This window comes from Diorhabda carinulata, chromosome 1 (genome assembly GCF_026250575.1).
Source record: "Diorhabda carinulata isolate Delta chromosome 1, icDioCari1.1, whole genome shotgun sequence".
Taxonomy (NCBI): domain Eukaryota; kingdom Metazoa; phylum Arthropoda; class Insecta; order Coleoptera; family Chrysomelidae; genus Diorhabda; species Diorhabda carinulata.
The window spans coordinates 25,158,766-25,447,123 of NC_079460.1; the positions used below are offsets into that span (position 1 = coordinate 25,158,766).

General features: G+C 30.7%; 5 protein-coding genes and 2 long non-coding RNA genes across 11 annotated transcripts; 3 read left to right on the forward strand and 4 right to left on the reverse strand.

Moving 5' to 3' along the window:
• Positions 1-5,865: 5,865 nt before the first annotated feature.
• Positions 5,866-120,756, forward strand: LOC130899676 (aspartyl/asparaginyl beta-hydroxylase). 3 transcript variants are annotated; one of them, XM_057809804.1, is made up of 14 exons: positions 5,866-6,079; positions 95,922-96,163; positions 96,268-96,471; positions 97,824-98,569; positions 99,340-99,427; positions 99,729-99,803; positions 100,620-100,739; positions 108,754-109,074; positions 109,863-110,002; positions 110,387-110,621; positions 112,764-112,869; positions 114,536-114,770; positions 116,833-117,320; positions 120,531-120,756. In XM_057809804.1, the coding sequence occupies exons 2-14, from the start codon at positions 96,112-96,114 to the stop codon at positions 120,679-120,681; spliced, it is 2,961 nt and encodes a 986-aa protein (XP_057665787.1). In that variant the 5' UTR covers positions 5,866-6,079; positions 95,922-96,111; the 3' UTR covers positions 120,682-120,756. The 3 variants fall into 3 exon arrangements, with proteins under 3 accessions (XP_057665787.1, XP_057665795.1, XP_057665804.1); XM_057809812.1 differs by lacking the exon at positions 100,620-100,739 and having other exon boundaries at positions 5,873-6,079; XM_057809821.1 differs by lacking the exons at positions 99,729-99,803; positions 100,620-100,739; positions 108,754-109,074 and having other exon boundaries at positions 5,873-6,079.
• On the reverse strand, positions 40,767-49,288 carry LOC130899700 (uncharacterized). Its single transcript, XR_009060057.1, has 2 exons — positions 49,062-49,288; positions 40,767-41,365 (listed from the first exon to the last, which is right to left on the reverse strand). It is a non-coding gene; the product is annotated as an uncharacterized LOC130899700 (long non-coding RNA).
• Positions 70,389-77,141, reverse strand: LOC130899692 (hairy/enhancer-of-split related with YRPW motif protein). Its single transcript, XM_057809833.1, has 3 exons — positions 76,763-77,141; positions 75,405-75,622; positions 70,389-71,319 (listed from the first exon to the last, which is right to left on the reverse strand). Exons 1-3 carry the CDS (start codon positions 76,918-76,920, stop codon positions 70,706-70,708), a joined length of 990 nt encoding a protein of 329 aa, XP_057665816.1. The 5' UTR covers positions 76,921-77,141; the 3' UTR covers positions 70,389-70,705.
• A 3,212-nt stretch (positions 120,757-123,968) lies between the features above and the next one.
• Positions 123,969-127,006, reverse strand: LOC130899712 (TBC1 domain family member 22B). Its single transcript, XM_057809864.1, has 4 exons — positions 126,785-127,006; positions 126,600-126,733; positions 126,307-126,543; positions 123,969-125,010 (listed from the first exon to the last, which is right to left on the reverse strand). The coding sequence occupies exons 1-4, from the start codon at positions 126,847-126,849 to the stop codon at positions 124,052-124,054; spliced, it is 1,395 nt and encodes a 464-aa protein (XP_057665847.1). The 5' UTR covers positions 126,850-127,006; the 3' UTR covers positions 123,969-124,051.
• A 3,274-nt stretch (positions 127,007-130,280) lies between these two features.
• LOC130899707 (uncharacterized) lies at positions 130,281-143,259 on the reverse strand. Its single transcript, XM_057809851.1, has 4 exons — positions 143,125-143,259; positions 141,442-141,871; positions 139,543-140,370; positions 130,281-134,816 (listed from the first exon to the last, which is right to left on the reverse strand). The coding sequence occupies exons 2-4, from the start codon at positions 141,864-141,866 to the stop codon at positions 132,527-132,529; spliced, it is 3,543 nt and encodes a 1,180-aa protein (XP_057665834.1). The 5' UTR covers positions 141,867-141,871; positions 143,125-143,259; the 3' UTR covers positions 130,281-132,526.
• Positions 143,260-150,344: 7,085 nt separating this feature from the next.
• On the forward strand, positions 150,345-205,228 carry LOC130895265 (protein trapped in endoderm-1). Its single transcript, XM_057802490.1, has 5 exons — positions 150,345-150,619; positions 175,364-175,610; positions 198,002-198,104; positions 199,212-199,414; positions 201,780-205,228. Exons 1-5 carry the CDS (start codon positions 150,505-150,507, stop codon positions 202,144-202,146), a joined length of 1,035 nt encoding a protein of 344 aa, XP_057658473.1. The 5' UTR covers positions 150,345-150,504; the 3' UTR covers positions 202,147-205,228.
• A 15,447-nt stretch (positions 205,229-220,675) lies between these two features.
• Positions 220,676-269,219, forward strand: LOC130897565 (uncharacterized). 3 transcript variants are annotated; one of them, XR_009059725.1, is made up of 11 exons: positions 220,676-220,753; positions 241,121-241,226; positions 243,579-243,731; positions 244,300-244,385; positions 246,397-246,550; positions 247,867-247,957; positions 250,817-250,952; positions 260,816-260,930; positions 266,768-266,893; positions 267,110-267,271; positions 268,933-269,219. It is a non-coding gene; the product is annotated as an uncharacterized LOC130897565 (long non-coding RNA). The 3 variants fall into 3 exon arrangements; XR_009059727.1 differs by having other exon boundaries at positions 244,300-244,375; positions 268,933-269,218; XR_009059730.1 differs by lacking the exon at positions 266,768-266,893 and having other exon boundaries at positions 268,933-269,210.
• The last annotated feature ends 19,139 nt before the right edge of the window (positions 269,220-288,358 follow it).

The following is a 288,358-nucleotide window of genomic DNA, read 5'->3' on the forward strand; positions in this document are numbered from 1 at the left end:
AGAAGGTAACGAGAAAAAACTTGACCAGAGTTAGTTAAATAAAATGTATGGTTGACAAAAGAGCCAAAGAAGATCAAATGCTGAAATTGTGGAGAGCTAGCGCATATACGTAATTCGTGTAAGCGCCCCCGGACTCTCTTCTTTCCGGGAGTCCTGGGGTGCAAACGAAGAACCTCTCTGTTTGTCGACATCGGAGCGATTAGAACCATTATAAATCCAGAGATAATAAACTCCAACAAGAAGTTTCTACCAACCAAGCTTCTATTGTAGACCCCCACAGAGAGACCCAAATTTAATTGGGAATTTGTACAAAAAAATTCACACATAAGGTAACTGTAGCTGACGTGATTCTGGGAATGGGCGTAATCAATCTACATGGTTTCAAGTAGGACTCTAGAAACAGAACAATTGACGTAGGTTCTGAAGAAAAATGCCTTCATTTATCTAAGAGCAACATAATAGTAACGCGGCAGCAGGAATCTTGAAAGAAATTACACCGGTTATTATGGAGGCATGAAACAAAGATGGAGAGGTACTAAATACAAAAGGATTAGTTACGTTAATGAAGAAGTGTTAACGTTAACGATTACCCATCCACCATTAAGAAGGAAACAACGACAACTGAGAATAAGAGAGTTTGGAGGTATTTATTCAAATATATAAATTATTACACTATTAATTTCTATTGCTATAACAGACATAACATAATCAAAATTAAACACATAACGTACCTAATGTAATTCCTACAATGGTAATTACAAAAAAATATAAATTTAATGAGATGCTTCTACATGATAAATGACAGCAAATATCAATATTTGGCTTGAAATTTGTGAGGAATAAAGCAAATCTCTCGGTGTTCGGGATATTCAATCTGCTCCTTTTTTTGCTCAATTCCTCACAGTCCAGGATATTTCTACCTGCACCAAAATTATTGACACCCTCTTTTGAATGTCACTTTTAGCTTCTCATTAGTGACAAGCTCGAGTAGCCCTTCTTGTACCAAATTTTAAATATTAAGCACTGTACTGACGACACTTCTTAGGATCGGCCATGTTTCGTATCAATCACCTACCTGTAAATATAAAAAACTTTGTTTAGGTAATCTTACGGCGTTCTTACTTAATGGCTATTTCAATAAAATATGAAAGAAAAAATATAGAAGGAGAGATTAAATAGTTTTACACTGAATATATAATATATACAACCTTTATAGTTCAATCGGTTTCGATAATGATGTTATCATCAGGAATTATTTCATTTATTATTTTTTAATACATTTCTGTAAGTTCTATAGAACCTTATATATAAATTTTTGATATCAAAACTCAGCAATAATAATTGAATAAATTACATAGGTAATAAAAATTAAGTAGGAACAATAAGTTCAATCTTTATTAGATTTCTGTTCTTTATCGAAGTATGTAAGTAAGTTCAATACCTATACTCATTACAATATGAAATTTAAATTGAAATAAATAATTTATTTGTAATGGTTACGTATAATAGGTACGTAGTAGAAATCAAATACTGAACTTACATACTTCCATAAATATACCTATGACATATAGCAGGTTAGTTGGAAAAGATTCCTGTCTATTTAATTTCCATTTTTTAATTAAAATGAATTGTAAATTAAACATAGATAGGTAGGTTCTAGCTTCTCTGATATAGGCTATCTCTAATACCGATTCACTTTAATTTTCTTTTCGAAAGTCTGGAAACAAATTTCTTCACTGTTCTTCACAATAATAATATCGATTCAATTTTCTTTATGAAATTCCGGAAACAAATAAGTAATGTTTATACTCGACATACTTATTTATATTAGTGAAAAATCAAACTAGTTCTTGTAAGAATGCAAGCACATACACCACAAGTCGTATTAATTCGCACGTTTGAAAAAGCGTTACGGACAGGACGGCAGCCGGAGCGGTAACGCCAAGTCTTGACACATTGTACTGAATATGCAAGTAATAGTCACTGAGTTTCTTAAAATATTATCTACCTATATCTATAGACAGAAGTCAAGTTAACATTTAAGTTGTTATGTTTCTAAATCGTCGTGAACTTCTGTTATAAAATTGTTTTTTTTCAAAAATCATGTTGATGTAGAGGATATATGGTATTTTGAGTTGTTCACTCATATAACTCTATACATAAAATATCTTATCAACTCTCAATTTTAACATGATTTATTTATTCTCTTAGTATGTGTGAACGTAATCGAAAAGAAACGAATCGAACAATAAAAAGGTTTTCAATTCGAAAGAGTTCTCTTATTCGAACAATGCTTCACACGTAACATAAAAGAAATCTCGAAGGTTGGCATTTTTACAATGCTTCCTTTTGTTCTATATTTTTTATTAGAATTTAGTACCTCACAATACAAAAAATTTTCATTTCTAAGAAATTTTAAAGAAGACATCTAAAATCACTAATAGAAGCAAAGTATTTATTTTAATAAAAAACTCTATATTGAAAAATTTCATGTTATCCATTGTTGTATCTGTCAGATATTAGTACTAAGGTTGCGTATGATTCGAATAGAGCTAATTGAAAGAATATTGTTTCAGTTTTCAACCTATTAAACATGATTTCAAATTGAAATAGAATCGTTAATTGTTTAAATCTAGAAGAATTCGGTAATTTGGAAATAATATAGCAATAGGCTCTCTACACTATTACGGCTAAGTAAGAAGGTATTTGGATAAAGAATGTCATGAAAGATGGATTGAACGGCGAGAAAATCAATACATTGATTAGCTGGTTACCGGACTTCACATGCTTGATTTTCTGAGAGCGTATCTTAAATCGAAGGCTCACGCCCTAAATCTGACATTAGGCTTTGAATAACGTTGCAGAATGTAGGACGATTTACGAAGACATTTGAAAAAGTACAACAAGAATTTCACACTAACCTATTTCACTGCCATTAAGTAAATGAAGCACACTAGAAGCAATTATTAGACTAGATCAGTCTGTAATTAATATACCACAATTAAAATTTTGATATCTATTTAATAGGAATAAACACAAACAAGATCTGTATCAACATAAAAAATACGCCATCTATCATTATTAGTAGTGAGATTTACAATCCTTAATATACGGTTTCCAAATTCACTTACATTATTGACAATACTCCAGAGAAGAGATGGGACATCATGAAAATACGCTTTTAAACAGAGAGTAGTAAAAAGACTCTCAAATTTAATCCTTTACCGTTACCGACATTTTATTACAAGTGGGTCATAAAAAGCACTTTGTCTTTGGAGACTGTAATATATTCACAACTAAAAAAACTACAAACCTGTCCTGGCACATTTTGCTTTTAAAAATAGATTTATGCTCAAAAAATTCCATCTATTACAATTATGGATACTCGTTTTTTATAGTCTATGAAACGAGAAATATTTTAGAAATGTGGTTATTCACCCTGAATAGTTAACGCATAAACCATTGGAATGTAACTAAGGTGTCTTAATAAATAACTTTCATATTCATTGACATTATTGTTATTTTGCTTTTGCTGTCTTAGTTAATTTGGGTCGATAGACTTCTATTTCCTGTGCGGATCTACTATTTCCATTCACCCCTGATTTCAAATGAATCAAAAAAAAATATGTCAACTAATTGTTTAACAAGGCTAGTTTGCTTGGATAGAAGGTGGTTTATATAAATGTGATTAAATTTTCGATAAAACTCTAATTTCACAAAAGAATTGAGTGTATGTTATAAATTACATAAATTATTTTTCGTCCTACAAAAAATACGACGACCTTTTCACAGTTCAATGTTTCGAAAACATGAGAGTCGAAATTGTTGTTGGATTTTATAATAAGAAAGACGTTTTGTATTTCAAAAACATATCCAATTTTAACTATTTATCATTAAATATTACAGTAATGATAAAAGTGGCTTTAAAATGTACAGCTGTATAATTTCAAATAGTATATTGAATTATTAAGGCCTCTTGAAATAGTGCAGTAAAATGCAAACAAACCGTTCTAAGATCAGAATATTCCATATCCATATCTTAGCTGTCAGCCACCCAAAATTGAGCGTAGTGAATAAATTCCAGCAACTAAAATTACGAACCAGAAGAACATTACCACAAAAGACATAAAGTTAGCTCCACAAAAAATACTTCATTCGATCAACTGTCTTGACTAATATTTCAAAGGTGTTTAATCTAATAGTAAGTTATTTTTCGAATGCATATAAATTGTGAGAAGTGAAGAAGCAATTTTCTGAGCATCTTGCACTCCAATCATCCTGAACTCCTGGGAAGTCTTATTACCCACCTCCATACCATCTATAGGATGAGTAGCGTCATTTGTCTCTATTTTCTCAATTTTTCAAATAATTGTTTATTTTTTGTATTCACTTCACTCGTCATGTGTTCTTTTTCAGTCCTTCGAAAAAAATCGACACCTAATACCAATATTTGCGCATCAAATTGTTTGTAACAATATTAGTAAAATCTTAACAAACCAATTTTGAATTTATGTGAGGTGAAAGTTCTAATGAGTGAAATGTAAAAATGGTCATGCTGACGTGGAGGATTCTTTGGTTCACGAGCAATCAACGTATACTATTGCAGTATAGCTTAAAAATGGCCAGCATAACAGTAATTGAATAAAGGCTATTAATATTTTCAAAATTATCTTCATTCATTTTATATTAGTATGCAAATGCCAACAATTATCTACAAAAATTTATCAACCATAAAGGGAACAAAATTATGCAAACTTTAGGTAAAGTGAATTTCCGTTCAGGAGAAGCAAAACCGTAGATCACTGCTGGTGAAAGATATAATTTGATAGAGAAAAGTATTTGAGGATAATACGATAATATGTACAAACAGATGGGAACCGAATATTCTACTTAGATGAAACCTGGCCCATTGGAAGATGAATCGGTTGAAAATCCAAGACAACCATTTCACGAGATTTTATAAAAGGTATTTTGAATGTATGTTGAACTCTATAAAGATTAAGATTACCTAGAAGATATTGATGCTGATCTTCTATTTATTCTTTCCATGAAATATAAGATTTTATTCGCAAAAAGCTTTGGATAATATTCGCTATCAGTATCAGGAGAATAACCGGTCTCAACAGATAACTGAAAAAAAGGCCATAGATGACTTAGCTGGAATGGAAATTATTATAGAATCTTTAAACGTAAAAAAGACTCCAAAAGATCCGAATTCGATATTATACTAGGGTGGCTTAAAATAAACCGAAATTTTTCAATAAAGGCGCGAAAAATTTAATGTAATGTAAAAGTGGCTGTACTGGATGTTAGACTGGTCTGCTACGAAGCGTAGAGAACAGCTTGGACCGCGTAACCATGTTTTTTATTGTACTTATCGCCATGAGCGAGAATAATGTGACTACCAGTGTCTGGTTAGCCACGCATTATTATTCGTTTTTTAGTCAAAGATAATGTAAAATCCGTAGAAATTTATCGAAAATTACTCGAGCAATTTTATCCTCAATACTCATATATACGCGCAAATTTAGTAGCGTATTTCTTGCCCAAGCACAACTTCTTAAGAAGAATATATCCCTATCCCCTTTTTATATTTCTCCAACTTTCTCTAAAACTGTAAAATTAAGCCAAAGAAAATTTGATTACTATACTCATTCATTTTAATTTCACAACAATCTCATCTATTACACCACTTATACGAAATCCTAGAAAATTTACGGCAGCTTTTAAAAAAGTCGGCCCCAAAATCATCCACCACGACCTTCAGGGAATAATTGAATTTAATGATTTTGCTGTTACCTCGCCATCTATGGCACAGAAGTTCAACCAAACGCTTACGATAAAATGAAATCTACAATAATTTCTGGAAATATATTTTTGTAATGAACCTGATGAGATAAAACAAAAAGTATAGAACAGAACGTCTTAAGTTAAAATTGAGAAGTCGATAAAAAGTTGTTACCATCTAACAAAAAGTGATCATTACTTAGTAAAAACAAAAACAGGCGCTTTGTGGAATCTATGAATCTATTCATAAATTCAACAGTGTTAACCTAGAAGAAATTCGTCATAGCAACAGGTAAGTTTAGTTATGTTTACAATTCATATTGTTTTAATGCCTTCAAAACTATCACTCGAAGGTTTAAAACATGACACATAAAATATTTAATGAACCGTTGAGAATTGAGTACTAAATTAATTGGAATGTTTACTTAAAATTGAATTGGTACACGCCTACCTAACCTAACATAAACCCCTACTTGTTTATTTACATACTTTCTTTCACCTTATACATATATTTATAGGTGTCACTAGTATATTATAACAGGAATAAAAAAGCCTATATATATATATATATATATATATATATATATATATATATATATATATATATATATCCCCTTGTTACTTGTTGATAGATGGCGAAACAGATTTGTTCATAAGGAAGCAAATATGCAAATAGCAAACACAATATTGTTTCAATGTTTAACATTAGAACAATCAATTTTCACAAATTTAGGATATTGTTCCTCTGCTAAATTTTATTTATAGTAATAAAATTTAATATAATTGGTATATAGAAAAACAAAATTTTTAGAATACTGCTGCATTTTCTAGAATAATTAATAACAATTATTTCTCAAATACTTTTACATTAAATATATTGAAAATATGTAAAATCAAATTCATTATACGGTACTCAATATACTCTTATAAAGTATTTTTATTTTGTGAATTCTAGATACTTGTTGTTATGTTTTTGAAAATTTTTAATAGGTCACTAATAGATCAGTGACTTCAGTATTCTATACCACAAATTCATTAGATATGTTTGGAGGGCGGCTTAATGTTCATTCATAAACAGGTATTTTAAACATTTCAAAATCCACTCCGGCTCTGACGTTAACAGTGAAAGTATCAGTTCTTATAAAAACAATCGATAGTTATCATAGTTCTAAAAATTTATAAAACTATAAATATAAACTTTCTCAGAGACATATCTCAGAATCTCATACATTCATAGCAAAACATTGAATTTGTTACACACAGTGATATCAATTTTACACCGGAATGAAAGAAGAATTTGCAAAAAAAACAGCTGTTATCAACTTGATATGAAATGGCCTATGCCAAAACAGGTCCGTACTCTCGAATCAAAGCGGAAATATTTCTAAAATTAATAATGTCAAATACAAGTGTTGGGACTTCTGATTACAGAAGCTCTCAGAATACAAATCCTACAAAACATACTCATCTGCACTTTAGTCAAAACATCAAGCAATCGTTTTTTCAGTTGATAACCTGAAAATTCAAGATTATCTGATATCATTTGGAGAGCTAATCGATCCAAAAAAATAACCTATTCACATTAAGGCTGTCCATCAATAGAACATGCGTGTACCTCACAAATGAAGATATTGTATCATGGAAGGCTGACAATTATCAAAAACACTCCGATCCAAGCCCGAAAGCATACAACTTCCGAAAGATTAATACTCTCAATGTATGCCCCACCATACCACACTCATATCAATTGATGAACTTAACAAAATTGGTCTCAATACTCTCTCACCAATGTCGTTCCTCAAAATTAACTCCACAATTCCGGAATATAACCACATCTACAGCTTTAGAAGACAAATCTTTATTTCACCACCCACAATCTAAATACTCGATTGTCTAATGATCGAGAACACCAGCTACAAAATTCATCTATCCCTAGACTGTCTACTATGTTTTACATGCAAAAACCCAGGGCATAATGCAGCAAACTGTAAGAACTGTCAATTACAAACTTATGGCAAACCTCAAATAACTGAACTACCACAAACTCCCATAAACATAAAAAAAATTCCGCAAAACAGAACCAAACGCATCTACGAGCAAATAATTCCACCTCCTCCTCAAACAGAAGGAAACGAAACAGAGAACCCTAAGTCCCTAAGGAACCTTCTTTCCCCAAACCAAATAGGCCTAAAAATAAACCCGACATCTCTTCAAAAATTTGCATGGAACCAATTGGAAAAATTATGTCTGAACAGAATCCTCCTTTCATATTGGACCACAACCAGATATTTGATCTTTTTGAAAATGGTTCATCTAATCTAATAAGAATTATAAAGAATTACACAAATGATTTTACTGCATTAATAGATATGCTAACAAAAATTTACCCTTTCTTTGACCACAGATCTATCAAAAGCAGTTGCACTAAGCTCGAGAAGAAACTGTTTTCTCACATATTAGAAACACACCTTTTAGAAACAAAGTGAATCATCTCAAACAAACATTAACCAACAGAACTAATAATTTACTTTGATATTTTTTTTCTTTCTTCTATTTCTCTCTGCATCCTCATGGACCTAACATCTATTCTACAATGGAATACCAATGGCTTTTATAACAACTTACCAATGTTGCAAACTATTCTATCCAAGCAGAAGTGCGAAGTTATTTGTCTTCAAGAAACCAATTTCAAATTCAATAACAACGAACGGCTCAGGCAATTTAACAGCTTCTGCAAGAACCAAATAAATACTGGAATAGCTAGCGGAGGAGTAGCAATACTCGTGGAAAAATCTCTACGTTGCAGAAATCACGATCGTTACGAACATTCATGACGAAGGTATGGGAAAGAGTGAGAAAAATATCAGGACTTTACAAGTACCTTAATATACAAATGCTGGAGAACGACGGATCTACAACATAACTCCAAATTAGTTTCAATACTAGTTAGCACCTACAAAAACCGCTCAATAATTACGATGATACTATTCTTACCCATAAGAGAAAAGAAAAGGATAAGGTAATGATACAGTTCGATGAAAACGAACCTATAAAATCCACCCATTACCACCCAAGAAAATGATGAAGCTCTTTCCAGCTTGAAAAAAACGTCACCAGGACCAGATAAAATACCAGTTGTCTTCTTGAAACATCTTCCCTCAATTGCTCACGAATACATCCTTAACCTATTCAATACCATCTGGCTGCAGCATAACATTCCAATTCCAATACTAAAACTACAAACCATTAGAACCCATTCTGAATCCTATCAACTTATATCTCTCACATATACTATGTGCAAAATAATGGAAAAAATTATAAACAAGAAATTGCTCTGGACTCTAGAAAAATGAAACCTTACTATACCGGAACAACATAGATCGACAAACACCACACCAACCATACGCTAATCGAAGAACACTTTAATAACATACTCAATGAGTATAAAAACTTTGTACACATTACATAGACGCATCGAAATCTCAAGACGGTACGGGTATCGCAATCATTACACCAACCTCAAAATATATGCTGAAAGCTTCTCCAACCCCATCCACTTTCACTGCAGAATTATATGCAATATATGGAGCTACACACACCGCCGCTTAATCAAAGGAACCTAATCACCTCATACTCACAGGTTCCCTCAGCTCAATCCAAACTCTTCAAGAAATTCACACCTCTAATTTCTTAGCCATCAAAATCAAGCAACAACTGTAATATATACAAGACAAGAATAAAAAAATAGCATTTGGTTGGATCTCACACACTGCAATAAAGGGAAAGGAAGAGTCAGACCTGGCCGCTAAGGAAGCTGTAAATAGTGATAGTGCGAACTGCAGGTTTTATTTTGTTAGAAAAAGGAAAAATAAGAACAATTTCTTAGTTTTTCGAAACAGAAGGATTGTTTATTTCAGTTTGAATAACGGACATGATAAATTACAACGCAATTTTATGAAGCTAATTAGATAAATTTACTCTGATAAACGTTAACAATATACCTTCCTGTTTTCTGATATCACACCGAAATTATTTAAATAAAAGTTTTTCAACTTAGTACAATATGAAAGTATGCAATAAGACATGGCTGAGCAATGTTGGTCTCAGAATCTACAAAGCTTAACTTTAAAGGTGAACAAATTCAGAAATTGTAAGTTAAAGTGAAAAATGATATGGTTAACAGATCTTAAAAAATGAGGTTTCTGAGTTTGTGGTTCCCTTAAAGAGTGGTGAGATAATTTATGCTTCAAGATTTGGAAACGTGGTATGAATACGATTTCTATCACTATCATCGAGTTCACTTTATCAACTCTCAGTATTTACTAGATGAATTCAATCGGAAATATCATTTTCATAAAAATAATAATAGTTTGATTTATTGCTAAATCTGTAGCTTGTTACAATTTAAATAGTTTTTCACATTTGAATTAGTCATTTAAGAAAGATCGCATATCCATTGCTAGCCAAAATTTAAATAGACGTATTTAATTATTGGTGAAAACTAGACAAATTTTTTTATAGAATTTCATTACCAAACTGGTTTTGCGGTTTTGCTATAATGATTGAAGATATACATTTCATATTTGATGAACTAGACCAAAAGCAATAACTCATCGTCGGAGAAGTTGCATGATCCTTTTTGTTTTTTCTACATTTTTGATCATGTTCATTTTTCAAAGAAAAAAAGAATACAAGCGTTTTTTTTTCTTGGAAATGTTGTTGCGGAAATGTGAAAATTTTTGTTTATTACATAAACTCGATACGCAATTTTTATATCGCGCATGTTAAAGCAGTCACAGTCGGTCTGCTGGAACAAACCTTATGTTGGTTAATAAAAGTGGATTTCACACAAAAATTTTAGCATCTCACGAAATTTTTAATTGCTGCAATAATTTCTTTGATGTGGGAGAATTTTAGAGAAAATTTCCTTAATCAGAACTCGCTATTACAGTCTTGAAAATAATTATAATTGTAGTAGAATTCACAATAAGATATTTGAAATTTATCTTACTACAAACTTTATATTATTGATGATATGCCACTTTTTCATCGGATCCATTTAAAAATCATCATCTTATTTTGCTTTCAGAGAATCCATTATCTTTTCTTGAAGTTATGTATTTATGGAAGATTCGACGATTCAATACAATGTTTTATATTGCAAGGCTCTTCATTTTTTATACCTGACTTGAAATCGAATCATTTAGAAGTTGATTTAAAAAGTGAAATGCCAATCTGACCACTTCAGAATCGTTAACGATGATACAGATGTTTCCATCCTGGCAATTTATCTTTAGTCTAAGCAAGCAGGGTTAGGTTGTTTAGGTTTATGACCTAACGATTTTTATTCATATGATTGGGCTAGACAAAATGTTCATAAAGCTGCATCTTCAGATTTGTTGCAAAGAACTTTTGAGCAAATAGGAAATTCATATATTAATGCTGAACACCTATGCATTGGAAATCATGTGAGCCTCGAAAAAAATTGAATGCTGCCAAACATCAATAAAAATTGATTTTCCAGAATATTTGCTTTAATTTAAATTCACCAAAAATAATTTGCTCTATAGATGCTTAACATTTACATTTGTATCTATTAGTACAGTTATTGCTTACAACTTGTTAGGGAATGAGAATAATGATGGAAAATTATATCTGTATTGGTTTTGGTAACAAATCATTATGCAAATATATTGATAATCAGTGTTGAGAAGATGGAAAACATTCATTATTGAGATGTTCTCTTTGAGTGATTTATATTTGTTGTTTCGAAAAAAATGGTGAAGTATTCATCAACAAAACCAATTATTAAAATGGCATGACATCGTTGGCAACATCTATACTCATAATCTGTAAGTTCATCTAAGTTCAAATATATATTATATACAGAATGAGGTCCTCAAATTTTGCATACTCAACTCCATTCAGCTTCCGCTCTAAATAATATTCTAAACTAACCTGGTCCTCAAGATATTTAAATTTGAAATCGTGGGTAAACAATAAGGAAAAAATGGAAATTGCATTATAGATAAAAATTCTCACGAGAATATAAATAAAATATTGAAAGGAAAAATCATTTTAGATTTACGTGTGTCACCCTGTACCTACTTTTGAATTTAAAGGTTGACCTCCCAGCGATACATTTCCATTTCATAAATGGTATATAATTAATTAATTCATAGTTCCAGGCTCTAACTGACTAAAATCTTTTCTTGTAACAAAAATAATGTTTACTGTTATAAAATATATTTCCTAAATTATTCAAATTCTTAATAAATGCGGGTCGAACTATACAATCTGTCGAGGGCAGCATGTCACACGTTCTTCAGTTTGTTAGATAAACAAAGTAAAGTAGCAAAGTGCCCAAACGCAAATCGAGCGTGTTGTTGCATGTGATCAAAATGGACATCAGTGGACAGTGGTCAATTTTACGCAACTGCCCTAACAAACTAATCTAAACAAAATTTTAGACGACTTCGACATCTGGCCTCTTCACGGCTCGTAAAGTCGAGCTTAGTCAGTTGTTGTATATATTAAATCATTTTGTGTATTGAGAAATGACGTTTTCATATTAGTTTGAATGGCATTTTTACTCTAATGCAGTCAGTGCATGCGTTATATATTTTGTTTATTGATACGACTACATGAATTCTATTGAAGAATATTAAATTATTCGGTTAACCAAATTTGCGAGGGGAAATAATTGAAACATTTAAAAAACTTCTTTGTAGTATAACCAGATATTGAAGAAACTAAACAGCATGCTTTTATAATTATCGGACTAAAAAATTATTCTTAATGTATAAAATGTCTGAAATAACAATTAATTTCACTGCCCTAAAACTGAGGTGATTAGTACGACATGTTTTTAAATAATATTTTGGAATGTATTTTGGAATAAAACTAAAGATAATTTATGACGAATAATATTGAATACCCCACTTATTAGAACCGTGACATTCATTTTTGTCTCAGTTATTTTATTATATACATTATATATATATATATATATATATATATATATATATATACATATATATATATATATATATATATATATATATATATATATATATATATATATATATTATATACAGGAAATTAAAGAACATGCTTTTGTAATTAATCGGACTAAAACTCTTAATATGAGTATAGAATGGCATAACAATTAATAAGATCGATTCTGTTATTCATATTTCTAAGAACCTATATAGATAAGAATATAGTAATAATAAAACTACAGTCAGTGATTGTTACATAATTAAATTTTTATCCATCAATGTAATCCTCTTTTGTTTATATTATTTCGGTGCACAATTTTGGCGTTCTCTGTAACAATTTCGACAAATAATTGTCGTCTATATGATTTCATTCATTAATCGTCATATTCGAATGCGGCTATAACGGTCAAATCATTACATTCTTCATTTCCGATTCATTCAAATACTCTTTGTATAGCTTCGAGAAAGATAAATTTTTTGCCGATCAGGCGCTGTCCAGAATGTGCTACATTTTTCTTTAATATTTTCAATCATCACCGAGCCTCCGCCAGGTTTTACAGTCGAGATTACACATGGATTTAACATCCGTTCTTTCTTTGACTTGCACACAAACACTTTTCTCTTAGACCTAAAAACCTCAAATTTTGACATTTCACTCCATAGAACTCTCTCCCACTCTTCATGCGTCTAATTTTAATATTCTTTAGCCCACTGCAACCTCTTAATTTTATTTTGAAATCTCAAAAGAGGTTTTTTGTCTGCTACCCTCCATAGGGCAACTTCTCTCAATCTCCTATTCACAGTAGAAGTACTCAAAAACAGATTACTATATTCATTGATCTGGTCTGTTATCTCTGGGCTCGTGAGTTGTCGATCAAGTTTACTGATTAATACAATACGTCTAAATTCGGCAACTGTAATCTAAGCAAATAACAGTAAACGAGACAATCTCCTAAGAAGTATACAATTTTTTATTGAATATTATAATTTACAAACATTGCGTTGAAGAGAATAACTAGAGCAATTGCTGATATTTATATCTTGTCATTTAGTAGATTTTGAACTAGCCGAAATGCCAATCTCATCAGTAGTCAGTCCTTGAAATATATGTATCGCTGCAGCTCGCAGTTGGGATCATTCTTTCGTCAATTGCCGTTTTATGAAGAATAGATTCATCAATATAATTCTCAGCCACTCAGCAAAACACATTAGTTGTCTTAGCATCCACGGAGAGCATTTTCTTTAAACATATTGGTATGAATACATACTGTATTAACAATTCTTCATATATAATTTGAGTTTTAAAAAAACACTTGAATGAATAATATTGTAATAGAGTTTTTATTGAAATAGTCAATATATTTTTCACTATTAATTAAATATATTAATATTGCACAACTCTTTACGTGGACATACTCCATATATTCCAATTAAAGGGATGTTAGCCAACTGACAATCTCTTTGATTAAATAAACTGCTCGTGTCAACTTGACTTCTGTAATTATTGCTATAACCTGCCATTACTTTTGTCTCTGTTAAATATTTCATTATTAGTACTAGACAAGATCCATGTGTCAGATATCCTTAGGTATTTTAGATATTTTCTGAACTGAAACTTAGTTGAAAAATTAATGACTGTATTAAACTACTTCAAAAAAATGTTCGTATTTAAAATGTACCTTATTAAAATTCACTCGTTATTATTCAGAATAGTCAAGCGTTTAAATATATACATTCTATTTAAATATGTTATTAAGCTATTGAAGATAGTTGAAATATTCTTTTTGTAGGGTATAAAAAATTTCGAGAGGAGGAGAGGAGTGTATAGGGGTGATTTCGTTTATATATTTGATATCATTTTAAATTTTTTCAATATAATTGAGAAGCTTTTTCGTTACTTCTGAAATTTAAAATCAACTTTTTTATATTTCTTATATTAATTACATAGTCAGAAGCTGATCATAGTTCTCAATGTATGCCGTTTTCCATTAATTCTAGTCCTTAGCAAATCCTGTATGACAAATTCCTCAATTTTTCTAAAGTAACGAGTATTTTTTATTCAATACTTGAATTGCAGAACGAAATATCTCCAATATTATAGAAATTTACTAGATGAACTTGGTATTAAATATTGTTGAAAATAATCACAATTAAAAAATTATTTTCCAAAGGTCGAAAGCTCTTCTGATACTTCGTGAACGGCAAATAGGTTTTTTCACCTTTTTTATATTTTTGTAGCCTCTTCAATACCTGACTATTTACTGTTATTAACATTATTAGGTTAGTCCATCTCTGTGGACTTGATCTATTAACAGTAATAAATTGACGTACAAGCAACGCCGCCATATAATAATTTCAATGACGAAAATATTTGCACAACGTTTATACAGGTTACAAAAACATTGAAAGTATGAATTGCCTCGCTGATTTGATACAATTCATGAACACGTATGAGTTTTTTCTAAAATATCTTTCAAACAATGAATGTAGAGCATTGAATATTTGATCAAAGGTGTTATTCAGAATTAGCAGTACAGCATTGTTTTGAAATAATTACTTCACAAACACAATTTATTCAAATTCGTATTTAATTTCTATTCACTTAAATTATTAACCCTGTCTTTTATCCGTTATTGTTATTGAGTTATTCGATTTGAAATATAAAATTCTCTCGTTAAAACTTAACCAATCATTCTCATCTAATTTATCAATTCGGAGACATATCCATTGGCGCTTTGGAAATTTTCTATTAGATTATTTGAATTACATCCCCTGATTTGAGAGTATGATTGATCGATTTTCAATGTTTCAAAAATTCTAATCCAATTCGAGTGTCAATAAATTGCCACTATTGTTGTATGAAAGAGGTTAGAAACAGGAAGTTAAATTTGGTATATTGTAATACTACTACCAATGCTACAGGGTGTTTTTCAACTTAGATTACGAAATCCATATAATAAAAAATTAAAGGGATTTGGAAAAAGCGTACGATTGTGTGCAATTGGAAAAGTTGTACACATCTTTTACAACAAGCTAATCCCACATAACCTTAACAAAACCATAGAACTAATAGGAAGATTCCCTTTTTGATTTTTGTGGACAACGTAACTTGAAATATCATGATAAGCTGAGTTGATATGTATGCAGAAAACCCCTGGTAATATTTATATGGAAATTTTACGTGCTACGACGAAATTCTAGTAAAATTATTTTCTACGGCTTATCGTTATATAGGAAATGAATACTTTGTTTCTTAGATAAAGCTTTATAGTATTGTTAGAAACTACGATGACTATAATTTAACTAGAAACATATTCTCTAAAGGGTTCTAGTTTTCATTTATTTCAATTTTTCTGAAAACCATAATAAATGGGCTCTTCAGAAAAAAAACATCGAATCACAAGGGTTTGCTTGAATAATACCTGAACCTTTTTAACTTTTCGCGCTGTATTCAACTATCTCGAAAATTGATTCACTAATTTTTTTCAAATCACTTCCCTATTTTTTCTTACGTCGGTGAATTCTACGAAATAACTAGGGGGAGTTTATGCCTACAATCCTATACCTAAATCAAATGATTTTTGTATAGACGTGAAAAAATGAAATAGAATATCCATATGGTTATTGGAAATAAGTCATCGAGTCAGTTAGCGAAAAGGCGATGGAGCTCTATATGTACCTGGATCTAGGGAACTCTTGAAAAATAAAATTGCCGATAAGCTAGCCAAACTTTAAGCCACCCAACCTGCATTGGAAATCACTGTCAGAAGTGGGATACTGTAAATAAATAGTGACATAAACATGGCCAAGGGAATAAGTGACTTGAAAGTGACGGAACTGAAAGCCCAACTGGAGAATCGCGAATTAAAAACGTCTGGTAAGAAGAGTGAATTAGTAGAAAGATTCAAAGTGGCTCTGAAAAGTGATAGCTCTGATCCAGAAACAGATCTATTTAAAGACGAGTCTTCCACCTTGATCTCGTCAATTTCTAATAATAGGAACGAAAAGATTTCGACATTAAAAACTATATTTCTGACAATATGGAAGACAAGATTTTGAATATGAGAGACAATATTTCGGCCAATATGGACGAGGAGATTTCAATTCTGAAGAATGATATTTCGGCCAATATTGACAGCAACCTACCTGGCAAGAAGTGTCAAGATTTTTGCCAGCATATTGGGCTCAGTGGGAATCCATTGTACTTGAAGAGGGCCTTTTAAAAATAATCATTGATGAACAGCTCCAACGCTATGAAGAACTGGTGTAAGAAATGTACGACTTGTGCTACGAGTGATGGACCACATCGCAAGAGAAAGGCACCCATGACACAGTAAAATGTTGAAAGGACCATTTCCTACGACAAACAATAATGATAAATGCATTCTAGTCGTTATGACTATTTTACAAAATGGGTGGAAATTTACATGATCCCCAATATTTAGATACAACTTTTGTGGAAGAAAGCACGAGGATTAGCAACCTTCTTCCGGAAGAAGTTTGGTCGATTAGAAAAACTTGAAGAGCAGATCCCAGCTCCCGGCAAAACGCTAAGAATCCAACACGATTCGCGGTACATCTTTTACCTGGTAATCAAGAATGAGTTTCAAGAACAATACATCTGCAATGATATATGGGAATGTGAGATAGCAAGTAACCAGTTGGATTGGCGAGTCTCCAGGAACACGGGAGAAGTGATATTCCAGGATACATCAGTACTTGGTGAAGACGGACCCTGTTATTTCTATATGACCAGAAAGTGCAGGAATGGATCCAGTTGCCAATTTGAACATACATTTTCGGATATCCATGAGTTCCAGGAGGAACTTCCTTAAATTATTATTAATTAAATTAAAGGAGGGGGTAATGTTACGAACAAGCTCACGAAATTAGTCCCTAGGCTGGCCCCTGTCCAGCAGGAATTTTGAAATTCGGCAAATTCGCGCCGTGCCTTTAATCTGTTTTTTATAAATGGCGGACGCGCCTTTGATGAAATTTTTATTATACAAGGAAATAATGTCTACGAAAGTCTCTTTATTTATTTCTTGTGTTTCTTTTTGTTCTAGAACTTTGTAGAATTCTATTTGTGGTATATAAATAAGTTTATGCGACGCAGTAAGTTCATTATAAATAAATAATCGAATTTTTGTTGTACTTCATTCTCTAAATTAAAGAATTATACATTTTGTAGAAAAACAGCTCCTCCAGTTACATATAGAAAAAACTAGAAAATGTTGATTATTGAAACGCGAAAAGAATCTTTGCGGAATATCATTTGATGAGTTTTGTTAATTCAATCATTGAAATTAATTTGATTCATTCAAGATTTGTAAAATTGTGATGTTTTTTGTGAATAAATTTTTTTAAAAAATAGTTTTCCGCTTCGATGTATATACTTCTTTATTCTAACTGTAAAACTGTAATTTAGAACCGCTTATTCGAACATATTCGTCACTATGTTTTAATTAATTTAAATTCAATTCAAATGATCTATATTGCTGCACAATCTCTTGAACTCTTTCCAAAAGTGAATTAAATTCAAATTAAAACACGGGAATCCAATTATTCCCGAGTGTACAACAAACACTCAAGAAACTTGACCATCAGTAAACAGCACAAAAAAATAATGTGACTTCAGTAAGTTGAATAGTGGTCAAAAAGTTCTCTAGGGAGTCACAGGTTCGCCCTAACCAACGTTCGTACATACGTTTATCTAAGAGACCATTAATGTTCTTGAAGTAAATTAATATTAGGGATTAAAGCCCTCCATTTATTGTTATGTATATATTGGAAAATATCGAAGAATATATTATATAGAATATCATATAATAACAGTCATCTCTTTCTAAAATATTTTACGATGCTATAACTTTGGATAATTTCACATAACCTACAAAACATTTCTTAATGTCAATTTTGAAATGTAGTTAAAAGTGAAATGAATAGGAGAATTGAACATACAATTACATTAGCCCTGAATGGAAGTGTCTGCTCTCTTATTTTTGCATAATTCAATTTTTGATATATACATATAAGGCAATTCTACTTGTTCAATATATAACAGGGCATTAAAAGTAGGTTGTTTACACCCTTTCTTTCTTCCCATTTTTTTCTCTATTTTTTGAATTGGATCATATTGCTCCGGAGTGTTAGATCGCTATATTTGTCTAAGACTTGGTTTTAGATGAGGAGGGACAATTTCTCAGTCTTCCAGTCAGTTTGAATTCACAATTTCGCACAATGCCGTACGATTATTTTTGTTCAACGATGAAAGTGTAACTATATCAAACAGTTGAATGTGTTGTATGTGTGTAGTCTCTATATTACTTCCTTCGAGTGTATTCGAGAAATTCGATAGAGAAGGTGACACGTCAAAAGAATGTATACGATTTGCGCATAACTTCGGAATAAAATTCTGTTCAACCAGTTGAATTTACGTTGGACTATTTGTAGTCAATATAATAATATTTTTGAAACCATACACAATTCTTCTCTCATTTGCAAATAGAATCCTTTTTTTATTTGCTTATAGTGATTGTAGTTATGAGAAATGAATTATTTTAAAACCAGAAAATTGAATTAACGTAGCAGATATTGAAAGTATCCCGTCCATCTACTTGATAGGCCTGCAGGGGATAATTAAACCTAATATCAGTAGACTGTCTTTAGTTTTAAATGAGTTTTCATGAAAAATAAGCGAACCTAAACAGTCAGAACCTCAAATTCCATTGGTTTCGCATAATACTCATAACACAACGTCGAATTCAGGTTTTCAGAAAAATGAGTTCAAGCCCAAACAAGAATTGAGCAGTGTACTTTAAAAAGTTGAGTTGCACATCTGTTGAAAATTTCATTTCATTCATATCAAGCATATAGGATATATCTTATCCAAGAACTTCTGGAAGCTTTTCTTTGAATATACTTTTTACGAATAAAACTACTTTTTCTATATATGAAGTAGATAACAGGCGCAATTGCGAATTTATTATCCTCTTTTGGCAGTAAATGCGTTATATGCGCGATCTACTTTACTTTGATCCACATTCATCTGGCTTATGGTATCTGTCTATGGGAGAATTCAAGAAGAGTTCAAAGGGTTTTACTCTTCAGAAGACTTTACATATTAGTGATAATGCAAGAAGTCGAATACATTGTCGCGAACGAGATAAGGCACCTCCTTCTGATGTTCACAGTAATACCACCAAGGGTGCGGGTAAACTCATGTTACCATTTTATAGGCTACATCAAACACAATATAACTAACTTGACGTTAGACTGTATAACGAGTTTCTAGATTTGCATACTGATAAGAAGATAAAAAATATGAGCCAGAGTCCGTTCTATAAACTTTCAAAGTGATTTTCATTGTAAAACTGTTTTTATGCAGCTGGCAACTACATGTCTTTCAAAATATAATTTGATGAAAATATTGGTTTCACTTTGTTTAAATATTCTTCTTCATTGCCTTATGTTATTGATAACCGCTCAGTGATTCACAATTGGGAGTACACAAATCTCCGATTAAAGCTAACGGAATTAATTTGTAAACAAAAAATAACGTCCATATGAAAAAATCAATCAGTTGAAGGCGATTGAAATTAACAGATACTACAATCAATTTAAAAACAAAACAGGAAGGAAACATCAAAACATAAGACATTTTTCCTTACACATAATACATTATTCAAATATTTCACTAAATTAAAATCTAAAACACCAAAAAACAAAAGAAGTAATATTATTTATCAAGTACCTTGTACTAATTGTGACGCTGTCTACATAGGGCAAACATCTCAGTATTTAGAAAATAGACAGATCATCAATACGATAAAAAATAGAACTGCATTAACGAACCATGAGATATCAGAAAAACATAAATTCAATTATAAAGATTCAAAAATTCTTTAAACGGAATCGAATACACGAAAAACGGAATTCTTAGAAATGGTTCACATTCATAAGAACGAAAAAGCTATAAATGATAAAAAAGATCTAAATAATTTAAGTAAAATTTATAGCTCTCTTATGTAATTTCTAATAAATTTAATTGATTACCGCTATATATTTGAGATGTGGGACACAAAGAAAAAATTAATTTTTCTTATTGGAACAAAAACAACTAATAATTGTAACAAATTAATAAAAAAAGTTTTTAATAAAAAAAATTGAAAAAGACACCCAGAAGAAATTAACAAACTATAACGGTATTTCTGCTAATTTCTACTGTTTACCAAAAATTCATAAACCTACTCTATCAGCTAGATCTATTGTACCATGAATTAACACTCCCATCGAACCCTTACAAATTGGTTAACTGAAATTTTGACTTATGATCACAATGATTATTATATAAAAGACTTATTTAAAACCAAAGAAACTTTTAATAATATGATATTACCACCGAATTATATATTGTTAGGATTGGATGTAATATCCCTATTTAGTATTATTCACTTAAATATATGCCTTACAGCTCTACAACAAAAATGGAGCGATATAAGTGAACTAAATAAAGAAACTATTAGAATTGATAACATTCATTTGTAACAATACATATTTCTCTTATAATAATAAAAATTACCAACAAATTTTTGAAACACCAATGAGATCTTCACTATCCACTATATTAGCAGATTATGTAATGGATTATATCTTGGACTTTGGAATATCTGTTTTACCCTTCAAATTATTCTTCATTAAAAATTATGTAGATGATATAATTTTATCTCTTCCATATAATGAAATCGATAATTTATTTTATTTCAATAGTTTCGATCCCTATATACAATTTATTATAGAAAAGGAGAATACTGAAAAAGCGTTACCTTTCCTTGATACTAAATTTATAATTAAGTGGTTAAATTTTAATTGACTGGTATAGGAAACCAATAAAATCTGGAAGATATATCAATTATCATTTATATCACCCACGTAACCCTAAAATTAATTTAATCAAACAGATGAAAAATAGAGTCCTAAAAATTTCTGATCCAATTTTTCATGAAAAAACGTTAAAATACTTCACAAACTTTTTTATGAAAACTCATATCCTCCATTTGGTTTGAAACGAATTTTGTATAATCCATTTGACATTGACACGAACATTGAATCATCATTTCTAAAATTTCTTTTCTATATATTTATATACCTTTACCATAAATAAAATCAGTTACCCCTAAACTTTCTGGAATCTTTGAACAACATAATATCAAAATAGCATACAGTCAAACACTTAATATTCAATCTATTGTTACTAAAGTAAAAGATAAAACACCAAACAATAAATTGCCTAACATAGTATATGGAATATCTTGTTTAAATTGTGACTAAAAGTACATTGGTTATTCGGAAAGGTAACTGATCAGTCGAATAACCTCTCATAACTATCGGTCACGAAGGACACAATATGAATTATGAATCTGCCAAAGTTTTGACAACTGAAAAAAACTACAAGAAACGTTAATTTCTAGAAACAACATGTATTGCCCAAAATGATTATTGCATTAATAAGAAAACTGATTCAAATAACCTTAGTGTAGTTCATGATATCTTGAGGATTTTGAAAAAAAATATTCTATGAAAATTCAACGCCATCACCAACCAATTAACCTCACCTAACCTATAAATTTCAACTTCACTTTTAACGACCTAACCTATAAAATTTATTGTCATTTATATTCTAGCCAATGAATATTCAACTACATTCATAATGACCTAAATTTAATGTTATCCATAAATTTACCAATCAATATTGAACATCATTCACTGAAACTTATCCTTATCTAACCTATAAAAATTCAACGTCATTCATAATCTAACCAATTAAAAATGCTTATAGTAACCAGAATCAATATTTCTATCTACGTCAATTTATCAACGAATTTTGAATTTTATGAGTTTCCCAATAAAAAACTACTATATACTATATATAATATATACGTATACGTTAAAGTTTTTTTTAAACTTGTAATTAAAGTTCATTTGAATCTCAAGTCACGGTTTAAATTCATGTAATAATAATGACAGTTAAATGGTTTTAAACCCTTATCTACATTTAACACAATGATACAATTAAACACGATTCAGACATGAAGAGGGTCGGTCACTTTTTACTCAGTTCTCATTTCTTGTGACATGTTCATGACAGTTGTAGATTTTATTGTCCTCAGTGCACGCGACAATATGTTATAATTATAGTTTAAATGCGTGTAAATATGTAACATTTCAAAGCTTTCCGAAAAGTTTAAACAGGGGGTTAAGTTTATTGGTTATTGATAATGAATTTTATCATTTGATTATCAGTGGGAAATTGAAAGTGTAACAGTGGAAATATTTTTAAAGAATAAATCAAATACTGTGCAAATATTTTGGTGTAGTTACCGTAAGTAGAGTTTCACAAAGAAATTGAACCAACTGTTTCCTTCCATTACCGCAACACTCCCTGTTGTGTGTTAACTTCTGGAAAGACCTATCACATCAACAATCACAAATTTACACAATTGCGCTGCCTAGTCCTTCAAGCTTCCTATATATTGTGGGTATTATCCGGCCGCAATACCAACCAGTGAATTGTAAATTTTGCTATACTAATAATAATTAGGGTAATTGTGTGTGTTGGTGTAGTGATAGTGAATAATGTGTTCATTACGAATATCATCAACAATTCCAGAAGTACTTTTTCCATGTTGCACCGTAAGAATGATTGTTATGACATATTGTTCACAAAATTAGGCAAGTTTTGTTGATGTAGATTCTAGAATAAGCCAAGGTTTGACTAAAAATTGACTAATATTTTTATGTAAATTGAAAGTTTTCTTCAACTTTCTGGATCATTTCAGTCTATTTCCTAACCTATGGCTACATTGAACTTCCTCAACATATTCTTGTTTCCACAATATATTTTCGTTGTTATTGTAAATATTTCATTTCTATTGAGGATTATGCTTTTTTAACGAATTTTTTCTCATTTGTTTTGAGATGGACAAATAAAAACAAATATTTATAATTGGAAATGACATTTTTTTTTAAATATTCTTCATTAATATCAGTACACTTTTGTTTAGGAATTTTTATGAATATCATTTTAATGAGTTCTATTATTTCAATCGTTTTAAATTAATGTATTCCAATATTATAAGTTTGTAAATAAAGTTTTTTGAAAATAAAATTTCGGAAGTGAAATTTATTATTGGCGCTGCCACAGTAGGATTCGGGTGATCGTGTATTTCTTACACAAAGTGACGATAAAAAACTCGACTCGACGATCTACAAGGGACTCAGCCTTCAAATATCTGTAAGTGCAAAGTTCCTTCTTTTCTTGTATTTTTTCTTTTCTGAACTCTATACTTATCTATTATTGCACTGTCGAAGAGATAATTTATTGATTTCAAATACATTTTTATGAAGGAATTAGAAAATTTATTGAATACTTCTGAAGAGATTAATACTACTGAAGAGATTAATACTACTGAAGAGATTAAAAACAATTCAGATTCGTTTCAAATAGCCACGGAAAACCCAGAAACCCTTATTGGGAGTTGTTTTGATTAAAATTGGAAAATATTTAGCCTTACGACAGAGACAGTAATACCTTTAACAAATTTATTAACCGATGCTAGAATCTAATCGAAACATAAGCATAACGATCATGATATAAACATACATGTTTTGGAATGTATTTAGGAAAAACTAATTGAAAAAGCCAAGGGCATGGTAAGGGATAAAATGGAATTGAATAGATGGCCTAAAGTAAAAAAAGCATTAAAACAATGTTTTGCTGATAGACGTGACTTAGACTGTATTCTACAAGAGCTGACGAGAACCAGACACAATTGTTGAAAAGTCAAACAATACCAAGAATGAGCAATGATTCTAATTCAAGCAAAATAGATAAAAAATGACAAGTAAACCACTGCGAGAAAAATGCGCTAAAAAACTTTATTGCAGGATGTTGAGGCTAAATAAGAAATAATATGTATTTGAAGAAACCTCTTTAGAAGATGCAATGGCATATGTTGATGATTTCGAGAATTTCGAAAAACTTAATGACTCATTTTATGAGCCTTAAGTTTGAAATAACAATTATAATTTTGAATCAAATTTAAACTCAATAAGAAATGATCAAAATATAATTATCAATAACCAATAACCATCAATTATCCAAGTAGTAATAATTATGTTGAATATAATAATAATAACCATCATAACAATTATACAACCGATGCACAGATATTCCGAAAAGAGCCTTGGTAAAATAATTAAAAACAGTTGAAATAAATATTTCAGCTAATAATCCTTTACCATATATTTAAATTAAAACTTTTGATCGACAGTAATAAATCTTTGCTATTATCACTGAAAAATATTACAGTACAATAAATTTCATACTATATGATTTTCATGATTTTGTGTGAAGATATGATTAGAAAATGCAATAGAATATTGATGAACAGTAATGAACAATTAGTTGATAAACAAGTCTCAATCCCCATAAAATTCAGATTACTAATTGACATATTTTCCATTTCATATTGGTCCTACAAAAAAATTTATTGAGATCTGTAGTAAATTTATTAAATGGAGAAATTTTGATAAATAAACATATTTGGGAAAAGTTTATATTCCAGAAACATCAACAGTAGCTGAAAATGGCTTTGTAGTTGCTGAAATGATAAATAGAAAATTTAAAACAATTTCTATAGCTCTAAATGTCTTAATGCTTATTATTTTGAAAATTCACATTATTAAATTCATATTTTTGTTTATTTAGCTGAAGTGAGAAAGAAAAAAACTCATTTAAAAAATTATAATCAATGTGATACAAAAGAAACTTATAGATGGCACAACACAAATGGAGCAATACAAAAAAACAGATATAAGTAAGTTAATCAGGACAGATTATATGAATTCAGAAGAAAAAAGTGATAATTAAATTATGTAAAAAAATTTGTTTTCTAAAACCAGGTGATCCATGAACGTTTACTTCAAAAATAAAACATTCAATTAAAACGACAGTACATGTAAAAACCTATAGATATCCATATATTTATAAAGAAGTTCAAACACAGATAAACGAAATGATAGAAAAAGGAATAATGGAACCTTTATATTCTCCATGGACTTCACCAATGGCGAAATAATCGATTTTAGAAAATTAAATGAAAAAACAATTTCAAATAGATATCCAGTTCCGAATAGTATCAATATATAGTCGATATATCGATAGATATACTAGGAAGAGCAAAATATTTAGCAAGCGGTTTTCACCAGTTTCAAATGTTAAGATTATATATATATATATATATATATATATATATATATATATATATATTACTCCAATTTTTTATTTATTAGGCCTTTTGAAATATTAATGCATCTAAATGTTTATCAAAAAAAAATTAATTTTAAAACGTAAAATCAAGAACATTTAGATGCATATAATTACGAATTTCGTAGGATGCTATTTCATGTAAAAAATTCACTTGCCACATTTCAATGAGTAATGGAATTAAACTGGTACCGTTTAATGTTAGTAAACAATTCGAATTAACTACCTATGATCGGAAATATGCAATTGGTGCAGTATTATCTCAGAATGAACATTCAATGTATTACGCTTCGAGAACTACAAATTATTCTGAAATTAGTTATTAAAAAAGAAATATCAGCAATTGTCTTGGGATGTAAATATTTCAGACCGTATTTATGTGGAAGAGAATTTATAATATTCATCGACCATAAACCTTTACAATGGTTATTTTCATTCAAGGAACCAAATTAAAGACTCGTCCGATGGAGATTAAAATTAGAAGAGTATGATTACAAAATAAAATATTTAAAAGGAAAGTAAAATCCTGAAGCTGATCTATTATCACGAATTAATTTGAATTGTGACATTAATGCCTTAGAAACAGTGTCATTAGAAGTTAATATTAATGATCCTCATACGACATTTCAAAAAGAAATTGAAAACGAAACAATAGATATAGATTTATTACCAGATTTATCATATATTGAAGAAGTTGTAGGAAATAAAGAAAGAGGAAGTAGTGAGGATAATAAAAATGATAATGAAATAAATATTATATCTGATATTCAAATAAAACCTCCAAGCCGAAATCACATACCAATCACAAACAGAACTCCAAATACTTATAAAAATCAAACATTATTAACATGTGGTGAACAGCATAAGAACAAAAAGAGAAAAATTTTCCGATAATATACGTTTATTTGTAATATTATCAAGAAGAGATATGTAAAATAATTTATTGACCCTAAACAATTATACGCATTATATTTTAGAGAATTTTAAAAACCTGAACAATTTATAACTATTGTACAAAAGTAGTTTAAAAACGTTCCATTTAAATTTGTTCTTTGCATAAATGTTTTCAAAGATATAATGACAAAAAGAAAAAAATCAATATTATGATGTATATAAAAAAGGACATAGAGAAATTAATGAACTTTAAAATTTGTTAAGTGCAAAATATTATGGGCCCAAAATGTCAGAAGATATACAAAATTAAGTGAATCATTGTGGAGTTTGCCAGAAGAACAAATATGATAAAAATCCTACATTTAATTTGATTTGATATACATATTGATGTTTTTAAAATAGCAAATCATTCATACTAACAATTAAAGATGCATTTTCACGTTACGGTCAAGCTCATCTTATTTCAAGTATAAATAGTGTTTCTGTTGTAGATAACTAAATTATATTACTCATCATGAATTACCGTATAAAATAACAACTGATCATGGCACAGAATTTAAAAATAACGACGAAGATCTCTTTAAATTACATAAAATTGAATTGCACTATATCACTGCAAAAATAGTAAATCTAATTCACCTGTTAAAAGATTCCATTCCAGTTAATTTGAACATTTTCAATGTTTCAGAGAAACTAACAAATATTTGGCCCCTGATCAACCCATAAATTATTCAGTTAAGTCATATAATAATTCAATTCATTCTGTGCTAACCTAACCTAACCAATTCACATTTATTGAAATAATTACAGGACAAATAAATAATCCAAATCCTTTTGATTTAGACGAACATTTAGTAATATCTCATTATATTCAGAATTACAAAAAACTTAAAAATGCTGAAGTTGAAAAAAATATTAATAAAAGAAATGAAAATAGAACTGATCCACTCTCATATTCAAGTCAAGATGTAGCATATATTCGAACAAAATTTTGAGTTAAAAAGTTTAACCTCAATCTAAAATATCCGAAATTACAGAAGATTCTGGGATACTTTTAGGAATAGATAAAGAAACTTATCATAAAAATATAATCAGAAAAATTGTTATAGAAAAATGAAATTGGCAACACTGATAATACTCCTAACATTTTACCAGAAGAGCAAAACAGAATACGTATAAATTACACAAATAAATAACCTATTATTACCAATTAACTTAGGATTTTGTAAGCTTATATATTCTAAACATACTTTTATACATTATATACATTTAAAAGAAACCAATAGCATACCATAACCTGGCTTAACAAATGATAGAGAGAACAAAAATTTTAATTAATACTTTACATAGAAAAATATTTATCCGAACATTAGGTCAAAAAGAGGATTATTAAATGCTGTAGGAAAAATAGTTAAATGGCTGTAGATTTAGATTAGAACTATAGATTCAAACGATGAAGAAAGATACGATAAGGTAATAAATATTTTACAACGAAATCAAAAACAATAATCAACGAAATAAATATGCAAATATCTTTACATACAAATTCAATTGATCATTATAATAAATCGATAACGACTTTATGGCTTAACCAACAAAAACCTCAAAATAATTTAGAAAAAATTAATATATCATTGGAAAACAAAATTATAACTTAAAATAATTTCATTACATTTTAAAGTACAATTTCCAAGATCAATCTAGATTGTGAAAATTTAATTACATTGATCAATAATATTGAAAACAATTACATTTTCTAAATTAAACTCAATCCATAGTTTGGTAATTTCGAGTCAGAAATTTTAGAAATGGTAAAATATTCACGTTTTATTTATGAAGAACTAATTCCATAATTTCATAATCTTTGACATATTATCTCTTTCTACGCTCTCAAACAACTTTTTCCAAGACCAAAATAATTTTTGCTACCCATACACCTAGATTCAAATCGCAAACTACCGAATTTTTCCATTTATACTCTGTTATCCAAATTAAAAAAATATTTAATCCGTCATAACCCTACGTGGCCAACACTCCAGAAGAAGTCATTCTAATAAAAAAGAATGTCCAATTTTAGAAGAAAAATATTATTACAAAGAGAAATTGTACTATAGAACTATTAATCGGTTATTCTCCTACAAACTGTTTATTAGTGATGTGAACCTCCAGGAAACTATTATGGAATAAGTGACTAATAATTAAATTTTAGTGATTTCAGATTCAGAAACTATTATATAAATGAGTTTCAGACCGTTATTTGAAAATAAAAAACCCTTAGGGATGGAGGAGTTAAATCTAGAAAAATCCAGAGGATTTTAAAAATTAAAACGTAAAGATTATGTTTCATAAATACTTAATCATCGTTTATTTCAATATAAATAGGAATTATTGTAAATTTTAGTTTAATGAGTTTTATTAATTCAATGTTTGAAATCAATGTAATTCATTCAATATTGTACTTTTGTGAATAATGTTTTTAATTTAAAAATAAAATTTGATGAATGTTTCAAGTATAGGTAGCAACTCAAATAGCACTCGTATGACAACACGTTCTGAGTACGTTCACCATTAAAAATCTCAAAATTATGATGGCAATGTGAGATTTGGTATACTCACATCAGTGTGGCCATATCTCAAAAATTAAGTAGCAACTCTTTTCTTCTATTATCTGTTTCTATATATTAAATATTTTGTGATTTCATGGAGATTGGTTTATTCACCAGTGATTTTTAACCCCATCCAAAAATGCTTCTTTCTTGTTTCTAGTACTCTAATTCATAATTTCTTGAAGTTCAATTTATCGATTGCCACTTATCGTCTCCTGAACTTAACATTTTATTACCATGTTTGGAAATAGGGAAATTCAACAAAACCTATGAAGGCTCATAATTGGAAACCATTCAAATGTATTGGTTATATGAGTAAAATCAAAATTTATAAATTTCTTTTTTTTTTCTTTATTTTCTGTATTCAATATTTCTGTTAAAAACGGGTATAGATTTTGGTAAAAACTTGAAATATTTGAATATTTTTACATTAAGATGGTGAAAAAGATGTTTCTCATATTAACAATATGAGGACTTTCGAAAACTATGATTGAATTTACCCGATCATGATCTGATTGTTCGGAAACTAACTGAAAATGTGTTTGGAAAATAAGTTAATCGGGTCGTAGTCTTATGATAAGATCTTTCTAACTTTCTACCCTAGTAGACCAATGAGTGAATGCGTTTCGTTTGTCTATGGTTTGTTTGAACATTAAAAATTATGTAGTCACCGTATATTATCTATTATTAATTCACTTGAGCAGCGTTATTTATAGGTTGCTGAGGTTTGCGGTTTTTATACTTTTCGTCATTACAGATAGAAATTGCTTATTAGTATCAATCTTTAGTGCTAAATCCTTGTGATTGGATAATTCATTGATAACTACTCAAAAACAATTATTAAGTATCTAGAATATTCCAGAATCTATTATATAACTAAACATCATAGAGAAATTAACGCACAAAAAAGTTATAACATGTTTTTGTTGATCATCACTGAAAATAGAACGCGACGTTTGGAAACGGTGATCATATCAAATGATTGTCTGATGATGTTAATGAATACGAAAAAAATAAGGAATATAAAACTATTATTTAGGTTTTCTTCATACTGATTAAACAAATGTCTGTATTTTTTACAAAATATTTCAACACATTGGGTTTGATAGAGGTAGTTTTCGACGTATTCCACATTACTTTCTTCAACGTTATTCGTTGTATAAAATCTATCAGATTAGATACTGAATCTCTCTCATGTAGTATTTTGCCAGTGACCTCCCTATAGCTAATACCAAGAACCGCTCGTTTGTCGTAATGGCACACAATGTACATAGCACAGAATCGTTTTTAGAACTCTTTTGTCAATCTCATCTATTTTGAAACAATTATGTCAGTTTTGATCATTTTGCTATCTTTGAAGGTAGCAATTGAACGATATGTTGATTCCTGTCTTTTTATTCCTTCCACAAGACTTTCATTGCAGCTACGGACCCAGATACCCAGCAAAGCTACTCTTTGTGTGTTACTTTATAGTCCTTATGTGCTGCTTCTTCCTTCATCACACCGACCCAGGATCTAACTAAACCCACGTTTCAAGGCGGTGACTATACGATCTCATTAAAATGGCTAAAGTAGCAGAAGCCGGAACAGGTTCAAATTTATCACTCTGGCCCACCATATGAGGTTATCAGACGCACTAATTGAAATATAAGCGGGAAAGTAATCACTGCTATATCAATTCACTGTATCTTTGATCACACCTCATATGTATAATTTATGTTTCACTTATAGACAAATATGTTAGAGGTTTGGAAGGCATTATATATTATATTGTTCTTATTTGTGCGTTATTCAATCAATATAGCAAAAAAGTAAATATATATATATATATATAAATATATATATATATATATATATATATATATATATATATATATATATATATATATATATATATATATATATAAGTCGGCCATATTAGACACGTGCTGGCCTACAAATCGGAAACAATAGACAGAAGATGAGCGTGTGTATGGCACGCGTCACTGACGTCATACAACTCAATATTCTCAGCTATTGACATGCCGAAAAGGTATTAGTATTAGCATGATTCATGAAAAGTTTTCAGAAAAAATGCAGCTCCGTAACGACTGAATCATCAAAGGATTTATGACATGTGACAAGTAAAGAGGCCATACATAAGATGTTCACAATATACAAAATATGTCAGATTTCAGATTTAAAAGAATGGTTTTGAGATTGATTGACGGCCGGTTTCATAACGAAATTAAAGAGACTTCAAATCAAGTTTAAGACGTTAAAGTTCCGAGATCCCGATTTATTGGCTTTTACATCTTAAAGTCGACTTCACACAAGTGTACCAAAACATATCCCTGAAAACAATAGTGAATATTGAATGTAACCAATAATATAACCTCAATTGTTTATATAATAACTGAATATTTTGTTCGTTATAATTGTCCATAAAGCATGAATAGATTATTATACAAGTTCAAGTTCATCGTCTGATCAAGAATCTGAAATTATTATTAGATGACGAAAGATGAAAACAGAGAAGACACTTTCAATAAATATATAATGAAATTAAACTTTTTCAACGCTTTAGATTGAAAAAAGATACAGTGAATATGTTGTTGCATCGCATTCAGCACTTACTAGCACTGCGTACAAGCCGGTAGAGTTTATAATGATACTGCCCCTTTAGGGGAAGAAGTATACAACCGATTTGTCAACTTTTACTGACCCTACGTTTTTTATGCAACGGGTAGTTTATTAATTTGAGTAACAGTATCCAAAGCTTCAGCATTTCGAATTGTTAGACGAGTTTCAATACTAGTTTGTTCTCTACTGTCAAAGTATATCTAAATGACTCACAACCATCAAAGACGGGTAGCTCTGCATAGGAGTTTTACCATATTTCTAGATTTCACAGAGTGCTTCGAGGTATAGACTGCATTTTAATGAAAATATAATCCCGGTGGAAACAATGCAGACATCTTTCGATCAAGGAAAGGTTTTATTGCCTTAAATGTGCAAACTGTGTCAGATTAAAATTTAAGGATTAAGAATATAGTTGTTCGATAGTCGGGATCTTGTTATGACCAGATAATTTCTAACAATTCCCAGGTCTTTTCCTAGAAGAAACAAGAATAATTAATCATGCAACTAACAATCTTATTCCAAGAAACCTTTTTATTTTTTGATAATTTATTTATAGTTTCACATTTTACATATATTTTTCCTTTTCCAAACTAACAGTGACATTTCCTTTTGTTTGATAAAATTAACTGCTCTATCTCTATCTCTCTTTATCACACATCATGGTAAATTTAACAGTAAACGGCAAAATAAAAAAAAAACATGATACTTATTTATTTTTGCTTGAAAATTTTGTTAATAATATAGAATAGTATTGAAACGGAGTACGTAAAATTAACACACTGCTAAATTTGACAAAACTGGGTGTTTATTTTGTTATGTCATGCAATGTACTTCACTATACATGTGAGGAGAAGTGACTTAATTTCAATATTTACAATAACAAGTATAATTTATTAGTGTTCGTCAGAAAAGTACCATAGACAACTCAATACAAACACTCGTGTTTCGGTTCACTCGGATAGTTCCTTGTTCACAACATTAACACTTTTTTGAAATTTGTCATTATGTAATACTACGATTAGAGTTTATCTTAAACATGTTTTTTCACAATTTCTGCAGTTAAACAGCAATTTCAATTGTCAATCAATAACACTGATAGACAAAAAAATTTCATGAGGCTGAATAGCTTACTATTTAACCTAGAAATATATGAAACTGACCAGAAAAATGCTGTAAACGTAAAGTTTTTTTATTTAAAAAAAACTACATACAAACAGACTTCACTTTTCAAAAAACACATGATACTCCGAGTTTCCTGAGAACCGTTATTTCCATTGTTTCCCAAAATAGTATCTTGCCAATCCAAAGGCGCCGTCTGCGTCGTCGTGAGGAACAGGTCTCATGGCAGATTGTAAATTTGATTGCACTTTACATTTTTTGAAAAACCTTCAGCTTTTGTCATACAAAAAAGCAATCATCAAAATAGCTGATGGGCTCTTGACATTTCATTCAATGACACGCTACAGCTGACATAGCACACAAGAGAAGCCCACTGTTTGTCTTGATATTCGATTACATCATCAAAATATATGAAATAAGCCTTATTCACATTTTCATTATTCAGAAAATGGTCTAGCTTGTGACAAATATTATCAATTCAATATAAATTCTCCACAAATATAACAAAACTTGTTAGGAAAATTTTGCATCTGCGGTGAGTCTGCCATTTTGTCGTTAAAAAAATTTTCCTAATTACACAGCTCCATCCTCTTTAAAACTTAAGTAAGGAAATGCCACTCTATAAAATCTTGCTTATAAAGACAGACAAATTTAATAACCCTTACCAAAAAAAGAGAAGGATCTAAAGAACATAATGATAAGTGTATTGGAAATCTATGATTAGTTTTTCTATGTAGGTATTATCATTATAAAAATAATTGTTTGGTTAGGTTAGGTTAGACAGATTGGTAAGTGATGAGATACAATTTTTTATTGTTGCTTTAATTTTATGTGATGAAAAAGAATAATGACTTTAGCTAATAGTCCACTTTTGAAAAGGATAATTGTGAAACCATTTAATTTAATCTAGATAAATATGTAATGTAAAAGAATAATAAATGCAATTTAACAGAGGACAAGATAAAGTGATCGTAAAAAAATTATATTACAAATTAAATTATGATTTGTACGATAAGATAACTATTCGATCTTTCCATTAAGTAAATTTTCTTCCCTGAATATCATAGATTCCACTCATTATCTATGTGTTCGTAGTTTGCACGCGGCATAAATAATAAGTCGATAATTAAGATGTAATTCTAATCTTTAGAAAAAGATCAATAACGGACTAAGTATAAATTCCACTTAATTAATTAATTAAAACTATGCGCAGAAAAAAAAATCATAATTTTACAAATGTTGAATGAACCCAATTGATTTAAACGATGGAATAACAAAATTCATTAGATGAATGATGAATCAACAAATTTCATTACAACGGTATTCACAACAATGCCTATTTATATTGAAATAAATGCTTATTAAGTACTTATGAAATATAATCTTTTTCCGTTTTGATTTTTAAAATCGTCTCGATTTTTCTAGATGTAACTTACGAAAACATATGGTTTTATGAAAAATTTGTGAAGTGATTATTTCTGGAGACTGTTTATAGTCACTTGGGGCTCATATAAATAGATGCTTGATAGAAACTTATCGCAGCTCTACCCATTTTAAATAACAAATATTGAGAGATATTGACTATTTGCAATACAACGAGAAAACTGACAGAACATAAGAAAAATAGTGATCACTTGGGTGCGTAAGGTATATTTTCTTCCTTGTTTTTTGGCTATCGTTGATTAAATTGCTTGGCTTCTTGTAATAGGTGAACATGTGTGGATATTCCACATCTTCCATTTCTTTCTTCAAATCCTATGATAATCGTGTCATTCGTTTCTCCTGAATTTTCAATATATCATGTTGTTTAAGAGTTCTTCGATTTCTTTCCACTTTTTATGTATCCAAATCACTTTCACTACATTTTCATACTTCCTCCACTCATTACACTTTTTTCTACGTTCTTTTGCTTCAATGATTCACAACCACGAAGTTTTTGTCCTATCTGAACATTACTTGCTGGACATATAAATATTTATAGTAATTAATAACGGAAATCTTATAATTGAAAATGCTAAGCTAATTGGGGTATTGACTATAACTTTTCTCTAAAATCGATTCAAAGTTAATATTTAATTTGGTTGTATTCATTTTTATTGAAGCTATTGTTACAATCATGAAAACCACAAATATATAAATTTTCGTGTTAAATACTACTATGATAATCTTGTTAATACTCGGTAACTGTTTCTATAGTTATTTACTACGAATAATGTATCATTCATTTTTATTGATACATCGAGAGGGAAATAATTTGCAAAAATTGTGTGATTTTTTTCATTATTAGCAATTCTAAACAAAATAATCGATTAAGAACAACATTGTACGATACCGATATTGAAAAACTAAGCAGTGCTCGATAAGTAATGTACAGAAGTCCAATTTCCATATTTAGTTTTATGTCTACAATTAAAAATATGATTTTTACAAATGAACACCATATTTTTTAGAATTAGTATATACTTATGAAGCAATAAATAATATTCTGTGAGCAGTCTCGAGTCATAAATACATGTTTATGCGAAGCGGTAGACTTGGACGTGAAAATCACAAATTTCGATTAAGTATTCTTAAAACTGGTCGTATATAAACATATAAAACATATGTACCAGCAACATATAACACAGACCATCCCAAGACTACGGGTTAGTCATACACAACTTTCAGTTACAGAACTTTCTACTTTCCAAAGCACCCATATGCTCCATTTCTGAAGTAATACGAAAAATTCGAGGATAAAAACATACTACAGTATTTGAAATCAACTGATTCCAAATGAAATTTATAACACGCCGACGACGTACATATGTCATGTTTCAGGAACAAAAAGTTGTATTAAAATGATATCCCTCTCTTTGTTTTCTCGTAGATGGGTATATCTAATAATTTATTTTCTCAATATATAAATAGTAGTATAAATAATATAAGACCGCTACGATCAGTGTTTGACACATTGCATTTTACTACTGTTCAATAAGTAAATATATCTATAGCGACTGTAGCGCTATTGTGTACCGTATGTATCGTTGTATTCGGACTTTTGAGTTTACTGTTTGACTTCGAGGTCTGTCTAAAGAGCGTTAGAGCACGACCTCTACACATCATTGTCTGCGTCGTGCATATAATCCCCGAGTGGGAAGACTAGAAGAAATAATGAAAAAGATATTGCATGTGAAATTATAACGATAACATTAATGTTTCTTAGTTTCACTAAGAAGCATGATTTTGTGATACAATATATTATTTTTAATTGTTCATTCCAATTTTTTTTGTTCGAAGATTTGAATTTTAAAATTATAACATTCAATTTAAATTTTATATTCTTAAAAGTGCTCTCGAAAAGTTCAATTTCATTGCTGTACTGATTAAATCTTCTCAAATAGATTCACAAAGGATCAATCTTCAACTAGGCAGCCAAGCGAAATTCAATTATTTCCTAAGTAAATCTTCGAATTAATTTCCATATTGACTAGGTATAAATCAAGTTGTTAAACATGTGCACACATAATAAATTGCTGAAATAGCACATGCGACTAGAATTCTATATTTTCTCAATTATACATTTATTATCAGTGAAATTTTAAATCAATACAATATTCTAAATACCTATACGCTTTTAAACAATAACATTAAAAAAAATAAACTGGATAATTCGTCGTTTACTTATCATTTGTAGAAAAACTCTTTGTTGGTCTACTAAATAGATATGTTATTATTTTATATATACTCACTGAAATTACAAGTACTACACTAAAATCAAGAAGAAATAATGTCTTGACATTAACTTTTTGGCACATCAAAATACAAATATCAGCAAATTCGGTTTGCATTATCTAAATGGGTGTACACAAATACTTTGTAGCAAGACATTGCACGTCGAACTATGAGAAACTTCATAGTTCGACGTAGTAATAGTTTTGCCACTGCTGTCATCACATTTAATCGAATCAAGAATATGATGGCACCAGCTATGGCGCAGTTAATGTCGCGTAGGATGACTCAGAACGAGACGCCACAAGCAGACATCGATCACCTTCTTTTGTCAAACACATTATATTGATTATTGCACGTTAAAAAATGTCACCAAAATAACATTTCATTCTTGATTATCGAACAAAAAAATTCCGCTTCTACTCAAGTTTTCCTTTGCTCTCTCAAGATTTGTGCTTCAATGGTCTACCATGATTCATTTCAAGTATTTTATTTTTCCAAATCTTAACTAGTACTTTATTATCAACTTTGTAACGACGATATGGATGGTGGGCCATATTGTGTTTTATGAATCTTCTATTGCACTTTGTTTTTCTAGGAACAATAACGGCCTTAAGCTGCCTCCTTCTTACACTTCTAGCAGTTTCCAATATCACTTTTTCACTTTGACTTTTTATCGTGTGCTTTTCCCATGTCTGACATTTCTTTATAGACCAGTTTGGATGAATACTTCATTTTGAAGTTGTCTTGCTCCATTTTACTATATTCAAATCTACTTCTCGTTTCAATCAAAGATGCTTTTTTTTGAACTTGAAAGCTACATTCAATTTTCGTTAGAAAATTTTTGCATGAAACGTATATTTCATAAGACGAATCGATTTTTTTCTATAATTTAAAGTCTTACAAAAATATATACACCGCAGGATACGTGAAAGAATTTGAGTTGATATGTTGTTTCTTGAATAATCTGAAGGTGAGGAGTTTTTTTTATTTATTACGTATATTAATTGGTTTTTTGAATGAATTTTATGATAGGTTTTATAGTCTATATCACTAAGATTACAGAAAATCTGCATTTCCCTAATTATATCTATCAATTTTACTGTAAGAACCATTTTACCAACGAGGCATTTCACGAGTTCTTTATACTTATAACAGAATGTTTTTTTTTGTAACACTGGTAAACATTGTTTTGTCACTCGAACTTTGTAATGATTTTTATTTGCTTATTATTTTGCTTCTGTCACATCCAGTTTTTTTATTTGATTTTATTTTATTCTTTTCCTTACGTGTTTCTGTTTGAATAACTTAATTTAGGCGAATGTTACATTTTTTACATTCTAATTATGCTGTGAAAATGTTCTAATAACCCGGATAGTTTTTGTTATGTGTGTGAAGAATTTACTTTTACATCTGAGCGTCGAAAATTTACGCCATTAATTAAAATGTGCTATTCATAATATTTTCGTTTTCCTGTGCGTTACCAATATAAATCCTGGGTTCCACAAATATGTTGGGTAACGAGTGTGGAACTCCTATAAGGTTGGGTTATGCAAGAATCTAAACATTTACCTTTTGGTATACCAATGATTTGGATGGAACCAAAAGATCCTGTAAGTGACTGTTATTTCTGTTTGATTCAAACAAAAGGCGTCAACCCGATAAGTTACCCAAGTTATGAACCGTCATCTTCAAAAGAACCGCATTTATTGATACAAATTGATTTAAACAATTTAGTACGTGATTTAAATTTTTCTTAACAAGCTGAGCTTTTGAAGTCTAGATTGAACGACTGGAATCTACTTTCTCCTAGTACAAAAATTTCTTATTTCCGACATCGTAACGATGAACTTACTTTTCTAAAACAGATGATTCACTCTATTGTAGTAAAATTCCTGTAGTGATAAATTTATCGAATTTTGGATATGATCAAGTTACTGGAGATATAATGGAAACAAATGTTCTTCATTGCCGGCTGCCCAGCTTATTGAAAAAATTGAATACATTCAACATATTTGGAAAATTTGTGGAGGTAGGGTACTAGATAAAACACATCTCAATAGAATGGAGCTTATAGTCAAACATATGCAAAAACTAAATTTATATATTTTAATATATAATCGGATATATATATATATATATATATATATATATATATATATATATATATATATGTTCTGTTCTATGCGCTCTTTTTTCTGAATAAACAAAAATAATAAAATAAAAAGCACCAAAAATCAATAGAATGAGAACGAAATTTTGTTGGCACTACATATGAGAACCAAAGTTAGACATCTTTTGAAACTGTGTAACAAACATATATCTTCGGAGGTATTAAAATTACTTTTTGTCTCTGGTAGATAATTAGGAAAAAAGAATTTGAAAATTAGATTCTTCTACTTCGAAATAATCGAACTAGAGTGAGGTATCGACAAATTCATTTTTTTTAAATATTGGACGTGGCTATACAACAGAAATAATTACGACGCCAGAATAATTATTCACGAGGAGGAAAAATATTTGACGAAAAAGTCACTTCTAGTTATCTAAAAAGGATGTGGTAGATGTCTGCTTGTGACATCACATTTCAAGCAAATGCGTCAGAATCCATGGAGAATTGTGTAACGACAGTCTTCTTCCCATCATATTCCACGTAATTTCGATGAGAATTAAATCGTAAACATTTAAGTCAGCTTCTTGGGGAACTCTGTAGTTCCACGTAAAATATAGTGAACATGTATTGACTTGTGGAAATAATGTGGTAAAATGTATGTAGTATTCCAACAATTCCAACTGTCTACCTTTCAACAGAAACCAAATATCTTGTCGCTCTCCACAACGGCATCTTACCCTTCTACGTCCGTCATGCGCTCTTAAGCAAAATAGCAATTTGTCGCTTAAATTTATTTGCCACAGTGATCCGTCGGTGTAAAAAGAGGCCATGTCTCAAGTGCGGCGATGTAGTATACATACAATAACAGGTCTACTTTCCTATTAAAACCACTGATTAACAATTTAGAACGTATCAGAGAACAGTCTCACAAATATCGTCACCCGTTGCATTAATATTGTATCACAGTAGAAAAATTTTCCTTCTTGGTGTGCCACTGTTTATGCGTGCTTTCATTGTGTTGCAATTGTCAAAAGTGAAAATACACTAAGTAGTAGTTAATTCTTCACAGTTTTTGCGTGCTAATGCCTATGTGCAACTAAACAAAGAACAAAAAATTTAGAACGAGTAATATTGTTAACAAAACCACACCATTGTATGAATGTAACCTACTGATTGAGTCATAATGTCTAATAGAATAATCTTTGTGTTTTGTGTGAAAAATCATGAGGTCGTAAACTCAATTTTTATACTGATTTTGAAAATTACCCAAATTTGAAATGTAGATTGAAAGATCAACAATATAATATGAATAGAGGTTAAATGCAATCTCGTTTATTCTCCTGAAAAAGTAATATTTGTCCAATAACCAACTCAAAGTAGAGATAACTGTGGGTATCGTAGATCTGTGTTAAAAATACTATACTAATCCAGACATTCATACCCATATTGTTTATCCAGTTGTGTAATAGAAACAAAATAATTATTATCATTGATAGACCAAAAACTAGAATCGTTTTTGATAAACGTTTGAAAAGTATGGAGTTTTTTTATGGTCAACAACTAACCATTGCGATAAAGAAAAACAATTTAATCGAACAGAAAATACATTTATTACTTAAACACTAATATCACAGTCAAAACAGCATAAATTGTTATAAATAATAATAGGATATGGATCTACCCCAAAAATAATATATATGAAATTAAATACTAAAAACGACTAGTAAATAAATCTCTAAATTAATATTTATAGTGAGATTCTACAAAAGTCGATCAAATTTCTCATCTTTAAAACTTTAAACCTTACTTACACATGTTACTCGTTACGAGTAGTATATTTGATTACATCTAATCATATTTAAAAATGAGAAATTAAGCAACAATTTTCACTGTGATACATATAATAAAGAAATATAAGAAATTTCAGTTCTTGGGGCATAATATATATAAAATCAAAGAACTAATAGCTCAATTCTCTCTTCTCTATGCATTCGTTAAGTCTGTTCTCATTGACTTCGTTGTTGCTTGTCTGACATGAACAGGGATAAATATCATCCAAAATTGTTACCTCTGTGGAAATGCTTCCTCGATATCCATAATTGGATAATGATATTGCTGATCCGTAACTTGTGTATTTTTTTCGTTGCCTTCTATTTTGGATCGACGTAGACCAATTTTTGAAAACCTGGAATAAAGATTACTTGTTTACATAACGAGATTCATCAGCTTGAATTATATTTTGGATGATTTTTGGTGTTTTATACATTCATTCTCTTTTTAAATTGTATACGTATAAAAAAACGGACACGGTTATGTTAATTATAAAAAATGACAGTACAGATGAATATGCGCTTTTCTCGATATTATTAGAAAATTGAGGAATGGTATAAATGAAGTATACTTCTTACACTTTTTTCTTCGTAAACCTTTTTATATATTTTTCTTGGTCTCGATTCTTTTCGGTGTTTATCTGAATATGATTTGACATTGACAATTTACTTAATTATACGGATATCAAAAAATAAAAATCTGTTTTAACCACAAAAATAATTTTTCATTTGTTAAATTTCAAAAATATATATAGCAGTTACCAATTAAATTATTCATAGTTGCATTAAATTTGATAAAATGGATGTATAAAATTCAATGAAATTATTTAAGTCTTTGATATTGATAGGTAAATGTACAAGTTTATTGGAAATTATCAATTTTTATAGATAACACTAATAATAGTACAACTTATATATAAATTTATTAATAAAACTTTAACGATTGTTTTGTTTTCAATGTACAATACTCAAAATGTACTTCCATTGAAATATTTGATTATTTGATTCAGTTTCAATTTCATAATTGATAATATTGAATAATCTGCAACGGACTTATGAATTACTATATAAACATCATATTGCAGTACATGTCATATTTATAAATGTAAATGAAAGTATGAATCGATTTTTCATATCATCATCAACTAAATATTGTTTTCATTTTTTAAATAACCTCTAAGTTATTTTTTCCGATTAACGAACTCTTGATCAGTATTAAAACAAAATACACTGCCACTCATAGTGAAGATTTTGTAAATAATAACAAACTATATATTATAAGTGTCCTCAAAATTACTGAAATAAATGAGTAACTCAGAAGTTCAATTTGTCCTTAACAATGTATTATGATATTGACAATTCTGATAATTACATGAGTTAATTGGCCATATACTGTATCAATATAAAAATACAAACTATTTGAACCATAGAAAGAGAAGTTACTATCAATTGAAATTATTGATAGTTGCATTGAAATTTGTAAAATAATAAATTAATAAGGCCTCTTTTATCATTAGATTTTGATGCAATTTTTTTATTGTATTGATGATATCTTAACTTATTCGCAAAATATTGAGATATCTGTCTCAGATGAACAGCATCACAATTATTACATTTGTGATAGTACTCCTTTCATTTTATCAGTTTTTTAGGTTCTGAAGTAATGAGATAATTTTTCTTGTATTTTACTTTGGGTTTGGAAAAAAGTGGTTTCATATAGAGATTTCTTAAACGTATGACGATTGATTAACCTATTTACAATTCTTTTTTCATAACCGTTGAGTACAGCTACGTCCTCAATGAAGGACTTTTCTTTATTGTATCTCTCGATTGTGAGTGCAAAGTGGATTAACCGATGTACCAGAAAATGGATGCTGGCCATCTTATGTTAGATACAATGTAAAGAATCAGCAGGGATGTACCTGCAACGTAGCGGTGTTTAATTACTAAAGTATCTAAAAATGGTAACTGTCCATTATTCTCCATTTCGTAGGTGAACTTTATAGATGGATATTTTGAATTGAGTTCCAAAATGAATTCGTCTAAGTCTTCTTCGTATTGAATATGGCGAAAATATCATCCACATACCTGTACCATACCCTGGGAAAATACTGAAACTCTTGACTGATTTGCTTTTCAAAATGACTCATGAACAGTTTAGCCAAGAACGGTGATAGGCAGTTTCCCATCGCTGTTCCTTCATTTTGCTTGTAGAATTCGTTGTTGTACTGGAAATAGTTTTGTTCCATACATATTTTTGTTAACTGTAAATATTCTTCACATCAGCTCTCAAATTATCAAATCTCAAGGTACACGAAGGTCTGCGGGATCGGCACGCTGGGAAATAATGAACTTACATCAAAGGAGATTAAAATTTCCCCATCTTCAATCGTTGAAGTCTTCACTTTATTGATAAACTCCAACGAATTCTTCACTGAAAAACTCTCAGGTTTGATGGGTAGGTTTTCAAACTCCTTCGTTAACCACCTGGAAATATTATAACTAAGTGTACAAATTGTTGAAACAATAGGTCTCATTGCCTTCCCAGGTTTGTGAATTTTGGAAAGGCAATAGAGCTTTGACAATGTTGGATTATTGACGGATGACTTATGCTTGAGTGTACCGGTGACAAGGTTCTTACAATTTTTAAGTGTTTCTTTCACATTTGTGATCATTTTATTCAGCGGAGTTTTTGAGATTTTGGTGTATGGTCCTGTTTCGATTAAGTTGTCCACTCTCCCGAAATAGTTTTTCTTGTCATGAACAAATTGCAGTACTATGGTTTCAGGGGAACACCTCTCGCATGGTTTAAGCCATACCTTACCAACAGAACTGGGCTTGTAAGGGTTGATATAACGATGTTTTCTTGCAAGCCAATAGAATGTGGAGGGCCCCAAGGTTCAGTACTAGGCCTTCTTTTGTTTCTGTTTCTGTTTATAAACGACATCCGCTATCTAGACATCAGTGGTAAAATATGTCTATTTGCAGACGACACTAGTTTCTCTTGGAGCCACCCTGATCTTACGATACTTCAAAGGATCATATCTAGTGACCTAATCACCCCTAAATTATGATGCAATTCTCATCTTCTCTGTCTCAATGCAAAAAATGCACAATCACTTGCCAATTGAAATCAAATCGATATCATCTTTCCTCGCATTCCGCAATAATTTGAGGATATATTTACTGGAAAGCACCTTCTACTATGTAAACGACTTCTATTTTAATAATAATATTTAATTCCGAGCATGCTGCATACTGTTTAATTTTTGCTATGGACTTATATATATACTAATTATTACCTATTACTATTACCTATAATTTAGTTACTCATTGTGGTTTTATTCTGTATATTTAGTTATTTTTATATTTGTTTTTAGTTTTTAAAGGCCTTTGTTTAAAATTGTAACAATTTTTTTGACAATAAAGCATTTTTCTCTTTTTCTTTTCTCTAAATATAAATCGAAGGTCAAACAACCTGATATCAACAATAATTACCTTCAAACATAAAATTATATTTTTTTATATAATTTTGAGGATTCTAAACTATTATCCGTTCTAAATTCTGCAAAATATTACGTTCCTATGACTGATGCTTAAATTACAAGATATCGATAGATTATTTTTTCAGTAGATGACTATAATATTGATACTGAATAATTGTGTATAGAGAATTTTTGTAAATCTAATATGATGATAAATTTTATCCACGACTATTGTATAATGGAGACATTATATTATGTCTGATTGCTCGACCGTAATAATACCCATTAATCACGCCAGTGATTGAATCATTAATCACTGCTGTAAGATGCTTTCTTGATTGAGCTATATTATATAGTTATTCCACAAAAAAATTGGTTTTTGTAATGTTACTATCTGAAACACTACTAAATTTTCCTAGACCACAATGGAACCCGTGACATGCAGTTTTAATGCACGGAGCATTAACACTGATCTATTAGAAACGTTGAATGTGTTTATCGTATATATGTTTCTTAATGTAGAATGGTTTTTGAAACAATTTATAAACTGAAGTACCTCTTAAAACAATATAAATTTGACTCAAACATTATTTCCCAGTGTCATCTAGCGATCGGTCGCTGTGATAGAAAAAATCTAACAATTTCAATATTTTGCTCATAAAATTTAACAAGTCTGCTTAAAATACTCACCTCTCTAGAAGTGCCTGGAGACAAGAATATGTTAGCGCATGGCACACTGGCGTTTGACGTAGTTAAGAGCAGTCGACCGCAGGGGTAGTTAGTATTATTCTCACACGCGACTGATAACGTTCGATAATTTATTAGAAAAATTCTAGCTAAGCGACCTATCCCGTTTAAAAAATTTAGTTTTTGTGGTGTGAATTGTTTATGTTTTTGGTAAGTTTGAACTAATATTTTTATATAGATTTTAGTAATATTAATTTTTCATTCCATTTATAGGATTTCCAATTTAAAAATAGATAAGGAAGTTGAAGAGCAACCATGGAAATGGTGTAACGAAAATCCCACTGACACAGAGCCCATGAATTCAGACGACGACATAAGTCATACTCCGTTTGAACACAGTTTACATAATACTGACACTAAGCAATCAGACGAGGATGATGGCGTTACTACGGCTCAACCCACTGCTGCTGTGACAGAAGCGCAAACAAAAATAGACCCCATTTTTTTAGGTAAAAATCTCAAGGTGTGGCTAAAACACAAACCTATCATACCTAGAAGAAAAACAGGTCTTCAAAACCTTATTACACAACTAGCTGGTGCTAAAGTTATTGCCAAGGGAGCTAGTACTACTTTAGATTGCTGGAAACTAATTTTCCCAGACGAAACCATTGGCAAAATTGGTAGTTTCACGAACCAGAAATTAGCGATAATGTGAGAATCATATTCTGTCCATCTACTGATATCGAGGAAATTCACGTATTTCTTTGGCTTTTATACATGACGAGTGTAAAAAAATCTCAACACTTAAATACTCCCGATTTATGGATTACTGATGGTACGGCCCCAGATTACTTTGCTGCTGTTATGTCGGAGAGAAGATTTGACGTGCTAATTCGGGCATTACGTTTTGACGAAAATGATACTAGAAAAGAAAGAGCCAAATATGATAACCTAGCACCAATTCGGGATCTATTTTGTAAAAGCATGCTATTCAAATTTCTCCATTGGATAGTATGCTACGTCAGCAAAGAAAATTTTGTAAACTTATAACATCAACACATTACAGTTAATTATTGTGTATCGTAGATAATTCTTCTAAAAACCAATATGTGAAAATAATTATCTGCCTGCTTTGGTGTTTTTTCATATCACTGTTTATTCAGCTTAATTTAACTTCAGATAAGAATATTTGTAATCAGTTCAAGTTTAATACCCGTATAACAGTAGAAGTATATTCGCAACTGAAAAATATTCTTAGGTTGAATTCTCTGTTAAAACATCGGTAACACGGAAAGATAAGTACATTAATAAATTTTATAAAAAAGATGATTGATTGTATTCTGGCCATTTGCACCGGAAGGCTGACAATAGTTTAAATTTCAACCCTGGCTTAATTTGTGTTTTGAATTGCACCGTGTGCCAAACCAAGTTTAAAAGTCTTAAACTGTTATTAAATTCAACACCCAGAATCGAGGTCTTAAACTGATTTAATTTTCGTTTAAATAGTTTCTATAACCTATAATTTGGGTAATTTTGTATTGAAGAACACAGCAGAAACAATAAAGAATTTAAAAAATGGAAGCAATAAAAGCTGCAGACGACCTATATGAAGTTAATCTTTATTTTCTGGAGATTGTAGATATGGGATTTCCCAAAAGAGTGTATAATAGTAGGGACCATTTCACAAATATGGATAATTTTACAATTTTTATAAGGTTCATACCATAAAAGCCAACAGTTATTAACATTTTGGAGCAAATTAATGAAAATATATCGATTCCAGTTCTTCTTCCAACAGCCACAGAGTAACTTTCTTATTGAATTTCAATATATGTTGCTTTTGCTATAATATCCTATCCTATTATTATGTTAAATTTGAATTCATGAAGTTATTCTGGATTTATTCTATAGTCTTATAGTTGAAGTTTAAAAAAAGCTCTTTTATATCTCATGAATTTCACTATTTGTCGAGAAACTATCATTGTCTCCATAATTGGATAACTTATAATTTTCTATAGAAATTATCCTGTCATTTTATTTTATTTCTCACTTTTTTGCTAATGTAACCATATACAATGATGGAACAATAAAAAAATCTTCAAGAATTTTTAAGTTAAGAATATTTAAATAACCATTGAAAAGTGTAAGAGTATTTCTCCAATTTTGAGATAATCAAATAATAGATCGTTAAGTAGTTTCAATTATTTCGTTTTAATCTGTATAAAAATTATTAAATAGTCTAATCTTTGTTACTGTTACTTAACTGTATGATTGAAGGGTTTCCTAATGACTTGTTAGTTTGTATTGGATTGTATTTCGTCAAAAACATATATTAGGGAGGTTTATTCTTGGTACTCGTATATACAGCAAAAAATAGAATAAAACAACATATATATATATATATATATATATATATATATATATATATATAAAATAAAAAATAGCTAATCATAAATGCATTTCTAATAATTTGCAACTGCCTACATTATGTGGGTTTTAGTTTTGATCTTACACATGTTGCATTCATTGTATTACGTGAATTTCACAAGAAACTCTTAAAATGAAAAAAAAAACGAAAAAACTGCTTGTATAATCTCAAAATGTATCGTTTGAAGATAGGTGTTTGGGCCAATTCATTCAATGTTTGAGAAAATTTCCCTGAGTAGATGACATAACTTTAACTTGAACAGCATAAAATACGGTGCAAGCGATTATACTCGTAACTTAAACCGTTGATGCAATTTAACAGTCTGTTATTTTAAACAGTTAAGAAATTAAGGTGCAAGTGGGCATTAGGGGAACCGAGTTAAAATTTGGATGAAAAAGTGTTTGAATAATAAATTATTGAAGGTAGAAAGACATATATAAAAAAAGTGAATAAAAATAATGAATTATGGTTCAAATTGGATATTAGTAAAGGGTAACAAGAATAGGAAGAGGAAAGGTGCTAAATAGTGTCTGTAAATGCACCGAATTTTACCACTGCATCCGGATTTCCTGGATTAAAATACGAGTTTATATCGTGATGAGACTAGTTTTATCATGAAAAAACATTTAACTAGAGGTAATTATTAGTAAAAGACCAGTTTAAATTTTAAGCAAAAATAATTGTTATGGATACAATTTTAAATGGAGAAACGTGAATCTACATTTGTCAAAATGCAATTAAATTTTCATTTCTCACACATATTTTACACAAGATTTCAAAGAATGGACTGGACTTCTTTTCCAATCTCCAATTGAGTTCAGATGTAGTGGACAAAGTGCAAAATTAAAATTCTACAATTCTAACAAATATTTGACAACGAAGCAAATTATGATTCCTCATGTCAAAAAACGTAAAATTGCCAATTTTCAAAGAGAAATTGTGAAAACAAAAAATTATTGCGAAAATCAAAATTTAACTTTGAACACCCCATATCTCGGAAACTAGCAATATTTGCATAAGGCATGTTGAGCAGAATCATCATATTTTGAGGTTTAGAATCTACACTTCAGAGATTGGACATTGGACATTCTTAATGAATCACCCTGTGTATATATATATACAGGGTGATTCAATATATATATATATATATATATATATATATATATATATATATATATATGTATTGAATAGGTCATTTACAAGTATATGGAGATTCTTTGATTTCATAAAAAGTAAAGCTCGCAATTATAAATTACTTAACCCTCATTATTAAAATTTATTTGTCTGGAAGTACCGTAATATATCGAAAACTTTAACTAATATTTAATAAAAAGCATCTTGAAATCAATATACGTAATAGTTCAGCATATTAAAAAACGTCTGAATAAATCATTGAGGTCAGTACACCGAAAATCAATAAACACATTATTAACAATATTAATAAAAACTTACTTTGAGGCAACTGTGGCTCGTCCACTGGAAAAATTTCCTAACCGACATCGTACTTTTCTCCGACTATGTCTGATATTGACTTTCACAGTTGTGTTCCACTACGCGATTTCGAGTGATATAATATAGACTCCGCGCGCGCGTATACAAAGCTATATATGTATGATCCCCTCCATAGCTTCTCAACAATCTGCACCCTAATATAATGTCCTATTGGAATTTCCACCCTCTAATTACAAATACCAGTTTAGAGTAAAGAATTAATGTTTCCCACACTTATTCGATGCCCTCTAGTATGATGTTTTCAAATCGAGATATGTTTCACACGGTGCTTTCGAATCAGTTTCTGAAAGGGTTGCGTGAGATAATTGTTTTGATGGAGGTCTGAATTATGTTGTAAAAGTAATTGTGCTTATCAATATAAGTGGTTATCATGAAATGATGAAAGGATAGATATCGATTTGTGTATTGAAATAATATACAAGATGTGACTATAAAATAACGATACTTCCATCATTATAAACAGTTCCGGAATTCCTCTTCTATTGGCTTATTCACGACGCGTGACTCTTTTATAGCTTCAATGGATTCAAATCTTACTGTGTTAACCTTAGATAAGGGATAAAAACCCCACAGCTGAAGACCTAGCAATTAAGATAGATGGTTTAACACTGGGATACTGAAACATCTTGACCGACAATGAGTTAACTCATTTCCTTGGTAGACTCTCATGACTTGCCTTCCATAGTTCAGGTAGTTTTTTCTTTGTATTGTGCATTGTGTATTGATAGTTTGATCTTAAGGAACCTAGTGAAGGTACACAATTCTATGAATATCAATTGATTTGAATTATGATGTACGTATTGGAGCTTTTAGTACCTGGTTCTTCTAGAGCAAACATTGGTACTTTCATTTCAGGATAATCAGTGAAAAATCACGATTTGTCACATCTATCCCAATAAATTTGGGTAATTTTTATCGACATTGAAAGTATCAGACAAAAAATTTATTGACATACATAAGTAACTTAAAATTTGATCACAGTAGCAAGAGACACTACCTTCATAATGAAAGATTCCATAGTAACAGCCGTTGGTTGATGGTGTTTGGTGCATACGCACTTCTGTAGTACTGCCAGTTCCATTATTCATTCTACAGAACATTAAAAATCATCAATACATTAAACTCTTTGTATAGTTTGCTTTAGTTTGCTTTACACTATATCAATGCTTTACTGATCAAATTGTTGTACAGTTTCTAGTTTCTTTTCAACAACATTCCCAAGCTCAACTAAATATCAAAATCTATGGTTTCAGGTTTTTTCTCCTCCAATACTTCATCTACCAGCAGAGATCATAACATATTAGCCCGGCTTTTTGATATATCTGAAGCTTTTGTACTAAGATTAAATAGATGAAGCAATGTCCCAATTAGTCTCACTAAGCACCTGATGTAACAAAACTGAGTTATTGACGTCTAGATCCAGAAGAACTACCTGCTTATAAGGGAAATTATGTGCTTGTTTAGCTGTTTTTAATATTTATAGATAAAGGTTCCATTTACCATTTGGACAGAAGTTGGAATTAATTTCATCATATTACTTTGGAATTGGTTTCATTATGAACAAAAAAGGTTAAATGTCGCAAAAAATCAACATCTAGGTTGTTCCGGGATTTGATGCAAAAAATTTGGGAGTGAGCAGATGACGTGAAAATATAGCTGTAACATAAAAAAATTTATAGTTGCGAAATAAGAACTCATATTAAAGTATATTTTCTAAATTTAAATTCGAGCATCATCAATTTTTTATGGATGATTACGAATGTCGATGAAGTGTGTTTGACGAAATAAATAATTATTGTAAACTACTATCTGAAGATCAGGATATGGTTATCAATCCGTAACTTTCACAGGGACCACCTGTATAATCTCAAGATGGCAAAAATGGATTTTTTAACAAAACGGTACTCTTTGTTTAGCTCGATAAAATCTATGGTTTAGGAGATGTGTAGATTTATAGATCGGTGTGCCAAGTGAACCGTTCGCCATAAACATTAACATAAATTGTAATTATTTTTACGTATTTTTATATATTCTTATTTTTTTAAATTTTCTTAATTTCAGGTCTCTTTTCTTTTAAAATTAGTACTGCACAATATTTTTTTTTATTTGACTCTTTCATATACGTCGATGTGGAAAATTTCATTCAAATGTATTTTACATTTCACGTTTTGTAGTTTTTACTACATTTTTTACCATATAAAACCACGTTTCTTCTCTTTCTATTGTCCTTATGTATATCTTCCTGAAAATATATCGTATCAAATTTTTTACTTGCTGAAATGACGGAAACTGCATTATTATGCATGGATTATTTGGCAAAAATGAATAAAAAATTACAATATAATTAAGCCTTGTACCAACTAGAGGTGAGGTGAGACGTGACTCAAGCTGTCACATATGTGTAACAACACGCCCTGGGTGTTGTTTGAGCCATTTGAATATATCTTGGTCAGGACCGGATTAAGATATATAAGGCCCGGGGCTAAAATAATGACGGGGTCCCCTTAAGGAATTCGAAAACCCGGAAAAATTCACAAAATAATATCAATACGTTAGATTTGTGGTATCAACACATCAAAAAATACAGAATGATTTCCAAATGATGGGGCCCTCTTGGACCTGGGGCCCGGGGCTATAGCCCTCTCAAGCCCCTAGCTTAATCCGGCCCTGATCTTGGTTGAAATATGTCTTCAAAGGCGCGAAAAATGAGACATCCAAAAGCTGGAGACGATGAGTGCAATGTAGAGGTAGACAGAATAATAATGCCGTTTTGTTTCGCGTATTCTAAAGTTTCAAGCTCTTTGTGGCTTACGTGTCCGTCGACAATCAATATAACTTTATCGTCAATAGATGATTCAACAAAACTTTGAAAGTGTTTGATCCATTTCAGATATAAATCCGATATCAACCATCCAGATGGTTGAGCTACACACAATGTGCCAGGAGGTGTTTCATCGACCAATTCCTTCTTCATATTTTTCCTAGAAAATATCATCATCAGCGGAACAGAGGTATCAATAGCATTAACACAACAAACAACAGTGGTGTTAGTTCCACGTTCTGTGCTAGTTATTACGCCAACTTGCTTCCTACCAGTAGTAGCCAATATCTTTTGGGGTTTTTGTACAGTAGACGGGCTTGATTCGTCAGTATTATAAATTCTGTGTGGCCCAATTTTCTCAGATTCCAGCAAATGTCCGTAAATCTCAAAAAACTTTTTGACTTGAGGTCGATTAAAGCCTGAGCACGAGCAGCTGAAGTAGCTTATGGTATGCGTAAAGAAATATCTTTATTTCGTCTCAAAATCCCTTCTAACCATTCTTGTCCAGCTTTTCGTTTTGGTGGGTGTAAAAGTAGCTTTTCAACATCCTAGACCCTTTGCAGACGATTCCGAAATTTTGTTACTATTCGAAGCATGTCTTCTTAGTGTTGCTTGTAAGACTGGAGCGAGTTCACTTTTTGGTTAGTTTTACCGGCTTGAGTCATGTGATGTACAGATCGACCAACATAGCTTTGCTTCTGAGATGCGCAAACGATAAACAGAGAGGGCTAGTGTGCGACAAAGGACGACTTCGCCTTTTCACCGGGAAGTACAATCGAGAGAAAAAGTTTAGTCCAAACCGTTGATTGAATGCAGTACCTGAATCAACGTCAAAACAAATTTGGCATCGGTTGACCATAACGATAAAACAATAGAGGATAGGAATCCCAACATCCTTATTCATTCGCAAGTAGAATATAATTAAAGGAGAGCATTTATTGTAGATGGATTAATAGTCACAACACATAGTGATTGAATGTTCTATATTGTAATCGTAGTCAAAATTAATTTAAATAAAAGTTAAGGATTATAACATATCGGATTATGAGTAAGTATTTGGAAAAAAGGAATAACCTTTAAATTGATGATTATTTAATGATTAAATAATTATTTGACAATTTTTAAGAATTTTTTGAGTACTACTGCCTATAGATTATAATACGACTTTTCGCCCACTGATGACATATTCTCAGATTGGTTTTCATTAGGTAGTTCTTCGATTCCGGATGGATTACAATCTTTATCTTCCTGTTCTGATTCAGTGTCGCTATCCTCATCATTCAAATCAATAACCATATCATCTACGATAATGTATTTCATACCGCTTATATTTTGGCTTATAGTTCTTTATGAGGGCATATAATTCAGGTTTCAGCATCGTTTTATCAAAAGGAATATTTCTCTCTGATAACCATGATTGCTCTCGGTCAATATCGTTGGCATTTTGTTGATTTGTTTATTATGATAAGGTATCGATAACCACAACGCCTTTTATCGGCAAATTCGGAATCAACTGTTCTGACACCCATTTCTTATAATTATCAAAATTCATCTCATTATGATAATCACCTGTATTGCAATTCGATTTCCATCTTATATAAGCATTAGGCACAAATCCATTGCCGTATTATTGCTGTTGCCCTTTACTAACAGGTTTTTTAGACCATTCTCGGTATTATCACTCCAGCCTTTTTGGTGCGTGTGTATAGCATGAATATAAGTTTCGTCCATGTAAATAATAGATCGAGCCTCTTCTCTGTAGGTTCGCATTTTTTTTAAGAATTCCATTCTCAGTAGTCGAATGGGCTGGAATTCCACTAATATTTTTCTGTTCATTTTCACCTTCCTCCATCGAAATTCAAGTTTATGAATGTTTTTTCTCAAAGACTCTTTGCAACCCTGATAGTCCATATCGCGAATGATATTTCTATGAATTACCCTGAGCGAAGGAATTCTGTTTCTGTGCTATGGAAATTAACTATGCACCTACGTAAAATAGCCAGCATCATCCATTGTGAGGTTTGCATGTTTCACTCTATTTTTATTTGGAGTTGAAAACGTTTCCTGTTCACCTTCTTCTATTTTTTCATCTTTGATTTAATTTTCCTTACGGTTCTTACGCATACACCTGTAGCCTCTGATACTCGTTCTTGAACCTTCGATGATAAAAAATAATTATTTGTACATTTTGACTTATTTCTGCCATTACTTCTTACTTTCGCAAGAGGAATCCTTATTCCATCTGCCGTTGCTCCTACCTGCATAAATCTTAAAACATTGTTGACAATTACTCTGCTTTGTCCACTACCTTGTGTTTCACTTTACTGTTCAAAGGCATTTTCAATGTAACGAACACAGAATTATCACAACAGTTCATTAAATAGTCTACTACACATACAATTCTCAGAGGCAAAGCTATGTTGGTTGATCTATAGTTATCTATGGCGGGCTAAAAACGGCAGGATTTGAAATATGATGCCGTCTCATTTTTTCGGTATATGTCATTTTGTACGTACTTCCCCTACGTATAGCTAAATCTAAAAAAAGATTTAAAAAAAAAAAACTAGAAAATGCTACTGGGCATAATTTTTTATTTTGGAATGCCCGTATAATCACTTATCTGAAAGCACTATTTTTTTTAATAAATAATTAAAACTCTTTTAATAATTACGTTAAAGGATTTTTGTTTTTTTTTGAGTCTTGAGTCTAAAGATTTTATGGTACTAATGAAAATAAAAATGACCATACTCTCGAATTGCTACATTTGTGATCTCGGTAAGAACCAAGTTCGTTGAAAGCCCTTTTTATAGTTGTCAAACGCTTTTGGAATGAATGAATCAATATAAATCAGGAGTATAATGAATTTTATTTTTATATAAATTACTTTGTTACTCAAAAATTATTCACCTTTTTAGTTCCAGATAAATAATAAGTCGTGCCAATATAAACTATAAATATCTTCCAAATACATAAATATTATTTATTGTTATTACGAAAATAGAACTACTTATGCAAATCCAACATGTTTCAATTATTTTCGTCCTAATTTTTCTAATATCTTTTTATGTCATATGTATTCTGTTTGATGTAATGAAAAATAATGTTTACCGAATAAAAATTATTATCAAAACTTAATAATATGATGAAATTGTTATCAGTTGAAAAAACGTGCCAAATACAATAATGAATGTTATATAAAAATCCATTGTTCTTTTATGTAAGTAATGCTGATAATTCTCAATTATTTGATTATTCAATAATCACGTTTTTGTTTTTAGTATCTATCTGGGGACACTCCGCAAAACATGGAATTGTGAATTTTCATAACAACACATTTACTCTAATATATGTATATACAGGGTGTTTCTATATTCGACCTATAACGCTCTACCACAGATAGATCTCTAAACAAAAGTCTACAAGCACGTAAGTAATTTACAAATTAATTAATTATTCATTTAATTTCGAATAATTGATTGAGTAAGTAGTTCAAAGCAAATAAAAATCCTTTATAATTTCAATTTCAAACAAAAATGTATTACAATAATAACAAAATTGGTAATGAAAATAAAAATAATAGTAGCTCAAATTAAATTGTTGGAGAATGTATCGTTAAATATTAGACAACAAATGTGGTTTCAACACGATTCGGCACCTGATCATTTTGCTGCAGCGGTAAAAATTACTTAAACAGACGTTATGAGAAAAATGGGAGACTTGAATCCTATCGATTTTTTAAATGGGGCTATATGAAGTCCTTAGTGTACGGAACAATCATGGAATCTGATCTAATTGCTAGAATTCAAGCTGTGGCAGAAATCATTCAATTTCATCCAGATTTATTCTCAGACACGTTTTTCAATGATAAAACGGTGTAATACGTGTATTGAAGTAAGCGGCCAACAGTTTGAACAACTTCTGTAACTTTGTCAATTTTTTTATTGTTGGAATACAGTGTTGTTTAAATTTAATTTGTGCAATTATTATTTTCATTTTCATTGCCAATTTTGTTATTATTGTAATTTTGAACTACTTACGCAAATTAAATGAATAATTAATTAATTTGTAAATTACTTACGTGCTTGCAGACTTTTGATTAGAGGCAAATTTATACAACCCCGTTCATTCTAGCTCCATATAAGGTTATTAGTTTTTTAACTAAAAATAATCAGGCATTTTAAAACGAAGTTAAAAAAATAATTTGCTCCAGTGGCGTAAAAAATAGGGAAATAAAAGTGACAACTAACCCTGACAGCCTGCCACTGGTTAAATTTTTCCAAAGTTTGTTTATGTCAAGATATTACTTTATTAAGGAGCATATTGATTACCAAAGGCGTTTTTGATTTATGGCGAATTTTTGATTTTGATTTAAAATTTTGAACGCCCTATACGTCAGCAACTGGCCCCGTAAGGTTTCGTATTCCTATATCAAAATGAATCATTTATTGAGATCTCTCTGTGGTAGAGCGTTGTCGGTCGAATATAGAAACAAAACAAGGGATCTATTTTGTCCCCTTTCTTGGTGCAATTCTGAGGAACCTTTTGAAAAGTCTAGAATGTGGGATGGCTATAGTTGCCAGTGATCTTTATCTTCTATTTCATATGCTCCTAGGTGTAATGCTCTTTGGTTCCGTAGTGTTTATCACTTCGAGAGATTGTAGCTAGATGTTCCGTCTTCTGTGCAACAAAATCTGCACGGCGTATTATCTGATAAGTATGGCGTCTCCAGGTATTTTTTGAGGCGACAGTGCCCCAATCGGCCTCCTGTTAGCATTCGTAGATTGTTCTTACTAAGCTTGTTACATTCACCAGATCTTCTCTGTTATAATTTTCCAGAAGTCTTTGCTCGTCTCAGGCCCTGTAGGTTTTGCTCATCTACCTTTTTTTTCATTGCTTTTTCCATTGTTCTGTAGCTGACCCTACAGAAGGGTTCAGGTCCCCTGAAGGGCTGGTCTGCCCCCACTTTAGCGAGCTTATCAGCTATTTCATTTCCCATCTCTCCGGTATGTCCTGGAATCCATTGTAGGGTACGCTGATGTAAATCAACATGTCTCAAGCATTAACAGATTTCGACAAACTTTTTCGAATTTTTTAGAAGTTTCATTTGCCTCATAAAAAGAAAGCATATGTTGTTCGTGTATAACAGAAATTTTGCAATGATCGTATGTAACAATGGATGCTTCGTCTTTTCCTTTAACGATGCTGTTTTTATCAATAATGATAAAAACCATAATTTTGGAGTTACTAATCGATTTAATCACATGCTAAATACTTCTACAAACTTACTGTTTACATATCCTAATTCCTTACGATATGAAATTGCGAAGAAAAATATTTATTGACCCTTTTTTCATCTTCTTTAGACTAAATTAATTAAACATAGTTATTGATTATAATTAATATATCTCTATTTTAAGTTTTTTTATCACTATTCATAACAATTAATATTTCAAGCTATGATTAAACTTCGTTACACTGGATTGAAAGTGTCCTGTTGGCAAAATTCTGTCATAAGATAGAGTAGTCGAGAATGAAAAACAGTACTTTTACCATTTATACCTGCGACCTGTTTTACATTATTTCAAATAATATACTTCATACGCTCATAATGCCAACATATGAACCAATATAATAACCCAAAAATCCTTTAAACAGATTTGAATTCTATCTCAGTATGGAGCTTCAAATGGTTTAATATCTCTGAATTTGAATAGGAACAAACCACCATCGCTAATCTGACTGTACTTTGTATAAGCATACCAACTACAATTTACCTTACAAAAGTAATGATTGAATAGTTCTGAATGTTCTATATCATTTATGTGAGACCAGAATATTCTAGGTCTACATGGTATACTGACTTCATTAAAGATAAGACCCTCGAGGGAAGCCTTCGAAGAAGGTCCAATGAGACTTACTGTCTTACGAATTTCATCGGGATCGTGGGGAGAGTAAAGCCATAATTCAAGTATAATATCGAAATTTTAGATGTAAAAGTCGCCTTGAACGTCATCATTTTAAAATGAGAGAAAAAACTATTTTAGGCAGAAAGTAACACCGATGAAATTTATTCAAAAAGAAACTTTACCAGACGATATTAAACTAATTAGTTTTCATTTATTTTATTGTGTTTGATATATATTTTTTGTGTACACTTGTCGATTGGGAGTAAGCTAGTGATTTTTGATGAAATATTTTGTAACAAGGGATAAGACCCAAAATCAAATAACGTTTGATCACGATTATCAATAAATCAAGTGAAAACTGATATAGTACCATGATAGCTTAAGCAGGTTCCAATTATTCTATCCGACGAACTTCTAGAAATTCGAACCCAACTGATTGAAAATCAATTCAGTTTCAGTTTTGTTTCAAAAATCCTTTTTATATCCCCAGTGCTTGGAGCATTATATATATATATATATATATATATATATATATATATATATATATATATATATATATATATATATATATATAGTTGATTTCCTTGAACCAGCCTTTCTAAAATCTCACTAAGATCGCCGATACTGCTAAAGAAAGCCAAACAATATTTTCCACTCGCTTCTGTAGTAGCAACACATCTTTTATTGTAAATGGCGTTGAATTTTCAATAATTGTAATAAATATAGTTTTAAAAAACTGAAAAACAAGCACTTCAAACTAAAAAGATGAAAATAATTTTCAAAATAAGCTTAAAAAAATAATGAATGAAAAATACTAATTATTGTGCAAGCGTCGGGTGCTCGGTGTACAAGAAATATGAAAAGCGCCCCACTTCTCTGTCTCATGTCCCGAACATATGTGCCCATATCTTATTCTCCATATCATAATCAATCAAAAGTTTCACTGAAATATGTACAGGATTCATAAATCTAATATACTTAAATATAGAAATTTTTGTCAAATAAGTATTGTATTATAGAAGTTCTAAATTTTGATAGTTTATAGATACTAAAAAATAGAGCTGTTTGGACGATCTCCAATTTCACACGTATATGAATACATCAAAATAAATGTTAATGGAAAAATTTATATTTTTTGAAACGGATAAATTCATAAGATTTTTAATATTTGTATATCAAATTTAAATATAAAATATTTAACGTTCACACTAATATCACTTTTATAGATATTTTTCCAATGGCAAATCAAAAATACTAAATTGCAAAGCGTGCTAAAGAAATTTGTTGAAATATCTAATATAAGAATTATTGAGATTCATCTATTTTGACTTGCCACACATTCAGTAAGTAATAGTGAATATTATAGGTACAATATAGGCTGTGGGGATCTTCAAAACAACAAATTCAGTACATTGCTCAGTACAGTAACATTTGTACATGTGATAACTTCAGTGTTATTTGTAGGTTACCTTTTACATGAAGAGATAGATAAAATATACCTATTTTGCAGAAAATTTTAGTAGAAATAAACTTTTCAAAGTTAGCAGAAACATGTGAAAAACTTTACTTCTAAGAAAACATCAATAGGAATTATTACTTATTTAGAGAATATTATAAAATTGAGAACAGAAACAAACATATTTTTTATTTGCGTGAAACATGGATATATCGACAACATTTGTATTGAATACACTGTTTTTTTTTTCGAAACTCTCATCAGACAGAGTAATGGTGAGTGTTGGTGTAGTGGTGGTTTACACAGTGTATTCAGTATAAATATCACCAACGGTTCCAGAAATTCCAACTTAGTGGACGACATTTGGTTAAAAAAAATTTGCCACGATAAACTGATTCAGGCATTTAGAGCTTAAGAGCTTCTTTAGAAGTTACATCGGTAAAAAGATCCAATTATAATAATTATTGTATTCTCCGAAATATTTCCTCTCAGTTCAATTTTAAATTACTTGACTGCATAATCTTTATAATCTTCTCCATTCTTGTTTTAATATGATAGCCTCAATCCTTAAATCCGTTACTTTTTCTAGTGGTGTTACATATTTCATTATCAAATACCAAAAATAATTATATCTCACATTCTATACGAGGGATGTCAGATGTCAGTTCCGACCTAACAAACAAACAAGATATTTTTTTTTCATAATTTAGTTTACGTATGCGGTAATGTCCTTGTCCAATGAAATACCTGGCCAAGAATTAAAACTTTAATAAAGAAACAGGAGAAAGTTGCTGGGGACCAGATCTGATTATTAAACACGTCGAAGTGCAATTCTTGAAATTAGCCATACGGTCAACGAAGTGTGAGGAGGTTTCGTTTCCTTTCAAATGTTGTCACTAAGTGCTACTACGAGTACATAAGTTTATTAAATAACACAAACAGCTGAGAACCTAGATAAACGACAGCTAGGTCAACTGTATAGCTTTGCATTGTATACATTTCGATTCCCAAACTGACATTTTTTAATCTTCTAATGCTTTTTATTAAATTAGAATATTCTTATCAAGCCTAAACAGGTGCGAAAAATTTTGAATTTATCTAATGCTGTTATATACTATTCTAGTTATCGCGCCAAGGATAATGGTACGAATTTAAGTAATTAATAAGATTCCCAAATTTAATATTATTCCGACATTTTGCTATAATATGACAGATTTATCAAATTATTGTATTGTCATTAGTTGTTAATAATTGTGAAAAATTTCAGCATAACCCGACTTTTTGAAATGAGGAAAAATTACGTTCAAAGATTCCGTTACATACATACATATTAAGCTAGTAAAAGCGTGATGTATAAAAGAATAAGTAAAATACTTTATGAATAGATTAATATTTTTTATTATAACACGTATACCCTCTACCTATCCATCTAGAAGATATATTCAGTAAAGTAAAAACTAGAAATCTTCCTACAACTTTTGCTCATCATTTTTATAATAATATTTCAATAGTTTTAGACCAAACAAAATCCTTTTTAATCATCTGTATAGTTCAATAAAACATAGAAATAATAACAATTAATTGCCGAATAAGATAACTATGTTCAATTGTTAAATAATGTAAAGTAAAGTGCATAATGGAGTCGCATTCTTCAGGTTTATAGTTTTCTCCTTATCACCCCCTAAAAATTTCGCCTCGAAGAGTATTGAGGTGGCGTGTGCAACCGGACAATGTTCAACTGTTCGGCGTACGCATGAGAGTCGGCTTTCTAAGTATTTCCCACGTTTTGGCACCCCTAAACCCTAAGCAAGTCATGTCATTTCTACCCCACGTAAATGCGTTATACTTTTATTTATACACACACACACACACACATTTTATTTGCATGTAACTTACTCTATTTGATTTTCTTTAGCGATTCGCAATAATCTCTCTAAATATCCCTGAGGCACATACGGAATTTTTCACTCAAAAAATAAACTAATTATCATACTGGGTAAATAAAAGGTATATCTTTACTACTAAAAAAATTTTTTTTAAATAATAAATTCGAACATTGTGTTCAGTAAAATTTTTTTGTTTGGCCTATATCAAAAGAAATCATTTATTTAATTCAATGTTACCAGTAATTTGCTGAAGCACGATCTTTTCAAAAATAGTTTGTAACAAAAAATTCAAACTATTTCATATGTCATTCCTCAAATTGTAAAGATTTCAAAATAACCTATTATTGTTAACTGAATATTGCCCATATACCATTGTTCTCTGAATTGGATCTCAAATTTATGTAAAATAATGTGAATTATCAAATATAACTTCTCTTTTCTTCAATTAAGCAAATAAAGGCAATACAACAATTCGGGATATTGTTTTCCAGCTCGTACATACAATTATTAGATTTTAAAATTGATAAATTATCTCTTCCTTACTCTAGGAACAGATAAGGAAAAGTAAAAAGGAAAAATATAAGAACTTGGCACTTAAAGCAATGTAAAGGCGGAATTCATACATCTTTATTTTCTCGTATACCTCGAGAATCGCACTAGGTATTAAAATACCGAATCGAATTTTTTGATCACAACGACGCGTAAAAATTTACAACAGAAGAAACCCTACTGAAACTGTTTTTAAAAATTTTATTTTACATAAAGCATCATCGTCCCTCCTTCGTTACAATCTGCTGTAAAATTGCAATAAGTTTTGTCGAGAGAAGAACGAGCAGATTGTAATCCTTTGATTGCAGTTGTTTTCGGTTAAGTGATGTTGAACTCACTTTCTAAACTTTAGACCTTACCAAGTTCCCATAATTAATTGCAAACAGTTTTTTCTTAGCAGTTTGAAGCTATCACAGACTTTTGTCGCGTTAATTGTCGATTTTTGATCAGTTTTTTTACTAAACCTCTTACTACAAATTTGTTAGAGTTCATTAATTAATCCTATTAACAAATTTAAAGGAATGATGAGTGTTGTAGTGAAATGTGTTAATAAGTTTTTAGTTGAGCTTGTGGTTTCAAATGTAACGTTTTGGTTCTGCATTGTTGTGTGTTATGTGCGAATGATTCGAGATTGCTAGAACAACAATGTACCAGAAGATAACCCCGAAATATTTCTGAAATTCGACCGTTGAAATATTTCATTATGATCTCTCTGAATTCATGATCCAAAATATTTGTATGACGAGAACAGAAGAAGTTATACAGAAAAAATTAGTCTATCATCAAAATTATACTTATACCAGCATGGATATATTGCGTTCGTTTAAATAATATCCAAATAATAAGATGTGGCTTTAAACATACAGAAAAATAATGGATAGTACAATGGAGACAAGACTATTTACATAAAATGAAAAACTTCTAGATATTCTAATAGACTCATAACTTGTTTCGACAATACACAGCCATGATGTAGTAACTTATGATCTAATTTATAATAGTGAAAATTGCTGTTTAATAGGACTATGTTCTAATGAACAAAGCATTATAATATACGCTTTTAAACGTAATTCATAATTATTATCTGCCAAAAAAATTAAAGAATGTCCGGCTCATGAAGATATGACAGCACATTGAATGAAATATTGGTTTGGAGAACAATTAATAACGACCCATAGTCAGTAATCGTTATGGAGAACATGTGTCACCTCCAATATACCACCAAATACCAGCAATAGAAAAGCTGAAATAATTACATTTTAATCTGAAAAGAATATACGTCTTTCTGCGACCAATTGAGTGAAAAACGTAATAAAAAGATTTGCTTGAAATATATTAATATAGAAAAAAATATTAATCACTTATGGCATATGCGGTACACATCCATCTAAAACTATTAAAGAAGGATTGAATATGTTGGAAAAAGTTCTTAAAATATTAACTTATTTGGAATACGAATTATCATACCATTAAATATTTCCGTCAACATTCAAAACTCAAGCGGTACGTAACTTTCCAAAAACTCAACATAAGTTTAGACAATTTCTGGGATTAGTGGGATTCTTCAGAAAATTTATCAAAGATTTTGCCAGAATAACGGCTCCTCTTATAAAATTAAAGAAAAAAGGTATTCCTGGAAATAGTCCTTGCTATTGTCAAAACTTTGGAAAATATCGATAGTAAATAGTCACTATTGGTAAACCTAAAAGAGTAATAGCAGATACAGGTGCTCAGCTATGAAATAGAATGAGTAGTATTACTTACTATTATATTATTCTTCATAGTATAAAAATATTGTCTTATGGTTTCTACTTGCTTAACTAATACTGTTAAATCTGTATAATATATAAATGTATGTTTAGAGTAAATTATTTTACAGGTAACTAGGCTGATAAGTAATAAAACATTGTTCAATTTAGTTACTTGTATATCTTCTGCGTAGCATTTCAGTTTCAGAAAAATCAAGAATATCGTTGTAATAGTTTTCAGCTTGGTTTTCATTATTCTGTGACAATATTGAGGAATCACCTTTTGGTTTTCTAATAATATTTTTGTGATAGCTGCCTTTATCTAAAAGTGTGCCAGAGTCTAATAATTTTTGCCTTTTTAAATTTTGGTAGTTTTTTATGTTGAAATTTAGTTTGTACATAAGCAATTTGTTAACTCGAGAAATCAGGTGGGTCAGATCTTTGTACATTTCGTTTATTAATAATTTCTTCTCTAGTTTCTGCATTTCTGTTTTGAATTTTTTCGTAAAGGTGTTTGGTAGCTTTCTTATGGTTCTGTACATAGAAGAGATAGAACTAAGTTATCATTTAGATCAAAATGGTCTGGACTATTGATATGTCCTTCAACTATTTCGAATGGAGTGAATAAATGGAATTATTGTAGGAAAGAAAGGAATGTTTTATGAGTTGGTGGGGTGGGGAGTGCAGTTTTTGTTTCTTACTCGAGACATAGAAAATGTTCAATAAAGCTAGAATGAAAGCGTTCTACGGGTGAGCTAGAATTACTATTTTTCGCTGTAGTAAATTGGAATTCTATTTTATGTAATTTGCAAAAATCTTGTGAATCATTGTTTTTAAGTTCAGTACCACAATCAGCGGTAATTTTGACCGTGATGGAATATGTAAGTTAATGGATTATCAACTATGTACACGCCTGTTAAACTGAAAATTGTGTAAGCCTGTCTGTTACGAAATAAGATTGATTAGAAATTTTGAATAGATTATTACGTATATGTTCGAATGGTTTAGATGCTGGGAAACTAAGAATAAATCTAACTAATGGAGGATTCCTATCATATTTATTTTTTTTTAACATTTTTCGCAATTATTTACGAAACTTTTTATATCCTCTGCCATTTTAGGCCAATAGTATTTTGAACCGAGTTGTGCTTTTAATTCATTTATTCTTATTATTTGAAATAGAAAACACCTAACATCAAGAAAATTTAGAAACATAAACATATCAAAAGGTCTAATAAATAAGAAACTTGAGCAAATTTTGTTTTGAGCATTTTTCATCCATTACCGTTTAGAAGGTAGATAGGGAATTTTTTAGACCAAAAGGCATACGAAAAAATTCGTAGTGGCCATTGTCGCTGAATACTGTGTTTTCAATTGTTTCTGGTGGTATTTGTTTTGATGAAATCCGATGGCTAAATCAAGAGTTCTGAAGAATTGTTCTCTATCTAATTTGTCTAAATTTGTCGTTGATATTTGGAACGGGATATCTGTTTGAAATTGTCTTTTCCGAAAATCGATTACGAGAAGCCATTTTTGACGTTCAGATCCGTCCATTTTTTTACTTGCTATACATATTGGTGAGATCCATTTTAAATATGAAGCTCTTATGTTGCCTTTATCTAACATATTGTTGATTTTACGTTGAACTTCCTCTTTATGTACTTAGGGGTATCTATAGGATTTTGTGTGAACGGGAATTTCATCGGTAGTTTTTATGGAGTGTTTAAATTTCGAAGTAAATGTTAACGGATTACCGGGTTTTAAGAAAATATTAAAAAAAATCCTGACATATTAATAAATTTTCTAGTTCATTCATATAGCAGTGTAATGAATGAATAGAAGTAAAGTAATTATTAAAAATTGAAAATTATCTCAAAATGTTTCAATGTTGAACAGCTCGTGCGGATTTTGAGCCTATGTATCTCATTTTGCCAAAAATTATCCTTGATCTACTTATGCATAACGTCATTCGACTATCGAATAATAAATCGATCATCACATATTAATGTGAATATTAATAATTACAATTGAAATTGTGTATCACATTCCTCGGGGCCATAAATACATATACATTTTCATAATGAATGACGTGATCATTGCAAACTAGGTGGGAATTGAATAATAAAAAAATTGTTTATGTAACCCTTTTAAAGTAGTAAGTATTTAGAAAGTATTCATATAGATTCTTTTGAATAGGATATTTCATTCTCAGCTGTGTTGGTTGAATCGAAAGGAAGTTGACAGGACCTGATCCCGTCTTTTAAGCTGTAATATTAGTTTATTTATCAAGGTATTGAAGTAGAAATTTTCACAAAATGTAAATAATACATCTACAGAAGACAACTTTGATTCTGTAAGTTATGTATGTTTCTTAACATTTTAAAATACTGAATAATACAAACATGATGGAAGAAACTTTTCAATGAAAAAGTTACTTCACTAAAAAAATATTTCATTTTTCAATATTCCTAGTGAGGTTTTAATTTTTTTGAACGAAAAATAATATCTTCGTTCGTTTGAAATATTCACTTCTTCAGTGAATATTTCAAACCAATGTGTGCAGATAATTTCTTACATCGCGTTTTTAGTACAGCTAAAGAATCTGAAGTTGTCGCAGATGTTTTTGTAAGAACTGCGTACAATATTTAAATTCATATACTAGTATAGCAATAGATTCTACGCGATATGTATAACATTTTTTCAGAATATGCAAGCACAACCAGTACTATCAATTTTTGAAACATCTATATGGGTGATTCCATTATAACTGTGATATTCAATGTCCTGTATTGTTTTTTTGTACTAGTCATTAATTAATAATCAATTAATAAAAATTTTGTGTTAATTGAATAATTCTTAAGATATTTAAACATTATTTTTATACAATATAACTTGCCACTTAAAGAAAACTTATACTACATCACTTGAATGTCAGTACCGTGTCATGTCCATTCCTAGAATTTACCGATAAATTATTAATTTTTTTTGTCGTAACAAATGATTTAAACTAATTACCTTATAAATTCTAATGTTTATGATCAAACTGAGGAAAATTGATGCACTTGTTGTTTAATATCTTAAGTTACCATGTCAGTACCGTGTCATGTCCATTCCTAGAATTTACCGATAAATTATTAATTTTTTTTGTCGTAACAAATGATTTAAACTAATTACCTTATAAATTCTAATGTTTATGATCAAACTGAGGAAAATTGATGCACTTGTTGTTTAATATCTTAAGTTACCATGTCAGTACCGTGGATAAATGAGTCAGTACCGTGGAACTCAAAATCCGACATTTGTGTCTTGCTCGTGATACTTTGAAGTTGTAGTAAATTCCTCTTAGAGTTTTATTTTTACAGTAAAATAGATGAATAATATGCATAAAAAAGTTAGAAAAGTTAAATTTTAAAATCTTGAAATTTTGAATACAAAAAATCACAGTTAGAACGGAATCACCCATATCGTATTGCAATGCTGTTCTTATTTATTTATACGGTTTCTATCGGTGAGGTGAATGTATAAACATTGTCTTTTACTTACTTAATTTATTTACACACTTACACCACACTTACTAACTTATATAATAATTAACTTATCATTAATACTTATTTAATTTATCTAATTTATTGAAATTCTCCGGTTACTTCTCTCTTCACTTTGACTATTTATTATAAACTAAACTAGCTCTGCTCAATAGCAGGAACAACATTTCTAGAATTCTAGGAAGTAAACAAACAAAAACAAATAAATAACAAGACTTTTATAGAAATTAGTTGAAAAAAATGTAAAGAAACCGCCTTCTATGATAAAAACATACATAAAAACAATCCTCAAACGAATTTTGCTGTTTAACAAACGGGCTGCGACAAATTTAAGAATTACATTATAACCGAACATGACCGGCTTCACGACTTATGTCTTGGACTTATTCGTAACAGTATTAATTAATCATAATAAAAGTGATATTTAGATGTAGCACGTAGATTTAGATGTAGATGATACTCCACGACAAATTTTATCACAATAAATCTTAAATGGATAAACTAACCTTCAGTGGCCTTCAAAGTATGTTGGATTGGCACAGACAATCAAGTTCTCGCTAATCGAATAGCGAAACTAATTTGTGTTATATGACCTGACGAATTCTCACATTAAAATAAATTTGGAACGTTGATGAATAGATGTGTCTCTGATATAATTTCAATTGTTACTAATAACAAATTGGCTAGATCAGACTCTGTTTTTGCTCTACTGGTTTTACGGTGATAATAAGAAGCGAACTTGCCAATAGTGGACAAGAAAAAAATCAACCCTTATTAGCAGATTGTGGAAACCTGTTTTAGAGCTATTGCAACTCATCGTCCGTGAAAAATTGTCTATTCAAAGGATTTCAAACAATTCGAATTTGCACGGTCAAACAAACATAGGAGTTTATTTTTACATTATTATTGAAACATAGCATAACAGTTATAACCCATATGAATATTTAAAGTAAGTTGCACGTGTGTTCCGGTACAGGAAGTCGTTAGGCTCATTTTAAGCTGGTTATTAGACTGTTTTTTATACCCCAAACTGACCGAACGTTTTTCTAATATTTTTTTAAGTATTGTAAAAACCCTTGAATACTTCACCAAAAATAATTTTTGCAAAATAATTGAAGGTTTAAATTAATTCCCTACAGTCCTTTTTTTCATTTATATTCATATTTGAATGTAAATGAAAATAATATAAAATTTATAGAAGGCAAGTACTTGAATAACTTAGAGGGGTGTAAGACAATTATAGGTGAAACTACTTTTAAATTTCAATTTTTTTATTAGTAACACAAGCATTTCTCCATAAATATATTTAAAGTTACTGACATTTATCTCAAAATGGTCATTCAACGGAATGTTTTAGAATACATTTAAGTGTGTAGACATTTGAAATAAATACCTGAAAAGTTGTGTAGAATAATATGAGATACATAGTATAGATGATCTTTTCTAATATTTATAGACCTGGAACAATAAATTCTCATAGCTATCCCAAGGAAATATATGAAATAAAAAATACATTCATTTCAAGGAAGTGGAGTTTTATAAAGGAGTACCTCAAAATTTTATCGTGAACAAATAACGAAACAAAGTGAAAAAATAATTTAAAAATTGCATTATTGTTCTATATCTGGTTTAGTTTTACAAAGCAATCGTAAAAAAAATTTTATCGGAAAGATATGTGAAGATAATGATACGAAGCATTGGAAGAAAATAAATTTATTAAGTGTAACACCTTCCTTTTAACAAAGATAGCATGAGGATAAACAGATAGTTTAGATTCAAACGTATTTTGCTCTCATAAATATTTGGAGCAGCCAAAGCCTATTTAAATACCTGTCATGATTTAATTGTGTAAGGATTATTGAACTCTTGAACATATTATGATCATATTTTGATTACAAACTTTTGGAATGTGTTTCCTATACATGATATAGAAAAAGAAAATTCTCGTCAAGAACAGTATCTTTATGTATTGATTTTAAATCCTTGTCAAATATCATAAAAATACGATTCGAGATTAGTTCTTGCCAAAGAAAGGTGTCACCTTTTTTCCATTTGCCTATAATGACGAAAACTTGGAATATTGTATATTATTTTCACAAATATATTGTGAAATAGTTTATTAATTATCATAGATTTCACTGTCACAAGCTTTCTACCAAACATCAAGTTTTAATTGGTAGGAATCCATTTTTTTAAAAGTATTAAATATTGAGCTTTCTTTGTCAATTACAAAATCAACTTTCTCTTGATGATCCTGGTTGGTAGACGTACAAAATTTCAGTTTATGAAGTTGTTTTTGAATTGGTTTGAAATATCCATTAATATATAAGCTGATAAGAATAAAATGAAAAAGTAAATTTCATATATTTGATTCCACATTCATTAGAAGATGTTGATGTTAAAAATTGTGTCTCTGTCAGACTTTTGTCCAAAACAAAACCACCCTGCTTAAACTGTGCTTGTTAAAGTATATTTATTTTTCCAATGTTATAGAAATTTGTGCATTTTAGGTTTATATTAGACTTGTATATGCCTACCCTGTTCTACTTTTCTATTAGAGTAAAATGTTCGAACTATAGTTATTTTCAATTCTTTCAATCACTACTAGCACTGTTTAGAACCGATTCTGTAATTATTACAGCCGAACTGTTGTGCCCATGGCTTGGGCTCGAGTGGAAAATAGATCTACATGAAATGGTGAGGGATGGCTGTAAATTCCAGCTCGTTCCTGGTCACTCGAGCTGATCCTCTCGCCAGACTGGGGTCAGCAAAACAACCAGTGGATCTAAAACGTAACCACTAGTAACAGGATACTGTCATCTAAGACACGAATATCCTTAATGCTGCTGGTACATGGAAGAGGAAGAAACTGCAGACCACTCACACGTGCGAGGCTCAAACACATGAACAAGCCTTATAGTTCACCCAATAGCATTGGAAGGTCCAAGCCAATGTACCTGAGAACAACGGCATGTTGGCAGTTTTAAGTGGAGCTCGACAGGCCTATGAGAAACCTTGTATGCACAACGGATCTTGACCGTCCACTGTCTTAACTACTGTAACTATCCATAATTATTTCTTATACCTTTCTCGTTCTATTTGCCACTACTAGCAAGTGTTGCTCTTTTCGTTTTTAAAACTCAATAACAAAGGTCCATAAAAAATGTAATGAATAACTAACATTATTTTTACTTACTTTTTATTATAGAGTAAAACAATCTTTGTAGTAATGAGGGGAAATAAAAAAAATGCAATTACGATAATAATATTTATTGCTGAAAATTTGTCATCACAATAAAATATTCAAGCTTAGTGAGATCATAAATCTATAAAAATATTTTGTCTATATGGCAAAATCTATCAGGAAATTATAAAAATCCTAAATATAATAAACTAATAATAAATAAACATTCAAGTAAGGTACAAATGACTAAGTCTCGGATAGTTCTGCGTAAGGCAAATTTATATACAGCCACATAATACGTTCAGACCAATAATACTGTTGAAATATATATATATATATATATATATATATATATATATATATATATATATATATACATGACACATAATTATAGTCCGAAAATGAACTGGCACTAGTTTATAATCACATCATAATTTTCAACAACTAATCTGGACGTTTTTTTCAAGGTCACTTAATTAAAAGACTAGTTTAGTAAGCAACTTCCGCGCCCCATGGTCGATATGGTTTCATTCCTTGTGATGGCGGAATACTTTGGCTATAATTCTGATGATGACTTGTAGTTGGGATACTAAATGCGTTGTGTGGATATTGATGGGAACTGTAGGCTAAAGCTGAAGGTGTCGTTGTTGTTAAAGGAGTTAATATAGATGTTGAAGGTGGTATTCTATTATTACTATCCGAAGTTGGTACTGGTATTGTAGTTTGGCCACAGGATGTAGAAACGTCAAAATGTCCCAAATCATGATGTATATTTTGTGGAGGAGGAGCTGTTTGATGATGATTCAGATTAGATAAAGGACCATGGTTAGAAGCGGGAGAAGGAGGTAAAGCATTAATGGGAGGATAAGGAGGTTGAGATCCTGGGTATCCCCAAGGAGCAGAGGTAGCTTGCTTTGAAGCTAGTTCTCTCTGAGCAGCACAACATTGGAGATGCGAGGTTAATCTGATTCGTAATGGGTTTTGGACATCTAAACCTTCAATTCGTTCAAGATATCGAGCAACTTCCGCTACACATTCCCTGAAGCCCATTCCATGGTAATCCATAGCATATTTATGCGGATCGTAAGCAAAAGAATCTAAGCCTGAAAAAAATTTTTAGAATTAGTTTTAGTTTTTATTAAGAAATTAAACAATATATTAAACACAAATACAAGGTTTGATTGAGTTTTTATAGCACGTTTGACTTATTCTGCATCTATTGTGAACTAGTATGTCTATTATAGCCTCATGTGTTGAAACAAGCAGTGACAATATTGTAGTCGTTCTGGCTTGCCACTTTAATGAGATCATGTTTGCAATATGTCGTGGATCTTGAACAACGCATTAACGTTACGTTTTATTTCAAGACGAAAAAAGTGCAGAAAAATGTTACTAAATGATGGAATCTGTCCATGGTTATGATCCAAAGGCAAATATTCAGAGTTCTAAATTGAAAATGAGTTACTCATCTCGGCGTCACAATTAGAGTCGAACATCAAGATCATCGATATATTTTTTTTTCGATTATGAGAGCATCGTGCTATTAAAGTTAGAACACCTTCATACTCCAAGTTTTACAAGCAGTTCTAGAACGTTTGTGAAGAAACGGGAATGGATCAACGTTTAATATCATGACAACGTGGGTGTCACAAGCTGCTTTTGCTTCTGTTTGTCGATATCCTGCATATTCACTTGATTTATCATGATGAGACTTCTGGCTTTTCTTGAAATTAAAAAAAAATTTGCGAACATACAATTTTTTTAAATCATTTCTAACACAGACAATGCTACGAGAGTGTAGTGCAAGCCACGAGCCCTAGAGATTAATCCAAATTTTATGTTACATTCATAGATAATTCAAAATTTTTGGTATTAAGAACATACGTTACGTCCTTACAGTCATTTGAGACTTCAGATCAATTTTCACTCTGTATAATTTGATTGAAACATATCTTACATTTGACATTCAAAAAAACGTCTAATGCAAGTATTTTTACACTCTTTCACATATATGTTTATTTAACATTTATCGAAATATTTTTACGGCTATTTTGCGCTACTTGCTGGTCAAATCATGCTAATTTATATAATTCCAAACTAAATAATTTCTATTTCGACGAAGTTCTATAAAACATGTAATGGAAAAACTTGAAATGAAAATTAATAGCGTTAGAACAACCATAAATCCACATCCCAAAAATAAGTTTGTAGTGGAGGAGGGAATTATGAATAAAATTGCATAAACATTGACTATCGGCATCAAAGTAGAGGATATCGTTAAAGTAATTAGTAGAGTTTTTGATGCAGAACAAAAAATATAGATTTCACATTTCATCAGAACACATTTGAATGACTTAAAATCAAGGGGACTTAATGCTGCTAGCAAATTGTACTGCATATAAGATTAATTTTAACAACGATAAACATAACTTAATACTACTAAAATTTTTGTAATTATCTTCCTGGCAGTTACAATTTGAAATTTAATTTTTTTATGGATTTCGTTTTAATAAGTGGTTTATTAAAGTTGGAAAAAATGTCATTGTTCACAGAATAAAAGAGTAGAAAAACAAAGTTTGATAAGGATCTTATGAGAAAAATATCGAGAAATATAATACAAGACACAGCAATATTTTATAACGAAAAATGTTAATTTGACAATGCAAACATTTGTTACCGCCACATGAATGTTATGGGTGATTTAGGGCCAAGTTACTTTTCATTTAGATACATGAAAACTGTGTTTTGAGGAAAGTAATATTATTGATTTATTGGTAGAAATTTCAGATTTAAAAATATTATTTTTCCATGACATGATCCAGTGTATGTTATACGTGTAGAAATTTTAATATCAAATACACAGAAATCTGAGACATCTAATATAAATTAATATTTGCAATAAAACAGCCAAATTTTGGGAAACAACTTTACACGTTCCGTCCCTATTACACGTTATTTTTCTATCGGGACGTTCCTAAATTTCATTGTATTGTCACTGATTTCGTTGGTTTATTAATATTTATTTTTGTTTTACCGTTCTTTGTTGAAAATAAAACTAAGGGTACCTATTATGAGACGAATAAGTAAATAAAGCGCCGATAAACGATGTAAATCTACAATATGGGTGTAGAGCGGAGAGAGGGAATGAAACCTGTTGCAAGTGTAGCTGTTCGGCGAATCGGTGTTTCTTCACAAGGGTTCCCACGGGTGTACCCCACTACTATGAATACGGTCTATAGGTTTACATTTGTCACAGCTGGTTCATCGCATATTCCCACGCATGCAATATAGATTAACCCTTTTAATTCTATATTCACCTGCTACCTGAATAGGTAGTGGTCAAAAACCGTTTAAAACACTACTTTCAACTCATTATTCTCCTCATTTTGTTTATTTAAGAGAACAATGATTAACGTGAAACGAAATAGTTACTTCTTATTTTATCAATTTTTTGGTTTCCAAAAATATTTAATACTTGAAAATATTTACAAACATATTTTTAAGTAATAAACTTCACTAATACAAATCCCAATAGGTATATTGTTCCGTGTATATCTTTTAACAGATCTTTTATCGAATACAAACTATCTTCATTCAATAATAGCATTAAATGGATTTTGTATTATTATGTTTAGTAAGCCAGTTATCTTGTCATAACAACGTAAAAACCTTGTTAATTTCTATAAATTTGTTCCTAGTGGAGAATTGTAAAATTCACGAAGTAACCCAATGCTGTAACGTAGAATGTGGAAGTGTAGGTCTGAGTTTCAATATAAACATTAATAAGAATTATACACATTTATGTAATTAAGATGTTGGAGATAAATAAATGAATAATCGTTATAGAACAAAATCGTTTCATATAGTTTCAAGCAAATCGAAATAACTTAATTTATTTTGATTTGATTTACATTTATAATCAATAGAGTCCCTTTCGAAAGATAATCTGATTTAAACAAAATTGTTTTCAAATAAAATATACTTTCGAAGAATATAACCATAAGAGTTATATTCTTTATTTGTAACCTGGACATTAAAAAATGGCGATGTAACGTCACCACTAATACTTATAAAGGTCTAAAAGTTTTGGGTAAGGCATCATTGCCCTTACGGCGCATGGTTAAGCCGAATCTGAAATAGGGTTAGAATTAGACAGAGGCACTAATAGAAGGTTAAACGGTACCTGTTAAACGTAACTGTATAATCTACTGCCTAAGGAATCCCTATCCCTACACAATATTTTAAGACCTACAACTATGGCCGACACTGAAATTGATCCGAACTGGACGGAATTCCCCATTTTATTGCACTATACAATATAATATCCTCAAGTTTCAAGTGTAGTAATTTTACCAATTTTTAATATATGTATACAGAAATAAAACACTAGTGAATCATGGACATAATTCCAATTTACCTGTATACCTTTCAATAGAATTAAATACATTTAAATATTCCACTAGAATCTCGCTCCAGTTTTTTGTTCTCTACTAACTAGTAATTAATCAGTTACAGAACAAGAGCGAGTAGAGTCCACCAAATAAGAATTTTTAAATAATCGTTTATTGAATTAAGATTATTTGTAAAAAAAACATGTAATAAAGAAATGTGTTTGTCATAATGGGGAATTGAAGTACATTCTAGAAAAATAAACTCATAATATTTAATTTGAAAAAAATGAATATGAAAACATATAAAACAAAATATTATCGTAATAGAGTCAAAGATTTTTACCCTTGATCCATTTCCAAACTCAATTATTCTTGTCCTATATGCCAAATGAATCCAATAGAGTTTAAAACGAAAAATTTCGTTTCGTAAATAAATATTTTTTCTTCAATTAAGAAATATAAAAAGATTGAATTTAAATCATTTACCTCGTTTAGTCTTGGGTAATTTGCGGGAAACAAAAATGTAAATTATAAATAAGTATAATCAATTAATATAAATAAAAAATTATATGAGTAAAAAGCGAATTACATAATCAAAGGCAGTTATATGAATACCGCATATCACTCAAATTATGATTCTACTGAACATCATGGTTCTCGATTAACATGAGTATTAAGTTATTAAAAATGTTTTATTCGAAGTAATTTTGTCAATTTAATTTAACACAACGTACCTTTATTAAATTCTACGTTGTGTGCAAGAAATAATATATTTCCTCAGTATTTATAATATTTACCTTTAGCATGCAGCATTTTTAAATGGTCAACGGTCATTTGCAAAATTTCGGCTTTCTCGAGCTTTGCTGATCCTTGTTTCTCAAAGGCACTAGGCACAAGTCTTTTTAATTCACTCAGTGACATGTTTATTCGATCTCGTCTCTTTTTTTCTATTACGCCTCTACGTTTTTTCCTCGATAACATTTGACAACTATCGGCATCACCAGGGCTGGTACATCTAAAGTAATTATAATATCAAATCTACACTGAAATGTACTTTTTTTGTTAGCAATATAAACACACTGTCATGTCTCTCAATTAATAATTTTGTTATACCTTGCTATAATTTAAATCAATTGTCTTTTCTGAGTGAGTTTTGAGATTTATATATTGTGAAAATGAGTCGTTCGGAATAGTTTCTATGAAAAACTGTCTCTGTGATTTTCGCCAATTTTTTTTAAACATAATGTTGAAAAACAGTTAAGTGCTACTAGAACTAGATATTCTTGTTCCTTTAAATTTATCATTCTTATTTATAAATGGAGTGACATAATTACTGTATTGAAAATTACAAACAACATTAATAAAAAATATAATCAACATTTAAGGATTTATTTGAAATTCAGATGTTCTTCGAATTTAAATCAAATAATTCACTATTCTGGCTATTAATTAATGCTCAATAAACAGAATAGAAAAACTCTTACCAATTGTGAAATAAAATCAATGAATTCAATATTACAGATTATTTTTAAATCAAATATTATTTTGTATTAAAAAATAATTGAGGGTAATTATTCTTTTTATAAAAGAATTTTTAATCTATATATGTCATATGAAAATTACATGTATTTGTTTAATCTTTGAGCTTTTATTGGTTTTTGTGATTTTACTTGTATTTTCAGCACATAAAATAATGAATATAAAATTTTAATACTTCTAAATGGTCTTGATTTTAAGTCTCTTCTGTTTTAAAATTAGTTTTTTTAATAATTTCTGAGAGATTGATAAAAAAATGACGTTTCGACTTAACTTCAGCCTTTATCAAAATATTTGGTATTTTGATAAACCAAAATTTTTTATCAATCTCTGAAAGAATATTAAAAAAACTAATTTTAAAACAGAAGAGACCTATAATCAAGAACATTTAGAAGCATTAATATATTAAAAGGTGTAAGAAATAAGAAATTTATAAAATTTTATTCATATTCATTATTCATTATTATAGCAAACCAAAAATAGCCGACTATATACGTACATGATTCTTCCAGAAATATTTATCTAATTCTTTTCAAATTGGTTCCCATTTGTGAAACGCGACAGTGGATTTATAAATAAGTGAAATAGAAGTAGACACTTTGAAATAATTGGTACTTACTGCTCTTTAGATGATTCCTCCGAGTAAACATCATCACAGTCACTTTCGGAAAGAGGTCTTTTGATACCTCTTGAGACAGGCTGCCAAGATGAAGAAGTACTATTACTCCCAGAATATCCCCACTGCAATGGAGTGTGCTGAGACAAAGAATGATCCATATCGGAAAATAGGTCACTATCACTGACACTTGTGTCCAAAGATGAAAATCGGAAATAAGTCGCGTGTCAAAACGGCTGTCAGACAGATCACGCGCGTGTGTTAGTGTCGTTCGCAAATGCGGAATGTACAGCCCTGTTGATCAACCAACGTTCAGCCACGTTTTTACCCCCACTCTACCCCCACTAGTAGGCCTATCCACGCGACTTGTTCCTTGTAGTTTGCGCTACTCACCCCAAAAGTCTATATTGTATCATTTTTCCTTTTTTGTAGTGGTGGTGCAGGGCCGATTCTGGGTGGTGTGTGTAAGCGTGTACTTGCACGTGATACATGGGACAAAAAATTATAGCGTGCGTTCGGATTGCTACTAGAATTCAATCCTTGTCCAGAATTCGAATAAGATTTATTAAGAAATATCTAATTTTACCTACACATTTTCAACAATAATATATATTAATGTTAAAAGAATAATAATAACGATCATTATCGTACTAGCTATTAATATTATGGTATGCAATGATGAAAAAATCTACATATCAACAATTCCTTTGAAAATCAATTCGTTGTATCCTTTGAACCTTTGAATAAATGATTTTTATGTAGCTCAGTAATATGCGTAGCAGCCTAACGAAGATAAAGTTAAATCAATTCAAAAATTCATCGAGAATTGCAAAAATAATGATTTTCTGTCAAGCATTTAGTTAATTGTACAATTATTGGATTAATTTCTGGGAACGTTAATATGTAAAAACCTATTGCAATTATGAAAGTTAGTGTCACAAAAAATGTTGAGAAATTTGAAAGGTGTACAAGTTTGACTAATGAAAATATTAAGCGTTTACAATAGGGAAAAAAAGAAAATTTTGCTATTGAAATCGTCTATGTTAATAAATATAATTGGAGCAAAAAAGCAAAAATTTACAAATAAACAACCAGAAGAATGAGGCAATTTCAAAGTAGTAACAATAATTTAACAAATAAAATAATATTTTCAATCGTTAAATTTTGAATCATATTTTTGTCAATCATATTTTTTCATAATAATTCTAAGTGATATAGTGAAATCATCGTAGTAATCAGTGATAATGATAATAAAAATTGATTCCATAAGAATGCTATTACGCACAAATAACATTTCAATAAACAAGTATATCTCATATTAAATGAGTAAGATACATTTGTTCAGTAACTGAAAACTTTTAAATCCGACTATTCTCACTATTCTAACTTCACTTTAAGTCATTTTATGTCACAGACGACATTAGTGATTATTAGTTTGGTTGATAGAGCTTATCCAACTATTACAAAAGGATAAATATAAAAATATAATAAAAATAATATTAGAAAGAGCCATAAAGGACATAAAACATTATCAAAATATTTCACCAAATCTTAATCTAAAATACCCAAAAACCAAAGAAGAAATATTGTATAGCATATGCCTTGTTATGACTGTGACGCTGTTTACGTATGACAGACATCTCATTATTTGGAAAATCGATTAAAAAGTCATCAAGTTTTAGAAATGGTTCACATACATAGGAACAAGATATCTGTCAATGATCTAAAGTACCAAAACAATTTCAGTAATAGAACTACAAGCATCAATGCATAATTTCACATTTAATAGTACTTGAAGTCAGTTGGAATCATGAAATATCTTTGTGAGAAGTAGTTGTTTGTTGTGTCATTAATTATTGTTCTAAAGATGGCATGAGTTATTTCTTATAGTTATAGTAACTCGTTAGTAGCTAAGTACTCGTTTTAAACATTGCCAAAGTTCGTGGTTATTTTTATTCATATATCTGCTCAATATAGTCAGAGTTAGATCGGGTCTTTTACAAATTATTAAATACATTAGACACCCGATGAGATTTTGATACGGAGCATCGTAATTTTCATCGGATTCCCACGTCTTATAATATAAAATAGTTACTAGCAGTGTACTTACACCCTTACAATTTACCAAATCAAATTTACTTACAGCTTCAATATATGTGCTTTGATCTAGTGTTCTTTCTTTATTTTGTCTATTAACTCTAATACTTAAGAATAGTTTTACCTCTTTTAAATCAAACATTGAAAATGTTTTTATTAAGTAATGTGTAAAATTCTTCATTGTATTTTCATTTGCAGTACAAATCACTAGATCATCCATATATATTACAATGTAAATAGTTTTAGGGATATCTCCTCTATGTAATACGTACATACACCGATCCTCATGAGAATTTGAAAAACCTATTTCTTTTAGAGTCCTTTCAAATACTTCAAAGCAACATCTGGCAGCTTGTTTCATGCCATATAATGCTTTCTTCAGCTTACAGACCTGATTGTCTTTACATTCTACACCCTCAAGTAGTTGCATACATATCTCCTCTTTGAAGTCACCATTTAAAAACGCAGTTTCATCTGGTGAACTAACAGGCTATGTTGATCTTTCTAGCTTCCTGATAAATACTTTATTTCTTCTTTCATCTTTTTCGTCTATTTTTTAATTTCTATGAATTATTGTTGGTTTTCTTTATTTTTAGTTTTAGTTAGTATTCGCTTTATTTACGTCTTGTACTCATCAATACATAATCCTAATCTCCTTTTCTTACGGAGTCAAGAATGTAAAATTTCTCATTATCACTACATTCCCATAACTGACTTTCAATATTATCATTCTTCTATCATGAATTTGCTCTATCAAGCTATCCAAGTTCTTTCGCATTTATTTTTACAGATTTTAACACCTGTACATCTCCTTTCCTAAATATATCTGTACTAGAATTTAACATTTCAATTTTAAATGAACTGAGTTATTTAAAGTTGATACGTTTTGTAGTATAAACACATTATAATAATAAATATATAGTTCATATTTTATTTTATCTCTATTTTTAAAAGCTTCTTATACCTACCTGAAACGCCCTTAGGGAAGTAGAAAACCTTGTTGAAATCGAATTTTACCGTAATAAAACTGTACTTTTTCTTTCACTAGGAAGTACCGTTACGCTTACCAACATTTCCGCATTTTTATTCCAGAGAATTCCTCCTCCTAAAAAAATAATCATGAAAAAGGATTCTTATTACAGTTTGTTATTACAGAAAATGAAGGATACATCATCGTCATAAAGCATATTTCTATAGACGAATCGTTATTAATGTAAACCCAACTGCAGGTAAGAAGTCTTCGGACACCCCCTCGGTTAGTATAATAGAGTTTTGATGGATTTTTGTTAGATAATATTCGTGATATAAGGGTATAATTTTCACTGAACAACATTACTTCTACACAAAATAATATATGGACAACAACTTTTACTCAAAATTAATTTTCCTTTCTTGCGAAATGATAAATATTGAAAAAATAATATACCCTTAATAAAAAATCAAAATTAGAAGTGATTAGTATCAGTTCCATAATAAATTTAGTGTCTACTCAATGTAATTCATCCAATTTATCATTCAAAATTCCATTTACCTTCTAAATATTGGGCAGTGTGATTCAAAAATAAATTTCAATTTGTAGTATAATAAGTGCATCAAAGTGTAAAGACCAGAAGGAATAATTTCTTGACCTTACATTTTTCGCAATATCATAATCATATTTAGAGCAGGCTAAGATAACGTCAACGTTTTATGCTCCAGAATTTTTACAAAAGTTTTATTTTTTTAATTTTTTTCTGAAGAATTTATTTTTTTCTGAAGAAATCTGTTCACCAAGGCCGATAATATAGACGTTGTTAGTTATTGCGAGTTCGTCTACTTGTGTTAACGTTAAAGTTCGAAGACGTTGAAATTATCACCATGTTAGCGATTTTGACCAAAGTGGAAGTGATTGTACTGCAATGACAATCATGCGTATGTAGCTAGAAGATACAAAGGAGACTGACTAGTCAACTAAGCCTCAAGATATGCGCTGCAGGAAACTAGTTTTGCGAGACTCTTTTGCTACCATGTGTCAAATTGTTGACCAACGGTTTAGAGACGAGTGTAGCATTGTTAATATGCGTACAATAAATTGCCGGATTCGAGACTATAGTCTCAAATTGCTGAATCGCATAAGGTGTACATGACAGTTTGTGTATAGGAGGTAAGTCCGGCTGTGGATAAGGAAATGATATTGGCTTTGTTATTGAAAGCTAAAACTACTTTTAAATCACACCACTTGGAAACAGTTTTCAAAGTTACTGCATTATTACCATAGACAAATTTTAACATTTCGTGAGCTTTTTAGTCCTTTTTTCTTAAATTGAAACAAAACTTCATGTTACTGTTTCGTTCAAGATTTCACTATGATCAAAACACAATTTCACTGAAGCGATTATAATAACAGATTGATAAGCCGAAACAGGTTCAAACTTGTCACTACTCATCTCAACAGATGAAGGTATGAGGTATATTTGTTGGAATAGATGAAGCTTAATCAATTGTTTATTTAAAAATTCATTTATCGTTATTTTTCGTGACACCTTGTATATATTTGCTAGCTTGATTAATAATATTAAGTAAAAATTTCACGTACTACGTAAAAATCTGAGATGGTTTTTTGTTTCATATTCACACTTCATACTTTCATACAATGATCCAATCCTGTAATGGTAAACTTTTTTTGTAACTAAAAGTTCGTGAAAATGTAACAGATCCGACAAATACGTACCATACAGAATAATTTTACACCTTACGCTTTTAAGAACTGATATTATTCTTCAACCGCAGCACATACGTAGATTTCTAGGAATTAGGCGGCCATAAGTTGAAATTCCAATAATCGACTAATGACCAACAACAAATTTTTTTCCTGGAATAGTAGACTACCTGACGAACAATAGCCAACCCCACCCACATCCCTAGACTGCGCGAGCGCGCTGCATTACTAGTCCAAACTTGATTGTCGCACTTACTGCACGTGAAAGTTCTTGACGCCCTTTTCGTATATCATTTTCTTTGGTGAATATTTTATGCATCATGTCATATTTGCTTGTTTAAGTGATGGATACCAATAATACAGGTAAGCCTTTATTAAATTAATATGAAATTTTATTAAATATATTGTCAATAAATGACTTAATGAGCCGTCATTAATACCCTTTTTTAGAAATGTTTTTTCTCTATTTTTCAATTTCAACCGAAAAAAACTTTACTTTCGCACTTTTCCGAGTTACATTTTTGATTTCATTATATAGTATAAAATCTTTTAAAGAAAACTGCTTAAAATCAGCTGCTAGTTTTAAAAATAACGAATTTGAAGTTTTTTTGACAAAAATAGGAAAAAATCGGATTTTATGTTTTTGTGTTAATATTATTTTTTTATTGTTATAGGCTCACCTGGCTGCTCGGGGGTGAAAATGTTGACTCGATAAAATGAACGAGCAACATTCATTATCGATAAATGAAAAAATTAAATATTTAGAAAATTATTTACTCGTGTGTTACAGGGACACAGATGAACATAAAAATGTGATAAAAAAGAAGTTTTCGTATTTTAAATGTGATTTGATAAAGAGTTGGTCTCGGGCACATAGAATATTTGAAAACTTTTTGGCGGTCAATAATTCTTGGTTGGAAGGAATATTTGAGATCCCCGTAGACACGCATCAAAGGCCAGGACGACCTACCAAATGTTTTACCGAATCTAGCGAAAGAACAAAGAGAAGAAAAACTGAAGAAGTCCGCGCATCTAACGACGAAGAAGTAATTGTTCACGCGGCACGTTTTAAAAGACATTACAAATTCTTCTGCGTCTGCCAGTGATTGTAAAAACAGACATTCAAAGTCTAAAGAAATATAGCCCCTTACTCCTCTGCAAGCACTGACAATGTTTGTTGGAGCCGATTTGACCAGAAGACAGTACGAAATTTTCGAGCAACGAACAAAAGATTCTATCCACATTATGAATTATTATTGAAGGCCAAAGAAGGAAACTACGCAGAAGAAAACCTACAATCTTTGTTGGATCACACTGTAACCAGATTATCCCTCTTCTTAAAAGAAGTCTTACTCACACTTGATGCCGTTGAAAGGAACTGTTAATCTGCAAATGGGGTTGTGACGGCTCTCAACAAGCCCAGTTTAAACAAAGACTCTCAAACGAAGATGAATCTGATGCTAATATTTTTATAAGCTCATTTGTGGCTCTACGAATTGTTTGTGGTGAGGATAAAAGTAAAATCGTGTGGCAAAATCCAACTCCATCTTCACCTAGATATTGCCATCCAATAAGATTTAGATTCGTAAAAGAATCTACGGACATCACAAAAGAAGAAATCAATTATGTAAAGAAAAGTGTAAACTCATTAAACTTGACGAAAGTTGACCTCAATGTAGAGAATTTTTTTTTCAACATAGTTTTAAAATGACTATGGTTGACGGAAAGGTCTGCAATGCAGCTACAGACACCAAATCGACCAGCAGATGTTATATATGTGGAGCTACATCAAAAGATTTTAATAATTTAACAAAAAAATGATGTATGCCCTGAAGCTCTTGAATTTGATCTTTCCGTATTACATGCAAGAATCCGGATATTCGAAAGTGTGCTGCATTTAGCATATAAATTGCCCGTGAAAAAATATCGCGAAAGACGAACCGAAGAAGAAAAAAATCTAGAAAAGCAGAAGAAACTTGATATTCAACAAAGATTTAGAGAGGAGACAGGTCTCTTAGTCGATATGCCAAAAAGTAACTTCTGAAACACAAACGATGGAAATACCAGCAGAAGATTCTTCGAGAACCCTGAATTGGCTGCAGAAATCACTGGGATAAGTTATGACCTGATTATTAGATTTAAAGTGATATTAGAAGCCATATCAAGTGGCTATAAGATTGACGTAGCAAAATATGATAAATACGCCATGGAAACTGCGAAACTATTTGTTGAGTTATATGGCTGGCATCCTATGACTCGATGCATAAGGTCTTAATTCATGGAGAAATAGAAAAAACGTAACATATTAAAGATCCAACAAAGGTAAATAGAATCAAAAGTTTTGTTACGAGTGTTACAAGGTGGTAGTACTGGTTCAGTCTATTTCAATTGTTTTCTGACCACTAATGCTATCCTTTGGAAATGTTTTTAATGAAAAGATAGACTAGGTATATGTTTTATTGCTTTGTACGCGGTAGATATCCTGAACATGTACTGTCATCAGATTCATAAAACATGTTCAGGATTTAAAATCCTGTGTTCGTGTTCTGAATACGTCCAATGTATCCTCGGATTTTTAATCCGGAGCAGGTGCATTCATTCTATTGGCATTTTTATGTTATTTACTAGAAACTAACTTAAATTAAAATAAATATTCAATTTCAATATTAATAGAAAAATAAAACTATATTATATTAGTGTTATTAGTTTGAGTATCCTAGTTTAGAAAATAGAAAACTCATCAATAGAAGGTTGGGTAGAACGTCAAACGGCAATTGTCACCTGCTAATGGAAACGGCAAACGGAAAGTCAAGTTTATGAATAGGTCTCAATGAATTACAAGAAATTAACAATATTTTACAGGATAAAAACTGAGTTTTTCAAAATGTTCAAGATCATAAAATTGGAGCATTGTCAATCAATATAAAGGAATTACCATAAAAAGATTATAAGTAAAGAAATGAATATTAATTAATAGTGGATACTTAACCAGTTTTGTCTTGGTAAGAGCTAGATCCTTGTGAATCACGACTGGCCGGATGCTTGACATATTCAATTCAAATTTCTTAATCGTTGGATATTCAGGGTGTTTTTACTTCTACTTGTGCCTCTGCCTAATTCCAACCCTATTTCAGATTCGGCTTAACCATGCGCCGTAAAGGCAATGGTGCCTTACCCAAAATTTTTAGACCTTTATAAGTATATTTATTTAGTTTAACGCATCAGTATTTGCTGTTAAGCCGTAAATAGTGTTCACATTATTATAAGATTAGTAATAAAATGGCGACATTTACACCAACGAAAAGATGTTCCAATAATTCTCCAATATCAGTGAATGAAAAACTTATTATTTTAAATGTACACGATTGCAGAAAATACGATTATCCCAAATTTACTGTACAGGAAACTGTCGATCGATGTTCCCGAATGACTGAAGTTGGAAAGTCCACCGTTTTTAAATTATTGCGGGGGAAAAAGATAGCAGACCAAGTGGAACCTCCCAAGGAAAGTCCAGGCAGACCAGTAAAAGTCATTAATGAAGACACCAAAAGTGTCAATCTTTTTATTTTAAAAAAGAAATAACCACCCTAGATACGATTTTAATGGAGCTTGGCCAGGATGACAGTATTCCGTTGATAAGTAAAAAACTTTTATGGACCAATTTGAGAAATATGGATTTTGCTTGGGAAAAGCATAACCGTAAAGCACTTTTACTGCAAAGCGATGAAATTGTTTGCTGACGACGAAAATACTCAAGAAGTATAAAGCAGTACAGAACAGAGCAGAAGAAAATCTTTTATCTTGACAAGACGTGGATTAATGAAGGTTATACAGTACCAAAAATGTAACAAGACAAAAATATAACCAGTGTTCGCCAAGTTTTCATGGAAGGCCTGTCAACGAGTGAACAAGGTACCTTAAGGTAAAGGGAAAAGACTAATAATCGTCCATATTGGAAGCGAAGAAAGATTTTTAAAAGAAGGTTTGCTAACCTTTCAATCGTGCCATACGGGAGATTACCACGAGGACATGGATTCGGATGTTTTTGAAGACTATTTTGGTGAAATGATAAAATATCTTCCGGCTGATTCAGTAGTAGTTATAGATAACGCAAGTTATCATTTTCGACGCATAGAGAAGACTCCAATTTCATCTTGGAGAAAACAAGAAATTATTGACTGGTTAAACACCAAAAGTATAAAATTCAATGATAATTCGATAAAAAAAGAACTATTAGCTATAGCAAATTTACACAAACATCGTTTTATGAAATACGCCGTGGAAGATATAGCAGAAAAACATATTGTAACTGTGCTCCGCACACCACCATATCATTGCGAACTGAATCCTATAGAACTTATATGGGCGCAAATGAAAGGATTTGTAGCAAGACACAACACGACATTCAAAATGAAAGACGTTAAGCTACTGTTTGATCAAGCCATTAAGGAGGTGACACCAGAGAACTGGCAAAAAGCAGTCCACCATGTCATTAAAGAAGAGGAGAAAATGTGGGATCTTGACTACTTGATCGATCGGACATTCGTTAATTATAATGTCAAGAGGAGATGACAGTTCCTTAGATGACGACGAATATATGTGTATAATGTATTTTTTGTATAATGTTCAATAAAAAATAAGTGTACCTAATACTATGTACATAATGCCTAATTTTTAATCTGTTAGAATAAAATGCTTTCCATTTACGAGTATCCCACCGACACGCCTTTGGCATACTATTTTCAGTGTTTGTGAATCGATAACAATAGGCTAAAACCATATATTGAGCCGTACCCGGATGGTACTACCTGCACTTGATAAAAAGAAAAGAGTTTTACAATGAAATCATTGCCAAACTATGAAAGTGGCTTAAATATTCGTTGGGTCACTCTGTGGTCCCTTTGCACACCTAATGAGGTTCTATTACTCTGAATTACTGAATTACTGTCTGAAGTAAATTATAGTCGAAGTTTACTTGGCAGTTTGTAGGTTATTTTTATCTGTGTATTGTAACATGTATAAAAACGCTGAAATGCAACATGCATTTTGTATATTGTATGGCAAATGGTAATTCGCGACAAGCTAGATGTTTTTACGCTAAAAAATATGAATGACGCCTCATCATTCCGTATTTTCACGTAATCACAACCGCTTATCTGAAAGTGGAATTTTAAAAAGAAATTCAAATAACACTAGTTATTTTCGGGTAGTTATAAATGTAATGGTAGATCAGATGATGTACACCGTACAATCACTAGAAAAATTGCCAACACCTTAAATATCAGCCATTCATCTGTTTCGCGAGTTTTAAAAGAACAGCAGTTATATTCTCACCACACCCAACAGGTTCCAGCTCTTGTACCTAGAGATTTTCCTCAACGAGTTAGATTTTACGAATAGTTAACACACTAAATGCCATAAAATACATAATTTTTAAATAATATATTGTTTACGGACGTGGCACATTTTTCAAAAGTATCTACATAAATTTCCACAATAATCACGTGTGGGTAGACAAGAATCCTCATGCGATTGTAGAAGACCATTTTCAAAATGTTTTTTCATTGAACGTAAGGATTGATATTATAGGGGATAATTCAATTAGTCCGCATTTTCTGCTTCATGGAATGGAATTGCTCACAGCAGTTTTCTCATAAACGATCTCCCTGAACTACTTGAAAAAATTGCACTTAACATTTAGATGCAACAAATCCTAACCGTTGGATTGGTCAAGGCCCCAACATTGGTCTTTTTGATTCCCTGAGTTAAATCCTTGTGATTTCTGTTTATTGGGTTATTTTAAATTGTTAGTCTACACGACACCTATGGTTGATATCAACGATTTGAAAAATCACATTCCAATTAACTCAATACAACTCAAATCTTTAAGTGTATACGGCAACCCATGACACAGGCTACGTTCATGTATTTTGGCTAGAGGTGATTATTTCCAGCATCTATTATGAATCTTATTACAATTTACATATTAACTGATTTCCACTCAATTTATTAAAATTTGAGAATAAAAAATATTTTCAAATAAAACAAGAATTAGTTATAATTTTATTTTATTGAACTTCATCTCGAGAAAATGTTTTGTTATGAAATACAGTAAGGGCCGCTAATTGCACTTTCCCAATTATAATGCATTAATTTAGAAAAATTCTGTATTTGCCTTAAGTAATTTGTTTTTATGAGAATTTTTTTGGGCCTGGTGGAGTCTTTATCGCTTATATTTCTGGCGAATATTTTTCTGTATTCCAGTTCATTTTTGAGCAGAGGAACTACTTTATCTTCTTCCAAATTGGCATTTTTTTTTTTCGTTAATTGGTAGAACAGCCTCTGATGAAAGTAGAATTACTGGATTTCTTCTTCCTCTACCTGTTTTATTGTTGGGGTCTATATATTTCTTGTACATTCTCTCAAAATGTTTCCTACGATTCTCAGAATTTGCTGAATTCATTTTAAAAGTTTTCATTTCATTCGTTATTAGCTGGAACATTTTATTAAAATTCTCCTTATTTTATTATCTCCTTTCGGTATTGTTCATATATATCTGGAAAAATCAAGTTATTGTGAACCTTCAAGAATGTTACATTTTTGAATGTTAATTTTTAATTACTACAGAATGCTAATTTTTTTGTCATTTAATCATATTTTCCATTTCATCTGAGATTATGCCTAAAATCAAAACGAAATTTCGACAGAAAAATCTCTCCATATCAACGACTGCGAAAATCAATCTGTTGAGTACCCGCAAATATAAATCTATATCTTCTAAAATAAATAGAAACTAATTGAATTATTATAATGAACAATCTCATTTAAAAGCGAATTTTCATTGAAGAGAGAAGCGATAATAATCATTTTAGGGTGGTCTAGGGAGAAAGGCCTAGAATACTAAGGGAAAGGGATCGAAAGGTTGGTATCGTGGGAAACACACTTTTCTGCTCGTCACACAACCGACACGCGCCTATCGTCGTCAATAGTTTGCCGTTCTAACAGTGGTAGGTATTGAAAGGGGCAAGAGGGACATACTGGCAAGCTATATATGAAAAGACTAAATGAACATGGACATAAATTATTTTTAATACTCAACCATACCACCTTGAACTTTTTGTTCTTATTAAATTATTCGGAACTTTTACTAAAAATGCTGCAACAGAATAAAATCGGATTTTCTACAAACCAAATAACTTCTTGCTCATTTGTTTACTACTATAAGATAAAACTTATTTAGATTGAAAGTTATTGCATATATAGTCAATCAATGGATATATAAATAAGAGATTCAGTTTTATCTAAAAAACTGCAACCGATGCATATCGGATCACCTATAATTAATCTAAAGTGTATAACTATTTACAGGATATTGATGATTATTTACTGTGTTAGTCATCATTTGAGCTTTTTCAAAGGAGCTGTAAATTTACGACAAAATGATATAATCTTCAATTATTGTAATGTCCTATATCCTTTCTAAAAGATTTTGTTCCATGTTGAGATATAAATCAACGAAAATGAAATATCTCCGTATTTAAATAAAAAGTATAGGAAGATTCCGAGTGTTTAAATTTCTAACAGTATAGTTAACCAATAAAAAATAGTGAAATAAAACTTTTCATATGAGGTAAGATAAGGTAAGACAAAAACAAAACACCAATATTCTGAAGTGTTTAAAATCACACCAGTAAAGGCCAGGGGTCTGGTTTTTTCCACGGTGCTGATAGCCGGTAAAGCGATAAGAAGTATCAGGATGAGGACTTTTTCGATTGAATATAGTAAGGAAATAGGACAGGTCCTGATTAATATTGAATAGTCGAAATAATATTCAAGAAAACATCTATGGACAGCAGAAAAAGGAAAAGTGAAAGAGATAACGAAGAAAAAGGGACAGACTATTTCAGTAGAAGCAAAAAAACATTTAGATCACAATTGAAAATGCATGGAAATAAGGAGGAAAACCTTGAAAGAATGAAGGAACAAATAGGTGAAACTATAAACAACCTGGCAAAAGAGGTAATGGAAGAGCAAAAAGGGTAAAGATATAAAATGGACAATTAAAAAATGAAAATAAACAACTGGAAAAGACCATGGATGAAAGACTAGAGAGAATTGAAAATGAAAAGAGACAAATAATGTGGTGGTACAGGGCATCAAAATAGATAAGAGTGACAAAGAGTTACTGATTACTAGTATGGAAAATTTCATTAAAAGCGAATTAGGCCTAAAAGTACATGTTAAAGAAGCTATAAAACTAGATGGAAAAACTTGTTTAATAAAATTAGAAAATGAGAGCGAAAAAATGAATGTTATGAGGAATAAGAGGAAATTAAGAGAAAATAGAGACGAAAAAGTTTTTCTAAATGATAATTTGTCGAGGAGCAACGGAACCATACAGGAAGTAATAAGACGAAGAGCTAAAGAAGACAAAAGGGAAAGCAGGTGAAATTGGGTTTAGAAGAATGTATAGAAACGACGAATGGAAATGAGATAATGAAAAAGAGCAGTAAGTTCTTAACTCAAAAAACTGGAAGTCTTAGTGAGAAATAAATTGAATGGCAAAACGTATACGAAAATTGACAAAGACCAAAAGAAAATAAAGCAACAATGTATATCGAATGAAATAACGGCCGTAGCAATTAACAGTGACAATGAGCAATTAAAACAACAAGTGAATAAATCAAAACACAATAATATAATGATAAATATGGGGACATGGAAAGTAAAAGGTATCTACAAAGAATGTGCGATTAAAACACTTATCAAACAAATGAACTGTTAGATAAGTTGGATATAGTCGCTCTACAGTAAACTTTAGTAAACCAACAGCTAGAAGATAGTGTGCAAAGGCTTTGTATCAACATCGGATATATATGTGGCATTAGGATAAAAGGGAATAAAGAAAACATGTTTATAGTTATTATATATAGTTAAATACATAGTAATTGGAGATGCAAACGCAAAAGTTGGCAGAGAGGAAATGTATAAAAATTTAATGGGAGGAGAAAGCAAGCACGAAGATTCAAATAATAATCGACTTAGATTGATACAATTCGCCGTTGAGAGAGAGAGAAAAGACATCTGTAAAGGTACTTCGATTATCCCCAGGTAGAAATTATACAAATCAAATTAATCAGGTTCTAATACAATAGAAGTATTCAAAGCTAATCACAAAGATGAGAACATATCGTGGAGCAGACTTAAGTTTGGATCAATGAAAAAATTGAACAAGCAGTTACAACCGTCACGAAAAAAATCTCCGTCTGAGAAAATCACCAAAAAGGAGAAGCTGGCTAGATAATAAATGTGACAACAAAAAAGGAAAATTAGTCAAAAATATTGCAGAATAGAGACGAGAAAAGCACAAATGAATATAACAACTAATGAAAAAAGTAAAGAAACTATGTAGGAGGAAAAAAGAAGACAAAATAAAATTATAGAAGAAGAATATCAAAGAAAGGAAATTAAAAATTTTAGAAAGATATTAAACAAATCACAAATCAAAACGAGAGTACTACCACATATATAAAAGATAAAGAAAGAAACCTAATATGTGACGAAAAAGAAAAAATTAGAAGATGGAAAGAATATTTGGAAGAAATACTTAAGGTCGAAAATGACAGAAACGAAAATGTACTCAAAGAAATAGCAAAAGCAGAAATTCTTAAAAATCAGCTTACAGCCCTACCAAACAAAGAAGAAGTAATAAATAAGATGAAAAACAATAAAAGTCCCGAAAACAATGGAGTAACAAGAACAAATTTACAATTTACTTTTTCAGATTTGGAAAACCGAAACAATGCCAGAAGCATGGAGAAAAGCCATTATATTACCCTTTTAAAAGAAGGGAAACAAACAATTGGGAGTGAAAATTATAGAGGAATAGCGTCACATACAAAATTTTCGCATCGATTTTGAAAAGAAAATTGTAAATATATGCAGAAAAATTGTTAGGAGAGTACCGGGAAGGGTTTAGAAAAGATAGAAAAACATAAGACAAATTTTTATGATAAAACAGCTGATTACTGGTTGTTATGAATACAGCACAGATACTTTTTTTTCAAAAGAGCTTATGATAGTGTGAACAGAAAAAAATTAACCAAATATTACGGGAATTAATAATTCCAAACAAACTAATTCGACTAGTTAAAATAGGAACACAACTAATAAATTACAAATTAATAACAAGAAAAATAAACCTCTCAAAACACTAACGATTAAGACAAGGGGACCCGTTATCAACGTTACTTTTCAATCTAGCTTTGAAAGACATAATAAGAAGAACAAATATCAACAGAAAGGGCATGATATTAACAAAAGTCACAGTAGGAGTAGGTTTTTTAAATACTAATATGTTTGGCTGTCTCTCTTATTTTGATTTCTGATAAATCTCGCAAATGATAAGTTTTCACATCGTTCTGCAAATTTGACCAATAATAGACCTTTTTAAGGAAAGCAATGTTTTTTATTATACCTGTATGAGAAGTTTTAGTTTCATGATAAAAAAGTATTTTTTCTTGTTGGATGGCATTGTCTGTTACATCCTCCAATAATATATCGATTATACGTTTGAAATTTAGTGCGTACTATTGCTTACTTTTTTATTATTCTAGATAAATTAGCAATGTAGTAGTATTTTTCACGCTTATTAAGATGGTGAAAACAGAAAAACAATTGCTTATACCGTTTTCGAGTAAATAAGAAAAATAGAATATTTTTTAATATAACTACCTGTATATTTCTGGCTCAAACTTTTTCAAATTACTCACAGAATATAAAAGGTCTTTTGCAGCATTAGTCTAAAAATCTAAAAATAACCAACTTCTTAAAATTAACAAATTGGCTGTGGATATTTATTTTTTTAATGAGTTGGCTGAGACAAATCTCAAATATAATCTAAATATTTTATCACAGTATAAAAAACAAATACAAACTAGATTAAATGTGCAAAAATATCGCCATATTGTTCAATACATTTCTTTAGTACACGTTGCGTAACTTTTAAAACGGTTCTGCCGTCGATGGATGCTATAATGTATCTGATACTATCTTGAAGTTCGGCCAGATTCGTATATCTTCTTTTATAGACCTCGTTCTTGACGTAACCCCAAAAAGTAAAAGTCTAGGGGAGTTATATCAGGGGATATAGGGGGCCAACCTGTAGGACCATTTGTAGCAATCCACCTATCTTGGAAAAGTCTTCCAACAATATTCTGACTTCTCGTACCTGATGGGGAGGAGCTCCATCTTGTTGAAAATAAATTTAGTTACATGCTTCTAAATTGAGATCATCCAAATATTCTTCCAGTACCTCTGATACCATATCAACGTATCTCCTGCCTGTCAAAGTACCTCATAAAAAACTGGCCGAACTATTTTGCTGCCAATTAAACCACACCATACATTAATACTGAATTGTCTTGGCGAATTTCTTGGTTGAGCAATAAATAAATTTTCTTGACACCAATAGTGCATTTTTTATAATTAAACATACCCATATTTGAAAAATTTGCTTCGTCGGTCCCCAAAATGGATTTTAAAAAATTGCAGTTCTGCCTACACATATTTACAAACCATTGAGAAAAGATCAATCTTCTTTTATTATCACCGGGTAGTAATGTTTGCACTGGTTTGTACTTGTCGGGCACAAATTTAAATTTTATGAGAATTCTCCAAATTGTAGATAAACTTAAACCACTATCTCTTGCCGAATCTATGGTTGAATTATTTTTGTGCGCTTCAAAATATGCCTTTACATTTACTTCTACTTGTTCATTTATTATGAATTATTTCTTAGTTCTCGTTATTTCTGAATTTTCTTAAGAACTCAAGAAAATATCTTCTGTCTGGCTGATCACGTTCGGGATACTTTTAACCATATCGTTCCAATACTTGAAAACTATTTTTTCTACATGATATACGCTTCTAGCATATCGCATTTCCCTAAATGCGTGAACACCATTTTATAAAATTATAGTTTTAAATCTTAATCCACACAGACTAACACAAATTACATATTCGTTGACAGCAGTGTAATCCTCTGATGCATGAATGATTATTTTTATTGACGTACACAGCTAACTTTTCAAAAGGATAAATATCGACAGCCAACTTGTTAGAAAGATAAATAAACTAATATCTTGGTTATTTTTGAATTTACACTAATGTTGTATAGGAGCTTTTACATTCTGCAAATAATTTAGAAAAGTTTGAGCCAGAAATATACAGGTTGTTCTATTAAAAAATATTCTATTTTTCCGATTTACTTGAAAAAGGTATAAGCAATTGTTTTTCTAATTTCACCATCTTAATCAGCGTGAAAAATACTACTACTTTGCTAATTTAACCGACTTCGTATCTAGAATATTGAAAAAGTTAGCGATAGTGCGCACTTAATTTGAAACACCCTGTATATAAAATGAAAGAACCATTCTTGAAATATTTTTGACCAACTCTTAATAAAAAAGATTCAAATTGTTTATTTTTAAAATGCAATAAGTCGATTTTGGAATGAAATTTCGTTTAATTATTTTGCAAATGTTTTCAGAGGGATTACTGGGTAAAAATATATGTGATATTTGTTCATCGAAAATTTTTTTCTTTTCTGATTTTTGTTATATTGTCATTTGAATATCTGAACACGATATAATTTATATATACGTTTAATGGTTTTCTTATGTATGGAGCTCCTATTATGGGATTTTCTGTATAAGAGTGTATGGTTTCTAATTCGTCTCTTTGATTCTGGATGTTTTTATTTTAGTGTCTAACTTTGTCGGGTTTTGTTATTATATCTGAAAAAATATTGTCTTATGGTTATAAATCCGCATCTAAAGTATGTAAGATTCCATCTAAATCGGCAGTATCTAGATAATGTAGATCATTAGAATCGAAATTTGCATTGAATACTTGCTCAAAATTGCTAATGTTCGTGAAAGGAAGTTGAGAATATCGTCCATGTAAACAAGACAAATTTTATTTTGTATATCTTACAGTACAGTACGTTATCCATAACACGTTGGAAAATCGCAGCAGCGTTTTTTCGACCTAATGGCATTCGCACATATTCTTGATGTCCATTTTTGACATTTTGGATAGAATTTAGATATACTTCAATTTGGTGGAATCCAGAAGCCAAGTCTAGGGACTTCTTCCTAATTTGTCATCTATTGTATTTTCATTTAGTTTTCTGAAATCTGTTACTTTTCGGCATTTTTGTTTTCCAGACGCGTCCATTTTCTTTCAAACGATCCAGACAGGGGCGCACCAAGTACTAAATGAAAGTCTTATTATGCTGTCCTCAAACATTTGAACTATTTCTCGTTGAACTTCGGCTTTTTGTATATAGGGATACCTATATGATTTTGAGTATATGGGTATTTCATATTTTGTTTTTATTTTATGTTTGTCATTATCGGTGAAAGTTAATTTTTCATTAGGTCTACATAATACTTATGGAAATTGAAAAATAAGTTTTCTCAATTTTAGTTTCTCTTCATGATTAAAATGATCTGATCTGATCTGAAGGTCTAAATTGGTATTGATTCTTTTTAAGACTACGGAGTTGGCGGGAATTTCAATTTTTTGTAACTTGATGTCTTCTCAATGGTAAAGAGGTATTCTGCAAATAGAGCTAATTAAATAACCATTGTTAAGATTCCGTAAAAACAGTCGTGGAAATTATAAAGAATGAATTCTAGTTCTTCTAGTAAATTAAATTCTTTTAACAAGGGTATTTTGCTTTATATTTTGTTTTTGTATTATCGGTACATGTTTTTCAAGTATGGTTCGAGTGAAATATCTTGTTAGAAAAATTTTGTGAGTAATTTTAAAGGTGGGTTTGATATTTGAATGTAAGTAACGTAATCATTTGAAAGCTGTTTATGTTTGATACTGATTTGTTTCAGAGGCTGGTATCGAAAAATTTTCTTTATCGTTAAGGTCGGTTTATCATTCGGTATTTCGTTTGTATTATTATATATATATATATATATATATATATATATATATATATATATATAAAACGATTATTTAATATGTCGGAAAAACGATTTTAGAATACTAAGATATCAAAATATTATATCAATAGCTGGAAAGCATCCTAAACAATAATATTCCTTCTAGTGAGTTCATGCAATAAAAGATTATCTTTTCAAGATATTATAGAAGACCCTGTACAACAAAACTATACCAATGTTTCTTCAAAATGTTTTTCATTTCATGTAATCATAAATACTTTTACATATTTATCAAAAATATTGGAATATATTGATAATCATTTAAAAATAAGAACAAGAACATCATTTTAATCACATTTTTTAACTTGCATTATTTCCGCTGTTAAACTTATAATTTTCTCTACAGACTCATCAAGTATAATTTGAGTGTAAGATCGTCTAAGCTCGACAGTAATCGACTAAAAAAGTGTGCAGACTGACTTAACTCAATACTGCGTTGCGCGATCTGCTAAAATCAGTTAGAAACACATTTTCGAAAGAAAAAAAAAAGAGATCGTGTATGGTGGTGTTACCTTTACCCTAACCCCGTCTACAAAATGTCGGGAGACGTACAACCGAGGAAAAGAAAGGACAAGAAAAAAAGAAAAGGTATTGCGTTAATGATATTAGTTTATTTTTAGCTACGAACAGCACGATGATATTCTATTTTTGTTCTCATAGTAAATTATGTAAACCAATTTTTTAATTTTTAGACGATGGAGACCAAATTCCTGAAAAGCTCCACGTTCCTCTTCTTACTAATAATAATTTAAATAATGAAGATGTTAACATTCACCTTCACAAGGATGAAGGGACAGGGGGTGGAATTTGTGCGAAGTTTGTGTTTTTCATTTTATTCTCTGCATTAACTGTACTTATTGGCCTTATAATTACAGAGTATAGAGGACTGACAGATCGTGAGTAAAGATTTTATCTATTTATGAGTGCTTTAGATAATGTTTACCATTTGATAAAGTAGTCGTTGGATAATTTACTATTTTTTTATCCGAACTGCAATGTATAATAAATACTATCCATATTACTTCAAGAATATTTATCTTATCAGTTTTTTTGATAAAACGTAAAAAATTACATGTATTTGAAATAATTGATGTGACTAATATCAAAATAATCTTAATTTTGTTGCAGTTTCATGTACTTAAATTTACAGAATGTATACATATTGTGATAAAAAAGAGATCATGAACTAAACCACGTATTATAGTACAAATTTTAACACAAATGAAGCTCTTATTCAACATTATAATCTATTTTTCCAGTAAGCATTAACTTTCGTAAGGAAAAGCAAATGAAAACAACAAAAATATTGAATTCCTTTAATCTCCTTGAATTTTTTATTGGTATTTACAAATATACTTGTTTATTTATAGATCATAATATTGTTTCCTAGTACTTTTTCTAAAATCCAGTCATATTTTTGTTATTCAAAAATTCTGAGTATCAAAAAAATATATATTTGTAGATTGACCTTTTGCTAGCATACTTATCAGGTACAGTATTAACAGAGAAACCCAAAACCTTCCATAAACCCTCACAGCACCTCAAAATGATTAAGATAAGAAGTATTGTAATGGCACCTAAATACTCAACACTTATTGCCATAGATACATACTTTCAAAGTATTGTTGTCAATAATAGTGTGAATGAAATATAATAAATCTTTTATTCTTCAAGAAGAGTAATGAGATTTTGAGTGATTAAAGAAGCCGAAAGTTGTTGCGACTCACTTAATAATTTGAAGAAGATTCAAGGAGCAACAAATTCATACTTATCATTTAACAATTGATCAAAGATTGCGTGATCTTACGATTGAATGTAAAAGTACATTCGAAATGTCAATTTAATGAATTATATTTTGTTTACTGATGAAGCTATTCATACGAAATACCTTACAAATTTGAAAGAAAACTAATACAAAATGTCATTGATCACTAAGAGGAATTTGTAATGAGTCCTCAGATGAGATAAACTCCTCAATCAAAGAAAAGTATGAGGATTCGATTTGATGAAGCTCTAGTTTGCAATACACTAACGAAATAAGCGAATCTTTTTGAACATAACTTCTTGCATTAAATTGATAATAATTGTTTTACTTAGGAGAGATGTTCTGTGTAGAAATATTAGATTGATTCTCAAAAATATTTTTTACCCAGGCTTTACTTAATACCTGACCCAACTCTTATTATTTCGTGTCACCTACATAAGCGTAAAAGTTATACATCATTATTAACATAGATTTATTTTTTAGTTGAAACGACAGATCCGAATTCTAAATTTTCTCAGTTATTTGAAGGCTGGGTTGACTCTAATAGTCATGATGATCACGATGAACACGTTTTAGATGCTATCGATGGTGACCATGTCGAAAATCACGGTGAAGATCACAACGATATTTCATACGAAGAAGATCTTGGCGATTATGTAGACGAAGAAGGTAATGAGGATCATTCGGATGAAGATGATCATGAAGATGAAGAATTAGTTGATGCTAGGAATCGCAAAGAGCAAGATGAGAATAATGAGGAATTAGAACCTATAGATGACAGTTATGAAGATGAAGAACCTGAAGAGGAGGATAGAGAGGAAATAGATGACGAGGAAGAAGATGATGAGGATATTGATTCCGTAGAGGAAGCTAAAGAATTCGTTGCTTCTGAAGAAGATGATATTGAACAAGATGAGGATGAGCCTGACGATAACCAAAATGAAGATTATAAGCATAAAGAACTGGATGATAATGAACAAAAAGATTTTAATGAAAACGATGAAGATGACGATCAAGACATAGAACAAGATGATGAGGACCAAGAAGATGATAGACTTGTTTCTGAAGAAAAATTGGCTGATGATAAGGATATTGATAGCAAAGAGGGTGATCTTGATCTTCATCAGGAAGAGGAACTAAATGAAGATATAACTTCCGATAAAGATAGCAAAGAAAAAAGTCAAAACAATAACGATGTAGATGATGATAACATAGATGAAAAAAAAGAGGTTTGTTTATTTTTCATAATTTTGTGTATTTTTATTTTGTTTACTTCAAATTAACTGATTGTTACCTCTTTTAATAGTCTTTTTGTTTCGCCTCATTTTTCCAATTCCTGACCTTGTTCTAGAAATAAGAATTTATTTGTTTTCTTACTTTTAATAAAAAATAGAAATATAAAAAAAAATTTCTTTTTGATTATGGTAATTTCTGATTCATATCATAATTGTTTTTTGAATCAGTGATTATCTGATTTTTGATGATTGGATAATAATAGAAAATAGAAAGTATATTATCTTTTTTTTGAATATTCGTCATCAATTTAATTTTTAGTTACACAATTGAAAAGTTACCATTGATGGATTGAAATAGCTTCGAATGTAACAGAAATTTATGTGAACTTAAATTTGTCAGTATAAAAAATATGTTATATATATACTCTTCGTGAGAAATCCAACAAAATGTATTTCAACGCGGGAAAATGAATCACCAATTTATTTATTTTAATACACCTCGAAATAAAATTTACTTATTAATAACATGACAAGTAACTAATCGCTGACTGTTCTTGAAAATTGAGTGATAGAGTAAACTATTTTAATAAGCAAATTTTAATCAGCTTCTCGTTATGAGATCCTCTGGAAAAGATAACATAATTATAAAAATAGTTGTGGATTCACATCAGAAAGAATAATTTAAATGAATAGAAGTTTCAATCAACAATTAAATAAATTTTGTAGTGTTATAAAATATGTCAATAGACGATTTAATGTCTTAGGAAAATATACAGCTGAAATCAAAAACGAAGGAAACTGTTGAACAAGACCAAGAAAAAATAGAAAATGGCAGCGTAGAAAGTTCCGGTAGTAAGTATAAAAATTTTTATTTTTTAGTTTCCAAACACCATCTTAGCTCATTTTGAACTCGTTTTGGTAGTACCTTTTTACCACTTCTATAAGGATCTTAGTTGCTTGTGCTATAGCTTATTTGAGTACATTAAATACATAAGTTCTTGATTTTTGACTAAATTTTATATAAATAAGTAACATTAAAATACATTTTGTGAAACTACATTCTGAGAACATATAATTTTAAGTTTAAGTTTAAATTTACTCCAATACTGTAAATCAGGAAATGCAATATTTACAAAAAGCATTTATTTTATAGTGGCCGTGAAAATTGGTGTTGGGCTAGCCCTTCTAGTGGTTGCGCATCTCGTGTTGGTAAAAAAATGGAGAAACGGTTAGTAGAATGCATGTAGATGTTGAGTTAAGATTCAAACCTCAAAAGTGGTAGATTAATTCAAAAAATAACAGTTCATTTCCGTCTGTTTTAATTTGATGTAGTTATCTCCAATATTTCCCATAGGCAAAGTTATTAAACTACTTACTTGTATCAAGTAGGGGGATAACTATTTATCACTCCAAGTTAAACTTCATTGGTAAAAAACAACATGTATGAAGTGAACAAAAGTGAACAAAAATAGCGTTCTGAGTACTATTGAGGTTATGTAAGATTTTTAAAAGACATTTTCTTCGTTTAAGTGATTTAGTACTATTCAAACTCTTCAATATGAGAGTTGCGAATTCCAATTACGATTTTTTGTACACAATAAGCTCAAATAATGCCATAATTAATAACATTAAATAAATTTTTTCGTTGGATATTTCCTTTTAAAAATTTGTACATGTTAACAACAATGACCAGATCAATATATATATATATATATATATATATATATATATATATATATATATATATTTATTCGATTTTCTCGTTTCATGTGATAATCTACATCTTTTAAGGTTAGATAGTCATCCGCCTTTTTGCTTCTGATTATTCATTGCCACTAACACCATTGCATTTCCTGGTAAGTACTAGGCTTTTGAAATATAATTTGTAAATGTTTTGTGTAATTTAACACTGTTTAATTTGTCCTATAAAAGCAATGATACATTAGGGAATAGTCCTCATTGAGAATAGTTGAATAATCATATTGCTTTTAGAGGGTAAATTTTATTAGATAAAAATTTTGAATCATCCGAAAATTTTAAATAGCTGGTGATGACACGCTGCCATTCGATAAACCACCTCCAGTAATCCAAGATCGAAGAAATACAATAATTGTCCCTCGAGCATTCAAAGAAGTAGAACCAGATATGGAGCAGGTTCAAGAAGGTATTTTAATTAATAGCTTCGAAATATTTCAGTATAATAAAATGTCAAAATTCTTGTTTCTATCAAGTCTAATTAAATAACATTGAAATTGAACATAATAATTTCGATGAACAATAATTTCAATAAACAAAAAAACATACTACATTTATTCATGCAAATAATTGCTGACTGATTTTAGAATAGGGAGATTGGAAATAAATATTATGACATTTTGGTGCTCCTATTCTTATATATCGCGCCTTTGTGTATAAAATGGCGGTTCTTTCCTTATTTGGAGGTATTATTTATCCTAATGTTAGTTTAGAGTTACTTCATAGTTCATACCTCACTCACAAAGGAGGTGTAAAAATTAAGTGATGAGACCAATTTTTCAAATTCAGTGTACTTCAAAGAATTTCCTCTGGAAGTCAAGCAACCTTCCACACCACAACTCGGATACCGATATAATTTTCATTCGCTCACGTCAGATAAGTAAGGAGGATGAGAGGCCACAGGAACGAATTTATTATTAAAAATCTGGTTTATTGAAATTGCTGTGTGACAAAAGGCATTGCCATTATGCAATCAGCAACAATCAGCATGCATTTTATCTGTGACTTGCTCATGTTTACTTATTTATTCAAATGGCTTTCTGGAACCATTTTCGCTCAGATCTTTCTCTCTCTCTCTCTCTCTCTCTCTCAGTAGACCCGCTAGAGCAGTGGCTCCCAACCTTTTATGCCTGGCGACCCACCTTTTGATGTTTTTTTATTTTAGCGACGCATCCCCACCCGTTTATATATAAATTTATATATATATATATATATATATATATATATATATATATATATATATGTTTTTTGTACATCATATATATTGCAAATAATTATTGGCAAGTAAGAACTGGCAAAAATTGCACTAAATATTTGTTTACAACCCACTAATAAAAAATTACTTCGTTATGATCAATTTTGATGCTGAAGAATCAGTAAATTTTTGTATTTTTTTACAAAAGCCTTGCCGCGACCCACCTACAATCCGCCTGCGATCCACTGGTGGGTCGCGACCCACCGGTTGGGAAACGCTGCGCTAGAGTATATCAAAGTTTTTCTTGTGCTGTATTCTGAAGCAGCATCTGGCAGAACACCGTTGCTCGAGATTATGTCATTAACTTTTTGAACACACTTAAAAATATAGTTTCACAAAAATAATGTCGACGCACAAGTCACTGAATCGAACAAGTGGAAAATCGTAGTAAACATCACGTGTCCATCTGCTACTTCTCCAAGGCGCGTGCTTTCAGTGTTACCGTATCGAACGCTACGTTGCGAGTATCATCATTTCATTTCCATATCTCGTAAAAAATGACTCTCACAGTACTTTCGGCTAGATCATCTCTGTAAACGGTTAACTATTCGAGATGAGGCTATAGGTTTGGGAATGCAACATGTCAGACCTAATACTGTTCAATTGCGTATGACTGTTTGTTAGGAGATAAAAGATTAGATATAAAGTATGTTGTACCTTCAGTTTTTGGAATTAGCTCTGTCCACATTTCGATATAGTTTGCATCTTTTTACAGTCTATATGTTTTATTTGGTAAATACATCTTGGTTCTTGACTTATGTTTCACATATATTTGTCACGTGATACAGATCTTAAGTTTACTACTCCCTTGCTACCGGTAGAGGGGTAATAGATATATGATTATTCCCGGGTATTAAAACTTATGAGTTATCTCATATCCTAGAAGATTTCTGTCATGATTCATGTTTATTCAAAATAATTGAGTATCTTCATATTTGCTATTATAAATTTTGTTGAAATTCCAACCCCATTTTTTCTAAGTAGTTTTAATTGTTTCATTTTTAAGTCAAATAATTAATGGAATAAATTATTTAAAAAAAATTACAGGAAAAACTATTGGTTCAAAAAATATAAGTGTTAACTCATAATCAAATAAAAACAGGACTCAAATAAATATAAACATTCCTTGTAATAATGAAGAATGTCACGGTTCTGTTACATGATTTGAATTAAAAATCTTCACAACCTCCAATCCCCATAAATTACAAAATAATATACCCTTTATTGGATACTTAATTAATGGTACTGAAGTAGAGATATGAACATCTGTGTAGATCAATTAATTCTTTTCGTTGATTTGCAAATATTTCTCCCTATTTTAAGTTCATGTTCATCACACGATCCTATTATTCGTAGAATCCGCATTGTAATGAATTTTCGACTAAACTTCCAACACAGGATAAGATAAGTGAAATATCTCAGATATCACAAGACCTTTGAAAAAATTTTACGAACAAAAAATTACTACACTATCTGTAAAAAAGAAATTTACCCATTCTCTCTATGGGGTTAGGCAATATACAATGGATACATCTTCAATAACTGGAAAAAAATATTTTTGCTTTGTTTATAGACTTTCATACTTAATACAATTATAACATTGCTCTTGTCACAATGTACAATTTTAGCGACAAATTCCTTTATTGTATATTTTTTAGAATTTTGGTTGTATAAAAAACGTACAATAACAAACATCTCATTTTTTATTGCTAAACTGTTGATTATTCTTAATTGTTTCTTGTTGTCTTTTTCTTCTTCAGATTCATTCTTTTCGTTACAATCGTTCTCATATTCACTTTCAACCGAAATTAAATGAATTTCGTTTGATGCGCTAGCTTCTATCTCATTGTCTATGTTATTGGAAGCACACCCATGGGCTGTAGTTGAGTATTGATATTCTTGGCCGGTATGCCTTCTAAAATCGATGGGTCGTTGGAGGCCCATTGTCTCATTGTTAGACCTGGGACAGGATTTTAATCATTTGTTGTATAATGAGTTTTGCTAGTTCCTTATTTTTGGCTCCACTGATAAAATCGTCGACATAAAAATCTAACAATAATGTCGCGACTAGAGGATACATTTCACCTAAATCTTCACTTAGTTGATGTAAACAACGAATTGCTAAATAAGGCGCAAAGGTAATACCAAAGGTGATAGTATTCAATTCGGAAATCTGTGATCTATTTTTACTTTTCCATCGTCAGTTCTTATGTCATGTCTAGTTTTTTGTCTGTTCTAACAGTTTTTTAAGTTTTTTCCCAAAAAGGTGTTTGTTTAGGTGAGCCCCAGATATGATTGTGGGTATTAAAATCTCCCACTATTAACTGAGGAAATGGAACTTGCTCTAATAGCTCAGTAATCTCTTCTGTCATAGGCTCGTTTTTTGGGGGAATATATATGTTACACAAAGAAAAGTTCAATTCCTGTGGTAAGGTGGATTGGTGTGACATCTATTGTATTTTTGATATAGGTCGCTATCCTTCCATAAGCTATTCTAGCATTTTCTCGATTTGTAACAAAACAACTGTAATTTTTCAATTTATTAATTTTATTTTTAAAATTCGTTCCTTGTTGATAGATTATCACGGGTTTATATTTTGAAATTATTAGTGGTAGGTTCTCTAAATGGGTACAATAGTCATTTATATTCTATTGAATTAAGGTGTTGAATTTTAATAAAAGGTAATAGGTTTCAATTGAGGTATCGGTCTCCACTTCGATTTGGTTTTCGGGTTTTATCTGTTTGAGAATTTTGTTCCTTATTCAAGTGCATTTGCTTTTGATTTTTCTATCTTTTAAATAAGGATATATTGTGGTAAGTAGTTCTGCGACTTCTGTTATTTCGTCGGTATAGATTTTTACAATACTAACAGGGTCTGTGCAGTCTTCGGAATTTGCAAATAGATCTATAAGCTCTTCATACGTTAAAGGATAATAAGTGCCTGTTTTCTCGAAAAGTACTTTAGTGTGACTTAACATTTCTTCTAAGGTTTTTTTTTTATTTAGTATTTCCGGACTGTTTAATTTTCTTCTCGTTGTTTTTTGGTTTTGTGAAAGTAAGTGGATGTACAGATGTTGTGGGGGACGGCGAGAGTTCTGCTGCTGTTTTTTTATTCTGGTTGTTTCAATTTGGCTTTTTTCGACTGTCAGTGAGCATTCTCCACTTTTTTCGATGTAATTAGCTTCATACTCATAAGTGTTAGAGGTTTGTGGTTTGGGAAACTGTTTCGCTGTTTGGGTATTTGATTGTTGATTTGATTTGATATGTTGTTTGGTACTTCCTTAGGTTGATTATTGACCAATTTTTTTGGTGTCATTATGGTTCTTGGGTATGAGTGCCTTGAGGTACTTATTGTGTTTGGGCAAGTTTTTGTGGTATTTGTGGATTGTTTGCACTGTAAGCATTCTTGATTATCAATGGGCAATAGTGGTTTGTTCGTATGTGATTAAAAATGAATCAGGAAAACATTGGTTGTTCAATGGAGATATAAATATTGTCTTCTAAAACTTAGAATATGTTGAAATGCTGGATCTGATATGCCTACTCGCAGGAAGGATAAGGATGAGAGAGTATAAATTTCTAGTTTTTTTAGTTCCAATTCAAGAACTGAGTGGGGGATAGAGGAGCAAACATTGGATAGGATAAATTTTTGAATTGGGGTTATTAGCCAACGCGCCTATAGTTGTTGTTGGTTAATTTGGATTTTACTGTGATCGCTTATAAATGTATTCACTAAATTTTTATTTACCAAATATATAAATATTCCATTATTAGATAGCTTTAAGAAAAAAATTTTATTGCTCGGTTGTATTGTTTGACTTAGAGCCTTAAGGTAATCTTATAACCTAGTGTTTTCGATGGCATCAAATAGGATAGCTGGATTTCCATATGGAAAGTTGTTTGTTTTAGTTGGTTGGTTTGCTACTGAAGAGTATGATTTCGGTTGTTGATTTATATTTTCAGTGGGAATATACTCATTTTGAGGTATATTGTTATCCTTTTTTGAGTATCATTTCAATTTTTTAGTACGGATCTGACAAAATACTTTCTACCTGGTATCAAATCAAGATTTAATTTTAGTTGAATTCTCAATTTTCTATTTATTCCTGTTTAATAAAAACTGGAATTGTTACTGTTTGTTTTGATTCACTTTGGAATTACACTAATTGGTCTTCTGATAATACTTGTATTCAGAAGCGAAACGTCAAGATATGATAAATTCTAATAAAAAAATCAATCTGATCTGAGAGCTCAAGAAATTTTAATAAATAATATATATATAAATATTTATATATATATATATATATATATATATATATATATACGAGCAACTGTTAATTGGAATATTACAGCGAACCTGCAACGTCTCTAGACCTTTCAAAGAAATGTTTCTTCTTGCTCTGTAAACCAGACCTCCACAGCTTTTATAACCTCCTCATTGGAAGAGAATTCACGAACTTTTTTCAATTGAGGAAAAAGATGATAGTCGGACAGAGCCAAATCTGGTGAATAAGGGGGTGTTCTAGTAATACAAACCCTAAATCACGAATTTTTTGCATGGCAACATGAGATTTGTGTGCGGGGGCGTTGTCCTGCAAAACCAAAACACCTTTGGATAGCTTTCCGCGTCTTTTCTCTTTAATTTTATCCCGTAGAGTGATCAGTAATGTCGAATAGTAATATCCAGTTATTGTTCTACCCTTATCCAAAAAATCAATCATGATTACTCCATGGCAATCCCAAAAAACTGAAGCAAGAACGTTTCCAGCAGATTTTTGGACACGAAACTTCTTAGGTCTTGGAAAACCAGAGAGTCGCCATTCCATCGATTGTTGCTTTGTTTCTGGATCGTAGAAATGTACCCAAGTCACATCCATAGTAACAATTCGGTTTAAAAAGTCTACATCGTTTTCAAATCGAGCACAGATCGAACGCGATACTTCTACCCTTACACGCTTTTGGTCAACATTCATTTTGCAGCAATTTTTCTCGTGTCCAAACTGACGTGAACTATATGATGAACACGTTCGTATGAAATATTCAGTGTTTCAGATATCCATTTTAGCCCAATTTGACGGTCTGATAAAATCATGTCATGAACTGAATCGAGATTTTCGGGACTGACCCAGAAACTGGCCTTCCCGATCATTTATCATCTTCAATGGCAAATTTACGGGGACTGACACAGAAATGGAAAATTTACCTCTTTTGAAGCTTGTAGTCCAATTTTTCACGGTCGCATACGAAAGACATTGCTCACCAAGGGTATTAAGCATATCTTCGTAAATCTGCTTACCTCTTAACCCTTTTAAATACAGGTACTTGATGATAGCTCGATACTCCAATTTTTCGATTTTCACAGTTTCGGTGGACATCTTTTTTCTTTTAATTTATGTATTCATCGTTTGGGACTGAAATTATGGTCAAATACAGTATAAAATATGTATAAATGTAAAACAATAATAAAATTTTACTCACGATAATTAATAAAGATTTCCGGTTATTTTTGATAATGTTTATGCTTCTAAAAAATTTTAAACTCATAGAATTCAAAATTCAATATTCAAATTGACGTTGATAGAAATATTTCAATTAATCAATTTTTCTATCAACGTCAATTTGAATATTGAATTTTGAATTCTATAATTTTAAAAATTCATACAAGCATTAATAATATCAAAAATGACCGTGAATCTTAATTAATTATTTCCTAGACGATGAATACATAAGTATTTGAAAGCTTGGAAAATATATTTAGTACACTTTGGTGTTACTTGCTACGTTCCCGATAAAACCGCTTATATATTACGATGAAACACCGAAATAAATTTCACATTCACCATGCACTAATGTTAGAGATTAAATTTTCTTCTACATATTTCAGTTGCTATAAATTCTTCGTCTCTCTTTCTATCTAATTAATTCTTGTAAGTAAAATGTTATTATTGTTATACATATATTTATACATATTTCTTATATTGTATTTGACCATTATTTCAGTCCCATACTATGAATACATAAGTATTCGAAAGCTCGGAAAATATATTAAAGTTAGTCCACTTTGGAGTTTCGTTACCACGTTCCCAATAAAAAACCGCTTCTTTATATATATATATATATATATATATATATATATATATATATAAATTTTGACGTTTCGACTTTTCTTTAAGTCTTTATTAAAATATATATATTTTGATATATTAATGCATCTAAATGTTCTAAAAACTAATTTTAAAACAGAAGAAACCTAAAGTCAAGAACATTTAGATGCATATACATACAAGGCTTCGTTGAAAGATACCAGGATACGCAGAATATGCTACCTGCATAGTTAAACGATTACGATACAATGAAATGGTCAGAAGGTTTACATATTGTTCAATTTGCCAAGAATACTACATACCACGAAGGAATAAGCCAAAGTCCTTATGAAGCCAAGTTCGGCATTAAAGCGAAACGAGGTATAGCATTGTCTCTTTTGCGAACAAATCGCAAGGATCGTAACTAAAGAGCAACTTAAAAAATTGACAATACTTTCAAAGCAAGGAACAGCTTGAATAAACTGGTAATCCTTCTGAAAAAAAATTGAGTGGTAGTCATACCGAAAACCATATTCCAGAGAAAAATATTGAAGTTTTGTAATCTACCACGTTGTCACTTCTGACTATAAACACGACTAACCTCAAGCAGCTTTACACACGTAAACAGTTCGTTCAGATTCATTTTCAGTAAATTGCAGCTGCAGCTAATTCGAGAAGCGGTGGGCAAAGCTATTAACGTTGTTATTGCAAAAGAAAGTGCTCCACAAGTAAATGCACTTGTAATAGCAAGTGCTCTTGTGCAATTATGTGTCATAATAGCTTAAGTTGTTGCTATAAATAAGATTCGTATCACATTATTCAGTAATATAAATCTCTAACATTAGTGCATGGTGAATGTCGACATTTACCAGTGTAAATTAGAAATAAAGATATTTAGCAAATACTCCGGACATACACCAAGCGACTATGTGTATGTTAATATTCTAATATTCAGCGGTGTTTCGCAGTCTACATTTTCTAGATTGCGGTGTTTCACCGTAACATATATATATATATATATATATATATATATATATATATATATATATATATATATATATATATATATATATTTAAAAACTAGACTTTTCTGATGAGGACGAAGGGGAGGAGGAAGATGACGAGAACAATATGGAAGAAAGATCAGATGTTAATTCTACTAAAGCTAAATATGAGGAACTTGCGACTGCCTACACACGACCTGTTTTACAATCAAATCTCAACAATGAAGATATTCACGGAGACTACGAGTACGACGACGAAGAAGACGAACAATATGAAGAGGAAATCGAAGAAGAAGAGGAAGAAGAATATGACAATGAAGAAGCTGAAGATGTGGATGACGAAGATGAGGAATTGCTTCAACGACTGGAGGCTCGATATGGAAAACTTCAAAAAGATAATGGTAAATGGTGTTAGGTATAGATTTAGGGAATTTATGAAATCACTCAACTTTTATGTCTATAAGGTATCGAATCATTCAAATACACTATTGAAATTGTCAAATAAACTTTTTCTTCTTCCACCAACAACTTGTTACAGTCTTCCCAAATTGTATTTACAGTACAATGAATTCTAAATTCTACATTTGTAATTCAATACTCTTAACAATTATAAAGTTTTTGAATCACACATAGGGCTCAAATATTATGAATTGAATCAAGATTGAAGAAATATATCGATCTTTTCGTTAAACCGTCAAGTTTCCAAAAATCTAGTAATTTAAAATAGACCCGTATTGAATTATATAGAACTTAGGACAATCTACAAGATTTAGGATTCTTATTAATATTGATTGATTCACTTTCTATATAGATGCATAAATTAAGTTGAGTAAAAATTAATATGTAGCTTTAATTTGTTCTAATAAAGCTAGAGAATAGTTTTTACATTCTGTATATAGCAATATAGTTCTTTGTTCTCAGAAGATATGCACACTTTCAAAAATAGAAATTTCATTTTTTTTAATTTTTCAATATAATTTAAAAGAGTAAAAAATTATTTTGTTATAAAAATTCAAGATATTATTAATATTTAAATCTTCCATAAAAAGAATTGGGTACACCTTCAGATCTAAATTTCTATTGGGAGAATGGTGTTTTATATTTTAAAAATTTTTTAGCGCAAATAGGTGGAATAAATAAGTATTTACCAATTAAATCTACAATTATTATGTTTTTCTCATAATTTTAGACACTAAATCTACAGAAAACAGAGATTCTGACTTTGCTCAGAGGTTAGAAGTTGATGAGTATGAATATACCAATATAACAAATGAAGATGACTATAATATTAAAGACGACATTGATGAGGCACAAAATTCTGTTGAAAATGTAAGATATTTATTACTTTTTTCTCAAGAGAGAAAACTTAGAATTTTTATATGTTTGATAGGATTAAGTAAGAAGAACATCGGAATCCTTTAAACCCTATTATACTTTTAACGTAGTTTGTATTGATTTTATATTTTTATTTGTAACGTTTTGGGAATGTTTTTTTATATAAGTTTACAAATTTTCATAAATAATTTGGTACAATGACAACTTAAATTTTTCATTGTAAATCATTAGTGTTATGTTTTTCTATTACTAATTTTTATCAAAATTATCCGCACAAATTTTGATAATAATTACCTATTAGATTTTTAGGCTAACATTATTTTTGTTTGTCTTAATGAGTGTTTTTTTGTTTGTTTTTATACATACATATATAACCAGGATACTTCGCATGCAATTGTGCTTTTTGATAAGATCCTCCAAAAATTCCCATTCTCACCTCGATCTCTCTTCGGAAAAGCATTGGCATTAGACATTCTGGCAGATAAAAAAAGAAGCAATGACATACTAAAGAAATCTCTTCATATTTATGTACAGTTACTTCAAACAAAAAAAGTACCACCAGCTTTATATCAACTAGCTGCAGAGAGATGTATAAATCGAATGAGATTTATAGGTAAGTAAAATTTAACTGGAACAAAATGGCAACATAAGCTTGTCTTTTTTCAAATTTTGATATCTAATTATATATAAATGTAAGGTTTTCACTTTCACAATTGATCTGCAGATTCTGCAGATTCTTTATACCGGATTCACATTATTTAATACTACAAATTATTCGTTACTATTTCTTACCTATTCAAAAGAACATCATCTCAACGGAGATATAGTTATGCAATGAATCAAAATTTATGTATATTTATCTGCACATAATCAAAATAATTTAATTACTTAGTTTCCAAGTTTTCATCTACCATACAAATTTTTGCCAAAGGGCATTAGACATCAAATGCTGTTTTTCCCATATTCAAATTAGTTATAATACCTTATGTGTTTCATAAATTTTCATTTTTTTGTTAGTTGTAAGCAGTTAACTCAGTTATAGCCTCTATTTCCTGTTTTCATTCTTTTTGTAACTGTAATTCTAGTTTCTCTTGCTTTGTTAAACTGACTTTTTTTAATTTTTTTTGAATATATTAAGGTCTTGTAATCATGTTATGTCTTTTTTGAAGGTATCTTCATACTTACATCACTGGTTTCTCCTATTCAATCAACAGTCACATTCTTTTCCTTTCACGTCAGAGTCCTATAGCTTCTCTAACCTTCCTATGCCGAATGTTGTCAAATACTTGTTCAAAGTAAACATTAAAAATGTTACAGCGTTATAGTATTCATATAATTTTGAATATTCTTCCTTATTGTCAAAAGTTGGGTCAGTTATTTCAGATATTATACAATGTCAATATTTCAATCTATTATTAATAATTGACGGTAGAATATGGTATGTCTACCGATGTAATTTTATTATTCAGCTTTGTTCCCCTTTTATTTGAATGGAGACATAATTCCCAAATTTCAATGTATTGAAATGATTTCTGCTTTCAATAGTTCCTTGACAATGTTGTGTATATTTTCTCTATTAACACTAACACTATCAACTTCTGCATTGCTACATAGAATAAGTATGATGATTTCTGCATCATGTTTCAAATATTCCACTTTATTGTATATTTGATATGTTTCTTCTTTAATATTCTTTTAGTTTGTATCAGTGTTCTGTATTATTCATAGCTGCTCCTAGCAATTTTAACCATTATTAACTTAGCTTATTTTGTGGATGAACTTTGTCTATTCTATTCATGAATTGTTTCAGTGGTTTCCCTTTTATTTACACAAGTAATAAGGTTTTGCATGTTGATTTCTACAATATAGGTTTCTCTGTCTTATGATCGATCTATAACTTTTCATAGACCTCAAATGACTTGAGTTAAGTTCCGTGCCATTTCTATCAAAAACGTTCCGTCTTGTCTCTGAAGGGTAGTGCCTTCCCTTCTCCGCCACTCGGAGAGGTAGTAAAGAAACCTCCATTTCTGGATATAGAATTGGATTATAAAACACTGCACACCAGAAGAAAATATTGGGTGATACTATGAATAAAAATACGTGACTCCTTGTATGTAAAAATACATATAATAATAAGACATGGGAAACAAGACATCGTGGCAGAGAGTGATAGATCTATAGTGGTGACACATACTTGAAGCTGTTTTTTTTGGAAATTTTATCCGTAAATCATGTTCTACTGTATTTTCTTCGCAGTATTCAACGTATAGTCTTTGTGGCTTGCCTTCAATTTTGATTTCTTTTCTTATTTCACTTTAAATTTACTTTTATAATTATTTCTCAACTATTCATTGTTTGGAGACCACATGTTTCACTTAGATGTATTTTTTAATGAATTTAGTTACACATTTCCCTTTACAGATTATAACTGTTTCTAAGAATAACAAGTCATAATTTTATTGTATCTATATTTCATGAAACATTCGTGGATTTCCTTTTTTTAATTCTGTGTTTCAGCTGTTTTCCTAGGATAAGAATTAGTTCGAATTTCATTTTTTGTAGATAATTTGGAAAAAAATATTCTAATAAATATATTTTCAACAAACTTGTGGATTTTCACATATTAAATAAAGATATATGTGCATGTCTCAGTAATTACGCGATTGTGATTGGACAAACTCAACATAATTTATTACGTATACGTACTGACGTAAAATGTATACATATATTTAAAAATTACATAATATTATTTTAGGACAATATAAGAATACTATTGCCATACATAAACTAATTATAAGTAGATTTCCGAACGACCCGAAACATTTAAATAATTTGGTAGTCACCTATTTAACTATTAATAGGTAAGTAAGACATTTTTATTTTGAGTTAAATACCACCCATCAACTAAAGACAATGCAAAAATCTTAGTTTCAAAACTAACTTGGAAAAGGAGCACAAAAGCTGAAAAATTCATGCAGGTTTTTTTACATTACATTTCTTTAAAACTAATTTAATGCAATACTTATTAATTTTAATAAATTAGCTTCAGTTATAAGGTTCAAACAAAATCATTTGTGTGATATATTTAGAATAATATCAAATCAGAAAAATATGTTAATTGGAAAAGAAATGTATTCCCTTCTTGGAACGAAATCGCCTTCATTTACTATCCTAACTTCTTGAAAATCATTGAAAAATGTGGATTTCAAATACTGTGAATGGAAGCAATGGCAACTGATGAGTATATAATGAGAAAAGCATTCAAAAAAGTATTTGAAATATCTGTCAGTCACCGGATCTAAAACAAGTTGAACTAGTGAAGCAATATTATTATTTTTGAATTGTCTCATACAGTCTCTTCATAGAATAAGAAAACGGATCTGAAACCAGTTATTTGGATTACAATCCTCCCTGAGAACCGAACCTATTGGGTAGGCACCCATCATGTAAACATTGGCGTAAAAGGCAGGTTTCTGTTGCTTACGCCATGCTTATGAGTTTTTCTTTGTTGCTCCGATTAATGTAAGAGCTTTATATAAGAGAATATAATGGGTGATTGCATAAGTAATAGATTCGGTGCCCAAGAGGTTTATAACCTGAATATCAGCGGTATCTAGGGTAAAGAGATTGTTTTATATGGAAGAAAAGTGTCCAGCTGTATATGATAAAACAGTTCAAAAACCTTCTAGAATGACGCAGGTATAGGATATGGTGTGAATATAGTAATTGTAGATGAATGGAAGTTAAAAAATTTTATATCATATTTCATTATCGAGGATTTCAACAACTTGTACAAAAGTGTAAAAAGTTGTCCAGGGAGTAAATAATATTTGACGCTTCCTTCAAAATTTACCCTGATGCTATATGGCGCCACCCTTATTTAACATATTTCGACGGAAATATACACAGATTGTTCTCTCTACTCTCCATAATCAGTTGTTATCCATACAAAAAAATGGATCACAAAAACGACTATCACAGACCTTCAGAAAAAGACATCAAGCTTCTGAGTCATTATTACAGTATATTCTGACATATCAAAGTATCACAATTATGTATCAAAACATTGAAGTTGAAATATGTGTAACTGATCTTATCTTAAGTAACTGAATCTTTGATTGATCTTGCTACCGCTACCTTGGTAATTCAAATTTAATTTTTCCAATTTGTATCTTTACATCAAGGTAAAATAACCAGTAGAAAAATAGTCATTACGTTAATAAGATATATCTCCGTAATAATCAAGTAATTCTTAATGATATAACTAAAGTTTTTGTTCAGTTAATATGAACCCTAAAACTCTATTGTTAAGGACAAATTTCTCGGAATTCCGAGGCAGAATAGATTTCACTATTTTCATCCCAATGAAATGGCAAAAAATTCTATCAATATTTAGATTTGATCATTCAATATTTTATTTTTCAATTAAACCCAATGGTTTCTACATATATAGATGGTTTCATCATGTAGACACATTGCAAGAGATTATTTTATTAATATACAATTATTAACTGAATAACTTTATAGGATAGAAGATGCAAAATCTATATTGAAACAGATATTAAGGAAATGGCCAGAGAATGGTTTTGCTTTGGTACATTATGGCTTCATTTTAAAAACTTGGGATAACGATTTAGAAAAAGCTGTAGTTTATCTTAAAAAAGGGATAAGCACCAAAGAGGAAGGTGTAATTGATGGTAGATTTTATTTCCATCTTGGAGATGCTTTAGTTCGTTTAGGTAAACCCGAGGAAGCCGCTGAGGTATAAACGATTTTCATAAAGTTTTTCTTTATAATGAATATATATATATATATATATATATATATATATATATATATATATATATATATAGGTCTCATCTGTTTTAAAATTTTTTTTTGATAATTTTTAAAAGAAAGACAAATTTTGACGTTTCGACTTTTCTTTGAGTCTTTATCAAAATATGATATTGACACTGTGTATTTATATTAATCTATAGATAACCTTTATCTTTTAAAAATTATCAAAAAAAAACTAATTTTGAAACCTAAAATCAAGAACATATAATTTTTTAAAAGAATCACTTTTTAATTAATGCAAAGTGAAAAATATTGAGAAAATTGATAATCTAGTATTAAAACATCAACCTATTGCTAAAAATAAAAAGGAAATAAAACCAAAATGGATCATAAATTTAACTGCTACTGTTATACCAGATGATGTAAAAGAAGTTTCATCTTTAGGTCCCAATATTGCACAAAATATTTGTAGTGACAAAGAAACACCTGTAACAAATATCTTATATAATATTGGATGCAACATCAGTCATCTAAATAACGAAATAAGATCTGTCAATATCAAACCCCAAAATATTACTAAAACTCGTAATCTAAACACTTAAACAAAACCTAGGGTTTTCTTCACATTGGATATAATAAGTGATGCCTTTTTTGACTTTATTCTTATCAATATGTCTCTGTCTTTTTTTTGTAAATACCTCATAATTTCCTTCGAACCTCAGTAAACCTATGACTGCATATCCAAAGTCAGTTATAGATATCATGCTGTCCTCAATTTCCTTATAAGTAAAGTGCGCGTTTACCACTGAAGTGCCCAGCAATACTTCAATTGATAAGTCCTTGTACTACTGAATACTTTTTCCTAGCATGGTACAGTTACTTGACATTTGATCTGCTTGGTTCATTGAACTACCGCAGTTATAATCTATTATAGCTTTTGGTTTTCAAAAGAAGGCCAACGTCTCTAAACTTGTCTCTTTCATTTCAACTAGATGATGGGTTTTTAACACTAAAACGTCCCTCTTGTCGCACCATTATAGGATTCATCTTTCTCTATCATCCTCTCAAGCAGTAACTTAGCTTTTTTCAGTTCTTTCTTTTGATAGAGTTTTCTTTGCAATTGCTTCGCAATGTTCTAAAGCAGTGAGTTTCGTTGTCCAAAATTATATAAGCGAGCAGTGTACTTGTGTACCAATTATCAGTAACACAAACTCTGTTACATCCTAGATCATTTACCAAGTTTGGGACAATGCTGGTGGACACCGAAAACAATCAGTCTTTCTTCTCTTTTCCTGCATAAATGGATAGATTCCTTGTATAGCACTTAAGATACAAAAATATTAGTCATGTTCATTAGTTTCACTACCGCTTAACGGACTGAAGATTGGATCATCAAAATAATTATTCGAAAAAGGGCCATTTGAATAGTCTCCTAAAAGAACTTAGTAAACATAGGCCACGAAGAAACGTAAAAATTAACATGTTGTCAATTGGCAAAGATTTTATAACCACAATGTTTTTTTGTTATTTGGGTAGAATCCTCACCAAAATCATCTGTTATTCTATAGCAATTTACACGTGTCTATATTTTCTAGTAACTGCCTTCTTTTAAAAAAATATTATCTGCGTTATCTGCAAAACCGCATTCTCAGATTTCCAACATATCAAAATACTATGTATATTTTGTTTTACTTTTGCTGTAAAACTGCATTCTAAGGTTTCCAACATTTCCAAATACTATGTATACTTTTTCACTTTTCTATAGCACTATTTGATTTCTTAGTCCTCTTTTTTGCTGATAACAGAGTTCTTTGTTTACTTGCATATCTTTTCAATTGATTTTATCATTTTTAGAATGATTCCCCTATTAGGTAGTATTTCCCAAAACTTTTACATGTGCACTCTGTCAAACGGTTGTTTGAAATCAATAAATGCCGTGTACCTACTTTTGGTTGTTTCATTATTCACAATTTGCAAATTAACATAAGGTGTTACATTCAGTATTATATGTTCTTCATTTTTTAATTGCATATTGACCATTTTAGATTTATGAAGAAGGAAGAATAAATAAATTATTTTTATCTAAAAACCAAAGATCTTTATATAATGTTCCACACTTATCGGCCAAACCATGGTGGAACTCCAAGGATGTTCCATCTTACTCAAAATCCCTCGATTTATTAGTAGCTTCATGGGAACAAATAAGAAAAGAGGGTTTATCTATCTTAAATGAGAAAGGATATTTTAAAGATGAATCTGAAAACCTAAAACATACTGGTGAATGGAAACAATTCGAATTATATACAAGAGGGCAAAAAAACATTAAAAATTGTAAAATTTGTCCGATTACGTGTAGTATAATTTATCAAATCCCAGAAGCCAGGACTTGTAAAAGAGGACAAACTAAGTTTAGTGTTATGCATCCTGGTACACATATATGGCCTCATTGTGGTCCTACAAACTGTCGACTAAGAGTACATTTAGGTCTTAAAATTCCTTCGAATACTTTTATAAGAGTGGCAGATGATGTCAAGTAAGTTTATTTTATAAATTGATTCTTTAGTTTTATATGCAGCACTATATTTTACCACTGACAAGTTAATACGGCATACAAATGAACAAATCAATTTTCCATAGAAATAGTTGGCTATGGCTAATTCGTAAATATTGACGCTAGTTGTTTCTCACATATACTTTTGCACTAATTATCCCAATAAGAATGGCTCTCAGCCATATCTCGAAAGCCGATTATAGTACTGCTTCGGGAGATAAAAATATAACAAAAGTGAGCTCGAGACAAACCTGGAAATTATTTACAGAGTTGTAGGTCCACCGCTAGAGGGCGAAATTATATACCAAAAATTATAAAATGAATAATTTACAAATTTTGCCTAATTAAGATGCATTTAAACTATGACTATCGTCTTCTTCAAGAAATTCAGCGTATATTTGATTATACAAGTCTCAGTCCACCTCTTCAAATAAGAGATGGAGGAAAGCGGGAACTTTATTTTGAAAAAACGCCTGTAAGTCCAGTTCTACTTAACCTATCTATACAAACTTAGTCTTTTTGAATAGAGCTCCTTTCTACCAATGTAAGAGTTATAATTTCGAAACAACCTAATAAATCTAGCTATCCTTGAAAAACGTTGAATGGAAACATACAGTTTTAATTAAGTAATATAAAAGTAGACCACATTAGCAACAGAATAGCGAAAACCGCATGTCGATATATTTTTCGTATTACGTATATCCTAAGAAAGATGTAAATTTTAAGCATTTTAATTTAAATATAAATTACTCTAGTTTGACTGAACGGATTTTAACATTTTTTGACTCCTTAAAATTGTATTTCCTTGTTCTATTAATAATAGTTCCAATTATTATGTCAATATTACTTATGCTGTCACCAGGAAACTGCGGTTTGGAAGTTAAAATGGAAATATAACTTAAGATACCTCGCTAGTAACGAACTAAATGTTCAAATTGTCGCCTATCATTTTCGATACAAGCGTTTATCTTTGAAGAGTAGATTGAACAGCAGTCTCTATTTCTGCTCTCAAATTACTCTGAATGACGTTTCATATTCTCTCGATCGTGTTATCTCTAGTAGTAGGTCTAATTGCACAAACAAGGTCTTTAATCCGTCCCTAGCGATAGAAATCTAAGACAGTTAAGTATGGTGACCTGGCTGGCCAAAAAAATAGGCCTCCGCGTCCTATTCACCTATCAGGATAAGCATTATCTAAAAATTCTCTAACTTGTCTGAAGAAATGCGCCGGACACCCATCGTGCTGAAACTACATAGACCTACGAGTTCATAGTGATATATATTCCAGAAGAAGTGGTAATTTATCCCTTATAAAATTTAGGTAGCGTTCCCTGTTAATTGCGTTGTTAAAAATAAAAGGTCCAATTAACTGACCATCTACAATACCACACCATCGCCCCTGACACTGAACTTCCAGCGTGGATTATTCTGTGACCAATAGTGCATATTATGCCGGTTAACCGTACCATCACTATTAAATGTAGCTTCGTCTGACCACAAAATACGTGACAGTAATATTGAGGGTCGTCATATAACATATGTAGTAACCAGTTGCAATAATCCAACCTTCTGTCGTAATCACGATCAACCAATTGTTGATGCAGTACTATATGATATGGATGAAATCTAAAAGAAATATAATGTCCCATTAAATATCTTTCCGGAATGATAAATAAATTATTATGTTAACATATAACCATACCCGCAAATAATATGCGGGTATATTTTGTTTAAGAAACATTTCTTTTTACATCATAATTTACCTGTATCCTGTCAAAATACGTTGAACGGTGGTTCTGCTTATTCCCAAGTCTCTACTTATTGCTCTAAAACTTAAATGCGGGTTAAATTGCGCATATGCGAAAACATTTATTGTGTTTTCCTCTGGATGACCTCTGCCGCGTCTTCTAAATACAGGATTTACATTTCCAATCGTTCTAAAACGGTGTATGAGTCGACGAAATACTCTGCTACCGGGATGACGTCTTTGGGGATATTGTATGGCATATACCCTAGCCGCAACAGTTGCATTTCTCATACATTTAAAGTTAATGCCTATCATATCAAATGCTTCTTCGTTTGTAAGAATCATCTTAGATATAACTTTCAAGTAAATGTTATATCGAATTTAATGCACACAAATCGCAAAGAAACGTAAATGAACAAATTACTAGGTTTATTAATTTGACACAGACATATTTTTTGTTTTGTTTTTTTTTCATGGCCCACTACTTGTTTTTATATGTTTCCATTCTAACTTCCATAACGCAATTTTTTCTCGGTGACAGCATAAGTAATATTGACATAATAATTGGAACTATTATTAATAGAACAAGGAAATACAATTTTAAGGAGTCAAAAAATGTTAAAATCCGTTCAGTCAAACTAGAGTAATTTATATTTAAATTAAAATGCTTAAAATTTACACATTTCTTAGGATATCTCGTGATACGAAAAACATATCGACATGCGGTTTTCGCTATTCTGTTGCTAATTTGGTCTACTTTTATATTCCTCAATTAAAACTGCATGTTTCCATTCAACATTTTTCAAGGATAGCTAGATTTAAAAAATAAATAAATAGCGCCCTCTAGCGTATACGTTACTCATTAGGTTGTTTCGAGATTATAACTCTTACATTGGTAGAAAAGAGCTCTCTTCAAAAAGGCTAAGTTTGCATAGATAGGTTAAGTATAACGGGACTTACAGGACGTTTTTTCATAATAAAATTCCCGCTCCCCCCCTCTTTGAGGAGATAGACTAAAACTTGTAAAATCAAATATACGCTGAATTTCTTCAAGAATACGATAATCATAGTTTAAATGCATCTTAATTAGGCAAAAATTGTAAATTATTCATTTTATAATGTTTGGTATATAATTTCCAGGTTTTTCTCGAGCTCACTTTGGTTATAATTTTTTTTTATCCCGAAGCTGTACGATAAATGGTTCCCGAGATATGGTCAAGAGCCATTCTTATTGGGACACCCGGTACATAGTATACAATTTGCTCTTAAATAATTTAAGAAGAAATAAAATAAGGGGAGTTGAATTTACTTTTTAGGAATCAATTCTCAAACTGAGTATTATTATTATCATTGAATTTGTAATATTTTGATTGAAGTTAAGCAGTAGCAGAAATAATTAGTTTATAACTTTTCCATTTTTGTGAGAATAAAATTTTATTTTTCAGAAGTTGGAAAGAAGGTGAAGTACTTATTTTTGATGATAGTTTTGAACATGAAGTATGGCATAATGGAACAGATTTTCGTTTGATTTTAATTATGGATATATGGCATCCAGAACTAACACTGTCTGAAATAAATAGTCTTTTACCAATTTAATTATATGAATATCTAGCATCTTTCATGGAATATTTATGGGTCTGTGTTTATTAAACGTTACATATTTTTCACAAATTTTGTTTTATTATATTAGTATACTTCTAAGATATTGAAAATTAAAATAAAAAAAGGTGATAGAAAATCTATTTGTTTATCCTGCTTGAGACATACTACTAATATTTTGACTAAAAGAATTAAAGTTAAAAAAATATATGTATTAATCATCAATATTTTATTTTATTTATTATTCTAACTTATTTCTTGTCTTATTACTCTTTAAAACCAGTGTAACGGGTTAAATTTGGTGAGTTATTTGATTTAAAGAATAAGCATAGTGTTTCGAATTTTCACAAATACATATTCTGTAGTGAACGGTAGTGAAGAAGATAAAGAAAGAATTAGAAATAAGTATGAGAAACACTTGAAAGAAACTGAGCAGACAAGAGACAATATCCTTGTAAGCTGTTTTCATTTACATTCAGTACTCACTACTCCTTGCGGGGAAATAAGTAGCTTCTATTACAAAAGACGATTGGCAACAACTTCACCATTTTTAATATGAAAGAGAAATTGGACTCCTGTTTCCTATGGCATGAACGGATGGAAAAAAGAGGAGCAAATGAAATTGGGAGTGAGAAGATAATTTTTTACATTTTACAACTGTACTGGAAAAAATAAAAATAAATTTATATTTACTTTCTATTTGTTTGGTGTACAGATAATTGATAAAATCAAGACCATTACCCACAAGTATCTGGTAAATGGGTATACCCAAAATGAGGTTGACAGCATGCATGTCACGATTGAAAAAGAGAAACAATGCATACTTAAAAGTAGTCCTATATATATTATCAATATCTTATTGTTCGCAACAATTATTTTTAATGTTAACAATGTTTAAATTTAAATGAAATATTTACTTCGACAATTTCTATTGTTGCAGCAATCATATTACTCTTTATAGTTGGGATAAATTATTTCTATTTGATCAGAGAGCAGTTACTAACTTATGCTATGGTTTGCAAAGGACCGGTAAGGTATTACATAGCAAAAATTGATTTGACAAATTGTTGTCCATGGTGTAAAGTTGCTTATAACCTCATAAACGGATGTCCAATATGCCGTATTATAAACATGAGACGAAGCTACTGATGGAGTAAGTCGACTTAAAAATTTCAATATTGTATATCACAGTATTGAAACAAAACGTTGACATCATGCTTAGTATATAAACTGATGGCATCTGATTAGTGCTTTATAGTTCATTTGTGTATTTTATTTTACATAGTTTCATTGCATATATGATGTTTCATATGATAAACTACTCTGTAATAACTTTTCCGTATGGTTAAGGATAGGGAATAAAGAAACATCTTGGTCAGTTGCTATTATTTATAATTTCATAATATACTTTTTATTAGATTTGCAATGTGTAGAAAATACTTGGACTATTTTTTTATTCCAACAGTTTTTCAATAAGGCCAAGTTATTAAAAAAATATTCTTCTATTTAGATGTTATTGGCTCTATTAGTAATTTAGAATTTATTACTTCAAAAAATGCATGTCACGACCACGATCTTTCCTTTGTCACTTTTCACAAAACAGAAAAAATTAACCAAAAGCTTTAAGAAATTATGTTACAATTTGTAAGTCATTTAATTTTCTAGTTTTTAACTAATTTACATTAAAGTAAAATCTGAAATCAAACGGCTTGATGCAATTTTTCAATTCTTAATGTTGATTATTTTTTTTGGGAGTGATTCTCCCTCTATACTTTTAATTATAGTCAAAGTTATTTTATCTTATAATAAATCCCTCACTAGTTGTACCAACATTTACAACTCTGATATATGAATAAATAGATCATTCCTCATGAATATTAAGATATAATCTACTCAATCATATAAAGAATGTTCTTGAGAGTCAATATTTCTTATTATACACAAAAATTTAAATTAAAGATAAATTAGTTCATCAATGTTATATACTACCCTCACTGTAAATTGAAAGTTTTGGAAGAAGTAATTTTACATAGTTTTATGCCATTATATCAACATCATGACTACAAGGTGTGCTCTTCCCGAGGGCTCATTTTCGACTCATTCTGCGCATCTCTCAAGAGCCAATGAGAATTCGCTCCCGAATTGGCGCGTCGTTTTGGGGGCGCTATTTACACAACAGTGTATTCAACACATTCTTGTTATGAAAATACTAAGATATCAAAGCTTAGCTGCAATTGAAAGTGATTTTTATTTATATTCAAATCATTATCAAATCTATGTTAGTTCAAACTGTGCCAATGCACTTACAACATCCCACATCATTTCTTCCTTTTCAGGTGTTGGATGAGGGTTTCCGTCCATCTTGTCTTAGTTTCTCCCACTGTCTTATCAATTACTATACTACTAAAGTTTTGAGTCATTATGGTTAAGGGTTAAGACAATTTCTTTATTTGGACCATCAATTTTCTTCATGGTCTTCTTTTAGTTTTTAGTGATTATTAAGGCTGGCTTTTAGTTTACACAAGTTTCAAATTTACAAATACTCTAGATAGATAATAAATTATACAGCATGTCCAAAAACTATCCTGTCAAACACAAACTACAGATACTAAACGTGATTTTATGTCCATCTAACCTAATTCACTTTTATCCAAAAGCTTCTGCTAAATTAGTTAGCCTTTGAAGATTCAGTCAAATTTGAAGCATTTCAAAACCATTATTCACAAACTTTCATTCATTGGTTCATTGAATAATCCTATAATCATATACTGCATTGTTTATTGCCATAAAAATCCAGAATCTGAATGCATGTAATGAAATTCAGAATTATCCAAGAATTTTTTCATTAGTTAGGCAATCCTTACAAAAACAAATGAAGTTATGTTTTGCAACAAGTATTCATTCGTCATGTAGAACAAATATTAATAAGACAATAATATTCTTATTAATTAAAAAAAAATAAGTTAGTCTAAAACTGATTTTTTTGAAAATGGTGCATAATAGCATATACTTGATAATTTTAGAAACTACTACATCTTTGAAAGGCGCTAAGGTTGTTGTAAAAAACTTTTGGATAAAGGCAAATAAAAATTACATCCAGTATCTATAGATTGATAGGACAGCCTCTGTTTACTTTGTAAATAAGTGATAAAACATTTATCCAATAATTTCTGATTGTACAGATAAAGAGTAAGAGAATATATTCAATATTATTAGCAAATCATCTATACATCAGGTTTTAAATAATTGAAAAAAATCTCAACCTGAGAAAAAAATAATCGACAGTACTTTAACAATATAATTAAAGAACCCGATACAAAAAATATAACATTGGACACATTATAATATCAATAAAAATCTAAATAATTCAACTATCACCGGTGGTATTACTTAAAAGATGATTGGGAGCATCAGCAAACATAACTTTAAGTTTGTAGGCCTCGGCCACCAATAAACTTATTTGAGAACTAGTCCAGGATTGAGTCGGTAGATTCTGCAACAACAAAAGTAATCCCTGAAAGTCATGTTGTTGCATTAAACAATCTTTCCAATAAAGGAGGAAGGCAGCACAAACATATAACTGAAATGTTGCAAAGCAATCACTTTCAGCAAGGTAGGTATCCCATAATCTGATGGTGCAACGCAATGGCAGTTCTCGAGTCAATAAATTATTCAGCCATCTAAAGGAAAATTGAAGATAACTAACGTTATGCTCTTTCAAATGTTTATGTAAACTTTCATCAACTCTTTTAATCAATTCCTCAAGCTGTAACACCTTTTTTTGAATACCTATTTGTGCAAAAACATAATTATCTTGTATACTATCCATAAATTTGGATAAACACCAAAATGAATCTGCTTCAACTATCCTTCGTTGTTCTTCAGTTAATTGGTCCACAAAACACTTTTCAAATGGTTCATCTTCCTTTAAAAATTCTTGTAAAAACACTATATAAAAAGGAGTTACTAAGTCATTTATACCCTGCACATATCCAGAGGCAGGATGACGTATTGACCATATAAATAATATTCTTTCAAACATGGTTTGTACTGTTTTTTGTTGAAATAATGGTATAGAAGGATTCATTCTTGGCACATCAATATTAATTTGGTGTTGAATATCACGGTTGGTTTCATCATGTTCAGTGTAATAATACTTTTCTACTAAAGACCAATAGTCCTGTCTTTTCCTTTCTAATACCTCATTTCTTCGTTCTATATTCATTGGAAGATATCCTGAAAGCAGTCTCCATGTAATTCCTTTCACTTTTCCTGGTATTCCCGACCAACTAAGATGGCACAATTCCTGTAGTGTTGTTGAATTTTCTAAAAATACAAAACATAGAACTTTGGTGGGTGTAGTAACATTACAGAATCAACTGAAAATTTGTTTGTCTAAGGAATAAGGATGCAATTACATAAGAATTTTAATTCAATACAGCATGTCACTATGTATCCAAACACTCATCAAATACATAAACTTAGTAAATAATACTTCTTTAATACCAAATCACAGGAGTACCCATAAAAGAGAATGTACATTTAAGGAATCTATTGTATTAAAGCATTATAGTGGTGATTGATTCACAAGTTCTAGGAAAAAATATTGCTGGCTTATATAAACACAAATAAGACCAATTTGATAAAAATTGAAAAATTTACATTTACTCTACATTCTAAATTTATATACAACTTTGAGATAATGAAATAAAATAATTTTTCATGTGTGTACCAAATGAGTGATTAACTAGTAATGGTTATTTATTCGTAATAATACCCTTGTTCTGAAAATAAAAAACTCCTACTTACAAATCATAAAACAGTTACATTTGGATGATATTTAGTATTCTTACTAAAGTGATATTTTAAATGGAAATATGTATCACAAGATTAACACAAGAACATAGAAATAAAAAATTTCGACAATAAAATAAAATCAAAAGAGATTTGAAATGAAACCAATTTTAAACAAGATTAACAGAAAAAATATAGTGATAAGTTGTTATTTTCAATATTGATTTAAAACTTTTGTCACTAAATCTTTTGCATTCAATTTAAAAAAATACTGCATTGAAATGAGGGGCAGGAAAGCCATAAATTCCAGAAAACAAGAAATTAATACAGCTTAGATGAATTTTTCAGATACTCTTAACAAATAAAATGGTGGTCACTGTTTATGCCCACCAGTTGATGTTAAAGGCAAATGAGTCTTCAAGTATGGTTTTCAAAATTTGTTATTACATTTGTGATAATGGATTTCAAATATGTCATTTCTTGGTAACATAAAAGTTCAAATGAAGAACATACCAAATATGTAGCAGATGTACAATTTTGTTTTGTTTGAAAGAAGTTGAAAGACAAAATGCCCATTCACTAAAAACATTATAAATTTGAGGATTATGCATTAAGCCTCCAAATAAACAATGACATTTTTGAGATCTCACCCTATCAATTCCTCTGGTGATAAATTAAAATACAGTAACCCCTATTAAATATATATCTGTATAAGTGACTGATGTAATGATAATTTACTCTCTATTATTATTGGTATTACTTATATAAACAATAAAATTATTGGTTATGAAACAAATTATAAGCTAATTTTTATGTGAATATAGTTACCTAGAAGATTTTGGAATTTTTCTAATTTATTCTCTACTCCTTCTTGTTCATTTGGTAATCTACGAATTGGTTTTGGTCTACCAGGTATTCGACTGATTTTATTCTGTTCAGTTTCCAAGCTATCAACTTTTTCATTTTTTTTATTTTCAGTAGATGATTCAAACTCATAGTTACTTCTGTGACTATTTAGAACATTTAAAGCTGCTGAGTGTGCGACTTTTTTTGATATCTTTGTATCTAAAAAGTTGAATTGAAATTAATCTGATTTTAACGAAATAATAATTATTGTTTACTTTCTAGTCCCGATATTACACAAAATTCGTCATCGTCTAGGTCCCAAGCATCACTAACTGATGCCTGAAAATCTTGAAATGATGTCGAGCCCGGTGTTCTCTTGATATCTTTTCCTTCTCTTTTGGGGCTCGGCCTAAAAAACTAGTAATTAAATTACATATAGATTCGTATCATTAATTAATACCTTCCAGCTACTGACTTCACATTCTTCTTCCAAAAAGAAGATTTCTCAAGATGGTCACTTTCCATCCTATAATTAACATATTTTCATATTTCTTTCGGTAAAGTTAGTTCACTCCAGCACATTTTGAAAATATATATGGGGATAAAAACAAACTGTGAGAGAAAAACAGAAATAACCTTACTCTTTATTTACAGAACTGACACTTGATCGGTGCTATATGACAACTGATAGGAAGGTCTCGTTACCAACTGCTTTCTAGCAATAATTCAAATTAAAGTTCAACTTATAAGGTGTATAATCTACAAAAGACCTGTGTATAATATATTGTTGTTTAATTGAATGAAACATATCAAATTAATATGTTTTCATTCATAATTTGAGGTTTCTATATTAAGATATAGCACTTTTCCATTGGCGTAGAAATTTTTGGAATAAGTTTAAAAACATTCATTCTGATAAAACCTGCATCACGGATACTAGAATACATGGTAGGGGTCATGCGTTAGATGCGTAGTAGACTTAAGCGCCGGTGACGTCACTCTGAACCCTCTATTCTTCTGAAGTCACCTCACTCACTCAATGTCACTTCGCCACTCATTTTCATACACATACCTGTCGTTGCTACACGTGCTTTGTAGATTTGTAGTGACTTCGTCTTTAGTACTACTAAAAACCATCTCTAGTATGTCTAAGAAACCATCTGTTTTTGTAGGGTATTCGGGTGAAAATAATGGTTTGTTGTGCAATTGCAGGCTGTTCTAACCATACTAGAAATCAAAATAAACTATATCTAGCGTAGTTTTAGGAGATAAAAGTTCGCCAAGCAATGAAAAAAGAACATTTCGAGCCCAAAAAAGAAGTAGTAGGAAGGAAGTAGATGATATTTACAAGGAACCAGCAATGACTTATCTTTTAGCGAACTCGTCAGCGCTGAAAATATGTCCTATTCAGACAACGTGAAGCATTGTAAAAATGATATTGATAGTTTAATTTAAAGTTAATTTAAAATTAGAAACTATGAGTATAAAGATTAAGGAACTTAAATGAACAAAATTTACAATTACGAGACCGCCTATATCTTAGACGAACGCGGAGTTATTAAGATTACAAAAGCTAAGAAATGTGGTTAGAGAACTTTTTCCAAAAGTCAACCACAGTTTATAAGGAAAGGACGGTGTACTAATTGATCAGCTGAAAATATTGCAAAGGCAGCATCTTTGCGCTGTTTGTCGTAGAAAGCGTTAGGTTTTGAGAGGGACGTTCTCAAATACCCTTTGCCCAGTGAAGTCACTATCAAAAGAAGGCTACGACAGTTATCTGTTCCACCAGGTTTCATTGATCTAAGCATCAACGTTATGAAAACACAATCAAAAGTATTGACACAGTTTGAAAAAGATGTAATTCTTAGCTTTGGCGAAATGAAACTTAAAATGATCTATGTTTTGATCAGAAAGAGGAAATAATTCAAGGACCTCATAACAATGTACAAGTAATGGTTATTAGAAGCTTAGTAGGAAAGTGGATACTGCCGATTTACTATAATTTCGACACTGCTGTTTCTAAAGACTTGTTAATGGAAACTATTCAAGTGGTAGAAAATGCTGAATTCAAATTGAGGGCATTTGTGTGCGACATGGGGCCCTCAAACAGGAAACTTATGGGTGATTTAAAGTTTTGTTTGAAAAAAAAAAAATTTGTAGTATTATATCGTAGTAATGTACTAGCGTTCTGGGCTCATTTTTAGGTAACCGATTATTTAATGATGTATCATAATAATCTTTATAGAGGCTGTTCAAATAGAATTTAAGCAAATAATTTCCAAAAACAGACCTTTTCTTTTTTTGGACTACTCTAATAAAAACTTCTTCAAATGGCCACAAATGACTGTGCTGCTTTATAGCTAATCGAATATATTCAACAAAGTTCAAATAGAAATGAAGAAAGCATAATGCGGATAAAGGCCATTATATATAATAATATTTGAAATAAGGTCTAATTTCTTCATTTAAAAGTTTTCCTTATTAAATATAGATTCAACTACATATATAATTTTTGAAAATTCATTTGAATTAATTGAAATTATCTGGATTTATTATACTGAATTTTATTAATTTGCGGATGAAACTTACGATAGTTGCTTCTTATGGCTTTTCGATGGAAGCTCTTGATAAAATTTTACAAAAATGGACGTATTATATATCTCGTTGAATAGCAGTAACTTCCAAGTATGGATCATAGAATTGATTATTCTCCATTAATTCTTTAAAATAATGAATAAAAACCTGTTCACCTTTATTGCCATTTTCTATAATGAACTTCAAATAATGTCTAATAAATTCAGCTAAGAAATGGTACTAATAATGTGTATGTACAGGGTCCTCACGACGAGCTGAATCGATATGTATATGGGAAAGTACTGCGACTAGTGTTCTGAAAATTTGCAATATAACTTTATATGAGGCATAGTAAGCCTAAAGTTCACCATTCTTTAATTATTTCAGTTTCGAAATTTTTGAACACTAAAAAACTTATATTTCTAAGTTTAAGTGAGTCAGGTCTAATATTTTTGGGATTTGGACAAGTAACACCTACAGCTTTCAACATCTGTGAAAACCTTGACAAAAATGTATGTAGGGTGTCCAGAAAATGGTGCAGAATTCCGCTATCTATAAACTTCAAAAACTTAATTTTTTCAAATGGCAACTCCCATTTTTCTCTTTATCATTGGATTCTACCCTTTAAATTAAGGGGATTTCGTTAGTAAATTCATATATCTCAAATTTATGGTTTTTGGAGAAACTTGAAAAAACTGAAATCCTCATGGTTTTTAATTGTCATCTGCCTACGGCAAACAAAGAATAACGAAAGTTAATGTATCAAAAATTAAAATATTTTAGTCAATTAAAAAATATTTAAAAACTCTACAATAAGAGAAGAACAAAACTAAAAATTAAACTAAAGTAAATGTTCGAAATGGTTGTCCCAACTTCCATATAATTTTTTTAGTGGAGGGCCGCATGTGTCCAAAAGTTTCAAAAATGTGAAATAATTAAAAACTGGTGGACCCATGCAAGCAAATTTTCAGAACACTAGTCCCAGTACTTTCAGATATCCATATCGATACTCTTCGTGAAAGACCCTATATATTTAAAATATTCAACAGAACATATATATATTTCCAATAGATTTCTTTCAAGTCATCTAACTTAAATGTATTTTGTATTAATGAAAGTAATTGACTAGTACACAAAATTTCTGTATTATGTATTCTGTAAAGCATGTAAATTTTGCTGCAAATATAGATATTTGAATCAATTTTTGAATCTCTACCTTCTTGACAAAGAAATAAAAAAAAATTACGGAATTTTTAAAATAAGTAAAAAATATAGTAGATATTTAGTAGAATAGTTATACTACAAATACTGACACTTTTTCCCTGGAATGAAATAGGAAAAAATATAGGAGCAGGACAAATCATAGGCAAAAACAGAAAAACTTTAGATTCACACATTTTTATTCAACAGTACTAAACAATTAACTGAATACAAAAAACATAATACTGAGCAAAAACTAACAATAAGTAGTGAAAAATTGTGCATGTATTAAATTGCATATATATAATAATACAAAAATACTAATAGACTAAAAGCCAGTGCTCCACAGACTTACAGTATAGTAGCAAACTCCATTTTAATTCAAAGTACACTGGTGCATGTGCCATTGATGAAATGAGGGTTTCTTTGGGGGTGCCTAGAAGTCGAAAGATATTAAAATGGAATTTCAAAACGTGATTGCAGCATGTCGGGTGTTTTCATATATTAAAATTTACCACTTTTATCGAAAAATTTCATGGCAGACACCTATTCCGGTTCCTAGTATAATTTTATAATTTCAAATCTCAAAATTTTATAGAAAGAATCAAAATCGTGCACCTTTATTAGCACGGCTAAGAACTATTATGAGGTCTAGCTACATTTTAGCTTTGCTGAAATAACTCAAGATTACAAAATTTTTGTAGTTTTGACATTATAAAAAAATATAGTAGAAACCAGAATTAGTGTCTGCCATTAAATTTTTCGAAGATATCAAATGGTAGACATGCTGCAATCACGTTTTGAAAATCCAGTGTAATGCCTTTCGACTTTTAGGCACGCCCAAAGGAACCCTCGATGGGAATAGTGACCCTTCATTTCATCTAGAGAACGTATACCAGTATACCTGGCTTTAAAATGGTGTTTGCTACTATACTGAGCCTACGGAGCACTGGATCTTAGACTATAATAATCGTTTACTATATTGTAACAAATAATAATTTGAAAATTATGGCAATCGGTATCACAGTTATCTTACACACAAGTTTCTGCTACAAACCTTTGATACCTACTATCAGATATATTGAAGTTTACAATCTTTAATAATCGACAAACTTTCTAAACTATTTTTTAGTACTTGCCCTCTAAATATACGGATAAGTAGACACAGAAATTGAAAAAATATGTATAACTTCACTAAATGAAAAATTATAAATTCTACAATAATTTATTTGTCGATTCTCAGATACTTATTGAAGCAACTCTATTCATCATTGTCTATGTTCTCTGTCCTGTGCGCGAGAAAAACAAACTAACAATACGTGACAGCTAGGAGGGTGAACGAGATAAACGAAGCAAGCAAAAAAACAATGTCAGACGTCAGTAGTGATGGCCAGAGCACTTTTTAGACAAATGATAGTGTCTTTGAACATTTTATGATATAGAAGTTAATAAATATAAAAACTATCCACGCTATTCATTATTTTAACATTATTGGAGTTGACAATTGTGTTTCCAAAATATTCTAATATTCAGTGAAGTCAGATTGGCTCAAAATTTATGAATAGATGGTTAAACTTAGGTCACTATTGTCGAATTATTTTTCCGTCTAAAATCTTACTTGTATTAAGAAAGAGAAAAATATTTTTTAGATACCTATTTATTTTTTAAACTAATATTTAGAAAATCATGTTTAAATATAAGCTTATATTTGTTGTAATCAACTAGTGACATAATTTATACTGTCATCATAAAGACTTACAAAAAATAATTCCATCGTTTTCTCAACAAGCAAGCTTTTATGGAAAATAATTGACATGACTGAAAAACTAGAGATCGAAGCATACAGATAAAATAAGAAATTCTTGTTTGTAATGATTATGCATATGTAAACGACCATGATTTTGAATACAAAGTGTAAATAAATGCAGGTTAAATCCAACAGAATAGAAAATGTATAGTGATATGTAAGTCCTACAAAACTAATCGAAAAATTACAAATTTTTAGTGAGGAAACAGAAATATAGGTTGAAAGAACACTAAAAAAGGTTACTGCTATTCTATTTAAATGGTGAATTATGCAATACCTAATCAAATTATGTTTTCAACTAAGCTATATTCATGTTTTTCAATGCGCGAGACTAATTTGTCAAAATTAAAGTTTATACTTTGAACCGAATACTTAGACAGTAAAAACCCCATATTATTTTATATTGTATACAAAGTTTTATTCCTTACGATTTCAGTATGAATTAACAGATAAAATTCACTTTAATCTTTGCAATCGCAAATAACTTTGAAAGAAATCCGAATAAGCGTCTTCCCTTCTTTTGCCTAAATGATATTAATTTCAATGACTACAAATTAGTAATAAAGTTATATGGTTGAAATTGAAATTTTACTTTTTAAATGCAGAACAACACTCATGCTATTATTCTATGCAGGTACATCCTAAATGCATTTTACAATATGCAACAACTATTGGGATTTCTACTTGTTTAATTCGGTCCATAATGTGAACATAAATATTTCTCAACTCTTTCCGATCATCCTCATGTATATATCTAATTAGTTGCATTATTAAAACGTAAGCGGTAACGTCCGTTCTGTAATCTAAAATAGCCAACAAGAAGCGTAACTTATCCACTTCGTCTAAATCACTCAAAGCAACAGATAGTTGCTCTTTGAACACAGGAAAAACAAGAATAGTCAACCCTGAGATTAGTTCATTTAAGTAGTCGAAAACTGCATATGCATAATTTTCAATGGAACGATTTTCTAAACGTAATAATAACAGTTTTAAGGTGATGTGCGACCTCAATTGTTTGGTAATTGTAAAATGTGTGCACCAGTACTCAGAAAATAGAGACACAAAACTTGTATCAGTAACTTGATTTTTAGAAACGGCATCAACAAAAGTTTGAAAAAACTTATTGACCATAATGGGTGATGAGTTTGATAGAAACTCAAATACGATATTAAAGTTACGAATACGATTTGACAATCTATTTTTGAAAACTTGAACTATAAACGTTCCAAAGTTATTTACCTTGCCAAAATATTTTTTTATGACATAAATAACAAAGTCATCCGAAAAAGATGTGACGATATAACCAGACATGTATTCAAACAATGTTTCAAGATAACCATCTATTTCAATGTGACTGACTTCCAAATCTTCATAAAAATATAAACATTTTTCAACGTACCGGGTCCGGTATTTCGATGGTACATTTTTCTTTACTAAACTCTCTAAAGTCTCGACGTCATTTTTATCAATGTTACTTAATCTATCTAGAACTAGATGGAAAATATCATGTGAAGGATTTTTCGAGAAATATTTTAAAGTAGCACTAAAAACATGTTTCTGACTGGACACATTAGATTGGATTGTAGTGGTTAATAGATTAGTGGTGTATTTTTTATCAAGAACTGCACAACTAAGAAAAATAGCATGTTTTCTAGCAGACACAGCTTGTTTTGATAATTGTTCTACATATGAATACAGTAACCTTTCTGGTGATTTGTGAAAAGTACTGTATAAAGCTGGTAGAGTTGATCGCAAGTAATCACCTTTGGCAAATTTCATTATTGTTGGCAACATTTTGTATGGTTCATCCACTTTTCCTAAAATTTTCGCAATATTCAACTGAATGGTGAACATATTACGCATTTCTTCATCTTCCAGGTTAATTTTTTTATTTTTTGGTAAAAATCTATTCTCCACAATATTTATTATCTCCTCTGGAGTTAGTATATGGTAGCTTCTAGCTATACATTTATTTAATATACTTGTATCGTTTTTGTCAGTTTCATCTAACCGGTTCATATAATATTCTTTCATTTTTTTATCAAAACCCAAATGTGAATACTGCTTAATAAATTTATTATCCAAAAAAGTTCCATAATTTTGTTTGAGATTGTTCTCTAGTATTACATCGTAGTAAGGTACTAGCGTACTTGGTTCATTTTTAAGGAGCCAATCAATTAATGATGTATGATAATAATCTTTACAGAGGCTGTTTAAATAGAAATTAAGCAAATCATTTCCAAAAATAGTCCTCCTCTTTTTTTGAACTACTTTGATAAAAACTTCCTCAAACGCCCGAACATAACCTTGTTGTTCTATTCCTAATGCGAATATATTTAACAAAGTTGCATTAGAAATAGAGAAAGCATACTGCGGATAAAAGTCATTATATATAATAACTTTCGGTATAAGGTCCAATTCACTCCTTTCAAAAGTTTCCTTGTTGAAAACAGATTTTACAGCAAATGTTATTTCAGGGAATTGATTCAAATTGATATAATGGCTAGGAAAACTTACACAAAACTTAACCAATATACATATTAAACGATGAAAAGGAGCATTTTGATGATTCTCGACAAAAACTTTTGAAACCATTTCACAAAATCGAATATATATTTTTTTTTCAGTTGCAAGATTTTTTAATCTTAATTCATTGAAGTAATCATCTTCAATCAACTCTTTAAAATAATCAATAAAAATTTGTTCAACTTCAATGTCATTTTCCACCATAAATTTCAAATAATGTTTTCTTATGCCAGTGTAGAAATGGTAATGAGGATTTTTTTGTATTTTTAAAATAGTTAGTATATTATAAACATATTTCCAATGGATTTCATTCAAATTACCCAATTTATATGAATTACATATTGAAGATAATAAGTCCTCTGCATGGAAAGTTTCTTTATTAAGCCTAAAACAAATTGCGGATTTTAAAAAATTTTATATATTTCTTAAATTAGGCAGATAGTGTGTGCATTCAAATGATAGATATTAGGAATATAATGCAGCTCGAATAGTAATTGATTGCAGTAACCCATGAGTTTTTTCACCCAGATAACCAAGCCTCATCTCTCAAATAATAAAAGTCAGAAAAAACCAGTGTAACCTAGTTAGGTTGCATATTAACAGAAATGCTTTCACGTTAATTTCCATCACTGATTTTTTTGGTAAGAGAAGTAGAAATAGAGAAATACAACTCTTTGAAGAGATGAATTAAAAAACTTATTTTTTGAAATATTTGCAAAACGTTAGAAAGTTCATATTCTGATAGAGAGAATCTAAGACAATAAGGTATTTTTTTCGTAGAAAAAAGAAAACAATGTTCAAAATACTGTCTTTGGAATAAATATGGCATAACTCTCATCCTCCAAAGCTATATTTCATTCATATTGGAGTGGGTAGGTGGAGACATGGAATTAATTATAATAAAGTTTATAACAAAAGTGTCAATCAATTAAAGGTAAGACACATATTTTATGAACTGGACGTTGAATTTCACCACACTTTGTTTTTAAGTCTACTACACGAACTACTCCATCTTGTCCGGGATACAACTTGATGATTCTTCCCAGACGCCAATCAGCAACGAAACTATGATTGTCTCCCTGGACCAGGACTAAAGAACCAACGGTTAAAAGTTCAGACCCTTTTGTTTTCCATTTAAGGCGGTGCTGTAATTGTGACAAATATTCTTTTTGCCAACGGATCCAGTAATGCTGGACTATAGACTGCAGATGCTGGAATCTCTTCAGTCTGTTCTTTGGTACATCTTGAAGGGATAATTCTGGCACTGCCTGGATATTTCTGCCAATCAAGAAATGCCCCGGGATAAAGGATGTAAAATCTTCTGGGTCAGCAGTAAGAGGGGACAAAGGTCGGGAGTTTAAGACACCCTCTATTTGAATAAGAACGGTAAGATAATCTTCGTACGTTAAATGATTGGTGCCAATAACCTTTTTTTAATGCGATTTTACGGCCCTTATCCCACCCTCCTATATACCGCCAAAGTTGGGAGCTCTGGCAGGAATAAAATGCCAAGCTATATGAAGCGAACTGATATTATTAGCTAGAAATCCGTGAAAAGCCAGGATGGACCGTGCCACCATAAAGTACAAGATATTAGGCTATTCATTGAGCACCCACGTGATAAAATGTCCTCGGGGTTTTTATTAGACTTTATGTGATACCACTTTGATTTGTCGCTTAAAGTTTGTATTTCACTTGTCCGATTGGGCACAAATGTTTTCCATCGATGTGGTTCACCCTTTCTCCAAGCGAGTGCTATCGTTGAATCGGAGTAATAATAGGTTTTATTGATATTTGAATTTAAAGCATCAGTGATCGTGTGTGAAACTTGAGCAGCTAACAAGGCTGCACATAATTCCAATCTTGGTAAAGTTATTTTCTATAAGGGCGCAACACGATTTTTTACACAGGCAAAATTACGCGTTATCTTCCCGTTCGTACTTACACATCGAAGAAACGCACACGTAAGCCTTCTCGGATGCGTCACAAAAAACAAGTAATTCTATTACTACTACAATCTGAAAATAAAACTTGTCTAGGTACCTTTAGATTTTTAAAAAATACTAGGTCGATTTTAAATTCATTCCACTTTGTAAATTATGTGGAAATATCTTGTTCCAAGAAATATTCATTGACCACATCTGCATCAATATTTTGGCTCTAATTCACTGGTCTACAAAAAAAACATATTTTTGACACATAAGAAAAAATAACTGATTCTAATACAACTTGCTTGTTGAAACCGCTCCCCGTGTTCATCACTAACATCACCAAGATTTTAGAGTCAAATTTACTGTATTTGGGGTCTTTATGACTACCTAAGAAATTTTTCACAACATCCTTAAATGGATGTTTTCCTTCTTACTTAAGAGGCCATCAAATTTTACATCTTTAATCAACGTTCTAATTTGAGGACCTACAAAAACACCTTCTTTAATTTTTGCGTCACTTACATGTGGAAATTTTTCTTTTAAATAAAGAAAGCCAGCACCATTTTTATCCATTGCCATCACAAAGTTTTTGAAGAGACCCAACTTAATGTGGAGTGGCGGCAAAATTACTGCATCGGATGAAACTAATGGTTCGTTTGAAACATTCTTTTCTCCAGGCTTATATTTTGTCTTTCCAAGCTGCAAGCCTGATAATATTGCAATCACAACAAATTTTCCAACTATATTTACTGCACTCAATTTTTTCTAAGATGAATTTCAGATCTTCAAAAGTCTCTGTCATATTTGTTGCATAAGCTATTGGAACTGAAGGCCATTTGTTTCCATTATGTATTAATACCGCCTTTAAACTCGTTTTGGAAGAGTCAATAAACAGTCTCCAGTCTTCTGTTTTATGTTCAACTCCAAATTCATTTAATACAGAATAAATGTTGTTGCAATACACCAAGTTACTTTCTTGATTATAAAAGTCTTGAAATTCTTCTTGGCGGTTACGGAAAAAACGCACTTTAGTTTCTTTTCAAAGAAGATTCCAGCTTTTTAACCTTGAACCCAAAAGTTCAGACTGTTTCTTTGACAAATGTAAATCTCGAATAAGGTCATTTAAACTACCTTGCGTAATGAAATGTGGTTACGTGGAAGAACCAGCAGTTGCTTCAAAAGTTGTGTCATCTTCATTTTCACTTTCAAAATCTTCCTCTTTTACTGTGATTTGTGCAGGAGGTTGAGGTACTGGTAAATCTGCACTATGAGGTATTGGTCTCTGGCAGATTTTAAATTTGGGTATTTCACAGCGTGTTTAGATTTACTGGTTATTCCCTTAATCTGCGTAAGACAAAAATAGCAATCGGATGAATGATCTTGTTGCTCACGCCAAATCATGGGTATAGCAAAGTGCATATGACGACATCCTTTAACCCAATCACCGAAACGCTTTACAAACGAAATATAGTTCATAACATTTCTTAACTAGAGGTGTCAAACTTCGTCGTTGTTCTATAAATGTTAATTCTCTGCAAATATAACAAAAATTGTCCGGATGATTTACGCACTTCCTGGACATACTTGCACACGAAAGAAAAAAATTCAGAAATCGATACGAATAACACTATAATTAATATTATAAATTTAACAAATTTACTTGAATTTCTGTACTAAATAAAAACGAAATCAATTAAAAAATAGAGCAAAACGCATCTGTGATCTTACCGAACAAAATACCATCCAATACTGAGAAGTTTAGAATAGAAAGCCTTAAACAGGCGCGAAACTAACCAGACTTGCTGGCGCCGCATTTCCTGTCTCGTCACCGCGGAGGCTAGCAGCGGACATACAAGCATATTCAAATTTTTTTGTAATAATTCCATTCATTTGAATTATTGTGTAAGGATTGACATTCAACGAAAAACGTAAAATTTTCCTAAAATTTGGTATTGAAAACTCATTTTCAAAAAATGTGCGTGATGAACAAATTCTGTTTGCATATTTAAAATCAGCGCGAAAAGTTGTATTAGAAATGTTATACACAATTCTTGTGCCAAAATCTTGTTGCTTAGTGTTACAAATGGCCCTAATAATCCCAAGGGATTAAATATTTGACTTATGGCTGATAAAATACTGATGATACTTTGCTGAAGCGTTGAAAACTATGCGCAACCGAGTTGTTACACTAGACGCTTTAAGCGGCTTCCTCTTCGTTATCTTTTTCTGAAAGTACTTGTATATTTGTATGGATTTCTAACAATTCATGATAAAACAGTTCGAACTTTTCAAGCCTATCTTGTAAACTTTTACAAATAGCGTCAAACGATTCATTTTGACTAATAGTTTCGAAATAAGTTATAAATTTAGTGAAGTGAGTTTTAATTATTCTTTTTTCTATTTTTTGTTTTCAACTTACGAAGTTCATCCTTCATGCTCACAAATTAGAGAATCAAAAACAAGATAATATAAAAATAGAACTGACTTACAGGTTAGGGTGATGGTGATAAACTGCTGACCCTCCACTGAGCCTTATTGTACTTGAAACCAATGGTGGAATGGAGCAGCAACCTGGGCGACCTTCACAAAACTACTGGAAACGCCGGTATCACTTCAACTTTAACTGTATTATTTTATTCAAAGCCCTTTCATATTATATTATTTGGGCTGGTTTCGTAGGCAATTCAATTTTTTATAATAAAAATCGTGGACTGTATGTTTCTGTATTTATTAATAACTACATGCTACCATGTGCAGAGCTGATGGAAGACTGGCTTCCCTACCACTAAAACTATACAACAATGTTGCCACATATACAAACTTTTAATAATAAAGACATTCAACTTAACAATACTCAATTCATCCTTTGAAAGGATTTTATATCTCTTATTTAGTTTTAGAAAAAAGTGTAAATGAAGAAGTACTCTTCTTTTTGAACATACTAACAGTATTATAAATTATGTACTCATACATACACCTTGTAACTCCAGCAAATAACCATATTTCTATAATCCTAGATAAATTAACTTGTAAAAATATATTCGGAAATAATTTGTAAACCGGTGCAACTTTATTTCTGACACATATTTCAATCAACAAACCTAATAAATTAATGTACATCCACCTTGTAACTTCAACAAATAACCATACTTCTATATTCTTAGATAAATTAACTCTTACCTTGTAAAAATATATTCCAAAATAATTTCTAAACTGGTTGCATCTTTATTTCTGGTACAAATTTCAATCAACAAACCTAATAAAGAAGATTTACGATTCGCATCTGAGGTATGGTTAATTTTCTTCTTGATAATCTCAAATGCTTCAGAAGCTGGATAGTATTTTAAATAATCTTCATAATTAGTTTCCCGCTTTTCATAATGAAAAGCTGCCCATTTATGAAGTGTCTCTTGGGGCGGTTTAAATTCTGTTATGTGAGGACCAAGTACCCCTAGTATATCCTTTTCAGATTTATTCACAAAGTTTTCATTACATGTTTCATAAAACAGTTGCCATCTTCTATTTTTAGGATAATATTTAATAAATTCATTACTATTGCAAAAGTTCGGTAGCTCTAGAAACGATCGAGGAAATATTTTTTTGAAAAATGTTTTAAAATCTGTACCCAATTTGTGAACCATCACAGATTTATTTAAAAACCTAAGATATCGCTCGCAATTTCTGAAAATATCATCTTTTGATATTTTCATTATACTTTTAGTAGTTCTTTTCCCTACTGAATGTACATGGAGAATTTCATCTTTTTCTAGTTCCAATAACAGCTTTGGGTTATTTAAACCTATATGCCTAACTACTTTTTGTTCACTATAAGCTGATCCTGTAGTGGTTTTAAACTGAATCAAGTAGAATTTTAGAATGTTCTCATTTTTGGTGAAGAGCGCAATCACTTGATTTGATCGAAATTTTATATCATTTTCTTCTAAAACTGATTTTATTTTATCTAGAGTACATTTTGGCAATACTGGTAATGCAGTTGTAAGTCCATATCTAAAACATATATTCTCTACATTCTACTGCTCTATGAAAAGCTAGCAGCTTGATAAAAGGAAACTCACTCAATATTTGAGACATTAAGTAATTAACATAAACAGACTGTACCCTTTCTATCTCAGTAGAAATGGCTAAGGTAATTTAGAAATGTTTACTCAATCTCATATGAAGTTAATAATATCACATATAAGAATTTAAAAAGTTTTTAGATTTTAATGATTCCAATGCTTGTAACACAATAGCAAAATTGTAAAAAAAAATTACAATGAACCAATTGGTATACATTTATATTTAGGTGTGTGCAAAAAATGAAGTGACTTTTTCTCAATTTCTGTTTAAACTCCTTCACACATAATACTAAAAAAAGATAATCAGACATAACTAAACATAACCAATCTGGGTTCATTTAGTTGTTCCATTGGGATGGTTGCATTTTGATTCTGACGTCCAGTAGTACTCTGCGACAATTCATTTGATTAAACACTAGCAAATTGTTAATAAATATTTTCTTCACTAATTTAACGTATACATCAGTTGTTCATCTGCTGGATTGCCTATAGCAAATAAAGTTATTTCTCTCTGTCTTTATGGCGTGCAGAGCTTGTACATTTGTTAGCTCTATATATTAGTAAACTATCAACTGTGTATCAGAGTACAGATACTGATTTTCTGTAAGAAAAAATCACCTAAATACATTCAGCCTTTAGATTTGCCACCAAAATATTTGTTAGCTGAATGTGTAAAATAGTAACAAAAAATCGAATGTATGCAGCCCACATACTTTGAACAGTCACATTATTTTTTGATTCTACTATTACCAAAGAAAAAATAGAACCATTAAAAAATTGCAAAATGGGATAAACAAATATACAAAAGCAATAGAAATTACAGACTTAAAAGAAATGGTGAATAGAAAAACAAGAAACTGACTTAAAGTGCAAATTTTAAGATTAGGAAGCTTGATGATAATGAACACCTATTATTGATAAAATCGAGTAATGTTCATTAATACTTTAGCAGTTCATCATATGATTATGAAGTTTGTTGATAGAAATCATGAAAACTCACTTGTTCTCTAAAGAATCAAATAATTCATCTGTTTTTTCCTCATTCCAGCATTGTGATAATTTTGTAATTAATTTTGTTCTAACAACATATGAAAAATATGGCATATATCCATTAACTATTACATTTACTTCAATATCTTTAAAGGCTAACTCAAAAAACCAAGGTTGCTTCAAAATCTTAGTAGCAAAAAGCTGATTTCCTCCCTTCAGAACTTCAAGAAGTATCTCAATTCTTTTGAAATATATTAAAGTATCAATGTAAAAAAGGCTTTCTTGGTAAGTTTTAGGCTCCAATTTTTCCAAGGCTTCAATTTGATCTTGTTCACTTTGAAATAAAGATGGATTGTTTATTAACTGAAAAAGGCTCTTCTTCCTTTCTCCTATCAAATTTCCTTCCAAATTGTGAAATCTTGACATAAAATCCATAGTTCCTTAAAATATGTAATATGATAAATATAAACTATATTCATTGAGAAAGAAATTATAAAATAACCAAACGAGAACGGAAGAAATTAATAAATTGTTCCTAGTTATATGGCTACAAACAAAAATTGCAAGATAAATATCATAGCTTTATACTGTTTGAGCAAAAATTATATATGTTTCAGAAAAAATTGCTTAATTACATTATTAATGTTCTAATATGCTAATCTATCTATTGAAATTTTTCAAGTCACACATTTTTAGCTATTTACACAAAAAAATAATTGAAGTAAAAGTAAGTCTATATTTTCGCTTTCTAGCAGAGGGAGTATATTCAAGGTTTAAGACATATAACCTTTATCCATTTAACAATTCAGTTATTGAACAGTTAGTGTGTGGGCATACGAAAAAACCTCATTCGATGTTAAGAATAGGTCTCATTACTATTCACATTGAAATGTTTTCAGCTACTCACAAATAAAAAATGAAGCAAGAAAGTGTATTTTACCATTATTAAATGAAACAAAAATGTAAGAACTTAAAGATATGATGAATAATGGTTTGATGACTGATATTTAGATCATTGTATTGTATTGTGATGAATTTGGAACCAAATCAAACTTATCACTTGGATATCCAAAAAATGATACTCGCATCATGTGTTATTATAGAAAAAGCAAAAAGAAAACTGCACTGTGGCATCAGTCAAACATAACTGTCTGACAACAACTATTAGAGAAAAACATTCAAGTACCTCAATTGATTCATGTTTTAATCGGAATAACAATCATGTGAGTATCATACTTTATCAATACTTGATTTCAACTCGCTTTTTTAAAATAATAGAACACAAATTTCCTGAAGTTGATCATAGTTATTCAGATTCCAATAGACACTTCGGAAGAATTGAAAAAGTTCTAAGGAAACATCAATCCATTTAAATTCCAGATCAATATATCCATAAAAGATAGCATTTTTGTGGATATAGAGAACTTTTTTATGAATTTACTTGTAAATATTTATTTATACAGAATTAACCTAAACTGACAACTAAACATTTATTAAAATAGTTTGCCATAGAGATAAATCATTTATCAATCTTCAAAGTCAATTCCTACAATCAAGAATCTTAGACTACAAAAAAAATCTTTCAACTATTCAATCTGTGATTTAATAATTCAATTCATCTAAAAATTAATTTTAGATTTTTAATTACAATATAGAGAAGTAAAAACAGTATTAAATATATTTAGTCACTTACCTCTAGTTCCAATCAAACTAAATTCATTTAAACTAAATCCTGCTTACATATGACCTTAGCATTAACCTAAGATTATATTCATTAACCATATATCTATATTATAAAGCATATGTTAAATGGTACACATTACAGGCCAATCAGAAAGTCGCACTAATTGTAGGCAGAACCCGCCAAATTTAAACAAATAAACAGAATGTAGTGACTCTTCAATCAATCATCCGTCAAGTGTAATTTTTTAGTTTCCTATAATTTGTATAGTGAGCGACGAAAAAAATGAAAGATATTTTGGGTGTTTGCTACTTGTCAGGTGATGTACTGCGATTTATAAGTGAAAAAGTTCTAAATTGAGAACACAACTTCCACTGATTCAGCACTTTCATTTGAATGAATAATAATAAAAATTAATTTATTTTCTATGAGGTTAATTGAAGAATGAAAATATAAATCAAAATTTTAATTAATTCACACAAACAATTCACGCATATGTTACAATAAATTCCCATATTATCTTAAAATAATTAATTTTCCTTCAATCTTTTCAGGCTAAGGCCTGACAAAAAAGAAATAAATATTCTTTTCTTAACTGGCGACTTTAAAAAACTAATTAACACTTGTTAAGTGTTGTTTAGATACGTGCATTCTATGTGGATTCTAGAAAAATATTATATTTAATTATGTATTAATTGAAAACATATATTACAGTATAACTTTTATTTGGTTAATATATATATATATATATATATATATATATATATATATATATATATATATATATATATATATAGATCTTGTATTTTTGTGGGTGGTCAGCCCACATTTTACCCTATTTAATTATCACATATTTTTGCAGCTTCGACTATTGTTCTCCATTTTTCCTCTCCTGCATCTGTTTGTTCCAGTCACGTACTCCCAGATTTTCCATATATTGCACAATCTGATCTTCCTATCTATTTTTTGGTCTATCAGGCAATCTTTTCTGCTTTTCCCATTCTTTTAATGTGTCCGTACCATTGTATTCTTTTTGCTGTAATTGTATTTACTATTATTAATTTCATAGTTCATAAGTCTTTTATAGTCATTATTTCCAACTTTTACTGGTCCATGAATTTTCCTAATTATTCTCCTCTCATATATCCTTAGCTGTTCTTTGTCTATACTTGTTAACTAATGGTTTTATCGTATTCTTATAAACTCTGGTTGATTTGGTTCGGTTGCTCTGCTAATTCTTTTGCTCTGCATTATAGTTTCGTACTTATTATATGCCCTATATCTCGCATGAAATCTCTATTTTGTGTCGTTTTCTGTTTCATTTTTGTTGCTTATTATTGTTCCTAAGTACTTAAAGGTGCCGACTACTTCGAAGATGTATTCACTGTTTCTTGTTTGCGAAATTCCTTCTTTCTTTCAATTTCCATATATTTTGTCTTTTTCTGATTTATTTTCAATATTCTTTTTCCTGCCTCACTTACAATTTTTTCTAATGTGTTCTCTACACTCTTTCGGTCTCTTGCTATTAGAGTCAAATCATCAGCATATACTATTACTTGTATTGATTTATCAATTATACTTCCCTCGATATTACATTCTCTTATTATGCGTTCAACTGCAATGTTTAACAATATCGCTGAGAGTCCGTCACCCTGCCTTACCCCAGCATTTATTTCAAATTCCTCAAATGGTCCGTTTTTTGTTATTACAGTTGCCTTAGAATTTAGCATAGTCATTTTCATCAATCGTATCAATTTTTGGGGTACTTGTAATTCTTCCATGTCCTTTATAATTGTCTTTCTTTTCAGACTGTCGAATGCTTGTTTGAAGTTGATGAATAGCATTTACATATTAATGTTATGCTCATAGCTTTTTTGATCACTTGTTTTATAGTATGTATGGCATCTACTGTAGTTTTTCTTGCCTAAAACCTTTTTGATATTTTAGTATTTTGTATATGGTATTAAGCAAACTAATACTCATATTATTATATACAATATATCAATGCTCATTTCTTCAATTACTAGTTTTTTTACTTCTTCTCTTATTACCCCTTTCATTTTCTGGGTAAAGATCACTGGCCGCAAGTTTCTTGTCGTCATTTTCTCTCGATTTTTCCTCCATATGTGCCTCTGCTCCATATATTTTGTTATTTACAATTATTTTGTTATATTTGAGCCTTGCGTTGTGTCTTTCCGCTTACCCTCGACGTGTAGTGTTTACACTGGGGAACTATACAGTATCCTTCAAGCTTTCAAACATATTTCTCCTCCTCATAAACATATCGCCATATGTACTGACTCTCTTTCATCCATACAGATAATCATAACCATATTTACCGACCATCCAATAGTCCAAAAAATTCATGACATCTACTAAACTCTCATTGCTCTTGATATAACAGTCTCTCTCATCTGGCTTCCACACTCGCACACTGGAATTGCTGGAAACGAATGTGCCGATCGCCATGCCAAAGAAGCCACAAAGAATCATTCTGAAATCCCAGTTCAGCTGGCCAATGATGTGAAGATTAACTTCAAACACCTCATTAAAAAATCTTGGCGCGATACATGGAGCAAGAGTACTACAGCATTACATCACATCCACCCATCTACTTCTCACCTTTTCCTAAACTTTTTGAATAGCAGAGAAGCTGTGATAATAAGAAGACTTCGCATCAACCACACGAAACTTACTCACGGCTATTTGAAGTCGTCCTGTCTGCCGAACTTGTCAAGTTCCTGTGACTGTTAAGCACATCCTCACAGATTGCAAAGAATATTCTACCGCATATCAACAGTTTGATATGAAAACCAACCTCAAGTTGATACTTAACTGCCCAACGGAAATAAGGACAATCGTAGAGTTTCTTAAAGCCACCAAGCTGTAATATAAATATAATTTAATTTATGCCTTGTAATAGATTTTGTAACAGTCCTCTATTTAACTTGTGAAGAGTAAACCTAAAATAAGTACCACTTCAATACATCATTCAATATACAAAATTGTTCTCAGATGATGGATTCGTCTTTAATTATATTGAAGAACTTATCAGAAGGGATTGGTCCCTCATAAAATGCCACAAAGACTAAACAGAATAACAGATGACGTCTAGTTAATAAAAACCATCAAATTTCTAATTATCAGTAACTGCTACAATTTTAAATGATAATTTGCTACTATTAAATTTATTCCAGAGAACTTTTAATGCAAAAAAGAAAAAGTGTGAAATAAACAAAAGTAATATAATAATGGAAGATTAGCAAGAGAATAGAGATGAAGTCTGGGATGAAAAAGAAACCAGATTCATTTTAGATAAATATGAATCATATTCGCCTAACATGGGATCAATGAAAAAATTTAAAATAAATAAACTTATGCGGGATGTTATTCCGGCAGATTTGAAAAACATAATGAGTATTGATATAACTCCACTACAAATTGAGAATAGGTTTAAAACTGTTTTGAAAACAAAAAAATCAGCATTAAACTACAATTTTCAAAGTGGATCACTCTGAATAGAAGTTCCCTTTGAGAAATAATTGAATAAAATTGCCGCTACAAATGATAGCATAGCACCGGAAGTATTATGTAGTAGTAAAATGGTCAAAATACGCAAGACCTCTGATATTTCCACTGCCAGGAAAAATATAAATAAAGCCAATAAAACAGATAAATTGATGAATTGATTAGTTAATTATTAAATAGAAAAGAAGAAACAAAAAAAATAAGACATACAGAGAAATTGAAGTTGCCAAAGGAACTATTGCAAATATAAATGTAATATGGATGACATTTTTATGATTATCTTCAAGGTACCATTACTGAGAGTTGTTATTTTAGAGAAAAATATTTATCTTATGTTAGAGATTTTGATGTTTATTTTATATATTGAAAAAAATGAAATGTTAGTAAGAATTTGCCAATTATTGTCGTTTTATTTCACCCAAATGTCGAAAATGAAATTCTTGAAGATCTTTATGCAGTTCTTCTATATTATTCAAGTATTCTACTTCCTGGTCCACCTAACCCAGCCAAAACAATCATAGGTGTAAAATGTATATCAGGATGACCAAGAAAGAATTCGACGTGGTTCACAATTTACTAGAAAGTAAATTAAAGAAGCAAAATACAAATTTTAGAGAAGCAATATCTCCAGAGGAATACTTTTAATAACTTTAAAGTAGAAAACAACAAAATAAAATATATTTTCTTAAATACAACCGAGTATAAAATTATTATAAAACTAGACATAATATTATTTTTGGAAAAGTAGATTAATCGTGGCCCCCGGGCCAAAATACTTAAGGTTAGAAATACTTAATTAGTTATACATATAAAAATGTCCAGCTACATAGTGAGATTTGAAACTTATTACAAAAGAATCTGCAACCAACTTAAAATTAAACGAGTCGTAATTATAAAACTTGCGATAAAACAACCTCTTGTTATCTTCAAACGCTAATGTTTTTGAACAATATCAAGTCTCTTGAATCAAACGGTTTGAATCAACATAATAGTATACCTGAATTTTGAACATTACTCTTTTGTTCATCAGAAGTTGGATTACCTGATATAGATAGCCATAGTGTCTGTTCACATATTACAGTTTTTACAGCATTTTCTGAACGCTGTCAATAGGTTTGTTCCAACCTGCTAGTCGGGACCGTACTTGGAACGGTTATCGGAAGCGTTTATAGATATTTTCTGCGCAATCTTCCTGCTATGCACCGTTCTTCTAACAGTACTTGTAATCAACCAAGTATCGAAAAGACCGTCGTTTATGAACCGTTTCAGGGACAGTCTTTTCTGAACTTGGTTGATAGTAAGTACTGTTACAAGAACCGTGCATAGCCGGAGATTCCAATAAATTATCTTCTCTGAAGACGTTACATTTCAGTATTCTATTGGCGCTACCACGGCAATCCTACGCCAAACCAAGCGTCGTTTGGTTCAGATTGATGAGACAGCCTACTGATTGGCTCGGCACCATTAGAAAACTAACGTATGCTACCACCTACTCGAGATTATTACAGTAATCCGACGAACTATTTATCACATTTTTGTATATGTATGGACCTACCTATATTAAAGCATTCGACGGAACTATTATTATTTGTTACACCGACCATGTAAACGTTGTTGAAATAATAAACTATATAATATCTATTATAATTGAAAAAAATTTGACTCCACAAAAACTTAAAATAATCTTTTATTACAATCAATGTAAACGCTCCTTATATTTTGTGGTTCGCTTAATGTTAATGGTGCTATTGTTTCTGTTATTATTATTTATTAGGTTAGATTTAAAATAAACATACAAATTGACACATACTATTTGTATATATAAGTGCTAAAGCTCGTAAAGAAATAATAGGCTATTAATGTTTATCTATGTGGTAGGTAGTTATTTTCTTAATGCTGTACAGACGATACGATGTAATATCAAGTGCGTATATTAATATTGGAAATACGGGGTGCGCAAAAAGAGCCCAGGATTTGTGTAAGGAAGTATCCGTGCAACATGGGTGTTTGTTGTTGAACAGTATTTCAAATCAGATAAATAGGTCATTATTGTTCAAAAAACTTTAGTAAAGAACTTTAATATCGATGGTAATAGTTCGATACCTGTTCGCAGCACGGTACTTTATTGGGTGTAGTCGTTTCGTGGAACAGGATCAATTACAAATAATAAATAAATTGGATGTTCTTATACGGTACTAACTCCAAAAATTGTTAACAAGTTAGACCTTCTTCGAAGTTCTCAACGCTTACTAGTCGGCATGATCTTGTGTTTTTGTCTCTTTGTTCCGAAAATTCTCGATTAAAGGTAAAAACTTTGCTTCTTCAAAATGAATCAGACTTGTTAATTTTACCCTACATACATCTATGAGAGCACAATATGATGTTAATAAACTAACATAGAATTAAAAAAATTCAAACACAATATTAAAAACCGTATGCTGCAAAATCGATCAGTTATAGTAATAAACCATTCACCTTCAATAACTCGAAATCGTGTTGTCCTGTACTTAATTCATTTATTTTGCTAAACAATTTAGGAAATTTCAAATGCCCAAGTTAGGAGATATACATCCGGGCAGGAGCCAACTTTACATTCAGATTTTTAAAATCCATGAAAAATTATCAATAGCGATTCTAAAAATATCTACCCATATTACCCATATTTTTATAAAGTATTCATCTAGATTATATATCAGGAATTGAGGCGATTAACGATACATTTAATCATGTAGGTTCATCTGGTTCATCTTATAAGAAATGCTAGTCAAATATCTTCTGTAATTTGGTTTTACGAAGATTCAATATATTACAAAATTCTTTTTCATTTTTTTGTATGGATTAATATCACATTATCGATGCAGGTTCAAAATATTGCCAATGACTTAAATTACAACAAATATGAATTTTTTTCATTTGATTGGTTTGTATGTCTTCATTTAAAAAAGTACGTAGTATTTTTTATTTCTTGTTTTTACTTTAGATATTGTTCAATTTCTCGAATTACGTTCAAGAAATACAGTTTGAATTTTTTTAGTAGTTTTTTAAGAATAAGGAAAGATATTTTTATTTTAAATTTTTAAAGATATTTTCAAAAGATAGATAACGTTTTATATCCATATAATTATTAAATTAGATAAATATTTTCATTAAGAGGTTAGGTTGTCCATTCGGTTTTTTGCAAAGAATGCAACTTCCCTTATTACAATACATAGATCGTTATTCGATTGTTTTTTTGTACTTTGTACTGTCCCAGATTGATTTTCTCAATATTTGATAACAATTTTTCTTTTTCTTTATTACCATATCGATGTGGTAACAAACATCAACCCTAAACTCGGCAATGAAAAGCTTGCATTTCTAAATTGAATTGAAATTGTTTGATTTTAGTAATATTATTTAAATTTCGGAATTTATGAAAAAATTACTGCTAGGTTCATTTAACAAAAATTCAATACAAATAGATTGAGTGAATGTATCAAATTGTTTTTGGAACATTTGTAATGTACAAATAATTAATATATAAATTGCTATAATAATTATAAAACAATTTTAAATGTCGATCCGCTCCTGGCTTTTCTTGTAACAAGTGACCAAAATTATTTCCTTAGTGCGGGAGACAAAATTATGTGAGATTTATATTCCAATTCAAAATAAAAATAAATATCATGTCCCCACTCCATCCATCATCTTCAGTCACAGGAATTGTAATGGTTATAATCGTGACCCAACCCGCAGTGAGACTTTGAACATTCGGAGTAATGCATGATGTTATGTTTACCTCAAAACTTGTTACTTTCGTTTCGTGTCTCAGGTTTTGGTGATCCCTGTGTATTATTATCTAAAGTTTTCACTACATAATAAACAATGTCGAATTACTATTACAATGACAGTGATACTACCAATGTTATTAAATATTCAAGGGAAGCGACTATTTTGGCGGCATGCTGTGCAATTATTTTTTGTGTTATCGGCGTTATCGGTAAGATTTAAATTACATCTTATTTTTGGTTTTCATCCATGCAAAACAGAGGTGAAGATATAACAAAGGTTTTTTTTACTATTTAATAATTTTTTTCATTTAGATGTCCAAGCTTGATATATAGTAATGAGGATTGTGTAGAATTAGTTGAAATTTCTTTACTTCTGTGTTGAATAAAAACGCTGAAAATGATTTAAATAAAAATTCAGGTTAATATGTATATTGGTTATACAACCAAATTAAAAATGCTTTAAGAAAACAACAAATTTAATTGCAAAAATAGTGACTAGTTGGTACTGATAAAATATGAAGAAAACTACTATTTATTGCAAATTTTACAGATAAAATCATGGAAGAATGATTGTTAATTTGAAAGAGAGTGAGTTCCGCTTTTGATAAGAATATTTGCATTACCCAAGAAATGTATATTCCCTAGTAAGACTATATAAGCAACAAAAGTTTATTTTATTGTACATTTCTTACATAAATATGTATATTATTCACACAATCTATTACTGTCTATACAGTGTTTTTAATAAAATTATTGCCTTAGTGAAATTTTGTTATTACATAAACTTCTATTTGCATCAAATTTTATGACTAGCACAATCATCTGTTTTGTATAATTGATATCTTAATATTTTAAACAAATTATAGTTAGAAAAAAAAAACAGTAAAAAAAGACGCTGTTATAGATAAAAGTAAAAAAAAATTTTCTAAATAAAAATAGAATGACTAACGAGAAAATTATTCTATTTTTTTATTTTTGACCTTTTAGTTTGATCAACTATAAAAGTGAGCTTTTCAGTTTATTTCAACTATAATTTATTTTATAAGTCTATAAACAATGAAAGTGTTCTTAACTACAACCTATAGTTGCAATATCAGGTCGTTTTATGAATCATTTTGCAAACTAATAATTTCATTTATTATTTTACCGTTTAAGGACCGCGCGGCTAAAAGCTGCAACATAAGTGTATTCAGCAGCAAATAGCCAAGTAGGTGCTCAACTCAGAATGATAATTTTCAAACGGTAACTATTAATATTAGTTTAATTCACTAATTTATTGACGCAGTCGGTTTAGTAAACTCCTATTCTCAGAAAGCGTTTTTGGATGGAAATTGTTAAACCTAATGATGCAAATCAGGTGTATAGGGCAAAATTATTTAATAATTGTATTGTCATCGGCTCTTGATAAGTTAGCTGAACTTGACCTGATCGTTTGAACTAGGTAAAAAATCGTGATCGAAATTTTAGTTCAAAGATTCCGTTAGTTGATACATAGGCAAGTTAAAAATACCTAATCTCTCCACAATAAAAATTTCATTATCTGCTTGGTTAGTATAAACAGTTTTGCAGAGCTATAATTCATGCTATCATAGATTTCAACAGTCCGCACTCTTTTCTTTTCATCAGAAACAAATTTTCTCGCTAGAAACGAGTTCGTTATCTGCTCTATATGGAATGGAATGAGTGATAGATTTCTTCTAAACAAGTTCTTATCAAAAACACTTATTTTTTCACTGCAGATATTTGTTCAATCTATCTATTTTTATCAACTGATAGCAGCGGTACATATTTTATATAGCTTGTATATTTTCTTTAATTTTCAACTTTAAACTCAGTATTAACGGTTATTTCGTGTCTAAGTAAGAGATAAGAGATCGTTTTTAACCAAAGATATTTGAACATGACGGGTTTTTTCTTTGTTAAATATTGCTGCACAAGGTTCAATTAATGTGATTGCATATGGCCGTGGTAAAGAAGTCAAACATCGCTTGTTGAAAGCTTCTTCTGAATGTGTAAATAATTTAAATACTCCATCGTGGTATTTATTCTTTAGTTGTCATGTCAATCTCCCGAAGCGCATTCGTAGTGCTTTTTTTATCTTGGCGATTAAAATGCTTCTACTGTGAAGACCGTAACTTTCTGGATCATATCCAAAAATTCATGATTCATCTTCAATAATGATAGGGTTTCCACTATTGATATATCTATTTATTTTTCTCTCATTTTTATAATAACAATATGCGACGAATGAACAAAGACTAAACAAATGTATTACATTCAACAACTAACATTATCGATGCTTTTGGGATAGACTTCGCAGTTATGATTTTATTTGCTTTAACAGTATGACTACTTTTGCTTTAACACTACTCGTGTACTACTTTTATTTACATTACATCTTTTCAAATTATAATATTGAAATTTCAGTTTTTTTTATTTATGGCAACCACTAAGTTATCTGGAAATTCCGTCTGTATTGGGATTCTTTGTTTTGTCGTTACGTGCTTCTCCATGTTCTATTTCTGTTTTTATTTAAAAAATATTCATCTAATAATATATTTTTTTGAAAAACAAAATAAAGTGAATTTTATTCCAATTTTTTGTTAATTGGTTTGTTTTCATTTCGGATGAACTCAAATTCTCTTACCCCTATGATTTTCTATGCATTTTGACTTAAATTTCTTTATTCTGTAGTTGTTATTTGTATTAGCTCATGCCCAATTATTTTATCCTATTTAGTATATTTTTCATTACAAGTTATTCTTTTTCATATCTATGAACGCATTTGGCCATATTCCTCTTTTATAAAAACTAGACAAGAAAATGTAAGAGTAGCGGAATCAGGTACATACCTCTTAAATGTTGTGTAACTTCTAACCGCAACTCCTAAACGAGTGTGGTACATGCTGGAAATTAATTCCGCAGATGCTTGTCGCTAATCTATCCAATTAAAACAAACAATCACACAGGTAGTACATAAAATATTTATCGCACAACTGACAGAGCTCTAGGTGGAAGTTGAACATTCCAGGTATAGAGACTGTTGTGGCTGTCGTCCCTAAATCTGTCTCAAAGCAATCTCAAGTGAAGAATACCTCGAGACTGAGATCAGGATTTTGTCTCACACACATATTTTATACGCACTCATTATATTTACATACAGACAAAATTGTTGATTGGCACTTTTATGTAAACATTGTACAATTTTCTTTTCATAATATGTATATTACTTTTCTATATGAACTATACGAAAATAAATGTCCTGTTTTTTACATTTTTAATTTGCTATATGTCGGTTTTCATAACGAAAAATTCCTACACCTCAATTTGAAAATGACGTAACTTGCTAAGACTAGTCTTTAATTCTATGAACAGAATATAATTAAAAGAAAATGAAACAATTCATTTTCTTTTAATTATTCTTTCTTTGTTTATTGACAACGAAATACGTTTTTATAATAGATAGTGGAAACAAATCAATCCTAAAAGCAAGGAAAATATGTTAAATTGGAGGGGAAGACAAAGTTAATACGAGTAGTACAGCATTGATATAATCGCTTTCAATAGTGGAATAGGAGGAGGATTTGACGCTTTAACATCGTTCGTGCTAAGATCCTCCATCTACGTGGGATATTGAGGTTATAAGAAAGCAGTAGAAAACCGTCCTTACACTCGCCGATTATCGGACTCCCTTCTTAAGATACCATACATCACTATTTAAATCCATTAGGTACTTATGATTTACAAAAGTTGTCGAAGAGTGCGACAAGAATTAATTTAGAATTAGGGTTGAAGAGGCAATAGTGTAGAGACTGTTTTAGAAAGATGTGATCTTATTATATGACAGTTCGTCAATATAATATATTTTTTTAACAAACTATTTATATTAGTCTTTTTTGTTGGACCTTTCGTACCAAGTTAATTGTTTTCAAACATAAGTGTGATTACAGTGATATTAAGCGTTTATCGAAACGATTACTGACTAGTGGAATCTTAGATAGAAGCTGTTCTTTAAACGATTTTTCGAATAAATCTGCTATCATGTCTTCATGATAGTTATCATTATAGTCAAAATTGTCCATCCATCCGTAATTTACTACATTATATCTGTCGCGCCATATATAATCTTGTAGTGTGCTCATTTTTGTTGTAAAACTTTCTCAATGCCGCAATCCTGTTCTCCTTGGACAAATCATGTTAAATTCTACGTAGAAAACTTGGCATTTTTGTGTCAATATTTTACAATTTTTCCTTACAAGTTTTTCTATTTTGACTACTGTTTGCGGTCCTAGAAGTTTGCAACGATAAAAAAAATATTAATTTAATTTTAAATTACACCGTTTCAACATAGTTCCAAAGATTTCGCATTTAGCCGACGTTAATCAAGTATACATGGACTCTCTACTTTACTTTGCATATACGCTCTATTAGTGAAACGGACTTTGATTGCTCCATATAAAACCAACTTCTACAATTGAGGTTTGAAGAAGTATACAATGTTAATTATATTCCATCACGTTTTATTGTTGAATTGTATTGAAGTTTGTTAGAGAAAAAGTAATTATATACATCGAAGGAGTGATAACCGATATTTACCAAAATTTTCTCAGGTTTCGAACTTTTATTGCATTGCAAGCATAGTGAGCATATCCTATGTGATAGCAGAAACAAAGCACGTCTCAGGTGTGACGAGTAATTATTAAGTGCACGAAGTAGTACATCATTCAATTCTGTTTAACTTCTTTTTTGTCACTAGCCTTTGTAGTGTAGAGAACTATCTTCCAAAACAACGCTTATTTCTTATACTCGAATGTATTTATCCATGTTTTCAATTTTTTCAACAGTTTTTGTAATACCAGTTTCAAAGTTATTTCAATTTCCACTTGTTTATTTGTAATCAATATTTGTGTGGCTCATGATATTGATGATAATATAATATTTATCGTTACTCTTTAGTTCCTGAGTTCCTGGTTTTACTTAAAAATATATTCAAGTATAGAAATTTTCCTCACAATTTTGCTCAAGTTAACTGAAGACTAGTGAGTAAGCTTTATGATGAATTTTTAGATGAGTTTCTAGAAAATAATTCTCGGTATTAGTTTTAGAAGTCATTTTCGACGGTATTAGTTTTAGAAGTCATTTTCGACAAATTATGAATACTGACTTTTTATGCCCGTATTTCCGTTTCCTTAAAAAAAATAGGTGAATGCTAGTGTAAAATTGAATGCTAATTCAAATTTAACTCTAATTTAATAGTAAACAAATAAAATGAATGAAGTTTTATCGGTGCTTAATAAAATTGGAAGTTTTTATGAACAATTTCCGGCTTTGATTTCGTTATCATTTCCAATTGATCACAAAAACATAAATCGGACTCGTTTGAGAAAAAAATTGTGAATTATATATTCGCGAATTTGTATAATATTTTCAGTATGACTCAATATGTCATCGAATTATTTCATAAATTTAGTAGAAATGATCCTGATTCCAGTCCTGTCTTATTTCTTGAACTATATCCGTTATTTTAAGACTCGCATCTGACACATTTTGGTAAACATTTCCAGGTAGTTATTGATTGAACCCTCCCTTTATTCGACGGAATTGTATTTTGTCTTGCTGTTATGTAAGGGTGAATCTCAGCTGTGGTTGTTTTAATGATTTTTTTTTCACAGAAAAACCTTAATTTATTTTGTGAATTGTGTGAACTGAGAATCATAGAAATGATAAGGAAATTACAGATCTTAATATTCTTGGTGAACTGCAAAATTAATTCTTGAATGGAGTGGGAAACAGTGAACATATTTTCACATCTACAATATTATTGGTCTACAACAAAAGCATAATTTAAAAAAATTCTCTAGTGAATGTAAATTTCACCTATATTGTTTTAAAGCAAATAGAACGCAGTAATTTTATTACAAAAAAATTATAATTATTAGATATTGTGTGCAAATTTAAAATTTTGCGATCGAGGGTTGGTCATTTAGAGAGCTTTCTTCAATAGAAATCGTCAGCAGCTGTTCTATTGGCTGAAGACTCAAATCAATATTGTGAACCGCACAAACGGATTTCCTTTGTATCGATATGACATTAAATGAAACTGGTAAGAACCAAAGAAGAAGAAAATAAATAATAATAAAGGACCATTTGTGAGAATGCAGGTACTACGAAATCGATTTACTACAAGTATACTCTACAGTATGAATTTGTTCATCGATGTAATTACCGCGTAACCGTCGTAAGCAACGGCTTCACTTTCCTCGAAATCAAAATTGAGGAAAATATCAATGAGGCAATCGACTTTTTATAATTCTGTCAGTTAGTGATGTTCGTCTTAGGTATAGATATCCTGGTGAACAATATGATTGATGTAATCTTGCAGAAAAGGTCGGCTATAGTGGTGGGTTTGTTATAATGAGGTGGAATTACATAACAGACATTTTTAATCTCATGTAATTTCATATGCTCCATTCATAAGAAACAAAATGCTATTAAAGCATAAGAAATTACGCCACGGTTAGAGCTTCACAGCATCCACCTGAAGGTTTAGATGAACTGTCAACCATATTAATTGTGAGTCAGTAAATTATGCAATGAAATGATTGATTGTTTTCGTTCATCCAATACTCTTATTCCTATGGTTTTTTAAGTAATATGTCTGACAAAGTTCTAAGTTTTTATACCGCCATTTACAGGAGTCTTTTAATTTTTTCTCATGTTTATTTATAATTTTACAATATTTACACTAATTTTGTGGCCTAGTGTCATAAAACATGTGTCTGAATAATTGAATCGTTAAAACTTTAATGTGGACGGATTTTTTTGATTTTGTGTAGACAATCAAAACAGGTCGTTAAATTCAATTTTATTATTAATTTTTACTATAAATAGATGACAATCTTGTTTTTGTTTTAAAACAGATATGTTGCCATGAAGTATATTATGAAAATATTGCTTACTAAAAACATAAACATTTCATATTCTGTGCTACCACTATATGCTATACACAACAATAACACTAGAAATTCCTTGGACAATTGAAAATAGTGCATTGTCATTTGATTGTATTGCCATTTATGGGCCATTTAAATATATAAATTACGTCCTCGTATATAATAGTCTAAGATCCCACCCCTTGATCTTGCAGATTAAGAATAGGCTGTCGTAAAAAATTAGCCGCAATTACCTGTAATTAATTTTAATGTCACTAATAAACTAATATGACTTGCAGCTATATGTTTTTTCAGTCAATCTTACAGCATTTGAAAGAAAATGATTGTCACAAATCAAAATAAAATGGTTGCCAGCTCTCAGTCGGCCGCAGCATTAGGTTGCCAGGTGTACACAGGTATATTATTGTTAATTAACTGCATTTTCAGGTTTTTTTTTAATTCTTATGTAAAATTAAAGTTTTATATACATTGAACATAAAAATCCGTGGTTGCCAGTTGCAGAATGGCCGCAAACAGAAGTTGCCATGATTTTTGTGAACGACTCTCGCTCTAGGTAAGTGGAAGCGCAAGAGAGAAGATGCACGCATTGTTACGTGCTGTTAATAATAGTATAAAGTTGTGAAAATTTTGTTTTATTATTTTTTCACTTATTATCTATTAAACATAAATTTTTGGGTATAAACTGTACAAGTGTCGCAGCTGCCAAGCTTTGTCCTTATTTATCACACGTAACAACGCGTGCATCCTCTTGCGGTTCCACTTACCTGGAGCGAGAGTCGTTCACAACAATCATGGCAACCTCTGTTCGCAGCCATTGTGCAACTTGCAACCATGAATTTTCATAGTTAATGTATATAAAACTTTAATCTTGCGTAGAAATTTGAAAAAAACCGGTGAATGCAGTTAATTAACAATAACATACCTGTGGCAACATACACTTGGCAACCCTAATGCTGCGGCCGACTGAGAGTTGGCAACCATTTTTATTTTGATTTGTGACATCATTTGCTTTCAAATGCTGTAAGATTGACTGAAAAAACATAAAGCTGCAAGTCATATTAGTATATTAATGACACTAAAATTAATTACAGGTAATTGCGGCTAATTTTTACTAGGCAACCTTTCCCTAATCCATTAAAAAAAACAGATACTTGCAAGATTAAGCGGTGGGATCTTAGACTATAACGTAATTATTTCTCTATAAAAAACAATGTGCTAGAAATTAATTTTTTTAAGTTACTAATATCAGTTGAATATTATTCAATAAAGATTTAGAGCTGAACATATAATCCCTATTATCAAAAATATACGAGTAGGTTATCTAGTAAGAGAGTTTGTTTCATGTAAATATAAGTTGGTTGGGAAATTCTTCAACTAATATAAAGTGATTTTGAAAATGTTCAAAATGACAATTGCCAACATTCTATTAGGAAAATTTTTGTCTTCAAAAATAGTTTTAATCCATAATTTCCACATAATACGCATTTTTTCATAAAATTCTATAAGCATTTGTCAAAAGAGCTAAGATCTGGAGTTCAAAATGACCAACCAATAACGGTTCCTTTCATTGCAACGTCTACAGTATTGCTTATCATGTACTTAATAAATTTTCCAAATAGTTACTACCTTTGAGATCAGAATTATATATTTTGCCAGCTATTTTACGTTTGTAAACTGGTGTAAATTAGACCAACCAAACATCAATGATTCAATTCATAAACCACTTTTTTCTTATACTTGACATACAACATTATTAAACAAATTTTTTGATGATTTATACATATTTTGCCCATGCAATTTACTATTAAGCTATTGATATTGTCTATTAACGTTTTTATATTGAACTAATTCTTCTTTCGGAATATTAACTGGACAGAAAACAAATAAAGTATTATGAGGTGCGACCTTCGGTACAGTAGACATCGTTTTTCAGTTTACATTGAGCAATAGAACTCTTTCAGTTCCGTTCACCGTGCATCACATTTTTAGAACACCTATCTGTTTAATTGAATTTATCTCAGATATTCATATAGAACGTTTCCGTTCAACTATATATCAATTTAAGTTGTATGTTGCAAGCCTTTGAATAAATTGTTTATTTTTTGGAACAGATTTTAACAAATAAATTTATGAACCGTGATTAATTTTACACGTTCAATGTAGTCACACAGAAGATAGTAGGACCTGAAAACGGTTGAACTTTTACAAAATAATCAATTGTAAACTCAGCATTTATTTTATTATATATACTTGTATTTTAGCTTTAGACTATAATTTTCGTACAGATTTTATTAAGATAATTTTGTTGTATCAAAATTGCATTAAATACATTTTTAGCAGGATGTACTGGCGTCCTAAGAAACAACATGCATCTTAAAAACTAAATTCATTAGAAGACGCAATAGCTTATGTAGACGAATACAAGAATTACGGAAGGTGAAATCAGTGAACCTAGAAACCATCCTGTCCGAAATAATCAAAATAAATTTTAAAATCCTATTAAAAATAATAATTATTATCCATGAAATAATCCATATCAAAATACTAATTTTAACAATTATCGAAATAATAATAATAACTATCAGAGTTGACTGTCAACTAATCGACATTCAACCACGGCATCAGTAACCAAGAAGATACCCAACAAATGCTCAAGTTTTTGGACCACAACGAAATGTATTTAGACCAAATCAAATTCCCGCAAATAGATTGCCAAAACCTGAACCGATGTCCACGACATCCAAAAATTTCACTTTCAATACTAGAAATAATGATAATAAAAATATATATCTTAGAAATTTAAATCAAAACCAATCAAATTATAATAATCTTAATAATCAATTTTTCCAAAATACCAATCAGAAACTAAACTTTGTATCGGAAGAGCTATATGCTAACGATTTTGAAAACGAATTTGAAGAACAGATAATTTTGAAAACTCTACATACGCAGTAGAAAACAACGAACCAAATCAAAATTTTCACGAAATCCCTCAAACCAAGAAACGAAAATGGTAGAAATTAATATAGCAACAAATAACCCACTCCCGTACATCGAAATTGGCCATCAATTGCAGAAAAATTTTATCCGCCATGCATTTATCACTCCAACATTGATATAAAGACTTTATTCACAAATAGAATAATAAAATATCAAGCAGAAATACCAGCGCTCAGAGAATTTAATTATAAAGGTAGCATTCATTATATATTGTATAATTTCCACGAATATTTCGACGGCATATTAGGTATAGAAGATATGCTCAAAATGAACTTTAATATAGATCTTTATAATAAACACTTATTTGGCAGTCACACATCCGTTCCCATAAAATGTAGCGCACCAACAGATATCAAATTTGAATTCTCAGTAGGGCCAACCAAAAAATTATTAAAATTTATACCTGTCAGCATAACAGATGGAGAAATTCTGATTAAGGAAATACATTTAGGAGAATGACATATCCCTGAAACTTTAACAATAGCAAAAAATGATTACGCAATAGTAAAAATTACTAACAAAACAGATAAAAAAATTTCAGTAACTTTAAATATTTTAACTGTACCATGGGAAGATCAGATTTTGCAAGATATGGAAAATCTGGGAGTACGTGACTGACTGGAACAAACAGATGCAGGACAGAGGAAAATGGAGAACAATAGTCGAAACTGCAAAAATAAGTGATAAACTATACCAATAAACTAAATAAAAAACAAAAAATAGATATGAATTATTTACGAAGAATTCTAAAGAAAAAAACATTACTAAACTTCACTTCAAAAAACTATTGACGAAATTCCTGTCCACACAAAATCATATAGAAACCCCTACATACATAAAGAAGAAATTCAACGCCAAATCAATGATATGTTAGATAAAGGAATTATAAGAACCTCCTATTCACCTTGGAGCTCACCAATATGGATAGTAAGCAAGAAAATGGACTCATCTGGACGTCAAAAATGGAAACTTGTAATAGATTATCGTAAACTCAATGAAAAAACAATTCCAGGCAAATACCCCGTTCCGAACATTAATTACTTTTGAGACAAACTAGGTAGAGCACAATATTTGAGTACTTTAGATTTAGCCAGCGGATTTCACCAAATACATATGTCACCAGAATTAATCGAAAAAACAGCCTTCAGTGACGACAATGGTCACTACGAATTTCTTCGCTTGCCTTTTGGATTAAAAAAATTCACAGTCCATTTTCCAGAAAGCGATGGACGAAATTTCAATAGAATAAAATTTGTATTGTGTACATGGATGACATCATAATTTTCAGCACAAGTCTTCAGGAACATATCCAAAATTTCCAATAAGTATTTTTTAAATGAAGAGAAGCCCGTTTAAAGATAGAATTAGACAAATGTGGATTCCTCCGCAAATAAGTTGAATTTTTAGGACATGTAGTGTTGGGATATTATAGAAATTTTATTAAGAATTTTGCTAAAATAACAAAACCTATGACGAATTGCCTAAAAAATAAAACAAAGTTGAAAACACTCAAGAATTCGTAAATTGTTTTAATATTTGTAAGAATCTATTAACCTCAGAACCAGTATTAGTATATCTTGACTTCATTAAGTTATTTAAGTTAACAACCGACGCTTCAAAATATGCTATCGGAATAGTGCTGTCCCAAGACGGACATCCAATTGCATACGCGTCGAAAACCGTTAACAACGCTGAAATTAATTATTCAACGATAGAAAAGGAATTATTAGCAGTTGTTTGGGTTGCAAATATTTCAGACCCTATTTATTCGGTCGCGAATTTCTTATTTTAACAGATCATAAACCATTACAATAGTTGTTCTCATTTAAAGAACCTAACTCACGAATAGTTAGATGGAGACTAAGGTTAGAAGAGTTTATTTATAAAATCAATATTTAAAAGGTAAATCTAACTTGCCGCAGATTGCTTATCAAGAACAAATCCTAATTATGAACCTAATGCTCTCGACTAAATAATTGGATGTTAATATTGACGATCTCGATGATATAATCCAGAGAGAAATTGAAAATCTACCACAAGGAGAAATAACTCAGGAATCAACTGAATTTAATTATTTTACAGATTTACTATTGAACGACTTAGAAAATATCTTGTAAGATAAAAGAATCGATAATGAGAAGATTAATGTAATATCGAATGTGCAAATTAAACCCCCCGATGAAAATCTAACAAACTGATTTGGAAACAATTCACACTACCCTAGAAATTCCCTATCAGTAATAAAGCTTTAAACTCATATAAAAATCAAATATTATGAACATGCGGTAAAGTAAACGAAATCAAAACAAAAACTTTTTGAAAAAAAAAACGCGTTTATATGTTGTTTTATCGAGAAGAAATTTAGAACAGAACATATACCAATTTGTTAAGGAATTTATAAATCCCAAACACTTATATGCCTTATATTATAGTGAACCTTAAAGTCCCGAAACGTTTATTGTAACCGTAATTTTACAGGATGTTACACTTTGGGAGGACAAATACAAAAAATGCAATACAATCACATATTTAAAAAGGGACATAGAGGAATAAATGAATTAAAAGCATCACTTGGTTCAAAATATTACTGGCCAAAAATAGTAGAAGATATAGAAAAATGATAAAATATTTACATACAATCTATACACATAATCAAATTCCAAAATTGAAAAAATTCTTGACTTATTATCTCTTTTTAGGCGCACAAGTAACCGTTGATTCCAAAATCATTTTTGCAATCCACATAACTATATTAAAATCTGAAATAGCAGAATTTTACCACCTATACCCAGATATACAAAGTCATAAAATGTTAATTCCCGTACGAGCCTACTTGGCAAAAGCTGCAGAAGTAACATTGATCCAAAAAGAATGTCCAATATTAGAAGACGAGTATTACTGTCGACAAGAAATCAGATAAAGAGATAATTGCACATTAGAATTATTAAATGGTCACTGTCCTACACATTGCTATACCACTGAAGCGAATCTCTAAAAGCCAATAATAGAACAGAGAAAAAACAACGAAATTCTGTTTATTCCAAATCAAACAATAAAAGTCTTGTCTAAATGCACGTCAGATCAATATTTAGAAATAATTCAACCATCAATAATCAGAATTCCAAAATTGACTTGACGATATCAGTAAACTAGCAAAGAACCTGAAACCAATTGAAGAATTAGAAATTTCAAAAACAACGACAATATTTAGTTCACTTTCGGCTATCATAATCATCATACTCATCGTAATAATAATTCTGTATTTCCTGAAAAGAGGTAGAAGGAAGTTGAAACCAAACAAAATGGAAGAAATTGAAATGGACCCGAAAAACAATTCCATTATTTTTCGATATTAAGAAGGAGTTACGGACCTGAAAACTGTTGAACTCTTATAAAATAATCTTGTATTTTAGATTTAGGCAATGATTTCAATGTAGATTTTTGGCACAGATTTTGTTCTTTTGTTTAGTTAATATTGTATTTTTGTCTTAATAAAGTTGTTATTTGTAATTTGATATATATTTTTTTAATGTATTAATCATTGGAAAATCATATCTAGCAGTATGTTATGTATATAAGTATAAGTTTTATTTTCATAAATAAATTAAAAATTTCAATTATCCTCTCTCCTTTCAAATACATGTTTTCTAATTTTATCTTGACGTGCATTTCATCTAGTCTAAGCGTGGTCTTAAAATAACTGAACTTTATAGACCGTTTTATTGGGGTAATTTACCTTCATATGGACACACCCAATAAATACAATTTTGGCATTTCCACATAATGAGAAAATTTTTATCATTTGTGTATTTCTAGCTTATATTCGTGACACCACCATGTGTCCTATTTGCTATGTTTAAATTTTGTTTTTAATTAGCTTTCTATAAAAAGATAGAACGAATTATATATTTCGATACCGGAAAACCGTTTTTAAAAACTTTATTTATTACATTCACAATAAATTACAATTTTACAAAATTGAATGAACTCACTAATTCAACAAGTGAACAAACTAAATTCATTGTATAAAGTAACTAAAGTCACCATTTGTTATTTCGCAACATTTCTATTTGTATTTAAATAAATGCTGATAACATGTTAACAAAATATATTGGTTACTTCTCATTATGTCTCAATAATTAATATATTGGTTCTGAAATGACGTCAAAAATACTTTACAGAAATACTTAAAACATAATCAATTACACCAGAGCATATCCAAAAATCATTGATAAAAAAGTATTACATTAATTATATTTATATAATTACATCTAAATGTATATATATATATATATATATATATATATATATATATATATATATATATACAGGGTGAGTCGGGAGGAGCGCACCAAACTCTAGTAGTGTATGATACACGTGAAAATAATGTAAAAAAAACTCATATGTTCTTATCCGATTTTCATTTGTTTTCAAGTTATAGCATATTAACAAATAATTATCACATAAAAATTTTCTTAATCATAGCGTTCTTTCAATAAATGTTCAAAAATACCTCCATTGACTTCTAAACATTTTATGCTTCGTCTACGAAGAGCGTTTGTTGCTCTCCTAATTGATTAATTTTCTTTTTTAATATGTGCTACAGTATTCTCAATTCGTCTAATTAGTGCATCCCGTGTGCCCACTTCTATTTTGTAGACTTCATTTCTCATCCAGCCCCATAAACAAAAATCTAGTGGTGTGAGGTCTGGAGATCTTGCAAGCCAATTAATGGGACCACCACGGCCAATCCAACGCCCTGGAAAACGTTCGTCCAAATGTTGCTTGATCTGACGAGCGATATATGCAGGAGCTCCATCGTGCTGATAGTACATCTGCATTCTAATATTTACAGGAACATTCTCTAGTAGGTCTTGTAATTCATTTTGTAAAAAATTTAGGTAGTTGTCTCCTGTGAGACGAATGTCCAAAATGAAAGGGCCAATTAAATAACTGTCAACCATACCACACAACACGTTTACAGAATAACGATGTTGAAAATTGCTTTTGACTGTTGCGTGTGGATTTTCGTCCGACCATACATGAAAGAGTATACTTGATACAACACGATGATTATTATTTATCTACCGACAAAACTCCATACGGTTAGCGTAATCCTCTGGTTGTAGGTGCTGTACTCTCTGTACGTGATAAGGATATAAGCCTTGTTCGTGGAGTGTGTTTATCGCCCTTTTTTGTGGAATTCCCAATTGAGTGGCAATTCTACGTGAGCTAGTAGTTGCATATGCTTCTACTAGATGCAGAATATTTTTTACTTCTACCAAATTTTGTCGAGCAGCGCGTTCAGATGATATGTTAGCACTGGGAAGCTTACCAGTCTCGCACAATTTGTTAAAAACTCTAATAAATACCTATCTGGCATTTTGCAACACTAACAATCACATAAATTCGAAATTAAACGTTCAGTTACTGTTCACTGACAGTTCATCAAAACGTCAGAATTATCAAATGCCTTTGAGCCTCGAATATGACATACTTTGATAATGTTAAAATTTAGATATAAGTGGAAAGCTAGATGAACATTTTTAATTATTCCATAACTTGAAAACAATCGGAAATCGGATAAGAACATATGAGTTTTTTTACATTATTTTCACGTGTATCATACACTCCTAGAGTTTGGTGCGCTCCCCCCGACTCACCCTGTATATATATATATATATATATATATATATATATATATATATATATATATATATATATATATATATATATATATATATATATATATGTCACAGTTAGAAATTTCAGTGAAGATATATGTAAAAATATCACTTTCCCAACACAATATATAAAGCAAGGAAATTGTGAATTAAAATGGTATTATTGAAAATTTCAATAGTACAATTGATTCTACGAAGGGAAAATAATTATATAGCCGGGTGCACATGGAGGGTAGAGACTAATGGCATTTAAAAACACCACTTTCACTTCTGCATAGGGTTCATATCCCCTTATATGTTAGGAAATTTTATTTATGAGAATTATCGAAGAGTTTGGTGATGATTCACAAACAGGATGTTTTGGAATCGCAAATTTAATTATGTTATCGACTATTACTCTATTAAGTATTAATATATCAAAATCCATAGATATGTTTTAATTTTCGGCTCCTTTTAAAGTGCACACACGTAAGTTGGGAAGAATGTTTATAAACTCAATTCTAGATACAAGTTGAGGGGCTATAAATGAGTTTCAATAATCCGAGAGGCTTTCAAATTGTCGAAAGAGTCGAAATTTCTTATAAGCATGTACACTGAATTTTTATTCAAAAAACAAGGAACTGGGAGAAAATAATCAAATCTGCATCAATTCAAAGGATTAACTTAATAGCAAATTTTCCCAGTTCAAAGTGAAACAATTAAAAACCCATTTCAACAACTTCTGATTTTACTATTTATGTTGTGATATGAAATCCACGCTGCGAATAATACAAGAAAATAGTGATAGTGATACGTTGAGAAGGATAGGTTTATGTTACTTAAATGAAAATTAGTTGTTTCATTTGTTATAATTGGTTTTAGTGTAAATTAAAAGAAGCAATGGGCTCTTAAAACAGTACCTCGCTAGTATACTAGACTTCCTTCAAGAAACTAGTATGGACCTTAAACAAAAATTTACTTAATTAAATATTTGATGATTTCAATTTGTTTCTTGTTTCAAAGCTTTCTATTTGGTTTTTTTTTGCTTGGGCAGCTCAAATTATTGGTCGACGACTGTGAAAAAACTAATACAATGTGTAGAAAGATAAAATTTCTAGTACAATCCGCAAGATAGGAAATCAATAAAAATTCTATATTAGTTGGCATTTTATTTACCTACATCAAAAAAAGTTATATAAAACTGAAACCCAGTTGTGTCATGTTAAAAATCCTAGTTGTCTGCGATGAACGAAAGCTTACCTGTTTATCGACCTAACAACATCTATACATCTGCTTTTTATAAAATGTCCCTTAGGCATAATATTCCTATGTTGATTACATAAATAATAAATTCTATTTTTTTATAAGCATATATATTCTTGAGTTTAGTATTTTTTTATGTATTTATAATTCATCGATGCAACTTTCATCATCATTTTCAATGATTTACAGCTGAACTGGCAATAAAGTCGACAATTTAAAGCCAGGTACTGATATATTATGAAATAATTTAATCGACATTTTTATATATTTTTCGTGATATATTGTCTTGACTTCAGGTCTCCTTTGATAAAAAATCAGTTTGAAATTTCAGTTAAAAATTTTTCGTTTCGAGCTATTTCAGTCTTCATCAAAATATTTTGATAAATTTTCTTGTATATATCAATAGCTCTTAATTTCGTCATTAACCAGTCACATAAACAACAAATAGTCTCAATAAAATTATTTGGAATTATCAAAGTAATCAAGATCAACATTTCAAAACGAGCGATTTCTATGGGGTATAGACGTTCGTCTTATTTTGTTATAGAAACATATGGCCGAAAAATTACATATATGAATTTGCATCAAGTTTGGCTTCCATCTTGTGATTCTGAATCAAGGCCGCAAAAAAACTCGTCAAAATCGGGACGTAGGAAAGACAATATTTGATTAAGAAGTTGCGCACTATGAAAATGCTTCAAAAGGTTATACTTTGACTGAATAATACTACGTTGAATTATTGAGAAGATTCACTTCTTTTAAAGAAAGTTATTTGAAATTGGGTGCTTCTAAGTACTTCTAAGTAATGTAATGTGCTGCTCTGGCGTATCAGTTTGCTACTACACCCACTTTGAGAGATTGTATTTGGAGTTACTTTCATCAACAACGCATTATCATTAAGTTTTATTTCCAGTCGCAAAAAAGAATCTCACGCCATAGTGATTTATGGTGATAGTGTAGTCTGATGACTGGCTTTTTTCTTTATCATGATAATGCGCCCTGTCATAATTCGCTTTTGATTCGTGAGATTTTGGTAACTAAAAATCTTGATTACTTAATCCACCTTATTTACCAAAAGTACTATTCGATTCATTCTTCCCGAAAATAGAAATATGCTTTAAGGGGATTACTAATCAAGAGCAGTCATTTGAAAGCGATCGGTTTAAATTATATTTGACCTTTTTACTTTGTTTTTCATAGAATTATTTACCATATTTTTTATGACTCTTATTGAAAGATAAAGAAAAGATTTGAGAAAAATGAACGGTAATACCTCTATTCCAAAAAACTTTTACTTGCGACTGGCGTAAATAAGCCATTTAAACTGAGGTCTAGAAATATTGGAAATAGTCCACCCCAAGGGCCTCTGGTATATATGTCGTTCCAATATTATCCGTTATTTCATTGAGTAATTAGTTCGATTTATTTTTTATAAAATTTGAATTTGTAATGTTAATTATTGTAACAAAAAATGTGACCGACAGATAAGTCCGTACAACCAAGAAATTTGCATCTAATTATGATATAAGTAGTACTGTAAAATGTAATTATATTCTAATATATTCTCACTTTATTTGCACACACTTTTCTGAAGGTCTAACTTATGCTTCTATGCTACTATAAAAATATGATGCATCTTTTGGAGTCAACGTCGCTGTTAAATCTTTTACCCCTTAAATCCGCTTTTACCCTCCAAGCAAAAAATAGTCGGACAGGGCCAGATCAGGGTTATATAGTGGATATTTAATCTCTGTGAACCACATTCGTGGACAAGTAACCTTGGAATGTGAAGCAGTGTGGACTGAAGCATTGTCATGAAGCAAGAGTACACATCAACTCATTTTGCTGCTCTCTTATTAAGTCACAGCAATATGTCAGTTGTATTTGATTTCTTCTAATCAATCAAAAGGATCCCCTTGCAGTCACAAAATTTTGTATTGCATGAAGATTTGTGCGAAATAGACAAAAAGGAATTTGAGGTATTCTAAGGGCTATGTTTATCTTAGTATTGAATATAAAAAAAATTATATCGAGCCATACATGAATTAAAATTTAAACTAAGCACGGATTTTCAAATAATACTATATTACAAAAATGAACAATTTGTGTGAATGACGCAATTGTTCAATATAAAAGTAAAAAAAATCATGAAACTAGGGAAAGCAAAGAAATGATTCTATTATATTATATGTTATTTTTTCCTATCGCTTATACTAATCCTGTATTGTACTGTACGTTTTCGCCATTGTTGGTGTGGTGAATCTACACACGGTTCACCTGGTGGGTAGGAATATCATAAAATTGTATGTATGTCACAAGACCCCTCACTATCTTAGAAAGAATGCGATGCCCACAATTATTTAATACTCCTAACTTTCCAGCGCAATTCTTACTTACTGTTACTTTTGGAAATAATTAAGAGTATGTGGCAACGATTTCTTCACATGGAAATATTTATTTTAAATTGAATTCAATGTTGTGAATTTAAAAAGAGTTGCCTCAATCGCTTGATAGGGGTATCTTGGATCCTTATTCTATCATACATCTCACTCTCTCGCAAGTTTCCAATAGTAACTGAACAACAGAGCTTTTTCACCAGGTGATTGATATTCGTCCTCTTCTAAATTCACTATAACAGCGAAACACAGTTCCTCGAGGAGGACTTTCATCACCACATCATGTCTCACACATGTTTTCTTGATATTTCTATGGCATATCGTATTATTCGTACTACTTATTCTATGATAGCAGAGACTCCATTGCAATTGAAGCTTTAGGATCGTGAAATTAAAAAATGCAATGTTATCAGTTCTATCTCGTTTAGTTTCGTGGTATCTCAAAATATACAGCGTGACCATCGTTAGTAATAGTAAATTTTGTTATTTATATTTTTTGTTCTGCATCAAAAACTCTACTAATTACTTTAACTTGATAAAATTAGTTGATGTGTCGTGATTAGAGTAATTCCATTAATCATCTAGTTAACACAATCGATGATTTTAATTTCATGAATTTATTTTTAGATTTCTAAATTACAATTAATGTATTCCTACACATCTATTGCTAAATTTTCTCAAAAATGGTGATGGTGTAGAGAATTCAAGGAGTTGTCACTCGTTCCCCCAATTAAAATTTTTGGCAATGACTATATGGGGTGGATGATTGGCGTTATGTATGGTGCTAAAATGAGTCTGCTTTTAAATTAAAATCTATAAATTCCACCACTTTCTCAGAAAGTTTAGACTTCCGCAATTATTCAGGGTAGTATTTTTGGTTAAGACCCCTAAAAATAGTAGTAATTGAAAATAATTGTTCCTTTATACATTTCTCATCTTTCATATCACTAAATTGAATAAGGCTACCGTCATGTAGTGAACATTAATTTCAAGAGACAGAATATGCAGCTGTCTTTTTCAATATCCAATAAAAAAGTAAAATTACAAGTTTAAGTAGAATAGAGTAGAATCTTAATATCACACTGCCAGCTGTTTTTAGGTCAACGAACTACTAAAACTAATACATTTATAATCCCTATTCATTTTATTTATTACTCAACACTTAAATGTGTTGGCAATTACCGAATTTAAAGACTGTTTTTATTATATAAATAAGACGGGAGTATACTTTTTAGGCTTTGGTATATTTAGTTCGGTAACAATAATAATTTGATATGAAATCTATAAATCCCAAATTTCAACTCAAAATGATTAGTTGAGCATATGTTCCTATTGATATTTTTTAGGATACAATAGTTATACTCCATTGCGACTAGAATTTAAAAGTATTAGCTTTATATAACACTTAATATTCAGTTTTTCCAATATTTCACATTTGGGATTGATGAAAATCTACCTTGCACAACGGCAATATCTAAATTGATATAAAACGGGTCTGTGTACACCGTGTATACTCTTTCGTAAAATAATAAATTACAGAAAGTACAAAGGAGAAGAACAAGGTCGAAAAAACGAAAATTGGTCACGAGAAGTTGATAGGAAATTGAACGTGCTGGGAATGGGATGATAGTAAGGTTTCGCTTCAGAAAAAATCATCACATACCACATTAAAAAAACTAGGAAAATTCACCAAAGAGAAACATGAAGATAACACAGGACAAGAAACGGATATCAACATTAAGTAATATTAATATTAGAAAGTTAGTACAAGTGATAAAAATAGTATACTCGTAATAAGTAATAGCAGGTTTTTAGATAATAGTAAAGATAATCATAGTAATATAAACTTGATTAGTAGTATTAAATTTAACTATAACCTTAGAAAAAACAATATTAGGTATCTACCTAAAAGTAGATTTGATAATAATTGAAAAGAAAATAAATAGCGGGAAGGGCGGCAATATTTACTCAAACAACAGCAGAAACATATCAAAAGAAAATAATGATCAACACCAAAATAATCAAACTAAAGGAACAATAACAGAAAAACATAAGAATCAAAACAACGTATGTAAGAAGAAAAATAGAAAGAAAACAATATAATTAGGAGCATGGGACATAACTTCACTAACTGAAAAAGTACATGAATTGTAAATGGAATTGACATCAAGAGGAATATCAGAGGAATATAAAATATAGAGATTTAAAAGAAGAATCTTGAAACTGGAATTTAGAAGATATATAGAAAAACTACAAAATATTTTATATGAGACAGCAGAAAAGGAAGATTGGAGGTCAGAAACAAACCACAAGAATGGGAACAGAATTTGCTAGTTCCAATAAACAAGAAAGGAAAACAAACAAATTGCGAAAACTAGAGACCAATATGCCCAACATCAGTGTTCTATAGGATGTACACTAGGATACTATGAGGAAGACTAAGACAAGAAGTAGACAAGAAATTGGAATAAGAACAGGCAGCATACAGAAAAGGGAGACAAACAATAGATAATATTCTCGTACTAAGAAATATAATAGAAAGACGTTACGAAAAAGGAGAAAAACCGCATTTAACGTTCATAGACCTGAGAACAGCATTCGACTCAATCCAAAGAAACAACGTGTGTAAGATATTGAAAAAAATTAGAAATATCAAGAAAATACTAACTATCACAAGAAGTGTATATAAAAGAGTGCAAGGAAAAGTAGAACTGAAAGGACAAAGACCAGAAGGCTTTATGAAAAAAAAAGGGAAAAAATAAGGGGACAGTCTAAGCCCACTATAGTTAATACTAACAATGGATGACATACTAAACGAGACCCCTACAAACGAACATAGGATGCCTCAACGCCCTAATAAACTTAGAAGGCTTATTATATGCAGACAACATCGTAAATATGACAAAGATTTGGATCGAAGAGATAGAAAAACTGTATAAATTAATTTAGACAAACGAATAACAATGATAATAAACAAGAAAAATGGAAACACAATCAGACTAATAGCAAAAAAGAACAAATAAAACAAATCACAACTTTTGAATATCTTGGTATAGTAATAACAGATGACGGCAAAATAGAAGTGGAGCTTACAAACAGTATAAAAAAGCAACAAACATATATTATGCATTGAATAAAACAGTATTCAGTAAGAGAGTTATAATAAAAAAAGTAAAACTGAGCGTATACTATACAATAATTCCAACATTGACGCATGGAAGTGAAACGTGGGTAACTAACAATAAAATAGATAGTAAACGCAATTCAGATGAAATACCCATCTAAGGAAAATAGAAAGAAAACTAGTAATGATAGAATAATAATAAAAATATAAGGAACAGTGAAAAAATTAATAAACTGGTTAGGATATTTAACAAGAATGGAACAAAATAGATTAATAAAAAATAAGGCGAAAGGGACGGACCAAGAAAAACATGGGACAATACCATATTGGAAAACAAAGGCAACAGACAATAAATCAAATGATGATATTAGCACATGAGAGGAAGAAATGGGTAAATGGATAATAAATACATTTCCAATGCTCTAGAGACGGCAAAAAAATGAGAAGAAGAATATAAACTATAATAAGAAAAATAACATGGTGACAACAGTAGAAAGGCAAAATTATTCAATATCAATTCGCATAAATAGTAGAGAAAACGAGAAAGTGTTATATATAATTTATTAAAACTTAAAATCAACCCAATATCTGTTTTATTATTTGATTATACTCTATATACTCTTTAGATCGGTATTATGAATAAAAATGTTCTACTGCCCTACAGAACTCTTAGTAGTGTACTTTATTTATATACGTAAAAATTCATTTTTCATTCTGCCATAGTAATCGTTCGTAATTATTTTAAATGGGTCAATTTTCTTTTGATCTCAATAAAATTGAGTATAAGAGAAAAAGGATTTTTTAGAATAAATTACATTAGTCTGTAATTAACGGTTAATTAATGAGCCGTATTCATCAAACATTAAACAGAAAATTTGAAACGAATATTATTTTGATTAAAATCGTACATGTGATGGCTTCAGCGAAATATTTTTTTCCTGAAATTTAATTGGATTGTTTTTAATAGTCGATTGTACTATTTTGGTCGACCTCTTTTGATCTTTTCACATATAATTACATTTTTAATGATATATGATACTATAATCTAAAAAGCACAAAAATCTCTATTTCAGATATTTAGAGAAAACTTATGAAAAGGGAGGATTGAAATAACATAAAAATCTAACTAAGTACTGAATGAAAAAATATGACACCAAACAAGAATCTCAATTGATCGATTTAACTAAGTAAAGATCAGATTAATTGATGATCTAAAATCTTCAAAATCAAAAACATTAAGCTTCCTCCCTCACATTATCATCTATAAATATATAATTTTCATTAGCACGGTTAATTAAATATACACAAATGATTAAAATCCTAATTGTTTTGAATAAAATATGAATACCAATCTATACTATACTAGATTTGGCTATTAAATAACGAGACTGATCGTTCTATGGAGGAAGTGCACTGTTGTAAACAAATTAACATGATAGTTAATAAACGTCAAGTATAACCGTAGAGCAACGATTTATTGTAAAATTTTATTGCAATTGACACTTGTGATTCATCGAAACAAGTGTATAGCAGTGAATGTTTTTCGCGTGCTTCTGCTTTGAGTAGTTCCAGGATGTAGTATAGAAAAAATCGATAATTTGATTCAATAGATTAAGTATTTTTAAGTTTGCTGGAACCGATGAAGAATACGTTCGAAAGTTTTAACATGCAAAAAATATGTGGTAAATTGGGTTCATTTCATTTTGTCTAGCATCCTCGTGCTTGACTATTCGCCGAATGTTGCGCCGTGTGATTTCTATCTATTTCTTAAGGTTAAAGCTGTGAAAGGTGAAAAGGTACGAGTACTGAAGGAGCTGATAAAAAAGACTTCTAGCATAACGGAATATTCGCATATAGCATTGTAAGGATAGAAGAGGGATAATATGTGTGATTTTAAAATAAAATATTTTACAGCGTCACTAACTTTATTTAATAGCCAGAGCATCAACTCAACATTTTCATGATAGATAAATAATATGTGACAGTTTTTAGGATTTAATTGAAGTGTAGTTTTATAATGCCCTGATATTCCCAGAAATTCTTATTGCCGTCATGTTTTGTGTAGAAAAAGTAAATCAATTACAGGCATCAGAATGTAAATCAAACATACACATTTATAATATCACATCTGGTTAAGACTTGAGAAAACGCAACCGAAAAAAATAGTACAAGACGAAAAACATCCGATTACTTTTAATCTCTTCATTAAAACACTTTTGAATGCTTGTTAAATATTGCTGGCTACCTTCTGAAATTATAGATTAGAAATAAACTGAGATCTATTTGTTTTTATTTAAATCGAATATTGTCTGAGAATAATCAAACTGTTTTGCCATTCCAGCAATAATTTTTCATAATCGTCCATTAAAAAGTCCTATAAATTATTTTTACAGCTAATATGGATACGTTAGAATGTACTGTTTACAGAGAATCAAAATGTCCTAGTATCAAACCATTTATATGAATGTGCTGAAGTGGCAGTTTTGTTATGATAAATGAAAATATTTGCTAGAAAAAATTACGTATTTAGTTCGTAACGCAATAATTTTTTTAGGTAATCTGGTGACAATAATAGCTCTAATAAGATGTCCAAAATTAAGAATCCACGCTACAACTGCATTCGTCTTATCTCTTTGCATCTCCGATTTGATATTCTGTTTAGTTAATCTACCTCTTACTGCCGCAAGGTACATCTATCAAGCATGGGTTTTCGGAGACGCTCTGTGTAAACTATTTCCGGTGTTGTTTTATGGAAATGTTGCCGTTTCCGTGCTAAATATGGTAGCAATTACCTTAAATAGGTAAGTAGATTACATAATCCTATTTTTACTTAATCAACCATGCATGGAAAAATTTTCCTGTCATATAAATAATTAGTTTGGTGACTACAGCGTATTGTATATTGGTTATTGTTCTACGAAACTCTTATATTGCTGCACGTTTTCATTCGATCATGTAGCTAATAAATGATGGAATAATTATACATAGTGGCTCAAAACCTTTTTCAAAGTAGAGAATTGAACAATCTAACTAATTTTCAAATAAAATATCAATAATATAGTAGGTTATTTGATATTAATTTAATTTATTATAAACATAAACTGTATGCTTCACAAAACATAATTGATATCAACATAAAGTAGAATGTAAAGAGAAGTATCTCTAAAAAAAATTCTGGAGAGTATTCTTGGTAGAGAAAATTTTGAAATTAGAATAAAAAATAATAAAATCGTTGAACTGGATAACAGCGAGCAAATCAACGAATTACCTGAAAGATATCTCCTAGATTTCTTTGTCTCAATAAATCAATAAAAAAGAAAGATTTTCCTTTCTTTTTCATGAATACATTTTTTAAATCTAAAATGATTAGAAATGTGAAATGTATCTAAAAGAAATTGATATTGTACAGCTCGATTTTTTTCTAGATAGTAAATGTTACTCTAGTAATATAATAAATCAATTATTTTCCATTTCTTAACGACCAAACCGTTAAATAGATGATATAATTTCTCGAAATCAAGTGTAAAATATTTCTGTCAATCTTCTTCTTCTTCTCATCTCTATTGGCCTTTTGTTTAACGACATACAGTCAAGGCCACCAGCTTGCTTGAAGAGTGTACCGTACGATACGTCTGAAGACCTGCTGTAAGCCCTCAAGAGTAGGAATAGGTAACTACAAAGGGTAACAAACGCCCTCTGGTGGATTCAGGACATTACACAGAGGGTCACACACGGAGATTAGAACAAATCAATTTTATTATTATTATTATTATTGTTACGAACGCATCTCCGCCCTGGATTCGGATCTGTCTAGATGCATTGGAATTCTAAAATTCTATATATGTTGCTTATTTTTAATAATTTCTGGGAAGATTCATTTGTTTTGTTTCTTTTTTTGCTAAAAATTTTTGACAATTCTTTTGGAATATATATTTTAAGAAGAAAAGAACCCTAGACAACCAAGAAATCCCTAAATTTTGGGGACTCAACCGGGATGAATATGGATCAACAGTGATCAGTAGGGCGAATTGGGATCAAGGATCAAACGACGTTAAAAAGGTTCAAAAACGACGTTAAAAAAGTACAAAACCTATGTGAATAACTGTAGACCGACGTGGAAAACACTAGAAAGACGTAGAAGCTTGAAAATAAACCGAGGGCTGCACACCTCAAACTTGTAATAGACTTTCCGTGGTTAAATTGATTATTAGAGCTGTACACAACCGCAACATTGTAAAAAAAGTATTACGAGAAACGAGAGGGGTAACCTGCTAATTTAAAGAAGACTACACTGTTGATATTCCGGGCTGATCCATCCGAGGTTGCTGGAGCCGGAAATATGTAAGCCTGCCAGTTCAAACCTGGAGGAAGCCTGACATTCTAACAATACTTACTATATATACTAACAATATAAAAAAAGAACAGAGTACATTTGTACAAACCACAATTGTCAAAATTTAATTAGTTTACATAAATTACAAAATATTTTCTGTAGCTAAGGTGAATAATAAGTTTATATTGTATTGACTGTAATTGACATTTTTGAGGATAATTTGATTTTTCCTCTGCTGTGAAAACGAGATATTTTTTATATTTGTCTTCTGAGTAGAAAGAAACAGGATTAAGTTTTAATTGTAACGAAAAAAAAAAGAAAAATATGTGTGTATAAATACGTTTGATAGTACAAATATTAGTTCACACATTTGATTAGACACATGCCTATTTTTACAAATACACGGAACTTTTGATTGAATTTCTGCAAGTTCTAAACGAAAGACAAAGAGTTATTTTTTTCTACTTTTCCAGATTTTATATATTTTGCGTAGAATAAATCTATTATTTTAATCATGACAACGTTAGGTTCTGTGGGTACCATTGGTCACAATATTACGCATGCAAAACTAAAAGTTGTGAAAGTTTTACATTACATTTGTTTTTCTAATGACCGCGAATCGAGAAGAACTCGTAAGGCTCTGGGGTTTTCCGGGGTTCAATTTTCGTCACGAATCTGTTGAATATCTGCATAGAGTGGGGAAAGTTCTAGATAAATTTGAACTTCCTGACGTGATTGCTGTTTGTCAAATACTTGGTCTAAATTATACAGACGATAAAAATGACGTAGCTACTTCAATTTGCTCCTTTTTAATAAACTTCTCTCAACCAATTGATGAAGAAGATAAAGAGGATGATCTAGAAAGCGAAAACGACGAAGAAGACGGATTAAATAGCGGAAAAGATGAAGAAGACGGTTTAAATAGCGAATACGACGAAGAAGACTGCTTAAATAGCGAAGGTGAAAAGATGAGAAACGAAGAAAAAAATGATTATGACGAAAGATGAACATCAGGATTAAGACGAAGAAATGAAGAAAGACGAAGAGATAAAAAAGGACGATTATTTGGTGAAAGACGAAGAGATGAAGAAAGACGAAGGGATAAAAACGGACGATTATATGAAGAAAAACGAAGGAATAGAGAAAGACGAATATTTGAAGAAAAACCTGAAGATGATGGAAGACGAAGAGAGGAAGAAAAACGGAGACTAGAGGATATGCATGAGCTAGAGAGAGCGCGTGGATTTGAAGAGAGACGACGGTATGAAGAATGGCGAAGAAGCGAAGAAAGGCGTGAAAATGAAGCGAGAAGGTGAAGTGATGAGAATACAGATGTTGGCAGCAGAAAACGAGATTGCTTTGCATTAATTTCGCATTTACGCAAAGAAATGTTTACGAGATCTGGCTAAATTATTTATACAATCTGAAAAGGGCATCAGAAGTTGGTCTGAGCTTAGAAAAGATTAGTCGAAGAGTTTGGAGTGCATGTGAATAGTGCACAAATACATAAAATGCTCTAATCAAAGTGTAAGAGATATGATGAAACTGTGCAAAAATATATGATCAAGATGCGAAAAATTGCTAGTCGAGCTAATATAGAACAAGAAGTTGTTATTCAGTACATCATCGATGGTATACTCTTCGAGTAAAGTAATACTCTACGGCGAAAAAGATTTCAACGAATTCAAAGAAAAACTATGAGCGGATAAAGAAGAGTAATGCTCATGCACAAACTTTTAAAACAAGGAAAGAGACATTTACAAAAAATAAAGTATCTATCGAAAAAGAAAACATCAAGAGAGAGATACCCAAGAAATAATTCAAAATGTCAAGAAGGAGAACAGATTCACCTGTTTCAACTGTGGAGGAATAAGAACGTTGCAAAATCTACTGCTGGAAATTCTAGCGTGAATGTAATAGAAACTCTATTTGATACTGGGAGTGATGTTTGTACGATCAGAGAAGATCTGATGCCTGACAATATAATGTTAAAAGGATTAGGTGAAAATACCAGAGTGAAAACACTTGGATCATTTAGTATTTAGGCTGAGATCAATGATGAAGCGTTCGATCTGAAATTCCATGTAATTCCCGAAGTAGCTACATCCCATCGGGCTATAATTGGAAACAAAATTTTGAAGCAAGCGAGTGTTAACATCAGTGACGATGGTATAGTAATATACAAAAAGACGGAAGAAAACTCAATAACGCATATTATTAGTGCGAATTAGATGTATAACACATAAAAAATACAAAACATAGGGAGGAAGTGAAGAAATTAAAAGAAAACTACAAATCACTCAAAACAAAGACAACGAATATTGAGATGAAGATTGTACTGAAAAGCGAAGAACCGATTTATCAGCGGCTTAGAAGACTATCAGCACCCGAAAAAGAAGAAGTAGATAGACAGATAGAGGAATGGTTGAATGTTGGAATAATCAAACCGAGTTGTTCGAATTTCGCGAGTCCTATTGAACTAGTGAGAAAAAAGGATGGCCGAATCAGAATTTGTTGCGATTATCACAAATTAAACAACAATATAATACGCGATAGATTTCCACTTCCCCTTGTTGAAGATGTCCTAGACAGCTTACAGGGAGCAAGGATATTCAGCACCCTTGATTTGAAAAATGGATTTTTTCATGTACCTGTTGAAGCAAGCAGCACAAAATATACTTCTTTTGTAACGACGAATGGCCAGTACTAAATGTCCATTTGGAATGTGTAGTAGTCCAGCAGTTTTCCAACGAATCATCGCTCATACCTTCAGGGAGTTGACTGCTAGAAAGTATGTTATATACTACATGGATGACGTTATCGTGTGCGAACGAAGAAGAGGGGATGTATTAAAGACAGCTGTAGAATATGGACTAGAAATAAAAAAGAAAAAGTGCCAACTGTTGAAAATCAAGGTAAAATTTTTGGGATTCATAGTTAGTAACGGAACAATCCCACCAGAGGAAGCCAAAATCTAGCAGTCAAGAAATTTCCAGAGCCGAGGAACCAGAAACAAGTCCAATCATATTTAAGCCTAACCGGATACTTCAGAAAGTTTATTACTGGATATGCCTATATCGCAAAGCCTCTGAGTGACTTACTCTGCAAAGGCGAATAATTTAAGTTTGAATCACCATAAAGAGAAGCATTCAAAACCTTAAAGGCGAAACTTATTTGTGAACCGGTGTTGCATATTTATCATCAAGGAGCTTATACCGAACTACACACCGATGCAAGTATACATGGGTATGAAGCATGCCTTTTGCAGCGATCTAGTGACGATTCAAAGCTGCCACCCGATATACTACATGAGTAGAAAGACGACCCCTGCAGAGATGAAGTATACAAGCTGTGAGCTCTAAGTACTTGCCATTATTAAAAGTGTGAGAAAATTCAGAATCTACTTACTGGGAACGAAATTTAAAATAGACTGTAATGCATTCACAAAAACCATGGAGAAAAGGAAATTTACAACATGAGTTGCACGATGGGCCCTGATGCTAGAAGAATTCTAGTATGAAATTGAGCGTAGACGAGGTACACAGATGGCTCACGTCGATGCTCTTATCAGGAATCCAATAGTACTGACAATTGCTACAGAATGTGGAATTCAAAGAATTAGACAAGCACAAGAGAAAGACGAGTACGTTAAGGCGATAAAAAAGATTTTGATTACAGAAGAGTATGAAGATTTTTATTTAGAGCATGATATATTGTATAAATACAAGAATGGATTAAAATTACTTGTTGCTCCAAAGAACATGCAGATTGAAATAATAACAAAAGCCCACGAGATAGGACATTTTTCAAAGAAAAAGACAGAAGAAGTAGTAAACAAGGAATTTTACAAACCAAGACTAAAAGAAAAAATAGAAGCGATTAAAAATAACTATAGACCTTGTATATTAGGGAATAAAAAGGAAGGAAAGAAAGAAGGAATGCTTCATCCTATACAAAAGCTAGAAGGTCCGTTAGAGACGTATTATGTCGGCCACTTAGGAACAATGAAGTCAACAAACAAAAATTATCAGCACATTTTTGTGGTAGTTGATGACTTTTCCAAACTTGTGTGACTTTACCCAACAAAATCAACCACGACGAAATAAGTAATACCGTTGACTTGAAAAACAACGTAAAATGTTTGAAAACTCTTCAAGGATAATAAAGTGGAATCGCCATAGAAAAAATAAAATAAAAACATATTGGAGTATTATATCATTGAAAAATTTCTCATTACTAGTAACGCAGGAAGAAACCATATGTTTTAAAACTCTAAGCTGTATATTCAAGTTTTCGATTTGTATCGATATTTTGTTCTCGCCACAATGTGTTCATTGTTTTAGTAAAGTGATGTATACGGTTTCTGATTATTTATGTTGTTTATAGATTCTTTATTTGACTTAGGAACAGATTCTTTCATTTATGTTTCTCAGTTGTACAATATTTAGTGTCCACAACATTTTTAAATATATATACTGTACTCTTTCCTGTTTTTACAATTATCAAACAAAATATACAAAATGCAAAACGGAACATCTTTAATGCAATAAGTCAATATTTTCCTGCCAAAAAACATTTGTATGAATTAGTATTATTATATTAGAATGTAAAAGTGAAGAATTTTGTATATACTGCGAACAAAACGGTTACAAATCTGTGTCAAAAGAATGTCATAATTACCAGGATCAACTAAGAAATAAAAAAAACCATGTCTGAACAAATTATATTATTTAAACAAGCGGAATCTTTGGTTGATAACCAAAGCTACAGTAAAACTGTAAAACTGACTCAAACAATATATACAATGTATTAAACAACATCACCAGCTTCCCACATATAAATGACGGTAATGATAATGAAAATACCCTAGGTAATAAAAACATACCTAACCTCCCAAAAAACGCAAAGCCATTTCTCCCCTTATAGTTAACAAACCTCTTACCTTCAAATCCCAAACTACTAGCAACTCTGTCTTGCTAACCCCCATGATTTTCAATTATACAAAGAAAAGCTAGAAATCGAAATCTTACTTCTTACTTATCTTACTCCTCAAATAAATTTAATTATCTTAAACGATGGCTCGCCAACAAAAGTAGGTCAAACGAACGACCTTCGCCAATAGACCTCACACTAGTTTTATCCCGACAATATGTTCCATCACCTATATTACAATCAAGAAAATGGGTAGAGTCCTCTGCTGATTGGGTGTGTGTTCAAGAATACATAGTAAACGAATTTGAAAGTAACGATGTTGACTCGTTAGAGTCTTTAATAGAAATAATAAATAGAGCAACATCCAATACATGAAATGTCGTACTGGCGGTTTTAAAAAAGTGTCAAAACCCCTTTGGTGTGACGATGATTGTGCTCAAACTATAAATAACTTAAAAACGCTTATCAAATGTACCAAACCACTGCAAACTTAGAGAATTATCTTTTATGGCAAAATATACTAGCTAGAAGCAAACTATTATTCAAACAAAAGCAACAGAAATGTTGGAAAAAATTTGTCAGCAGTTTAAACAAAAACCGGCCGACAGCAAAAATTTGGGATTTTGTTAAAAAAATATCAAACAAAAACTCAACTATGAAAACACAGCCATTACCAGAAAGTTTCATAAGCCATATATTTGACAACATCTTCCCTAATTTTGTTCCAAATATAATGAAAGAACCAATTGAGAGCCCTAGCAATCATCCCATCGATAAACCCTTTGATATCCTAGAACTGAATATTGCAATTAAATCCACAGGATCTACAGCTCCCGGTAATGATAATATAACATATGATATTATCAAAAATATAACATAATAACGATTGGTGGGTGGAAGGTAATTACCTTAAACAGCTGAAACAAGTCTTATCGACGTCTATCTCTAATGTCCTGTATAACAAAAACTTTTGTTTGTTAAGATGATCATATTTATACTATACTATTATACATATACTATTTTACCCTGCACAAAGTACGGATTTAGGAGGGGCTATGGCACATTGGATGCAATAACTAACTTAGTAAACGATATACAAATCACATTTTCAAAAAACAAATGTGTTCTGTTAATATTAGTAATTTTTTTATTTTCTGTTAAAGTTAATGTTCCTAATTTCATCACTTGAACAGCCTTTGATGCTTCTATGAGTTTGTTTCCTTTTTTAACGTCTTTTAATGATTCCAAATAGCGAATAGTTCGACGGATTAGTTTGTTCGCATATACTATCGTTACACTTCTGTTCTGTAACGCTTCAGACAAGATGGAAAGTTCATACAAAACATCATACATTAATGCCAAGTTAATTATAGACTCTTTAGTCATGATATATTTTTTTAGACCAATGTATACACTCTGATCAGTTTTTGAACGAGTTTCATCAGTTGCGGCTTGATTAAAATGTTCAGCAAGAGATTTTAAATTTTGCCAAACTGCATTAACAGTTCTGAATGAACTAGCAAATTTTCCGCGTTTGATTCTAGTTCGCATTGATTTTTAGGAGATTGATGATAAATGGTATATAATTTATCCATAAATATGTGAAAAAGGTTAATACCATTTACTTTGGCGACAGCATGGTTAACAGAGAGCTCCAGACGATGATTTAAACAGTGCCACGTAATTATTTTTGGAAATTTATTCAATAATTTTGTAGCCACTCCTGACCTTTTTCCTAACATTACACTTGCTCCGTCACTGTTAAATGCAATTAAATTTTGTTTCAAATAATTCTCGTCGAAGCCATATTTTTCCAAATTATTCAAAAGGTATTCTGTAATGGTGGATGATGTTTGATCGGACAATTCTATTAAATCAAAAAAAAAGGAATCGTGATTGGCTGATTTTATTTATTTCGAATTTTAAAAATATAATTAGAGTAGATTTTTTACTTAATGTTGTTGATGCACCAATGAAAATCGAAATCTTTCCATTTGTTTTAATAATTTCTGAACAAATTCTTAATTTCATATTTTTGGATATGTGATTAATTATATTTGTGCAGGTATATCTGGACCGTAAACCAGGTGCCAAAATTGTTCCATTTAAATCTTTCAATTGCAATAAATTATAATAATCCGAATATGGTCGGTCGCGTTTGGCTAAATAATAAGCGGTTCTAAATACTAAAGACGCGGTCTTAATAGACGCCTTATTTAAATTGTCTATTACGTTTTCTATTGGCGGATGCTGTTCGCTGTTTTCTGAATTAATGTGCGCTGTTATTTTCGCGTGTTCAAAAATTTTTTTCTTAATGACGTTAACTGCGATTTTTTATCTGTACTGTAGTAAGAAACGGATGTGGAACTCCATTTCTTTGAAATATTTACACCACGGGTTTTAGATACCCCTAAGTGCTGTATTTTGTTACAAAAAGAGCAACCGGATTCGGAAAGTAACCAAGGAAACTGTCTTTTCTGTTCTAACCACATTTCCGCACTCCAAATATTAGGCCATGAGACTCCGTCAGAATCGTTATTATTATAAGTACTTGTTGGCGTTGACGTTGATGCTATGGCTGCAAGCTCAACAGATTCCAGTTGATAAGCGTTGAAGTTGGTGTTGGATACTTGGCTCAATGTTGCATTTTCCCGGGTCATTGACTAATCTTCGCTGCTAGTTTTTAGTTTCTTTTTAAAAAAATCGGTGATGCTACTGTTTTTTCTTTTTTCACTCATGTTGAAATTACTAATATAATAAATACTATTATTTAATAGGAAAAAAAACGGACATTTTTTTATTAATTAGAAAATGAAATATACTCACACTTTAAGTTTATTAGATTAAATATTATAGAAAAATGCAACTACTACATACTTATATGTAGCGCTCACGTTATCTTGTAGCGAGAGGTTCTTAGAAATATACGAAATTGACACTAACACTTTTTAATCGACACTTTGACTTAAGTAGCGTAGGTAGCGTGCATAGAATATTTTGCTAACAGTAGTACTTATTAATCTTATTATTACATTGTATGTAATAAAAGTTTTAATGCATACAATAGTTTTGTGTGGCACTTATTCACTAACTAAAACTTCCACTTTCTATAAATGTGCTGTCACAAAGATGGTTTGACACTGCTTAAAAAAATGGTTTCATATACTCAAATTCTTACACAAAGGGTGAGAAATGTAAAAACTACAAAGATGGGAATTTCCCAGCAATGCACATTTCAGAAATTTAAAAATCGGTACGTTTGTCGGCGTTTTTCTTAGCATCACTGTAATAAACTAATAAAGTTTAGAACATCAAGTTTAATTCCCATTGAACCGGTTCAAAAATCGATTCACGTATTTGTTTCGGTTCGGTTCGAGTTCCGGTTCAGCAGAAAAAAAAACGTTCTGTGGCTGATGGACTTGCTTCCAAGCCATTTTCTTTAACACACACACAGTATTATCATTGTTCACGCCAGAATTAATTCAAAACTCATGAAAACTGGCAACGCTGTCCGACCAACCGACTACTGAGCGAATAGAAGAAATGAGATATATAATAAGTTCTGTTGTTAAAGCTATGTAAAAAATTTTCTTACAAATAAATGTTAATGTGAACGTGTTAATAATAACTATAATACAAAACATGGTCCTTACGAGCGGATTATAAACAAAACCAGTGAAAATTCGCAATAAACAATATATTATTAACAACTATAACCCAAAAACAATTTACCACGTGCTGCAAGCAACTATCAACGAGTGCAAAGTGATCGACCAAACAAGTAGTCGATACAATATCACGGCGACCAGACATCAACTCAACTGGCCGACTAGTTCAATTGCAAGAATCAGGCAGTTCGACCGAAATCAGAGTGAGTTTGTTCCAAATTATTTATTTCCGAATTTTTCTTTCCATTTGCGATTTCAAAGCTTCTCTGTTTGTGCTTGAACAATTTGACAATATAAAATGGCAGAACTTGGCAAACTAATAAAGAAAAGAGGTGTAATTAAAGCTCAGTTAACTATTTTCACAAAAGCGGTAAATGAATTTGCAACTATATCTAATTTAAGCCAAACAGAAGTTACAAAATTAAAAGATAGGTTACGTGATGCCGAAAATTATCTTGACGAATTCAAATCATATCAATTAGAAATAGAGTTACAGGATGATATAAATTTAGATGAGCAATTAATCGAACGAGAGAGATTTGAAAATTCATATTATGATGCAATCGCTGTTGCTAAAAACATTTTACAAAGCTACAATAATCACGATAATGATACAAATCTTAGCGTGATTTCAGACAAAGCTTGTTGTAAAAACGAGGGTATAAAGCTTCCGGATATATCACTTCCTAAATTCAGTGGAAACTTTGAAGATTGGTTAGAATTCAGGGACACATATAAATGCCTTATTCATGATAGTAAAAAATTAGATAATATTCAAAAATTTTATTACTTGCGAAGTGCACTAGGAGGAACAGCAGCGGCGTCCATTTCCAAAATCAAATATACGGCCGACAATTATGAAGTGGCATGGGCCACAATTTCAAAAAGATTTGACAATACTAAAAAATTAATATATGAACATATTAGAGCTATTTTTTCATTAGAAAATATACAAAAACCGACAGCTGAAAAACTACAAAATTTAGCTGACGATATTCACAAACATTTGGGATCTATTGAACAATTGGGGCAAAATATAACTAATTGGGATCCTCTACTAATTTTTTGGATTACTAATAAATTAGATACTAGCTCAAACCTTGAATGGGAAAGGGAAAATAGAGATCAGGAAGAATTGCCAAAGTTAGATAAATTCCTACAATTTTTACAAAAACGTTCCAATTTTCTTAATATGTTAGAATCAAAGAACAGTCTCAGTTTAAATAAATCAGATTCAAAATTTAGTAATGAGGAAAATAAATTCAATAAACAAAGTAGAGTAAGGTCATTGACCTCAAGTACATATACATGCTCCTATTGCAAGAAAGAGCATTCAATATATCGTTGTGCAGAGTTTCTCGGATTAACAATAACACAAAAAAAAGATTTTGTCAAAAAATCAAATCTTTGCCATAACTGTTTGCGTTCGGGTCACTCTGTCAAACAGTGTAAATTAGGGCCTTGCAAAGTGTGTAAAGCTTGGCACAATACAATTTTGCATGAAAAACTCGAGATAGCGGACAACGCGAGCTCAAGTTCCGCAGCACTAAGCAGTGGCGTAGTGGTACCAGCGGCGGGGCAGGTGCTATTATCTACCGCCTGTTTACTCATTTCAGACAATTTCAATAATTTTCACAAAGCAAGAGCGTTATTAGATTGTGGTTCTCAAACTTCCTTTATAACGGAGGATTTGCAAAAGCGTTTGAATATTGCGACACATAAAACAGATCTTTCAATTTTCGGAATTTCAAACAATATTTCAAAGGTCAGTAAAAGGTGTAAGGTTTCATTTAAATCTATACATACCAATTTTAAAGCGCATGGCAATTGTTATATTCTAAAAGAGATTACAAGTGTGATGCCGTGTTGTCGAATCAACACGCAATCTTGGGCGATTCCAGGTGATCTAAAGCTAGCTGATCCACAATTCAATATTCCCGGACCAGTAGACATGCTCATTGGCGCGGACCTATTTTGGACAATCTTAAGCAATAACAAAATTTCGTTAGGAAAAAATATGCCGCTATTAATTGATACAGTGCTAGGTTGGGTTGTATCTGGGCAAATAAGTACTAACAACGTTGAAAAGGCTTCTTGTAATTTAAGTATAAACCAGGAATTATTAAATTCAATAGCCAAATTTTGGGAAATCGAGGAAATATCTAGCACGCGACAACTTTCTCCAGATGAACAATTTTGCGAGGACAATTTCATCAAAACTACTACCAGAGACGCGAACGGACGTTTTACAGTCACTATACCTTTGAAGCAACAACCTTCTAGTTTAGGTGAGTCGAAAGCTCAAGCCGAAAAACGTTTCTATGCATTAGAACGAAAATTCAGGAGAGATCCAATGCTGCACAGCAGATATATACAATTTATGAACGAGTATAAAGAGCTAGGCCATATGACAATTTGTAACGGCAATGATTCAAGCTTCGAATATTTCATGCCGCATCACGGAGTTTTGAGAGAAGAGAGTTTGACCACAAAACTACGGGTAGTTTTCGATGCATCAGCGCCCTCTAGCAACGGTCTATCCTTCAACAATATTCAAGTCATTGGACCCGTTTTACAAGACGATTTACTATCAATAGTCTTAAGGTTTAGGAAATATAACTATGTAGTTTCGGCAGACATAGTTAAAATGTACCGGCAAATTTCAATAACGCCCGAGCAAAGGCATTTGCAAAAAATTGTATGGCGCGAAAATCCGAGTGATAACCTGGAAGTCTACCAGCTAAATACCGTTACATACGGGCAAGCCTCTGCCAGTTATCTTGCAATACGCTGTTTAGCTAAACTCGCTGAGGATATTCAAGAAATGAACTCGGAAATAGCCGAAATCATTAAGCACGATTTTTATGTAGATGACCTGTTAACAGGTGCACCTACACTTGAGCATGCGCAATACATATGTAAAGCGATAAGTGACACTCTTAAATCGGGATGTTTCGCACTCCGAAAATGGTGCTCTAACGACACCAACGCGCTCAAAAATATAAGTTCAAATGATTTAAAATCCGATATACTAGAATTTGCGCATGATGGCAAAACAAAAACATTAGGCTTGATATGGGTTTGCAATAACGATAAGCTTCAATATAAAATTCATACCAATCCTATAGGTACAAAGGTCACAAAACGCACAATTTTATCTACTATATCAAAAATATTCGACATCCTTGGTTTACTAAGCCCATGTACTATTATCGCAAAAATGATAATGCAAAAATTATGGGAAAATAAATTAGCTTGGGATGACACTATTCCAAAGGCTATATCTGAAAATTGGGTAAGGTTGGAGAAGGAGCTTCTTATTTTGAACGATCTTGAGTTAAACAGACAAGCTATTTGCAAGAATGCTGTTGAATTACAACTGCATGGTTTCGCTGACGCTTCGGAAAAGGCTTACGGAGCCTGTGTTTATTTGAGAAGTATTGATTCCGATCAAAAGGTTCATGTATCCCTGTTATGCGCCAAAGCAAAGGTGGCACCTATAAAAACAATACCAATCCCGCGGTTGGAATTATGCGCAGCATTGCTTCTAGCCCGCCTAACAGATAAAGCTAAAACTGCTTTGAAAATTCAATTCAAATCTTTCACACTTTGGTCGGACTCAACTATAACTCTAGCTTGGGTACGCACAAGCCCGAATCTGCTAAAAACATTCACGGCCCATAGAGTGGCAGAAATTCAGTCTCTCACTAAACACCCGATTGGAGGCACATCCCCACCCACGATAATCCAGCAGATATTGCTTCAAGGGGAATATATCCTAGTCAAATTTTAAACTCTGATTTGTGGTGGCGCGGCCCTACTTGGCTAGCTAAGGACCCAAGTTTTTGGCCCAATGACAAGCTGGAGGTGGTTCATGATTTACCTGAACTTAAATCCAGTCTTCTGACCAATGTTGCGCCCCCTACTCTGAGTTTTCCCTTTGAACGTTTTTCAAATTTCTCAAGAATGCAACGAACAATGGCATACATTTTACGATTTAAGGATAATTGTCTTCAGAGAAATCGCAGAAGAGGCGGTTCTCTTACAGTACAGGAGTTAAGTGATTCTCTAAAATGTCTCATTCGAATTTGTCAATCTCAATCGTATTCTACCGAAATTGAAACATTGAAAAATAACAAGCCTTTGAGCTCCCATAGTAATCTATTAAGTCTTAGTCCCTTTCTAGAACCCGATGGTTTGCTACGCGTAGGAGGGCGACTAAAACATTCAAATTACTCCTTTGACAAAAGGCATCCAATTTTGATCAATTCAAAGCATCATTTTTCAAAGCTACTATTTTTACAAGAACATGAACGCCTATTGCATGGCGGCCCTCAGCTGCTCTTAAGCACTATAAGAGAAAATTACTGGGTTATATCCGGTAGAAATCTTGCACGAAAGACTGTTAAGAATTGTGTGAAATGCTTCAAATTCAATGCTAAAACCATACAGCCAATTATGGCCAACTTACCGCGCGATAGAACTAATCCTTCTAGTGCATTTTCAATAGTGGGAGTTGATTACGCGGGGCCATTTATGATTAACGATAAGAAAGGTAGAGGTTGTCGTTTAAGTAAATGTTATATTGGCGTATTTATTTGTTTATCAACTAAAGCAGTCCATTTGGAATTGATTTCTAGCCTTTCTTCAGAATCATTTATTCAAGCGCTATATCGTTTTGTCTCTAGACGAGGCAAACCATCAAAAATATTGTCCGACAATGGAACAAGCTTCGTCGGGGCACAGCGAGAGCTAAAGGATTTTCTAAAACATGGCAGCAACACTATAATCGAGAAATGTAGCTCTCAGAATATAGAGTGGAGGTTTATACCACCCTACTCTCCTCATTTCGGAGGTTTGTGGGAAGCAGCTGTCAAAAGCGTAAAGCACCATTTAAGGCGCGTTTTGACCCAAGTTCATTTATCATTTGAAGAATTTGCCACAGTTCTCGCACAAATCGAGGCGATTTTGAATTCGCGTCCTTTATGCCCACTGAGCTCTGATCCCAACGATTTTGGACCTCTTACCCCAGCTCACTTCTTGATTGGAAGACCAATAATTGCAGCACCTGATCAAGATGTCACCGACATAAAAATGAATCGACTTTCCAGATTTCAGCTCGTACAACAATTAGCACAGCACTTCTGGAACAGATGGAAATCTGAGTACATTGCGGAGCTCCAAAGACGCACCAAATGGAAGTCCAACCAAGGCCATCTAGTAGAAGATTCTCTCGTTTTAGTGAAAGGCGAGAACACTATGCCCACTCAGTGGTTATTAGGTAGAATCAGCAAGCTCCATAGAGGCCCTGACGGTATCGCTAGGGTCGCTTCTATAAGAACTCCCTCTGGAGAAATCATCAAAAGAAGCTTTCAAAAAATCTGCCCCCTTCCAGTTGACCTTTGAAAGCCATCCTTATGCTTTCAACGCGGGGAGTATGTTCACGCCAGAATTAATTCAAAACTCATGAAAACTGGCAACGCTGTCCGACCAACCGACTACTGAGCGAATAGAAGAAATGAGATATATAATAAGTTCTGTTGTTAAAGCTATGTAAAAAATTTTCTTACAAATAAATGTTAATGTGAACGTGTTAATAATAACTATAATACAAAACAATCATTTTCAATCAATCTATTATGTACTAGATTTTTTCCCATGAAATCTTGTACTATGAGGTTTAAGGAAATGTGAGTTAATCCTGAACGAAAACTCGTATCAACGCCTATGGAATCTTAATATATAATTAAATTTCTTATTTATAGCTATGCTTCATGGTAAAATAATCTCCATCAATTTAATGCTAAAAATACACTAATATCTATAGTAATTTCTAATCAGTAGCTTTATCAGTGGTACTACTGTGAATGATGAAACAATGAGTTAATCAGTGTTTTTATTTAATTCTTTGAATATGTCACATCACCAAATGAATCAATTTCGATATACATTTCTCAACTCGAGTTGTTTTCTTTTAGTAGATTCTTATAGAAAGCTTGAGATATGACATTAGTGAAGAAGGCCATTGTAATTAATAAGTTCAAGAGTCAAGTGTCAGGTCAACGTTGATATTATTGTCAATCTAATTGTATTAACCGTTCCTTATAGTTAGTCATCACTTATGCTTTATGCTGCGAATATTTTTGGTATGGATGAATAATGTATAATATGATGACGTTAATAATTGCAATCTTAAATGGCGGCTATTAAAAACAACTCAGAAGAGAATCTTAATTAATTGTGCTTTTGAAAATACAAGATGGTTTTAAAATTGGAACTATGTATTAAACGTAAAGATATTGAATATTACAATAACCTAGCCACCTGACGTAACCTTAGGAAGAACTATAGTAGTAGTATAAATAGATAGAGGAAGAGCCAGTGACCAATTTTGGGTGGTAATTTAAAAAGTCACGAAACTTTCTACAGTAAATCCTCTATGCCTACTTAAAATTAAAAGCCACTTCTGGCAGCCCTGTGTAGTCAGGGTAGCCTACCCTAAAATTTTAAGTAGGTTAGAAATTTACTTTCAACAGTATGTTGTCTTGGAATTTTTGCCAGAGCATTTATATCTCTCCTAATTGTTGACAGTACGCTATAAATATTTATAAAAAAAATTCATTTTGTCATTTCATTTTAATGGAAGAAATAAAATAAATAAAAAATTAATAACATAGAATGCCAGAAAAAAATTTCATCATCAATAGTATGCCAGAGCGAGTAACGAGTCCGTGAGAGTGCAAGTAAGACGTAATATGGAAACCTGTGGATTAGTAAGAAAGAGAGTAAAATATATAGAAGTTGAATATATACAATTTAAGAAAAATTTTATCATAAATAAATAAAAGATACAAAATTTACGTTTGAGGAATTATTAACTTGTTTAATCCTCGTTCATCCTCGTGTGCACATTCATATCGTTCGCTGTGATCCTCAATGAATACAGATAGAAATACATATGTATATAATATGTATGCAATTTATACAAAAAATACACTTACCATCAATATTAAACACCAAAGTGGACTAACTTTAATAATATATTTTCCGAGATTTCGAATATTTATATATTCATCATCTGGGAAATAATTAATTAAGATTTTCGGTGGATTAGGATAGCATTAATTCTTTTATAAATTTTCAAACTCATAGGATTCAAAATTAAATATCCAAATTGACGTTTATAGAAATATTGAAAAATTATATATAATATGAAATTTCGTCTATATATGAAGTGCGTCTAACATTTTCATCTAACATTCGTTCAAATATTACATCGAAAAGCATCGAACTCAAACCCTGTAGGTATAAAGGAAATAAATTTTGTTTTAAGGCCATCAATCGACCTTATTCAATGGTAAAGATTCTGTTCTTTGTAGAAATAAATAATAAAACTGATTATTTATTGGGAGGATAGATTCGATTTAAATTCACAATCACAAGTTTAATGAATTTATTTTCCCTATATTTCTTCTGTTACAGTTAACGATTATTACGTTTCCACGAGTATTCTTCAGTACTTGTGACTTAGTATGTATGTACGTATGTTTTCATTTTATCAATAGATTCCAGGATATGAGGCGTCTGTTAATTTATCTATAATCTTTGCTTTTAATAAAGGTTTTTATGTATTGTATTTTAGAAAAGGACAGACCGATAGCTTAATACCAGGGCTGTCGCTTCATTTCAGTCTTTGGAAACAAATTATTTTGTTTTTATATTATTAAAAATATTATCTTGTTAAAACTTTCGCTTTGTTGTTGTCTAGCCTTGTTTATTCGTTTAGCTAGATAAGATGTATAAATTAGTTGTGTAATTTATTGTTTCTAACAATATACACATAAAAACAATACAAACCAACAAATTACAGTGCAGTGTTGAAAAAAAAAATGTTAAAATATTTATGAGATAAAAATAAATTATTAGAAAAGAAGAAAAACATGAGATAGATATGGGATACTCAAGGATTCAGGGAGACACAATGGAGTAAGTTATAGTGGAGAATGAGATAATACAAAGATCGATTATCATTGTTATTGTTCATATTAAAACAAATTCATATTAGGCAAATATTATCAATGCTGTTTTCTACTTCTATGTTTTCAGATATGTAACTCTAATTATAAATCATAGTTAGTAAATAGATATGTGGACTTTTACTTTCTCACTGTAAATATTTTTCATAATTGTACTGAATAAGTTAATTATAATTATTCATTTAATCTCATCTTAATGATGTTAGCTTTTTGATTTTAACACGTTGTTTAATCATACTATCGACAAAAATTACCATTTGGCTCATATAAAAAATATGCGTATATGCTATGAGGATTAGTTCTTTTCAAAAAAATTTGTTCAGAAGTGCATTTAGATTTGAGGGTATTCTCTTCTTGAATTTTAGCCGATATAATAATTACATGAAGAACATTGTATTTGCAATGTCCTATTGTAAGTCTAGTGAGAATCACTTACACTTTTTATGTTGAAAGTTTTCACAATTTCACTATTGGTTTAAATTCGCTAACCTTAGCCAGCGATTTCTGCGCCAGCTTGGTTGCTAGTTTTCAAGTCACTTGTCAGGCTTTTTGGTAGATATATTTATTGTTATATTCCCACTAGGCTCACATACATCCGCTTCTTTATTGTTTTCTTTTTCTTTTTTAGAAACGTATCAAATTAACTTGATAGTATGGAGAGTAGAATAGAAATCCGATATTTGTTCAAAAGAAAAACTAAAATTATTATAGTTTTTGATGTCGTATCCTGCTGGAGTCTGTTATGATTTCATAGCTCTTTATAACTCTATCAAGACCAGTACAACATTGCAAAACAGAGACTATCCGAAGGTGTACAATGGATAGAGACCTTGTTGTAAACTGCATATTATGTACATTTTTGAAGTTCTCTAGCTTTAGTGTAACAAATTTTCTTTCAAGAAATCAACAGCTGTGAAATTTGGCAAGAAACATTCATCAAGTTGGAATTTCTGAAACCGTTGGAGGTTTACATATTGAACACACTATTTACTGCTACTGCTACATCAAAACTCACAATTACACTGTATAACGCACGTTTCGATAATTGATCGTCTTCACAGACTGAACTATTTTGTTGCCAAGAAAGTTGTGAATGAAAGCCATTGAACAGCTAAATAGATATCCTCGAATTTTGTTTGAGCTTATTTCTTTTAAAAAATATTAGGATGGTGAATGCAAATAATAGAAAAGGAAACACTATCAGATGATGTTATGAGTCTGTGAGTTATTAACTTTTCGTACATGAAATCATTGAGTACTGTTTTGTTGGCCAAATCTATACAAACATGATTGTTGGAAAGAATAATAATATAAAAGAATACGTTATTTTTGTAGTTGTTATTAGTACAAGAATTTGCTGCAATTTTATTGGAAAAACAGTTGAATTAACTGCTTATGAATAATTTGGAAGAAATGTACTCGGAGTAATAGAGTCGAAATTATTGATGGTACACTTCATTTGGACTTATGTTTATAACTTCGATATTTGTTGGCGTAATGAGACAGGTATTTCGATTGAAAGAGAGTCAAGATCAGATTAAAAACAAAAAAATACTCAAAAAGAAGAGAGAACCTCAAAAATTAAGAAAATCAGGACCTGAGAAGTAACAAATGAAACAAAAATCAAAACTTAAAAGTCTCATTATTGACGACGACTCATATATTACTTTTGACGGGAGTGAAACGGCTAATAATAAGATTTATTATTGTCATAACATGAAGTAAAATTTTTCAACACCCTGTATGATTATTGTCGCGACTTTACCCATCAACTATAAACAAATTAGTATTTGAAGCCCTAAATAATCAAAAGCTCACTATGTGTCTTTGTCAAAAAGGAAGCAATTTCATTAAATGTTTGTTTAGAGTTTCCCGAATTGATGGCGGCTTTATAAGGCATTTAAAGACAATTGATAGCTTTCATTTTGTAAACGATTTGTTGAATCAAGTTCAGCTTTATGGATATTTTTAAACTAGGAGCATTACAACTTTAACCAATAAAAATTGGTTTCGTATTGAGGTGCTACTGAAAGTACTATTTCATCATTTGAGGTCAATATATTGTCAAAGTAACCTATTAAATTGATAATCAACTTATTTAATTATTAATCATTGTCTACATAGACATAGAAATATGGTCGCCGCAAATAAACAAACAATTGATATTCAGAACCTTTATTTTTTGACAACTATTCGATCTTTTAAGAAAAGGTATTAACACAAAAATCAGAAAATTATATTTTAATGCTGTAAAATTTATTCATAAATTAGTAAAAATACATATGTTGGAGATAATTCAAACTTTCCTTTTATATAGAAATAAATATGCCTGTGTTACTTAACCGAGTTTTATTTCAGACTTATTTTTCTGAAGTTTATCATTAACGAAAGTTTCAAACAGTTTTAAAAATTTCGGGTTGAATCTATCAAATGGCAATAATGACATTTTGGTTGAGGCTATCCGATCAAAAAGTTTGAGACAACAATTGTTTTACATAAGTGTATTTCATATTTATGAATTAAATTATGTTCACTAAAATAGTTGGTATTAAATTTTTTGCATTATTAATATCATAGAAAATCATGCTAACTATTCATTTTCAAATAAAATGTTAACTGAAATATTTAATCTATAAATATTCAAATTCCGTTTAATCATTCACACATTCGAGTAAAATTTTATCCACCAATATACAATTCTCTCCTTCACCATCTCGGCGCACTTCTTTTCCTCTTAATATTTAAGGTATAAACAAATTTGCAGCCTCCACAACTATGTAGTAACATTATGCTACAAACTAACGTTGCCTCTTTTGTTAAGATTACTTGAGACAGTGTTTTGCTTGTGATATATTAGCATGTCTACAAAGAGGAAGCACAATACAACGCAATATGTGGCGTGCTCTTTACTCCAACATGTTACCCCAGTGGGATTATGCCTTCACATATATTTTGGTAACAGTAGAACAAACAACATATATTTTTACTATAAAAAGTTTGAATCGAAAAAGTGGTACACACATTTCCCATATTATAGTTTACGTTTTTTACAGATTGTTAATAAACGTCATTTTATTCTATTTGTCAATTTTTATAACACAATATTGACGTGATAATTGTGTTTTCTAAATTAAATTCGCATTTCATGGTTCAACAGCTTAGTGAGTATGATAGGAGGAGAATAGTATGCTTTCGCGAGTTTGTTCTTATTTGTCCTGATCAACAGAAGTGTAATATAGGGTAGTAGGTCAAACATAGAATAAAGAAGTCCATATAAGATGTGCTTGAGCTTGTGGAATAGGACGTATTAGAAGAACGATTCCACTCCAAGATCGTCGACTTTGGTTTTTAGCTCTATAGGATTGCTTTACGTCCACAAGGATCAATAGTTTTAAAAGCATGATAGGCCATTAAAAATGCGTATTTTTTATCGCTGAACCAGAATTTTTGGACAGTTCTGACTTTTTTCTTCCCCTCACTCCAAGACACCAAATTTATCGAATGGTTGGAACCTTGAATGAAATGACATAATTCCAGGAGATTGTGTGATGAAAGACGACATTCTCAAATTTTTGTGGTAATCCATCTGCACCACACTGTCCGAATAATGGTATGGGGGCTATTGCTTATAAAAGTAGGTCACCTTGCCCCCACAGATCTCTAATATTTCATCCGTAGAACTCCGTTGGGACATTAGGCAGTGAAGATTACTAAGTTTATCTTATCCTTCACGGATTTTAACGGCACTTTAGCGTGAGGTAGATGTAACCTGGGCGATATACCTGGAACAAATTTCTTAGTGCGTGAAACATAATGAAAGTCCAACACATTATTAATTTTTCCCTTTATTCCTACGATAACATTTTTCTCAAGTTTTGCATGCTTACTTATCTAACCTAAGGACACGTGCCTTCATTATTCATAAGACTTCACATTAAGTTGTGAGATTTTTGTGAGCATACCTAAAACGGTATAAATAACTTTAAAACTGTGATTTATTTTTATAAACTTTTCTTCATAACTACTACTTCAATATTATTTCGCTTCATTACGTAAGAATTTACAAATTATGTTCCACGAAACTTCATCCTTGACTAAAAAATCCTATAATTCACCTACTCTTTTCAGATGAGAAAAACAGAAATTATATGATCGCTTGAAAGAATATTTTCATTATGATTATTTTCATAATACAGTATGCATATCTTTGGCTTTTTTTACAGATACGTGCTTATATCTTGCCAACAATACTACAATCGACTGTATTCCAAAGTATCAATATGGATCCAACTACTGTTTATTTGGGGAATCGCGTTCCTTCTTATGGTAAGGATAGATTGGATAAATTTTATTTTTATATATATATATATATATATATATATATATATATATATATATATATATAACGTAAGTTAAGTTCCTCGAGTGTGCAACGAGTTCGGCAGTGGTACGAAGACCTGGTTCAGGATGATATAGAACTACCACGCTAGAGATGACCGCTCTTTTATTTCTAGTGTTTTGAGAAATCGAACGGTCACAGCAGTTTCTCTTCAAAATTATCTGCAATAAGGGAGAAATGTAAATATAAGTAAGTGGACAGTTAGGAGGTGACTTTATGCTGCTGGATTATCTTCTTGAACTGGAGTTACTTGACCACCACTTTTCCATGAGCACCGGATTGCCATGAATTTTGCACGAGAACACCTTGCTTGGGCAATAGTTGATTCGAGTCGCGTATTGTTTTCTGATGAATCGTAATTCTGTGTTACGGGCTTAGATAGATGTGTAAGAGTGTGGAACGAGATATGCTCAAACGTGTATTGCCGAGTGACTACCATTTGGTGGAGGATCTGCCCCACAATGTGATCCAAAATCTGATCCAAAGCATGCCTCGTCGTTTGCAAGCTGTTATCACTGCCAGAGGAGGGAATGCTCGCTAATGAACGCATTAACATTTTATTTTCTTTCAACGGAAAATATAGGAAATTAAAATTGTTACTTTCATTACTTGACATAAATTAAAAGTATTAATTTCCTTCACTTGCAATAATTTTCTTTTTATCCAGCTAACTATGTTACAACCGAAAAAATCCGAAAAATTTTTATCGACAGCTCAAAGTAAATTTCTGCCATTTATTATTTTGTTAATAAACAGGCAGCTGCGGACAATTTAGGTTAACTCATAGGTCGTGTTTAACAAATCTTCAATAGTTAGCACTGTGAAATTAGACCTAATCAGAGCAAATAAATATGCAATAATAATGAATTTCAGATTTTTCTATGCCATGTAGAATGTAGAAATATAGTCTGATGAAATGAACATGGCTCTTCATATTTATTGAGAAATTAATTATAATACTGTTTATTTTGAAATTCGTTTTCGTGGTATATTTTTTAAGTTAGTTTATAACGATAAATTTGTTTTTGTTGCAGATGCCACCGCTGATAGGAATATGGGGACAACTAGGCTTAAATCCCTCTACATTTTCCTGTACCATATTGAGTAAAAATGGAAAATCTCCGAAAAAAACCATATTTTTGATTGGATTTATTCTACCATGTGTTGTAATAATTCTAGCTTATTCATGTATATACTATAGCGTTCGGAAATCGAGAAAAAAACTTAGATCGCATCGGTGAGATTCTGTTGTATTACTTTATTGTTACAGTTAGCTGTTCACTATGTTCTGTCGTTCAATAAGAGGTGGTGCTGTAGATTCTTCGTGGTAGTATTCTCATAATGCTTTTACGTCTTTATGGAACCCATGTGTTACCTAGGTCATCTCATCTGTATACTACGTGAAAAGGAAAAAATTTAATATCCAGTAATAAAATTTCTAACTCGGTTGGAAATTCTGGAGCCTTACTCGCGTTCTGACAACCAAGTTACAATCTTCAGATATTGAATTGGTGATAAATTAAAATTTAACTTACACTTTGATACTAAATTTCCTATCAATGAACTCCCCCCGCGAAATACAATTTCAGCAGGAAAAATTACATCGGTGGGAAATTTCACATTTATTCCTTAATTTATTGAATTATAGAGTGAGCTATAAGAAATAGGCCCCTTGTCCCTATTTATTTATTAATATTAAAAAAATTGTTCTATCTGTTAAGGACTGTTAATGTCTGTTTTTAAGAGCATCAAGCTCAGACAGTTGAACAGTGTAATTGAGACTGTTGGTGTAGTGGTAGTGTAAACAATGTGTTCAAAATTAAATTCTTATTTTTGGAAAGTGTAACATCAAAACAGATTAAAAGTACATGAGGACTCTTCGCCTGCAATTCAAACAGTAGATGGGCTTGTTGCTTGTAAGAATGGTCATACATATATGAAATACGATATATGAAAGACATCAAAAAATGGTATCAAGGCCAGAAAAAGTAGCGAAAATACAAGATATAAGTATACTTGATCGTCGATTAACTGAGAGCGTTATGGCAAAAGCCGTAGGTGTCTTATTAAGCGGTGTGAAAATTATGTTGGTCATAAAACAGAAATATTGTCATATTCAGTAACACCTGAAGAAAAGCATACTCGTATGCGAATTTCTTAACAATATTTGGAGCGATTTGGAAACGTTATGTGTCTTGAAAACTGTAGATGAGATTGGGTCTACCACCATTTTTCTTACTCAAAACAAGACGATAAGTATTGGTGTGAGATTAAATTAAAATACAAATTATTGTTAAGTCCTTCCTTTTCACCAGACTTGCTTCCTTTGATTTTTAGCAGTTCTCTCATTTGAAAAAAGTAACGGATGGAATCGGATGAAGATGTATTAATAGCTGTGGAAATGTATTTTGACTGTTGCATGTATTAAAGATGGAATGCATAAATTAGCATAAAATCGTGCCTTTCTTTCGAAAGACAAAACGAATTGAACAAACATTACCAAAGAAAAAGGTTGGAGTTTCATTAATAGAATATTTGAAAATTTTGTTTTTCTTTGTGCACTTTGAATTGTGTTGTCAATTATTTGATATATAGTTTTTATCGAAACCGAGTTTTAGATTACAAAAATGAAAATAAATGAAGAGTGATAGCATATTATGATTATGATTAATGTTCATTAGCAACTCATGTCTATCACGAAGGACACAATATGAGTTATGAATCTGCCAAAGTTTTGACAACTGAAAAAACTACAAAAAACGTTTATTATTAGAAACAACATATGTTTCATCAAAATGATCAATGCATTAATAATAAAACTGATTTGAATAACCTTAGTGTAATTTATGCATATCTTTTAGATTTTGAAAAAACAGATTCTATGAAAATTCAACGCCAATTTAACAACCAACTAACCTATAAAATTTATTGTCATTTATATTCTAGTCAATGAATATTCAACTACATTCATAACGACCTAACCTATTGAAATTTAATTTTATCCATAAATTTACCAATCAATATTAAACATCATACACTAAAACTTATCCTTATCCAACTATAAAAATTCAACGTCATTCATAATCTAACCAATTAAAAATTAATGAAAATCCCTATAGTAACCAGAATCAATATTTCAATTAATCAATACTTCTATCAACGTCAATTTGAATATTGAATTTTGAATTCTATGAGTTTTAAAATTTTTACAAACTTTAATAAGATGAAAAATCACCGGTAGTCTTAATTAATTATTGTAAGGGAAATTTTATTATTGTTATACATTTAAACATACTTCTTATATTGTATTTGATCATAATTTCAGTCCCAGACGCTGAATACGTAAGTATTCGAAAGCTCGGAAAATATATTGAAGTTAGTCCACTTTGGTGTTTCCTTGCCACGTTCCCAATAAAAAACTACTATTATCATAATTGTATAAATACATACGAATACAGATGAAAAAAATGATTACGTGCACCTGAATGTACAAAATTATTCCTGTATTTAAAAGTTATTATAATCATGATGAAATACTACTTCATTATATTTCATTGTACTGGTGACGCTAGATCACTTATTATTATTATTTAATTTTTCAGCCCAATCACAGAAAAGAGGAGTTCCCGCCGAGAACGAGATGACAGTCGCTTGACAAAATTGATGGCCATTATATTCCTTTGCTTCCTAATATGCTTCTTGCCACTGATGTTAGTAAACGTTTTGGATGACGTGACTATTATGTTTCCAACAATCCACGTGTTAGCATCTATAGCCACTTGGGCTTCTAGTGTAATAAATCCTTTTATTTATGCAGCTAGCAACAGACAGTATCGTTCCGCTTATTCGAAATTATTCATAATCGTTAAATCTAGTGTAGTTTTTTCTGATTCCAAACATAATTCTAACTTGAAACTTGATAAAAATTCGGTTACCTACAAACCTAGTGGCAGCGTCACACATTCCTGAACTATAAACATTTTAGCGATTCAATACAGATACCCTATATTTATTTTTCAAAATAAGATGCTAATAGACTGGTATTATTATTTAGATATTTAAAAATGTTTGTTTTGTACAATTTATGTAAGGAAAAGTTTCTGCATGGCCAAAGAAATAATGAACATCTAGTAGCATACTTATAACAGAAAACAAGATAAACATGTTCATAAATATAATTGAAGATAACTACCTACATTAGTAGTGAAAGATATTGTTATTATAGGGAAGTACACTGGTACATTTACATCTAAATACGCTATTTTGTTGCATACCTTAGATTTTAATGTTGTTTGATTTTAAAAATTTAATAATCATCAATATTGTTCTCTAAAATATATTATTTGTACACAATGCAAACTGACAGATTGCAATTTTCATTAATGCTTTTTGTTTAATTGAATTCAAAATTTTCTTTTAATGATAAAGTAATAACAAACGGCTCGCTCATTCAGGTAGTGAAATCGTTTCCATAGGAATAAGATTGATTCTATTGAAAATGTTAACCTTATTACCTTAATACCTTATTTGTTTTCTGGCAATCAATGAAAAATAACTTGATCAATATAATTTATTTGGATGTCATTATATGCGATAAAGTACTGAAATTTATGTAAATGTAAATTTAGTAAAGTAGATTAAATAAAGAAACTTAGGAGTATTGCTTGAAGATTGATTTCATCATTGAATAAAATGATATTTTGAGTTAGTCAAATATATTTATGAATTACACATTTGAATCTCACTCTTTTCTTATTTTTTTATTATTCATTACAGTTTCTTTTTATGTATTGGACAAGAAAAAACTAAAGATATATTAATAGTATCACTTACAGCTATAAATTAATATGTATACTCATTTGACTATTCTAAATTAGGCAAGCTATTATTTATTATAACTAGAATAGTTTTAAATGTTTCGAAATAGTTGAAACCAAGTTACCCGATAAATATTTGTTTTTAAATCCCGACATTAAGTAGTTTGTTAACTAATTATTTAAGCTTGGATTAAATTTTGGAATGTATATCATATTTGATATGTTGGTTTTGGACAGAGAGAACTTGATAGAAATTGAATATTTGGATGTGTGGTAGATAATTACCGTACATTTCCAAGTTTTCGATAATAATTTATTATGGATACTGGAATCCAAATATGTAAGGATCTATCCATTGACTTGACAAAAATATGACGTAACATGTCGATAACAATTGAAACTTCACTTAATCAAAAATGGCTGCTTTAGTGCATGTGGCAACTATCGCTCAACATTTTTGTTCTACGACCACGTTTGCTGTGCAACTTGCATCTACATAAAGTTTGATGTGAGATCAATTATCTTCTATAAAAGAGAACTAGTAGTTCCTTTATCATATGCAGAAGACATAATGTAAGAATAGCATTTACCCTGTGGTCGCAAATTATTATTTATTCATTTATTTCTGATTTGAATCAAATTGATATGGAGAAGGAAGTTTGGTATGATATAAATAATCCCACTCATTCAATAGAATATAAAAACACATAGGAAAACAACATAATGTGTAAAAGCTATTAGAAACAATAATAAAAGAAAATTTAAAAATTAATATGAAGATAAATATTTACGCAAAAGTAATTAAACGATTCCTTCTTTTTCAAATCTTGGTAGAACATTAATAAATATTATTTACTTTTTCTTGAGTACTTAACTCCTCTTATTAAATTCTCTTCATTTGATGAATTTATAGGTGGAAAAGACTTTGTTATATATTTTAATTTTAACGCATCAAATGATGGATAATTTACAATACCATTGATAATATTAGCTTTATTCAGGCTACACATTTTACATCGGTGATCAGCGTCAAATTTGTAATTGATTTGATTTAAGTAAATATTTCCTCTTTTTATTAGCTTAACGTAGCTGTATTATTAATCAAGTTTATTAATATGAACATTAGGAAATAACAATCAATAGACTGAAAATTATACGTATATATGAGATTAAAACCACTATTTAAAACAAACTCTATATCTTTACTTAAGCAGTTTTTTAAAAAACTTTAAATAGCTCATAGTGACTAGTTATTCAAGAATATTTATTAGATTGCTAAGTATGATCAATATGTTTATGAGAGATAATTAAGAAATTAAAGAGATCGCGTATGCCAAGACTTCTCCCAAAGTAAACTTATTGTTATTATAAGATATTGCCTTATGTCCCTAGTATTAGTTTTATCCAAAAGTGTAGCATAATATACTTGAAAATTAATGAGATACTGTTTCAGATATTAATTAATCAATTGTGCCATGACTATCTTAAAATCATAAGGCTTCACAGTTAGCTAGTCTGTTTTACCAGAAAAAACCAAACACCTACATGGTATACGATAATATTGTATTACTGTTGTATTCACACATACGGTTTTACATTCCTTTTATATTCCTTAGCCATAATTAGGTGCTTCTCTCTTTTGCTTGGATGTGGATTGGAAATGGAAATTATAAAATGTAGACCTTCAAGAATGGGAATACATATTTTAAATTATGGAACGAATACAAAAGGTTATTTGGAAAGTAAAATCATGACATGAAATGCTGTCTTTTCAACGTACTCCAATGTAAATATTTAGTTTAGTGTATTTTTTTAAAATAGGAAATGACAAAATGATGTGTTTATCATTGTAGTTTTGAGTTAGATGTAAAAAAACCCTAGACCAAAATAGTTATTGGTGTGTTGAGCTTTGTAAGAATATTTGAATAACCAAGAAATCCCGGCTGAGATTTTTTTAACTTTGTCTAAATTTGTTTAATAATAATGTAAGTTCAACAAGCATTTGTTGATTTCCATATTTGCATTCAAAATTGTTCACTTAATTTAGTGAATATAATTTTTTTATAAACACAAATTTTTCAATTTTTGTTCAGTTTTTTTGTATATGACAGTTGAAATTTGTGATCCTATCATATTTATTATAACTAGTGTGATACATTTGTAGTTACCAACATTTTTTTTGTTGTGTCAATTTTTGTACCAGTGAAAATAAAAATAAAAGTATATGAATTTTAGTTATACCACTTTCCCTCTCCCTCGAATTTGAATAATTTTCAACTTGCAGCTCCTCTCAATTTAACTAATTGGAATTGGTGTGGCCGAATCATGGTTGACGTAATAATACAATTAGAATTAAACATTAATTATTAGAAGAACCATAGTGTAATCGCAGAAGACTACATGCAGGAATAATTCAATTTAAACATTCAGACTTAAAGGCTCTATCATAAGAATATGAAGTACTATAACTTGTTGGTCTGAAGCAACTGATTCAGTAGGTGATACCATTGACCAAATAATGAACAAAGCCAGTCCACCCTATTATATTTTTTACTTGATCGATTAACATTCGATTAATATGTCGATCTAGAAGTTAAAATCACATAAAAGATATTTGTATTAATTTTTGTTAGTTGGATTCTGACGTATTAGTCTATTTATGAATGATATTCACTTCTTGGATTTACAGTTTTTAGTGGATCAAACTTGTTAAAATATTTTGCGGGGGTTTGCTTGTAGTGGATTAAGAGTTCTAAATATGGGCTTTCTCTTTTTCATTTGGAATTGGTGAGGCTTATTTAGCAGCTTTTTGTAGTGTTAGAATTAGTTTTTTCATGCTTTTTTAAAGTTTATTCCTAGTTTTTAGGCTGTGCTCGGCTTCAGTTCGTAATCAATTATTACTTCAGTATAAAACCCAGTTAGTTCTTAATGAGTGGAGCATGGTTAATTGTTTGATATTTATTGGTACGGTACTTATTGTTCCAATCACAGGATTATGATCTAAAGAGAGTTCATAGTTGAACTCAACTTCCATATATGAACTTGATAAGTCAGACGTAATGAAGGAATCCAATAGATCATGAGTCTTTACTGGATCTGTTGGCCTTAGGTTGAAATTGACAGGATATAGTTATTCTCATTTATGACTTCTGGAAGCTCTGCGCCTCTTGTACTGGTAAGTCTTGAGCCCTATAGAGTATTTTTTGAATTAGGCAATCCAGTGACCTGTCAAATGAAATTCAATATGGCCTCCCAGGGCAAATATATGTGATTTATTTTGGAGAAAGGTGCTTTTATTTTAATTTAGTGTCTCGATATTTATAATAAACAATAGAAAGTTTAGTTTCATAAAACTTTTGAGCTGGGTAAGTATGTGGATTTAGAACAGTTGTCTATATAAAAACATTCTTTCTTTGTTAGTGGTTTTTAGACTATCAAGAATTATTAAATATTTACTAGTAAGTACACATTGACATAGATTAGATTTTTTCTTGTTTTAGATTTTAATTTAGTGAAATATTTGGATAAGGTATTATGTCCTTTATGACTTATACTAATATCATATTTATTGAAATAATTCGATTATTGTTGGGAAAGTCCTTGTACATATGGCAAGGAAAAATGTTTTATGTTTTGATGTTTCGTTTCTGTTTTGTTTTTAAATTGATTGTAGTATCTATTTATCCTTTTCTTGAAATGTTACTTATCATTTTTTCCGAATTGTGACATAGGATGTAGGGACCAAGGAAAAATTAATTTTTCTTATTAGAACAAAGTTCTAAGTTGATTTCACTCTTAATTTGATATTCATGATGAAGGTGATCTATCAATCAATATAAGTAAGCACATTGTCAGTGTCAATATCATATTTTGATAAAGACTCAAATAATAGTCGAATACAGGGTGAGTCGGGAGGAGCGCACCAAACTTTAGGAGTGTATTATACACGTGAAAATAATGTAAAAAAACTCATTGTTCTTATCCGATTTCCATTTGTTTTCAAGTTATAGCATATTAACAAATAAACTTGATCATAGCGTTCTTTCAATAAACGTTCAAAAATACCTCCATTGACTTCTAAACATTTTCTGCTTCGTCTACGAAGAGCGTTTGCTGCTCTCCCAATTGATTCATTTTTTTCTTTTTTAATATGGGCTACAGTGTTCTCAATTCATCTAATAAGTGCATCCCGCAATCTGCTGGGTACGGCCATCCAGACACAGTGTTGGCTTTTCGGTGATCATAGTAGAAGGCAAACTCATGATCCTGGGTCAGTGCTGCCCCCCTTCAGGCGACTTGTTCTTGTTTGCCCTGTGACTAGACTTTGTTGTTTGTGGTATACACAATTTGCGTGCATGCCCTGGATTATCACAATTCCGACGTTCGTCTCCCCCGGCTTCTTGTTAACCATAACTTTTAACAAGTTGACGATCTGGTCTAATTTTTTCTCGTCATCTTCTTCTTATATGGTTGTATTGTCATTATATTTTGAAGCCTTCGTGGCTGCATCGTATTCATCGTCAGGGCATCTACTAAGGTTTTCGGATGGGTTGATCTGAGCGTCCTCTGCATATCATGGTTGCGTAGGCAATAAATGAATGCCTGGATTCCCAAATATTCCATCATTTTCTCTAGTGTTGATGGAGAAGCAACTGGGACAAGTTGGTCAATGTCTACCTCGTATTATTGAAGAATTTCGTCAAGCTTCTGCTCTTCAGCTGCGATTGGTACATGTGTTCAAGATATTCGTGACAATATCGTCCAATCTCTTCTTCAACTGTTCGAAGTCATCAGTTTCTTCAAGAGGTATCGTCTGCAGTACATCTAAGGCGTCTCCTCGCAATACAATGCCCAAGTTCACTGTTTTTTCTTTATCAGACCAATTATCCACTGCCTCAAACTGCTTAACGTAATTGATCCAAGATGTCTTGGAGCCTTGACTCGTGTAGGACTGCCGATCTTTTCTGTTTTGAATGGTGCTTGTATTTTGCATGTTTTTGTACATTCTTTCTTCTTCTCTTCTGTTGGAATATGTTCTGTTCTCTAATTCGCAACCTTTTTCTCTCTCTTTGATTTTCTAATTCTATCGCTGTCATTTTGTTATTGATGTCCGATTTAAGAGATAAGATTTTATTTTCGACGTCAATGACAATGTGTTTTCAGAGTCCGGCTCTGGCAACCGTAACGTTAACAGTGAAAGTGTCAGTTCCTATAAAAATAACTCTTTTTCGATAGTTATCATAGTCCTAAAATTTATGAAACTATAGATAGAATCGTTTAGAAGTGTTCTTAACTTAGAGACATTACTGTAAGTAAAATCTCATACATTCATACTAAAACAGTGAATTTATTACACACTGCGCTATCAATTTTACACCGCACCGGTTTGGAAGAAGAATTCACAAAAAAAACAAACCAGCTCTATCAACTTGATATGAAGTGGCCTGTGCCAAAACAGGTCCGCACTCTAGAATCAAAGCGGAAATATTTCTAAAATTAATGATGCAAAATACAAATGTTGGGACTTCTGACTACCGAAGCTCTCAGAATATAAACCCTACAAAAACATACTCATCTATACTTAGTCAACCACAATTTCCTACAAAACATCAAGCAATTGTTTTTCCAGCTGTTGATAACTTGAAAATTCAAGATTACCTGATATCACTTGGAGAACTAATCGGTCCAAAAAATATACTATTCAAATCGAGGCTATCAAACAATAGAATATGCATGTACCTCGCAAATGAAGATACTGTAGACCGCTTCATGACCTTTCATAAAGGTCTGATCATTATCAACAACACTTCGATCCAAGCCCGAAAGCTTATAACACCTTCCGAAAAATTGATACTCTCAAATGTATGCCCCACCATACCACACTCAGCTCTTATCGATGAACTTAACAAAATAGGTCTCAATACACTCTCACCAATGTCCTTCCTCAAAATTAGCTTCACAATTCCTGAATATAACCACATCTACAGCTTCAGAAGACAAATCTTTATTTCACCATCCATAATCCAAATACCCGACTGTCTAATGATTACACACGAGAACACCAGCTACAGAATTTACCTATCCCAAGACCGTCTACTATGTTTTACATGTAAAAAACCAGGTCATACTGCAGCAAACTGTAAAAACTCCCAATCACAAACTTATGAACAACCCCAAATAGCTGAACTACCACAAAACCCCACCCAACCTTCCCAGCAGCCCCAAAATACCGAAGCCAATACTCCACAAGCACACACCAAGATCCCATCAGAAACCCCTATAACATCTCAATCCCAGAATGTACCCCCCATAAACATAAAAGAAATTCCGCAAAACAGCACCAAACGCAACTACGAGCAAATAATTACGCCTCCTCCTCAAACAGAAGGAATTAAACCAGAGAACCCTAAGAAACCGTCTTTCCCCAAACCAAATAGGCCAAGTAAAAAGCCTAAAAATAAACCAGACATCTCTAGAGAAATTCTCATGGAACCAATTAGAAAAGTCATTTCAGAACAGAATCCTCCTCTCATATTGGACCACAACCAGATATCTGACCTTTTTGAAAATGTCTACGGCTCATCTGATCCAATTAGTATAATAAAGAACTACACAAATGATTTTACTGGATTAATAGACATGCTAACAAAAATTTACCCTTTCTTTGAGCACAGATCTATTAAAAGCAGATGCACTAAACTCCAGAAGAAACTGTTTTCTCACCTACAATTGAACATACCAGAAACGGACCTCTCAGAAACAGAAAGTGAATCATCTCAAACAAATATTAACTAACTGAACCAATAATTTACTTCAATATTTTTCTTCCCGTATTCTCATGGACTTTACATCTATACTACAATGGAATATCAATGGCTTTTATAACAACTTACCAATGTTGCAAACCATCCTATCCAAACAGAAATGCGAAGTTATTTGTCTTCGAGAAACCAATTTCAAATACAATAACAACGAACCGCTCAGGCAATTTAACAGCTTCTACAAGAACCGAATAAATGCTGAAATAGCTAGCGGAGGAGTAGCAATATTTGTGGAAAAATCTCTCCACGCTGCAGAAATCACGATCCTTACAAACCTTGAAGCCGTAGCTATCGAACTACACACTAATCCACAAATAAATATATGCAATGTATACATCCCTCCAGCATATCAAGTAGATGCTAAAGAATTAAATGAATTATTGGAACAAATTCCTCAACCTAGAATAATAGTCGGAGACTTCAATGCCCATAACACCTTGTGGGGATCAACATCAATAAACCACAGAGGTCGCTTACTAGGAGATACTCTTGAAGACGCAAATCTCTCCATCTTAAATGATGGGAAGCCAACTAGATTTAACATACAATCAGGACAGGACTCATGTATTGACCTCACTATCTGTGACCCAACTTTGACTCCAGCTCTTTCCTGGGATCGGCTGGACTATACCTACAACAGTGACCACTATCCAATCGTCATTCATAACAATAGAAAACCAAATCACAATTACGACTTATATCCAAAATGGAACTTAAAAAAAGCAGACTGGGCTCTTTTTAAAACAATTATCTCAGAAAGTTTGACAAATTACACAATTATAACAGATATAGACGAAGCTTTAGAAAACCTTATTAGTATTGTACAGCGAGCAGCAAACATATCAATCGGAAGAATTACACATCTGAAACGACGGAATCCTGTGCCGTGGTGGAATAGTGACTGCGAATCAGCAATAAAGAGCAACAAAAAAGCTTTCAATAGATATAAAAGACACAATACATCAGCAAACAAAATCGAATTTTTGAAAACCCGAGCCGAAGCTAGACGTACAATAAAAACTGCTAAACCCAAATCCTGGACAGAATATGTCTCTACAATAAATTCTGAAACACCCATGACGGAGGTATGGGAAAGAGTAAGAAAAATATCAGGACTTTATAAGCACCATAATATACACATGCTAGAGAAAGACGGACGCACAACCACAGATAACTCCAAAATAGTCTCAATACTAGCTACCACTTACAAAAACCGCTCCATCACACGCAATTCTGATGATACTGTTATTACCCATGAGAGGGAAGAAAAGGATGAGGTAATGATACAATTCGTTGAAAACGAACCCATCAATTTACCTATTACCACCCAAGAATATGATGAAGCTCTTTCAAGCCTGAAATCCATTAGTAATCAAAATCAAGCAAAAACTGAAATACATACAAGACAACAACAAAAAAATAGTATTTTGTTGGATCCCCTCACACATTGGAATAAAAGGAAACGAAGAGGCAGACCTGACGGCTAAGGAAGCTGTAATTAGTGATAGTGCGGAGTGCGTGAACTTTTTAACTACTACCGATATTAAAACAATCTTAAAGCGTAAAGTGTTTAATGAATGGGAGATCAAATGGTCAACATCCACACACAAACTTCGTGAAGTGAAAGACTCAATAAAACCATGGTCACTACTACCGAAAAATCGCAGAGATGAAGTTCTTCTAACACGTCTGCGTCTAGGCCATACGCGACTGACGCACAGCTACTTATTTGATGCGAAACCCGAACCAAAATGTAGCAACTGCAATTGCAAATTAACCATAAAACACATAATTGCAGAATGTCCATCTCTTAACTCAGAAAGATCATCATCAAATCTACCACTCGGAACAATACGTGAAATTTTAGGACCAAAGTACAACATTACTTACCTTAAAAATTACCTTAAACAGATCTCTATCATAAAATTAATTTAACAATTATTCATAGATTAAATACTTAATCTTTACTAAATCGCTAATAACCAGTATACGGTTGATGCAAATTTTGTAATAAAAAAAAAATGTGTTTTCAATGAGAAAATTTCGGCAGAAATATCGCTCTTCATAGTGGAAATATCTTCCTTCATGGTCGAAATATTGACAGAAATATCGTTTTTCAATGTCGAAATATTCTCGTCCATTTTAGTAGAAATTGATGAGATCAAGGTGGAGGGCTTATTTTTGAATAGATAAGTTTCTGGATCAAAGCCTTCACTTACCAGTGCCATTTTAAGTCTTTCTATAAATTCATTCTTCTTACCAGACTTTTCATTTCCGTCCATTTCAGGTCATTTAATCATTTGGTCATGTTTATTTCACTATTTATTTATAATACCCCACACCTGATATCAATATAATGTTTTTCTTATTTATTTATATGATTTCTATTCGTTGGTTCTACTGTTGGAGGTGCCGCGCGCGCCTTCGCCGAATTTTAGAATTTCATTACATCTAGGCAAGACCGTCTCTAGGGCATGTTCGTAACAATATAACAATCGTTCTCTGTTATTTCATTATACATTTTTATCACTTTATTCATATCCTTTTCTTCCATTAATATATCAATATTTATTCCATTCATTTGTTTATTTCATTCCATCACATTTTCTTTTCTTTCAGTATCATTTTTATTTATTTTTAATTCATCTAATCCTGTATACTGTAATTCTAGGTCTTACTTTGCTTTTTCAAATAATTCTATTTCTAATTCTCTTTTTGTATCACTATTCATTTCCTTTTCCATTATAATTTTTGTTAAATTCAATTTATCTTCATCTCCAAATAATCTCCCGAGATCTTGTTCTAATTATTAGTTACTTCCTTTATAATGATTCCGATTCGTTCGTTTCTATGAATGTTTCAATGTGTGGTAATGAAGTATGTGAAGTAAAATCTATTTCAACTATTTTTTTATTCTATTTCTGAGGCTCTTTTCTAAAATTTACGGATTGCTTATCTTTATTTTCTTCAGATTTAACAAAATTTTGAAAAATATCTAGTATTTCTTTCATTTCCTCATTTTTGTCGTCATAATCATTATTGTATATATTCTTCTGATAGAAAATTTTTTATTCCTACTAGGTATATCATTGAAATTTCTTGATGTCGTAGACATCGGTTCTGAGCTGTGCATTTGGTTTAGTCGAAAAACATTTTTTTCTTCGAACCAAACACCTAAACATTACGACGTTGTTGTGTTGAAGGGTTTATATTAATTGGCTGACTAGGAAAATGATTTTTATTATAATTATATTGTAATTATTATATCAAGAATGATACGGGTAGTTGTTTATTTACTTATTGATTATTCTGATCGTTTCTTATTGAGTTTAAATTTGTCTTAAAATTATTATTAATGCTTCGAACTGCTAAACAACTGGCCATAAAGTTTTTAAAAATTTTCAAATTCATCCAAGTATGACATTGCATCTTCTAAAGTCTGAAGAAAAGTCTAAAGGTTTCTTCAAATACATATTGTTTCTCATTGTGCCTGAGCATCTTGCGATAAAAATGTTCAGAGCAGTTTTCGCACAGTGGTTTATTTGACTTTTTCATCTATTTCACTTAGATTACAATCATTACTTATTACGTATTTTTGACTTTTTAACAATTGTAGTCTATATTTAAATGCTGTTAAATTTTCATTTTGAACGGTCAGTTCTTGTAAAATACAATCAAGGTCTCTTCTATCGGCAAAACATTGTTTTAATGCTTCTTTTATTTTGGGCTATGTATTCAATTCCATCCTATTCCCTATCATAACCTCAGCTTCTCCGATCCATTTTTCTTGTATACATTCCAAAACATGTGTCTATATAAATATTATTATAGATTGCATGTTTCAATTACTTTCGCATCTGTTGATAAATTTGTTTAAAGTATTACTTTCACCATTAAAAGGTTTTATATTTTATAGACGCGGATTATTTGAAAGACGTTCAAGCGGATATACGAGTATATGTAAGTTTTATGGATTTTGAAGGTGAGCATACGGAAAGCAGTTTCAGATATTTTCACTTTTCATCGAGACAGCACCGCGTGCCGTTCGCTTCTCTCGGACATAGATATTAGGCTTATTGCTTGTTGTTCATTTCCAGTTTTGAGTCCCTTTTACTCACGCATTAAAATTCCTGAATATTAATAAAAGAGAACCGGAAAAACCGTGCATTCCTGAAAAACGACTCGTTTTTGGCTCTACCAATATAAGACGTTCTAATAAAACATTTTTTTGTTTCATAGAACATATTCAAAATTTTGCAGTATCCGGTGGGCCCCCTACAGCTACATTACTACCAATTTCCAATTCTCGAAAAAAAAAAAAAAAGATTAGATCCATTTATGGAAACTTGCGTTGTGCAAAAGATTAGAATTAAATATTAATTTGAATATTCTTTAATAATTTATGTGCTAATACAAATCTCGTAACAAGGTCTAGTGTCAGTAAAAAGTTTTACGAAACTAGTGGAGTAAAATCTTTATGCAAATCATGGCGCAGAAAACCTACAACTGAAGACAAATATTTAAATGTTTGTGTCATATTAGAAGTAGATCCACATTTGTGAAGTAGAAAAATTACGAATTTTAGGAAACATATATTTAAGGCGATTACAGCAGATGCAAAAATTGTTGTCCATTTAATTCAATACAAAAAGCAATGCGATTTTTAAAACTTTGCAATACATTTTGAAACATCCCTGACTGCTCAATTTTTCTTAATCGGCATAATTGTAGGTACTGGTTATGAACAATTCTCGTTGGTTGCGTGAATCCCACACCCAATATCCTGAAAAACTCAATGTATGGGCTTGAATAATAGGCGATGAAATAATTGGTCTCTTTTTCATTGAGGGTAACTTGTTGGTCCGGCGTATTCAGAATTATTGGAAAATAGTATTATACCTGAGTTGGCTCGGAAATTTCCAAATCCAAGTAAGTATTTTCAATTACAAATACATAAAACCATTATTCGAAATTTTCAGACAATAACAATATCCCAAATGACAATATTTTACCACAACAAGATGGTGCTCCACCTCACTATGCGTGTGTGGTGAGGAAATGCCTAAATAATATGTTTCCCAGAAGATCGATTGGAAGGCGTGGTTTTATCGAATGGCTACTGCGATCACCCGAAATGAATCCTGTGGGGTCCCTTACAAAACATCGTTTATAAAACAAGATCTGCCAATATTCAGGAATTAAGAGATAGAATCACCACAGAGATAAGAAGAATTGAGCAGTCAGGGATGTTCCAAAATGTATTGCAAGGTTTTAAAAATCGCATGGTTGGTTGTATTGAAGTGATTAGTCAAGATTTTGAGCATTTGCTCTAATCGCATTTACTATATTATTTCTAAAATTCGTAATTTTTCTAATCCACAAATGTGGATCTACTAAGATCCATAATAGATTTTCATAAAGCCGCTGAACTTATTATAATGCGATATAAAACTATTATTTCATTTATTACATTTTAATATATTTCGGTAAATCCTATAGAAACTTTTAAACAAGATTTTGATATAAAAACTAAGCAATAATTGAATAAATTAGATAGGTAATAAAAATAAGTTCAACCTTTTTCGGCTTCTGTTCTTTTATCGAAGTATGTAAGTTCGATACTATACGTTACTTATTAGAATATAAAACTCAAATTTCAATAAATAATCTTTTTGAAAGTCTGGATACAAATTCCGTCAATGCCCAAAACTAATATCGATTCACTTTTCTTCTGAAAACAAATAAGTAACGTTTATATTTTACAGCAAGTTTCGACGTATTGTACTGAATAATATGCAAGTTTTCACAAGTAACAGTCGCTGAGCTTTTTAAAATATTATCTGCCTATATTTATAGAAGTCAAGCCAACATGTTAGTTCTTCACTATCGAAACCAAATAAATTTTCATGGACCCCCACTTACGATTGTGTATCCCTATTATTTGTTACGCCAACGTAGAATTCTGTCTATTCTCCCGTAGAACCTTGGTTCTACGGTTCTATAAAAAAAATTTTAGAATTCAAAACCTAAAGTTCGTTTTCTAAAGCTTTCGAGGGACGCTGAATATCGTACCATACTGTATAAAGCATAGGATAAGTGGATGGTGTGAAATAAATATAGACGATGATATTTCACTATTTATTTATATTTCAAAAAACATCAATAAGTGTGTAAAATTAGTTTCTGGCCTTTTAAACGTAAAATTACAGTTTTTTAAGAATTGTACTGATAAATAATATATTGCCGATAACTTATTCTAAACATTTTACATGTGAAAGAGCATTTTCAACCAATTTATAACTCAACTTAATGAACATAAAAGGAAAACTAAAAAAATATAAAAAAAATCACTAAATAATCACCTCATTTAGACGATAAAAAGTTTTCAAATTTCAAAAGTTGATTCACACGGTTTGTCAATAACCAAATATAAATCAATGTTAATCAATATGTCTCACCACGTGTGAATCGGGACAATGGCTTCTAAATTGTCATCATCCTTTGTTGTACTCAATCTGGTCTTTATTAACTTCAACTTTGAAAAAACACGTTCGCAGGTAACCTGTGTTCGTGGAATGTTTAGTGAATATTTATAAACTTTGTAGAGTTCCGTACATTTTATAATCCAGTATTACTTCAAATGCACATTTGATACACAAGTTCCCATTAATTTCTACTGTGAAAGCTGAGAAGTTTTTATCGTCCTTACCTACGGTTTCTTCATCTTCAAATTGACATAAATCGTCATCAATACTTTCAGTTCCTTGAATGTTTTCAGAACTATCACATCTTTAAGTCTTATCGGTAAAATGATCTTGTTCAATTCACTTCCTGCTTATACTGGTCCAAACATTCATAAACGATATGATTTCTTCTCTGAGCTTGCCTTCATCAACATATGGAATCAATGCATTTACTTTGCCTTCATTTTCGATTTTTTGATTTATTTATCCTAAAAGCAACTTCAGGAGATGAAGAAACTCTTTTATCATTACATTTTTCTCCGGCCATTTTCGTTACTTTCATTGTTAGCTTTATTTTGAAATTAGATTTAATCAACAAATCTTCCAGATCCTCGAATTTAAAAGACATTTCAAAATTTTCATTAAATTTAGAAAGGACCGTCTTTGCTGCTTCTAGTGTTCCATTCAACCTGTCTCAAAGGTATTTCAGTCTTACTATTGTTGACTCTATTAGTATCCAGGCATGAGCAAAATCGAGGTTTTTTGTTTGATAGTCTGATAACGGCGTAGTAACTTTGAATATCTGCAGAAAACTCATTGCAATAACTATTGTCTAAAATTCTATTAATTACTCGAACTTAGTAAGCAGTCCTGCAGCATTGCTCCTAGCTGTAGGGTTGAACTCAGCTAATAAGGAAATCTTTTTAAAGATGCAGCTTGTTCACCGACACCATGTTTTCTTTGGGAAGGGTCAAGAGTGCTTGACGTCCAGTTGTCAATTCTGCCAAATATTTTTACGGTGTAATGATTACTTCGCCAAAGAGTTACACCAATCTCTCCCAGTTTGAGCGCCATGCAGCAAATATAAATTTTCTTCATGAAGGGCGGCAACGAAGTTTTCTTGTATCAAATGATTTCGTTGAATTTATTGCAATAGACAGCATGAGTTAATACACAAAAATTGTAATTTTCGATGACAAGAGGGCGCCGTTTTACAGAGGACACAAGGGGACACGTCCTCCTGTCCCCCGGGCATGGGCTTGTATAATACAACAATTAGGTCCAATTTATGCGTTTTTTTCGACCAAACTATAAATAAGTAATGATCCCGGTAGAGCATTTATTTATTGATTTCAAATAATGAACCCTATTTAAAAAATATCTTCGTCGAACTTTAAGACTGATAACTTGTGTTGATAATTCCTTATCTTAATAGCTCAATTATAGCAATTTAAAGCATCAGCAAAAATTATAAACTACCCATAATCATTTTCTAAACAATTCCAGCAATAATGTTTATCTTGAAAAATGGTAATAAAATAAATATCAAGCTGTTATTGTTCGAAGAATTAAAACATCATATTAGCACGTAAGCCACTTTTATATCGCTGAATATTTGGAATGCTTGGATCTAGAGATAAATTTAAATAATTTTTTAGTGCTGGATTTTCGGATATGACTCAATAAAGAACTATTTAGAATGTTTGTCTGCATATATAATTTTAAATTGTCGAAACTCTTTTTGTCTCTAATAAGAATTTTTCGCATTCCTTTTCCGTCAATCCGGCCATTTATCGAATTGCGACAATATTAAACATTTTTAAATACTTTTGTTGTTTTATTCATTGTACTCTCAAAGTGAACGAAAATAGTTTTTGAGGAATAAATAATTTGCAAATGAATAAAATAATAGTTGTCTATTAGAAACTCTTTTCTTTTTTATCTCTTTTTATTTTGTCCTTGGTTGATTAATTATCCTTCAAAAGTGAGTCACTATAAATGATATTCTTTTGAACTTCATTTCTTCAAATAATTTCTCAATATTTAGAGAAATTTGTTAATTAATTATATTTTTATTTCTATTTGATATCAAATCCAGCGAACATGCTAGGTAGGTACGTATGTTTTGTAAATTGCAGTTAAATTTGTTTTTTTTTGTGTATCATTTCATTTTATTATTTGTTATTAACTGGTATCTGTGACTTTTCTAATAACATTTTCTATATTAATCACAGTTTAAATTCACCTAAATTGAATTTTCTTGAATTTGTAAATTCATGAATTTGTAGTCAATACTCTGAGTTCTCACATCGTACGAAACTATGCTATAAGATCTTATTTTAAGTTAGTTTCTTTTCCACTAATAGTGTATAGCAATTGGTGAAAAAATAATAAATTTATTATAGATTTACTTTAAATTCTTCATGTTTCCTTTTTTACTGTATATTTTTTACTATAAAATATATTTTAATTTTAATATCGCACTAATAATCATATATGGTTATTGGTATATATCCAAAAATTTCTGATATACAGGATGTTTCAATATTCGATCGAAAACGCTCTATTACATAGAAATCTCAATAAATTCATTTTGATAGAGGAATTTTTTGAAATAAAAAATTTGTTATGAATCAATAACACCTTTAATTTTTTTTTCAAAGTTGGTGACCAATATGCGCCTTGATAAAGTAACATTTTGACATAAACCAACTTTGGAAAAATTCAACCAGTGGCGCGCTCTCAGGGTTAGTGGTCACTTTTATCCTCGTATTTTTTACACTACTGGAGCAAATTCTTTTTTAATTTTTTTTAAGTTGCCTGATTATTTTTAGTTGAAAAACTATAAACCTTTTATGGAGCTAAAAAGAACGGAGTTGTAGAAATTTGCATTAGATATTAATTTAATCTGGAATAATGATTGAGTGTAAGTAGTTCAAAACAAATAAAAATTATCCATAATCTCAATTTTAAACATAAATGTATTACAATAATAACAAAATTGACTATAAAAATAAAAATAATAATAGCACGAATTAAATTGCTGGAGAATATACCGTTAAATATTAGACAACACATGTGGTTTCAACACCATGGGGCATCTGTTCAAGATGAGGCAAGAAATTACTTAAACAGACGTTATAGAGAAAAATGGATTGATCGGGGTAGACCCAATTGTTGGCCCTTCAAGATCACCTGACTTGAATCTAATCGATTTTTTTACATGGGGCTATATGAATTCCTTAGTGTACGAAACAATCATCGAATAAGATCTAATAGCTAGAATTCAAGCTGTGGCAGAAATAATTCAATCACATCCAGATTTATTCTCAAAGACACGGTTTTCAATGACAAATCGGTGTAATAAGTGTATTGCAGTAAGCGGTCAATAGTTTGAACAACTACTTGTCAATTTTGTTATTGTTGTAATACAGTGTTGTTTAATTAAATTTGTGCTATTATTATTATGTTTATTTTCATTGCCAATTTTGTTATTATTGAAATACATTTTTGTTTGAGGTTGAGATTGTGAATAATTTTTATTTCTTTTAAAATACTTTCGCTCAATCATTATTCGAAACTAAAAGAATAATTGATTAATTTGTAAATCATTTACGTGCTTGCAAACTTTTGTTTAGAGGTAAATTTCTACAACACCGTTCAATTCAGCTCCATAAAAGGTTGTTTATTTTGTTACTAAAAATAATCAGGCAATTTGAAACAAAATTAAAAAAAGAAGTCGCTACAGTGGCGTAAAAAATAGGGGGATAAAAGTGACAACTAACCCTGACAGCGCATCACTGGCTAAATATTTCCAGAGTTTGTTTATGTCAAAATATTACTTTATTAAGGAGCATATTGGTCACCAAATTTGAAAAAAAAATTTAGAGGCGTTCTCGATTTATGGCAAATTTTTTATTTCGGCTTAAAATTTGAACACCCTATATCTCAGCAATTAGGTCCTGTAAAGCTTTGTATCCCTATATCAGAAAGAATCATTTATTGAGATATCTCTGTGGTAGAGCGTTGTCGGTCGAATATAGAAACACTGTGTATAGAAATTTTCTCAGAAATGGTAATATATTTTATAATGTTTTGATTATCCAGTAGTTTTCGAGCGAACATGCAATTTTCAACCTCAAACACATATAGTAGTGTGTAGTTTTATTTGAACCTAATAAAACGCACATTTGAAATTTCAAATTTCTCAAAAATATGTCGATATTTGAATTTCTCAAACCCCACCTATACGGTAGTACTTTGTTAATCATGTAGAAGGGATGATGAGCGTTTATTGGGCATCGGATGATCCCCACCTTATTTTCGATTGTTCCTATTGGTCGATCAATTCTCACTAAGTACTACCGACTTTATATCAAGCGGAGCTCATACAAATGAGTTAGTTATTTTGTTCGATCGATCTTTTATAATAGTGGTAATGGTTCCCGGCTTAGTTGATTTTTATAATTTCTGGGTAAGAAAATTTATTTATACACTTATCCGTTTCCCAATAATCACATTATTTTTTCCGTATTCTAAGGATTTGATGTTTATTTCTTAATGATTAAAATTTTTTAGAATTTTCTTAAATTGGTTAAAATAAGAAAAAACTCATTCATTATTATTATTTAAATTCACTATTCCTTGAATTGAATTGGTGATGCACTCAATTTTTCTCAACTCAGTAACATTATTAACTATTTCTGTTCTCCCCAAAAGTGCAATTTATTTGTCTGTATATTAAAGAATTACTTTGCTAAAATAAGTAAAAAATTAGTAAAATATTTCAAGACAATTAAATTCTATATTTGAGAGGTTCAAATATTAGTCAGCATTGAGAGATAATTGTATTTTGGTTTAAAAATTGGATTAAATCAATTCTACTAATTTATAAGTTTCTATAAGATAAAGTTTCTAGCTTACATATTTCTAAGTTGATCGCGTTTTTATAGATAGATAGATAGATATATAGATATATAGATAGATAGATAGATAGATAGATAGATAGATAGATAGATAGATAGATAGATAGATAGATAGATAGATAGATAGATAGATAGATAGATAAATAGATAAATAGATTATATTATTTCAGAACGTCAAACTTTTGCAGGACTATTTATTACTAACTAATTTTCCAATATTATATTTACCGGTGGAAAAATAATACCTAAGCTTAAATAAAGATATGATTACTTGTTTGATATCACATAGTAACACAATACATTTTGCTACTACTTCAGTAAGTTACTATTCATAGTATTTGAAAATTTTCATATTTTTTCAATCGAGTGAAAATATTTTTTTTTTTATAAAAATATAAATCTGTTGGGATACATTGAAATGAGTCCATTAAAAAACCCTATTTCGTTTAAACAAAACTGTTGAACATGTATATTCTCTTACACTAATAGACATGCCTCATTTTATACATAATAATTATATATAAAACATAATTTTTTTGTGTAATTACCGCACACAGAAATATTGATAATTTGATTTTAAATTTATCAGTGTTGGTTATCTTTTTTTCTGATCTTTCCAATGTTAAGTATGCAATCTACTGTTACGTTTTTATCATTATATTGTTCCAAATTCTATTCATTAGTCCAATCAACATCAATGTATGCATTTAACATACTTGTAAAATTCTTATTAGATATTAAATAAAAGTAGTAATAGTATATAAATATTTTACAAAAATATTTCGCATATACAGTTTTGGTTTTGGTTTTGAAATAATAAGATATATAAGGTAAGTTGCCTGAAAACTTCGAGATTTATTGGTCTATTTAGTATAGTATCATGAATTTATTTTCCTGTTCCTCAGTTCAAGATCCATTTTCGCATTATCTCAAAAAATGAGTATCATGTTTTTATTTTATATAGTTTCTCCTTTCTTGGTTTTCCATTGAACTTCCAGGGCTAAATGTGTTGATTATTTATTCAGCATTAGCTATCATGTACCTAAAGTTTTTTTTTCAGAATTTTATTTCCATTCCTTTTGCTTAGGAAATTCTTCAAATTTTTTCAACTTCCGTCTTTTGCTAGTCTTAACTCACTAAATCTATCTCTTATACATACAATGACAATCAACTTTAATTATCAACTACGTTCTTGCCTTACATCGCGATTAATACTGGATTCTACTCGTATCTTATCGATATCAACTACTTTAATAACTCGCAATTCCAAGGAGCAAGATTTAATCCGCTGACTGGCTTTGATGTGATAATGAAATTATAATTATTTTTTCTTGTTCAGTGCTTATAACATACCACAGATATACCAATTATAAACAATGTGCTACTCATACATCATTTAGTAATATTGTAGTCATTTATGAAAAATGTTTATGATTCAATCGTTCATTTGTTTATACAATAATGAACTTTGATAAATTACTCATAAAATAATAAAAATTATAGAGTAGTTTCCAAAGTATGTGCCACATTCTTTTCGTTTATGGTTAGCATTTGAAAATTCTTACAAAAAAACTATGGGAGCTGAAGAATTGAAAATATGAAAATGTGGATTCTCAAATTATATTTGTCTCCTTTACTGTCAGTGGTACGGGTCTTGTTGTATCCATATCTTCAATTCTTTCATATTTCTTTTTATATTTTTCATCGGTCTTGTTATTTTTTTGTCCTACATACTAGATGTGATGAATAAATTTTTATAACATCAATTTCTCACGTTACATTTATTCTAATATTTCATTATTTGTTGAGAGAAGCACTGACAAGTATGAATCCTTTCTGGTTTGTCAGTTTGCTATTATAGTTAAGTGCGAGGAACGTTTAGATCTAAAAAAAAAGAAGTGCAAAAAGTGGACAAATGTATTTGGTCCAATAGCTCACATCTTGACGCGCACCGTCACCGAAGGTCACGATAGAGCTGAAGAAAACTAGTCCTAAATCGTTCCACAGATGGTTCCAGTGCATTGCTAGCTGAAGGTAGTGGAACTTTTAGTTTCTTTTCTTTGTGATTATATATATTTCCTATCATAATCATATACTCTGGTTATTAGTTTCTATTATTTTTGCTTAATATTTAATTTTGTTATATCTCCATATTTTTTTGCCCATTAATTCCAATTCTGTCTGTTCTTGTCTCATTCTATCGTTATTATATGTTAATTTTCACTATACTATCGATTTACTCGTGTTTTTGTTAACTTTCATAATAGTTTGGTTGATTTATCCTCTGTTGGTCCTTTTTGTGTCCTCCTTCATTGGCCAACAGATTACTACGTGATTACTCTCTGTCTAAAATTTTTTGTGTTTATCTTAGTTGCGGTTGACTACAGTTACTTCAATTTATATGTATTACTCCCATCTTGATGTTGTTGAAGCAATTCCATGAATTTCTTGTCATAATTAGAATCTGCTACTTATAATAGTGGATAAATTATTCGTTGGCTTCAACTGTTTGTATCCAATCGTTATTTTACCAATTATTCGCATGAAGAATAGAAAATTTCAAAAATGTGTGTGTTACGCATCTTCTCATTTCTCATAAGCTCTTCTGATTTTTGTTACACATTCTACTCTTCCATTTTTACTTTTCTCTACGATCACATCAGAATACTTGGTGTTTCCATTTCGTTTAAATAACATTCTTCACCTTTCTACGATTTTATTCATATTATTCCATTGTTTTATATATGTGAAAGTTGTGTATTATTATATCCTTCCCCGGCTAGTTCCTCTTAAGTGTGCTCTCCAGTTTTCATACGGAGTTAATTTTTGTTCAGTATATTAGTCCTCTCTAATGATTTCCAATAACCTTGGTATTCTCTATTCTTTGTTATATTTAATATATTTTACAAATCAAACCTTCCCTATTTTTAACAAAAATTAATAATACTAAAGATAAATATACGTACCAGCTCAAGTTTCATTCTATTTTTTACAGCTTCTTTGTTATTCATTGCTCTTGCTACTTTTCTTTTTGTGTCCGTACTCCTTTCACTAATTTTATTTCTTTTTCGTCTTGATTATAAACAAAAAATTTGAACACACAAAAATAAACCCGGGTCCAGACAACATCAAAAAGTACCGAAGTATCAAAAATCACCGAATAATTTTTCTTAGTACAACCTCTAAATATAAACGCTACTTGAATTGAATGCCTTCCTATATATGGCAACTGGAGAGTATAATACTGGTAGATCTGAAAAAAATGTCACTTTGAGAATAAAGCAATGAAAACAAAAATAGTTGAAGATTATATTGTCAACAACTTCTTCATAACTTTTGTAAAGTATAATAAAAAAAAACAATCTCTTAAGGAATCTTTGAATTGTGTGTTTGTGTTTGAGCTCCATTTACTCAGAAACTTGGAAATCGAAGACAACAATATTTGGTCCAATGTAACTTTTTCGGATTGTGTATGCTCTGCAGAATCTTGGTTTCGTTTTATTCTTTATTTACTCGTATTTATTTTAGTTTTCCTTATATTTTTTTATGTTTCGATTATTATTATATTTGGCTGTTGGTTAATTGGGAAATTACAATCTCTTCCCACCGTTTCTATAAACATTCATTGTTTCTTGTATTTTGATGATTATTCTTTACTCACAGGTTATATCATTGATTATATTGTCTATTTTATCCTACTCGATTTCCATTATATATCTTTTTTGTTTTTAAACTCTTCGATGAAAATGATAAGCCACATTTTGTTAATATTTTCTTTAATTCCAATATTCATGCATTTTAATTTTGTCTGCTTTTGAGTACATTTTGTACCAATCCGTCCAAATTTCGGATACTGAGAAGACTTCTATTGAAATACAATTTCTTTATCGAACTTTTTTGGAATACCAGCTAATAATTATTTTATAATTTCGGCGAACGTGCAAGTATATAGTTCTGTCACCAACAGTTATATTTTATTAGCGTTGCCACCAAAATTTCAAAAAACTAGTTATTGGTTCTTATTTTTAGTTAGGTTAAGTCCTGAACTTTATATTAATTGTGTCTAAGAACTTGACAACCTTCAGTATCTGAATAGCTACTATTCTTACTAGAAATACAATTCACTAAGTTGTATTCTTATAGAGTAAATAGGCAACATAATTAGTGGATACAGATTATAATCGATTACTTTTAGATTCTATGTCCTCGACAACCGCGTCAATAATGAAAAATGATTATCATTTATATTGTTATAACTGATTTTCGGCTTTTAGTATTTACAATTTGTTAAAAATAACAAAAAATCATGAACATCTAAATTAAGGAAAAAAATACCAGAAATCTAACAAAAATTACATCTAAATGGTATATTATTTGCGATAAATCCAAATTTATGCTCTGAGTAACATTGAGGTGTCTTGCTAAGTACTCAACATTGTAAGTTCGATATGTAAAGCTTATTTGTGATGACATGTCCTATATGTCATTTCATAACATTTTATGTATGAATTATTTATTATTATTATTATAAATGAGTTGTTATTTCAGTACGTGGATACAATGGAATGACAAAAATACAAACGAAATAGAAATAAAGGCCCAGTTTTAACCAATTCTAGTCAGGCGTTTCACATATAAACATCACTGGGTATTCTACAATTTTTTGGATTCTTGATAAATATTACAATATTTTTCATTTATTATATTACGAAACAAAGTTAGGTATTAAAAAATCCAGCTAATTTTTCAAGTGTCTATTTTACTGATAGTTATGTTAAAGAAATTATGTGACATCACGACAAGATTTAAAGTTGTTTAAGCTATAAAGGGGAAAAATAATTTCTCTGTGGTCTATAAGAGTAATTACTTGAAATTTAGCAATAATTGTCAACTAACCTATTGCACAGGTACGTCATTATGGAAATAAAAAACTCTAATTAACAGTAAAATAATTATCCATTTATATTATAAAAATGAGAAGTCAGTTGAATTGACATGGTTAATCGTATTATGTTTTTGATGTTTTTGTCACGTTTGTATTTGTTAATAGTTATTGTGATCATTATGCTGTTTGTTGAATAATTTTATGAATTAGTCAAGAGTGTCGTTGAAGATCAATCAACGAGGATTTTTATGAAAGGGTTCGATTTGTTTGTTTTCATTTTTAAAAAAATGTTACTATTGTTCTGTAAGTTCGTGAGAAGATGTAATGAACCTACCTCAGGCTAGTAATGTAGTTAGTTAAGATCACGTATGAAGGAACTAGCAATACCCGTCGCGGCTTCGCCCGCGGTTTATTGAACCTCGCGTAATATAGGGATAATTCAATGAGAAATGACTTATGTATTCTATGCATTAATTCAATTTGGAAGTATTATGAAGAAAAGACACATTATCATTTAAAAATTGCACATATTTGTTATTTATACGATAAATAATATAACAAATACATGGTACATACATTTCATTAACATAAAGTTATTAAATAAATGATTTATTATTAAACTAACAATGATTACAAAAACGCAAAACAAAATATTGTATCATATATAATTTCTGTCAATACTTCTCTGTAACCACATTAGTTATTTTGCCATCTTTTTTCAAAATAACTAAACTTGACGGAGAACTTACTCGTGAACAGGCTACATAAAATTGAACATGGGAGAAACAGTTCTCTCAAATCGATTCCTGCCACTTTCAAAGATTAACCTTATAATTTATTGATTGTCAGAGCAAAACAGACTCTAATAGGGAATTGCATTCCAAATTACTAGTTAATTAGGAATTTATTTCGTATTTTAATTCGTAATAACATAATTTCTAATTAATAATTTGAATGGAAAACAAATAAAGAACCATTTCCGATATTTCATGTATGCCGCGGTGAGAGAGATTTTTCAGAAACAACATTATTATGATTTCTGAAAACGGTCTCCTTCACATTATGAAAAAGTCATATATCTATGCAGAATTGGCTGCGTAAAACGCTGGAAGCCCAATTTCATATTTAACCCTTTTTAAAGAAATAAAAAAAAATTTCCAAAAACGGAAAAATTAATTTTTAGATATTCACACGGGACCCATTTCTAAAAAAGAATCGTTTTGATATCTGACTTCGTCATGAAGAATTGCTTAATATATGGTTCCGTAATAAAAATTTTTGTTCAAATCTTTGAACCCTTTCAAAATCAAAGAAGAATAACTTTTTTTGTAGAATATAACGCTTTTTAATATTTTTTTAATATTTTAGTTGTAAGTTTAGCCCCAAAAAAGTTTACTTTGACTAAATTATTACAGTCATTTCAGTATTTAGAAAATAGATTAAAAGGTCAACAATACGATTATAAAATAAAACTGCATTAACGAACTATGAAATATCAAAAAAACATAAATTCAATTACAAAGTTTCTAAAATTCTTTGAACGTAATCTAATACACGAAAATGAGATTTCTAGAAATGGGTTCTATACATAGAAAAGAGAAAGCTATCAATGATAAAAAAGACATAAAGTTAAGTAAAATATCTTATAAATTTTATTGCCACTGCGAATAATTTAATTGATGGTTGCTATATATTTTTGAGATTTCTATTTTGATACTCTTGATGTCAATGTCAAATCATATTTTTATAAGGACCGAAAACAGAACATGATTTGGACCATGATTAGAGACAAATAAAATTGGTATGATATGGCAAGCTCGATCAATGAAACAATGTCCATTATAAAAAGGGAGGAAAGAGCGAAACAAGCAGTATTACAAGAATCCATATGAGATCGTTGAAGAAGAAATCTGCAAGGATAGTTCCAGCTACTGCTCCGAAGACGATAAGTTGATTTTCAAAGGATATTACTCTTCTAGAAAAACGGAAAATGTCAAATCCAAACTACCTGGAAATTCTAAACTGAGTGAACGTAAAAAGTGTTGTACACCCCATTTAAAAATATAGTACACATATTAAACAGTCAACGAATTAAACAATAGAACGTGTTGCCATAATTTAAATAAGAATTAAAATAAAAATAACAGACAAATATATGCCAAGGTCAGCTCTAACTCAAGAATTCTGAAAATCTGGAATAGAGTTTGTCCCAAAAATTCTCGAAAAAGAGTAATAGTAATATTTTTCACCAAATCCATATCTACAGGGTGATTCATTAAGAATGTCCAATCTCTGATTTGTAGATTCTAGACCTCAAAATATGATGATTCTGCTCAACATGATTTATGCAAATATTGCTAGTTTCCGAGATACGGGGTGTTTAAAGTTAAAATTTAAATTTTGATCTTCTTTTCGCAATAATTTTTTATGTTTTCACAATTTCTCTTTGAAAAAGAGGGTCTAGACTCACAACTAAAATAATAAAAAAATATTAAAAAGCGTTAAATTCTACAAAGAAAAGTAACTCTTCTCTGATTTTCACAAACTTTTTAAAAACTTAATTTTTCGAAAATTTGTCTATTTATGCGGCTCTTATTGTATGAATAGTGGAATAAAATTATATTATATAGAAATAAAGACGGAATTTTTCTGAAAAAGTGAATATTTGCGAATCTTGAGAATCCCAAATGACGGTCGCCTAAAATAAATCATATTTCATTCAATCCTTATTTGATACCTGGAATAAAATAATTATGAATTTAAATTGATTATTTTCCCCTTATTTGTTTTTACGATATTATTATCTTGATTTCATCAAAGTCTTCTTATTCAAAACCTATTTATAGAATAAATACATATACAAATCCATATCCAAAATCTTTTCTATTCTCTCGCAATTTGAATTAATTGGGAAAAAGTAATTTCGTTAGATACTGGGCATATTTCATCAATAATTGATTTGAAAAACATTTTCCCAAGATAATTATATTTCAATATATTTCAATATATTCCAATATATTTCAATATATTTCAATATATTTCAATATATTTCAATATATTTATCTTATTTCCTAACCTAATCAGATATTAGTTGCTCCGTCCACCTGTTACATTTAGTAGAAATCTCCACATATTTGTTAATAGAATGTGATATAACTGTTTGTTCACTTAAAAAGCACACATATTTCTTAGCAAAAAGCAAACCAAATCCAATGCTGATTAGATCAGTTGTATCGTCAATATTTTATCATTATCAATGAGATAGAATGATTTGTTTGTTTAAAAAATAACTGCAACTAGCACGTCAGTGTTATGGCTATAGGAGTAATTTCATCGTAAGCAATATTTAGAATTATTAGTACTATGCAATAATATAATTCAATGATTAACAATCCGATGCTTTTGTTTCTAATTTAAATTGTTCACATTCCCATCAGTATTTGTTATACTATTATTCTTGAATTGTTTGATAGATCAAAATTTATTGATTGATAAAACTAATGAAATTATTATCATTGAATATTGAACATTGTCAATTGAAAATTGATGAATATATAATATACTGCTATTATTTAAATTTTTCTGTCACAAAGCTTATTTAATTGATAAAATAATCAATTATTTTTCAATTTGTATTATATTTGAGATTTTCTCTCTAATACTCTTTTCTATTAATTTGTTTCATGTATTCGTATTTAAAGTTCGCTTGTGCACATTGACTATATTGTATTATTATGTTTATGTTAATGCTCCGTAGTTCAAGAGTTTGTTAGGTTACAAAAATTTTCTAATTGTTTTCGAAAAATAATAGTATTTATTTGTATGCAATTATGAAACAATTAATTACTGTGAAAGATAAACCAAGAATAATCTTAAATTAAAATTACATTACATGTGAACATGTGTATAAAGATGATATATTCCTGGAATGTGATAACTTTGTGATAACAATTACTAGAAGATAGAAATATAAAACACCTCACTCCTCAAGTATCGAAAAGTATGAATTGACTTTTCCATTGGGTCATCCCTAAGTTTTCTTCTTCTTTGCCTTCTTCAGTTTCTCTTCTTATGCATCTTAAAATTTTTGACTTAATTTCATTACAGCATACAATATTATGATAATGACTATTGATGCGTTTGATTTTGATATTCATAATTTTTTGAACGAGCTTGAGTTTCGTTTGATTTAGTTAATTTCGAAAAGCTCGACGAAGTCCTAAGTCCTAACTAAGAATCTTATGGAAGGCTACAAAAAATTAAATCATCCCCAAGCTCAATATCCCCCCATCCGCAACTCTGGAGGTTACTGGTTAAAAAGCAATAGTGAGAAAGCAGTAACTTTCGCAAAGCACAAAATGTTTTTCAACCTAACTCCACAGAAACATATGAACACAAAATCAATATCGATCAATAGAAAGAGAGAGAGAGAGAGAGAGAGAAATTGTCAAAATGTTGGAAAAGATGTTAATGATTGTGCATGTTTTTCATTGTAAAGGTCGTGTTCCGCGTTCCTAATAAGATAGCTGTGCAATAATCTTTCTAAAATTGGAGAAGCCTGCTTACGAATTAGGCAAACGGATTCAAAGATGAATCACAAAGGAAGAGTCAATATTTTGATTCTTTTAAAGAAGTGATCGATCAGTTTGGCATTTCAAAAGAACCTTTCTTAGTTGTATTGAAATTATTATGACTAATAATCGTTTCCTTAATATTAACAATTATCCGTGTGGAAAACTTAAGGGGTCGATTTTTATTTGCTTGAATTGAGAAAGCCAGCTAAACATGATGGGTTGAGATGGTGCTTCATCACGAGAAGTCGACGCAAGTTGATCGGTACACTGTGCGATTTAATTCTATTTATTGACCAAGATGAATTCATATATCTGTAAACAATTGAGATACCACTCGTATGACAACACGTTCTGAGTACGTTCACCATTAAATATCTTTATATTGTATAACTTTATGATGGCAATGGCGCAAACTTTTATAAAAAAAATAGTAGTTTGTTTGTGTACAAATAAGTATTTGAAGCGATCTATATTAATGTTGGGATTAACGAGATTATCTTTATTTGACAAAACTGATGTTGCATACTTCATACTCAGTTGAATTCTTCAAATATTTTCCGGTGAAGGGTTTTAATTGGCGTTGTTCGAAATATGCAAGTAGCGATTCTTAATAAAGTGTTTTGAAATATGTCAATTTCTTTGGGATATATTTTCTCACATGATGCGTATACAATGGAACCATAGTCGATTCTTGATGTGATGAGTCCATTTAAATCAGAATTGATCAAATTTATTTACGACTCTATCAAATTGTCACATCTGGTAATAATAAGAATTTCTCATTTCTGTTCCTGTTATCTTGCTTGTGTAATATATATCCTATAGCAAAGGGTAATCCTACGTCAAATAACAATAATACTCTATATAATCAATATTGGTACCTGGTAATTTTCTTTAACGATTTACTTCTCAACTTTTTTATATGTTTTTTGTGGTGATTTATCTTTTTAAATCTCTTTTGATGAAAAATCAAATAAATTTGACGCTTCAACTTATCGAGCTTCTAAATCGATTTTCGCCTCTTAATATCAATAAATTTTACTATGGATTATTTTGCTATCAGCTCTCAGAAATTATCCAGAGATCAATCATTTCATCTGGGTATTCCATACTTTCAGTATTTATATTTATTGTTAATATTGCAATGAATCAAACCGTCTCTTAACAAATGTTTCTTGGATTGTTTAAATCTATGAAATATTTGTAAATACAGTAAATGATTTTTGCACTTGTCACTTGGCAGAAATGTGCATTTCTTTGATCCTGTTACATTGACTGCTTTTCTAGATATTTTCTCTCGAGCCTCTCTATTTATTGGCCCTTCTTTGTCAGCTCCTCAATACTAGCTCTATGCTAGTTAGTTTTGAGACTTTCTATAACCTCTTTCCTTCGGTTAAATTGGTTAATTCGTGAATGCGTTCCCAGCTAATTCTTTCAAGATGGATTGGAAGCTACAAAACATAAGTTCAATGTAGGAGACATTCCAAAACCATCTTGGCAACATGCTAAACTGGTACACAAATGTCTTTCAACGTTACTCAAGCGTGACTGATCCAATTGCAAGCGTTATAGCAAAATATAGCTTCGCCCCCTTACCAAATCACCGTCCGGCAGTACCTAAAGCAAATTTTTCCAAATAGAATGGCCAGAACGATCTCTTGATCTAACGCCATCAGACTTCTCTCTCTATTCATAACTAAACCTCTCAGCTAAGATTACTTCTATCCATACATCAGTAGTAAAATATGTCTATTTGCAGAGGACACTAGTTTCTTTTGGAGCAATCCCTGATCTCATGGCACTTCATAGAACCATTTCTAGTGACTTAATCACCCTCAAATCATGGTGCGATTCTAATCTTTTCTGTCTCTAGTTTTAGAGACCTAACCATTCACGTCGTTGAATCTGTAAAATTCTAGGGGCTACTTGTAGACAATTCCTTGAAATACGAGTTACATATTGACGCCTTATATAAGAAATTAAGTTCCACCTGTTTTGCTTTGAGAACAGTTTCCAAAGAACTGAACTTATCCACCCCCTCAATAGTTTATTATGCCCTTATTGAGTCGCATCTCCGATATGCCCTTCCTTTCTGTGATACGTGTGGTGCGACTCAATTTGAGCGAGTCCTCAAACTACAAAACAGAGCTGTTAGATATTTACTTGTACCAAACAACATGGTTCACTGTAGAGACATCTTTAAAAGATTAAAAATATTATTCGTCTTTGAATCCCTTTGCCTAATTCGTAAACACGCTTCTCAATTTCAGAAAGATCGTTGCACAGCCATCCACTTCATGTTAGAATTAATTAAGGGCTCAATTTTTACAATGCAAAAAAATGCACAATCACTTGCCAGTTGAAATCAAATCGATATCGAAAGTGCCTTCTACTGTGTAAACGACTTTTATTCTAATAATAATATTTAAATCCGGGCCTGCTGCATAATGATTTTATTTTGCTATGGACTTATATACTATTACCTATATTACTATCACCTGCAATTTTGTTACCGTAAGTACTCTAACTTTTTCCTTGAAGAGATGAAACGACTCATTCTTATCAGAGAAGGAAATGTTCCATTTATAAACTGGATCATGACGAGGTGTAGGAACAGAAGAAGATAAAGAGGAACATGATTATTGTGTGATTCTACACAATCAGAAACTAGTGGGATCGTCTTTGTTTCCAAATCAAATTCAGATAAAATGACTTTCCTATCCACAGAAATTTTGAGCTGAACTTGTTGATCATCATCTGTGTCAACATTTAATCTATTAAGTCGGTTGGTTAAATGAAACCTTGAATTTATTCGGTTAAAATAGGTTCGCGTTTATTATCATTGAAATTATTGAAAAGTTCAGTCAAATTTTGAATTATATAATAAGTCATCTTTAAATGTGTGATTGTTTGTAGGAAAGGAATAACTAAGATTGGCTTACTCACGGGCTAATAAACCAGTAAGCAGTCCTCGCTTTTCCTCAACTGTATCAGGTATAGGTATATTTCTGATACTGATCTCATAAGACAGTTTGCGAGTTTTTCAGATGATTTGCTTGTATCATTCTGATATTATTTAAACATAAATTTAGAAGTCGACACTTGACTGATAAATTAAATTAAAATTAGTTGAGAGGTACAAATTATGAAAAACCCAGTACTATATTAAAAATATCAGATTTAAAAGTAGAAGAATCTAATAAAAGAAACGAAAAAAATATCTAGAATGAAAAGAAGAAAAAACCGAAATACTACTTTCATATTTCTTATTAGAATTAGCGTTTCTAAAAATAATTTAATTCGATTTATTTAGTAAAACTACGGCTGAAGTCAAATAAAAGAATGAAAATAATTCAATACAGAGCTATTTTATAATACAAAGATAATAAACATATTATAATTATATTGCAGATTTGCAGGTGTCTCTTAATAACAACGTAAACATAACTTCTCTCATCTTTAAGTTCCGAGAAACACTTAGTGCTTTTACAAATCTGCTTTTCTATCGGATTTTCTTCATTTTTCTTCTGTTTTCTCTTGAATATTTCCAGTAACTGTATTTGTATTTTACATGACAGAAAATAAGAATACATGCAACAATTATAGTGATTATTGTTTCCATCGGGGATTTTCACTAAGGTTGGATATGTAACTGGAATATATCGACTCCTTCGGTATTTTGGAGATATTTGTTGAGGTTTTTTTATATAACCAAAATTTTATTTTTCGTGACTTGTTCAGTAATTAATTCTTATGCAGTATAGTGCAGTTGTCTCGAGACATGGGTTTTTGTCAGCAGTAAGAGTTTTTCAGAAAAGGGCATTCTTCTCTTTCAAATCGATTATCTTCGTTCTTAAGTGCCAAATAAGGAAATGGAGGGGTATAATTATGTTAGGTGCTTTTTGATTACGGGAAATAAATGATAAAATTTAAATGCTTCGTCTCTGAGAATAGGTACATGGATTGCGAAAGATAATTTTGATTTTGTTATTTATACTTGTGTGCATAGAAATTGATAATATGTTAATATATTGAGGAATTTGCTTAGAATCATAAACATTGTGCAAATAGTTAATCATATTAACTATATCGAAACTTGAGATTTTAGAATTATGAGGAGAATTTAATTTGGAAAATATTATTACATTTTCTAAATTATCAAATAAATTAATAGTTGTCTGTTATATTATTAGTTTATTTTGCATATTTTGTTGATTTTCGTCAAATGACTCTAACATTTCTGTTAGATCTACGTTATCTAAAATCGGCAAAGACTGTCCAATGTTTTCTTGGTCTTGTAGACCTTGATTAATATCAATTAAATCGTTTTTATTGAAGTTTTCGTCAACACATGCAGTTTCATCACTTTCTTTGAACTTAAACGGTATTTTCTTGCTTTCATTAAATAATTTTTTATTACAAAAATTAATATTAAAATTCATATTAATGAGATCTCGTAGTCCTATAATTCCGTCATAATAAAATTCGTGGAATTCGTACAAATTAGAGTAATTAAATAATAATTATATTTAAATTCTGGAAATGCAGGTACTACAGCTTGGTTTCTTATATTCTCACTTTCCAAGCTAGTTGATACTGTGTGGCAAGTATTCAATATTACAGCCTTCTGGATGTCGGCGAAGGTGCAAGGTCTTAGGCACAACGCCAGTTGCTGACATAATAACTGGGATTATTTCCAGATTTTCGCTGTGACACATCTGTTTATTCTCAATTGCGAGATCCGTGTATTTGGCCAGTTTCTCCTTTTATTTGTTGAGAACATTATGAGTGTTCGGTATAGCTACATCGATAAGAAGGACTGAATTGACACTGTTTCCTGTGAAATAATTTTTGGTTGCTATGAAAAGTATTATTCTGTAGCTTCTTCTTTGTGCACTTAATGTATCTTGATAAACTTTTCGGTTCTCTTTCAGCTTCTGCTTAAGCAGATCTATATACTCACGAAAATATTGTTGATGTTATGGATGGTGTGTGTGAGTACCTATTTTCTTGAATATTTTCCTATTATTATTATTATTATTTCTTGTTTAAAAGTTATTCTAAGTCATGGACATCGTAACGGGTTTGGGTAAATCATTGCGATTTGGATTTGGTCGTGAAATATTTCCCGTTTTGCGGGTTTAGTTGAATATTAATGGGTTGGCTCGGGAATAGAGCATTACTTTGAGGAAATTGATATGTTGCTGAAAATTATATAGATAATATTTATTTAGATAGTGATTATGGAAAAACTTTTTATTTGGGTTAAAGTGATAATTTCTTGGTTGTGCAGGATATTATTAGGAAACGACATGTTTCTATAAAACTTTATGATACCGCTACAATTATTTCTTTGGTTATTGTGATGCAGTTTTTGAAAATTAAATCTATTTTGTTGAACAAATTTATCATTTAAATTTCCGTACATATTTACAAAATTTTCAAACTCTAACTTCTCTTGAATGCATGCAAAAATATAAGAATTCAATTCTGGATCATTATATGTTTCATAAGCTCTTATCTTATCTTTTCACATCGTACAATAAACTTATTTAATCACAATCACTATTGAAAGGTTTGATATTGTTAACTTTCTGTTTAAAGAGGTCCCAGTTAATTGTGGGTGTCATGTTGTTAGGGAATGTTTTAAAAATATCGTTAACATCTGAATTATTTATTCACTGTATAACAAATTATTTATACTAAATATCAATCCAAGACCTAAGAATTGTTAGGACATATGAGGAAGGAATAATTTGGCACTTACGTTATTGCTGAAGAAACCATTGATCAATAATTCTCTGATTTTTCTGCTGCTTCTGGTACTCCAAGGAATGCGTGCTGTTGTTACTTACTCTTACTCTGCTAACTTAATTTGTTTTAATCCACGCTTTAAACCGTTAAAACAGTAAAAGCTGTTAAACTTCTGAAAAGTCTCAACACAAATGGACAGTTCTCTAAGTTACAACTCGCACGGATACTACTGACTGCGCCACTTTTAACTTTCTTATCAGAACTTATTAAGTGAAACTACAACGGTTCAAGTCAAGCAAAAGAATCAAAATACATAGTTATTTTATAGTACAAAGATAATAAACATAATTTGAATATATTGGAGATTTGCAGGTGTCTCTCAATAACAGCGTGAACATAACTTACTAAATACTTCTTACTACACCTGCAAATCTACAATATGATCAAAAACTGTCTGTTTATTATCTTTGTACCATAAAATAACTGTATTATATTATTATTAACAGATATGTCAACAATTTATCGAAAAGAGGAAATAAAACAGAAAGAGCTAAAATTACCTAAAACCTGTGAAACAATATAGTTGCTGTACCTAACAACAAAGCAAATTTTGTAATTTATACTGTTTTCGAGTATAATGTGAATGAATATTGAAACTACACGGGAAAGTTTATAATAGTACAAAATATTTAATGAAGCGAAACTTTAATTATTGATCAAACACGCCACCCAAATAATCAGAAAACAATACGTTTAAATAACTGGTACTTGGATGGGGTGATCAAGAAATATTAAATTGGACTCCACCAGCTTTATACGAACGACATCAAGAATGAATAAGAAAGGGGGAAATTATTTATTAATAAATATGAATCAAATTAATAATAAAAATTAAACAAACTAAATTTTACCGTGGTCATAATTATCCTAATTAATAATTATTGTTATAAACTATAAAAAAAAGTGTCAGCAATTTGAGTGTTTTGTTAACACTCTTGAAGTTGGCTATTATGATTGTAAAGTTTGGTGAGCCTAGCATTAATTTCTTTGATAAATGGTAAATATGTGTGTGTAAATTATATGAGATTGAGACAGTTTAATCTTGTTATTTATTGTAATATTAAAATTTGTAATATTGAGCTATGTTCGGCTATGGATGGAGATGGAGTATTAAGTAATAGTTGGCGTAATAAGGATTTGGGGTATGATTTTTCTAGGAAGATATTTCACTTGTATAGAATGTTTATGGTAAGAATGGTAATCCAGGTATCTACCAGAGCTATACGTTTCCTGTACCAATCTATTACTAGAGAATTATCTAATGGTACGTAGTGGTTGGTGTCTTCTACTTCTAATGTGAATTGGATGTGTGGGTCATAGCTGTTGAAAGTATCTAAGATTTCGCTTAAACCATTGCTAGTTACGGAGACGATAATGTCATCAACATATTTTTTAATGAAAAAGAATTTAAAGAGAGTACGGGGAGCCAGGATCGGTGACATCGACGCAACCATTGGTGTACCGAAAGTTTCTTTGTGAAATTTATTATTAAAAGAAAAATTTGTGTTATAAAAAGAAATAATTTCTTATTTATATTACAATGGTTACTAATATGTGAAACGACATCTAGGCTAGCTAACACGTGGTTATCTGGTTTTATCTTATTAAATTGATTAGAAATATCAAATAAATCCTTTACATAATAATCGTTATTAAACACATATGCTTTAGTTAAAATATTATTTACAAATTATGCAACTTGTTCTGTTGGTGCTCCAATGGAGGCTACAATCGGTCTCATGCATAAAGTGGATTTGTGGACTTTTGAGAGGGTGTAAAATTTAGGTGGGATACCATTATAGCTAGTAAGTTTTTTATTACTATATATTCATCAATTTTTTTGCTAGTTAATAGTGTTTAATGAATTCGTTGCCTTTTCTTTGGATAGAAGAAGTGGGGTCAGTTGTGAGCTCAGTATAGGAGCTACTGTTTATAATTATATCATTAGAGAGAAATTAAAATAGTGGGATTTCTCCATAATGACAATTGTTACCTTTATTAGATTGTATTAAGATTAGGTCCAGGTTGTTTTATAATTTGTCTGTGTTTGTAATATGGAGGATATGTAATATAAGGAAGTCTACATCTGCTAATATCTATTTAACAGTAATATCTTTGGTTATAATGGGCTTAATACTAAATTTTGAACCTAATGCTAAGAAGTTTAACACATCCTCAGGGACGAAAATATTTGACAAATTTTTTATTTACTTAGGATTTGTTTTGAAGATAGAATTGATCTGTACATCATGTAATGTTTGAAATTTGTTGATATTGTTGGTTTTTACTTCATGAAAAAATTTGTTGCATATATTTTGTTGTTTACTGATATAATTGTTAAACTGTTAATACGTGATTCAAATGTTTTAATTGAGGAATGATTTACGACAATCTCAATATTTAAAAGATTGAATTCTAACCTGCTAACGTCCTTGTATTTCCAATGTGAATCTTGGTTGAAGATGAGATTTTTTACAGGTGTTGTTGCTGTTCTATTCTAAACTTTCAAATCACTCAGGTCGCTTGGCTCGTCTTTCTCTTAGGCTTTCCTAACGTAAATTAAAGATATTTACTATATATATATATATATATATATATATATATATATATATATATATATATATATATATATATATATATATATATATGAACAAAATAACTAGGTTAAAGGGTTGAATTGTGTTGAACATTTAAAAATTATCGACGTTTCGGCCATTATCAAGAGAAGGGTGGGGATAGCGTGGTAAGAAAAAATCCGATTCCGTGGTTTCAAACTACCTACTCCACGCAACGAATCACCCCTTTTTTCTGGTTGATTCCAAGGCCCCAATCTGCCTACTCCTTGAAACTTGGAACAAGAAGACCATTCTATTACATTATTATATTACTAATCTTATCGTAGATAATCGAAAGACTAATGAAAAGCCGTCAGCTCATTTTCCGTATTAAACATAAAATCATGAAAGCTCAACAATTTGATTTCCTATCTAGTGAATGCACTAATGACGATGAAATATATACCTTACCTAATAATAATTTTTTTTCGGCTATGATGTTTTTGATTTCGCTAAGACAATCGGTTGTGCTGATCATCAAATTCTGATCAACAAACTAGAGTATTATGGCAACCGAGGTGCTCCTTAAAATGGTTTGTATCTTAATTTGAAGGTAGAAATCAACTGGTACGAGTTAATGGTAAAGTTTCGAGTAATTCACCAGTTGGCTGTAGTGTGTCTCAGGGTTCAAATTTAAGTCCAATACTTTTCTTGGTAGCGCATTTTGTGGAAATTTTCATAGCGTGAGAAAAAACAGCTATGTAATGGGCTTCTGAGATCTCTTGTATGAATGTGGAGTTAATTGAGATGGGTAGATATTCGCAAGGGGCTTCTTCATGGTAAGCTTGAATATTTCATTTACACAGTCGAAGTTTTCTTGAAGCAATTATTCCGTAAAAAGACATTTCAGACCAATTGATTCGCAGGGTGTTTCCATGTATTGGTACAAATTTCCTTTAGAGGCTAAGTAGTGACCCGGTGGGATGATTATATTTTGATTATGGGTCGGGGTAGAAAATAGATAGAAATATGAGAAGAGATCTGGGTAAAAAGCCGAAAAATACCAATGTGGGGTTGGTGTGATAACTGTCAACTTTCAGAAGTTTTCTTCCATGTATGGCAATTGCATGAATGAGTGATGTTCATGCATTTTCTCGATTGTCCATTTCCGTTCTTCTAGGTTAATTAGACTGCAATGGATGATACTTGATCTGGCAAAGGTTATAGCTGTTTCTAAATGAGTGAAAAGCTGAAAATTCTTCTATATTGATGTAACTAATTGTTGATGGAAGTCATCTTCTACATACACGTATATCAATGTATTTATGGCTATAATAATAATCCGTCAAGGTGCAAAGAAGCTTATGATGATATGGTTAATTAAATGTCTAGTTGGATTTTACGGAGAGTCCTAATTTCACTCAATGATTCGCATTAAGTGATTATTAAAATTTAGTCTTGCCATCATCTTAACAAGTCGAAATTGACTAGACAACCTCAACTTTTCCAAAATATTCTTTTTTGTCTATGAATTTGAACCATCTATACTTTAGACCTCTTATTAAAATCCAAATTGCTTCCAAAGCAAGCCTTCTTCTTGAACCACTTGTCTCAGCGGAAATCATCAAAAATCCTGGAGGACCAGGAATAGTGTTACAGGTTTCGCTTCTGTCTCAACGTAAGGAAGATCTGTAGAAATTTACATTTTGAGAGGAAGCTGTACTTGCAACGGAAATGTTTGTGAAAGAGGGAATGTAGTTGAAGCATCCATCGGATAACACTATTAATTCACCATTTTCCAGGAATCGACTATGTCATCTGGCTTTTAATTCCCATTTAGATAATTATATTTGAAAAACATTCTATGCTATGGCTAGATTCCGATACTACTTCTAATATTTTTTTAGTATTCCTCCTAGATATGTAAGTAACCTTTATATTATTTTGGATTATTCACATTTTCACTTTGTCTGATTTCTTTTTGCATATCTATTTTTTCAATAGTTCTTCATTGATTCTCTTTTGTATCGTTGCAATTTCTTTTCGAGTTTATGTGTACGAATTTATTCCAATTTTATTTTATTATAGATCCTAATCAAATTAATCATTTGCCGTTGTATGTGTGAAAATAAGAGCTACACCATTTCTTGATGCCAATCTATCCACCAATATTTTCCAGCGCAAAAGAATATAGGTAAGTCCCGTTTAATCTGTAACTTCGTTTCACATCAATGCATGCTGTGAAACCAAAAACCATCTGAAAACAATTTTGGAATATATAACTCACATTTATTGTTTTGAAAAGATACCATATAAGCAAGTAATGTACAGTTGAACTCATTTCGTACATAATTTTTTTTACTGTTACCTTCTCGATCTAATTATACAGCATTTTCTCCAAATATCGAGAAATACTTGAAAATAATATATTCTGTATTATATATGATTAAATTGTAATTGATTCTTACAGTTTCTTTATATATATATATATATATATATATATATATATATATATATGTATATATATATATATATATATATATATATATATATATATATATATTAAATTATGCATTCCATTTTCGGCATATGGTTTTTAAAGAATTTGTGGGTGCGTACGAAGAAAATGAAATAGCAGCATATGGTATCACTATCGACCAATTACAGGTTTTTATTATGCTTCTGTTAAATTATTTCATAGTACATCTCATTTATAATGGTATAAATGATTGATACTTGCCATGTGGAGCAGAAACAGACATTCCAGTATCAGGACTAGACAAACTATTTTATAGCGCAGTATTAGGGGATTTAAATTGCAAGATATTAGATTTTGTTGTCCAAAATTGATAACAATGCTAGGTTACAATTACATTGAGACACACAAATACATTGAAGATAATAACCTAGTACATATATGTATTTATGGCTGTAACCATTCGTCCAGCTATACGCAAACACACATACCAAGTTGTTGGTGAAGATATAGTCAAATTAATCTACAAGAGTTGGATCAGTCGCACAGTACTAATTTCATCTAGTGGTTTGTATAAAATAATTATTCACATTAATTTTCGTCATCTTATGTTAAGTAGAGCTGGATAATATGTATTAGACCAGCTTAACTTAAATATCGTTTTCAATTTTCCCTAAATAACCTTTGTTATAGATCAATTTTAACTATTCCTCTTAACGACCTAGGGAGTAGATTTGGATGTTATTTGCTGAATCATATTAACTCGCTTACCTGTTTGTACTTACAGTTCCTCCTATACCAAGGGAAATCTGTAAAAATGTCGAATATATTTCAAGATCCCGAAATTGGAGAATCACTACAGGATATGCATAAATTCTGTCTCATCCAACGTGTTGGAGCAATAATGAAATGCCCAATTTAAAAGATTCATAGGGTATTCAAACATCCTGTGGCATATATGAAGAAGAGTGTATACGTTTTGCTTCAGTTTTATCACAAAAAAGATCTGCAGCAACTTATAATTTAATTAGCGACTTACAGATTTATGATAAAAAGTGAAGGGATAATCCAGAATGTTAGGACAGTAGATTAATTATTTGCAATTGCCTCACAACTGGTTCTGATTGAGTCACATTCAATAAATCACCTTTATATACGGTGACCAGAAACTCTCCTGCCAAAGAAAAACTCCAGATACTACATATGATTCATTTTAATGTTTCCTTATTTACTTTCATATAAAAGCTGCTATTAAGGGAGCAACGATGGGAGGGGCAACGAGTAAATTTGAATTCTTGTAATAAAATAAGAAGTGCGGGTTTATAATAAACAATTTATCACTGCATACATCGTACCAAGACAGTAGGTTATCGTTTTTGAATATATTGAAAAACAGCTTCAACATAGAAAAACGCGAACTCCCTTATGCGACAATTTTGTATAAAGGTAAATTAGGTTAGAAGAACATTGAAATACATCTTTAGTTTGAACTTGTATTTAACACGAGAACGATACTCCACTTAGAAAATATCAGATATACTAGCAGGGAAAGAGTTTATAAAAAGGGGGATAAAATAAAGGCATCGATTTAATACCAATACCAACTGTTTTTATGGAGGATGTTAATATAATGTCAAGAAATAGCAGAAGTTACTACCAGCTACATAAGAATACAATCGAAACCAAATATACTCATCCATCAATACTCAATTCTCCATAGTGCATTACACTGTTTAAATGGTATTTTTTCATATTGGCATATAACAACTATACATATTCTGTTTTGATTTATAATCAAGTCAAATAGTCACGAATAATTTATTGTTTTAGTGTTTCTAAAGATATTTCAATTAATCGGAAATAACTAGGGACTTTACTCGATTAAGGCTGATTTTATAATGACCCATGGCATCTTTGCTATATTGAAAGTTCAATTTCGAAGCATAAAAGTGCAATGTTGATAGTATAACTTTTTAAATTTCCAATTTTAATTATCAATTACATGTATAAATTCTCTGTTAATAATCCTTGTAAAATCAGCCTTAATCGACGGAACAATATTTGTTTTAGAAAATAAATATGAGTGGAAAAGTATTACTGCTATCCAATGTTTTTGTCTCGTGAAGTTGATGAGTCCAGCTGCAGATATTTATTGGTGCACACGTGAACTGATTACTTGATGAAAAGCTCTTGAGCAACATTTCAGAGCCCAAAAAAAGAAAGGTAAGTTCCATTTAACTTGTAGATAATTGGAAAGTGATTATTTCCTATACAGCGTACTAAATACTATTAATAAATTTTTTTGTGGATCTTGTCAATAAATTGTAGAAATTTATTGACAATGATAGCTTAGTCGAATTACGATTAGCTCCTTATAACATATTCATCTTCTACGTGAATTCTATTTGCAATAGATACGGCTTTGTTCAATCCAATGATAACATCGCAGAACAAACTCTAGATGACTAAATGAGGTAGAGGAATTGCAATCATTATTTCAAGCAATCTCTCCGATGATCGATTTCTTGAGCTTTGTTTGCTCTATGATTACTGAGCATAATTTTATATTTTATTCTGTCATCTTCTGTTACTGCTCAATCACTTATAACCATCGAGTTTTGTTTTTCTGTCATTTTGCTTACTTTACCAACTGAGCACTGTTTCCTAATCAAATATGATTTGTGATTTTGTGTGTATTTGAAGGACTGTGTGAGTATACACGTCTATTGTACTTTACGATTGTTTTATGGTAGTTGGGAAATAATTCTTATTTCATTTCATTTTATTGTAGATTCTGAGAAGATCGTTTGTCGCTGGTGAAGTGAGAATAGAAGACTCTTCCTACCAACATTTTCTAGTGCAAAAGAGTAAGTAAAAGTAAGTTCTATTTAACCAGTCCTTTTTTTACATTTCATTGCATTCTGTGAAGCCGAAACCAAAGGAAAACAAAATATGGCTATTTTTTAATGTTATAGCTCATTTCAAACTAAAAAATGAAAAAATGGAGGTGTAAAAAAATTTTCAGTTCTCAACCCTACTTAATTTGAAAGCGTACTGAGTTTTGTTGAAGAGATTCTTAATGGAAAATACCCAGTCTAGACACAATTACGCTTCTGTTTAACTATTTGCTATCACATCATATCTTCTCTTGCTTAAATTACGAATGCGAAGAAGAAACAGAGTATATTGAAGAACTTTTTTATCATGCAGTTTAATAGACCTACATTACTAGAAATTAGTTAATGATGTTCAGAATTGATAGCAAAACTTCGTTGCTATTAGATTTATGCATACTAATCGTTGATGATTTCACAAATATCTATTTATAGCTCTAGCCATACATAGAGCTATATTCAATCACCAATGCCAAGTTATTTGTGAAGATATAGATTATACAATGTATAAAATATTATTAGTCAGACAGCACTCATTTTATCTAGTGGTTTGCATCAACTCATTTTTCTGTCATTCTGTGGAGTAGAGCTGGATAATATATAATAAACCAGCTTGGCACAACATTGTTGTATAGTGAGAAGGTTTCTTATATTGGATGGTGAAAGATCCAGCGAGAAGAGAAGTTACGAGGATAGTCCCAACAAAGAAAATTTTGGAAAAAAATCCTTACACTTTTACCGGCGATGATCAATAAGTTCGATACCCTTGTTATAATTAGAACCTTCAAAATAGCCATTGCCTGCCGACATCACCTCTTCATTGTTGGAAAATCTTTAATCACCGAGCCATTTTTCCAAGTATCAAAATAGAAAATAACTCGAGGGGGCTAAATATGGTGAATAAGATGCATGAAGTAACATTTTAAACATTAATTCATTGATGTTAGCCATTGCAATAACGAATGTGTGAGTTGTTGCGTTGTCTTGATGAAATAACAATTTATTCTTAGCCAAAATACCGCCGTTTTTGCTTGATTTCTTCGCTCAAATGCAATAAGTTCGCATAATAATCGCCGTTGATAGTATTTCCTTTTCCAAGATAGTCAAAGGAAATTATCCCACGCGTATCACAAAAAAACCGACGCGATGACCGGTTCTCTGTGTTGAATCTATTGTTTTGATTGTTCTTTTGTTTCGCTTGTGAAGTGATGGACTCACGTTTTATCCATAGTTATAAAACGGTGTAAAAATTTGGTTTTATATATATGAACCATTGTCAAACACTCGATGAAAACATCTTTACGACCATCATACAGTACAGCTTTGTAGGACTCATTTCTGCAGTCTCACCAAGAGTAGAATCTCGTTCAGCTTTTATACTGATTAAACTAAATTCTTTTCAAATAAAAGTATTCTATCACGTTGACCAATTTTTCCATGTTTATAAATTCACTGAAAACGTTCACAATTGATGGCTGCCAAACAAATACTAAACAACGTGGCGTCTTATGTCAGACCAGGACCATACTTATAATTATTGTCTCATTCATTGTGTTTCCAAAATATACCTCATTCTTCATATTTATCTATTTATGGTAAAATATGAGAAGATAATGAAGAATAACTATTTATTACTGCCTTACAACTAGCTTTGACCAAAGTAGATAACATAAATATTGTTATACTCCAAATGCTATACATATATAACCAAAATATTACCAATATGAAAAAAATATTATCTATTCCTGAAGAAAAAATTTATGAAAGATTGCATAAAAAGAGTTGAAATACCATCACCAATACTGACGAAACCAAATATAGCTATCTGGAAATTAACTTTCCATGTTCCATGCAAAAAAAGTATAATTTGATAATATCACTCCTCAAATCTCTAAAAATCATGAGTATTTCCAGTTATCAATTATATGTGTAGAGTTTTCTAATAACAATCCTTATGAAATCTATTTTACTCGACGGGACCATATTTGTTTCAGAAAAAAAGGAAAAAATTTACTACTTTGGGAAGAACTATTATCCTATGTTGTTGATTTAAGGAGTTATTACGCCTGCTTCAGATATACTTTGCGGGATAGCACACTTGATTTAACTATTTATTGATGTAAACCTCTTGAGTCCAGTAAAAGATTGGTAAGTTCCGTTTAGCCTATAGATAATTGGATGTAATTATTTTCCATACCGTGTGATAAATACTAGTAATCGATTTACTTGTGAATTGATGAATAATATGCTAATAAATTCCAGAAATTGGCTGAAAATTATAGCTTTGTTTCCACTTTCTATCCAATTTATCAATAAACTTACAAGACAAACTTGAAATAATCAAATATATTATAGAAATTGCAATAATTATTTAGCAATATATCCCATGATCGATTCCTTGAGCCTTATTTGTTTTAGGATTATTAGGCACTATAAGACATACTGTAGAACCTTTTTTCTTCTTCCTTTGTTACTGCTGATTTGCTAGTTATCACCTTTTTATGTCATGTGTTTTATTTCTACTTTTACAATTGTGCGCTGCTTCCCAATCAAATATTATATAAGATCTTCTTTTTGATATTAATTCTGTTAGCCCTTCACAGGTCTTCTTCTGTACTCTAGCATTTTAAGCGTATTTATGTGTATTGCGTATATTGATTGTACTTCACAATACGAGATCTGGCTATTGAATAATGAGACTGCGCGCTCATATGGTGCCCTAGACAGGTGGAGTAGAAAACGAGTAATGCGTTGGGTATCTAGATATATTGTCTATGCACGTCAAAAAACACGTTTCTGTCACTATTATAGTATTTGTGCAGTAGCGGTTTGAAACGAACGTGTTTTCTTCTCGTGCCGAAAACCATGAGTGACGTAAAACAGGAGCAACGTATCAATCTTAAATTTCTCGTTAAATTGAAAAAAAAACGACTGAGTGCTATAAATTATTGCAAGAGGCCTATGGGGATAATTCTATATCTCGTTGAATGAGCATATGGATGATTGCCGAGGCGGTAAACACCGATAAAAAACGGTTGGAAAAATTTTACACGAGGAATTACACATGACAAAAGTCTGTGCGAAGCTGGTGCTAAAAAATCTGACTCCTGACCAAAAGACTTGCATCAACAGGTCTGCTCAGATTTCCTTGAAAGATTAGAAAGGTTAGAAAAAAGATCTGCTTTGAAAGGGACCTAATTTGAGTTGATGAAAGCGGTAAAGCAAAAAATCGGCGGAGCTCCAAAGGACCCTAACCGAAGACGACTTCCAGCACTGCTTTGATCAGTGGAAAGATCGTATGGAAAGTTGTGTGGAGAGGGGGTAGTATATTGGAGGAGAGTATTCGAATGTATAAACATTTTTATAATAAAGTTCTTTTTCGTAACCAGTCCCGTTATTTAATAGCCACACCTCGTACAATTGTTGCGAATCTATTCCAAATAAAGTATTTCCTTTTATCATAGATTCTGGGCAAAATAATCCATTACCGCTGAACTCAGGTGCTGTAAACCTACCATTTCGTGAAGCAACATTTTTCAGTACAAAAGAATATAGGTAAGTCCCGTATAATCACTAAATTTTTTAATATCAACGCATGCTGTAACACCGAAACCATCTGAAAACAAAATATGTATATTTTTAAGTGTATATCTCATTTTTAACAAAAATATACCTATAATTATTTTCATAAAATACCATATAAGCAAGTAATGTACTCACATCTAATTCAATCCCACATATCCATTTTCTTCCTCCCCTACCTTTCATATCTATTAGTGTAGCATTTTGCGTATATATATATATATATATATATATATATATATATATATATATATATAATATATATTTCTGCTTCTAACTGTTCTTGATTTCAGGACATCTGTTTTAAAATTAGTTTTTTTTTTGATAATTTAATAATTTTTGGAAGACATATGAAAATTGACGTTTCGACTTGGAAAATGAAACTAATTTTAAAATAGAAAAGACCTAAAATCAAGAACATTTAGAAGCATAAACACATCAAAAGGTAATAATTAAAGAAGTATATATATATATATATATATATATATATATATATATATTATATATATATTATATATATGTATATATATATGTATATATACATATATAAATTTTAAAGAAGCTATATTATGAGAGGTTTCTTATTGGGAACTATAATATATTTTCCAAGCTTTCGAATACTTATCATCGTGTGGGACTGAAATTATGGTCAAATACAATATAAGAAATATGTATAGCAATAATAAAATTTTACGAAAAATATATAAGTTAGTCCACTTAGGTGTTTCCTTGCCACGTTCCCAATAAGAAACCGCTCTTATATATGTATATGATATCAAAAATCCATAATAGGACGTGGAAGAGGATTTATTTTTGTTGAAGACATTCTAAAGATAATATTACTAAATATATAATAGAATCGAATTGCGCATTTGAGAGTCCCTCATGAAATGACAAATTTCATATATATATATATATATATATATATATATATATATATATATATATAAGAAGAAATCAGTTGCAATTACATTGATGCATACTAATCGTTGATGAAAGTATTTAATGCTGTAAACATTCGTCGAGTAATATGAAATCATCTATGCCAAGTTATTTATGAAAATATATTTTATTTTAGTTCGGATCAAATAATTGTTTTAATTTATGTTTGCTATCATCCTATTGAGTAGAGCTGGAAAATATATATTGGACCAGCTTCACTTATCTTTAGTTTTCAACTCTAATACTCGTAATTTGCAGATTATATCAAAAATTGTAAAATGTATATGAAGAATATAGTATAACGTTCCATGGTTCTCCTACAGGTCATCTCAATGCAAAGAAGAGCTGCAAAATATTATGAGCTATTAACATTTATGATGAAAGAGGAAAAGATGATTATATATTTCACGATGAAACTACAAAAAACTAAATACCATGTGGTATCTATCATACGTACATAACCATGAAGCTTATAAGCAAGATGTAGTTGGAATATCGAATTCATACCACCATTTATCAACTAATACTAACACTAGAAATATTTTATACAATTGGATTGTTTCTTATGATGGATGGTAACAGTCTGTCAAGATTCCTCGAGAAAAAAAGTTGCTACAGTCTATACATTTTCAATAACTCATTCATCGTATACAAAAAATACACAATGTTCCAATTGAGAGTTTAACAGAGTACTTCATAAATCCTATAGTGTGTATGAAGAAAAAGGTATAATTTTCCTGATTTTGCTTCAGTCTTAATGCGAGGAAGATGTGCAAAAATTTAAAATATGATAGCAGCTTACCTATTCCAAATTAAGAATCTTAAAAGAATGAAATTATATATTTGTTGCTGTTACTAATAAATATCAATACCACGGTATCCTGAAACTCTCCTGGTTAAAGGAAACTACAAATACTAGATCTCATTTCATGTCCATCGAACCTAAGATACCTTCATGCAAAAATAGCTTCTACTGGAGTAGTGCCCTTTGATTCGAACAATATGAGGAGAACTTTTTCGAGAAAAATCAAGTCAAGTTCATTTAATTTTTGGCAATCAATAACATAATGTTCTCATTAACCATCACACATTAACGTTTGTTTACACAATAGTTTGAAATTGCCGTTTAGTAACATATGCTGAAAAATCAAAACATAGGTATCGTCGAAGAGCACAAGTTAATTTAAAAGGACTTTTTGACTAACGGTAAATTACGCAAATCACATAGAATACCTGTAGTTTAAGTTCGGCGGGAAGGTTTCTATAGACCCTTTATATTATTACACAATACATTAATACTTCAAATGCCATGCGAACATGACCAAAGTATCACCAATATGACCAAGTTGTATCTGAAATTTATGAAAGATTGGATATATTTGGAGATTCGATTCGACAACACTACTAATCCACCAATAGTAACACTAAAACTAATATTTTTCTTATGGCGAATAATGAAGTTCAGTCAAGGAAAAGGAGAACTTACTACAAAATTCACATAATTGCTATCTAAATATTATCTACCATTAAGTCCTCAAAGTACATTACATTGTTTAGATAGTATTTTTTAGAATTGAAATTCAAATATTCATATTTTGTTTTGTATTAGAATGAACTTAAATATTTTTTAAATAATTCTCAGTTCTATTGTTTTAAAACAAATTTTAACTAGTAAGTCACAAAAATATGGGACTTACTCGATTGAGGCTGATTTTATGATGATTCATGACAGAAAATTTACTTTGAAATCACAAAGTACCATATTGGTTACATTTAATTTCTCAAATCTCTCTAAATCACGTGTGTTCAATTATTAATCACATGCATAAAATTTTATGTTAGCAATCCTTGTAAAATCAGCCTCAATCGACGGGACAATATTTGTTTCAGAAAATAAGTATGAATGGAATACTTGGAAAAGTACGGCTATCCTATATTCTTATCTCAAGCTATCCAGTTACAGAAATTTTTTGGTGCACACGTGAGAGAATTATTTATTAATACAAATTTCATAAGTCCAAGATTGGTAAGTTGCTTTCAACCTATATAAAATTAGAAACTGAATATGTTCCAGACATTGAGCTTAACACACTATTATTTAATTTCCTATTTCCTATAAGTTGATAAATGTATTGTGCTATAATACTTGAAATGGAAGTTCCCATAGCACAACCATCAATTTGTTTGTATATTTCATTTTCATATTTGAAGTATGTTGTGTGTTAGTATGAGTTCTATAGCTTTGATAAATTCATTTTGAGGTATTTCTGTATATTCCTTAATTTTATCCCATTTTTTTATTCACATTTTTTTCACAATGGTAATAGGAATATTTGTACATAAAGAAACCACATCTAACGAAATAAATACATATTCGTCAGGAATTTTTATACTTCAAATTTTTTTTTAAATCCCATGTGTTTTTGATATAGTATTTGTTTCGGTATGAAATTTATTCCAAAATATTTTTCAAATAATTAGACAATGGGGTTAGAGGAGTTTGAATATTTGAAACAATCGGTCGAAGGAGATTGTCAGGCTTGTGCAGCTTTGGTAAACCATATATTTTAGGGGGTAAATGAAAATTACTAACGACTATGTATTCATTTCGTTAGATGTGGTTTCTTTATATATAAATATTCCTATTATTATTGTGAAAAATATATAAATAAAGAAATGGGACAAAATTGAAGAATATACATAAATACCTCAAAACAAATTTATTAAACCTATAGAGCTCACACTTACAACAACATATTTCAAATATGAAAATAAAACATACCCTCAAATTGATGGTTGTACTATGGGAGTTTCCATTTTATGTGTTATAGTACAATTAGTAATGGAAGATCTTGAGGAAACTGTCCTCAACAAACTTGATATAAATATTCCATTCTTTTTTTGATATGTGGATGATTGCATTACTGCTGTACCAAAGAATCAAATTGAAAACATAAATAAAAAATTCAGTTCTTATCATAAAAAACGTCAATTCACAATTGAAATCAAACAAAATAATGAAATCAATTTTCTTGATGTCACATTATTTAAAATTAACAATAACATAACAGAATGGTATACGAAACCAACTTGGTCCTCAAGATATTTGAGCTTCGATTCATATTATCTTATGTGACAAAAAATATCAGTGATAATAACATTGGATGATAGATCTATCCAACTATCAGATCTTGAATTTAAACGCTCAACTATTCAAAAAGCAAAAACTGCATGGAAAGAAAATAATTATCCGGTAAATATGATAAACAACATATTCAAGAAAAGGATAAACAGATACTACAACCAATTAAAAAACAAAACCGAAACGAAACATCAGAACATAAAACATTTTACCTTACCATGTGTACAAGGACTTTCCCAACAATTATCAAATTAGTTCAATAAATATGATATTAATATAAGTCATAAAGGATATTATACATCATTTAAATATTTTACTAAATTAAAATCTAAAACACCAAAAAACAAAAGAAGTACTATTATATATCAAGAGCCTTATTATAATTGCGACGCTGTCTACATAGGGCAGACATCACTGTGTGAGTTACTTAATGTCATTTTGACTAGTTCCAAATTTTTTTCCTTGTGTTTTAGAGACAATAAACATTCCATTTTGTCCTAGTGTGTTATAAGCCTACTTAAAATCTATAAATATAACATGAAGGCCCAAATTTTGCGTATAGCTTTTAACCATGAGGTAAATATCTCATTCGTTATTTCTCTTCCTTTCTGGAAACCTCTTTGGTATTCTCCCACTATCCTTTCTTGGTACTCATTGAGTCTGTTTCTCACAAATTTTAAACGCCACATTCAAAAGTGATATTCCTCTATAATTATTACATTTACTTTTATCTTCCTTCATTGGACATATTAGTCTATTATTTCATCTCTCGGGGATTTGTACTTTATTCCGTATTATTATTATTCTGCATAATTTTTTATGTATATCTCCCCCACCGTGATCCAAATACAGTAGAACAAATAGAATCATCACTGATAGAGAAACGAAAGTGTCGAGGAGAGGAGAAAAGAAGCACAGAAAAGGATTGGTTTGCCGGACAATGCAGATTGATGTTAGAAAACAGAAACCAGTCAAGACTCAGACTAACAAATCAAAATACAGATAGCAACAAAATAAGATACGATGAAGCAAAAAAACAAGCAGGTGCAGAAGGCTGAAAAAAAACACATATAGCAGAAACTGGAAACAATAAAAGAATGTAGTATGTGAATAAAGAAATAAGAAATCTTTACCAGAGGGTAAGAAAAGCACAAGGTAAAAACCAAAGAGCAGTAGGATACTGGAGAGATAAAGAGAAGGCAATCATAGGAGACAAGCACATGAGATTGATTCGATAATCTACTGAACGATAACAGAGAAAACTCCAATATCACCAAAAAAAGTGGAGGAGAAAATGGAACCACTGCGGAAATATATATATATATATATATATATATATATATATATATATATATATATTATATATATATATATATATATATATACTCTAGAAACAACTGGAAGGCACAACCATGGTTAATTCTGCTAGCCCAGTTTTGGCTAATTGGGTCATGAATAATTTTGTTACTAAAAGTTGAAAGCAACTACCCTTTCCAGTTAATTTCGTCAGAATTTATGTTAATGATGTCATTTTGCCCATTCCAGAGCAACAAATTGAGACAGTAAGACGAAATCCTATTACCCTAATCTCAACTTTATCTATGAGAAAAAAATAGATGACGCTATCCCTTTTTTGAACACAGTACTAATTAGATAGCCCAATGGTAAATTATCAACTGGTTTTCCAAACCTTCAGCATCAAGCTGACTACTCGACTTTTTTTCGAACCATCCATACATAAAGTAGGGACAATAAAAGAGCTTATACACAGGGCTCAACATCTAATTAGCTCTGAATTCTATACTGGTAACAATAATAAAATTCTCAAATTTAAAAGTTAATAAAATTATAAATGAGAGCAATCATAAAGTATAATAAATAAATAAAATGTATCATAAATTTCCTTACATTAGAGAATTGAAAACTGTTTCAAAACGCACTCATCAAATAAGTGTGAGTTGGCATTCTACCAAATAAGCAAAATAGGCAACTTATTCACACATATCAAAGATAAAATACCTAAACTCCAGAATTCAAATGTGATTTATTAAATAAATTGTTTGGACTGCAATAAGAGTTATATCGGTAAGAGTAAACAGTACATAATTATTATTGTCTGGTTGATTCTAGCGATTCTTACTTTAGTCTTTTTATGAAGAGTATTAGCAATCTGTCTTGTAGTTATTTGAAAAGGTAATTGGATTTGTGGGCTTGTTAAGTTTCACTAAGCTTCAAAATTGTCTGGTTGATTCTATACGTTCTTACTTTGGTCTTCTTAAAAAGACAATCAGTTTAGAGACTGAATCCGTCTTGTAGTTCTTTGTTGGTGACTTTTCATATAGTATAGTATTGAGAACCATAAGATACAGAATATATTGCCCATTATCATTTCACCGATGGTTACAACTTTAATTTGTTATTTAATAATATACATAAATCTGAATGTTGCAGTTACTAATCGTACTGATGTGGCCAATCTTGAGGTTCAATATAATCATCTTTTGAATGTTTATAACTCAATTTTAGACCGTATAGATTTGAGTATGCAAAATGTGAGGACCGAATTCGGTGTGCAGTTTAGAAAAGCATGCAGATTATGATTCTGAATGTTGCATGGAGTCGTAATGGTCCATTTCTGTTTTACATCCAACACCCTTAGACATCTAGTGAATGAACTGAACACATACTTTAGTATCAATGTAACGATTGTATCAATGAGAATATTCCATTAATTTTTATGATTGAAGCTAGGAAAATTGAAAATAAAAACAATAATCAATAATAAAAAAATAGTTAATTCGAGAATGCAAATTTGAACATTTCATAAAAGAAAAAATTATAATTATCAATCTTTTTTATTCTGACAATCGTTATTTATGCATTTGCATAAAGAAAGTAATTTCTTACAAGAGCAAGCCATTGTCTTGCACGTTTCCACGATTGAATCAACAATTTTGGCAGTGATTGCTTGGTCATTTGTCAAATTTGTCAAAGTACAAATTACGATCCTTCCTTTCATACCCTAAGAAGGTGTACTCAATTGCTCTTAATAGATGTAAATGTAGAGCAACTTATGTGCAAATAATTTTTAATAAATTTGAGCCGAAGACGATATTTTGGGAAATTAAATAACCGAAGCTATATGCTTTGGAGTCTGTTTATCAGTAATCGTGGAATACATATTATAAAACACTGATAACCATCATAGATTATAATTCTCACTTAATTTGTTATTCTGAGCACTGTACAATGCTTGCATAAACATTTACAGAATTCGGTGATTGACCTTCTTATAAAAACTGTTCAAATAAAATTTCATCAAATAAATACCAATCTGGTATTACTTTGATATTTAGTATGTTTTTTCGAAGTTGTTAACTACTTGAACAGTATAGTTTGTTGAATTTACGGTACGAATATGTTCAATAACTTCATCCAGTCGTATATTGCTCATAAACAACAATGATGATTTTGATCTATTACTCGAATTTGAAAATAAAACATTTTCACTATATCTATCAATGAGCAGTAATTTCATAATGCAATTTTCTACAATTGCATCTTCTATTACAGGAATTCAGCTAGTCGCTTGGTCAAGAATGACATTTCAAAAGAGTGACATGTTACTTGATGTTTCAGTTCATCGATCAGCTTTTCAAATGAATCTATAAGTATATCATGTAGTATGTTACTTGAAGGTCTGCCTGCTTGATTTTCAGAAATTCTTGGTAGTCGCAGATAATCACGATAACAATGTTTCTTCGCTTCCATTGTAAATAAATCCGCTGGTTGTTAACAAGTGTTAATTTTTGTGAAAACATCACCTTGTTTTTATCGGGTGCTATTTGTTCCACTTGTTTGTTTACCACAAATTAAACATTTCTGATTTGTATAAAGTTTCAATTCCCTTCTTTATGACTGACGAACACGTTGGCTACCTTAAACATTTGATTCTGCAGAGGAGATGAAAATAGAGGCATTTGTAATGCTAATTCTGGACGCATTATTTTCTCTTCACTAATAGTTGCAATACAAGCTCGATGCCAGAAACAATTGTGTGCAGTTTGTATCACTTTCTATTTTCTTAATAAATTGAACTTTTCAGTGATCGGCTTCTTTTTGAATAGTAATAAACATTTGTGGTTTTGGTTTTTTCAATACATCACCCGTTTTATCATAAAAGAAGCACGAGTAGTTTGTTTAGTTTTCGCTTATATACATTTATCACTTGTAGTGACATTGTCCGCGCTTTTATTTAAATGAAACACTAATAAAACACTCGACTGCAAAAAAATCTCAAATATCATTACTTAGATACGTAAAAATAACCCATTATGGGCTAGAAATTCTTTTCTACTGTCTACTCCAAGCGCTACGACTCATCAACGTGCAATGCAGAGAGGAGGGTAGGGTAAAAGGGAAATGGACAACAAGTGATTTTCTATTATTTCGAATCTCAGATAAAAGAATTTGAGCATAGTTGCCGGTCTTCATATTTTGCATACTCAACTACATCCAGCGCTGGACTACATATTCGGACTGGACTAGTACATGATACTCACAATGAGAATAATTTCAACTATTTTCATAGTCATGCTTTTGTTTATATTGGAAAAGTTTAGAAATATTCATTTACTGAAATATGTATTTATATGTGACTGTCGTCTAATAATTTGAAAACTTTGTTGTTTAGGCATGTTTTTATTTATATGTATGTGTATTAGTTTCTTTAAATATTTTCGTTGTTTTTGGCTCATATACAGTGGGTCCTATTTATTTATTTATTTACAAATATATAGATTATTTTTATTGTTACACTAAAATTTTATGATTATTGCCCGAATTTTTAATTTTACAATTTTTATTATTTATTTATCTTCCTCAATATTTGAATTATGATATATTATATATTTGTAGACTTGTTATAGATCAAATAAAGGATAGAAACATTGGCATTATGAAAAACTCTTAGACAGTTTCATTTTAGGTCCTCGACCCACAACACAATTCGAAATTTACACATAAGGTAATAATCGTAGCTGATATTGAAAAAGGTATGATTCTGGGAATGGACGTGATAAATCTTCATGCCTTCCAATTGGACTTTGGAAAGAGAACCATTAAAGTATTTCTAAAGTAGTATTCCTTCATCTATCAAAGAGTAACACGATGTTGGGAGCTGTACAGGAAGATGCTGTTCTATCTGTACGAAGCGAAGCCATGATACGAGGATAAATCATGCATAAACAAAATATTGCGTTACCATAGCAACGAACAATAACTTATTAGAAGTGTCAGTGTAAAGTTTGACGTCAAAAAAGTGAACCAGAGTTACGCAATAAATGAAACGAAATTGTGAAAATCGAAAAATTGAAGTATCGAGCCATCATCAAGTACCTGTATTTAAAAGGGTTAAGAGGTAAACAGATTTACGAAGATATGCTTAATACCCTTGGTGATCAATGTCCTTCGTATGCGATCGTGAAAAATTGAACTGCAAGCTTCAAAAGAGGTAAATTTTCCATTGGAGATGATGACCGATCGCGAAGGCCAGTTTCTGTGTCAGTCTCCGAAAATATCGATGCAGTTCATGACATGATTTTATCAGACCTTCGAATTGAGCTAAAACGGATTATTTCATACGAACGCGTTGCAGATTGCTGTCATAAATATATCCAATTAAGAGGAGAATATGTTGAGTAGTAAAATATTTTGACATTGAAATTTTGTTTGGTTCTATAGTAGGTTAAGAATTTTCCAATATATCCTCGTAGTAGCGCAGCTACTAACAGTCATGTAAAAAGGTACACCTGTTATGATGGAGCCAAGGAATCACGACAGAGAAGTTGCTGAAGAAGTACTGATTGAAAAAGAATTAGTTACGTCGGCGAAGAAGATCACAGTGTTTGTGATAAATGTAAACGATCACCCGATTATCATCAAAAAGGATACCAGGGTTGGATCCTGCGTACCTGTAACATCTATAGTTCAACAACCGACAATTCCCATGACTAATTCGAACAAATATTATCAGCAGCTAGTCAATCGTTGAATCGAACTGATAAAAGGAGAATGAAAGAATTTCTCTTGCAGTATTGAGACCTATTTGAACCAAAAGAGGGAAGACCAATAGAACATCAGCCGTCTAACACAAAATTGATACTGGTGATGCCAAGCCAATCAAACATTCAGCTCGCAGAATAGCAAAAGCCATTTACTAGTCCATGGGTGTCTCCAGTATTGCTTGTCAAGAAGAAGGATGGAACTACGAGAAAGACAGCTGTATTCTAGCCCGAATTGATGATACACTGGATACTTTAGCCAGCAGCAAGCTGTTTCCTACCTTGTACCTGAAGTCTGGATATTGGCAAGTAGAGTTGGCCACAGAAGATAAGGAGAGAACTGATTTTACCACCTTATCTGGACTATGCCATTCGGGCTTTGTAATGCACCCGCGACATTTAGAAAATGTCATGAGAGGGTTATCTTGGAAAATATGCCTGGTTGGATCGATGGATGTTTGGATGACATTATGGTATTGGGAAAGATATTTGAGAATCATCTCAAGAATTTAGTAGGCGCATTCAAGTCACCTCAAGTTACCCAGCTCATGCTAAACCCAAAGAAGTGCCAGTCATTCTAAAACCCAGTCAGCTATCCAAGCCATATAATAAAAGAGTGGCAGTGGCTCCAGAAAAAATTGCTTCCATATATACATGGCCACAACCAATCGATTAACATCAAGTTAGGAGTTTCCTTGGACTTTGCACATACTATCTAAGTAAGTAAGAAAATTTGGAGATATTATTGAGCCACTAACTTGAAGAATCAAGAGCTTTCCACTGAGATGAAGACTGTCAAACGGCGTTCGAGACATTGAAGAGATATTTAACCACCGCGCCAATATTGGGATATCAATTACTATAGGGGGATTTTATCCTTGACATAGATGCAAGGACCGTGTTCTCAAAGATCCAAGAAGGAAAGGAAAGAGTACTGGGATACTTCAGTAAAGTTCACAACTTTTAGCGGTAGTAAAGTCCGTGGAACACTTTTACTAGTATCTTTATGGAAGAAAGTTCCTTATCAGAATGAAAACACGATACGACACGGAAGCCACAGACAGCTGCATATCCCGATGAGGAGAAAGGGATTTTCTCAAAAATTACAAAAATTCTGGGAAGGTCAATACTTAACCAAAAAAAGAATCAACAATGCTATCCATCGTATAAGCACGATTCCAAATGGAAAATGGAAAGTAGTCCACCAAGAAGAAAACCATAATATACAAGAAGGAGTGAATCATTTGCGAGAAGAGCCCGATACTGCCTTCGAAAAATTTATACGCATTGAGGTACCAGCAAAGCAAGGAATGGAGTCACTATAGAATAACAACAAGATTTGTTCACTCTACCAGAAATTCATTTGTTGGCCTGCATTATATCTGCTGTATCAAGAACGCACGTGGGTTGGCAACCGTCTTCCGGAAGAAGCTTGGTCAATTAGAAAAACTTGAAGAACAGATCCCAGCCACCGGCAAGACACTGAGAATCAAACACAATTATAAGTACATCTTCTACCTGGTAATCAACAATGAATTTCAAGTTCGATCCACCTACCGCGATGTGTGAGAAATTCTTCAAAGCCTCCGTGACCATGTCCTGGAAGCCAACGTGACGAAACTGGCTATGACCAAGATAGCGAGTAACCATTTTGATTGGCATGTCGTCAGGAACATGGTAGGATACCAGAGTTCACATATTAATTTGCAACTATCCATTCCCATCACCGGCTATCTATTAGTTTCAGGAGTAACTTCGAAAATTTGACGAAGTCGCTACACATTTAATATACTTTTTATAAACAGTGGCGAGTTCTTTATATTGTTGTTTTAGAACAGATTTCTACTAGGAAGGTCTTTTTATCTATTTGGTTTTTGTTTACTTATTTCCTAGGGTTTTTGATAACTTTATTTTGGATATATAAACGAGTATGCTTAGCGGAGTTAGTTAGTTTATATTAAATAGTTATAGTAATAACCAATTATTGTATGAATTAGTGTCTAGTGTTAATGTTCAAATAAATTAAATAAGTGAAAGACAGTGTTCATAGATTCACCCCACTGAAGGAAATAGTATAAATAAATTACAATATTAATATTGCCATAGATTGAATCAGATGAAACTAGAATAAATTTGTAAACTGCAATGGAGGAATCTACATATTATATGTAGTTTTACATTTTTCACTCACACGTTTTTCAATTGAAAATATCGTTATTACAATATTTTGAAATTCGATATCAGAAAAAAAAACCAAATCCTTCAAAGACGGCAGTTCGACAATTTCTACTACTCGTAAGCCTATTGTAGCTCTTATAGGAAATTTGTACCTGTTAGCAGGAATTTGAACAATACTGTTCTTCAGCCTTTATATGTCTGCGTTATACATTTATCTAGTAATAAATACTACTTAAACAGTGTCTCTGCAGTAACGACAAAATAATATCATTAAAATGTTCACTTTGAAATTATAAAACAATATAAATATTATAAATTCGCACAATTTTGTTTTGTTGTATAATTTCTACCATTTTTTATAATCAGATAACTACAAAACGCTAATCAATTACTATTTTCATATTTTCTCCAGAAGCATCACCAACAAAAAAATCTTTGGAATATTAGACTCAAATATTGATAGTGTAATAGAGTAATTTCAACAATAATATTGATTTAATTTTGAAGGAGACTATGGATAATATTGATGATGGCATAACGGAGGACGGCTCATCTGCTCTCAGCTCTTTTCCTATGGCATACAACTAACTACCTAATATGACCAATGTCTCCGCATTTGTTGGTAAGTGAAAAAACGTCAACTTACACCAAATTAAGTTCATTTTATCACACACCTGACATCGATCTTATTATTGAGTACAGAATTTTTATGCGATAATTGTTTGGTGAAGTTTTTGATAGATATACATATTTTGTAATAATCTTTTTGAAATTGGTTTGTTAGTTTTCTTTCGTAGGCTCAAAAGTATAGCATACTTTCACCTTATAAAGTTCTTGAGCTATAAAATAGGCTAATGCTGAATATTTCACTCATTCAAACAAATCCAATTCCACTAAAGATTTAGAATAAGTAGTAGCCCAATATTTTAACAATATTAAATTATATTCACATATATATGAATTACCGTTCTCTAAAAATCATATAAAATTCTTAATTGACAGCTTATTTATAAAAATAAGTTTATAATTACGGTTAGCCTCTATTTTACCCAGTAGGGTACAAAGATTAGGGTATGCTTGACTATTAACTATTCTTCACATACTTTCCATAAAAGGAATATCGTCCTTGTTAGAAACATGTGTATTTGAGAATATTAATGACTCAGGTATTCTAAATCTAGTGGAGCTTCGTGTGATTCAATGGGATAGTTCGAAAACCTCGATTTAAATTTTGTTCAACTCTCTTTCCTATGCAAGTTTCCTATGAAAAACAATATTTTCGTGTTAATTGAGAGCACTTTTAATCAAGAATAATACCAATAATCGCAACAACACATTTACCTACGCCTCCGTTGTTTTTGAAACTGACATGTGAAGTTTTGAATTGATCGAAGTATCGTTTAGTATTAGGATTATGGGATCACAAAAAAAAAGATAAAATATTTGAGAGAACTTGCTATTATGAGTTGGTAAGGAGAACCTTCCGTATTATTTTGAGCATTAGAGAGACATTGGCATTTTATAGTTCTATTTCTGAAAATATATAATATCGATAGAGTATTTTGATAATTTTTAACGGTGATGGGAACACCATCGAATGTTAGAAGTCGATTTCAGAATAATCAAAAAATATTCTGATTTGAGAAAGTAATTATCAGTCGATAGATCAAATTCCGTGATTCTTATACTGGATAGAAGTTCGAGATTATTTATTACTCGTGTGAGATTACATCATAGGTAGAATTATGTGCGATATTTTCTAGTTCTTAACTATTCTAGATCTGAGTTTCTTAAGTTAAGACGATCCATTGGTTAGATGATTTTAGACTCTTTAATACTGGTTAGGTGGCGAATATTGACACTTGATGACAGGAAGAAGTAACTTTTAGGTCCCACATTTGAATTTCACTTGGATTTTTATCATTGGCTATTTTTTTATGCGAAGTGCCATTTATTTTTCAAAACAAATTCATTTTTCTTAAATAGGTATTGAATAAAGATGAAACAAATTAAAATTTTGTATATACGTTACAGACATACGGAATATGTATGTGATTTTATCGTTTAGAACAAAACTAGATACTTCAATAAGGTTTTAAAAAATCGGAATTGAATTTAAATTTAACTTGAAGGGTTTTGATTTTCTTCAAGGTTTTCGTATAATATTTATAGCAGTCGTAATAAATCTTTCGTTTTTATTCTGTTCAAGTGCTGGGATTGCCATCAAAATCGGGAATGCAGTTAAGGTATTCCCATTTGAATTGATGATTATTATCTTTAGGAAGTAATTTAAAAATATGCCTTTTTTTTTATTTATGCTTGAAATTTGATTTATGTTTAGAGTTCGAACTAATAGAAAAAGAACCAATCGAAAATTCATTAAAAGCAGTTTGAATTTGTTCTAAAAGATTATTTGAACTCATAAATTGTACTTACAAAATAAATATGCTTCCTGTATTAAAATGGACAGCCAATCCTCGAGGAAACCAGGGGATCTTCACAAGATTGTTAAACCGTTACAAATATGGAATTTTAGCTGCTTACAGGCCGGTTTTTTATATCTAACAAGATTCGATTGTCTCGGTAAGTCGTAACGAATATCGGACGTTCAATATGCACAACCCGAACAATCCTACTGGCTGCGCCAAAAACGTTATTGATAATGGAAAAGTCCTTTCTAAAAAAATATATTTACCGAGTCAAACTATAAACAAACAAATTCTGTTCGGTACAACGGTCTTAAACAGAAAAATGTTCTTTTATATTTATTTATACATAACATAAACTAGTTCTATTTGTAATATACTTCTGTAAGAATTGAAAAACCAAATTGCTTCTTTTCTTCTGGTTGTACGAATTAATGAAGTACATTAGCCATTGTTAATTGTTAAAAAAATTACAAAATTGAAAGTAAAAGTTTACGTGACCAGAAATAATTTTAATATTATTTTAAATACCATACTTTTTTCCTTCCCACCCCTTTCAAATATTTCATGAAGTGAATAAAATTATGTAAGTGGGAGTAAAGCTAAGATCTTATTACAAACTATTTATCAGGTGAGGTTCCCGTAATTGATTGATTTAATGTGTCGAATCCTCTCTCTAGTACCACAAGCGTTCTAGTTAAAGGTGAATATAGAAGGTACGCATACACTACTAAAAAGTTGTTTAGTTGTTGTGTGTTTTAGAGCCTTCTTGTAATTTTGTTAGCTGGAAGTGACTATGTATGAGATTCTTCGGTTTTCATTTATCACTGTTTCTCGGATACAATTTTTTCATAAATAATCTTCGGCCATTTTGTGATATTTTCAATTGTAAAAAATTATTTTGAGAATTTGAAGGTTGAAAAAAAATTTCAATCATAATTTGCAATTTTATTCTCAAAACCAAATATCATTGATTTGCTTGACTTTAAAACAATGAACAGCTTCAAAGTGTATACTTTTTAAGATATATTTCAAGGTTTCGAATAACCGTGTTTTCTTTTCAGTTTCACCATTATGTGTTAATCAAATTTTCTCCATAACTTTCGTCAGCCTCATACTCGTATATGCATACCTTGTAAATGTAATATTTCAAAAACTAATTCCTCTCGCATACACCCTGTGTGATTATCACCTATATTTTATAGTTGTAATAAATGTTTGTGAATCCCCAATGTTCTCTCATGTTATTTGGAGTTTGTATTAGTTAACGTGTATTCTTTATCTAAATGTTCCTTATAACAATCGTTATAAAAATGCTTCGACAGGACAGATAAAATGTCTCAATAATAATATTTATTATCTTAAAATATTGCCATCGATTCTTAATAGTTGTTTGAATAAACGAAAAGATTTCAATTTAACAAAACATTCACGTAAGCTAACATTGTATATACATAGTTATCCAAATTTGGTACTCAACCCACAAACACCTTTCATTATTATTACTTCAATTTATTGGGTTAATTGTTCTAAGATATTTCATGTTTATATTTATAGCTTCTTTATATTAATTATCTTGAGTTGTATAATAGGTATTTACTAATTGGTATTGAGCAGCTATTAGCTATTTATCCAGCCACACGAATGTAACTCTACATTTTGATACCAATCAAGATTCAGTAATCTTTCAATTACAAACGAGACAACCAGTCAGATGATTGCATTTACACACTTGGTTAATGAATAAGTTACAGTTTTTTGAAACCGTTGATGATATTCATATTGAACACACTGTTTACACTACCACTACACCAATACTCATAATTACACTGTCTGACGCGCGTATCGATAACCAAGTTACCTGTTTTACACTAAATTTTCCCTCTTCTTCCACGAAAAATGATTCCAGCGGGAAACCCTCCTTAGCGGAAAACTTCTTTCCTTAACTACTAAATAAAGTGTGGAAATAGGCCTTTTGTCCCTATTTAAGCAGTTCTTACAGTTCCATATTTCAAATGAGATATGTGCAATGTAATTGCTAATTGTAAAAATAGCTTAAATTTAGTATAAAACAGGTAAGTTAATAGGTTTTAGTTTACCTTAGTTTTCTTCAGCTGGTGATAGATTTCCTGGAACAGATGGCTCTCGATGTTTCTTTCTTGAACGCTGTAGACTTCCAAGGGCACACCATATTGACTGATAAATTTTCTCACCAATACTTCCGCGTCAGTTATGGCCTCTTGATTCGGGATCGCGTAAATTTCCACCTAATTTATAATATAATCTATCACGACTAGGATGTATTCACCACCACTGTTTGCGATTGGATATGGTACAGCGATATCTAAAGCAATATTCTCGGAAGGATTTCCAACATTATACTGTTTCATAGGTGCCTTTTCCTCACGATGGGTACTCGTAACACAAGTTGTACATTTCTTACATCAGTTCTTTATATCGTCGGAGCTGTTCACTCAATAAAACCTTCCACGAACTCGCTCGTATTCTTCACTCCCAGATGACCTCCTGATGCACTGTCGTGTAACTTCTTCAGTACCTAGGCTACTCTCTTCTCGGAACCATCATAGCTCTCAAAGATTCTCTTTCAAAGGCCCTTTTCCAAGACAAAAGTTCCCACTGAGCCCAATATGCCTTTAGTGTCGGTGAAAATGTGCTTTTTACCAGATAGGTAGGTTTTCTTTCTTCCATTGCCGAATCATTTTTAGGTGATGATCATTCTCCTGATCTTCTTCGATCCTTGTGGGTGACCATTCTTCGTTTAACACTGTAGCTCTTGAAACTACAACTTCCTTAGATTTCTCCTTGTTGCGATGGTAAGAGTCTACCTAGTACGGCCATCCAGACAAGGTGTCGGCGTTTCGGTGACCACTATAATAGGACGCAAGGTTACAAAACTGGGTCATTGCTGCCCTCTTGTAGGCGATCCGTTCTAGTTTCCCGTAGAGGAGTCCTGGAACGCTTACACAATTTACGTGCATGCTCTGACTTACTAAAAGTCTGACATTTGCTCTTTCTCGGATTCTTGTTAACCATACCCTTTACATTGACGATCTGGTCCTCGTCACCTTCTTCATGTATGGTTCTGACTTTGTTATATGAAGCTATCTTGGCTGCTTAATATTTAAGAGCAGCAGTAAGGGAAACTACTGAGATTTTCGAATAGGTTAATCGAAACGTCCTTTGCATATCATCGTCGCGCAGACCATCAATGAATGCTTGGATGCCCAAACATTCTATTATGTTCTCTGGTGCTGAGGGATAAGCAAATCGAACAAGTCGGGCAATGTCCACTTCGTACTTTTGTAGTTTCGTTGCGCATCGGTTCTTCAGCTGCGATTGGTAGATATGTTTTAGATATCAATATAAGCTGTAATATCGATATATCGTATCGTATTTTAGTAGAAATATCATTCCTCATTTCAGAAATTCACGAAATTAAGAAGGAAGATTCGTCTTTGAACAGATAAGTTTCTGGATGAAATACCAGTTCCACTTTGAGTCTCTACTAATTCGCTCTTCTTACCGGACGTTTCCAATTCACGATTATTCAGTTCGGCTTTCAGTTTCGTCACTTTCAGGTCACAAAATCTCTTAGCCATGTTAATGTCATTGTTTATTTAAAATACCTTACACCTGTCTCCAAAGTAATATTTTTCTTTTGTATTTCTACTGTTTCTACCGGTGGAGTGTATTTATATACTCTGTCTCTCACACACTCAATTTATTTAAATACTTACATTAGAGTTAAATAACTTATATAATAAGTAACTTATCACTAATACTCAACTAACTTCTATAATTTATTTAAATTCATTTATTATAAACCAACCTCGCTCAACAAACTCCTTTATATACCCAAACCAAATTTCTTAAAAATTCTATAAAATAAACAGAGAAAACAAATAAATAAAAAGCTCGGGAATATATTAGAGATAGTAGGCAAAATTTTTTTGATTAGCCAAATTATATATTGAAATGAAATATCCATATTAATAGTTTCTTTTTATTATAGCTTCCGAATCATTCAATCAATAGCCGAACGACTGTCTTTTCTATAAATTTGTGGAAATATCCAATCCAAATGTGTTTCAATCCTTTCAGCTTCATTTTTCGTCTACTACAGTGCAGAAGAGAAACGGTAAAGCAATTAATAAGCTATATAAGTGTCCAGAATTTACAAATGTTCTAAAAATTTGTTGGAGATTTGAATGTTAATGGTAACATTGTTTTATTGTAAATTCATATTTATTTTGTCCAAGTTACGTTCATCAAAAAGATAAAAATTGTGCTTAACTATTTCTCCAGAAGGTAAATTGATATATAGCATTTATTAACATGATTTTCTCTATTTCAGGATACTACGAATGATATAATAGCATTTTTTGAAACAAGCTCAGATACCATGAAATTGGTTGATAAAAATAGTGGAAATTTAAAGCTATATTCTATAAAATACGTTACTTCTACTGGGAATAACCAAATTCAAAGTGCATCAGACTCTGAAACCCAGGAATAGGTATGTGGTATTTATTTATTGTTTCATTTATTATTTAGTGTTACTGATTTCACGTAATAATTGAGTTTATCCATAGCATTGGCCATTTCATATTTTTTCATTGAAATCCTATAATCCAAACATTAATATCATTCAGTAGTATAATTTTTTCATATCCACTTTCTATTTTATTAACTATTATTACTATATTCACAATAGATGAATTTGAGCTTATTGGAGTAGATAGTTCTAATAGAAACCAATTACAATTCACTTTATAATTTATTTCCTACAAATTAATTTGGAAACTTTTTGCACTGGAAAAGAAGAGTTACATTGGCACCTAAAACTGGATAGGTACAACCAGATAATTTGTAGTTTATATGGGATCTTTGTAGTGTAGTGGAAGTAAGTGGTGTGTGTAATATTAAACAAGGACTCTTCTTCACTTTATTCCTTCAGAAATAACATATTTTTTTTATTGACAATTCGTTATTCAACTTATTAATGTACCAATCTCACGACAAACCTCGGTATTGCGAATATCTTCATAGTCTATATTTTGAAGGTTTATCGGTGCGTTGAATAGCTCCGTTACAAACCAAACATATGATCTTCAAATGAGAGCTCCTGTGTATTACACCGAATTCAGATTACTTATATTTTTTTTGGTTAGGTTTGTTGAATCGTAGGTAAGTTAACACTCTGTAGCTTACTGTATGTTAAAGACAAAAATGATTCCATCTTTTTCAGATTTTCAAAATATACTGAAATATGTTAATTGTTTAATTCAATTGTAATTATCTCTCTTCAATATACAGGGTACATAGAAGTTCGAACCTTTTTCTTTGATTTAAGGAAACAAAAACAATAACAGCAATGGAAGTTACATAACCAAAGATTCGATTTGTGTCGTAGAATGTTCAATTTGAGAGAAGAATGTTTATGAAAGGTTCGAGTTTCCGTCTAAACTGTATAAAAAATAGAAAATAATTACAATTCATTCAGATACGAGGATTGTGAATTATGAAACTACATTAAGTAATATAAGTTTTTTCTTTTTGCTTCTTTTCATTCCCATAGAGTAATCTAGAGAGGGTTGATTTACCCGCGATTTTAACATGAACTCTCAAAGAACTCTGAATAGCATATCAAAAAAATATATGCTTAGTCTGTAACGAAGTTATGCAGCACACGATTGTAAAATAAGTACCTTGATCGATGAACATTTTTTGATACCTCTCAAAATATCCATATATCAAACTTTGTCGTATGATGCTTGGAACCTCCCAAATAATTCTACTATAGCATTTTATTTACTTATATATAACACAAAGGATACGAGATATTTTTCGTAATAAAATTTTTTGAACAAAAAATTTTCCATCTAATCAAAATCTGGTGCCATTACCTTTAATCGAAAATTAGGCGGAAAGTGTTTCGCCGCCACCAAATATTCAAATGTTCTTACACCCAAATTTTAAATGTTAGTATATTTTTATTCAGATCGCTTTACCAAGAAGATAGTAATCTGAGAATTTAATGAGTGCTCTATCACCATTCTATTAGTTTAAAATTTTGAATATTTTGAACAAAATCATCAATATTTTCCCCTTTTATGAAGTGGAATATTTCTGCATGGAACTAGTTTATTATGCGGGAATTAATACTTGTTCTTTCAGGAATGTTTGCGTTAATGACTGTTTTGGCTCCTAATGCATATTCCATATCCAAAACTTCGAAGATCATCAACAGAAACTTCTTTTGATAATCGTGTTGGTAGTGATCTTCCTCATGTATTTCAGGAACAATAACCTTCAATTAACATCAATACAAGTTCTACTACAGTTATTGATTTAATAATACAGTATGATATGATCTAATATAATAATATAAATTTCAATATACTAAGTATAATATAAAAGTAATGATGATTCAGAAATTGTGATCATGTGCTATTTCAATCTAAATAAATTTGACGGTAGTAGTAGTAGCAGTAGTAGAATGAGATTTTTGGACAGTTCCATGCATCTAATTCAAATTTCCTAACAGTGAACAGAGAAAACAGAGCTAGATTTCAGAAATAAATTAATACTAGTTAGATTGTAATTTTAAATTCTAATAATTAATTTATCAAAGTAAGTAATGTTATAACATTGGGAGCACTGCTGAAACTCATTCTATACCTAAAAAACGTTGAATCTATTTTTATGTTAACAGCTGATATTTTGTATACTGTTAAACTAATCTCACTCTCACGAACTAACTACAATATCTACCCGCGGTTATGTCCACTATCTCGAATTGTAAGGAGAGGTTTGTGACCACTAACTAGTTTCGACGTTATTGCGTCTCATCAGAGTGATTTGACAAACTCTCGTTCGGGCTGGAGACTCGAACTCAAAACTAGTCAGTGGTTACAAACCTCTCCTTTAAACTGCGAACCATTGGGAATGTTAATTACAACAAAAAGCTCAATTGACATCGGGCTCTTCAGAGGAGATATAATTCAATATTCGTCGAGGCATTAGCCAGGAAAGTAGTTGTGTTCTCATTTGAAGAACGGAAGAACGAAACATTAAATTTCAAGATTATTAAAGATGTGAATAGTAGAAATCATTTATTTTAATATATATATATATATATATATATATATATATATATATATATATAAATATATAATAGTTTCAATTTTTTTTTATCGAATTCTATTGTAAATCGAAAACCGAACAGTAGAGCTAGGAAACAACATTTGTGCAGAAATGACTGGCCTATGAGATAGTTGTCCAAACCCACCTTCTTGTAGAGGCTATGGACTATGATTCAAGTATTTTTGCCATAAGCTTTCTCACCTTGACGGGCCTAACATTAGAAAAATGATTTTGACTTTGAATACAAAATAACTTTTAATGAGAAAAAAGGATGAAAATGTCTATTACGACTAAAATTTCAGTTTTTAAATAATCAGCTTGGTTACTTCTCTGATAATTCAAAGGATGTTAGTCACGAGAATAGTGAGTGTTATTACAAAATAAAATGATGGAGTGAAGAAGAGAATAAAGTGGACAAAAAATATAAACTAATTTAAGTTGACAAGTGAAACCTATATTAAACGACTTCACTGTAAATGGAAACCATACTAATTATGACATAGCCTTACGCTAATTCTACCAATCATCATATATCATAGAATAGAAAGCAAATTGCTCCAAAATACATGATGTATAAAAATAAGGACAAATTAGGCTGACCTCATAGAAATCTATGAGAGCAGCTGATAAAGTGAAGATAATTTCCAAAATGAATATTTCTAAACCTGTGTAATAAATTCAAGATATTAGAATGGAAATTAATTAATCACAAACATAGATCCAGACCCAAACATATATAATTAACAGAACAATCATCTTTTACAAATTTTCAACTCTTCAAAATTTTATTTGAAATTATTATAAGAACGATTGATGGATACGTACAACTTCAATGTTTTATCTTGCAGTACCGGATAATTTCATGTCTGTATGATTAATTAGTATAACGTTCAATTGACTATTACTTGAACTTCGTGGATGCATCTATATCCATTTTGTCTATATTTTATTATGAATGTTCACGCCTATCTCAAATTACTTCTCTCATTTCCCTATTTTTATTTGATTTCATTTACTTTAATGCTAATGTAATGTTAATTCAAGCTGTATATTTTTTATTATAATGCTCTGGAGATCTTCAAGTTCCGAATTTGCTCACAATGAAATACATTTTATCTAATTATTTATCAAAGTCATTACCAACCTCCTTAATATGACCTTGTTTCCTGAGGATAAAGAAATACTGTAAAGCAATGATGATGGTACAGAGACATGGTGCACTGAAAATCGCCAGTTCCTACTGGACTGTTTTTGCAGCTCAGAAATAAGACAAGAAGATGCGGCAAATATCGAACGTACTAGAACAATACAGACCTGGCAACAACGATTGACAGAAGTAGGTAGAAGACAGGTGAATGGATGCGACGACTGATAAAAGACCTCAGAGAAAGAAAGTTCGTAGAAGTAAATATTTACATTACTCACCTTGTGAAGAAAGAAAAATAAAGAAAGTACAAACACCAGAGTGTATGTATTGTGTACCGACTCAGATGATGTCGAACACCCTTCTTCGTATGTAACCACTAGAGGGGTGGATAATGGTGGATAATATTGTCCAGGTGGTGGTGACGGAACAACATACATGGACAAATCTTCCAACCATAATCAATATTACTATAGTTCCTGGTTGAACAGAGATGAGAAAAGATGGCGGTTTAGTGGATAGCCAAGGAAGTCATAAACATAAAACAAGGAGAAACAAGAAAAAAGGTAGAATGATGGAAGACCTGGGGAGGAGGAATTCCGGACTTAAAAACGAAAGCAAAAAATAGGAGAGAGTGTAATGGAATAACTTCCTTAAAAGGCCTGCGTGAAGCAACTAAATATGTAATTATCCTGAGACTATTAGACATTTTTATGTTGAATTGGGGATTCATAATTCTAGCATTAAAAATCTTTCACTACGAATTATAGCGTCTCACCTACAAACTGAGGATAATATTGAAATCGTCAAATCAAGTAATAAGTACATATTCGTCAACGTATTTAACAAATAGCAAAAGTCTATTAGCTTCTGATTAGATCTAGTCTTTGGTTTGAAATTGTGTCCATTCTAGGTGAAACTTTATTATTTGAGAAGGTGACGATAGGAAGGTCTAATGATCTCTTTTGAATTGGCCCCGTCATGATATTAAATAGCATTGGAAGAAATGTAGTAAATAGTTGATTAGGTACAAAAAGTTCAAATGAATGAGTAAACTGCTATTCCAATACTTTTTATATTGAAATATATTTTGGATTCTATTTTCACTTTATGTGGATTACATTTTCTTTAATTTTCAATACAAGGAATATATTTTGATTTGTAAACTATAAATTGGGAAACTTCATCCCGCAGGAGGTCCTAAAGTGTATTTCAGACATTCCAGGACATGGGGAGTGACGCCCCCACGGGTACCAGTTACTACAACGATGTCAGTGCAATCATCCTTGTAGGTTCATTTTTTCAATGCACATCCATCATCGCTTCTTCGTTCGATACATTGGTTTTCAATTCAAATATCTTCTAACCCTATATATCCTTTAAATCACCTTCTGAATCAGCAGATCTTTTTCTTATTGCCACTTGTTCAAGGTAAAGACTATTAGTACCTCGTTGTTCTCCATAGAATCTTCTACTAATCCCTCAAAATCGCGACTTCAATTTTTGTCATAGGTACATTTCTTCAATCTAACGTTTCTACTTTTGAAAGTATTTCAGTTATATGTCTTTCGATTTCTTTTTCGTTTGAATTATCCCATCTTTTTGAAATCACCTCGATTCTTCTCGATTGTTGTATTTCGCTCTCTCCCTGTTTTATTTAATCTTTGGTAATAGTGTTAGTCGGGTTTTCACTTCTTTAGGCTTTTGATTTTAGTTTTCAAGATAATAATGGCAAACTATGTAGCAAACTATATTTAGTTTATAGGGATTTAGAATTAGGATAAATAACCCCCAATCTCTCTCAACCACATGAATTTATATCCATATTTAACAAAAACTGTATCTATTATTCTCTCACTATTGTTTAGAATTACTATTGGTGTTCACTAGAAATAAGAATAATTAAAATTATTTATGTTTAAGTAGACTAATATCAATCCCATATTATGTTTTAACTGTAATTTACATCGCTTTCCAATGGTACAAATTAGAATTCACGATGTATTTTCGAAGTGTTGAGCTCAATATTTTATTAATTCCAATGTAAGTTAATTTAAATAGATAATTGTTTCCTTCTCTCCATTATGCGATCCAATTCGTCATCTATCTATATATCTCAACATATCCTATAAATTTTGAATAAACACAATAATGGTGGAGATATTTTCTCAAATTTAGTATTAGTTTCAATTGAAATCTAATCAAATATATATGTGAATGTTTTGTAATATATTCTCAGCTACATAATGTATAATTAACTACATATATTAACTAAGATAACTACTCCTTACTATAATTATTACTACATGTTAATGTGATGTTAGTTCTTAAATATATCTCAAACACTCTTTAAGGTAATTATAACTTCTTCAGTGATTTTTCTTAGTACTTGCATCTACGATATTTTCTGACCTTTGTTTTCTCTTTGGTAATATTTTTTCCAGACATGCTGTTATTCTCTTTGGAAGTGTGTAGAGAGAGAGAGAGAGAGAAAGAGAGAGAGAGACAGTAGATAGCACCATCACCATTGAGTGATTGGACGCTTTGTTTGATAATCATACACTATTGTGTAAAAATGTGTATATCTATCATATTATAAATTATTTGTTCCTTCTCTCAAAATTTTTTAATAGTCTTAATATATTTTTGAATAGGAAAAAATTGGAAAATAATTCAGTTACCTCGAATTCATAAATATATTTTTATCTTTCAATTTTTATTTATATTTTCCCTCTTATGAATAATAGAACCGCTAACTCGAAGGTATAAATATTTTTTGTTATGATTTTATGTATTATCTCCAAAAAGCTGATTATGCATTTTATTAATCAAAGTATACTAGCAGCCCACGCCTATGTTTCGTAGTATTCATCAAGTTTCAAAAAATGCTGAAAACGACGATTTTTGTTATAATGGCAACACATTTTATGATACAGACACGTGTCCTTTGTCAACATTCTTCCTTCTACATCTCCAGCCCTTTATTTTTAAATAGAAAACATATACTAGGTGTGGTACATAACTAGAAAAACATTTAAATGTATTATTTAGACATAATGATCATCAACGATACTGAACATACTGTTTATTGCTACTACTACACCAACACTTACTAAAACCCTCTGATGTGCATTTCGATAACCAAGTTATCTTCAGAGATCGAAGGTGAACTTTGTACGGTATAATTGTGAGTGTTGATGTTTTGTTACTTTGTTAATTAAAAGTGTGTTTAGAGCGAATACCACTAACGACTCCAGAAATTCCAATTTAACAGTTTTATTCCATATTTACATCGTCTTTGCAAAAAATGTCTGTATTCATTTGTATGTAACACCTTTAAAAAATGACACGCAAACCCTATGATTTACTTATGTCATTTCACTTATCATATCAAAAGTAAATTTGGCTAACAATATGATAATTGATTGTAATGTAACGAAAAGTATCTATATTAGATATATTGCATATATAATCGGGGGATCTTGCAGACTATTCCTCTCCCTCCAATTTATTGCCAGGAAATAGCTCGCTACTACTAGTTCTACTATTATAGAATATACTATTTTGGAAGTGAAGAAAGCAATGTTAAACAAATTAACTCGATATCAAATTACTAATATTTTCTCTCTTTTGATTTGACCCTAAAAATGACATATTAGCAAACCATGGACGTTGTATTCCATTTTTAAGCGGCGCTTCACCTTAAATCAATTAAAACTATTTTTTGCAAAGATAATGTAAATATCTAGAAAAAATCGTGGGAGATTATTATATCTGAATACTTCAATTAGATATCCTATTTCAAATAAAGACAAATATCTATATCACCCATACATCACAAATCGATGTGTTTCGCATTTCCTTTTAATCTTAGAAAGACTGTCAAATATAGAAATAACCTGTTTTCTGTGGCCAACTATAAATATTTAACTTTTAACGACAATTTAAGTTAAGTTAATTTTGAATGATGTCTTGCCGTCTTTTTGTAAATGATATACTGCTTGACTTCTACTGTCTGCCATTCTAACTTCACTATTCTGGGTTGCTGTGGACAGATGGTAGTTTATCGAAATTCGACAATTATATGATATCAATGTTTATTCAATAATTCTACATAGACTAAATTCTCCCATTAATTCTAATCAATATCATAATTAGATTTGTCGTATAAAGATGCATTTAGAAATAATATATATTAAAAAATGAACTATACTTAAATTTAATCCCACTTATTTCATAATAACCGTAATCTAATCGATCTTCTTCATGTCCACCATTTCTTTATAATTTCCGATTTATTTGCTATTTCTGTGTTTTCCAATATTTATTCAAAAGTTGAATTTATTTTTCCCTATCTAATCCTATGGCTTTCTTCTGATTTTTATTATAAATAATCGATTATATTTTATTTTATTATATTTGTTTATTTTATTATAATAATCGATAAGATACATTATGTAAAGGTTATAATTAGAGGTAAATAAACTTCCCATCTATATTTTGCAATAATAAAAAATTCATAATGAAGTTGTTTTTAATAAATGTTTTCCTTATGTAAAGGTATAATTTACGTTTTCTCTTACGTTCTAGAAGATTTCAAAAATTTTGTTGAATCGAAGTAGTTGTTGTGCTAGTTGTTATACTGAGGCTCGTTTTATCACGGTTGCACTGAATATCAACATGTTTTATGGAGACTCTTTTATAAGTAATGATTAGTAAACTACATTTTTAGATAAATGATAATCATATACCTATGTGATTGCTACTTAGGACCATTATTATTTTTCCTATATTTACACAATGTTATTTTTACAAACCCCTTTCATTTCCTCATTCGTCATTTTAATCTGTTACTTAACAATAAATCGTCTGATGTTTCACTTTCATATTTTAATTACAGTCATTTTCGAGGTATTACTATTGAAATCATTTTTTTTTGAGGATTTTATGTATCTTCCGTAGGACTGATAGCCTTTTTATATAATTCACCTCTTTTTATCTTATGTTTTTGCTTCCTAATTTGTTTCATTATTTCTCCTAATTTCTATTTTTTATGTATTAACTTACACTCTGTAATGTAATGTTTGTATTGGTATTCGAATAAGTAGCAGCAGCTTAGTTTTTATTTAACATCTTTCCATCCCATACGAATTCAGATACTTTCTTCCCAAATTCTACATAGCTTGAGTGCTCAGAGACAATTCTGGCTTTGCATTCTATAGAACAGTATCTGCATATTAATAGTTGATTCTTGTGTGCATCCAATAGCTTAGATTTTTCAATACTAGTTGCCTTATTGATTAATTTTTTTGCTAGTTCTCTTCAAATTAAAATTCGAATAAAATTTACAACAAACAAGCGTCTGTTGAATCGAGACTTGTTGGAAGTTAAATATTAACTTCAAAAAAGTATTAAAGTCTTAATTTATCCTTTTCCAGGGAGTTTTCGTTATACAGGCTAAATGATTCCAGCATTTTTCCTTGGAATATCAACATTTAATTTAGTTTGCTCATTTGATTCTAGATATTACCTTGAATCAATTAATTTGCTATTACAAACTTAACATTCGTGATTATATATAAATTCTTCCTTGCATCTCTCCAATTCATTCAACATTTATTCTATTTCATTATTTGTTCAATGGTAGGTTCGTCCTTCATTGTTATAGGGTGCATTTTTAATCACTTTTCTGAAACTAAAATATACCAAGCAGAGATCAACAAAAAATTAGTTCCCAATGTAAATTTCGACTTAAATTCCTTTAGTTATCAAGGCAGGAAGTAAACCGATAAAGGTAAAAATCAATGATATTTTTTAGAATTTGTGAAATCTAAATTATGACGGTTATCTGTACATGAAAAGTACTTAAAAGATGAATGAGGTGTAAAACTGGGGCGAAGTTTTGATTTTGAGAACGTAACTGTTGCTTCCAAAATAAAAGAAAAGTGGTTAAATCAGCCTGAGACTTATCGTTGCAGTTACATGATAATAATTGAAGTAGAATTATATAGTTTGATTATGAAAATAAGGTAGAATAGATTTGAAAATAATAACTTGATGAGTACCTTTCATAGAGCGCAATGCTGATCTAAGGATCACATTTTTGATTGACCATATTTAATATGTAAGTTTGACAGTATACATATACAGTATATACAAAAATAAAAATAGAAACTTCTTCAATACCAAATATCATCAGTTTCTATTTGATTATCTTATATTGATAAAAATTAATTTTATACGCCCTTGTTTTGGTTATGTTTTTTAGAAAAGAGAATAGGTATGTAGTACAGTAAACGTTTTTTCTACCTCATGCGGAACGTTTATTTCTATTTCTCTTACACTTACAATTAGAGTATATCGCTCTTTTCGATAAGCAAGTTGTCGTCCTCAAAGACTGAAGGTAAACTTAAACTGATTGACTTGACCCACCTATATACTCAATTTTAACACCAATTAATCTCTTTCCACGAAAAAACCATTCCAGCGAAAAAAACTACTTGGATGGGAAATTTCGCATTCATTGCGGCCGCTTTGCTTTTTATTATTATTATTATCCCACACTCATGCCAAAAAACTGACCATGCCAAGACCTTGTCTGCAGATGGAACGATCTTTACCTTCTTTGGAGCCAATTCTTCTTTTTCAGGTCATTGTTTTACTATCTTGTTTAGGATGTGAAGTGATGGATCCACGTTTCTTGGTGACCAAGCGCGACACCCATCTTGAGCACAGCTTTCTCATGTCCAAATTTTCAGTTAATATGCAATAAACCGAAATTGAAATCCCGGTGTACCGCACATTTTGATACTCCTACTATGACTGCTAGCTCACACACTTTCAGTCAATGATCATTTACTACTGCTTTGTGGATTTTCTTCAACTTTTCTATAGTCGTCACCTCATTTGTTTGACCACTGCGATGCTGGTCTTTGTATTACATAACGATGACTAATTTTTTCCATGTTTACAAATTCACTGAAAACGTATTGATGGCTGTCAAATCAAAATATTTTATACAAGGAAACACCAAAGTGGGCTAACTAATTAATTAAAATTTTCGGTGGTTTTGAATCGTATTAATTCTTGTGAAAATATTAAATTCATAAGTTTCAAAATGCAATATTCAAATTGACGTTGTTAGAAATATTTCTATCGAATCCTTATGTATTCATCGTCTGGTAAATAGTTTATTGAGATTTGTGGTGGCAATATAATTAGTTCTATATTAACTTAAGTCTCTGGAAATGGTAACGCGCACCAGATAGTATAATTGTTAATGTTGGTGAAGTGGTATTATACAATATATTTTATATGAATGTCACCTACGGTTCCAGAGATTGCAACTAGTTACTTTGTCCATATTAAAAAAATAAATATTCACTTCAAATATCACCATAGTTAAAGAGTATTCTACACAATGACCACATAGAGATTGTAATAAATTCAAATATAGTAGTATACTCGTATTTTAATGCCTTTAATTAAGTTATGACACACTTATCATTATTTCAAATGCATACACCCTGTTTAGATAGTCTCTCCAAAAAGAGCGCATTCCTCTATTTATATATGTCTTATGCCTGAGTATATATTTTTTGTGTTACATAACCCTTTGTCATGGCCGGATTAAGATTTATAAGGCCCGGGGCAAAAATAATGATGGGATTCGGAAACTTGGATAAATTAAAAAAATAATATCAATACGTTAGATTTGTGGTATTAACACATAAAAAAATACAGAATGCTTTCCAGCTGATGGGGCCCTCTTGGACCTGGGGCCCGTAGCTAGAGCCCCCCAAGCCCATAGCTTAATCCGGCCCTGCCCTCTGTTCAAGGAATAATACATATTTTAATCCTAATAATGGAACTTGAAATAATTTAAACAGATGTAATAACTTTAGTAATTGAATTGACAACTTTTAAACAATTTGGCTATTGTGTATGGTTGTGAGAGGTTGTGAGTAATTTTGAATATAAATTCACAGGCTACATCGCACCGGAACTATAATAGTTATTGCAGTACACTAATATGTATTTTTTTTAAGGTACTCTCAAAATACAGTATACAATATGTTTGACTTTGAACTTAAGAGTATAATACTGGGTATTTCAAAATAAATAGCGGAATCGTAACGGTTAACAAGATTTCTTATATTAAACCTAATAATTATAAATGATACATTAAACTAACGAGTAACTCAAAGAGTATTACATAATAACCTATAAGCTTAATATAATTATCACCTGGGACACGTCAAGACGATGTACGAATTCTTACCAAACATTTATCAGTGTCTCAGTGTCTCTTCGATAATTTTTGTATCGTGTTCTTTCTCAATTGGAAATATAACTTGAAGCATAAGTGGAAGCATATAAACAGGAGCTGAAAATGAAGTTTTCCAGTTCATCTTCCAACTGAGAAAAGAGCCGTACTTGTAGATTATTAAGATAAGAAAAACCAGTTGCAGCTGCTTTACCAAAAAAATAGATAGTTTCCACTAGGATATGACACAAAAAACATTCAATTTAAGAGAGCACGTGTGCCAAAGAGAAAGAATTTTTGAGCCCCAGATCCGTACATTATAAGTATGCAGCAACACTTTGTTAGCCATCACATAGTATATAAGCTTTGAAACCAATAAATGCAAAAGATGAGAAAATATTTGTTAGGGTCTCCGAAAAATTTCCTATCAGGAATTGGTAATTCAGAACTGTCGCATTTGCTCAACCCTCTTCTCGTAACGTGGGTTTCTTTCCTTTTCTTTCCAAAGGTAGCCGGTGTATTCCAACCAATAATATAAACTACCGATATGATTATCACCTGGACGATCAGACAAAGTTACTACAAATTTTGTCTTTGTAAACTGTAGAACCCAAAAATCTTGTTATCTATTGTCGGCAGAAATATTGCGCATGCACAATGTTGCCAACAAACAAGACTGAGTTACTTTTTCATTTGATGTATCATTTATAACTAAGCTATTCATTTTAAAACATACGGTATATATTCATTTCTGTTTTTGTCAAAATTTTAATATAGTGATTTCGAATAAATGTATCATGGAATATTTTTTTAATCCCATGCTTATAAAGATAAGTATAAAAATTCAAATGTAATGTTAAGTAAACTAAAAGAATAATATTCTCAAACAACATGGAATTTTGCACATGCAATGCTTCTTGGTAACAATCCAACCACCCTTGAGAATAAGATCATTAGAGTTCAGTTCAAAGTCTGCAGTGATGTCTTTTCTCTTTTTAATATGTTGTAACACCATTATATAAAGAATATGATAGTAGAACAGTGACAATGTTAAGACCATTTGAGGCAATTTTGCACGCCATCTAGTTACTTTTACGCTCTTTCTTAATAAAAATGACCCGTAGCTTAGTGCCATCTGAAATAAACAGCAATATTTTCAACATCTAAATTTTTTGGAAAGATCCCAACTAAATATGAAGTTTTCTTTATCTTCGAAATTCTAACCGACAGTACATTGTTGCCGATTTTACTTTTTATTACAAAAGTGACACAAATTACCTATTCGATAGGAAACTTTATAATAGATAGACAGAAATAACATGTTTCTAATAATGTTATAGCATGTACTCATCTCGAACCGAAAATAAACTTAATCTCAGTACTAATTATTTGTCACCATTTTCAATGTATAAAAAAAAGATTTTTGTAATGAGTTCGTGTAGCACTAGCAAATGAAACAAATAATTTTTCATTAATCTGTTAATCACTTAAATTTGGGATAGAAAAAAGGTCCTTGCACAAAGGTATATAAAATATATATACTTTCCTTTGGTGACTGAAATAATATGAATTTGCAATTTCAGAACATCGGTCATGAATGTATTTTTGAAACATTCATATTTTGATGATATTTTGAAGAGGCGAAAAAATAAGTCCTGGCTATTTTGAATGTTTTTTTTTAACTTTCAGTTGATTTATGTGATTTATCTATTTTCCCCTTTCTTCCTGTGAAAAATATTTTTGATTTTGTTCCGCATTCGTACTGTATTAATATATTTGATAAAATCAAAAACAATAACTTGTAAAAAGTTCTAACTGTACTAATATTTTAAACATAACGAGATGAAATAAACTAAATGTATCATAATACAATATCGTACTAATAATTCAATTAATGACATTGTAGAATTCTTCAATTGTACAATATGTCCTTTCTTGAAGAAATGCCGTCGTCGATATTCGGAACTTACTAAATCTATTTGTTTCTTATAATTCTAAAGATATCTTAATGATAATTTTTTAACATGAAGGTTCTAACAGGTCAGAGGTCGGTTGGAAAATAAATATCTTATAGCATTACTTAATGCTTGGACTTTCAGTTAAATTGTAAACAGACGGATTTCAATATAAATAGAGTCGGATGAGTTAAAATTTTGTATTTTCAATACAATGTGAAGTTATGAAGTACATTATTAATAAATTGAAATACATGAATGTAAATAAAAAAAATGTTAGATTCTGGCATAAACGTCAGGAATCACGGATTTTTGCTCTGAGGTAATTGCATCCTTCATATTAGATACCTAAATAAAACACTCAAAGTTTTAGTAAATGAATTTATTAGAAAATATCGAACAGAAATATTAAATAAAGTAACAATAATAACTACGCCTTTTATGAAATTGTTGATATAAAATTATAATAATTATAGACTGAGCGTTTGAAAAAATTATCACAAACTACAAGTAGAACGGTCCTGTATACATTCCTTGAGCATTTTACAGCTACAACATTGTTAGTGGGAAATTTGAATGGCCAACAAATTGAGTAAACTTATTGTAATTTTAAAACTTTTTCAAATTCTCAAAATGTTTGTTAAAAAGTATGATAGTGTTGCTTCGGAACATTATCCACATTCTAATATTTTTGTTTTCTGGAAATTATTTTTTTTTATAACCAGTACCCGACCCATTTGGACTATGTGTTATCAAGAAAATATATACAAAGTAGCTATTAATTTTGATAACAGAAAGAAATGGACAAAATCAACTAAACAACCTAAATCTCCCTTAAGAAGACTGGAAAATTCCAAAAATGTAGTACATGTAGAATCTACTCGCTATGACCTCTAGATATTCTTGGGTCAAGTGATCATATTTACTATTGAAACACCTACTATAAATAAAAACGTTGATTATTATTGGTTATTAATTATTCATTTTGTTATTGAATATTGGAAATCAAACCACAATCCACACAAATATTTCAATATTCACCTTTTATCGAAAATATAATCTATTGTGAATGGACCTTGAAAAATGTACGACAATCTTTTGCATCAGTCTTAAACCATCTTATTATACATAATAATATATAATATTATTGATGCTCTAGTTTTCGAATTTTTTCATTAATCTCAGCTAGGGACCAACAATTTTATAAAACATTATTCTTCATAACGGTAGCTGAATCAACTCTACGGAAACGTTGACTTAAAAAACATTGTGTATTGATTTACCAAAAAAAAAAACAGAAAGAATATACCATTAGATACCGTAAAAAATATACAAAATATATTGGTTATTCAGTTACGCAGAATTATTGTTAATTTATCATTTTTTTTAGTTTGTCTAGTTTTTAATGAACTTAAAAAAGTTTTACAATATTTGAAAATCTGAGCTGGCAATAATAAATTGAAAATGTATTGCCTATGACTACAAGATTGCATTTGTTGCATACCACTAGGGAATAATTTTTTCTATTTTTCCAACAATTTTCTTTTTCAAATTTAATATTATTTCATTATCTGAAATTTTCCCTATATTTTTGTCGAAGCTATTAAGTACTATCATGGTGAAATTTTTCAATAATGTTCTTGGAGTTTTCAATGCACACTTATCATTTAAATAATAAATCTTATAGAATATAAGAAGCTTTTATCCACTGTTTATGTAATCAGAAGCTTCTAAACTGACTTTACAGTCTTGTTAACCGTGTTTTTAGCTGTACTTGAAATAAGTTCACCAGTTTCCAAAGATGTCATTATGGCAGAATAAACACTGTGACTCAACAATTGGGCAGCTAATTTAACCTTCATTTTTTCGAAAGAATTTCGGGGCCTTTCCTGTTTTGCTCCTTTTATCAAGATCATAAACTTTTCGAATGTCAGAAAAATATATGATCTGCCCATTAAATATGAAACTATTGTTCAAAAAATTGTTTCTAACGCATTTCAACAGATGGGGAGCATCAAAAAGAGCATAATATTTTTTCTCATTATGGAAAAAATAAGGTTAACCCCCAAATGCTTTATGAGTTTCTGATTGGTAGTTGATAAATCACATACTATGCCTATAGTGTCTAGTTTTGTCTCACTAAGTTTTTCCATTGCCTTGGTTATTATACACCATAAAGAAGCATATGACACCCCACCATTCGATACAAAGTATGCAATAAGAATTCTCCAGTTGCTATAGATTCCTCTGATCATGAGAACTAGAGCTCCACTGGCAGGGAGAGGCTTTCTTCCAAACAACAATTCTAAGATGGTATATGGCATTACTATATTCTTAACCTTAATAGATTGGAGGACAAAAATGAACAATGGACAAAAATGGTGATTATATTATGAAGAGACATTACATTGGTTGAAAAAGTTCTTTTTTATATCGAAAACACCAGGTAATGTTTAAAGTAAAGCTCGCAGTACATTTTTTGATAAAATCAAAACGAGTATCTACGACAGAAACGTATTTAAGAATAATGATGTTAGTTATTCGAGATAAGATAATTATAATAAATGAGCAAATCCTCATTAAAAACCTATATGTATGCCTCGTGAGGGCACGAAACGTCGTAACGATTTGTTGGTACATGTCTATAGTAAATTTGTATTCAAATAAAACTGACATTTGATATTATTTCATTCAAACATTCTATGCTGGATAAAACAAAAGCATAATTTTCATGTATAACTTGAGAATGGAGGAAATTATTCTCCCCAATTACTATTTTGTCATTCTGTTATGGCATAGAATATAGTATTATAACCATATTATAAATATGTGATAAAAAAACAGTCTATATACATTTGAACGGGTGAAATTTTTGCCTCATTGACAGGATAATTTCGAAATATAAAAACACACAGACACACTACCTTATTATTATATGCTTAGTTCATAAACATAAAAAAATAACAAAAAATACTATTTCACTTTTTGTGAAATATTAAAGTTCAGTCTTTTGTATTCGGTTAGTTGTGTTTATGTATGAGTTTGAAATATTTTCGAAAATGTTTTATTCTATTCTGTTTGTCTTTACTATAAATATGGCTTCTAAGTTTAAATTTAGGTATAATTCAAGTAGTTTTGATAAGTTTATAAGATTGAATGAATTTGGAATTTGTAGTAAATCATTGTACTCGTATAATATGCGACCATAATACAAATAAGCTCATTATCAGAAAAAACTATTGGATGAATTATCTTTTATTTGAGGATAATCAAATACCTACTTATGTTTAGTATTGAACATTTGTAAACAGTCATTTATTCACGTTCACTATTTTTTATTCCTTTATGAAAAATAATTGTCTTAAGAATAACTCACCCGAGTGTATGATCCATTTTTGACATTTGATAGAGCCATTCACTGGAAATCGGTATATTTTAATTGTAGGATCTGATCTCTAACTTAGTCCACACTTGAAATAAACACATTTATTTCCAGCCATTTCTAAAAAATTGGAAAGAAGTGATTATTTGTTATATAAATACATTATAGTAAGTAGTTCGCTAAATATACAGTTTTTTTTCGAAATTGTAAGCTGTAGCATCTATACATCTAGTGCCTCTTATAATTTGAATATATTAACTAAGAGAGTAGTGATGTATATTAATTGTAATAATATCCACTTACCTTAAAAGTGAAATATATATCCAAGTTCAAAGATTCTCATATAAAAAAATAATCCAAATGCACAACCAACGAAACTCAATAACACAATACAATAATGAACTCAAAGGGTTGAATATAATATTTTAAATAATTTTGGCGCTATTTGTTATTGGGGTAATTCGGCAACCAAAGCTAAGAAAACACGTAATTCAAGCTATGACGTACAGTAAGAAAAGACGTGCTGTGGACGCCAACTCTCCACTGCCATCTATTGGTGGCGTCCACCTTGTCGAATGATATCCTCATAAGGTTAATCTACTATCCTATTCTTTATACAATGGTAACACCAATCCTACATGTACTTTTGATACAATGCATGCACACTGAACTTTAAGATCTATTGTGAATAAATAACTATGGTAAACTATGAACGATAATTGGCTAGTTATCAAGAATAGTTTAACGGACAAATTCCCAAACTGGTAACTGACATTTGTTAAATAGATAAGTACAATCTTTAGCAACATTTACATTTGCTATAAATATAAAAAAAATCAGAAGATTTAGAGATAATATACCATTTCATCTCAAGTATAAGTGTAGGTGCAGTATTATTGTATTTGTTATAGCCCTTCTATTTACAATTGCAGTTTAAAAACGGCGTCAATTCAGCAGCATATACGAAGATTAATAAGTATTTAATATTTTTAAAAACTGAAAAAATATGATTTAAGCGAGGAAATATTGATGATCGGATAACGTAATTACTTTCAAAACGAGATACTTAGGTTCAACATCGATCTGTTTCAAATATGATTTAAAAGCAATCATTACGATAGTCCAGTTTTCTCTGAACTAGTATCATATTGAGTAAAAATACACACTCATCTTTGTTTTTATTAACATGTTCGACACAATATTTACAAATCTCTTGGTGATCCCTACGAATAATTTTTTTCACATTTTCTACAAGCCCTTTGTTTCTAGTTAGATCATATTTTTGTAATTTTGATTTCACTTCTGCCCGTATTAACTAAATAACCATTGGAAAAGTGTGACACCATTCTTTGTAGAGTTCGGCAATTTAACGTTTTTCTATTTAATATTTCTCCTGCTACTATTTGATAGTAGCAGGAGAATGATATAAATGATAGGATGCTTCGCCCATAACGAATACTGACTATGATGGAATGTCATAAAGGAGCTCTTATAATAACATCTGCACAGTCTTCAAGTTTTTCAACGCATTTACTACATAATGAATATCCTTGTGTGGTCAAGAAATATAATGGGTCTAATGCTTTTAATTTTAAGCAAATAATCTTGCCGCTATTGTACCATCCTTGATGTGCTAATTGCTTGGCGCTTATCAAACATATCCGCTCATGTTAGCAAAATAAGTTTTCAATGCTCCTTATAAAATGGCTGCAATTGTAAATGGAAGAACAATTCTTTCATCAGATTATAATAATTTTTACGGTATACCTACTAGACAAGAAAAAATAGAACGTTGATATTTGTCGACTAGAAAAATGTTTGTTATACTCAAATAAATATATATGAAAAATTTACTGTGGGGCAATTTATCTTAAGTTTTTATATTCATAGTTATAACAAATAATTATAATTTGAGATTTGTATTTTAATAAAAATATCATAAAGTACTTTTTGTTTTTTTTTTCATAATTTCCAACTTCATGCAGGGTTATGATCCATGTTGACTTATAATTGAAAGCTTCTTTCAATTTCCAATAAATTTTACCTTCAGCTAGATTCTCATATTGCATTACATTGGATTGGATCCATCAATGGAATGACAATTAACTACTACAGATTGGAACCTAAATATAGCTAGGTCAACCTTGTAGGTAATAAAATACTTCTAATATGTCATGTATATTACGACAACAAAACAGCGCAGAGGAAAAATCTGAATTTTTTGTTTTCCCCTCCTTCATGAAATCGCCTAGGCAAACTGGGTATTACGTACAAGTAGTAAATTTTCTTTATTTTCACTGTTGAGGATTTCTTTTTCTCGCTAGAATTCCAAGGACTAGGCAAGATCTTCGAATCTTCCGAAAGAGGTGATTCGTTGAGTTATTACGTAGAGTGAGATCACGGCATCAGCATCGAATCACTTCTTAGATTGGATCACGAATCATCAAGCTAACCACCCTCTCTTGAAAATGTCTTCAAAATAAAACACGGAACGCCCATAATTTCATCATTTTTTCATAATTTCAACCTTCGCAACATTTTGCTATTCAACTATCAGTGGTAATTTCAGAAAATTCGCTCATGAAAATACTAGAAGACCAAGGTATTGTATTATTTTCCTAAATGATCCATAAGTGTGAACATGATGTAAAAATAAAAATTAACACTGTTATTACAATGGAACAAATAGTACCTATAAACTGAATTCAAAGCAGGAATTAAAACAAAGTTAACTATTTTATACTTTTTACGTACCATCTAAAGAATTTAGTTAACTTTATTTTACCTATTCACATTAACATACGTTTAAGATATTTGTAGATTTGGAAAAATATTTTTCGTTAGAATAGAAAATATGTTATTTACTTAATAATTAATAATTAAAATCAATTAATTGATAATTAAAATGTATTAAATTGTATACGAATGCATGGTAATGCAGTTAACGCTGTTTGTATGTATGACCTGGAATAGGCACAAGTATTGAAAATCAAATTCAGTTTGATCGTTTTAGTCTTTTCTGTTAAATTTATGTTTTAAAAGAAATTCCCTAGCTCGCTTATGCGCTAATTGATGCTTGTAACTAAGTTCTTGTTTTCCGGTAAATTAGTTTTTCTCCCAATAATTCAAAAGGTGTGTAACCGTGTTATGTATTAGGGGTGGTATTGTAAGCAAACATTCTAGCATATTCACACCAACCCTCTTCCGTTTCATTTATAAAATGTCTAACATATTCATTTAATGTTCTATGAAGTTTTTTAAAGTCCCTATGGAATCATGATGGTATACTGTATAGAAACTGTGCTCAATAATTTCTTTAGCTCGCTAAAAACTTCCTTTTTTGTATTTTGTCGATTAATTAGTTCGGATCTCTTGCATAATACCATAATGTCCCTCGGGCTAGCGTTTGGGCCTCTTTATCCCTTACCGGTATCATAACTGCGTATTGTTGAGTTCACACAATATTTTAATGCAATACTGATTATCTGTATTAGTTTTTATATATGTTATGTCAAATTTTCTGAAGGCCGTATACATTTCTTTTTATGGGTCTGCTTTGCTTTGTTAATTTAGCATTTGTGACAGTTCTTTACGTATTTTCTCACATCTTTTCTCATGTTTTTCCATCTAAAATTCTCTCGGAGTTTTTTTGAGTAATACATTATTTTCAATGTGTCCTCAAAAAATAGGATTGTTATGGTATCTTTTCA

Excerpts from the sequence above, each read along its gene's own strand:
- LOC130899692 (XM_057809833.1), bottom strand. The coding sequence starts at position 76,920 with ATGGATCATTCTTTGTCTCAGCACACTCCATTGCAGTGGGGATATTCT. Across the intron at positions 75,623-76,762 it reads GAGGAATCATCTAAAGAGCA|ATGTACCAGCCCTGGTGATG; the intron begins GTAAGTACCAAT and ends TAATTACTTTAG. Across the intron at positions 71,320-75,404 it reads AAAAATGCTGCATGCTAAAG|GCTTAGATTCTTTTGCTTAC; the intron begins GTAAATATTATA and ends AATTTTTTTCAG.
- LOC130899676 (XM_057809804.1), top strand. The coding sequence starts at position 96,112 with ATGTCGGGAGACGTACAACCGAGGAAAAGAAAGGACAAGAAAAAAAGA. Across the intron at positions 99,428-99,728 it reads CAGCGTAGAAAGTTCCGGTA|TGGCCGTGAAAATTGGTGTT; the intron begins GTAAGTATAAAA and ends TTTATTTTATAG. Across the intron at positions 114,771-116,832 it reads AACCCGAGGAAGCCGCTGAG|ATTTATGAAGAAGGAAGAAT; the intron begins GTATAAACGATT and ends TGACCATTTTAG.
- LOC130899712 (XM_057809864.1), bottom strand. The coding sequence starts at position 126,849 with ATGGAAAGTGACCATCTTGAGAAATCTTCTTTTTGGAAGAAGAATGTG. Across the intron at positions 126,734-126,784 it reads GTGAAGTCAGTAGCTGGAAG|GCCGAGCCCCAAAAGAGAAG; the intron begins GTATTAATTAAT and ends CTAGTTTTTTAG. Across the intron at positions 126,544-126,599 it reads TGTAATATCGGGACTAGAAA|ATACAAAGATATCAAAAAAA; the intron begins GTAAACAATAAT and ends TCAACTTTTTAG.
- LOC130899707 (XM_057809851.1), bottom strand. The coding sequence starts at position 141,866 with ATGGATTTTATGTCAAGATTTCACAATTTGGAAGGAAATTTGATAGGA. Across the intron at positions 140,371-141,441 it reads TTTGATTCTTTAGAGAACAA|ATATGGACTTACAACTGCAT; the intron begins GTGAGTTTTCAT and ends TATATGTTTTAG. Across the intron at positions 134,817-139,542 it reads TTGGAATATATTTTTACAAG|GCTTAATAAAGAAACTTTCC; the intron begins GTAAGAGTTAAT and ends AATTTGTTTTAG.
- LOC130895265 (XM_057802490.1), top strand. The coding sequence starts at position 150,505 with ATGTCGAATTACTATTACAATGACAGTGATACTACCAATGTTATTAAA. Across the intron at positions 150,620-175,363 it reads TTGTGTTATCGGCGTTATCG|GTAATCTGGTGACAATAATA; the intron begins GTAAGATTTAAA and ends TAATTTTTTTAG. Across the intron at positions 199,415-201,779 it reads AAAAAACTTAGATCGCATCG|CCCAATCACAGAAAAGAGGA; the intron begins GTGAGATTCTGT and ends TTAATTTTTCAG.